The sequence below is a fragment of the Corvus kubaryi genome, unplaced genomic scaffold (assembly GCF_017639235.1).
Source record: "Corvus kubaryi isolate FWS band 111438036 unplaced genomic scaffold, C.kubaryi_AGA036_p1.0 37308, whole genome shotgun sequence".
NCBI lineage: Eukaryota > Metazoa > Chordata > Aves > Passeriformes > Corvidae > Corvus > Corvus kubaryi.
Window position 1 is genome coordinate 3344063 of NW_024581096.1, and position 203060 is coordinate 3547122.

General features: G+C 38.1%; 4 protein-coding genes and 1 long non-coding RNA gene across 15 annotated transcripts in view; 1 reads left to right on the forward strand and 4 right to left on the reverse strand.

The window, feature by feature from the left end:
* Positions 1-2817, reverse strand: part of LOC121665044 — a 3148-nt gene extending 331 nt beyond the window's left edge. Inside the window, exon 1 of the long non-coding RNA XR_006016204.1 lies at positions 2788-2817. This is a non-coding gene — a long non-coding RNA (uncharacterized LOC121665044). The remainder of the gene's footprint in view (positions 1-2787) is intronic.
* Positions 2818-56614: 53797 nt separating this feature from the next.
* On the reverse strand, positions 56615-138684 carry IPO11 (importin 11). Of its 7 annotated transcripts, none has more exons than XM_042028269.1 (34): positions 138583-138684; positions 138029-138096; positions 133731-133828; positions 133496-133634; positions 130770-130854; positions 130339-130482; positions 126900-127000; positions 121459-121531; positions 117930-118133; positions 116185-116317; positions 115182-115240; positions 114313-114361; positions 113035-113105; positions 111564-111756; positions 110611-110763; positions 110303-110346; positions 109313-109403; positions 107821-107868; positions 107139-107244; positions 103195-103321; positions 101464-101497; positions 101266-101306; positions 100088-100204; positions 98599-98712; positions 97289-97404; positions 95746-95822; positions 90963-91042; positions 90286-90366; positions 87840-87935; positions 86233-86346; positions 85225-85346; positions 65468-65563; positions 61956-62040; positions 56615-56929 (listed from the first exon to the last, which is right to left on the reverse strand). In XM_042028269.1, exons 6-34 carry the CDS (start codon positions 130474-130476, stop codon positions 56765-56767), a joined length of 2928 nt encoding a protein of 975 aa, XP_041884203.1. In that variant the 5' UTR covers positions 130477-130482; positions 130770-130854; positions 133496-133634; positions 133731-133828; positions 138029-138096; positions 138583-138684; the 3' UTR covers positions 56615-56764. The 7 variants fall into 7 exon arrangements, with proteins under 7 accessions (XP_041884203.1, XP_041884208.1, XP_041884207.1 ...); XM_042028274.1 differs by having other exon boundaries at positions 138599-138613; XM_042028273.1 differs by lacking the exon at positions 138583-138684 and adding an exon at positions 138522-138577.
* On the reverse strand, positions 72524-76058 carry LRRC70 (leucine rich repeat containing 70). The gene is made up of 2 exons (XM_042028275.1): positions 75629-76058; positions 72524-75130 (listed from the first exon to the last, which is right to left on the reverse strand). Exon 2 carries the CDS (start codon positions 75117-75119, stop codon positions 73194-73196), a length of 1926 nt encoding a protein of 641 aa, XP_041884209.1. The 5' UTR covers positions 75120-75130; positions 75629-76058; the 3' UTR covers positions 72524-73193.
* Positions 138685-139584: 900 nt separating the features above from the next.
* On the forward strand, positions 139585-146843 carry DIMT1 (DIM1 rRNA methyltransferase and ribosome maturation factor). 2 transcript variants are annotated; one of them, XM_042028281.1, is made up of 12 exons: positions 139585-139792; positions 139920-139993; positions 140368-140454; positions 140837-140898; positions 141009-141102; positions 141201-141250; positions 142071-142194; positions 142311-142403; positions 143146-143210; positions 143506-143569; positions 144067-144173; positions 144879-146843. In XM_042028281.1, the coding sequence occupies exons 1-12, from the start codon at positions 139738-139740 to the stop codon at positions 144919-144921; spliced, it is 918 nt and encodes a 305-aa protein (XP_041884215.1). In that variant the 5' UTR covers positions 139585-139737; the 3' UTR covers positions 144922-146843. The 2 variants fall into 2 exon arrangements, with proteins under 2 accessions (XP_041884215.1, XP_041884216.1); XM_042028282.1 differs by lacking the exons at positions 139585-139792; positions 139920-139993; positions 140837-140898 and having other exon boundaries at positions 140367-140454.
* KIF2A (kinesin family member 2A) lies at positions 146800-181175 on the reverse strand. 4 transcript variants are annotated; one of them, XM_042028277.1, is made up of 20 exons: positions 181050-181175; positions 179681-179800; positions 179021-179075; positions 176902-176967; positions 176189-176289; positions 173684-173779; positions 172856-172910; positions 169732-169894; positions 166316-166406; positions 166105-166168; positions 165607-165698; positions 165227-165369; positions 164311-164515; positions 161285-161395; positions 157608-157675; positions 155816-155929; positions 154531-154681; positions 152548-152649; positions 150396-150531; positions 146800-148562 (listed from the first exon to the last, which is right to left on the reverse strand). In XM_042028277.1, the coding sequence occupies exons 1-20, from the start codon at positions 181125-181127 to the stop codon at positions 148477-148479; spliced, it is 2097 nt and encodes a 698-aa protein (XP_041884211.1). In that variant the 5' UTR covers positions 181128-181175; the 3' UTR covers positions 146800-148476. The 4 variants fall into 4 exon arrangements, with proteins under 4 accessions (XP_041884211.1, XP_041884210.1, XP_041884214.1 ...); XM_042028276.1 differs by having other exon boundaries at positions 176845-176967; positions 181050-181174; XM_042028280.1 differs by lacking the exon at positions 155816-155929 and having other exon boundaries at positions 181050-181174.
* Positions 181176-203060: the final 21885 nt, after the last annotated feature.

The window sequence follows — 203060 nt, forward strand, 5'->3', positions numbered from 1 at the left end:
GCGCCCCTGCCGGCTGCGAGCGGAACTGCACCCGAGGGGAAAGGGCCCGACAGCCGAGAAGGCTGGGACTGGGTTTGTGATTGTTTGCTGTTACTGCCGTGGTTATTGTTGTTTGTTTGACTGGTTATACACACATAGATATATAATAGTAAAGAACTGTTATTCCTATTTCCCACATCTTTGCCTAAAAGCCCCCTTGATTTCAAAATTATAATAACTCGGAAGGAAGGGGGTTGCATCTGCCACTCCAAGGGAGACTTCTGCCTTCCTTAGCAGACACTGGTCTTTCAAACCAAGCACTTCTAAATTAAATGTAAAAAATCTTTGAATGAAATGCAAAATGAATGTTCAATATGTCTGATGAAATAATATTATCTGTATTGATTTGAAAAATATTTGTTTGGAAGTTTCTAAATGTTCATTAAAATTATAAATCTGTATTGCCCAGTTTGAAATTAAAATTAAAACAGCTTTAAAGAATTTCCATTTTTATCAGTTTACATCATTTCTTTGCCCACTATATTATGACACAATGGTTAGAACCTTTTATTTTTTGGTGAATGTTTGCTATCTGTTTTTAATTTTAAGGTTAATTTCTATAAAACTTTGAGACACTACAGCAAACAAAGGAGGAACGAAGATCCAAATGAAAAAAGTATATAATTAGTAGGTAGCAGCAGCTCTAGGTAACTTTTACAAGACTGAAATCAGAGCATGTAATGATTATATGCCAGCACGGTAATAACATAACATAAAAGAAGGCTTTTGTATAGGCTTAACATCCTTCCAATAATAAAAATTAACACTTAACACAGAATAGAAAATGGAGAAAACTTTAGTGTATCTTCTTTTATTTCAAAATGTTTCTGTTTGGAATTTTTTGTGAATTTCCCAGAAACTCACAAAATACTACAGTTCAAGTGCTGGAGTTTGAACAAAATAACATACTTGTCCAAAATCAACCACCCTGTTACTTCATAAATAACCTAAGATCATCAAAGAACATCCGTGTTTCTTCAGTATTTTGTTTTCTCTTTGTAAAGCATGTAAAGCAAAGCCAGTTGAGAGAAAAGTTCACATTATTTCTTTCCATAAAATATTAATTCTAAGATGTCCAGGAGAAGGAACAAGAGAAAATGTTTAATTCATTGCAAAACTACGTATCAGAAGCATTTCTAGCTTAGAAAATGCATCTACAGTTTTAAACAACATCAATCCTGTCTGGAAAGTAAGGAAGCAGATACTTATGCAAGTAGTTTTCGCTTTTAATGAGATGTAATACACAATATTGAAATATTGAAAGACATGATAATCCAGACATACTGGTTTATCTATATCACTTAAATTTACTACTTCATTCTACTTGAATCTATTTCTCTGACTTCAAAAGCTGAAAATAGGGTTTATATTTGCAACCGACTTTCAGGAGGGCTTAAGACAGTGGAAATAATAGCTATGACCTGTATAAGTAACAGTAGGGCTTCTCCTCAGGTGACAGGATGCACCAGAGCAATCTGTGAGAGAGCACATGAAACTAGGCACAACTGGAGCTCCCTTTCCATTTCACTTCTTGACTAAAACTGCCAGACTATATTTCCACTGTCATAGTTTCCTTCTATTCAACATGATACCACAAATCCACCTTTCCCCTTACTAGTCTTATTATAAGGGAAAATCATGATTACTTAGTTACACGATTTAGTTTTACGTTAAGTTTAAAATTCTGTTTTTGTTAGTACATGTTGCAACCTCATTGGTGACAAGACTGGATTCCTGTATGCATTTTTTGCCAGATCACTGTACTGATGACATCATCTAATCTTCTCCCTATAATATTTTTTAAGATTATCATGGTAGATGGACTATTTTTTTTATTTGGTCACATGAGAGAAGACATGATCTTCTGAGAAAATCTCTCAGAAAACAGAGAAGCTCTGTTTTTCTCCTAGGTTTTGTCTTTCTACATTAATATTTAGGTAATAGTAAGATAGTTTTTTAGACTGACAGTTCAGCTGCACTCAGCGATAAACTTCTATTTCAATTTTATATGTGAAAATTTGTGCTTTTCCCTATATCAGAAAAATTTTGCTAAAAATAGATGGTTAAATACCTGCTCAGTTCCAGCTTCTCACTTATGTCTCTAATGATACTTTGATACTACATTTATCCAGTAAATGGATGTGTTCTATATGCAAAGCTGTAAAATAATCCTACCCATTCCAAATGAATTATAGAAATAGATTTCCCCAAACATTTTTTTCATAAATCGAACTGAGAAGTTTTGTGTTGATGACTTCATTCTAGTTATTTTCAATCCTCTAGCAGAAAAAAAAGGTCTGAAAAGACTTTCAAGTTTAAAAAATTATACTGGAATTCAATTTAAATATAACATACTGCATGAAACCATGATAAGGGAAGGATCCTGTTAAAAAAGAAGAAATTCACTTGTCTGCTTTTTGGTCCCATCTGTTGGGGTTTTAGGAGCTCTCTTGGTTTTTTTTTTCTGTTAAAGGAATTTTCCCCATTCATGTTGCTAGGGGAGCAAATGGCTGTGTACTTAAGAAAAACAAAAGAGCTGGCTACTTTTTTTGTTTCACCTGGGTGTGTGGTCAGTCGGTCTCTGGCATTTCGGACAGAGAGGGAGGCTGCTTTCTTCCGCCGCTTTTCCTTCTGCTGGAGAAGCCCTGGGATCCCGGGGCCTGCCTTCCCTGCTCCGCTGGCAGCCGGGCTGTGGCCGCCCTGCCCCGCCGTTGCTTCGAGCCTTTGCTATGTTGTAGCCCTGCTCACCTTGCCTGCCCAGACCTCCGGGGGGTTCCCCGTTTGGATACACCTCGTCTGCCACCCAGGATTTGTGCTCATCCCTGCCGTTCCAGCCTGCTGTTCCCGAGGGTCCGGCCAGACACCGGAATCGGCTGCCCAGGGGTTTGTGAAGCCTTTGTTCCATCCCTTCCCGGGATCCCAGGGCACCGGTGCCGCGTGCTCCCCGAGCTCGCTCCGGAGCGCCCCCTGCAGCCGCGGGGGAACCATCGCACCTGCCCTGCTCACCGGGAGCCGCCAGCGCCCCTGCCGGCTGCGAGCGGAACTGCACCCGAGGGGAAAGGGCCTGACAGCCGAGAAGGCTGGCACTGGGTTTGTGTTTGCTGTTACTGCCATAGTTGTTGTTGTTTTGTTTGCCTTGTTATACACATATAGATATATAATAGTAAAGAACTGTTATTCCTATTTCCCACATCTTTGCCTAAAAGCCCCCATGATTTTAAAATTATAATAACTCAGAGGGAAGGGGGGTCGCATCTGCCATTTCAAGGGGGGCTCCTGCCTTCCTTAGCAGACACTGGTCTTTCAAACCAAGACACCATCTTTCACAGAGGGTGAGGTGGGTCTTCACATTAGCAGCAAGCGAGGAAAACATTGCTAGTTGAGGCGGACCATTTCATCAAACAGAAGTGGAGAAAGGAGAAACTGCCCCACTCAAGACACATGGGCACAGCACCCCCTGCTCTCTTGCAGCACTGACATTGGTAATGCACACAGCTGGCCTGCTCCACCAGAAGTCCCTGCCCCAGAGCCTCCCATCCCCCACACATGGACCTTCTTCCTTACACTCTTTCCCCTCTACGTATTTCAGAATTCTTGTCACAGAACCTTAGAGTATGGGTTTCTGAGAAACAGGTGTATCTTGGACTCAAATCTTGTGGAGGAAAAAATTAAATGTTTATCCTAGTTTCTGACAGAGAAGCCACCTAAGCAGGACCTCAGAGGGGTGGCAACTGAGCTCTCAGTGGCAGGTGCTCCATGAGGCTGGTCTTGCCTGCCACTTGGGAAGTCAGACCACAAGGATGAAGGAAGTTCTCCTCCTTCTCCCTGAAAGTTGCAACTCTCTGCCAGTGTCCTGGGTTGCAGCGTATTCTATTACCATCCTCATGAGCTGTTGAAACCAGGAGGGGCAGTGTTTCCTTGCCTCCTCCCCCCCGGACTATCTTTCTGTTAATGGCCCATCAATGCCTGGCCTCATGACTCATCATTCCATTGTGAGATGCTCCACCCAGAGGGAGGAACCAAGCATTTCATCCTGGATATAATCTGAGATTCCAAACACCATAGACACCTTTCCACTGGATTTCCAGAGGACAGGAGCTACATAGCCACTACTGGACCTTCCGAGGAAGAGCAGACCCTTCTACAGGATCACTGCTTTGACAGAACCACATCCATCACTTAAGGAGGACTGCAGCCACCATTTTATCGGACTGCCACCACCACCCTGACTAACAGGGTGTCAGGTTGTATCCTGACTCTGCCAGTTTAAACCAGTGTTTTCTGCCTTTTTTTTGTTTTGTTTTAATTTCCCTATTAAATTGTTATTCTGACTTGGTGCCTCCCACTGGTTTGTTTTCAAACTAGTACATCCAGCAACAACCTGATGCTTCATGGGTTCTCAGCTCCATAGCCTGCAAAGTTCATTTGGAGAAGCAAGGGGTTTGCAAAACAGGCCTCTCACCTACAGAGCTCATCCCTGCTAAGCAGCTTTGCTGCAATGCACACACTGGATAGGTAGCTGAAAGGACAACTGGATTACTGCCAGAAGCTGTGTACCCTAAACTTCAGGTATGTTTCCTTGGTTACAAGAGAAGGGGGTTTTTTGCATGTCCTTGAAATGGTCTAACAGTTGCCAACATAGACATTCAGAATGCTTATTAATAATTAGAAAATGTGGCAAGAAAATGTTTGCCATTATTCTCTCCAAGCTGCTTGCCTGTTTTTCCCTTACTGCAGAAGTACACCCTATGGTTCCCTCCAGAGTGGGAGTTATCAGCCAGCCTCATCAACTACCTCCGAAGTCTTGCCATTTCAATTTCCTCTCCTGTTTCTTGATGTACCCTTGCACAGCCACTCAGGGAAACTCTGTGTCTGCAGCCCAAGTCAGCAGCTGCTGTGTGCAGTGGAGATGATAAATCTCAGAGCCAGTACATCAGATTAAAAAGGAACACATGCATGCAAGGGAAATTATTAATTGTCAAGCTGAAGCACTTTCCCTATTCCTCTTAATATCAGAGTGGTGGGTGTTACAACGTTCTTTGGCAGCTGGCAGTCCACATTGCTGTTTGAAGACATCACTGGACAGTGAGCATAAATGTCCAAAGGCGCAGCTGACTAGTCAGACACATCACTGTACAGTACCAGCAACCTCCACATGGCTAGAAAAACAAGAGTTACTCTACACAAACTCCTACTTTGTAGATCCTACCTGCTTCTTTCCAGTCCCTTCAGAAACATTAGCTGAAGAAGAACAGCATCAAACTTGATGGCAGAGAGGAATAGGAATTGCATTAGTATCTTCTGTGTTGAGTTTACTTTGGAGAAATAAAATTATGTGCTTCTCATGCACACCACCTTTTTATAGTGGCAATTTAGTAAAATGAAGCTTCAAAGGTTCACTTGTATTCAATCCAGTTGGCTTGTAAGAATAAGTTCTTAATTTATGATTCTTTCATTCGACCATTCTGTAAGTTTTCCCTTGTAAATTAATACTGGGCAATGGATGTGTACAGCGTCATTAATAAGTACATGGATGCAGCTTAGAGTTACCATTATTAAGTAGTCAGAGAATAAATAAGAAACACAACAATGCTTCATTTCAACATAATTTTCTTTCCTTGTTTATTGTTTCAATTTTTTTTATTCTCTGCTGGCCCTTTTGCTTTTCATTAGAATATGAAACTATACTTTCACTCTAATTAAGACATTCTAATTTTTTTACTTTAAGTACTGCAATAATTAACTATGAAAACAATTCCATCCAGAATTACATCCTCTGACCATGAAAGATGTTAGGCATATTCTGATATGTTTACATTCTCGCTGGTATCCTTGACTGCTATCCCACAGCCACAGAAATTAAGCCGACTCCAAACACAAAGAGAAATACACTATATCTCATGCATAATACATGAATAACATTGTATTGGCTATAGATTTTTCAGTGTATGTGGAACTGAAATTTTAGCTGGAACTGAATTTACAAAATGATGTTGCCTTATAGGTAGCTAATTGCTTTTACTGAGTCTGACAACTGCTTCCTATCAGCATTAGCTCTATGTTAATTCCAGGAAGCATGAACAAGCCAAAGCAGTTAAATATCTTGAACTTAAGTATGGTACAAAATCCCAGAAAGCAGAAACACTTACTTTCCTTACATCTGGAAATCACAGCTCACATGGCTAGCAGACAGAGGGCCACAGTCCATGCAAACTCTGTTTTCCTTGTGGAGCACAAAGCACTTACACGTCTCTATGATACCTGCCACGTCACCACACACCTCTGCAGCAGGATGGTTCAGTGAGGACAGTGCCACACTTGCACTGTGATGTGCAAGGAACAGCAAGTCCTTGTGAAACTGCACAAATAAATCTGCTCAGTTTCCTTGAAGAGATTTTATTATCCCTGCTGAATGAATTTATTTTTGTTTTGTTTTGCTCTTTAACTTGTGTTTGTCTTGTTTTAGATTAAATAACATCAACAAGAGAGTGTTGCATGTTAAAATATCAGAACATCCTCACTGATCAAGCCTGCTTGTGTTATGAATGCTAGAGGCTGTGACATCTGCCAGCCAAAGCGTTAAATCCTGCCTGGCTGGCACAGGATTTTTTGCTGCTATTTTTTATCCTGATTACACAGCTGCTACCTGCTGTAGCCATACTCTGCATCCCATGTAAAACCATGACAAATTTAAACCAGAACTTTTGGTCTAAACACAGAAATTCTGCCAGGAAGTTTCTTCTAAGCTCAATTCAGGCTGAGTTTATTGTAGCAGAAAGCTATAGTTTGCACTCTATACCAAGAATCAACAGGGAATACAACACAGTATGTGAGTCAAGATAATAATTTGCCTTGTGAACAAGTCTAGTACTTATTATGCAAACATGCAAAAGAATTACTAATGGCAACACAGTTTCATTAGTCTAGCTACAATTGGATTCAGTGTGCAATTTCTAAAACCCTAAAGCCCAAGAGATCATATCAGGTATGAAGAGAGAGTTGAGATTTCATTTGAACTCCAGCTTTCCAATTTGTAGTGTTGCTTTTTTTTTTGGTTTGAAATTTCAAATCCTAATTTTCAAAAATGCTATTTCCAAATACCAATACCATATTTCACCTGAGCAGTGAAATGCTGAATCCTCCCAAGAGCACAGATCAATAAAGTAAAGTAAAACTACAATGTAATCCCAGAACAGAGGGTTTATCTCTTTTTCTAAATCATTAACTAAATTTTGATAGTTGCTATATTTGCTTGTGCACTGTTCATTTTAAGATCCAGGGGGTTTTTAACACATTACTTCATGGGCATTACCATGGATGTATCATATGACTAAACCACCATGGAAATGGGCCTTGTTATAAATTTTCTGAGTTTTTTGGAAGCCTTACCTGAGGTACTTAAAAAAAAATACATGCCACTAATAATTCTATTGTCATGCCACTGTAACCCCTAGTCTGAGATTCAGCTACTATGACCTTTATGGCACAGCTGTTCACCCTTGGCTTAGCTTTATTGAAAAAACAATTATTGAGCTGTGACAGAATATAATAAAGCTAATGACAGGCTTTTGTTACAGTGGGGATTCTGTAACACGATGTATCAGACAAGGAGGCCCGTGGAAAAGAAATATATATATATATGGACGCATTCTTGCTAGATGTTTCAGAGATGTTTATTTCTCCAGCCGCATGGCCGGGGCTCTGCCGAGGAACTGTTCCAGTCACGGGCCCAAGGGTCCTTCTGCCCGCGCAGGGAACACAAACCAACCCATGGGAACGAGGCTGAGCAGGGGCAGGGAAACCCCGTGTCTGTGCCCTCAGGGCCCCTCTCCCAGGGCTCCATGGCGGGGGGGGGACCCCAACATTTCACCCATTTATTTTTAACAAAAGAGATTTAAAACTTAACCTTGAAAACAACTGGATAAACATGACAAGAACAGTTTTAAAACGAAATGAGCCACCCTCCTGAATCTTTAAATGTCCAGACAGATTCTCTGGAACATCTTAAGGCTGACAGAAGGGAGACAGGACTCTCCGGGCATGCTTTGAGGGGAAACTGAGGCAGGAGAGGGTTTAATTTCTTCCTTCCCCTTTTTCATCCCCCACTCGGCATTGGAAAGGGATTTTTGGGGAAACAATTGGCAAAGGCATGGTTTTGTGAGGGAAACCATGGGTGGAAAAACAGATTGGGAATACACTGGAGGTAATAGGATATAGGGTAAAAGGGAAAGGTGGGATTAGGAAAGGGAGACTGTAGGGGGGGTTTATAATGGAAATGTTGTCTAACATGACTACGATTTTTTGCATATATACTGCCTTTTACAGAAACACCATCAGGCCCAGTGACTTCTGATGCTTGTAACCCTTTTCTACCTTGTACAACTTTGAATTCCACCACCTCTCCATCTCCCAAGCTTGGGATGCATTTTTCAGGGTTATTCTTTTTAATAGCAGTTCTATGCAGGAATATGTCTTGCTGGTTGTCACATCTCATTATAAAACCATGATTTTGTTTAACATTATACCATTTTACTATTCCTAAAACCTTAGCTACAGTGATCTTTCCCTTTTTGCGAGTGGCTGCTGTTTTCTGTCTCACTGCGTTTTTGCTTTCTCTTTCGCTTTCGGTCGCTCCCGTGTTGGAGTTGTTGGGGCTGCTCATGCCTGCATGCTCTTCCCGGGGTCGCATTCGGGGCTGCGTGGGCCGGGCCGGGCCAGGCCACGCCGCTCAGTTCTCCATGTGTCACTTCCTCTGGTCGCAGCTTCGCTGCCGCTGCCAGGCGCTGTACCCATGTCTCAGCCAGGCCCCCGAGCGACAACCCCCCTGCGCCCTGCTCCAGCACGCATTTCAGCTAGGCGCAGCTCCGCTCCACTGCTGCCAGCTGCCACCCACGTGCTGCCCCTCTCGGCCGGGCATTCACGGGGCTCGCTCCACCACGTGCTCCACCACTTGCCACACCTCGCTCTGCCGCCGACACTGCAGCTCACGTGGCTCTGCCCGCACGTGGGAACTGCCTCGCTGCTGCTCAGAGAGGGCTCGGTCCATGTGGCCTGGGTCGTATGGTCCCTGAGCCAGGCTTCCCTTCACCAAGACACAGCTGACATTGCTCAGCAGTCTTGGTAATTAAATAATATTCACGAAAATATTCTTCCATCAGCATATATTTTGACTCAAAAACTAACTGTGTCCAAACGTTGTTCCAAAAGTCTTTGGTAAGAATTAAATCCCAAGAAACATAGAAAACATTCTTAAACAACCATGAAAGGAAATGTTTCAGTTCCTTTTGAGCTTGAATTAAGCTAAAATTTACAAATTGTTGCTCAAGAATCTTTTCAAGTTTAAGGTAAATGTCCATATGCAGCTCTGAGAGTCAAGAGTCCTTCCATGGTTCCTCCATAGTTTAGATATGGAATAGCAAAACAAAAACAAGAAGAGGAATCCAGAGTTTCTTTACTCACAAATCAGTCGCTGTAAGGATCGGGGATCGTTCTGCTCGCAATTCTCCACCATTTTGTTGCAGTGGGGATTCTGTATCACGATGTACCAAACAAGGAGGCCTGTGGGAAAGAAATATATATGGCCCGATTCTTCATAGATGTTTCAGAGATGTTTATTCTGCCGAGGAGCTGTTACAGTCATGGGACCTGAGGGTCCTTGCCCGCGCAGGGGAACACAAAACAACCCATGGGGAACGAGGCTGACCAGGGGCAGGGAAACCCCATATCTCCCCCCCAGGGCCCCTCTCCTAGGGCTACTTGGCAGGGGGGAGGGACCCCGACAGGCAATGTATGAAACATTAAAAAACATTTAAGAAAGAAAAAAGGACAGAACTTAAGTCAGTATCTCAAGGAGTAAATAGTAAAATGCAACATGAATAGGATAAAGGAAACAGCATGAAGGAAAAACAAAGCTAAGGTGGAAGTAAGTTAAGCAAGGCTGAGGATCACCATGTTTCAGGGTCGATGAAGACAGACACATCCTCACCTGACTGACAATTGTCCAGATAGCAAAGACCCCCTAGGTGACTGCAGGTGGAAATATTGTGTCTTTAGTCCCAGCTGGAACCAGTGCTAGATAAATATTAAATACTGGCAGAAGGTCTCTGGCAGAAATGGTGGTCGTTGTTTTTTCTTCCCAGATGATGATTCTCATATCCTTCTCTTTGGTTCAGCTATAACTATATGCCCTAGGAAAGATCAGGCTTGGTGAGCAGCAGCTGAAGATGCTGGTTGTGGAAGACGTGATCAATGTATTGTCTCTACATTTGCTGATGGTAGGTATCCTACACATCAGCATTGTGCAAAACCCTGAAGACCTGCTGGACTTCTCCATACATTGGGATCAGTAGTATCAGTGTCCAAGTATTTGGGCCTTACTTTGTTTCCATGATTTCTGTGGTTTTTTCCTCTCCCTTTTAGATGGGATCTGTGCATTTCCATCTCCACCATGGGCTGCTGTGACCCTCCACACCTGAGGCTGAACATGAGGAGGATCCAGTTGTAACATCTGGAATTGGATGGGGCTGCCTGACTTCCCCATGTTTGAACCTGCTGTGGATCCAACATGCTTGAGGTCTTGTTGCTCCCCAGGGACATTCTGATGACATTTCAAGCTTTTAACTTTCTTTTTCACTGATATTAATTTATGAAATGCAAGCAGCATCAAAGAGTCCATTTTTACTCTGTGAACCACGCAGCATCTGCACTCTGACAGGACAATAATGATAAAGCCATGGATAAATCACATTACATTTGAGACAAGCAAAAGTACCTTATTTCATTTCAACTGATGGAGATTGCAAGGTCCATCTAGTTTTCTGCTGACGAATATGCAGAATTCCCTTTTGTCTATATTTCAGTTTTTTCTTCATTTTCTTGAGGCCTAAAATGTTAAGTCAGACAAAACTCACGTGAACTTTGTAAATCTAAACACTTAGTACAGACCTGAGAATTCTTTGCACACACTTGTATCAAAACAAAATTCCAAGGAGGGCTTGAGTCTTGAAAAGCACCCTACAGTAGCAAACAAAAGAGGGTATCCACAGTGAAGGAAAAAATAATTTGTGGAGGATGGTCTGTTATTCTACAAAACACTTTACCAAAAGTTTTATTATAGTATTTAATGTCCTTTGTTTTCTTGTTTCACTTTACCTGCATAACGATCTGAAAATCATCCTTAAATCCAGTAATATCTACAGTAGACTGTTAAAATTTCTGTGTTTGAACTATGGAACTCCTAGATTGATAAACACAGCTCTATGTGGGCATTGTCACAAATGAGGAAACTCAGGAGGCAGCTTTCCACCCAGCCACAACTGCATGTGCCTATGCACATGGCCTCACCTGAAAACCCTCCACATTTTCTTTCTTATCTTTCCTTCCTCCAAATCATCTGAGTGCACCACATGATTCCTACAAAATTATCTAACTACTTCATTCTGTGGATCAACAAAGATTCAGAATAAACTTTCTGCTTGTTTAGATTGTTTTTTTTTTTTAATATACACCACTATTTCATAGCAAGTATTTCCCATATGATTTGAATAACGTCAGTCCTGGCAAGATCATGTGTTGCTCACATGAGGTCATCATTAATAGTAGGTTAATCAGCTTTCAATTTGCCACATGCAACATCTCCTGTTTCAGTTCCTGTATTTGTTCAATTGTGACAAGTTTTATATATGTAGATATTAAAACTCTGTTTGTAGTTTGTTCCTTTGCCATTTTTCCCCCAATGACAAGACAAATTCCAGTGCTTATAAAACAAGAACAAAAGCCCTTAGTAAAACATTCAGAAATCTATATAAAATTATTGTAACTCAATCCAGGAATTGTTTATGACTACTTCTTGCCTTGGTAATCAAGGACTCTAATTACAAATTTAATATCAAAAGAGTAACTAAAAGAGAGGAAGATGGGGATGGGTGGTTCTGGTGCATTTTCACCATCAGTAAGACTGCCATAGTTCTTTGGGCTTCTCGTTTTATTGGCAAAAGGAACCCCTAGTGCTCTGATTTCACTGATTAGACATTTTTACAAGATAATAATTTGAAAATGATTGATCACTTCATTATCTGATTTTCACTGGTGTTTATAAATTAAACACAAAAATAAACTTAAAATAATGACTGTTGCTCTCATTAGGACTTGTATTTCAACTCATTTTCTGATAGTCAGCACAAAACAAATACTGGCCATGCTTTGGAGTGAAACAAAATTAATGAGACATTAGGATCCGATCAAGAAAGTTTCCACATATACATCTCTTTTCCTAATGTGGAAAGCCAAGCATGTAAAGTGTTTTCTATTAATAGATCTGCCCCTTTCCCAGGAGACCACAGCTCTCAGCTTGGGAAGGCAAATAGTACCAGGGTGCCCAGGGACCACAGTGAGACAAAGACTGGATTTCAGCTGAAGGCAATACAAAGAGGAGGAGCAGGAAGAGCTCAGGACTTCTGACCCTCAGAACACTGTCTCTCAGGCTCTCTCCATCATTTTCCATTGCCCTGGGATCTCTACTAAGAAGTAAAGGCACAACTCCTGCAGCAATGAGATTCAGGGGTGCCCAGAGCCTTCCCTTCACTGTGATTACATTACCAGTCATTCTCCGAGCCACCTCATTTTACCTGCTTCAGGTCTTCACTCCCAGATGGATACAGCACAAGCATCAAAGCTTTTTTCTCAGCAGGATGCTTTTCTGGAAACACGAAAAAAAAGCCCAAACACTTCAACTCATTAATAATTTTGTTACATATATATATAGGAAGAGATTTGTGAAGAAAACAAGACAATAAATTGAGAAGTGCTCTAAGGTGGCACCATTTCATTCATCTATCACTAACGGATATTTTAAATAGTATCTTATAATTTCCCCAATAAAAAGGAGAACATATATAAAATAGTGATCTCAATTCCCAGCAGCTCCCTAAAGCTTGCTCTCAAATCTTTATTCTCATTTTAAAATCCTAAACCATATTTATGCTGAACACAGAAACATGTAAGTTGTTTTCGCTGACATACATCAGCTGAGCACTAGCTGGATCAAGTCTAAGTATCTCAATTTAGCAGGAATACATGTACTAGAATAACTCTTATAATACATGATAATTAATATTAATATATTATTTTTAAACATCATAATAACATTTAAAATCAAAATCTCAATAAATTTGGGGCAGTAATGAAACAGTAAAACATCAGTTTGCTCTATGATATGGTTGAGAGTCATTAACTTTCACTTGGAAAACAAGGAGACCAGTATAGTTATAACCTACAATCTTCTGATAGCTTTTACCCTTTTTCTGCCTTAAAAACAACAGAGCTAGAACAGACATCACAAGATAGGTTGCCTCAAAAAAACCCTTGAAAAACTACCAGTCCACAACAAGAGCAACTTCAGCTATCCCTCATCCCCAGCATTTTCTCAAAAGAACAGGCTTTGTGATGTACCCTTAAGAGTTACTATTTTAATGCCTGAAAATAAATGAGCCACACAGACTGGACAGTGAAGCAGAGATTGCACCTCCTTCTTCTGTGCTGTGCGGTGTTTGCAAACACATGCCATATACTCATTGCTCATGCTATACCAGATAAAAATGAATAGTGATCATGTACCAAGACAACAGTTTAGAGGACATCAGAACCTCCAGCATGACTTGTCACAAGATCAGCAGTGTTTTTTAAAGTGGGTTCATTATTATTCACACACTGTGCCCTTTCAAGGTATTAGCCATTATTCCGGGTATTCTTTTTGGTAAGACAGCACTGTTGCTGACAGCTGGGAGGTTTAATGTCAACTATTTCAGGACTGTAATGCCTGTATATGGGGGTTTAATGCAATCTTGGCATCGATGTAAGTATGGCAACACCCACACTGTCCTAATAACTGTCCGTTAGCATTTCCATAAATTTAAAGATCAACTGTGAGAATTTTAAGTGAAATTTGACATAAAATTTGGAAGAAATAATCTGTGCAAATTGTAAGTCAGAGAGCTTGATCTTACCTAATTTCAGAAGTTACAGTCTATAGGTGTGTATACCTTTGGTAGATAAGGAGGACATGCTGCCCTCATATCAGTCAGGAAACCGCAGTGCAAACTGAAGCATATGAGATGTACATTAAACACTTGCAAATGTTTATGCACAGTGATTCTTAGTTCTTGAAAACAATGCCAAGATATTTGTATGGCTGAAATAATGTGAAAAATTTCAGCTCTCCATGAAAGTATGCGGGCTTAACTCCTAGTGTGTTAAATACCATGCACATATAAATGGCACATAGTCTCTAAAACAAAGTTCATAATCTAATAGTCTGATCCACGGTGAGGTGCAATGAAATCCTAGAGGAATTAAGAAAAGAAAAGGTAAAAAAAATGAAAGAACAGCTAAGCACTTCTGAATAGACAGTGCAGTGTCTGTACTAAGCAATGGCATCACTGTGAAACGTCATTAGATAGCACCCAAGCAGAGCTTTTTCTTGTAATTAAATGCAGCTTTCTTCTGTATACTGACTTATACCCATGTTCTTTTGAGGACAGCTGCATTCTGAGACTCTTACAGAGTCTTTCTGTATATTTCTCCACCAAAGACATGTTTTCTATTTCTTGAAAAATTCATTGAATATCATGATGACAGGAGCAACTAGACCATATTCAGCACCTAGGAGTGAAGTTTCAAAGAACTCACCACTTCTTTTTTTTTTTTTTTTTTAATGTATACATGAATTTTCATAAAAAGTTTTGGAACGTAACTGCTTTTCTCCTGAAGAGAATTACTCTACTGAAAGGTAGAGTAGTAATTTATTTTAAAAGCAAACACATGGAGATCCTTGGAAAAGTAGAGGCTTGTTTAACAATTCCATGGTTTTTTTATCACTTAAGATATTGTAATAAGGCTTCTCAACTTCTTCAGAAAAATTAAAGAGAGCCAAATTATTTTCTGGAGTGCAAATCATCTTCTGGAGTGCTGACAACTTCAGCTGTCTACTGATCTCAGCAGCCTTTTAGCTAGCAGTGCCTGCTCTTCACCATGGAGAAAACTCCCTTGTTTGCTCAGCGCGGAGTTCATGCCCTCTCCTTACTCAAATTTCTCAGGTACCTAAATCCAAAATGGAGTTAAAGAAATTCTATCATTGGAAAACTGACTCCTTTGGAAGATAAATGCTTTTTAATGATTAATAAGCTTTAAAAAAGATCTCCAAAAATCAGTGACTGAGCTATGCACGCCCCAACCTACAGGCCTAGAGGTGAACTGCACCAAGCACCATCTCATCCTAGCACATTGCTCAGTGTCTCAGGCTTAACATTAGACTGTGTGTGCAGCTACTGCATGAAATGAAACATGTGCCCTCTCAGTTTACCTTTCACAAAGGCTGGACAGAACAGTGACTGCACTGCTCTATCTGCTCTGCAAAAGAGACAGAATTCCTTGGGTTGTTACCCTATTATGTTCTGCAGAAAGTGTCTGATTTAGCAATCAATTTGAAATTAAAATAAGTGAACTAAATCAAGTATAAATAAAATTGCAAAACTGGAAACAAAATTACAGAGCCATTTCTTAAAATTTTCTCACTTATCTCAGCCTGGCTGTTCCTGGCCCAACAGTCAGATGAGTTTAATCTTCTTTACAGGTGAACCCTGAAGGGATATAATTACACCTAATTTGTAATAAAATACAGAAACCTGGGCATTAATTTAATACTGCATCACAATTTTTATTCTTTAACAACTAATTTCCAAGATAATGGTTTTATGGACCTTGGAAAGCAAAGTTGCTCACTTAGCCACCACAAAACTAGATTTTAAGGACTTTTCTTGCAGGATGAAAACAGCTGAGGGAAGGGTGCTTAAACTTCTTCATCCAAGCATGATTTCATCAGAGTCCTGGCAATCCATCAGTTGCACGGCACTGCTGGGCTGCAAGTGCATGAAAGCCAGAAAGCAAGAAAAGTATTAATTTACTCTACAAGCTGATGAAAAAAGAGCTGTTGGCAAGCTGATGAACATGAAAAACCAGCTGCAAGAATACTTCCACTTGTAAACAGGAAATATCTCCTTTCCCCTCAAATACAACAAAGATTTGGCAAAAAGTAATTTTTTCTCTATAAATTTGGTCATGTCACATGGTAGCCATGGTATTCAGAAGTGTCGAGAACTAAACTGTGAGTCACTCTGCACCAATACAAAGTTCTGGAAAAGTATCCAGCTAGGATGTTATTATACCAAGTTCATGTGATTTATGTTTGTGAGGGGTTTTTTTGCTTGTGTTGGATTTTGAGGGTTTTTTGGGTGGGGGTTGTCATTTGTCTGTTGGGGTTTTTTTAAAGCGGATAATGCTACTCCAGTAGTTCCGTAGATGTCCTTTAGAAAATAGTTAACCTCTGTGCTCCTGGCCCTACCAGATCACTTCCAGACAAATTAGGGTTTAGTGACATAGGTGTAAACACCCTCGGGCTTCAAATTTTTGACTTTACCCAGTGCAGAGGAACTCTCTTAAGGAAAAGAGAACTGACTCATTTTTCACCAAAAAAAGGTGAGGTCACAGAGGCTCAGTCTTTGAGGATTTAATCACACAAGTTTCCAGACTGAAGAAATACTGAAGCTTTACTTCTTTTATTTTCTTTAGGTGTATTGCAGTGGTGGCAGATCACTTACCTAACAGTGCTTTTCCCACCAAGAGGTCATATACCAATTCAAGTTTTAAAAAGTTCTTGTTCCTTTTTCCATGCCCCATTATTAGGATAATCTTCTTTAATATATTCAGCTACCATATATTTAGAACCTTCATTAAGAGTACTAGTCCATGAAGAGATTTCTATTCAGTGCATAGATCATAAGAAAATGAAACATCAGAGATCATTTTTCAAGCAAGCCAAGGTCTTTAATAATACAGCCAAACAATGCTCTATATACAGTGGAATAATCTTTTCATTATCTTTGTATGAAGGACACTGACATCTTCTCATTTTTCTCAGTGACACGAATCCTGACACCAAAAAATTCTAAAAACTCTCCTTCATATATTCTTCCTTTGATGAAGCATGTCCTTTGAAGCTCTGTTCTGTGAGTGCTTTTGGCTTGTGCTCAGTTCGGCATAATTAACCAATGTATTATACTTGTGTATGCAAATAATCTCACTCAAAGTCAATGAGCCAACTGAAATATCCTCGGCACTTGAGATCAAACCCCTGATTTGTAGGAATGGAGGTAATTAGTGCTTTCTTGACAGGTGTACTTGTGAATGTGAGGTCAGAAGCAATCCCCAAAAGGTTTAAAATTATTACACATCATTATCTGAAGAGTCTGTACCACAAGTAATAACTGTATATTAATAAATTCATTTTTATTTTCTTGTTTGTATTTCTGAACTAGAAGGAACTTGTTATGTATCTCGTTTTCACAACTAAACATTTAGACCTTCAAGTGATCTACAAGGAATTTTTCATTTGTGCCCACATCCTGTCTTGCATTGACTTGCATCTAATTCACTGATTTCAAGAAAAGTCTCTAAATCTTAGAAGACATCCCAGAATGACATTTTAATTAGTTTTTGAGGAAGTTTTCATAAATTATGAAATGCCTCTTATTTTTTTTTTTAATTGAATTGTTCTTACTTCCTGACATTTTTAGCAGTGAGAACTGAATAGCTTAATTTGGGCAGAAACATCTAAGTCCTTTACCCTAGAAATTGTTCAAGTTTTGTTTCATTATTGTCATAATTTCAAGCATTCATCAAGATGTGCATCTTCCAGCCAGGAAGAATCTGAGTGTCAGAACAAAGAGGTAATAGCCCAAAAAACGGTATTACCAAGAATGTTTGGTTTTCCCCTACAAATTAAAAAGGAGATGAAAATTATGTCACATCAATTACCTTTTTCCTTTCAGGTCATCCTTGAAATAAAGAAGAATAGAATGTGATTCAAGTAAAGCAAGTAAATAAATAATAAATAAAATAATTTCACTTTATAAGTTATACATATTGTCTTGAAACACAATGATAATTCTTTTCAGCTGATCCATTTCCATACTCATCTGCTTCCTGCTAACAGCTTTTGTAGTGCAACAGTAATGAAGTAAAAACATTGATGGTCATAGATGAATTGGATAAGGAGGACACTTTTTACGCAAAAAAGGTACTCAATAACAAAGACATACACTCATTGTTAGACAGTTTGGATATTTACTGTATGTATTATCATTCTTGTCACATTAGTAACTATAATTTTCAGAGTCACTGCCATGTTTCATATTTGTTTTTAAGATGAAGTATTGTGTACTTTTTTTTGTACAGTATTTTATGTTCTGTACAGTTATTTATCAGACATTCTTACTGCAAAGGCTGATCTTGATCATTTTAATTACCATAGGATTAGTTTGGCAATAACTGAACTGTATGGTATTTGACCACAGGTCCCAAGGGGCATCTTGGTTCCTTAGGACCCAAACTTGCTCTCTAACTTTGAGATGCTTCGTTTGCAAAAAAAGGATACACAGTGTAAGTAGTCATTCACAACTGAAAATCAGTTGAGGTTTCCTAACCTCTGGTATATTATTACACCACCAATTTTGAACTAACTAGCCACAAAACTTGAAATTTCTGCACTGATGAGGATACAATGTAAAATATTGTCCTATAGTGTAATACACAGATGAAAAGCAAGCCATGTTAAAAGGCTGTACAGAAAAAAGAAGGGGAACATTTTTCCAGGAACATGAGAAAAGCCCCAGCCACAGAAGATCTATTTCTTCATAAGAGTACTATGAGAAGAGTTCATTCCTTGTTTGTGTGACCAAAGACCGAAAGCCAGTGAGACCAGTGCAGAGCTTTTACCCTCTCATGGAAACTAAAGGAATTTCTCAACCATAATACCTTCTGGGAAAGAAACCTCTCTGGCTTCAATTTAGGTGGATACTATTGGGGAGTTGGTTACATCCTTATAGGAGTTTCATCTGAACATCCCTGGAGGGGGATTTCCTCCTCCTCAGTCAAAGAGTATTTCTCAGGCGTTTCCCTCACCTGCACTATTTCCACTACAGACTGGCACGGTCGAAAAACATCTAACAACCTGGTGCCACTAGAGAAGGACAGACACTGATTCAACAGTTACCATCTACGTGTTCTGTCCAAGGCATTTTATACCCTAAGCTTAACGCAACCGGGGGCTTGTCAGCACAAGCCCCGGCGAGCCCTCGGGCAGAGGGGATGCAGCGTTGGCCTCCACAGCATCCTCGCTGCACGGCTCAGTGGAATCGGCGTGGGATGGGTGCGTGCCTGGCTCCTCCTCAGAGGAAACACATTGTCGGGCAGCCGATGATCAGGCTCGCGTTGGCCCGGAGGCAAAGAAGGCGGGAGGCGCTTCTGGTGTGAGTTCCAACAGGTTTATTTGCAGGAGGGACCAGGGACCAGCAAAAGCCCCGAGGAGACGCGGGCTAGCCCCTTTATGGGGGGGTGGAGTAAGTCGGGGAAAGGGAAAACAACCAATGGGGTAAAAGCAGAGGAGAGGATACAATTTTTCAGAACAAATGGGGAAAACAGGGAGGCAGGAGTCATAACTAAATAATAACTAAAAATGGGAGAACTTTCTGGAACAGGGGGAGGTAATTTAGGATTGGGAGCCACCCAGGGGGAGGTAACCTAGACCTCAGTGATCTCTTCTGGTGACTGACATTTGATGGTTTCAGCCCGAGAGCAGGCTGAGCCACCCCAACATAAGCTTTTACTTTTCCATAAGTGGGAAACACATATTGACAAAAGATTTTGACTCCTATTTAGAGATTTAAAAACTGAAGTTCGACTATTTAAAGTTAACCGCTCCATTCTCTTTCTGTAGGTAGGGTAGTAAGTTTCTTGGGAAATAATTTTTAAAATCTCCTATACAAAGCAAAACCTAAAAGTGTAATTTTATGTTGGGGTGGTTTTTTATATTATTACTGACCACATCTACAGAGTAGAAATGACCTGGTTTCTTTAGGCCTCCATCAAAAAAACTCACATGAAAAATATTTGGAATTCCATACCTGTTATACAAAAGCAAATGTTTTAAAACAGCTTGAAGGGGATTTTTTGCTGTGTGTCATCATTCTTCAGAGGATGGTAGAGCCCAGAACAGTGGTCATAATGTATTTAATAGAAATCTATCAATAATAAATATGGATGGATTATTGAGTTGGTCACAGTGTAATTCATACTTAGCTTTTTAAACAAACCCTTCATGCAAGTAAATGTGTTTCCTTTATATTAAGCAATAGTGTAAAGATTTTCATATACCAGCATGGGGAGCATATGAACAAACAAAAAAAAGGGTTGTACTGAATGCATGTGGCCTACATCTACTTAAACCAGTCACATGCTGTGGACTGTGGCAGGAGTATTTCACATTTTATTCAAAGGGAAGCCAGAGGATCATGAACTGAACAGCTGCTGAAGAGAAGCTGTGGAGAAGAAACATAATTTCAAACATGTGACATGCTTCCTAGCTGCAATTTTTTTTTTCAGTAGCCACTTCTTATATACAAAAGAATAATCAGAAAGATATGAGTACTGAGTAGCACAGTACATATCAGTGTGGCAGTACCACTCACTATAAAATGTCTCGAAGCTTGCTGTGGACCTTTGCCAGAGTACACTTTATGCACAAAATACTATGCTCTACATTGGAAGGCTTGGTGCTCAAACTAAATATTAACATTTTCTTTGTTTCCCATTGGGATAAATAGATTTCATCTCTTAAACACACCAACTCTTTACACAATTTACATAAATGGGAGAAGAGCAGTCTGGATTATAGCCTCTGCAGTAGTTTTGTCATCTGGCTCAGTTCCAGGCAGGCTTAGATATCACTATTCAGTGTAATTATGCATTCAGATAAAGTCAATTTTGCTTAGCCTGATGCAGAGTCTAGCAGCAAGAAAGTTAAGAGAATCATTCCACATAACATTGCTACTAATACATCCATTCTGCAAGACTGAAATGCGATTTAGATGACATACAGGCACTGGCTTGTTCCTCTGGACATGGGTAAATGTCTTTGTGGTGCTGCTGGAAGGGAAAAGCTCACTTACCACAAACAGCCTCAGTGGTATTGTCAGAGACCAAGAACTGCAGTCTGGTGCTGTGACAAGTTGCAGTGTTATATGTTCCCTCTTGCACAACTCAAGCAATGATACAAACCCCAGGCTTTTGATAACATTTTAGTAAAAACTGCCAAAGTACACAGATACTTGGGTGTATAGCATGAATTTGTGGTTATATTGACAGACCTACTTACTCAAATAAGTCATCCTACAGTGTTCCTCTGAAAGCATACATACGGGAAAGCTGATATCCGCCAAATGTTTCAGTCACAGGACGCCACAATAAGCTTTACTACCCATTATCAAATATTGATTCCTTATTAAAACATGCTGTCTAGTGATTTAAATAAGATACATTCATTGTCAGAGTCCTAAGCACTCACTGGTCATTATTGAAGGGCCAATCATCTCAGAAAATGTTACCATTTTCTCAATGATAATCCATTGGCTTAGGCATCCAGCTAAATATCAGCAGCCTGTTTCTACAAGTAAGGATTTTTAACTGAAATGGAAATGTAAGTTTCTGAACAAAACAATATTCCCACAGAAAACAAGAAAAATATTTATTGCTATTTTTTTCTTTCAAGTAACTAATGATTTGTTGTAATACTTTTTTTTTGTTGTTATAAATAAATTAATTCAAAGGTGGAATAAAACAGCTATTCTAAATTACTAAAAAAGGTCTTTGAAAATGAAATGGCATCACAAACAAGTATTGTACATATCATAATTTGATACAGTTGAAGTGAATATGATGGCACAAAAATTTTATTTTCCACTAATAAAAAAGACCAGAGCAAGAATCAAAATGATCACCTGACTGACCAGAAAGAACTGGAAGAACAAGAATCAAGAGGGGACCTACTTTGGTGTGAGCTTCCATTTGCTACTTTAGAGCATTTACAGTGTGGGATTTAAACAATGATTAAAGAGTTTCAGCTTTAACTGAGTACCGTAACATCAGTATAATTTACTAATCCTGAATGCTGACATTACTTAATGTCCCTTTCTAACTTCAAGTGTTTATTTCAGTTCTTCAGGACTGGAAGTTTTCTTACTTTCTCTATGTTTTTTCTTTAAATTCAGAGAGGTCAAGTATCTAGAGAAATATCTCTGTGAAAAGGCATCTATATTTCTGGCAAAACACAAAATCAGAAGCAATAAAGCTTTTTCTTTGTTCACAATCTCAACAGCCATCAATCTCTGATTACTATTTAAACATCTCTGTAGGTCTATACTTCTTCTGAACAGCCTCTGCTGAGACCAAACTTTTAGGAGCTTTTATAAATAGTGTAGCTGTGCAATTTTATTTCATTTCCAATAAAAATCCAACCACCTTCAGCTGACTCCCTGGACATACATTATAGACATCAGTTATAAAAACTATATGCTCCACTACAATGTCTGGAATGGATAGCTGGATGCTGGGAATGAATGGCTAAGTGGGAATAAATTATTTAGTAGCCAGTATACAAAACCAAATGACTGTGATTCATTCCTGTCCTGGGAATGTGAAGAATATCTTTGAACAAGAACACGTTGGGGCAATAGCAAATGGAAATTATATGTCAAATCTGCATGCTTCTTTCTGGTGGTAGCCTTTGTGCCCAGGAACTTTGTCTTTGCATTAGCATTAAAGAAAAAAGATATATTTAGCCTTAAGAATAAGAAACCATAACTCCCCTGTATTACCCAGTGTTGTAGATTAAAGTACTGCACCAAATAGCTAGTAACAGCTAATTCCCCCTAAAGCGTTCTAGGTTCCAACAAGACTATATAAATTCCATATAATCCTTTGCTTGTTTTACATAAGTTTTACATAAGGAAAATATAATTGTTTATCATATGCAAGTCTCTAGGACCAAGGAAACTGGGAATAGGAAAGTAAACTTTCATACATAGAAACCAAAACAGAATTGGAGGGAGCAGCAGGTGAGATCATCCAGGGTGCCAGTAATGCAATAGCAAAGGGCACTCAGGAAATGAGCCTTTGAAAAGAATGCACTTGTATTTAAAATTATACATGTGGGTTTTTTCTAATTACACAGAGACTTTCCGACTGAAAATACACCTCCTTTGTACTGTTCAGTTTTTAATAGCTGCACATTTCAAATCTCCAAAGTCAAAACCATCTCTGTTTAAATTAAGTAACCCATTGGTGTAAGATGATTTATCCTAGGTCATAGCTCTACCTCTCATTTTGCTTTTTTTTGTTGTTGCTGTTGTTTTGGGGGATTTTTTGTTTGGTTTGGGTTGGGGTTTTTGTTTGTTTTGGGGGGTTTTGTTAGTTGGTTAGTTGTTGGTTTGTTGGTTGGTTGGTTGGTTGGTTGGTTGGTTTAGCTTGGTTACGCAATAGTGATTTTTTTATTGATGTTATTAGTGGTTGGGGGGGAGTTCCTTGTTTTGTTTTTCTGTGGGTTTGGGTTTTTTGAATAATCTAACTTACCCTATGAAATTTGTAGCAACAATTTGAATAAGAATTCTCTACTTGTCAGTTTTCCCTTCAATCTTCTTTCCCTTTGTAAAACACCTCATCCCAGTATTTCAGTGAGGCAGCTCAGATTCAGGGCTCCTTCTGCTAAAAGCTGCCTTTGTTGTGCCTCTGTCAGCTATCTTTGCAGCTGTCCTTCCAACTGCCTGCCACTCAGTCATCTGGTGCAGGAATAACGAGGTGCAAAGTGGGCCCAGAGCACTTGCATCCAGAAACAACTTTTCAGTAGAACCTAGACAGTAACATAAAGCTGTGAGCTGTACAAAAAGAAAATTTGACAATGTTTCTTAAAAGGAATTGTCAGAGGATTTCTGGAAAACCATTAGCAACCTCTGACATCTCAGATGCAAACTTTATTACAAAAGATGGCATATTCTGAAAATACACCTCTGTGGGCATTACTTCTGTTTATACCACTGCTGTGCAGCAACTAGGGCATTGCAAGGTCAAAAATATTACTCAGTATAGTAACACATGAAGAAGAACTATTTTATATAAATTTACTATCGTAACAGCTTCCAGTAAGACAGGTCTTAAACATGGAAGCAAACTCCAAGATGCAGCTTTCCCTACACAAATGTATTTTTCAAAACTAAAATATTAGTCTCTTGTACATTATAGAAGTAGGTCCAGCTCTTAAAAACAAGCCCAAATACCAGGCAGTAGTAGTTTAAAATTACAAACAGCTAATCCACAAGCAGCCAAGCTAAAAAGGCTTGCAAATGTTTGCTGTTCCTCAGGAAAGATTGAGGAATATGTATAGCAATATATACCTCTGCTACAAGAAAAGTTGTCATTTTAAAGATGATTTCTGATGTACTAATCCCTTAAAACACTTGACTTTAAAATAGCATGGGAGTCTTTTCAGAGAAGCTAATGTTCCTTAAGTTGGTCCCCTTCTATATAGTCTCTAAAGGCCTAGGAATTTCACCTACTGAGAATTTTATATCATCTGTAGTTTCTAATTCTTAAACGTTAATTACTAAATACTAGCACTTAGGTACCATTTTCCACTCTGATTTTTAATCTTCTACTGGTGTGCACATAAAGACAGAAAAATAGCTTTCTCTTTTGAACTGCTTTGAAGCATGCTAAGAAAAAGTTCTTCACCCAGAGGGTGGTTGGGCACTGGAACAGGCTTCCCAGGGCAGTGGTCACAGCACCAGACTGACAGAGCCAAAGGAGCGTTTGGACTCCTGGGCATGTAGTGTAATTTTTGTGGCATCCTGAGCAGATCCAGGAGTTGGACTCAATGAGTCTTGTGGGTCTCTTACAACTCAGAATATTCTGTGAAGTGGTCAAGACCATCAGAGCTCCTGCTTCCTGAATTACTTATAGCACCTTCAAAGGTGCTCCTTCAAAGTAGGTGTTTTACCCATAATTACTACACTGAATTTTTCAGAAATGGTTCTACAACATTTTGTTTATATGTTCAGTCAACCTAGGTCTGTAAGTGGAATTTGTAATGTCATAGCTCTTAAAACCTATTATTAAAAAAAAAAAAGCAATAGTAAAAAGATACACCCACAATGAAACCAAAATTCATTAGAGAAAACCCTTTTCCTTCTAACTCTTCAGAGCCTTTGAACACTACTCAGAAGGGCCAAGCTGGCCAACAAGTAGGCAAAGCAGGCACAGAGCCAATGAATGATTTCTAAGGACAGGTTAAATATCGCCCCTTCTTCTCAACCAATCATTACATAGGTGTAGGTGAACATCACCTCTATCCACAACTGACTTATCCTATTCAACAGTCAAACAAAATTTATAGTACATTTTGGCAGAGCTGGATCACTTCACCAAGCCTGATTTCTCAGCACAGAAAAGCATTTAGCTGAAGATATTCACAAAAAGACAGATGGTCTTGCAAACTCTGCCAAGCCAATGGGTCTTACTATTAATAAATCAAATACAGAAATGATGAAAATTAATTTACCTACTGATAATTTTATCTCTTTTAAAGGTGAAGTCTCAGCAACTGCTAATAAATCTACTTATACCAGAGATTTTGTGTTTAATGGGAGGTTCCATACAGTGAAGACAAGTGCTGCATTTCAAAAACTCCCTATGTAAGGAAGGTCCAGTGTGATTCACAAGAACATCAAATTAAATACATGGAGCAGTGACATTTTAACCAGCATCCATACAGCACAATTTTGAAGTGTGGTCTGTATTGGAAGAACTTGCAATGGAGACAGCTGTGCAGAGCAAATCAAGACAAATGGATGTACAAAACTCTTCAGTGTTTATCCTATGCACAGTCACTACAAGCACAATCCCTTTGACACCCACAGGCAGGTTACCCATGGCAAGGACAGGCTTCAGCTGCTGTGCCTCATGAATTCTGCTGTGCTGATGGCCAGTCATGGCTCTGGCAGCTGCTGGACAGAGAAGAAGAAAACCTGTGCTGGCTGTATGTAGGAAGATGTCAAGCTCAGTCTTGACCAACCCTTCTCAGCACCACCTTTATGATCTACAGTTGATAAGGGGTCAATAACAGGGGAACATAATGTATAGGTGTTGCACAACAGAAAGGTGTATGAGCAAGTAGGCTTATAGGAGAAACATTAGATCTGCAGTTTGCTCAGTGGCTGTAGAAGAAAACTGGAAGATGAAACCTGGCACTTTGAAAATCAGAAGACTGCTAGGCCAAATTTTCTTTGGGTACTTCAGTGTTCTACTGCCAGGATCTCTGTCAGACTACCAGGGCAGCTTTTAGTCCATGATGTCCATTGTTTTCACTTCTCTTTTCTGCACAAATAATTTTATCCTGTTCTGAATTTTTTTTAAAATAAATTTTAAAGGTCAGAAAAAAATGTTTATGCAGCATAGTATTGACTGAGGAGTTGAAAAATTTATGATCTTCCCATATGGAAGAATTATTTTTTAGATTTTGTATTTTGTTATTTTAAGTGAAATAATTTTCTGCTCTAGATGTTGAAACACTGATATTTCCAAGTATTACTTCTACATCTTTAAGTTTTAAAAGGCTACAAATAGGAATAAAGGCTCTGGTAGGTTTGACATCAGCTGAAGAAGAAAAGACAGCTGACTTCCCTTAACAATAGTCACAGCAGATGCAATTTGCAAAAGATGAAAAAATAAGGGTTTCAAAATCTAAGAAGCTAACACCATTAAAGATTTCCAGTTTATATGCTTCCAGAGCTTGTTTTATGTATCTCTAAAGAAGTGTGTCAAAAATGGGGTTAATGTCTTGCAGCTGAATAACTCCTGGTTGCGTCATATTAGATATTTGGTTTTTTGTCTATTCCTCATATAAGCTTGTTTAATTCACAGATGTCATAAACTTTGGATGGAAAATGTCAAAGGGAAACATTTGTATTTTGGTAATACTGAGGATATAAGTTCACAGTGTAGAATATGCTATTATTCATTTGAGATAGATTTTAGGGGAAAGTCTAAAAAGCTTACTTTCCCTAGGGGGTTTTAAAAGATGTATAGCTGTGTCACTTAGGGACAAGGTTTAGAGGGGAATATGGTGATGCTGAGTTAATGATTGGACTTGATGATCTCAGAAATCTTTTCCAAATTATTCTGTTCTATGATTCAAGAATAGCAGCAGCCAGAGTGGAGGTACCACCATCCTCTCTGGCTACGGGCTCTTGATCCTTCCACCTCTCCCTACTTTCTCCATCAAGGCAGTGGGTTAGTTCCCAATGCCACCTTCACCCAACCAACATCTCCTCGCTTTTTTCATTCCTGTTTCCCAACAGAGCAAAGCCTAATCTGGGTCTTGTCTTAAAGCAGGAAATTAACAGTGTTGGATCAATCCCTGGACAAAACTCTCCAAGCACAACTGTATCATAATGAAGCTTTACCACTAAAATCCCAGAATTATGACAGTAATATTAATCAATAGTTTTAGTAAATGGTGAGAGAACTTTTAAATAACTTTTTCTTCATCACAGATGAAGAACTGCTGATGGTTGTCAGGACAGATTAATTTCCTTAGATATACAGTATGGACTACCTCTCAGGTGCCTTATCTATGTTCTTAAGTTACAAGCTTTTCCCATATCAGCAAAATTGATTGCATAGCTACAAATTAAAAAAAAAACTTTCTGAACTAAAATATGTTTACCTAATATTCTACCATAACATCCACTCAGCCTAATTAATTACTTTAGTTCACTTGCATCAATTTTATTTGCATTTGTGTTTTGCAGTGTTAAACATTCACTCAATCCTGCTAATGCAAATGAAATTATGCTAGTAAGGGCTGCCTAATGACCCGTATCTCAGTCTTTACACCCACAACACCAGTAGGATGGCCTGGGGAAAATGTGTTCCTTACCATAAAGGCAAGGTCCTCAGCAGAGCTGCTCAGGGCTGTGCAGGACGAACTCTGAATTTAAGAGCACCATTAAAAGCACAGATTAAGAAGTTAGCCTTTTACACTTCATTAATGGAGAGAAAGGCATCATGTCAAGGAAGCAGAGTCATGACACTTTTGTAGAGGGTAATATGAGGACAGCTGATGGACTCATTGAAACAAAACCCTCATCACAAATTTGTGAACAATTCTTGCTCTCCAAACTAAGCCCAAGTCATCTTTCATAACCGTGTGGTCATTTCCTTCAGCCACAGAGTAGATTTCCATGATCCTTTTCTGCAGTACACCTCCGTGACTTTCTCAAGGACAGTTTCAGAGCCAGCAGGAATGCAGAAGCCCTGTGGTAAGAACTGGCAGTCTTTTGGGTAACATTTACTTGACAGATCTGAACATCAGATTTCTATTATTGCAGCAGAACACAAGCATGACACCAGGGCCTGCTCTTCCACGCACAGTAAAGATGATAACTGCAGGAATGGTGGTGCTACCATCATCCTAAGGATGCACCTGGAGGAGGGCAAGCTGTGCATTTGCTCCCTCAGATGGATAAAGCTGCACTGCTTCTCCCTCACTGTGCAAGTCAGAGAATATGCTGCAGCTGAGAAAGCAATAGAAATTCTACTTTCTACAGTGAATCCATTCTTGCTCAACACTAACATAAAAATAACTGCATGGTGAAGGCTGATCCATGATGAATCACCGAATATTTAGGGTTGAAAGGGATCTCTGGAGATCATCTTGTCCAAATCACTGCCAAGGCAGCGTCACCCAGAGCAGGTGACACAGGAACATGTCCAGCTGGGTTTTGAATTTCTCAAGAGAGGGAGACTCCACAACCTCCCTGGGCAGCCTGTTCCAGTGCTCTGCCACCCTCAACACTAAGAAGTTCTTCCTCAAGATGAGGTGGAACTTCTTGTGTTTTAGTTTATGGCAGTTGTTCCTGATCCTGTCACTGGGCACCACTGAAAAGTCTGGTACCATCCTCTTGGCACTCACCTCTGAGATATTTATATGCATTAATGAGATGCCCTTTCAGTCTTCTCTTTTCCAGACTAAACAGGCCCAGCTCTCTCAGTCTCTCCCCATAAGAGAGATGCTCCAGACCCCTCATTATCTTTCTGACCCTTCAGTGGACACGTTTCAGAAGCTCCATTTCTCTCTTATACTGAGGAGCCCAGAACTGGACACGGCACTCCAGATGTGACCTCACCAGGGTCCAGTAGAGGGAGAGGATCAGCTCCCTTGACCTGCTGGCCACACTCTTCCCAATGCACCCCAGGATCCCACTGGGCCTCGTGGCCACAAGGACACACTGCTGGCTCATTGTCACCTTGTGATCCCCTAGAACTCCCAGGTCCTTCTCTGCAGAGCTGCTCTTTAGTGGGGCAGCCCCAGCCTGTGCTGGTACTTGGGGTTATTCCTCCCTGGGGCAGGACCCTGCACTTCCCTTGTTGAACCTCACTGGGGTTCTCTCCATCCAACTCTTCAACCTACCATAGTCCAGCCAAAAGACAGTAAAACCCTCTGGTGTGTCAGCCACTCCACCAGTTTCAAACCATCAATATGAAATCAACCTTGGCTAAAAAAGAAAAATTTGGAGAAATCTGAGAAACCTGTATGTGCATACATGGACACAAATAATATTGTAAATGTATATATCTTGCCAGTAAAAGATGGTTAAGTGATAAATTGATTCCAGCTAGCACTTGCAAAAGGTTAGATATTCATGTGATTAAATCATGTTTAACTAAATATAAAATTCATTTTAGCCTAATTCTCCAATTGAAAACTGATCATCACAAAGCAAAATGCATACTCATCACTATGTCTGAAGAATGGGTATGCAAATTTAAGATTTGATGCTCATAGCTTGATAAAAACAAATATTACTGCAGACATACCTTTCAATCATACTGGTTTTCCAAGCACAGCCCACAGTTACCACTAATGGGTAATCTAACCACAGTGCTTGGAGCTGGTAATTTAATACACCCTTACTCATCCTGCTGAGACAGATCAGTAAAGAACATGTTTGTGAGCAGTGAAGGCTCAAGAAATGCCAGACCTCTGAACCAAATATCTCAATCAGAGTCTGGTAGCAAAGCAACAGCAGCCAAAAGTCTACAATCATAGAGATTAGAGCTATAATGCCCTATTCACTCATTCCAGCTAATTCCCCTGAAAACTCAATATCCTTGCCAGCACCTTGCACCATTACCTCTCACTACTTTTATTGTTCAGGTTTTTTCTTCACCTTTGAGGTCAGAAGCACACTAAGGAGTAATGACTTGGAACAGTAAAAACTATTTGTACTTTATCTATAGAGAACTGTCTGCTTTCCCTTATAATCACAATCTCAGTTTATCAGAAAAATGGTAAGGAAATTGACTCAGAACATTTTCATTTTCAGAAATCATTACTATTGTTTATATTTCTGAGCTGAACAAAAAAAAAAATCCAAGTTCTTTTGAGTGAAAATGACTTGTTCTGTACTGATGCTTTCTGACCTTTAAACTAATCATTTGTAAAAAAGATAAGGTATATCTGCTCTGGACACTTCTTTCTGTAAGTTGTTCAGATTTGTGGTTTACATATTTAATTTTATTTTCACTTATAAATAACTTAATCTGCATATAAATTACAGGAAAAAGAAGATGGTGAGTTATGTCAGCCAAAATATACCTTCAAAATGAAGGAGCCTAGTGACCTAAAATACCTAACCAATTTGTTATTCAGACAATGCAGATACATTAAAATTATAGAAAACTACACTGAATGTACAGGCTGTTAAGACAGGTATCACAATATTAAGAATTCCCTGGTGGGAAATTTCTAGCTTTGATCTGAACCAATCCTCATAGGAACAAAATGCAATTCTCAGACAAAACAAAAGACACAACTCTAAGCCTAATTTTCCATTTCAAAAGAGTCCTCTGTAAAGTCAACATAACACTTGAAATGCTTAATGAACGCAGATGCTTCATTTCTGAGAGAAAGTTAGAACTGGTACCCAGGGGTACAATGAAGAAACACCACTCTAAGTTGAAATATAGGCTCAATAAGCCCACAAACAAATGGCCGAATACATGTTACTCGTTGCTTCTGAAATATCTTAAATTTCACATTAACAACCAAAAATATTCATCTCTAACAAGAATTGCTGGTTACCTCTCTCCAAAAGCAATGATACAAAAGAATGAAAGCTGGTGTTCTCTAGGGGCCTTTTTTGTGGAAGAGGAGTCAAGTTTTGTTGCACCTAAATTCTTTAAGCACAACATGAATTTCAGATATGTCAGTAGTCAGATGTGTGGAAGAAGAACCAATCTTTGCAATAGACAATTTTTCTGACTGTATTTGGAAGCAAAAGTGGGGACAGGGAGAGCGATTGACTATTCCTGGATATAGGAACAGAAACAGTTTCAGCCCTAAAAGAGAAATTGCCTTTTAGAAGTAAGGAAGTGAACAAGAATACTAACTCTAAGCAGTGTTTTTCTCTCTCAGTGTACCCAGCACAGGGGCCTCCCAACTACCTCATGGTGACAGCAAAACTGTGCATGGTAATAGTAAAGCAGGAGAAGTCCTGTTCAGTCTGTATTTTTGGACAAGCACTGCCTCCCAGATGTGGTCTCAGCACCAGAGGAAGCTCCTGCACCAATTGCACACCACCCATCCAAAAGCCAAAGTCACCCTTGTTCACTTCTGAGCCAGCTGCTCTGGGAGCTCTCCCTGGCACCAAAGCCATCAGTCCTCACTGCTCCACGGACAGCAACACAGCACTTGGAAGAAGGCAAGTCAGTCTGGGATATCAGCTATCTCAGCAGGAGCAGGAAACCCTCTACAGCTTGGGAGCGTTCCTTAGACCATGCTAATCCACAGAGGAAAATTTAGAAGGGATATTAAAAGCACAGGGACAAACCCACAGCTGAGGTCTGTCCCACCCCACCTCTTCCTGCTCCCTCCCTTGTACTAGTAGCGCTGCAGGAGCAAAGCCATTTGCAAAAAAATCCCAAATCACAGAACAATAAAGTGAGCTTTCAGCTGAACCAGGGTGACAATATGGAGGCACAGATAGTATGACAGGATCAGCCTGACACTTTTTCCCTGCTTTCCAGCTTTACAACCTGTTTCCTAGACAACTGCATTGTCGCCTTCACACTTTCTACCTCCATGCACAGCCCCCTATTCAACATAAAGAAGCCAAAGTATTTGTAAGGAGGTGTACCATCTGCAGTGCTAGTTTCTGTAACATCTAGATTTAGTTTGGCAGTCTTACCCATTCCTTGCCAGCTGCAAACCTAAGTGGGTTTGACAAAATACAACCAGAACTCAGCAGCACAAATGAATACAGGGGAAAACAGAGGACTCACCACTGGCTTGTACAATTCTTGTTCCTAATATTCCTCCTATATTGTGTTGTGTCATCAAATAAACCAGATAATAGAAAAGCATTCAATCTCTATAATTACTTTTTATATACCTTTGACTCATAGAACATTGTTTTTAAAATCAAGACAATTTGAGAGAGAGAAATGTATATATGTGTCTCTATATATGACTCAACCAATTAAATGCTTCTTGCTCTGGCTCTAGGGAGCATAACAACAATTTCTTCAGCTTTAACCTTCAAGGCATTATTTGGTATGAGAAGCATTGTAAGAAAATAAAATTTTATCCAGGCAAAAGCGTTACAGATTGAAGAAGTAACCATGAATGAAAGTTACCACACATCATAAGAGGCAGTGAGAGTAATTTGTATTTTAGAAAAAAATGAGGAGAAACCGCACTTACGCATATTTTGTGGCATCCCTGGAAAGTTTTGGTGCTAAATCCTGAGTCCTGCTGACCTAAACTGGTCTGTCACAAAGACAAATGTTCATGATTCAGCTTCCATACTTAAAAAAACCACAAGGTTTTACTCAGTGAGTTTTAAGTAGTTTAGGAAATGAACCCAGACACAGATCACAAAGTTCGGATGACTACGTAAAATTCACCGCAACCATACTCTCTGGAAAAACAGGACTCAAATCCCAATACAATTTGCTATAACTAAAATTCTTTTTTTTTCTGTCTTTACCCAGACACAACTTTAAATTTTCTCCTTTCTCCTATCCCACATTACCTAGAGCAACAGGACATGTATTACAGCTGGTGAGGGGTCAGTAGCTCTGACTGAAGAAGAGGTGACCAGTCTGGAGGGATGGTCCCAAAAGGAATTTCCTTCCCAAGGCCTGGTGTCTTCCCTCAGCTGCTGGCAGGAGGGCCCGTGCAGTAGCTGTCAGCTCTTTAGTGATTGTCAGCTCGTGATTTCAGCTCAGCTCTGCAGGGCAGCCTCCAGGCCAGACCAGAGAGAGACGAGAGGCTCGTGTTGCTGGTTCCGCATGAAGGTAGCTTTATTGTTGGCCCGTACACCTGGTGCGTACTCCGGCGAAGGGGAAGCTAGGGACGAGCCCTCTCTGCCCTCGCAGGGGCAGAAGGCTAGCTTTTATAGGGATACAGAGGGTGTCAGAGGGTAAAGGCCAATGGGTTACAAAGGATCTGCACAGGGTCTCCCAGAGGATTCTGGGTCTGTCTTTTCTCGCCATGAGTAAAAAGGTTAGCTGCCTTCCCAGGGAGTCCTGCTGGGGATTGTGCAATCTCAGCAGACATCCCCCCAGGGCAGTGGCTGGGCATACCCTACAGACATGTATAATTTTTATCTCCGTTTTAGTATCCTCTTTCTCACTTCAGAAACCCTACCCTACAGACAGAATATAGCATTGCATCGTAACTTCTTTTGCCTGTATTCATCTTTTACTATTTTATCAGCCCAGCTCAATTTTTACTCAATGTGAACATAAAGTTCAACAACAACAAAGCTGATTCTGGTTCCTTCAGACCTTGTATTGCCTTTTGAAATTTAGTGATCCCTGAAGTCCTTTAGTCAAAATGAGGCTATTTTGAAGCAGCATCATCAGCAGTAACTAAATTAATCTCAGAACATGATACAAACTATGCAGTCATTAACACCATTCCCTAGACACTGCAGATGATGAATAGGACTTTCCTGAGGTTTGATGACCAAAAATAGGACGAAGACTCGATTAATTAAGGCTCTATGCCTCCTGTTCTTACCTGCATAACATAAAAACATTCAGAACAAAGCAAAGACACAGAAAATGGTTTAGAAACTTGCAGAAAGCAAAGGCACAGAAAATGGTTTAGAAACTTGCAGAACTACCTCCGGCAAATAAATGCAATACTATAAAAATAGGAGTGTTCATAATAGGTAATTGAGGAACAGCTATGAACCTCCCACTCAACATATGCACAAACAGACACTGTGATAATTATAGAAAAGCTGCAAGTGGTAAGAAGACCAAAGTGTTTACAAAGTTTTTTAAAGGATTGACCCTTAAGAAGAATCATCCCATAAACAGGTGCTAGTGCACCACAAGAGCTGAACTTCCAAATCTCCAAAAACTGTCTTGTTCATCCTTTTTTAAGAATTATATGAATATACTGGCCCAAATAAATAACTGATGGCAAATTCCACCATCTCAAGTGCAATTTTCCATTGATACCTAATTTTTTTGCTTTTAAAAAGGGCATTTTATTTGTCTTGACTTTGTTCATAAGCACATTTAAACTCCAGCATTCCCAACAAAACACCACATCTTCTTTGTATCTACATGAATACTTTGAACTAAGCTTTGTCATCATTACACAGTCTTCTGCAACACCATCATATTGTCACTAAAAGCCTATAAAAAACCTCCCTGTTACTAGACATGAAAATCAGCTTTTGTTCACTGAAGAAGATTAAAACCCTTTTTGAAACCCTTGAAACCCTTCATGCCATTAGACCTGCCATCAGCATACAGATTACTTTTCTCATTTTTACAGTACAATGCCTTGAAAAGAAGAGGATTCAAAGCAAAGGAAACAGAAGAGAAAAAGAAATTAACATGAAGCAGCCAAAGTATAGTAAAGTTGCTGCAGAAATCTCTGTGTGCTAACAGAAACTGGGGGGTTTTTTAAGCCTCATGTTTGGCTCAGCAATCAAATACATTTCATCAGTATGAGGTGAATGCCTTAAGGTTTGCACAGGTTTCAGGGATGCTGACCCCAGGAAATCCCAGTTTCTGCATGAAAGAACCTCAGGTCAACTCAAAACACATTTGTGCTAATGAAGAGAAACTATCACCTTTGCATGTGATTTACTTATTTCACACTCTCCCTTTCTGGGGACCTAAAATGACTAATTCTGATGTAAGCACATCTACTCTAGGGGTATTTATACTTCACAAGACTCACCTCACTCTTTGTGCCTGTAATAAGAATTTAGCAGCTTCACAGGCAATTGCATACATGGAAACTATTCACACCTTTCAAAAGGCTGGCCAGATAAGTCATACCCAAAAATCAAGTAAACTAAGACAATTCTTGTTTTAATACTGTTAAGCTTATGATGGAAAAAATATTATGCAAAGTAAAACTCTTTTCTGACATGCCATGTACTGGTTCTAAATCTGTACAAATACACACACATTGTCCCAGGGTTCTGAGTCATGAGTCTCTGAAAATGAAAAACAACTCACTCTCCCTTGCAACAACCTTCTCTTCTCCCCAGTTGTCAGGAACTCCTGAGTGGCAGGGGAAAAAGAACGCCTGACATCTTGGTCTAAAGTGCTTTGCCTAATGAACACCATCTCTCTGATTTGTGACAGCAGTAGACTTAACAGGGATCCAGCCTTCATCCAGGGTTTATCAACAAGGCTGTACAGAACAGATTCCCCCTGAACAGTGCAGACACTCCTGAATGTCCACTGTATTCTGTGGGATGCTACCTTCTATTTTCAGTTTATTGTTTTTAAGTACGTTTTCCAAAAACACATGCAGGTGGTGAAAAGCTTAGTTCACACTGCCTAATGTTTTTTCTGACACAAATATTTTTTCCAGAGAAACATGTCTCCTACTTCCACCCAACACAGCCCCTTATATTTACTTCAACTATATCACCAGAATTACCAGAAGATTTGTTCTCAACCTAGTTATTGCCTCATTAAAGCTCAGAGGACTGACATTTGCAAGAAGCCTAAGCAAAGTGCTGAAATCTTCTTTTGAAAAACTCAGAGACACATTCTCATTGTGTGTAGAAATATCTTACACCATTATAGCAGACAGCTCAGTATCTCTAAGCCCGTTTTCATCATTTGTTTTCACACACTGTGTGCAAACAGGCCGTGCAACTGAATGAGATGGGAAATCCTTGATGACAGGAATTAAAGATTAAAAATGAGATTTGTAAATATACTGAGGATTTTAAAAGTTACTATCAAGAACAACTGTCTATTCTTTGTATATTCTGTCCAAAGTTCTAGGATAAACAATGACCCTGCAGTAACTCAGACACTGGAGGAGACCTGGAGCAAGGGGAGTGATAGACTTAGTAATTTGTGTTTCATAGAATCATAGAATAGTCTGGGTTGGAAGATGCTTTAAAGATCATATAATTCCAACCCCCCTTCCATGGGCAGGGACATCTCCCACTAGACCAGGTTGCTCAAAGCCCCATCCAGCCTGGCTTTGAACACTGCCATGGATGGGGCATCCACAGCTTCTCTGGGCAACCTGTTCCAGCGCCTCACCACGCCTCCAGTAAGGAATTTTTTCATAATATCCAATCTAAGCCTGTCCTCTTTTAGTTGAAAGGATGCCTAGTCCTGTCACTGCCTGCCCCTATTAAAAGTCTCTTTGCAGCTTTTATTGTAGGCCACTTTAGGTACAGAAAGGCTGCTAGAAGGTCTCCCCAGAGCCTTTGTTTTTTCTCTGATTACATGACTCATCCTACCTCAGGTAATACAATAGTGTTGCAAACATATGTATGCTACAGCATGTATGTGTAGCCATATCTCCACAGCCCTCCTCTCATTGCTCACAGCAGATGTTTGTATATATATTTGTTATATATTTACATATAACTCCAGTAAAAGGATATATGTGGAACTCACACAGTTCAGTCTTGAAAGAGAAACAAATTTAAAATTGAGTCTCATGCCATTTGTTTGAAATTAAAAACCCAAACTATGATACTTCATGTGAAACACAGAGCTTTCTTTTTGTCCCAAAATATCAATTCCTAAGGTAATTAAATCACTACAGAAAGAAAAGAAACAACAAAAACCAAGCTGAAACAGTTGAACAATTGAAGTTATATCAGCTAGTACATCTGACCTTCTAAATAAAATCTAAAAAACCCCAAACCAAAACTAAACCAAGTACATATATTCTGCAATATAATTTGCATAATACTTGCCTTTTTCAAATATTAATTCCAGAAAAAGCAGTCGTTTTGATACTTACAGAGCCAAACCAAACCCCTACCCATGAAATCTTCATGAGACAGTTTTTCATTATGTACTTTTCCCCTATATGAAAAAATTACTAATTTATGACACGAAATATTAGATAGAGGAAAGTATGTATAGGCTTCTAATATTGATGCTTTTCAGAGACTGGTGATGTGTTTGTTTAATTAGCAGAACTTCCGCTCCGCCAACAGCCTCTATATTACTGCAGAAGCACAACAGCAGTAGTGCAGTGGAACACATGATATGATGGATTGGTAATATTTGAGGTTAATGGAATTGTCCATATTCAGCTGTCGAGTTGAATAACGAGGCCTGGTAAAGCCTGCTAAGGTAAGCAAATCTGTAAGATTTATCCCCTTTCCTCCTTCCTGAACACCAAAGCAATAACCTCTCAGGTAAAATTTTTATTTTGTATTTGGAAAGATTCCACCCGAAAAAAGAGCATTTATCAGTTACAAGGACAGAAAACCACATTGTTCTGTTAGGGTGTGCATTCATCTGTTATGACAATTAATACAGGATTAGACCTTCTCCTTCTGTGTACTACCATTAAAAACTACTATTATCCCATTTATACTGCTTTTGTTCTTTTTTTCTTCAGGTCCCTCAGCAGAAAGCTTTGCTCAAGTGAGGCTCTCCTGCCACAAGAGAGGTTGTTCTCTGCTTATGCACAGTATCACCAGGCAAACAATATGCTTTCAGCAAATTGTACAGCATCTAGCTAAATCCAGGACAAATGTGTATGTCACCCCCTAAATCAGACACTCTCTCTGTAATTTACAGTCTGGTCAAAATTATAGCAATTTAACCAAAAGAGGAATTTGCCTTAGTACTTCTAGCTTTTTCAGTAGACATCATTAGGGCCACATCATTTAATAGCTCTTGGGTTAACACACTCCAGTTCATTTTTGCTTGTCAGTTTAATGTGATAAAAAGCAAAAATCGGATGAGAAGCAACTGAGTAAGCTGGGGTTGCTTATCCTGTAGAAGAGAAGGCTCAGGAAGGACCTTATTGCCCTCTACAACTGCCCGAAAGGTGGGCGTAGCCAGGTGGGGCTCTTCTCCCAGGTAGCAAAGTGGCAGGACAAAAGGAAATAGCCTCAAGTTGCACCAGGGGAGGTTTAGACTGGATATTTGGAAAAATTTCTTCACAGAAAGGGTTGTCAAGCATTGCCCAGGGAAGTGGTAGTGTCACTGTCCCTAGAAGTGTTCAAAAAACGTGTGGATGTGGCACATGGGGACATGGCTTGGTGGTGACACAATGGTGATATGGCTGGACTTGATGATCTTAGAGGCATTTTCCAACCTAAAGGATTCTATGATTCTATGAAAGCAAGAAGCATCATCAAATAAGAGTCTCATTGTTTTAGTTAGGCTATCTTTCTTGAACAGTAATGACCCTTACTATGAAGTATGACACACAGAAGACCGCAACATACTATTCCCAGGAACAGCTATGAGATCCAAGAAGAATCTGAGGCCAAAGAAAAAGATGAGGAGAGCAGCATTTCTGTCTGCTGTACAGCATCTAGCTAAATCCAGGACAATCACAGTGAGGGTGAACCACATGGTGCACTACTCTGCTTCTGCCTAGCCTGAGGCAGCAGTGCCCAACACATGCCTTTCTGAGAGCAGCAGCAATGAGTAAAATATTCAAAAAAAAAAGCTCCACACAGCACCGGTCTGAGTGAGCATGAAGCAGTGTTCTAATTCTCTGCCCTGTCCATCCAATCCATACTGCTTGTGTTTCTCCAGGAAGGGTGTCCTACCTTAGGAGCTGAGTCATGACTGCTCTTCACAAACCTCCCACTCATCTCAACACCTTCAAGCAGCCACTGTACAGAGCTGGTCTTCTAAATTTCAGAGTGCTTTCTGGGGAAAAGAAATAGATCCCAAACAGAATTGTGCAGATGAAAGGACTATACTACATGTTATCTGGACCCCTATGCCCTACAAGTGCAGGTCAATTGTGGACAAGTTAGACCCCTCAAGGTGCTTTTAACTGGGCTTTAGTGCTGTTGAGACAGCCCTGAAACATTCAGGCTGCAGATTAAGAAGGCAGCAGGAATAGAAACACCCTAATTGCCATGCTGTTGACTGAACGTGGTTTGACAAAGTCTTATTAGCTCAAATATGGACTAATTTGAGCATAATTTATAAATTACTGGCTAATTTACGTAAGTATGGCTGCTGCATCAGTGCTGTGAGGAGCCAGAACAGCCCCTGTCTGAGCCTGTGCTAGCAGATCCAAACATGGTGTTTCTGGTCACCTTTCTTCTCTTGGGAATGCTGCATGCAACAGCACAAGGGTATCTGTAGCAAAGCCAGCTCTGGTGCAACAAAGATCATCAGTTTTGGCTCAAGCTAGAGCTGTGTTAATTCTTGCAGAGTCTGTTCATATGAACCAGGTTCTGGGAAAGCACAAAGCAGTGGAGGCTGTGTCCAACACGGACACAGAGATAGCAGAACTCCAGAAATCAAGCCCTAGAAGGACAGCACACTGAGCAGGTCTGCAGAAAAAAGAACAGCCAGCTTTGAGTTGGAGCCTTAACACCCTGCTAAAGCTCCACATGGTATAACCAACATTTCTGCACCATTTCTCACTATGTTCTCCAATAGTAACATTATCCATGCAGTAAACTACAATTATTCTGTTGTATGGGCCACCTAAACAAGTTAATGGGAAAAAAATCAAATCCTCCCAGCTCTTACCCCAAGAACACACAATTTGCCTATACCTGACCTATGCTTTGTACTTTCACATCATAAAGGACTGGAGACGAAAGGATGCCCTGGGTTAGGTATCATTTGCCTCTAGTAGAGTACTTAAAAATTTCTTATAAGTAAGAGTGTATGTTAACTTATTAATGTCAGAGCCGTTCACTTTAAATTGTGTCTCTAGAGCCTTGACTAAAATGTATCCTATTTATGGGCACTACATCTTATATTAGTTACTTTATCCAAATTTACTGCAAAATGAAGTTGAGTTAGAACTTCAATTTAATCTGAAGTTGCACACAAAGTCCCTTGTACTTGCCTGAACTTAAGATTGCTTAGGATTTTATTGCTGTAAGATTTTATTGACTTTGAAGTGCAAACATAACTGTGGGCAAAGGGAAATAATATAGATTTTAATATAATTTCTACCGAAAGAAGTGTTAAAGTAATAACTTCGAGCAAATTTAGTATTTGGTAGACTGACAACTCCAGAGATAAGATTACACAAAAAACCCCACTCTCTGAAGGGGAGGCAGATGTACTTCTGGGGTTTGTTTGTTTGTCTTTTCTTAATCATAACTTCAAAGTCACATTTTTCATTGGTGATGCCTACAGTAAGGCTTTACATCTATATTTAGGGTGTGGAAAAATGATCAAGAACAATTGTGTTATTGCCACTTGGTGACTTACCACTGATTTGCTGCTGTTAAGCTCTGAAGCTTCAGTCCTATGCATCTTTAGTATGAGTTCATGATGTTTTAAAACAATTCATTGTGTTTCTTATTTAAAACAGGAGGATAACTTACACCAATAGCATACCAGCTCTGCCATGATTTCTACTGCTACTCTAAAATATGGCTGCAAGCAATAAATAGCTTCTTTCTCCAAAGGAGAAGTTCTGGGAAACTTGAACGCCCCAGATGCAAACTTCAGGGGCCTATTTCACCAGGCAAGCTCTGAGAAATATAATAATCCTGGTAACAGTGATAGAAACACAGGTCAGTGCATGCACACTGAACAGATTATTACCCTGACACTGTTACCTGTGTTTTTCCTGTTTTCCATCCATTTGTGTTTATCACTTTCATAATTTAGTATCATTCACTTCTTATCTCTCATGTCAACATCTCTCATGTCAACTCTCATCACCTTTCTCTCTCCATTTCCACTACATTTTTTCTCCTCAACACACTTTTTCTATTCTTTTCCTCCCTAAGGCTGTCCATTTCTCTTCAGCTCCTACTTGAGGGAATCTTGTACTCACCCATTTTCTGTAAGCAGGCAGTTAAAAGTGTCCTACCCCAAAGCTATGCAGAGAAATCACATAGCAGACAATATAACCTGGTTGTGGTCAAACTCTGCTGAGTCACTCACACTAATGTGCAATTCAGACAAAATTAATCTGCATGAGTGACACTGTGAGGTCCATGCTATCATCCCAGTCTCCAGGCCAGGGAGAATTCTTTAAAAAATACAGTAAATACAAAGGCGCACCTGAAATCTAAGAACTGTAGAATTATAGAATGGCTTGGGTTGGAAGGGACATTAAGAATCATCCAGTTCCAACCCCCTTCCATGGGCAGTGACACCTTCCACTAGACCTGGTTACTGAAAGCTCCATCCAACCTGGCCTTGAACACTTCCAGGGATGGGGTATCTACAGTAGCAACCAGGTTGCTACTCTGAGCAACCTGGTTCATCACAGCAAAGAATTTCTTCCTAATATCTTATCTGAACCTACCCTTTTTTGGTTTAAACATATTTTCCCTTGTCCTTTGACTACATGCCCATGTGTCTTGGGGTGACTGTATGATGTGTATCCCCTATCGCCGCTCTATGCCCAGACATGATTCCTGTGCCTTTCTGTGTCTTTAAAACTAGGTGTGAGAGAAAGAAAAAAAAAAGCCAGATGAACTTTTCAAAGCACTTTGTGCTCCAAGGACACAGAGATAGCTGCTGCTGCTGCTGCTGTCAGAGTGGAAAAAGCACCTTCTGGTTTTTCTCAGCTCTTGGCTCCTTTTCTCAGGAGAGAGACGGAGAGTTAAACTCCTTTGCTTTTCAGCTAGTCTGCAAGCTGAGGCAAGAAAGTTTTTTCCCTGGGACTTTGGCTTCTTCTTCTTCTCTTCTGAGCTGTTCAACAATATCAGAACACACTGGGAGACCCTACACCATTGGCCCAGAGGGGAGCTTACGCTGACCCAGCTCCAAAGAGGAGGAGAGAGACCACGCCCAAAGAAAGGACTCTAAAATCTTAGCAGGTTTCTCTCCACAGCGAGAGGTTTTATTATTTAGCATTATTATTCTTTTCCCGTGTGTCTGTTAAATAAATAGGTTTTTTCCATCACTTTCCTCCAAGAAAATTTTTTTTTTCCTGAACCTGGTGGGGGAGGGCTGGCTGTAACCTGCCTTCTATCCAAGGATGTTCAAATTTGGATATTCCTCCAAATTTGTCTCAAACCAAGACACCACGTAAAATGTCTCTCTCCATCTCTCCTGTAGGTTTCCTTCAGATACTGGAAATCTCCAATTAGGTCATCCCGAAGACTTCTCCTTTCCTGGCTAAACAATCCCAATTCTTTCCTCATAGAAGAGACGTTCCATCCCTCTCATCAACTTGGTAGCCTCCCCTCTGGACTTGCTTTAGCAGTTCCATGTCCTTCCTGTGCTGGGACCCCAGAGCTGGGTGCAGCACTGCGGGTGGGGTCTCAGCAGAGCAGAGCAGAGGGGCAGAATCCCCTCCCTGGCCCTGCTGGCCGTGCTGCTTTGGATGCAGCCCAGGACACGTTTGGCTCTCTGGGCTGTGAGTGCCCATGGCTGGGTCATGTCCAGCCTCTCACCCACCAGTACCCCCAAGTCCTCTCAGGGATGTTCTCAACCTGTTCATCCCCAGCCTAGATTGATACCGAGGTTTGCTTTGACCTGGTGCAGCGCCAGCACTTGGTCTTGTTAAACCTCATGAGGTTCCCATGAGCCACTTCTCCAGCTTGTCCAGGTCCCTCTGGATGACATCCCATCCTTCAGGAATGTCAACTGTACCACTCAGCTTGGGGCCATCTGCAAATCTGCTGAGGGTGCACTTGACCCCTCTATGCCATTAATGGAGATATTAAATAACACTGGTCCCAATACGAACCTCTGACTGTCACCACTTGTCCCGGATGTCCATTGGGACTTTGAGCAGTTGGCCACTACCCACTGGATATGACCATCCAATGAATTCCTTATCCACCAAACAGTCCACCTATTGAATTCATCTCTCTCCAACTTAGAGAGAAGGATGTTGTGGAAGACTGTGTCAAAGGCTTTACAGAAGTCCAGATAAATGACATCCATAGCCCTCCCCTTTTCCACTGATGTGGAAAAGTCACTCCATCATAGAGGGCATTGGGTTGGTCAGGGAGGACTTGCCCTTGGTGAAGCTAAGCTGGATGTCCTGGATCACCTCTTGATTTAAGGCATGTTTCCATGTACGTTAGCGCAGCTTCCAGGAAGATCTCTTCCATGATCTTCCCAGGCACAGAGGTGAGGCTGACAGGTTGGTAGGTCCCAAGGTCCTTTCTACCCTTTTCTAGGATTGGTACCATGTTTCCCTTTTTCCAGTCACCTGGGACTTCATCTGACTGCCATCACTATCTTCTTCAAGTGCCAGCTGAAGCAAACACAGAACACTTCTGAAAGCCTGAGAAAATAAATCTTCTCAATTTCTACCTACCAGTTCAAAGTCTCCCAAGATTTAGGGCCAGCAGAATTCTTGAATGCCACTGGGTTTTATTTAGTTGCAGCTTGTGACTAAGTTGCTTATTCTATTTGTCTGTAAAGGTAATGCAACATACTAACAATGGCCTAAGAAATACACATTGAAGGTAACTCTGTTTAAGAAAAAAAAGGCTTTTGAATATGGTAAATAGAATAGGAAAATGCCTAACATAGTGGTCAGTTAGGAGCAGTGTCCTGGTATTTTTCACAATAAATAGTAAAGGAGGTTAAAAATAAAATATAAAAATAGAACAGCCTCTGATATGGTCTGCTAGGTCCAATGTTCTGTACCACTCTGATGTTATTTTGAAACAGTGAAGAAGTGACTCAACACAGTAAAACTGGTAAGTTTCTAAAGCCAGTTTCTGTCACCATTTTCCTATTTACAAACTGATTTTACGTAAAGTGCAAATTAAGATAATTCCACTCAATGCCTGTGGGCAATAAGACATTAAAGACTTCATTATGTCTTTGGTGCTTAATTCAGACTTACATGCCTATATATTAAAACAAGAGCCTTGAACTCCAGATATCATGCTATCATGAAAAACAGTCAACATCCTCATCTCAAATTAAGGTAAATGTCTTCCTTGCTGTTTTACAAATGGTCCAAGCCAACATTGCTGGTTTTTGTTGTAATACAATATGTACATGGCTGGGAATTTGCGATGCTTCCAAACTAATTCAGGATTCATCTGTCTCCAGTTGTGCAAGTTTACGTAAAAAAATGGGACAAAATGGTTCTGTCCTTCATTCTTCAATCACAGGGCAGATTTTGTGAGCAAATTCAACCTTAAACATTACAAGACTGGATCACTTATTGCACAACTAATTTGCCAGCTGTAGGTCTCAAGGCAGAAAGTCTCTTCAAATTCTGCCTTTCTCCAAATTAGCCCTCCCTTTACAGGAAACCAAAATAAAACACAATCTCATCTTTCCCAAAGAGATCCTCACCTCCTTCTGGTCTTGCTCCTGACATATCCTCTTTGTGAAGGTTCAGATATTTCTACTTCCTCATGACAGAGTACCTGTAAGACCTCTCCAGTCTGTGGAAACCCATATCCTCTTCTTATTATGGGTCCATCCAGTCTCCAGTTCTCTGTTCTAGCCCATGAACAATCCTGTTTCTTTTCCACACCAAGTAACATTAGGATCCACTGAGTTTCACCATTTTATCTTCCTTGAGAGAATTTTTCCCGCAAACCAACTCCACAGAAAGAGACTGTCAAATCTTGAGGGATCTTAGCAGTAAACAGAAATACTCAACAAGAGACATGAAGAAAAGGGAGCTGAATTCCTCTCAGGGATGCTCACTGACAGCACAAGAGGCAGTAGACAAAAACTGAAATGTGAAATTTCATTTGAACACAAGATATGAGGGTGGTCAAAGAGGCTGCCCAGCAGGCTGTGGAGATCTCATTTGTGGACATACTCAAGAGGCAACTGGACATGGCTCTGGGCAAGCTGCTGCAGCTGACCCTCTTGAGCAGGAGGGTAAACTAGATGACCTCATGAGAATATTCCAACCTGGATGATTCTGTGAAATCTCATTTCCAGCTGTGTGAGCTTGTTCGAATGCTCTCCCTCAACAACGGGACTCTCTAGATTTACATTTCACCAGCCCCAAGCAAAACATGACACACAAGGGCTGACTGAACCATCTGTCATGAGGCAGATCAGCATTTGCCAGCACTACACTTCATCCACCTTTATGTTGCTACTTGCGTTGGTTTTGCATGGCCTGTTTTTTGGTAGCAGGGGAGCCACAGAGGTGGCTTCTGTGAGAAGCTGCTGGAAGCTTCCACCGTGTCCAGGAGAGCCAATCCCTGATGGTTCTGAAGATGGACATCCTGCTGGCCAAGCCTGGGCCAATTAGAGATGATGGTAACACCTGTGTGATAACATATTTAAGAAGAAATTAAAACAGAAGTAGTTTTTGCACAATTTTTATTCCATCCAGAGAAGAGGAGGTGAGAACATGTGAGGGAAAACAACATGGAGACACCAAGGTCAGTGAAGAAGGAGGGGGAGGAGATGCTCCAGGCGCCAGAGCCCAGGTTCCTCTGCAGGCTGTGGTGCAGACCATGGTGAAGCTGCTGTGCCCCTGCAGCCCATGGGTCCATGGGGAATGCAGAGATCCACCTGCAGCCTGTGGGGGACGTGCCCCTGCTGGAGCAGGTGGATGCCTGGAGGTGGCTGTGAGGAGCCAGTGGAGACAGGGCCCTTGCTTCCAGGCTGGAGCAGCCTGTCCTTGTAGGACTGCACCCCGTGGAAAGAGAGACCCATGCTGCAGCAGTTTTGGGAGGAGTGTGCTTGTGAGATTGGGGCCACGCTGGAGAAGTTCAGGGAGAACTGTCTCCTGTGGGAGGGACCCCACAGTGTCACAGGGGAAGGACTCCTCTCCCTGAGAAGCGGAAGAAAATCTTGGGTGATGAACTGACCAAACCCCCATGCCCTGTCGTTGGAAAGGAGGGAGGGGATGGGGGAAGAAAAGGTGTCTTTAAGGGCTTATTTTACGTCTATTTATCCTCTTCTGTATTTTTATTAATAAACTCACTTTGTATCTCTAAGTTGAGCCTGTTTTGCCCTTGGAGTGTTTTCTCCTGCTACTTTACTCAGGAACTCTTCATTAAATTTTCCTCTCCTCTGCCCAGCTGCAGCAGAGGAAGGCGAGTGAGCAGCTTTCATGGGTGCCTAGCATTTGCCCAGTGTCAAACCACAATAGTACTCCACCCTGCTCAGTTATGTTCCTTGCCATTTCACTTTCACAGGCAATTTTTGCCAGTTCACTATTCATCAGTGCTCCAAAACCATCCATAAAGTTTGATAAAACTCAGTCCTAATACAGAAGCTTTGTGGAATCTTGCTTTAGCCAGGTTGAAAACTGCTTATTCACTCTCTTGATTTCTGCCTGTTACTTAGATGTTAGCATTTAAAGTCTGACTGCACCACCACCCAGCTTCCCTGAGAGCCTCTGCACTGCAGCCTTCTGAAGGACCAACTCCTCTCATTCAGCCATGCATTTGACACTGTACTTGCAGAATCTCAAGAAAGAGGCTGAAATAAATTTGTTGATTTCTTCACAAGTCCTTCAGGAGGTGGAGGATGAAAAGGAACTTCTGCAGAGCAGAACAATTCCTCAGGAGAGGAAATACATCAAAATGCTTCAACAAATGAGTACAGCTAGCAGCAAAAACCTAGATGAGGACTCCTGGGATCTGGGGTCTATCTGCACATGAGGCATTACAGTAACATTGAATAAAATGCTTTAAAGCTTTAAAGCCAGGTAAGAGAATATGGGACTCTCACCACTTCCTACACCCACAGCCATTCAATAAACAATCTGCATCTTTTATTCCTGACCAGAGTGCTTGATGGCCAACATACAAGGATTTAATTTATGTATTTAAGAACTGAAAAACACAATTGCTAGTGAAGCAGCAGGCACTTGCTACAGATACATTAAACCAAAAAGCAACACCTGCTAACACAGAGTGTGGGAAAGATACAGGGCAGAGCATTTCAGCAGCTGAACAAGGTGAAAAGCTGTTTGTGCATGTAGTTGTTGCATGTAAACTTCCTTGCATACCTGCCTGAGGTTTAAAGTTGAGTTGGTAAAGCATCAGGGTGAAAGTATAGTTTTTAAAGTCTCTGTTCCTTTGCAAGCTCAGTCAGTGAATCAGGAGTCATTCCCACAATCTAGATGTATGAGAATTTCTAGTTTTTCTCAGTATCCTATAAAAATATCTGCAAGATATCTTTGTCATTTTAGTAAAAAAAAAACCAACAAAACCAAAACCAAATTGAAACAGTTAATAAATAGATTACTTCCCATTAAAATAAAGACTACTTGGTTTAAAATACTTCTGAAATTACTCATGGTGTAGTTTTGAGACACTGCCATGCAACAAAATAACCAGCTGTACACTTTCTCTGCTCAGAATTTACCTATCAGCAATTTCCATTTTCTCAAAGTGCTAAGTTATTGGATATTGTCTATATCGTATGACCAATTCAATTGTTTCCTGAATAACTCATGAAACATTCTTAGTTTAAATCACAACTACCAACCATCAGGCAGGCCCCACAGCCTTCTGTTACTTTCCCTGATTAACACCAAAGATTGTTCTGGTGCAAATATCAGAAAAACAAATGTAACTTTTGGGTCAAATATTCGCTTCACCTAAACATTTCCTGTCGCTTTTTAAATGCTGCTTTAATAATAATTTTTGCTGGTTAAAACTCCAGTGGGAGGGGATGACAACCTGCAATCACAGTCAACATGACTAATTTTTTGTCCTCATTTTAAGCAGTGTCTCTTCATTAGCACTACACTCCATTATAGAATTGGATAAGCTTTCCAGAGATTAATATAAAACCTGAAAACTGAAAACTTTCCTACTATCTGAATCAATATGCACATTCAGCGAATTGTTTTACCTAAGAATATTAATTGTGAACGTTTTGGACTTTTCACAGGTTTGGAAGTGACAGCTTGACTTCAAAATTGGCTTGTACTTTATTAAAATCAGGTTAAGAAATCTTTAAAAAGAGAAAAATACAGCATTAAACCTTAGGTCAAGTAATATACTTCTGTTGAGCATTTTCCCTTCTTCAGAAAGAGAACAAAAAGTCAACTGCCTGCACAGCTCCAGCCCAGGTAAACTTCTTTGCCACCTGCCAACATCCACTGCTTACTTCAGAAATGACACACACCTTGATGTGGGTTGTGATTTTGCTCCCTATAATCAGCTTCTGAGAGGCATGCTCTACTTACGTTTATGTATTGCTGGTGGAATTTGTTTGTTTGCAGCAAATTCTTTTACTCCTTTTCACTTCATTTTAGACCAAAACCGATCACCCATTCTGTGTAAATTTGAAAACTCGTTCCTTCATGGTAAGTATTTTCAAGCATGCAATATAAACTAGTTAGTGCAGTAGTACACACTCAGCCTAACAAACTGCTGCCCTGCCACTGTGAGGAGCAGAGGATGTAACACTTGTAAGCACTTCTTATGAATACCCAATTAAATTTTAAAGGGGGTTTGTGGTGATCTGTTTACTCACTGCTTTTTTAATCCCATATTGCTCCCCCCACTCTCCCCTGCTCTAGCCCTGGCCACTCCCTCAGGTTCTCACTATTGGTTCCTGTACCCCAACTCCGCCCAGGGACCACCCCTGAGCCCCTGACAAAACCCCCCTGAGCCCGGATCATGAGGTCTCTCTGCCTCTGGGGTCGCTGGGACAAGATGCGACTGTTAAAAGATCCTCTTAAACCCTGATGGAGAGACCCTTCTCACCTCCTTCACCATCACTGGTTGTAAGGCTGACAGCTGCCGGAGCAAAACCGCGGAGCCGTCCAAAATGGACTGCGGGAGGGCAACCATGGTCGCACTGCCCTGAGCAGCTCCGCTGAGCTCTCAGGGAAAGCTGCAGCTCGCTAAACTAAACCTAGCACTACTACAGGGGTTGTCTCCACTTAATTTGATTTCATTTTCCCAAGAGTCAGCAAAATGTGTTATGAACAAGCTATTGAACCTTATGAAATGTTTCTACTGAAGTAGTCAAATCTGATTACCTGGTGATTAGTCATCATTATTAATTGCAGTTAGCAGTAAGCTGGAAATTATGAACATTTTAAAATTAGTAATCATTTATTTGTTGAAGCAGCAGCATTGAAGCAAGACAAGTAAATGAGTCTGAAGAGCCTTCAAAATGTGTATGTGTTACAAAGGTGTTGCTTCTGCTAAATGAAGATGTGCCATGTTCACTGTTCCATATGTGAACTGCAATTTAGGAGCATTACTAGAGTTTGGAATTGAATAAAAACTAAGGAAAAAAGGCAAGCATACTAAACACTATTGAATATTAACTGCAAACCTGGTATCTGCGGTAATATGATGTAAAGAAGTGATTTTATCATTGCTGAATCATCAGAGAAAAGAGCACATCTGTTACAATTTGTAGCTACAAGCTAGGATTCTGCTTAGGACTTTGGCCTTCACTCCAGATACCCTGGGAGAACATGTCTGAATACCTGATTTTCCCTCCTGCAAATCCTCTGAGGCTTATAATCATGGAATCACAGAATGGTTTGGGTTGGAAGGGACCTTAAAACCACTGTTCCAACCCCTCTGCCATGGGTACAGACACCTTCCACTAGACCAGGGTGCTCAGAGACCCATCTGAAATAGTCTCTAAATACAGGGGAAATACACTGGAAAAAGCTGATGAGTCATTTGCCTATGCAAAGACCCTGAGGAGAAAGAACTAGACATGAATGGCCTGCACGTGTGTTCGTCCCTGGAATGGTGGAACCCCTTCTCAGTGAAGGAACTGTTGGAATCCTGGGTTCAGAGAATTTCAGTCTTTCAGTGCTGACAGGCAATGATCCTCAGAAGCACACTGCGTTTGACGTGAGGCCTTGGGAAAGGTTTCCCAAATTGTGTGGTAACACTGAGGTTGTTGCTGTGTAATTAAAGTTATATCACTGGGTAGAATATGTAGAGATGTAGAAAAATTAGGTTTATGGGATTTAGTAACAAGATGGAGGATTTTGGGTGTGGGTTTGTTCTTCTTTCCTACTTCTTCACAAATCTGGGTGTTCTGGTATTGGTTCAAAAAACCCGCAGTGCAGATCATGAATAATTAGTTATTAGATTATAAGTAAAAATAAATTAGTTTGCATTCCATAATTGGATAGTGTGGACTTTAAATGGCCTTGGAAGTTAGAACTTGGGGCCATTTTCTGTTGGGGCCCTCCCCCCTGCCATGGAGCCCTGGGAGAGCGGCCCTGAGGGCACAGACACGGGGTTTCCCTGCCCCTGCTCAGCCTCGTTCCCATGGGTTGGTTTGTGTTCCCTGCGCGGGCAGAGGGACCCTCGGGTCCCGTGATTGCAGCAGTTCCTCGGCAGAGCCCCGGCCATGCGGCTGGGGAAATAAACATCTCTCTGAAACATCTATCAAGAATCTGTCTGTCCATATATATTTCTTTTCCATGGGACTCCTGTTTGATATATGCGTGTTGCAGTATCCCCACTGCAACATAATGGTGGAGGAATGCGGGCAGAACGATCCCCGATCCCTAAGCAACTGATTTGTGTGAGTAAACCCTGGAAAATTGATTCCTCTTCTTAGTTTTTGCTTTGCTATTCCATATCTGGACTATGGAAGAATCGTGAGAAATGTGGCTCTCTGAGCCACAGAAAAAAATGTATCTAGAAGTTAAAGGAATCCTTGAACAACAAAACAAGAAAGTATTGGAACCAGGAGATCTAGAACTTTTTTTTAACTGGCTTTTAAAAATTTCTTCTGTATTTCTTGAGACTTACTTTTTGATACTGAACCTCCTGGAACTAGTCAAGAGTGTTTTTGGCACGAGATCTGGGATGAAATAAGGGATCAAATGAAACATGCATTAGTGATTGAACCCTTGCGTGGATCCCTCGTGGTCAGTGAAGCTATTCAGGGGCATTTATATGGTCCCATTACCCCTAAAGCAAAGGATGGCCATAGTCCCGCGGCCGAGGCCGCGCAGCCGCCATCCCGGGAGCACATGACTGCAGCCGTGCCGGCGGAGGTGCCTGCGCCGGATGCGCCCGGCCCCCTCGGGAGCGCGCGCCTTATCGCAGACCCCATCCCTGTCTCGGGGTCCCCGGCCACGCGGCTGCGAGTGAGGGAGCGATGCCGCAGGCACCACGGGTGCCGTGGGCCACGAGCAGCCAGGAACCGGGCATCGGTATGGCAGGCCGCTCTGAGAGACTGGCTCGGAGAGCCCTGCGGAGGGAGAAGCGGCGATTTCCACAGTGACACGAGAAGCCGCGCAGCGCAGCGCCGAGCCAAAACGGGGCCACTCTCAAAGCAGCGTGGAGTTTGCGGAGCGGAACCGCTCACAGGGCACGGGGCCGGCGGCGATGGCAACGTGGGGCCGCGCAGAGCCCAGACACGCGCCGGAGCAGCGCCGCTCGGAGAGCGAGGAGCAGCCGCAACGCGGGGGCCCGGCCGAGACGTCGCAGTCAGCGAGGCAGCGGCCATGCGGGACCAGCAGCCACGACGAACACGCAAGCACGTGATAGGAGGAGTTGTAGCCACGAAAATCACAGGAACTGTGAAATGGTACAATGTGAGAAACAACTATGGATTTATAACACGAGATGATACAGGGGAAGATTTATTCATCCATAGAACTGCCATTAAAAGGAATAACCCTAAAAATTACCTGCAAAGTGTAGGAGATGGGGAAGTTGTACAATTTGATATAGTGCAAGGAAAGAAGGGTTTACAAGCAGCGAATGTTACTGGGCCTGGAGGTATTCCCGTCAAAGGCAGCCGTTATGCACAAAATTATAAACAATATCCATCCCAGCAACTTCCCTACCCACAACCTACCTTCCCCTTTTACCCTACACCCAATATGAACCCTTTCCTAAGTTCACCCTATCCCCAGTTTATTCCTAATCCATTTTTCACCCCATGGCTTCCCTATACAATTCCCTTTCCCTACCACTCCTCTCCGATGCCGAGGGGGGGATGAAAAAAGGGAGAGAAGAAATTAAACCCTCTCCTGCCTCAGTTTCCCCACAAAGCATGCCCAGAGAGTTCTGTCTCCCTTCTGTCAGCCCTAAGATGTTCCACAGAATCTGATTGGACATTTAAAGACTCAGGAAGGTGGCTTGTTTTGCCTTGAAACTGTTCTTGTAATGTTTATCCAGTTGTTTTCATTCTCCTTTTATTAAAATAAAACGGGTGAGGTGTTGGGGTCCCTCCCCTGCCATGTAGCCCTGGCAGAGGGGCCCTGAGGGCACAGACACGGGGTTTCCCTGCCCCTGCTCAGCCTCGTTCCCATGGGTTGGTTTGTGTTCCCTGCGCGGGCAGAAGGACCCTTGGTCCCGTGACTGGGGGAGTTCCTGAGCACAGCCCCGGCCATGCGCCTGGAGAAATAAACATCTCTGAAACATCTACCATGAATCTGTCCATATATATGTCCTTTCCATGGGACTCCTGGTTTGATATATGCGTGTTGCAGTATCCCCACTGCAACAATTTTCCACCTTGTTAATTTAAGAGGCACACTCTGTGCAGCTGTGCTAGAGATAAGAAATAATAAACAAATCAGAAGAACAACTCAGCGCCTCCTGCGTTTTAATCAGAACTCTGAGTACAAGAACTCACGAAACAGAGGCGAAGAAGAAAAGAAACGAAACGGAGAAAATTAATAGGCACAGTGGGCAGAACGCCTCCTGCCAGTCTGCCAGCTGTGCCACAAGCAGTCACTTCACTGGTAAGGAGCAGGGTTCTCTCCAGCAGCCCTGCCCACAAGGGCTGCTGGGACAGGCACCCTGCACTCCCTCTGCACCTCCTGGGACACTACCATGGCTGACGTCTCCAGCACACAGCCTGGCCCCTGCACTTGCTCACAAATGATGCAAAATTCTCCACCACTTCACTGCAGGGAGGGTGGGAGGCCATGGACTCACTCCTGGCACAGCAACGAGCACTGCGAGAGCACAAGGCCCTGCCCACACGTTATCTAACCTGAAAACATCCTTGTAAGTTAATCTAATTGTATTTTTTATTAAATAGAAATAAGTTATAGCTTGGATAAATTTTGTTTCTAAAGCTGAAAAAGATTTAACAGATTGCAATGAGAGCACATGAGTTATTAACACTTCAGTTAGGCCAGAGGCTAAAAATGGTCATCATTGATACACCAAAGCTAACGTTTTGAAGGTGGAAGCAGCAGAATTAGTCCTGTCATTTAACTCTTATCAGAAGCAGAAAGTTTGTCCTCACCTTTATCATTGCCTTTTCTGAAAAGTAAACTGATACCATTTGTAAATATTCAGTTGTGCCATAGGAAAAAAAAATACCCCAATTTCAATTACTTTTCTCCTGAAAATTAAAGCCTAGAGACCACGAGAATCAAAGATCCTTCCTCACGAAATTTCAGGAACTGTGTTTTACCACTTCGGTTTAAGGCTAATTGCTATATTTGGTTTCTGTTCTTTCCCTAAAGTTAAAAATTTCAACATCAAAGTCAAAAAGGGCTATAGCTTGCTGCAGTCCAAATCCATACCCTTCCAGTGAAAATTTAATCCTATGTATAAGGGTTTAATATATAATGATAGTATGTAAAAGCTTTTCTGCTGTTTCAAGCTGAAATTTCTCGACTTTGATCTCCACTAGATCGTTGCTGGCTGCAGATGGGCACTTGTTTGGCATTGTGCTCATTGACAATGGTTGTCATATAAACAGTTATGATAATGATGATTGTTTTCAATTATAGTCCCAAGCCTTGTAGGAAAATCTTCCAAGATGAAAAGCCAAACACCTAGTAACAAATTTAACTTGTTCCCTAATGCATATGAAAGTGAACACATGCAGTTATTCAGAGACATTACTCAGAAAGTTAATCACAACTTATCGTGCTGTTATTAGCCAAAAGTATGTCCATCATTCTTGACAGGGTCTCTGCCAACATCGTGCATTAACATAAACTGCAGTTAGCATTCCACCCGGGAGGTAATGGGGGTGGAGTTGCTCCGAGAATGACGCAGGCAGGCAGGTCTGTCTCAGCTGTGCACAGCCACGATGACAGATCTGACCTCCAGTGAGATGCTGCAGGGGAGCTGGATGGCTTGGCCACACAGCAGAAAGCAGCCTTTAGGCCAGGGCTGGACTAGAGCAGGTAGGACCTGCCTCCCTCTGAAAATCAGGGAGCACCACTCAGCACTGAGCAAGGGATTTTGCAGAATGGTGGTAGGCCAGTACTGCTTCTTGCCAGGATGTGCTTCTGTGTTTCTGTGTTTCTCCAGGTAGTCGTCCCAGGTGGAGTCAAAGCTAGCAAGGGTGACCAGATCTGCACAGGTTTTACACTGAGCCAAAAGCTTAGGGTGTCTGCAGATTAACTGTGCAACAAATCCAAATTTAGTCAGAAGGCACCCGGTTCTGGTAATTGTGTGTACAGCTGAATAGGACCATCAGCACACTGAGTCTCTTCCCTTGCAAGTACCAAATGTAACCAAATAAACATCTTAATTATGAGATTATGTTGGTGGATGATTGAGGAAATGGCATACACATAACACACAAACAAATAGTAGCAATTCTTCTGGCAGTCCTCCCTATGCCAAGGTAAAATGCAGGAAACAATGACTTATCACACAACTTCTGCTGACAGATGCTGGCAGCAGGGGATAGGGGAGGTTTTGCATTCAGAACTGTGAGAGCCCGAACAGCCTTTGACACTAATGCCAAAGGAGGAGAGAAAGATTAGCCTGCCTCTACAAACAGAGGGAAGGTTTCAAAAAAGATTACTCCCCAAAAGGTCAGTAAAAAAAGCCCCAGATTTTTAAAAGCATCTGGTTATCTGGTAAGATAGTCAAAAACTTGTAGGTGTCTTTAAAGAGCTAATCCCCGCTGGAAAAAAAAATTGATTCAATAGCTGAATCATCCCTTAGTGAAGCAAAGTTAATTTCAATTTTGAAGGTGGAAGATCAGTACTTAAAAGCAAAAAACCAAAAATGGAAACCAGCATTTTCTTGCCCCTTCCACCTGCAAGGTACAAAAGACAAAGGCACATAGAAAGGAGCAGCTTTAACCTGTGAGTCCTGCAGGTAACTAGTAAGTAATTAAAAGTAAGCCTTATGTTTGCAAATAATTGTTTCAACTGTGACCATTTGGGCTTAAACGTTTTAGCAACAATTCTGAAGTATCCTCATGACATGTCTTTGATGAAAAAACACAGAATTGAGATATTGTACATGGTAATTTTAAGTAGTCCAGGTACAGCCACAAATTAATTAGAATTAATTACTCCCCTGCCTCCAGTGAGTTTCTCTGTTATGACAGGTAAAAGTGAAATAGGAGGAACTCAAGAAAGTAATTTTTTCATAACAGAAATAGAGAAAACTTGGTGATAAAAATGAAAACTCACATCTTCAGATAGAAATATACATGGATGTTCTCTAACAGTTCAAATACAATTTAAGTGTTACAATCAAAGTTTCTTTTTCTCTCAGACGATTCAAATGGGAATTATCTTTCTCTCATGAAGGACTGACTATTTCTGCTCACAGTCTTACTGCTTTCCTAAGTCCTTCTGTTTGTATGGTTGAACATACAGTCTAGAAAGAGCAATAGAAAGGGAGAAAGCTACAGATCTACAGCATTAAAGGAATCAGCTCCTGATACTGAATTACAGTGCTGCATTAACAGATGGTTGCCATTAATATACATTAGTAAGTTCCTTCAGACCTCTGACTTTGTGACAGACCTCTGACTACATGACAGTTAAGGGTGTGGTAACCTGTTAACCCCCCGATTCCGTGATGCCATGTTCCCCCTGTTGCCTGCCCTAGCCTTGGCCACTCCCTTGGTTTCTCCCTGTTGGCTCCTGTACCCCAACCCCGCCCAGGGACCGCCCCTGGGCCCCTGGCAAAACCATCCCGCGCCCTGACCACAAGGTCTCTCTCTCTGCCTCCGAGGGCACAGGGATAAGATGTGAATAAAGCCATCTTACCACCCTCATGGGAGACCTTTCTCTATCTTCTTCATCACCACTGCATTGTAACGCTGCTGGCTGCCAGAGCCAGATCGAGGGGCTGTCCCAAATGGACTCCAGGATGCGACTGGTCGCACGGCCCTAGGAAATCCTTGCTGTGCTCTCAGGGAGCTGCAGCCTGCTAGGCAGAGTCAAGCGGTTACAACATAAAGGTACTAAAAAATGGTACTACCTAGGGCAGCATATATCAAGTTACGAATCATGGAAATGCTAGCTTAATGATAAAACCCTTAATTGACACTTTATTGTTAAAAAAAACCCCAAAGAGCATAGTTTAATAGCAACAGCAGAAACTTATTTTTATTCTATTGTCACAAGTTATTTTCACCTTTCATCAGACTCATCTATACAAGACAGAAGGCTAGGGTCTTTTCATATTTTTTGAAAGAAAAATTTGACATAGAAAATATTTTTCCTGCTTATTTAGAAGACTTGTAAAAATTCTTGTAGTTGGGCAACTATTTCTGTATCCACAGTTTCCATAAGGGCATGAAAACCTTGTTCTCCCAGTAATTCCTGCTGTGCCTTTAACTTCTCATAGATGAACTGCTGCAATGACACAGTGTGTACCGGGTCCTTCAATGCAAGCTGTGGAAAACATGTAAATGAAAAATATATAATAATGCATTAAAAAATATTCTATGACTAACACATTTTGATTATAACCACAGCTCAAGAAAGAAATCTGCTTTTATTTTCTTTGTACTTACTTGAGAAACAAGAGGAAAAACTTGTGCAAAACAAAGACCAAATTGATTATTATCAAGGCAAATATCAGTTTAAAACTATTTGAAACCATGTCAAATCATGCGTCTTACACTTTAAGGTTTCACACTTCTACAAGATAAAACAATTTCAAAGCTGCTTTATTAGTTACTGCTCAATGAGGTTCCTGTAATTCCTAAAAATCAGACCAGATCTTACCAAGGACTTTAGTGATGGCATGCACTATGGTCAGTTTTATTTTATTAGAAAACAAAACACTGAAAAAGCTGAACTTGTTTAGACCACATGACAAACAAAATAAAATGTTCATATGTATAAAGAATAGACACACTTCAGTACTGATATCTATAACCTCATCAATCCAGCTGGATTATACAATTTTCTTTTGGAAAGGGAAGGACAGAATATTTGTCACTATTTTCCCACATTAGCTGCCTTTTAATGGAAGTAAAAACAGGTAAAAGAGACTACATTGACAGAGGATGTATTGCAAATGTCAGTGTCAGCAGACACGTGGGACACGTGGGCAGGGCTCAGGATACCGATAGTTATGCCACATTTGTCCCTCAGTCCACCAGGCTGGATGGAAGGGGATGGGAGATGGGGACACCTGGTACTTCCTGCATCATATAGAAGTAGGATGTTGAAATCAATGGCAATTAATGCAGACCTGTGATCTGTTCATCTTAGTGTCAAACCCAAACAACACTACTGTTTATGCTGGAAGGTCAGGAAACTATTTTGCTGTTTCAAGGTAAAACATGATCATTTTATTACCTATTCTTACCACTGCACTCTTTTCAAAGGGGAAGTAATCACAGTAATAGTTTGGTACTCTGTAGGGGTTTTTTTAGCAAATGTATTTTGAACCTCTAGAATATAATAGACTTTTCTAACAAAATTCCTGCATCACAACTACTCTAACCAAGATTTGTTGAAGTTACTGGCATCCTTTTGTAATTAAAAAAAAAAAAAGTTTGCCTTGATCAGGAAAGAATCTACCAGTTTCTGAATGATTTGCATTTGTTCACCTAAAATCGTAATTTAGGACATATAATGCATTTGTAGTTAGTTTCTGTAAGTTCATAGCTCTGAAGAGTCATGTATAAAATTACTCTAAGGAATTTTGCACAGAACAACAGGTATTTAAATACAAGTGTTCTTATCCTTGTGACCCTGACCAAAGCCACTAAATCATACCCTCCACAACTGGAGGGTATGATTGAGTGGGACAGGGGAGAGAAAATATAACAAAAGGCTTGTGGGCTGAGATAAGAACACAGAGAGATCACTCACCAGTTTCTCCTATGAGCAAAACAGCCTTGACTCAGGGAAATTAATTTATCACCAATCAGATCAGGGTAGGGTAATGAGAAATGAAACTAAATCTTAAAACACCTTCTTCCCACCCCTCCCTTCTTCCTGGGTTCAACTTTAACACTAAATTCTCTACCTCCTCTGGAGCAGCTTGGGGCTGGACAGGGGAATGGAGACTGCAGTCAGTTTATCACATGTTGTTTGTCATGCTCCTTCCTCTTCACACTCTTACCCTGCTCCATCATGGGGCCCCACCCACAGGAGACAGCCCTCCATGAACTTCTCCAATATGAGTCCATCCATGGGCTGCTGTCCTTCACTAACTAACTAATCCAGTGTGGATCCCTTTTTTTCCACAGGGTGCAGTCCTTCAGGAACAAGCTGCTCCAGCATGGGCTCCTCTCTCCATGTGCCCACAGGTCCCGACAGAAGCCTGCTTCAGTGTGCACTTCCCCCAGGGTCAGACTCCTTTGGGTATCCACCTGCTCCAATATGGGCTGCAGGTGGATTTCTGCTCCCCCACTGACCTCCATGGGCTGCAGGGGCACAGCTTCCTCACCATGGTCTGCACCACAGGCTGCAGGGGAACCTCAGCTCTGGCACCTGGAGCACCTTCTCTCCTTCCTTTCTCGCTGACCTCGGTGTCTGCAGAGTTGTTGCTCTCACATATATTCACTCTGCTCCCTGGCCCTCACCATTCAAAGCAGTAGCACTCTAAACCAGCAGGGACTTCTGTAGTATGATTAATGTTTGCTGCTGGAAGCATCATCTACTGTCTGTAAACCAAATGTGACTTAGAAGTCTTCAGACCTAATTAAGGAGTTAATACACTAACTTGTTTTCATTCAGATAGTCCCATCAGGATTTCAAGTAAATGAAAGAGTTTCCTGCAACAACAACAAAGTTGATTTTCTTTCGCTCTACTTCTCTGGAACTTGTATTCAGAACTAACAAAACAAATGAAATAGTTTGATATAATGAGTTTGCCAACAATATTAGCCAGAGAGCTGCAGTCTTCACTGACTAAGCAAACAAAATTTTAAGTTTGGAAGAACAGTAAGCATAGCGGGCGAAGGACTATATATTAAGTATGTATGCTGAGCTCCTAGGCATGTGGCCATAGTTGTTTTATTGAAATGTGCCTGATTCTGATAAGGCAAAACAAATCTATTTTCCAGTTAAAAAAACACCAGAAAATTCCAACAGCTTCTTAGTCAAAACAGCTACAGACAGGAAATAAAAATTTGGCCAGTAACTACACACTATTGAAATGTGCTTTATGCTGCTCAGTGAAAACCTGGATTTGACTAGCTTTTCATTATCTTTACAGATTGATCTTGAAACTGGATACACATGCCCACCTTGGGGCTGGACTAAAGAAACTTCCACCTCACGGGTTGTAAACACTGGCTTGAAGCAAACAGTTGAGAGGTTTTGCTGATTCCCTTTAGGTTGTTCTTGATTTTCTTATCACATTACATATTCGTTCCCTCTTTTACTTTACCAGTGGTATCTGCTACTATAGTTTTCAGGTGGGTGCGTGGACTGGTGCTCCTACAGAGAGGAAGAAACTTCCATCATACGTAGGTAGGAGTGGGCCCAGGTGATGTTTTGTTTTTAATCCAGTTTTTAAAATCAAATGCTAGCTGTGCTTTCGAAGCCATGATTAACAATTCTGATTATTATCTGACACTTCTGCTACTAGTGACCTACCCAAAGGACCTCTACAATTTTGAAATTAATAGCCAAGTGTCACATCTCAATTTCTGCACCATCTACAAAGCTATATACAGAGCTTTTTCAGTTAGGATTCAGAATGAATTTATAGCAAACATTCATAACAACTACAGCCCACTTGCTTTAACAGCTGCAAGAAATTGCATTTGAAAGAATAAGAATATAGTGTATACTAGAGTTAGCTGAAAAAATGACAGTGTAGAAGGCTTAAGTCAGAAATATATCAGGAAAAATTAACTAAATATAAGAACAAGACTAAAATAGACAGTTACTCTTACACAGGAGGCTTGAAAGGAGAAAAACAAAGGATTTCCATAATGCTTAGGAATCTAGAAAACACAGCAACCATGGAAATAGTTAAAATTTAGACTATGAAATCCAAAACGAAAATGAAGCTTGGATGTTCATGTATGATTATTTATTCTCTGTAAACCTTCCAAGAAAACAAAGGCTGAAAAAAGGTCTTTAAGCCTACTGTTAAAGAGCAGACGAGGAACAAATCACAAGCAATTCTTAAGAGAAAAAAGTGATATGCAAAGGAAGATATATGCAAGGGAAGTAAACCAAGACCTTCGTTGTGGTGTTGTTATCAGTTTGGTGAAGCTCCTCCTTATCAAAGCACATTTATCTTTATGCAAATGGCCAATAACTCTGTATCGCATGTGATTCCCAGAACAGTTCCCTCGCTATGACTGTGTTCATTGACAATATAAGGTGTGTTGTATCCTTTAATGATACAGGATAATTCAGTGTACCCTGCTTTTCATTTTGCCTGACATATCCACACTGAAGGTAGTCCATAGCAAATCTAACAAGTCTAAATTCCTCAACATATATCCAAAATATTGAAGTTAACCTGCAACTGAAAAATTAACGTCTGCAACAAAGCCATTAAAACTTTAGCCAGGCAGCAATGAAGTCTGACTATATTCAAATAAAACTAGGAACAAAAAAGCATTGTAGATTTAAATTTACTTTGCTTTTTAAATCTGATTAACAAACAAAACATCCTTCTCCCTGTTGATATATAGATATATATTGATCCCTATTGATAATCATACATACATTATATATCTATATTGAGAGATTATTCAAAACCACTAAGAATAAGTACTATAACTCTGCAACAAACAGCTAGAATTTAAGCCCACAAGCAAGAAGATAATTTAACAGAGTCCAGAGATGCTTTTAAGAGTAACAATTACAGAACTATGTAATACATTTTTAAGGACCACAGAAAATATTTCTGCATTTTGTTTAAATCTGAAATTGCAAGTCACTAGGAATTTCTCTTAAGGCATTTCTAATAGCAGAATAATATGGAAGTATTTTTGCATATCTTTAAATATATAGATATATTTTTTTATATTGCTTTTATAAATATATTCCTATATATTTATTAGTATTTAAAAGAAAAATCTACTAACAAACCACAAGTATACACTGGCTTCTTTGTAAGAGTTCTTTACATTAGAAAAAAATTCTATGCAAGCACATGAATTCTTTTAAATATGAGAAATTTAGCCTGCCATGACATTTCAATAAAGTTTAGCTCTCTGGTTTTTTCAATAAATTCTTTCTATATTGTGTTAGTATTGTAATGTTTAGATTTTGTGAACAGATGGTGTTTATTTTGATAACAGTTACCAAGATGCAAAAGGAAAGCAGAAGCATAAGTGCTGTTGTTGCAAGGTTTGGCATTAAATTTTCTTTTTTTGATCCAAAAGATGAATTTTCCAAGAACAATAGATCAACCAAACCTAAAAACAATTTAGTGTAACAGAAGTGAAGCACATAATCAGGTCTATGACTGAATAACAGATCCAAAACTTACCATTTTTTTCCTTTTATCTTGTTCTGTGGGAGGTTCCTCATCTTCTGTAACCTTCGGCTCTTCAAAATGAGACATTAACATGCAGCTAAAAATGGGAATAAGAACTGTTTTAACATATACTACCATTAAAAATAATTTTAAAGCACTTTTGAAAACACAGAACAGATAAGAGAGTTTTCTGAAAGGCAATCTAATAAAAAGTAATTTTTTTCTGAGAACAGTGAATCTAATGAAGCCTGAATGCATGTTCTCTGTCACCTCTAACCATGTAACAATCTCAGTTATCCTCCATATTGTAGCTTAAGTTGTGGGTTAAAAATGCATTTGTGCACATATAAAACAGACTACATATGGCCTTAAAGAAAATAATATAGAAAAACCTACTATTCCTAGCAAGAATTTTCCCCCCTTTTCAAGAAAGTGCTAGACAAGCACTCTATGCTAAGTCAAAGTGGTACATATACAAAGATTGCAAAGATGTCTCATGGCATTCATGTTTTTCTGTGAGATCTTTAACAAAAGGACCTGGAAACTTACAAGGACAGTGCTATTGGTTCTGCAACAAAATCTGCAAGACACTGAACAAAGGTTTTAAACTCATTTTTTGTTTTGCTTCACCCTCAGTTGGCAAGTACAGCCATATTTTAACTATTATAACTATTATTATGAAGTAAGTATAAAACCAGAAAATATGAATAAAAAGACCCAGTTTGAAAGTCAGAGGTTTTCCTGTCTGTTGAAACAGTCTGAATGGACTTTATAAAGGCACTGACAAAAGCTCTCCTGTAGCAAACATGCCTTTCATTCTCTTTACATGCTCTATGCTGAAAGAATTGACAAATATTCCACCACTTTATCAAATCTTTTCCTGGAATTTCTACCTTAAAAACCAAAAGGATTTAAAAAACACTCAGGCAATGACTACTTGCCACCATGCATCAGGTATGATTTAAGACACGAAGGACACATAATTCACATATTACAAAGCACCAAGACAGATGCAGATTATTGCTCATTTTCAGTCCTGCACATTTTTAATTGCTGCATTCCACTAGCATGTGAAATGCTCCATCAGTTAAGATGAATAACCCATTTTGAAGTTACTAAAATGAAAAAACGGTTGTGATTTTTTTACGTGGTATTACATGATTTTACATGAAAATATTCAGACTTACTCTGTTTACATAGTTAGTTTACCATTAACATGTGTTTAGAGCTGTATGAAACACTTGCCAAAGACCATGGCAAGCAGAGTCAAATGCTAACACAGAAGCCATTTCTAGTAAAGGGATTAGTTATTTCAAAATAATACAGCTAATTGCATATCTCCTCTGCTCACAAATGGCTGCTTACATCTCAGTTTATTAAAGGAAAAGGAGACAAAAATGTCAACTATCAAAACATACAAGATCGACTTAACTTTTTCAGACCTTCATAAATTTTAGGTACCATAAAATTCAAAACACAAGGAGAGGAGAGAATAAAAGAAGAGATGATGATAAAATTCGGAAAAATCTGGGTATTGGTGAGACAAGACCAGAGCAATGGAATGCTCCCCTTTCCAAAATATATGAGGTTTGTAAAGCTCTCTTGTAATTATCCCTACAATGAGAAACATGAACACTAGGAAACCTGAGTGTAACCCCTTTGTATTGTAAGATAGTATAAACACTTCCATAACCTGATTAAAATCCAATCTAAATCTAAAACATGACAAGACTTTTACCTCTTCCAAAATCTCACTGCTTTAACTACAACAGTTTCTTTAAAATCCCAGTTTAAATGTAGTCATTTAAAGTGGTTAAGCCACTTAAGCCATTGCTGTTGTTTACAATTTTCCCTGTACATGTTTACCCTCTCTTCATCCTTCAGTGGCTGAAGTTCTATATTGCTTCAGCCTTGATCTTCCTGTGTTAAACACACACATCATTAGATTTCCTGCACTACAATAACTAGCTAATATGATTATCAGTGGACTACACATTATCTTTTTTCTGAACCAGTTTGGATTTAAGCCATTCTTCTTCAGTCTGGAGAGCCACAACAATGCACATGATTTCAGATGACTGCTCTCACTTTACTTCCAAATGATGTCAAAATATATTACACAAGTGTCAGACTCTTTCAAACAGCTCTTTCAGTACCTGTCAACATAAGTATGTCCTTGGTTCAGTGTGGCTATATTTTATGAAGTAAAAACAATGCCCAGAGTTCGGAAAAGTAGTGACAAGTTCTACAAGCCTTCAGGCTTAAAATATGAAATAAACTAAGATGAAGTTTATTTATTTCTCAGTGAGAACTCTTTTCAACAAGTGCTGGCAAAGCAACATGTTTAGAAATAAAAGGGACTCTGTAACATTGTCTCCAATGGTAAACAAAACACAGTGCCAGACATTTTGCATATTCCCAGACTTTGGAGTTACATCTTCTTTACTGAGAGTCAAGAGTTTGGTGGGAAGTACTTTGGCAAGCAGTTCTTAGGCACAGTTCAGGCTCAGCATGAGCGTGGACTGTTCTCAACACACAGCTGTGTGCGTACCACCTGTTCAAAGTGGAGAAGAACTTAATACATTGCATTCTGGCTGTTCTGTGCCACCTGGTTTCAGTGGCAGCAAACATCCCCTTAAGCAGTTAATTAACTAGCTCAGATACAGTCTGTTCCTTCAGCATGTAATGATCAGAAAGAAAATGCTTGATTCTTAGCATCAGAGCATCCATAAATTCTGTTATTAGCATATACTGTCTGTAAGAATATCCTGCAGGGCATCTGTTTTTAATGTTTTACAACTCTCCATTCTAAAAGTGTATAATCATTACAGAGATAAAAATGACATTAAGATCTCTGTCCAAAAAATATCTTACTATTCATTAGGTTGTTTTTTTTTTCCAGCTTTGATGGACTGCCACCAGTAACCAGAGAACCTTCAGGAGATGAATGAGTGTGGTGCTGGGAGGCATAGCACTGTGGACACCCCCAACACCTTCCTGCCACAAGCAAGCTCTTGCTCCTAGCTCGGGAAACTGTCTTTTGAGATATATCCTGTAGCAGCACATGTGTTACATGGAACAACTGGAGAACTGTCCTTGTGGGATATGCTTTCAAGTTCTCCAGGACATGAAATATTGTACACCAGCTAAACTCACATAAGGTTCATGTCATACTCAAAGAAACTCTGAGCTAGGGTGGTCCCTATCAACACACAAGCTTGTTGTATTGAAATTTTATCAAGTAAGCAAAAAGCAAATCTAAGCATATGAATGTTTTAAGACATCATTTAGTAGATAACTTAATGGACAATATAAAACTATACTGTCATTTTAAGCACTCTTTCCCCATTGCAATTGTTCTCTTTTAAGACCAAAAGTTTCCTGTCTTCCTAAAATACGCACTCTTGAGGAAACAGAACTCTAACAAGCACGTTTTAATTGCGTACAGATTTTTCAAATCAAAACACTTCATATAAAACAGTATTGCTACTGTTAAACCCAACAAAATTAGATGTTCTGCTTACTCTTTGTATGTTCCTGTTTCAGAATCTTCAGTCATAACATCGTGCAGTCCTTCCACTGAAATGTTGATGATACCACAAAATTTATCTTGGATAACACTGTAAAAGAACAAAATTTATTTTGGATAACATTGGGAAAGAACAGGAAAGTGACTTAGCTAAAGGAACTGCACAGGAAATTTGCTCAGCTGTAGAGTACATTTACTGAGAGGTATTTTCCTTGCTTACTGCTTAGCTGAGCATGCTATCAAGCAACTAATTCAGTATTTTTCTTTAATTACAAAAAGGCTTCAAAATACACAAGAAACATTATTCTTAAATATAATAAAATGTAATGTGCCACTGAAAACCTAGAAGCAACTGCAAATGGAATAGAAGAAAATAAACATTAGCACAGGAGTCAAGAACTGAGTGGGAAGGGCATGCTCCTGCCAGCAGGGAAGAGAGTAGTAGCTTCTATTCCCAACACATTTACACATTTTCTACTGTCACTATTCAATGCATAAACCTACACAACCCCTGAGCAATGGCTGCTTGTAAAGAAGATACACTCCCCTATTTACCAGTATTTCTTCACCCTCTTAGGCAGCCAACTCCTCAGAGAGGGTAGAAAAACCCTGCACACACCCAGTTCTACAGGAATGTCACTTTCCTGACTGTACAGAGCAAGATCAGACAGGATTTATCTGTTTAAACACAGGCACCTCCTGCCATTTGACACACAAGGCTATTTAACACTAATGCAAAGGGCTGATACGTATCACTTGGGACTTAAAAGGCATGAGCACCTTTACTCAGCATGACCTGAAGGCCTAGATAGGTCCACAATGCCCAAAATTGCACTAAACATATTTACATTTGCCCCTGCCTCGAGAAAGGATGTGCCTGTAGGGTAAGGGTATAGAAACATGATCTCCCCATGATGGATAAAGTCGGTGCCACCAGGTGCTAGTTAATGGAAAGCAGCCAACTGCTGCTTCTGCTCCGTTTCCTGCTGCTGTGGATTTAATGCCAGAGACATGCTATTGTGGAACCTTGGTTCTTGGACTCCTACTCTGGGAACTGCGAAAGGGTAAAGACAAACTGCAAGTGAAAGGATGTTCATCTCAGGAATACCTCTAGCTACATGCAGCAAAGAAAGAGAAAGGACCTAACTGGTGATGGTAAACTACAACTCTTTTCCTGGGACTGCCATGGACTGAAGCACCTTACTGCTCCATTTGGATTTCAGGCTTAATTCTCCCAAAAAGATGCTGCTGCTCCCTAAGAGGCAGATGCAGAAGCAGACACATTCCATTTATTTACAGGCACTGAACACAAAGTTCATATATTGTAGTTTGATTGTAACTGATCATTGTTTTAACACTGACACATCAATTTCTTAATATTCTTCCATTTCCTTTTCTTATTTGGGATGAAAACTGAAGACATGCATAAACTGTAGCTTCTTATACAATAGCAACTGCTTTTGAAAAATTTCTTGTCAGACACACAACAGAATTTTACACATATGACAAACAGTTATATAGCAATAGATGCCTTGGAAAAAGTGCTTATGAAGTTAGAATACAAAGCATAGAAAATATTTCTTCATATTTGTTTTGATAAAATTGTAATTTCACTCATGATCATTTGTTTCAAAGGGATTAGTTTTTTTCTGCTTTTTAAATTCAGCTACTGTTGTATGCCAGGATCTGAAGTTTATTTTGTATCATCAGTCTTGCAACTCCTGATTTCCACAACATGAAAACTGACATAATTTTTACTGCCTGATTGTCAGCTATGTATTTTAAAAGACACTCCTTTGCCAATCACATTCAGAAGAGCAAAGTATAACATGTTGTGAGACTGAATCCCTGTGAGGTTCTGCAGACAGCAAGCAAACAACCTACTGACTTCACAGCACAGCTGAGAAAGCTGAACAGTACCTCAGCCGCCTGCACAATGAGCCCTCCAAGACACAGCAGGTTTCTTCACCAAGTCAGAGGTCCTGCCTACCACACCTCCCATTAAGACTCTTTTGCCTCATCCTCCTCTTTGAAACACATCTCTAGGAAAATGCCATTAACACGGTTAGTATTTTCCAACATGAGTAAGGTTAATATTTTCCAACAAGCTGCCCTCAGATTCGCATCAATAGTAGACAAGAGCCATTCAACTGAGAACAAATGTGAACATTTCGCACCCTGGAAAAGTAAACTATGCCCCATTCATACGCACTATTTAATAATAGAGGTTGCTGTCCACTACGTCTATTACTTCTTCCTTCCAAGTTTCATGAATCCCAGAATGGTTTGGGTTGAAAGGAACCTCAAAGGTCACCTAGTTCCAACCCTCCTGCCATAGGACCAGGCTGCTCAAAGCTTCAACCTGGCCTTGAACACTTCCAGGGATGGAGCATCCACAGCTTCTTTGGGCAACCTGTTCCAGTGCCTCAGCACCCTCACAGTAAAGAATTTCTTCCTGACATCTAATCAAAACCTACTCTAAGTTTAAAGCCATTCCCCCTTATACTATCACTACAGTTCCTGAAGGAACAGTCCCTCTCTGGCTTCCCTGTAGGCCCCTTCAGATACTGGAAGGCTGTTGTGAGATCTGCACACGATCTTCTCCTCTCCAGGCTGAACAGCCACAACTTTCTCAGCCTGTCTTCATAGCAGAGGTGCTCCACTCCGCTTATCAACCTTGTGGCCTCAGGACTCGCTCCGGAAGTATCCTGTCCTTCTTATACTGAGGGCCCCAGAGCTGGATGCAGCACTCCAGGTGGGGTCTTGTCAGAGCAGAGCAGAGGGGCAAAAACATTTTTCTTGGTAATCCCTCAAAAGCACATACGGAAATCATTAATTTCTTGGAAAGGATATTCTTACTTTATGATATAAATGAGAAATAGTATTTCACTTCTTTCTTTAGTGGAAGATTCATGACAGTTTTTCTTTTTTTTAAGGAAAACAAAGTATGTAGAACACCTTTCAAACTGCTTGCCTGCAGCTTTCAGTAAACGTAATACCTTTTCTTTTCTCCCCTTTCTTTTTTCCCCCTTGCAGGAACCCAGAGTGCAGAGAATATTTCTCTGCCTGTTTTGAAGGGTTTTATCCCACTGAACAACACTGGTTTTGACCTTTGTCGTTGGAAAAAACTGCCTACTCTTAGAGAAGAATTAGAAACTACACTAGTGTAAATTAGGTGATAGGCTACTATGTAAGATTCTCACAGGGTGAAAAATTTAGAGGTTTTGGGTTTGTTAATGTAGTAAATAAATAAAAGCAAAAAACATCAAAATGGAGGATTGTTGTTGTTCTCCAAACCTCCTCCTTCTTCTTCTTCATCTACTCCATACTCTGCCGTAAAAGTAGTTTGGGATGATTGGACAAAGAATTCCGCAGTTCCTGGCTGTGTTACTAAATAATTGGTAGAGAAGTAAAAATAATGTACGTTTTTAGTAACCATTGGTTGATTTACCTTTAAAAAGGCCGTTTAATCTTGATAATTCGGCTTTTCTCCTGCATTCTCTGCTTTGTGCTATGTCTGGATCATGCTAGAGACTGTTTCTCTGGTAAGATTTAATAAACAACTATCAAGAAGTAGCGAAGGCTGAGAGTCCCGTTTGTCTCTCAAACCCCTGGCAAGGACTTTAAAAGATCTCTCCCATCAGGAGAGGCATAATTATGGCATGGTCAGTGTCACCCCTTTAAATGGGACATACAGTTTCTTTCTACCAAAAACCCACTGAAATATTTACCAAGCATGGAGCTATTAAACAGTGCAACTATTTCTAGAAAAGAAGACACATGCATGTGAAAAATAAAGATACCATAGACTCATGCTTTAAAAAATGAAATCTCAATTAAAGTTCAGTGGCAATATAAAATACATAAGGTCTTATTTTCATAGATGAGAAAGCAAGTCATGCCACTCAATGTAATACCTTTTCAAAGAGACTAAAATTAGCCTGCTTATTTCAAGAAATAATTAAGAAGTCATATGAGCAGATTCAAAGAAGACAAACGCTGTATTCAGATGAATTTTCAAACAGTTAATATGTTTCATACTAAAATCTTAAACCTGGAGGAAGGCAGCATTTAAGCAGTTCCCCCCTTGAATTGCATATAATCCAGATTAGCAGTGAAACAAACAAAAGCATCAGGCTATAACTGGTTTTATAACCATGCAGTTTTCCTAAATTATTGGGACAAAGCCTCATTTGGTATGCAGCAAAAATAAAAGACCCACAATTAGGACCTAAAACACTCCATAACCCAAGTTTCAAAGATACAATGACTATATTTTCTTTTTATTACAGAAAGGATATTTTATGCTGCCTGTTAATAAAATTCACCTTACCAGTAACAAAAACAAAATTTAGCATTCAGTGCAGCTTCCATATGAATAAACTCAAACCTTCTATTTCAAACTTTGCATACTTTTTAGATAAAAGAATAAAAGCTTTGCATAGGACAACACAGACCACATCTGTTCTGAAAAAAAAGGCAGGATTTTTTTTTCATTCTGTCTATAATTTCTAATGCACTCAGCTACATATACAACTTTTTTATTATCCTGAGGTTTTATGTGAAAATTCAAAATTTTACTTCAATTATATAGCTAACTACTGTAGATAAAGCTCTATCACCATGTTAAAACATGTCTTGACAAATTTTTAGTGGTGCCTAAATAAAATGGACCCCCTATCTGCTTTGCACATCCCTCAGAGAGGGAGAAAAAATATTTTTTTGGAGATTGAAAGAAAATGTTTTCTGCTTTTCTACATTCACCAGGATGAAGCAATAAACACCAAGAAGAGTTTCATTTCATATCTTTACTAGTGTACATATTGAGAAAGCTTAATTAATTCTTTATTCTTATCTGAGCCAAGGAAAGAGGTGGAGTGGGACAAATAGAGATTACTTTGCACATACTGTAAGTGACGTAAATGATTATTACACCAACACCCCTTAGGAGCTGCACAGTACTAAGGAACTCCCATAGCAGTAAAGCAGCAGCTAAGACAATCTTTCAAGGGGAGTCCTGTGACTGACCATAAACCTGATCTTCATGAAGCACCACTTTGCTTCATGAGGGCAGACTCAACTAAGTCTTCTAATGTATTCCCTAATGATTTTAATAGACATATGAACCACACATATACATGAAAGGGTCAGTTTCCTGGAGTGAACATTTAAATACAAAAGATACTGACTGCTAAAAAAAAAAGGCATTTCCCTCACAACTGCATAATAAATCTCTCAGTTCCTTTTTAGTCTGATCCTTGTGTTGGCAAGCTGGATATTAGAGAATGTCTCCACTCCAAAGGATGGCTTTCAACTGCTCCAACTCAGCTTGCACAAACAGCTACAACACCAGTTTCCTTTCATGCTCCATCTACAGATGGTGAGACTCATACTTGGCAAACAACTCCCACAACAGCTTGTCAGTGAAAAAGATGCACCTTCTGAGAGAACCTCTCATGCCTTTCTGTAGGAAACCAGAGCCTAAAATAACGGCTGCTCCCTGCCACATTTCTTTAAGTTTATTCAGTTTCAACCTTTGTGCACACCCAAAACTCCTCTGTAAGAAAGGCATAGCAGCATTTTTAGCAAGAAAAACTTAACTAGTTTCTATTGCATTTGAAGTCCATTATTTCTGAAGGTGCCCATGTAAAATTAAAAATTTAGAAATATAGCACATAAAATTGCTGAACCTACTACTGTGCAACCATTGATTGTGCAGCTGTTACTAAATGAAAACAAAATTAACATTTATCACAAGGAATTATGTAGGACAGACATAAAGTAACAAAAATGGGTTAAAGAGGAAGAGACTGCAGTGGATTAGCCTCTGGAAAAAAGTGCATAAATTACATCCAGTGTTTTCCCTTCTTAAAAGCATTTGCCCATTATATTTAACATCTGATCTTAAGTTAGAAAATTATTTTAAAAAATAGTTTCTACTCAGGTAGTACAAAACAGTTTAAGCTTTTGTCCAAAGTGTTCCCTAGAAGTATTTGATCTATTATACAGTAAATTACAGTTAAATACAGTATTATTTCATTACATTACTAACAAACAACAGTGAAGGCACACCTGCACATTCACACCCATTCAGAGCAGTCAAGATTTATGCATGTCCTGGTAGCAGATAATAAATTTTCCCTTCTGGAAAAGAACTGCAGATGGACAAACAGGATGACTGGGAGCTGCACAGCCTGGATACGCACGAGTTACACGAGCAGGAAAGAGAGGGGATAGAATAAGAATGCTGAGGGCAGTTCTGGCTCAGCTGGAGAACACCACAGGGTCCAGGCTGAAGCCTGGAACAGCAACATTCTTCTACACAGCTTAAATCAACACCATGGAGGAAAGTCTGTCAAAGCATTGTTCCCCATTTTTTCTTGAAGAAAATGGTCTAACTGTAAACTGTGTAACTTATAAGCAACACGGCTGAAATCTTAGGGCACACACCTGGAGAAGATAAACAGTATCTACAAAACTAAGTCCCATTAGTTGAAAATTTTACAATATTGGACTATTTGGAACATAGTTTTATGACTTTTAATTCCTGAATAAAGTATGAATTACTGAAGTAACAACCAGGAAAAAAAAATCGCAGAAATTCGGGTTGAAAATAAAGCTACAACATACTAGACATAACCGGATAATAACGGAACACCAATATTTTAAACAGAAGTAAAAAGTTAAATGCAAACTATATAAGAAAATATCTGTATTTGAAGATGAAGCCTTCACTAAGAACACATACCTTGACCTAACACTTCCAAATATAAACCAAATACGTAAATGTTTTCAGCCATTAATTTAGCATTATGTATTTACAGTGTAGTGTATTTCTTCAATTTGTACCTCTTATCTAGCTAAAACGTCCCTCAAAATATTACTACGTAGATGCCAAAGTATCTTTTATTGACAATAATTAACCACTGTCTAAGGTAATTATGTCTTAGACATAATAAATTTGGTCATTAAACTTTGGTAAATTTCAACAGAAATTTAGTTTTTCTTAACTCCAGTTTGGGGTATTTCATAAAATGATACAGATACACACTAATAAAAAATATTTTTATTTATATATTTTTATATTTATTTATATTTATATAAATTTATATTTAATATATTCATTACACAGACTGAACACACAACTTCGTATATTAAAATATGCTATAGGTATTAATAGAATTTGTATAGTTTTAAATTTTTCTCTTACTCAAGAGTTTGAACATGCTAGCTGTAAATGTACTTTTTTCTACTGCGCTTTATTTAATAGAGGAAGAGTACAAACTCTATTACAATAAACACATGAAGCACTGTTTTCTCATTCTCCAAGATTTCTTGGCTTTGTGATCCTACTAAGAACTGATGTCTTGCTTGCTTCACAATAGCTATGGAATTTCTATAGGAATTTACATCATTATTAAGCAAAATAAATTATAGGGTACTTTATACTGCATGTATACTTGAGCCATAGGTGAAAGATTCCTACAAATAGGGACTGAGGTTAATAAACTTATCCATGTCAGATTTAAATGACATATAATGAAATAATCCATAAAGTTGAAAACATTCAGGAAGCAAATGATGATGCAGAACCCAATTGTGCCATTTTCCACAGTTCTATCAAGCAGTTGATTTTAATCAGTGGAAGTATTTTTACAAAATTGAGTTCTTGATTTCTTGACCTTTCATATGACAGTTAACACCAAATCAAATGAGTTAAATTACAATGATGAATGTTCAAACAAGATGACCTGTGCCTGACTTTCTGATGCTGTTCGCTTGAGCAGCCTTATTTGATCCAGTTCTGAATGTCCCACTGATTTCTGAGTTAGGGACTGCACTGAGTCAGTTATGTTGTATCTGCCAGGCTGATAAAAGCCATAATATTCTATACTCTTTTCCCCTGAGTTTTCCAGCACCTTTAGTTTCTGCCTAAACTGAATAATTTTACAGGTTAAGAACAGGATAACAGCACAAGCCAGAATGAAAAAGGCTAGTAAAATGTCAAAAGCTTGATTCAGCTTTTCAACCTGTTGTGTACAAATCAGGGTTGTTTTTAATGATACAGGAGCAGCATCTGTTGTAAATAACTGTTCTCCTTCTACAGTTCTATTAGAAGGTATAATTTCTGCTGGTATTTGCACTGGTAATGTTGATAATACTGTAGTTGCCTCTGATGGAATTTCAACAGCATATTCCTCATAGGGCAATGGGGTAGAAGATGTAGATGTAGCTCTTTCCCAGAAAGTAACATATTTAGTTTCTGCACTGACAAACTGTTCCAGTGTGCTGTGCCTGTTGCCTTTATGCCAGGCCATCATCACAGCGGTAGTGCTGTGACGCACCCCGAAGGATCCCAGACTCGGGGTAGAGCCCAAGCCGGCTGTGGGGCCAATGCAGTTTGAAAACCGAGCCCACTTCATATAATGCAAAGGTCTCCCACGCATACTCCGGGGATTCTGACAGTGGATTTTTGCAGAAACAAGAGATGATGCTAGCCAATTAAGTAACCCAAGCATTTTGCAGCTGCAGTTCCAAGGATTAGAACTTACCTGTAGATGAGTTAAAGATACTAAGGGCTTGAGCACTTCAGGTTGTAACTCTGTGATATTATTAAATGCTAAACTGAGTACTTTAAGTGACTGCCCCATTTTTTTAAAGGTACCATTGCTAATAGTGGCTATTTTATTTCTATCTAGCTGTAGATACATTAAATTGTTCAATAAAGTAAAAGTGCTGGAATTTATATTTTCTAAATCATTATAACTTAAGATTAGCTGGCTAAGGTTGTTTAATCCAAAAAATCCATTTACAGCAATACATTTTAGCTTGACATTTTTCAAAGACAGATATCTAAGCTTGTTAAGTCCCTTAAATGCAAAAGGCTGAATTGATCCAATGGGATTGTGAGACAAAGAAAGTCTTTCAAGATTTTTGAGCCTTCCAATAGCATTTGATGGCACAAGTGTTAAGTTGTTACCTTCAAGAAACAAATATGCAAGATTTTCAAGATGATGAAATGCTGAATCTGATATCCATGAAATCTTATTATTGGCTAGGTTTAGTGTTTGGAGTCTTATCATTCCCAAGAAAGTCCCACTTCCAAGGACACTGAGACGATTTCTTTGAAGTGTTAAATACCTAACAGAAAGGAGATCACTAAATAATCCTCTGGGAAGAAAAGCTATTTGATTATTCTGAAGGTATAAACAATGAAGATTGGAAAGGCCTTCAAAGATTCCTGGATCCAGGTGTTTAATATTATTGTTATTTAGATGCAAGTAGCACAGTTTGGGGACTTCCATAAAAGCTTTTGGGTGTACATACAAAATACTGGAGTTATCCATGTAGAGTGCAGCAAGCTTCTGAAGGCCTCTTAGTCCATTTGGAGTGACATGTGATATATTATTTCCACTGAGATAAACAAGAATTGTTGTTTCTGGAAGGTTCCAAGGGATGCTTGAAAGCCCTGCATTACGACAGCTAACTTGTCTCCCTGTGCAGAGCTGACAAGCAGATGGACAGCCAAAAGCCTCCTTCTGAAGCAGCAACAAAAGAAAACAATTAAATATATACAGGAATGCTCCTGGGCAGGGTGGAGAACTTTGCAGAACACACATATCCCTGTCTTTGGCCTTCTTACTCATCTCTGACTTCACTATTAGAGATAAAAAGAAGTATATAAATATTATTAATTCAAATATATTCATTATATTTATTAATTACTATTAATTATTTAAATCTATGTGTACAGTTTTTTAAATATTAGCATTGCTCTCAAGATTGGTATTTTACATATTATCCTTTCATGCCAAAAAGCAGTTTAAAACTTAAACTTACTAACTGAACTACACAGAAAACACTTTTCCAAGTAAATAGACAATTAAATAAATGTACTGCCAACATAGCCAGAAAATATTTAATTGGCTGCAGCATAAAAGCATCTAAGCTGTCAAAATAACAGCTTCTATTAAATTAAAAATACTATTTATCAACTATTTCTTATAGTTAACCATCACTAAGAAATGTTTCAAAAGCATTCAGGTAGAAATGCCAACTGTAAACAAGTTAGCTTTCACTGGCAGCTCACTGACAATTTGAGTTTTACTTTTATAAAGCTGAGTTACATTTAAAATAAATAAAAGCAATTCCTTACCCCAAATCTGAAGTTCATTGTTTCCGTTATTTTGCTGTTGGCAGTCCACTGGACTAAGTTATAAGCTGACTGACTACACTTATCTGTGAAACCTTTGGAAAGGCAGTATTGCTGCGTACTACAGCACTCACATTTTTGCCCCAGGGTTTGCAGCAGTTTGCTCAGGAAACTAAGAAAGAAGTGCCTAAAGTCAGGTTGCCATGGATACAGGAAACCCTGGGACAGGAAGCCATTTTATCTGTGCTTCAGAAGTATTGTTGGAAAGGAAATCTCAATGATTTGTTTCTAGAAAACCAAGAACTATCTTAGTCTGTAACTGCTAGGTTTTGTTGTTTGGTTTGATTTTTTTTTTTTTAACTGATTTAACTAGGAGAGCTCGAAGGAGTTTTATCTTAGTTAGGTATAACTTTCAGAATAAAGCACAACTATTTGTAACAGCACTATTGCATTACCTGCAACTCCCTTATCTTTCAGCCAGAATCTGAAACCCTTTATTAAGTCAGTAGCAACATGTACACTGTTCTCTGCCTACAGAGCCAAACTGCTGCCACACGCACACACATTCCAGTGGTCCAGCTTAGAGGGAAAAGAGACACTCTGGAGGGAAGAGCCCAGTGCCTCCTGTCCCCTGGCAAGGCACACCCTGCCAGCAATCCCAGAGAAACCTGTGAAATCTTAGAATATGAGACCCATATGATGTGGTACTAAACTGCTATGCACTTGTGTTATTTCCAACTTGACCCAAGCACTATGTTAAGTCTCACTTTAGGCCACACTTTTTAAAGCAAATTTATCCACAGAGGACTATGGGACGGTGTCTGATTCTGAGAGCCACACCTTCAGTGCACAGCTTTCGTTTCCTGCAGTGTCCCCTTTGCAGAAAAACGCTACACAAGCTATAAATATCCCTCTTGCCTAAGCTCCGGAGATTACACCCTCAGTTTACCCATCACAGGGAAGAAACACTCGCAAAGTCCAGTCACATCATCAAAGGAGGAAGGGGGACATTAAGCCTACAAATAGCAACGTAACTGTAATCCCATTATTTTACTTCAACGAGACCTTCTGCTCAGCAAAAGAAAGATGACAAAGCCCATCAGTAGCCATAGCCAAAAAAGAGGCACAACACAGCAGGAGAATCAGTGATCTCACACAGGAAGCATGAGTTCACGTACGGGGTGAAATGTAACCCAAATGTTTTTGCCTACATAATCCAATCTGAAATGCAGGAAACACATGAGAAAGGGACGCCGAATAGACAAGGACATGCTTTTGTAGAAGCTTTCTTGCAAGTATCTTGTCTAAAATAAGAAATTAGCAAGTAAAATTGGTCTATGGGCCATTTCAGACAAAGCCCGTATCAGTTACAACCCAGAATTAGAACTGTATTTGTTTATTTTTTTCTGAGACCAGTAGATCAATAGGAAAACTAATTGCTCTTTAGACTTGAATATTTATTGTCATGCTTACATTTTTCACAGTATTTAACATAATTGTTGACATAGAGAAAAGTAAAATAAGATGTCATGTCATTTACCTAATGGGAAAACACTGTATAGTTCCCAGGAAGATTGGTGAAGTATCCTGGATGTGGGGGACAGAAGAGTAACTGAAAAGGATTATCCAGATCAAATGGAGTCAGATGAGGGGATAATCAGAGATTGACCAAAAATAGAAAGTGACTTCAAACGCTTATTATCTTCTACCTAAGCTTCACTACCTATAGTCTATTTATACGGATACCTATATGTGTAAAAAAACCCAAAAAACCCCCAAAAAATTATTCTTCCAAGGTGCGCTATATGAAACAACCCTTTACAGCTAAGTAAGTCAAATTAAAAAAAAAAAATTTAAAAGGCAAATGTTCATAGAGCTCTCTTTTTGCAAAATGTCAGAAGCACCACATTTTGAAAAACAAAAGGAATTAGTGAAGCTCTATGGTACATCAGCATGAAAATTTAGAGGAACCAGTAGAGCAGTGGCCACATAAAAGAAAGCTGATGACCAGTGAATGTCTCTGTGGTCTTGTACTGAAAATACCTTATGAATACTGACAAAATTTTTATTTGAACCATAGCTCCACTGTCATTCTGAGCACATCGCTGACCCTTCTGCTGTTGAATCCCATGCCCAAAATGGGGGAAAAAAAAGTCCTAATCAAGATCATGGCTTCTTCCATTCTGCACTAGGAAATATAGAGAAAGTCCTGTTTTACACTTTGTAAATACTGCACCTGAAGGCCTGCAGGTCTGACTGCAATGTAATTTAGAGATACTATTTTGTTAATACTACGTATTGTTAAAGTATCTGAAAGCAGTATCTGTTAAGAACAAGATGCAAAATTATGTGCCACATAACTGATACCATTTTGGGGAAAATCATAAAAAAGGCTGGGATACACGTATAACTTGGATCAGCATTTCTCAAACTGGCTTGTACTTGAACAATAAAATTCATTACTTTTTGAAAATTGTATGAAAAAACCCAGGAAACACAACAAGCTTAGGCAGCTCTCATAGTAATACATTTTATTCACTGACAATTTTGTTCTGCAGTGAGAGAACTGCTAGGTTTGTACCTGAATACAGCTTCACATGGTAACAGAGAATATTATTTTTGAACCCACAAGTGAATTTTATCTTAATATACTAATATTGTTGAAGTTACTAATGCTATTGGCTTTTTAACAAAAAAATCTCGTTCAACAGTGATTCCTTATAAATACAAGCATGAAGCTTGAGTAACAGCAATTTGTCAAATTGTGCATAAAATTATGGGTTCAAAGTAATTGAAAGAACATACAAGCACTCCACCCAAGTTATATTAAAGCCAATATAATGAATATTAGGTAGCACAAAATAATCATCCAAATCCCATTTACGTATAGCAGAAAACATGCAAAAAGTTCAAAAACCAGGTTAAAAGTCAATTTCTGAGAAGGGATTTCATGCTCATAATAACTACAAAATTATGGTAAAGCTCATGAATGAGGACAACCAATTTTTAGCACTGTAATTATTCTTTTAAGCTTGCAAGAGTGAATCTATCTATTGCCCTCCCATTGTATATTTAGCAATTATCTCCTCTTGCAGGTCTTACTTTTATTCCCCACAGGTAGGCTACTGTACAACTTTATTTTTCAAATACCTACTTCCTTCTGCCCACACTATCTCTAGATACGAATACAAATCAAAGTAATTCAGGTACTAAACTACTGCTTGGGTAGCATAGACATCAACATTTAATTAACATCCAGTAGGCAGGTGAACTGTTGACACCTTATTAACTTATCAGATCCCAAAACACTTTTCAGTTTCTCATTATCTAGTTTATCTAAAAATTTATGATTGTTTCCAGTATTGCAGATTCCTTCTAGTATTTAATATTTCTGTTTAAGTAAGAACCCTGACTTGCTGCTCTGTTTCCTGAAAATTTCTCTTCCACAGCATGAAAACTACAGAATTATTTTTCCCATTAAGGATATGAAAAGAAGTTTCCAGTCTATAAATCTAATTTGACCTTGGACTCCAGTAAAATAATATGACAGAAAGCTCTCGTGAAACTAAAAGCTCACTTTGAGAAATTGTTAGAATTAATTTCTTCTCTTTATTCAGAAAACTAAGTCTTCTATGGAGCAACCACTAAGTTTGTGAACAAAACAGTAACATAAAGAAGGTTGGCCATGAATGTAACCCACAGATGTGATATGCTGACAATAACACTATAGCTTTAGCCTTTACTATTCACTGCAACATTTAGCAAATTCTGTTTGAAGTATAAAAGCATTAGTGTACTCAATATGAAAGCAATTCAAACCAACAGGTCCAAAGAACTCAAAGTAATTTCCTAAATTTCAACTTCCAGAAATTTAATCAAAACTAAACCCAATTGCAAAACCACACTCTGCCTGCTAGTTTAGGAGACAGGATGGGCATACACTTGGCATTAGCAACTGATAGCTCCAGATATTTAACAAAAAGAGAAAATTTGAACAATTCCTAACAACTACTACAGAGACTACCCACACACAAAATACAAAAGCTGTTTCTTAAAAGTACAAGCTTTCTTTATACTTAGGCACTTTTTTAATATCAAAACTTGATGCTTTGTTTTAAACCCTCACTTTCTCATTAAATTGTCTGAATATGAAACATTATTGTTTCAAGACAGTACTTATTTGCAGAAGTTCTTGTAGAGACATGGGTTGTAGTGTTTATCACTTCTGGTATCTTATCATAATAGTCTGGCACTGTTAAAGAAAGTCACTGAAAAATCTCAGCTGCTCTCTGGCAGTCTCAAATTTCAGAGAGTATAGCACAGAGAGATAAGCAGAGATATCAAAACAGCTCAGAACAAACCCAGCTGCAAAAACAGCTGTAAATCTATGCTTTGGGTTTTTTTTTTTTTTTTTTTTTTACTTTTGTTAAAATCTTGTGATTTTTACACATTTTTAGCAGTATGCTATACTTCAGTCACTACTTACTCAATATTTAATTTGCAAACATGTAAATCATACATTGCAAAGAGTTTGAAGAAAGAAAGCTAGTTAGTCTGTTATCTTTCACTGTCTTTTATATAATTAAAATGTTAAATTTTACGGTAAATCATAATTAAAATAGTTTTAGGATAGACTTCTGAAATTTTTTATATAGGCCATAAACAAAAACCAGATAGCAGCAGCCACCAAACCCTTATGACTGCAGTTTAGTTTTTTGCAACAGTTTAGTTGCAATTAGTGACATAATTTTTTGCCATGACTTGGTACAATTTTCCTTGAAATCAAGGCTTAAGGGTCTTAGAGGAAAAGATAATGTGCTCCTGACCAGACCATATTAGCAATCAAGTGTAGGAGAAAAAATGATGGACACTGTGAACAAGAAGTTTAATGAGTGCATCCTTTTGCCAGTGCCATAATGTGACATGCAATTAAAGAAGTTGGCAGTGCTCCATGTAACCTTCTGAATTATGCAGACTCTGATAGTCAGACTAAGACCAAAGCCACAATTTTCACTCTTATCATTAAAACTGCACTGATACCTGTCAGGCAAGCTAAATAAATCCAAGGCCAAACAGTGATGACAACTGCAAAATCATAATTTAAAGAGCTCCTTTAAATGCTAACAGTCTATTAGAGGCGTGGGTGAGCGTACCTTTAACTAGAGGGATTAAAAAAATGGAGAGGAAGATAAAATAGCTTCAGAGTATCATCCCTATAAAGAAAGGAGGATGTACAAGTAATTATGCAAGAAATTCTGACTTTCTAAATGAGGACATAACTATCCTGAGGAGAATATGACATTTTATTAGGCACTTTCTTGCCATCTACTAACATTACATATAGACAACTTTTTGAGAGGAAAATTAAAATTTCTAACTAATTTTAACAAATGACAGAGGCAAAACTCTATAATAACCTAATGAAGATTTATAATTGCATACTGCAAGTACCTACACTCACAAAATGCCAGTTATCTAACTGGCAGAACTCATACTGGCTGACATATCAGACTTGATACAAAATGAGAAAAAGCAGACATTCATTTACATAAAAATTAGAAACCTGGAGCACCTCTTAACCCTTTCCCCACAATACATAAACATATTTGACTCAAAGGGGTAAAATAAAAACTGCCACTACTCATGTAGCAGAAATCAAAATGAAGAAAGATAAATTAAAATACTTTGTATTTTAGAGTCTCCTCTACTTTAGAGTGGTACCACTCTACACAGGTAGGTCCACCAAAAATGAGCCTATCCTCAAGGACCAAAATTAGTGGCCTACTTTGGAAAGGACTGACTTTGAATAAAAGGAAACTTGGCAACCTCCCATTCAAGAGTGACAGACATAGCAGAAATAACACTCACCTGCAGAAGGGGAGTGCTTAGCTTTCAGCATGGTGTCAAATGCTACCTGTGGGTACAGTTAGGCACCACCCCAAACCAAGCTGATCATTGACACTATAATCTTTCCAAAATCTCTTTCCGTTTCTTTATTAGAGAATAAAGGTTCCTATCACTCTTTAGCATCCTTCAGTGTTGTTTGTGTTCTACTAAAATACACACAACTGTAGGAATAAAAAAGATACCTACTTAGCCAAATAAATCATTAAAAGCTTTCAATATCACCAAAGAAGGACATTCCAAAACACTAGTACTGACATTATACTGCAGTAAGCAAGCTAATTATTTCCATATATATATATATGTAGGAGAAGGGAACATAGTACAATTTTAACCACTTTCGCATCAGGAACTACAAAGGATGCTGAAAATCTCAAAATGCAGAACCCTAGATAGTGGCGGGGGCCCCACACATTTTCCACAATAAATAGGAGGTAGAATGCTGCTATTGACCATATTCACTAGGCACTATTTTAGGGACCAGGGGCACATCTAATAAAACTCAATTCAGTCTTGAAGAGCACTCCTGAAGCTGAATGTTCACAAGCAAGCCATTAAAATTGTAGACAAGCTTGAGTATGACTTAACTAGACCAGGAAATCACGACATTTGTGAATTTACTCAATCCATGTTGCTGTCACATTGCATGTCTAACACTCTAGCTCAGATACAATTTTCCTCCAAAAAACTTCAAGTCCTCACGTGTTTTTCCAAAAGCCATTCCTGGTAGAGCTACTGTGTTGTCTATCCACACTTTCCTCATGTACTGAACATGGAGACACTGTAACTCCACAAATGCATCCTTACTGCCTGAATATTACTGCACCCTACTGTTATATACAACAGAGTAAAGGCAAAGGTCTTTAACCTATTTTTTGAAATAGTAAGATTTTTTTAAATAAATGAATGAAAACAGACATGGATGGATATGAGTGACAAACAGGCAGTAAGAATACAAAATGTGGAAAATACTGCCAATGCATGTATCTGTCAAACACAAAAAAGTGCTAACATCGATTGACCGCACTTGGATAGCAAATGCAGACAGTTAGGTATCATTTAATTTGGGGAAACCCCTAAGTAATACCAGGAAATTACCATTAAGTGAAAAGGTGCTGCAACACACTAAACAGGAAAGCAGCAGTTATTGTTCTTTTTTTAATATGCATTTCTAACCACTGACACAATGTGCAGCTGTGGGAAGATAAACAGGATGCCAGATCGAAGGACATGCATACATGATTAAAATGCAGCACTACTGTTGGTACCAAAAGCATGTCATTTCATCTGTCTCTGGATGGTATTGCCTACATGAGAAAATTACAGTGTGGCTAATAATTTGTCACTTTATAACCTGCTTAGTCAAACTAGTCAGCCCAAGAGCCACTGTGAACAATTGCTCTGCAGTGAATCCTGTATTATCTGCTCTAAAATCCTTCACTCATGACACTGTCAAAGATGCTGTACTTGAAACAGAAAATTATTTGTGTCGTACTGGTTTTAAATTAATAACGATGGAAGTTTTACCTTCCCCTAAAATGCAGAAAATCCCAAGTTCCACATATTTATAATTGTAAACATGATCACTACCTAGAGAAATACCTAATATCTATGAAGTAATACTATAGAGTTTAGATGGAGAATAAAAAAGGTCACTGTTTAATACTTCCCCTAACATTTTATCCATAAAACAACTCTGAGGGAAGAATGAAAACACATGTTACCTTCATTTCCCCTCCCACTATTTTTGTCTGCTCCCTCTCTTTCCTCTCAAAAATAAACCAGTGCTTCAGCTATAGTCTAGAGGAAGCAACTGGCAAAAGGAGGAAAATTCTCACAAAGTGCTAGACACAGCACAGATGCCTGTTTTCCTTACAGCAGAACTTTGAAAGTCTGAGCTTGCTACTGGTACCAATCTTGACCATCACAGAGCAGAAAGCTGAGGGAAGAATCTCACCCTCACCTTGGCCTTCCCAAGACAGCCCAGCATTCTCAGGAGACAAAATTCTGTTCTGCCTCTGCAGCTGAGAAATATTGAACTTACTTTTGATATCCAAAGCAAAACTTAATCCGGAACTTGCTTAGTGAGGCATTCCAACAGGAATAATTACTTTAGCTCTTCTTGAAAACACTTACATGAATCAAAACATTTTGTTTAAATACTATATTATATTTAAAACATTTTTGCTTCAACTGTGCAAATGGACTTACACAAGAAGCCTACAGATACAGGATGCAGCAAGTATAATCCCTGTGATACAGCAAAACCAGAGTGACTCACATTGTTCTAGTAAAAGAAACAATCAATTGGCGGAATCCATTTCACACACTCTGTCTGAAGGTAGGTTTGGCAGTCTATCAATTGTATAAGTGAAATTTTCATAGCTTTGACATAAATATGTCCACTAAAGAGAGGCTTTTTATTTAAGAAGCAGCTTTCTTAAATGATTTGAGTAACTGAAAAATAAAGCTGTCATTTGCAGAAGGTTTTATGATGTTAAGGACTGCCAGAAATAATTGGCTTTTACAGCAGGAAATCTGGAGCAGCTGAAGGTAGTCCAAAACAACATGGTTATCTAAAGGAATTTCTTTTTTTCCTTCCTCTTTAAAAGAAACTTCACAGGAAGACAGATATAGTTCAGCACCTTAAATTTTAGCTAACACCTCTTTAAACACATTTCAAATATACTTATAGACAACATAATACTGTTACATTTACTGGGAAAAGCCTCTCATAAAGCAACTGCTTGGTTCACCTTTAGCTAGGTGGTTACCCTGATTATCTACCTGACAAAAAAAGGGAAAATTTCTGTGCATATAAAAAGCAATGAAGTCTCTAAGCTACACGTAAGTGTTCCTTCATTTTTTTTAGATAGTGACTACATAGTCTACAGGTTTGACAGCTATTACATATTCTACAGATACTAACATAGCTTTTAGGATTTGGGAGCAATATCTAAATTCCCAACAGACAATACTTAAAGATTGCTCAGGAAACCCAGCAGACTAAAGGTAAACTCATGCAGTTTTGTCTTCCTGAATGTCAAACAGTTAAAAATAATCTGAAGGTAACTATGGACTGAACTCTCACTTAAACATGTGTTATACATGAATTCTAGTAATGACAACTTACAAGTCAGTGTATTCAGCAATTGCATTTAAAACTTTCCTTTTCTATGTACATCCAGCAATGATGATGGCTACTGAAAGGACAACAGTAACATCTGCTTGCTAAAAAATCTACAGTGCAAAAACTGTTTCACAGCAACTGTTCCTTTTAACGTCATGAAGGGGAAAACCAGGATCAAAGTTCAGATCACCCACAACAGGAAAGAAAACTGAACATTGTTCCCTGGAAGGGACACCAAAATACTAACATGCCAGATGAGAGAAGCAGATAGTTCAGAGTTAATGAGAATCGACAATAAATCTGCAGTGCTAGTTCCTCACTTTTACTAAATGACATTTCCTATAAAATAGAAGAAAGGTTACTATAATGCTGTGAAACCAAATAAGAAGATAATATAATGTAATATGGAAATTTCATCTTTTTAAGTTTCTCTCAGGGGGAAAGAAAAAAGAATAAATAGAACTACTCATATTGGAATACTTAGCTGCAGAATTGTGGAATACTTTAAAAACCATACCAAGGGCCTTTGAAGCATTCTTATTTAAGGCATTGTACATTTGCTTACCTATTCAATGATGGCAGAAGAGAAAGCAATGCTAAAGCAGAAAGTTTTCTTCTTTCTGGCTGAGTGATGTTATCCATCCGATCAACCCACATTTCAATCATGTTACCAAGAATTTGGTCCACCTGCAACAGGAAACACAATGTTCCTTTTCAGTTACGAGTACATGAGCATGTTTAGGAAATAATTTATTTTAATTTTTGTACCAATTGAATATATTATTTAGTCTTGGAAAGACACTATACAGTTGTATATCTGACAGAAGTAGCAAGTGACAGGTACTTTTTAAATTTTCTATGACAATGCTTCCAGGCGCTGAACCCTCCATACCATTAGCTGTAACCTAGATGTTTGAACTGCATTTCATTTATGGAGAGGGAACTAATTCAGGACAGTGAATTATTCAGTTTTCCCCTAACAGTCTCATACAGACAAAGCACATGGACTTATTCTGTTTTACTTACACAGTGACAAATTTAAAAAGAAAAAAAAAAGACTTGTCATTATCTGTTTGAAAACTGTATTCTACCCCAGAAAAGAAAATTATTAAAATTTCACTTAAAGACATAATGCAACACTTGTAGCAAAAGAACCTCAGTAACTTCAGCAGGGAAACTGTAGTACAATTAACCTGATACTCTAGAAACTTAAGGGAGAATGATTAGACCATTCTCCACCCTGCAAGACCCATCAAGATGGCACAGGGAAAGAAATTCTCACCCTACAATTGCATGTGAACTAAGGGGGTTTACACTGTGCGATGCAGCAGGAAGAGAATTTAGGGACTATATAAAAATTTTAATGGGATGTTTTAAGTAATTACAGGAACATGTAAAAGTTGTTACAGGGTGTTCAGGGAAAAGAGAACAGGAAGGGGAAGAGCCCCTTTTCAAGGAGCTTGGATAATCGAGGCAAAAGTTTCTTCAGGTCAAAAGAAGGCAAAACTTCCCTATGTAATACAGCTGAAATACTGAGATAGAAAAAACCCAAAAGGATAAAAAAGGACCTTACCTCCTGACCCAATTCACGTGCCATCTGGCTCAAAAGTAATGAAAAAAACCTTGCATTTTGTAGTAGAACTCTACCCATGATCCCCAGATAAGTAGACATCACCACTGGGTATCTCTGAAACAAAAATGAACCAAAACAAAAGTTGCTTAGTTTAACTAAAAGAAAGTATTTGACACACAGTGCAGCAATACATGGAAAATACTTGTATGCAGCCCTTATGTCTTTTACTGTATTTTAAATTATAAATTTCAATTTAAGAGCCTCTAGGAACAGAAAACTGAGTGAGCAATCTTTACAGAGTTCTCAGTTCTTACAATATGAAAACCATGGCAATTTCAAAGTAGATTTTGTCCAAACAGTCAAGAATACTTGCAAGCTGATTTCACTTTAAATTTTAAAACATGTATCTTAAGGAACTAACAGTTTATACTGTTAAAAAATTACTTTGGAAGTTGATTATTTCAGTAACATTAAGAACAATTAGTATTACTGAAGTAATTACTTTTTTCAGATAGAAACTATAATACATTTGCCAATAACTAATCTGTAGGTGTCTTAAAAATAACTGGATAAAGTAATAAGTTCATTAGTTTATTATCTTTGGTTATTACTTTTAAAAGAGCTATAGATTTTTTCATATTAAATTCAGCCCATAAGAATATAACTGTATTTTGTAGAATAGCCTACTTAAAAAACAAATGCCAACATCTACCTGAAAATGCTAACCCAGATTAATACATTTTGAATAAGGTATAGTGAATTTATTAGTCTTACATCAGAAGACATTTTAATAATCCACTCACTATCTTTGTGCTTTGTACAGCAGAAAGTACTTTGCTACATAGTATTACTTGGCTAAAGTTTGGAAATCTTATTTAACTCAATAATTGGAACCACATATTGATATTTGAAAGTCTTCAACTGGAAAAAAACAAAGGTTTTGATCAAAGAAGCCAAAAAACATGAAGAATTCCACCCACTCATTCCTGCTAGAACTGAAAGGTTCAACACAGTTAAAGCATATTGGATTTTACTCAGTTTCATCCAACATGGAAGTTTGTTAAATACACAGAGAGAAAAGGGAGAAGTTAAGACATCTAAGCCAGCAAAATCTTAAAACCTCTATTTCACACAAAGCATTCTCACATCCTTCAGCTCTTCATATTAGATATGCCAATTAGGAATAGAAGGTCAAGTTGATCCTCTCCTGGTCCAGTTTGTTTTTCTCTGGTCCAGGTACACTTAAAAAGGAATAGTATGTATCTTTTAAAAAAACACAACAAAAAACTCCAACACCTAGTAAGGATTAAACTAGGCATAGAGTTACAGCCCTTAAAATTGTTAATAGTGAAGGAACGACAGAACAGCAGAATAAAATTTGTGCTGTTTTATTAAAATAAACACTACATGACAAAACAAGTGACAGGTATGTTGGTTTTTATCTTGTGCTACTGTGTTACTTTGGCAGACTTTTAAAATAGATGTCAAAAATCTATCAGATGCTCTTAAGAGAAAATGCAACATCAGTATGAAAAGACTGGGCCAGATAATGGAAGGAAATGTCATTTTCAAAAGGAAAAGTAGAGAGTAGTTAAAGCAACTCTTACCTCCCCATCTATAATCCCCCTGAATACTGATGGCAGAAGGGGTTGAAACATTTGAGGACCCAACACAGGGTTGACTTTTAAGACATTTTCTACAACCTTAAGAACAAAAGAAAAGTAGACAATTAGTAAAGTACATTCATAAATGTTAACTGAAGCTTTAAAACTATGTGTACTGGTATATACATATATAGGATGCTTACTGTTAAATACCAGCAAACCCCAGATTTCTGAAACTATATTCTAGTATTCTGCAAACCTGATCTGCATAAACACACATGGTGAAAGCTGACATGCCAATAAAACCCATCTAGCCAAGCACCCCACAAGCCTCCCCACAGCCCAGGCAAAGTTGATGAGATGGTTTGGAAGAAGGGACCTTGTTTATGCTCCAGGAAAAGCAGCAGACTGAGGTGGTTGACAGGGCAAAGTACCAGCAGTTCAGGGCTTATTTCCATAGCTTTGTCTTGTCGCTTTTCTGAGAAACCACTGGTTAGGACCTACCTGCTCTTTGCAGGTGTGCTCTCAGAGGTGCTATTCTGTGTACCCTGCTCTGGTTCCCAATGTATAAACTCTTTACTCTTTGTTTTTCAGCTCCTTTCCCCCACCATGTGCTGTTCCCTGAAATAACTTGTTTCCTGCCTTCTCCAGTTTTCCTTTTGCCCAGATGTTTGCGCTCTCCCCTCGTACCAAGACGGAGATGGGAAGAGGCTGTGAGAATAATGGGCTGAGAGCTGCTCACTCCTACTTCCAGGAAAAGACAGAGAGCACACATGTATAAAAACACTGATGTATTTATAAAGCACATAAAGGTGTCATAAAGGTACCTCACTCAAATATTCTTAGTCTCCATTGACTTCCACCTCAGAGGAATTTCCACAAAGACCTACTCTTCTGTGCTCTTGTCCAATCTCCTAAATATTTTTTCTCCTTCTTGAACCTTGTTTCTACTAGTTTAATTTAATTTAATTTCTATTTTTTGCCTTGAGAAAAGTGTTAAGCAGTTGACCCTTTTCAGTGCCTCTCAATTTTGTAGACCTTTAATATGCAGAAGTATAAAAGAAGCTTACTATATACAGAGGTAAACATAACTTTTCCCCCATTCATCTTTCTGGGTACAGGAAGTTTTGGCCAACTCATTTGTTCCTTGCACAGTCTTTTCAAACCTTTTGTTGTCTGTGTCAGATAATTAGCAAACCAAGTCACATCGGGCCCCAGCAATCTTGCAATAAATAGTCTTATCAGTCCAAATTAGTATTTTTAAACTTAATTAATTTATTTACTGTTCTAATGCCTACTTTCAATCCAGCTAAAGCTGTTTGTAGGAAACTATTACAGAAAACACCCCTGGGTGTTTCTGTTCCCAATGCTTATCTTAGATGATTTTTTTGTTTGTTTAACAAATCAGCATAGTGAAGCCTGACAAAACTTTTGCTTTTTCTAAAAATATTTACAAGGATTACAGCTCACTTATCCCTCTGGAATCAAGAGGGCATACTAGGAAATTGTTCAGTTTACTAGACAAATCTTGCAGTTAATGCAAGACCACACTGAGACCCAAGTGAATGAATAAATGATTCTGTATCAGCAGCATAATTCCATTTTAGAAATCTGATTAAAAGCTGCTGCATAAAACATTTGCCCAGCTATAGACTTTAAATAATACCATTGATAGCCTGGAACTGACATTTTAAGTTTCAGAACTAGAGTCCTTATGCTCCTCACAACAGTAACTACAAACAGAGAAGGCTATCAACTTCACCAGCTGTTTTCTGTCCTGGATTCTGCAAGCAGCTGTGTGACCCACCAAAGAGACAGGTGGGATCCTATTTATATCCTTCATTGCATTTACAATTAATTGAATCCCAGTCCAAGTTTTCATAAGCAACACAGAGCCCCCTGTTAGTGTAACCACTGGAAATATAAGTAGTAGTAGTACACTATAGCTACTACTCAGTTATCTTTCAATGTATATTCCAACTTTTTTTCCTGAAATTCTTCAAAAGACACATTCAAAGTACTGTTATTAATATTTCAAAAGCTTATGAGTTCCACAACACCATCAGAAGGCTACATGAAAATATAACTTTGAAAAACCTTGAGCAACTCCATTTAAGCAGTTCTGGCTACTCTAACAGCAACTTATGCCAAAGGCAAACAAAACAAAGACTGTTTGCACTCTGTGTCAGGTACAAATGCAAGTATGGGACGCAAAGGAATTTCATGGAGACCACATACACACAGCATTCAATAAAGATTGGAAAAGTTTGCTCTATATTCACTAGGTCTCTACACACATGCACAGACTTTAATAAATAGTTAAACCACCACTGACTCCAATGTCAAGTTCTGCTAAATACATTGGTTTCCTCTACATGCTCTACATTCTACTTGAAAATATTACATGTACAGAGCTGAGTATCTGGATATTATTTTCATTATACTCCACCTTTAAAACTTGAACTTGACCTTCAGTAGTTATGTCCTTCAAAAGCTCACAAAATGACCGGCATAAGTCAGCAGCATACATCTGAAATAAAATGAAAAAGAAGGTATCATGCCAAGCATTTTATATATTTGTATGTATTTAAAAACTCAATTCCTTATAGTTTACATATGTCCAAAGACCCAGTTTCTCTTCAAAGATTGTATCTGCTAAAATTTTCATCATTCCTAAACTAATTAAAATCTAATCTAAGCATTTTGTTGAGTTTTTAACATTGCAGAACTTTTAAACAATCAATCTCAAAGACTTTTCTAATGAAGAAGGTGTGACAACAAGGCATAATATCTCTAGTTCAACTCTCGCTAGAATCTATACTCATAATTTTAATCTGGTAGGATAATTAGAGTAACTGTTATTACCCAACACAGGACCTTTTCAGATACCGAACTACTAAATCAATCTGCAAAGCATTAATTCTAAATAATAGTATTTCTCAAATCTGATTTGAGCGTCCACTGTGCACCATAAAGAGCTAACATTAGAACACTGTATTTGTATACCCATAAATGAATAAGACTGTAAATGTTTGTGTGTATGGTTTGTTCCAAGATGAGAGAAAAACCAGTTTGCCAGTAAGGAACTGAGGTGGTAATATGAATCTTTATATAATGGTAACATACCTGCAAAAATTCAGATGATGAAAGGAAAATATAAGCATTGATGATCTTAAAGCAATTTTTGAGGTTTTCTGAACTCAGCTCTGGAAAAAACAGAAATCACAATTCAGAACCTGATCACCAAACTGAAGTATAACCAAGATGATTTGCTTCTAAAAGTATTTCTCCTCTCACAGCTTATAGTGCCAGATGCCAACAAGTAGAAAAAAGATCTTAGATCCAGCGCCAATCAGGTTCCCTCTTCCTGAAGAGACAGTTACAGAAGTGGGATGACAACAGCTCTCGTGCTCAAATGGCGGCACAAGAAATCCTATGACCTCAAAAGCCAATGATAATTAAAAACAAAAAGCAAACAAACGAAAGTCAGGTTTTGGATGTAATACCGGGGGTAAGAAGACATTAAAGACAGAATAAATGAAACACATACTTTAGAGACTTGTGATTACTGATAAATGATCTCTCTTACATTGAGTCAGTAAATGCTGAGCAGAAAGAATGAAATAAAGATTGCAGTTCTCCTTGTCTGACCCAGATGCCACATCAAATGGCACTGAGCTGACAAACACTGAGCTGTAGGGCATAGCTCCGTTATTTCAGTGATGAGAGCATCCCCATCTCAGAGACACATACACACAGAAGATGATGTACAGTAGCAGCTTGAAGAGAGAAAAAAAGATATATCCTCAGGCACTACCTGTAAGACTGTTTAAGAAAAAAAAAAAATCACTCTGAAACATGTATAAGCAGAAGTCACAGCAAAACGAAAAATTTCAAAAGTTTCACATGGATATTGATACTAGTGCAGAAAGTCCATATTGTCTAAAAACAAGGCAAAAGAGACCAAAAAACATCAAAGGGATAAATTTTCTTAAAACCAGTTTGGGAGACAAACTACTCTTGGTAAAGGAAGTGGACCTCAGCTCCATCATCTTTAAAATATCTAATAAAATCATCATGGTGAGGAAACAGGAAAACTCTTTTATATGAATTTTAAATAAAATTCCTTTACCAGATGGAATCAGTGTCTGGCTAAGACTTCGTATGTTTCCCGTGGCTTAGATGAAAGCAGCCTGTATGAAAGTGTGGCTTACACCTAGTGATATTTATATATAAAAACTTCTACCATAAAAAGTATCAGATAACAGAATACCATGACCATGGCTGCTTTTCCATTATAACATCTGTAAAGTTCTGGGGAGGTTCAGCAGATTTTCTTTTTTTCCCCACCCATTAGGTAGACCATTCTATGTTCTACCTAACAAAAAGAACATTAACTAATGTTCTTCCATTTGACATGGCCATAGGACAGCTTTGTGTTCATGAGTACATTCATATGTCAGTACTCAGACAGGTCACTTCTTGTTATTATTTATTTTGAGTATTTATGTCTCTTGACTTGAAAAGATATCACCTATCAATCCAATACGCTCATCAAAAGATTCCAATATATCTATGAGTTTAGCTTTAGTAGCATATTAGAGTTACACACTGCGTTCTCCTTAGAGGTCTGCATTTGTGGTTTTTTCTTTACTGCACACAACCATATTTGAAGTTTCAGACACTGAAGCAAGTAGACCAGTTGTAAATAAGTGGTCATAAAAACATGAAGTACTACTAAGTTTTCCATAACTTTCTGTTCTGTGATTCTGTGATAACTGATGAAAGGTAATAAAGTATGTGTAGCAAAAATTGTACTTCAGGTCAAAAGGAAAAAACAGGTGTGACAGATGCAATGGAAATGACAGAACTTCCCTCACTCATCTGTAGCTCAATGTTTACCAAAATTTTCTGGAAAGATCTCATGTTCAACTAACTACATTTAAAAGTTAATTATACATCAATTCTCTTGCCAGGTTTTTTGGATCAGAGGAGTTAGTCCAGTTCCAGTAACCTGGTTTTTGCCAGTACCTTTAAAAATACAGCCCATGCACATTAAACCTGATGCTTCTTGGAACAGGTATGTCTAGATTTCGACAATATTCTCAACCTGAAATTGTATCAGATTCAGCTGCCATTTTAAGCAGCCTCAGTGCAGAAATGCTTCTCCATTCCACATTATTCAATACATTGCAAGATGTGTATTAAAGAGACTCTGCAACCCCTCTGTAGGGCAATTACATTTCAACAGAATTTAAACAGTAGCAGCAGTGCTGAACTGAAAATCAAGTATGACAATTATGCTGTGAATAATGATTGTACATCAGTGATAGCACCATAATCTTTGAAGGTCAGTCACTTATGCAAGTGAAATCAAGCCTTCATATCAAATGCAACATTCTGCTCCTGAAGGCAAATCTAACTGATCTGTATAACTCCTCTGACATCCACTTCCAACACCAGTAGTACCCTGAAATGCGTACAAAATGATCTTTTCATAAGGACAATTATATCTGGAAAGGAAAAACTACATATTATTTTCAGATTAGTTAAAAAAGGAAAATTAGAAATATTTATATACTTTTTCCCTTTCAGTTCAAAAATCTCACAAATGAATTCTCTCCCTGCCTTCCAGCTCTTCTAGTTCATCCACGTTGAGCTCTGACATTTTTTCTGAATGACTTACATGCTGATGTAGAAGTTAAACATACCAGAAAAATAATTACATTAAGGTCTATTCCAGTAATTCCATTCAGTAAAAATAAATTCAGAAAACAAAGGTCAGAAGGTAAACATTCCTTACATTGTATTTTCAAGAACTAGTTTCTGGAGCATCTTGTCTCTACTTCTCCACCCTTCTTCAAAAGACATAAGCATGGTAACTATCTATTTAGAACTTCCCTTCACCTTATGTGTCCTTTGACTTTTACTTTGATGACTACAGACTGAATTGAAAACCAGTCTCTGAGAAATTATCTTTTTTGCCTTATCTCAGACAGTTAAGTCACACAAGACTTTGCAATTTTGACTTCCCTGTTAAAACACCTTGTTCTGACAGCTACATCATCATGCTAAGAAGGACAGGAAGAGTCTGACTTTAAGTGCTGAAGTTTCAGGTGAACCACTCGTATACTGGAAAAACTCTGCTATTGGTTTAAGACTGAACAGTTATTTAATTAACTGTGCTAGTTATTTAATTAACTAGCACAGTTGATCATCACCGATCAATATATTTTCTTTTGCAAGATGCCACACCTTTAACTGTACTGTTGCACTTGATTTAAGTGAAGAATCTCTTTTTCAAGCATTGTGAATTAAGTAGCTGCTTGAGGGCAGTATTATACTGGTTTTCTAACTACCATGTTTTAAAATAAGGTTAGCACTAATCCAAAATTCCAGCTCTATTTAAGCATCACAATACCATGGCTGTGTTATGTGGAGGCTGTCTAGTCAGATTCTCCTGATGTCAACAGACAGAATTTGTAGGCGAAGAGCATATCAGAATGGTTTCCACTTCCTGGCAAAATGTGCCGGGAAAAAAATCATTTTGGTCTACAGCAATCAAAATTTTTGATGAACTCAACACTCAGAAAAGAAGTTTCTTAGAAAAATGCTCAGGAAATACAGCAGTACAGAAGCCCACAGGACGAAATCACTCTGTGATTACACATCAGCTGCTGTGTTTTTGCCACTCACTCCCAACCCTGATAAAAAAACCTTTGACATAAGCATGTTTGAAGGCTTGTCCTAAGGAAAGCCCACCCAGCTTAACTGTACTGCTTGCTGTACCAGCATCATACAGCTTTCATTTTTCAGAATAAATAACATTTATTTAAAAACATTGGGTTTTTTTCCCAAAGGAGAGCATCACTATTCTCCAGGATTCACTCATAAATTAAGGAAGTCACTACAAGTATAGAATATTCCTGAATAGCTCCACCTTTCGTTAGCAGAGTATGCCAAGGTTGCCATTCCTACTCATCTCTACTCTGAAAAGTATCACATGAGAACTGGGGAGAAAACATCTGTAGCAACAGACACACCACAAATACAGAGTATTTCTGAATTTAACTCAAGCAGATTAGCAGTGTGACAAACTATGAAAATCACAGCCATTCATGCAGTGCATGCTTCCTGTAGCAGATACTACCTCTGACTGACACACAACAGGAAGGCGGAACAGTAGGTGTGTAGTTACAGATGATGGCAACAGTAAGTACTCAGCAGCTACAGAATTTTGGAGGTAGCTCTGGAGTATTTAACTATAAAACCACTACTTAACAGAGCAGTTTTGTCATTAGAGATCCTGTATACAAGGAGAAATAACAGAAGACATCACCTTGCACCTACCTACCGTGATGTAACTTTCTACTAACCTTTAGTCAGAATAAAATAGTAAGTGCTGAAAACAATTATCAATTTAAAGGCTAACTTCTGTAATTCTATGACCACATTTCCCTAAAAAAATTAACCAGTTTGCTCTATTAGCTTTGCAACCTACAAAAGCACAGCTAAAGATCTAAACACAAACATATTAACATAATAAAATTAAACTACAGACTTCTTATACTCCTTTTAATTATGAAGCAAAAGCACTTGAAATATCAGTATTTCCTAAGCACTGAATCTTAATTCTCATTATTAAGTTTATATTTTGCCAACAAACCACTGCTGAAATTTGTCTTATCTTTTGGGTACAGCAGCTCCAATTTATTAAAAAATAGAGACCTGGGTAAGTAGATGATAAATATTAAAAAAGAGGAGAAAGTCAGACAATAGAAACCTGTTCCTGTATTTTTGTTACAATTTTGCAAGCTCCCATAGTACTTGCAGCCACAGGAGCATTGCTTAGTGCATGAACAACAAGCAGCAGGAAAAAACTCTGAAATTTTATTAGTAAAAGACTTACCAAGAAGGGCAGACATATTCTGAAATATTCTCAGGAGTTCTGGTGTAAGACATGGACTATTCTCCAAAGTTACTAACCTACAACCAGATTAAGACAAATATTTCAGATGATGTACAAGTAACATTGAGCAATCATTTTGACACATGTAAACATTTTAACTTCCAGAAACCATCTATATTATCAACAACGTGTAACAATTACCAGAAGCATACTTCAAGCAGAGCAATAGTCCTTACAAAACGCTCATCAGTATACGCACAGGTCTTGCCAAGGTAGGAAAATAAAGACAACATAAGCTCTGAAATGCAACAGTGAGAAAGTCTAAGTAGCCAGCCAAGGAACTCAGAGAAGGTGGGTAGAAAGGTGCAAGGACAACACATGTTGTGTTCTACACCTCAAAGGAGAAGATGTGCTAGACCAGCTCACACTTTTACGGGCTTTTTTATGCCTGAAATTGTTTATAACAATTTAAAATTCCTGAGGTTTGAAAACAGTAGTTATAAATTAAGCTTGCATTTAAAGGCACAGCAGCAAATTCCAGTTTTTTTCCTAGATCTTATGGGACTACCATATTTAAAGAATATATCTGGTCATGTGGAATAGCTGTTTTCCTGCTCTTGGCTGAAGAAGCCATTAGAGTCTCAACTGTTTCTGCCAGCTCCATCCAGATTTCTCTGATGCTCTTGGACATCTAAAAATACTCTTCTGCACAGACATCAGAAGAGCAACCTCAAGATCAGTATTACTAAGAATATATAAAGGTTCTGAACTGATACATGTAAAAGGCCCCTATCCTAAATTTTGAGAAGCTCTTGCACTTTAACTTGCTGCCACCAGCATTATAAATTTCAGTTTTGCTGTACATAAGAACATATCATTTGTAGGTTAAGTATTTGTAATTGAAATTCACAATTTAGATCTCATTTGCTACAATTTAGATCAAAGGAATTGCTCACTATTTTAAGACAAACTATGAATTCCAATTCTTCAGAAGTATGTGCTGACTTAGGTCCAGGTAACTGTTCTCCCCTCTTGCAGCATCGGCTGCACCAGAAACAAATAAATCAGGCTCATGGCAAACTGAGGAGACTGTCACTTCTTATTTTATGTTCAGTCACCAAATAGTCTGAGATATAGAAGGTAACTTCTACATTTTATCCTTGTACTTTTGACAATTCCTGTAACTAGCTCTGAGATCCATTGGCTCACTGTTCTTCTGAAGTCAAGCACACCAAATTGTTAGTTTAGCACGCACATTATAGTGAATCTAGACTTTTTGTCTTGCTGTTCATTATCACTACAGAATGGTATCTTCAGTATCAACTGCCTGAAAATTAATTATAAAGGAAACACAACTAAAAATAGCTGAGTATATAAATTTCCTAATCTCCTGTCTTCTGAGAAAAGGCGTGATACAGGTGATGTCAAGGTAAGGTAACAAGAATATATCAGTTTTAATATTCAAAGCTTTTGACAATTTTTTCTTCTGGGGATACAAATATAACTGTTTCAAAACTACAATCAGATAGAAAAACATTCTTACCACAGCTCTAAACCATCTTCCAGAAGATAGACATGTGGAGGCTGAGAAACATCTGTACTCAGTTGGATAACTGGAAGTAGAAAGGGATAAAGATTTTTGCTGTCTGCTCCCAGTCCCTACAAAATAAGTAAGAAATATAAAGTATGTCAAAAACCTTAAATCAAGCATTTCAAAATCAGCATGGAAAAGATCTACAATGCTATTATATTCACTCGTAAACATGCACTCAAGGAATCAGAGGTTGAACTTGCTTCCATTTCGTACAACAATAAAATAGTCTGTTATTCCTAAGTGTATTTATCAATAGTCTGCAAGAAAAAATGATAAACATACATTCCTAAAAACATTCTCTCTTGGAAGAGTCACAAGTCTAACAAATACCAAGTGACTAAAAGCTGAATGTTTTACAGATCAAGAAAGTAATTACTCTTTGGTTCTTATCATTTACAAAATAGTTTACATATTCTAATAATCAGGAGAAGTGTTTGTTTTTATAGCTACACAAAGATTCACAGACTTATGACAGTGATTTAGTTTTTAAATGATCCATGAGACTTCTGAACAATGAAGAGTAAATTGGGAACTACTGCCAATTACTGAACAGCATTACAAAATACTGTAATATTACTGCTTAAGAGAACTGAGGCTAGTGGAATGCTGAATTTGCATAATTCCTGTATTTTGATAATGGAAAATTTTTAATTATTTGATGTTTCTAAGTTGCAGCTTCTCTGTGGATTTATCTACTTACTTAAAGAAACATGCCTTAAAAGAAAAAGATTCTTCTATAAATTTGCCTCATCTTTTTGTGTCTACCTAGACCAAGAGATAAACCTTTAGTAAAAAAATACTGATATTTCAGGCTCCACAGGGGACAGAAACAAGAATTTCCACAATTTGTTTATGGTAAAAACGTGTTTCCTCTTCACTTAAAGTTATGCCACTTTTTAAAGAACCTTTATTTCTCCTTTTATAATAATATTTTGTCATTTCCCGTTCATTTTCTCTCCGCTGTTAACCTCTACAATACCATCCTCTTAGGTCATGCATTTCCACAATATCAAGACTGCACCCATATTAAGTCTGTTCCTGTACAGACACTGTCCTAGGAGCACTTCTCTTCGTCTCTGCTAGTCCTACTATATCTTCTTTGACATGCAGCAGGGGTTGGAAAGGTTGGGTGGCACAGAATCCGTATTGAAGAGGTAGTTAATAGCATGGATTCTGCAGGCAATATAGCCACATACTGTTTTATCATCAAGAAAGAACTGTAGCAGATACTGACAACTTTTATGTGACTGATTCCTTACCTGGATGAGATGGATTAGGGTGGTTAGAATGGCACATCGTAGCATATTGTGCTCCTCACTCTGCTTCCAAAGGAGTGGTAAATACTGAACCAAACATCCTACATATGGTCGTATCTAAAGTTCAGAATAAAAATTGGTTTCTTAGTTGTGAAACAAGAATAATAATTTATCCCAAGCATAGTTTTTGAAAAATGTAGGAGCTGCTTTTGTCACAGTAGAAATACAGTTTGCTTAAATCTTACTAAAACACCATATTCTTTACTTTGTGACTGAATTAACTTCTGACTACAGAGTACTTTGAAAAGAACATATTACTTATGGTGACATTTGTGCATGGCAATTAAGCTTATGTAGTAAATAGGACACTAAAAATATCTAAAACTTGATACGCAGAGATATTTTCATATTAATACGTTCTTCACTTAGACAGGATTCTTAAACAACATCATACTTTAAGACCAGAAACAACAGTCCCAGTAAAACCAAAAAAAAAAAAAAAAAGCTGAATAACCTCTGAAGTTACCTATCCTTTGAGCAGGATTTAGACTGTGTAACTTCCAGAGATTTGTCCTAGCCTACATTTTTTATTATTATGCTCTTCAGTACTAAAACGTTAATCTATTTGTCTTCTAAAGTATTTAATTAGTAATTAACCTAAACATATTCAAGGGTTCTTTCTCAACTTGTCTTTAATGCTGCTTCTCTAGATGATCTAAACTGCAGGAAAATCTGCTGTCATGCTGACTTTTCCTGCAAGGGACAATTATGAAAGCTTCATCTGGCTCTCAGACAGAATTATTTGTAGAAAGACGAGGATAAGCTCAAAAACATGCATTATCTCTGTCCTTAATACAGTAATACTGGAAAAAAAAAAACAAACCAAACCCACCACAACAAAACCTGAGACAAAAGCAGTCAGCTATTCAGTTTAATTCTGCAAAACTATCTTCAAATTCTTTATGTAAAAGCTGAAGCACATACTTTAACAATAAAGTACTGAATTTTCATAATGTGAATTTGAAACCTATCATGCAGTTAAGGAGAGTGCTGTAGAGGCAACTCTGACCCAGACCAGTACTAACAAGAAATTACAAATTTAACTGTACACTCCACAGGAGTGCAAAGCATTTTTCCCAAAAAACATCTTTTTTAATATGTAAGATAGATTAAAATATTAGTTCAGATATGAGACAATTAAAATAAATCACAAATAAATAAATAAAATTACAAGAAATGCCACAAGATGTGAAAATCCTTCTGTACTCCAAAAGCTGATTCAATACAAAAAATACATAGTAACTTAGGAAAAGTAAGTTAACATTTTACATGAAAGATAAATGAGACTTGAAAAGAGAACCAAGTAATGCCAACAGCGCAGGCATCTCTGACAACAATAACCAGTCTATTAATTGATGACATTTTCCTTCCACATCAAGTTCTCCTCTGTGTTCTTAGGACAAAGCTAAAACTGAAATATATATTTAAATACCTGCATATTGACTCTTTCAATCACACAAGACAGAACATGAAGAACATGCATTTTGGTGTCACACTGTGTTACTTCCTGAAGCAGCTGAAAGAGCAGTGTAAACATGGACTCTAGGTACTAAAAGAAAAATAAAGAAATGCAGATTAGACCATCAAAAATACAACTGGTGACATGAACTTGTAATTTTCCTGTATCCTTAAAACTCTACGACATCCATAAACTTTGAAAAACACTTACAAAGCATGCAAAATGTTACTCTTTCACTTGGAAAAAAGCACATTAGCCAATCACTGCCTAAGCAAGGCAAAAATATTCAGATATGCTCTTACACAACAGCTCAAACACGATCAGTTTGAACGTATACGACTTTCGTGTTTTGATAAGTGTAAACATGATTTCACAGGTAAAATTGGCTGTCTCTCCAGAAGGAGCACTTTGTTGGAGTCAAAGCAAAGGTACAGTCTTCCAGCTTTTGGGGCAGTAGATAAAAGTTAAGTATTGAACTGAAAAAGACCTGTTAAAAAAATCCCAGTGTTTACAGTCTACTTGCACTCTGCATTTTTGTTTTCTTTGTTCTCAAGCGAGTTGAAATTAACATGGAAGTCATAATAAAATAAGAAAAAACTAAATTTGAGTGATGAAAATAAAACTTTGATCTATTTATCTCTTTTCACTGTTTACTTAATGACAACAGTAATGACCACAGTAAAGAACACAAATACAGGAGAACCAGAAAGTAGCGCCTTTTTAAGGCACTACTTTAACCACACACTTGTAGTTAATATTTTTAAGAAGCAGCAGGTTGGAAAGAACTGCATGAAACGGGCATGTGGAAAGCCACAGTGGTGTGGAGATGTGTTCGTTAGATACAGTTTTAATATTTTCTTATCATAAAGAAACTTACTATCTGGCAACACCCAGTATAGAGTACTAAACCCACTGCTATGAAGTTGTAACAGCCATAGTATTAAAATGTTCTGAACTTTGTATCTACACATTAGCAACCTTAACAGCAGCAGTACGAGTATATATTTTGGTCTATGAAGAGTGAACATACAATATAAACATGCATACACATCAATTACTAGACAGTGTAGCTCAAAATGAAACGGGAAAGTATTTTTTCCTGCTTTTCTCTATGGATTTATCAACTCTTCAGAATATATAAATGTTCTTACTGGTAAGAACTGGTCAGTTCTGAACTCAAAGTCATCTACAGGTAAACAAACATTAAGGAAAAATAATACGGATTGCAGATGGATACCAAGACTCAAATGAGCAAAAATATAATGTGAAGAATTTGGTAGTAAGTTTAAAATTGTTTTTCAGTAACTCAGAATTAAGAACTAATCAAACAGCTTTTCAAATAAGGATATTTAACTTCAGCGTCGTAGCTGTCTCAATACGGACCTGAAAGACAAAAGTCAAGAAGCATCATGCATACGTCCATTAAGCATTTTGATTATCCACACAGTATCTGACAATATCAAATCAGCTGATGTTTTTGCAATTGAATCATTCTCTGTGTCCTATCATCCTCTAAGAAATGCAGTTAGTTCATTTTCATTCACTTTTATTTTAGTACCCTTTACATTTTATTTGTCATTGCTAAAGTGGTAGAAATTGAAAAACCTACTCAGGCGAAACCTTCAAGGACAAGAAGTAATTAAACACGAAGATATCTATCTAGACTGTGATAAAACTCTTGCAATAGAGGAGTTTAACTTGGAATTATCTCATGGCTTGCTGTCAACCAAGAAGCACAGAATCAAATAAACTCAGCAAATTACACTGTTCTTCCTGTAGATGCTTAGAAATGCCTTAGAAAGCATTCAGTAAAAACATCTGACACAGAAACACAACCTACTCTGCTACAGCTGTCTGGAATCACAGAAATTATTGTTATGACTGGCAATTACTAACTAATACATACCTACCAAACTAGCAAAGTTTATTTTTTGGGTTTTTTTGTGGGCTGCTAACCCTGTTTGTTCAGAAATAAAAACAAAATAAACAACAGCAAAACCAGCATCTCAACTTCATCTCACCTGTTGGCAAACTGAAGTTGCAGCTTAAAACCACAGACTTGTACTCAAGCAATTTAGCAACCAATGCCTTCTATCATATCCTGCTAGCAAGTAATTTTAACGCCTAAATAACCATAGAATCACAGAATTGTTACAGATGCAAAAGACCTTTAGGATCATCTAGTCCAACCGTCAAACCAGCACCACCATCACTAAACCATGTTCCTAACTGCCATATCCACACATTATTGAAACATTTCCAGGTGAATCCACCTCTTCCAATGCCTGACAACTCTTTCAGCAAAGAAATTTTTCCTAGTGTCCAACCTGAACCTCCCTCGATGCAGCTTGAGGCCAATTCTCCTTTGTCCTGTCAATGGTTGCCTGGGAGAAGAGACTGACCCCCACCTGGCTACAGCCTCCTTTCAGGCAGGTGTAGAGTGATAAGGTCTGCCCTGAGCCTCCTTTACTCGGGACAAAACAACCCCAGCTCCCTCACCTGCATCCGCAGCCTGTGGCACTGCCTGGGGTTGTTGTGATCCAAGGGCAGGACCTGGCACTGGGCCTTGTTGAACCTCACACCATCGGCCTCAGCCCATGATCCAGCCTGGCCAGACCCCTCTGCAGAGCCTTCCTGCCCTCCAGCAGATCAGCACTCCCACCCAGCTTGGTGTCATCTGCAAACTCACTCAATCAATGCTGTATAGTGAAGGGACTAGTCACAGAATAACTCTGTTCTAACTACATAAAGTATCCATTCATTTATAAACTACTGCAAGATATTCAATAATTTTATTCCTACAAAAACAGATTGTTGTTCTCAGAACTCATTTTCCCACCAAAGTCATCACTTGACTGAACATCTTCAGGGCTCATTTAATGTCTTTGACATTACTGTTCAGTATCTCCACAATTAAACATCACCACATCTTCCCAATGGTTAATCTTTTGCAAGACACAACAGACTTTAAGGCATGATGATATGAAATTCTCAATCAAGTTTACACAAAGTAAGGTATTTCTGTTTCATCTGTGATTACAACAAATGTGTAATCCAAAAGATTAGTTATTTATACTTACCACTAAGTCACGGTCTTGAAGCAAGTTACAAATTGCTTCATATAAAACAGGTCTCAAGTCTGATTTGAATTTTACAGAAATCCACTGTCCAATCAGCCATATTACTCGTCGGCGTATTGGTTTATACCTTTAAAAGTAGGAGGAAAAAGAATTGCACTCGTGAACTCATTGCACTAGTTATAATAGAATATTTTGATGAAAAAGATATCCAAGAATCATGATGCAAATATTATTGCCCAAAACAATTAAAAGACTTAGTTTGTCAGGATCAACTTCAGAGCAAAAACCTTTTCCATTAAAATTCTTCACAAGAAGGGCTCAGGAAAAGCCAACTTAGTCTGAAAAAGATAATTTTCATCCTAAATGACTGCATCTTGAATGTCTCCCTAAAGATACAGTTCATTCTGCATACAGCACACCAATTTAAAAAAAATAAAAATAAATGTTAAATTTATTATGGCAATCATGGTATCTACTGCTTTCACTATAGTTCCCAGCAATTCCCTTGACATTCTATTTATGCTCAAAAATTTTAAGTCAGATACAATTTAAAAATGCAAACTTAAGGACTGCACTACAGCAACTGTCAGAGTAGTTCACTTCATCAGTCTAAAACTATTCTAAGAACAGACATTACCTAATCTTGCACTACTGCCATGACAAGGGCACAAATCAAACAGCTTTAGAGTCAATGGAAAGAACAAACCAGAACAATGATTGAGAAAAACATTTCACAGAGCTGCTATTTTTCCCCAATGATCAAATAACTCAGATTTATATGTTTAACTTGCAGATATGTGAAGTTAAGAAAGATGAACCATATTTATAGAATTTTAACTAATATATTGTTACTGTAAATGTATTTTTCATTTGATTCATTTGAATGTCTTGTTAGCCATCAAGATGCCATATAAACTGAAGTTGACATTTCTCTACATTTAGTAAGTATGTTTTATTAAACATTCCCATAACTATGAGACTATAAACAAAGAACATCTTCAGAGAACATGAAAGTTGTGGAAATAGCATATATAAAGCAATTCATTAGACTGGAACACTAATCTAACAAGGAATAACATCCAAGGTTGCTCAATGTTTACTGAGTGGCAGTAAAACATCAATAACGCATGCTGAAGCATGACTTACACAATACATTGCCTCATTAATAAATCCTTTGATTTGTTCAAGAAGCTGTGATGATACAACTTTTTCTACTCTTAGAAGGCCTGTATCTGACACACAAACTCGTAAACATCAGAGTATTAAAAAAACTAAGTGATTTTCTTGAGATTGGAGTTGGACAGTTTTCAAACCACTATCAAATAAAAGTTATAAATGACATGATCTAAGTACATAACTGTCTGCTGACAGCAAAGATTTTCAGGTCTGCTGGTATCTATTGTGTGATCCATATGTCCTACCTGCATCTCTATATTACTTCTCTCTCTGTCTCCATGATAGAGAAAATACAAAATGTTTTTGAGATTTTTTGGGGTAGGTGTGTGTTTGGGTTTTGTCTGGGTTGAGATTTTTTGGTGGGGGGGGGGGGGGTTGTGGGTTTGCTTTTTAATACTTAAGTTTCTAGGAACTCTTCTGCTCATAGGTGCTCATTTTTGAGGTCCTACTTTTTCTACATTCACTATTTCTGGGAAAAGCTCGCCTCAGAACATTAGCTTTCACAGAAAGAGCACACACTGACTAAACACAGGTCTACCACTAAGCCTGGTGGACCTAAAGCTCACATGGGAAAAGTGACCATATTCCAAAATAAGGCAGTCTGGACTGCATAAGACATTCAAGTCAAAACTATTTTACTTTGTCTCTCAGCAGAAAATGTTGCTTTATAAATGAGTTACCACAAAAAAGAATGTATTCAGTAAACTACTTTCATATTAAGGAAAAGTTTCTCATTAATCAGTACTAAACTAAGGATCACGGCAAGCTATAAATTTGGCAATGCACTGTTTCTAAAAATCTTTTAGAATTTTTTTTATTAATTCCATATTTCTTCTACTGCTGTGGTCATGGTTGATGGGTTTACTATCAACAGGTAATGAAACATTCAGAGAAAACAAAACACTGCAAACTCCACGCTCATTGCTGACAACAGACAGGTTTGTGCTTCCAAACATCAACTTGTTCTTGAACAAGCATGAGTCACCATGGGACATTCTGTGGGACAGCAGGTCATACCCTTCAACCCACTCTATCTGAACTGCATACGTATTCCAAAGCTGCTGGTAAAGCAGCACTCCATTCAAACCACTGCCTCCCCTTATTGCCATGGTGGTCTCCAATGATGAAGCGATTAAAAGCAGTTCAAGCAAAAAGGGCTTCAAAATTCCAGACAATTTCTGCTACAAGCTTCTGCCCCACAGGAATTTCATCCTGGGATATCGCAAATGCCAACCAAATGGTTATACCAGCTCTCTTTCTGAACTGTAATATAACTGTATCAACAACACAAAACTTGTCACAACACAAAGTAAGTTTTACTTATGCCATATGGGTGAATAGCATAAAAATGCCTTAGCCAGCATGTGCTGCAAAGTTCATGGCAGCTTTATTTAGAGACTGCTTCTGGTGGAGCACAACAGCAAATGAACAATCTTATACAAGATCTCCCATTTTTTCCTGCTCTTCTGACATTTAGCTTAACCATTAGAATACTTGGCCACTTGTAAATAGTAAGTGAAATCTTAGTTTAAAAAATAGTCTAATGAGAAAAAGAATAAAAGCATTAGGAGACAGCAGGTAAACAACTGTGGCAATCATTCTTTGACACTAACATAAGGTTATACATCCAAAAGTAAGTAATTAATTTTTTTAAAAGTATACTGTAGTGAAAGGAAGCATTTTAATATTTTAACAGGATCTTCCACTCTACACGAACTCTCTATGTAAACAGAGCATTTGGAAATAAAAGAGCTGACCCATTACAGAAATAATTTACAATTTATAGTAGCTCCTAAGGGTATAAGGAAACAAATTAGTTGATGTTTCACATAAAGATTGTCACTGGTAAGATGAACTGCAAATGTAGAAGAAAAACATAGTTACAGTCTTCAAAGGACATTCGGGTCAGCGCTAATAACTGTGCTGAGAAAAACAGGACATACTTATTTAGAGTCACTGCCTGATTTGAACTTGTCTGATAAGGATCAGCATGCACAATAGTGGTCACTGTCCTTCCCCTGGGGAAAGAGTGAGTTTGAGGAAAAGGGAGGAACAGTGTCTTCCAGATAGCGACAGCTCAGTCTGTACTGAGATGCCAAAAATGATCTTTCAAAGTACCCCATGATATTCGCTAAATAAGAGGTACTCATGTGAAGGCCATCCAAGTGAGGGTGACCTTGGTGAGAAGGAAACACCACAGCAGATGGACTGTAAAAAACTCTTCATGTAGAACAAGCCCGCAATCATTCACTCTTTACAACACAACCCAAATCCTTATTTCCCCTATTTATTGCAGCAAAATTAACAGAACAGAATTACAGAGGGCTTGTATTTAAACTAAAAGAGAAGAACGAATCGCTATTTTATAAAACTACAGTTTTATAGGGACTATTTCCACAGATTTCAGTTGGACTTGCTGCCTAGAGGACTCTAGGGTCTCCGGAGGTCTCATTTCTTTAAATGAGAGAAGGTGGTTATCCTTAGAAGGTTTTGTCAACTCTAATGTATGCAAGAAGACAGACAATATACTTTTACAGAACCCTGGAAGTATCCACCACACAGTAATTTAAACATAAACTATCAAGAACACTGTCACTTCTGTGACTGTATCAGTTATCTGTATGCATTTCATACCTCTACTCATTTAGTGGATATGTTTCAAGGTTGAGTATTTTTCAACTTAGCAATTATTAGACATTGTATCTTATCAGATTTGTATCAACAGTTTGTATTTAAATGATGAAGGCATAACAAACCAAGATGTTTACCTGTCATGAGAAACCTGTAGTTCTGCTAATAGTTGATTTTTAAACCATTGATCAAAATCCACACTATCAAATAGTTCATAAGCAGCCAGTCCAACCGCATTATACACTGGGGAAAAACAATAGTTATGCTTATTGTTTGCTTAAATGTTAATCTTTTAATACTAAATAATCAGATTAATTTAATATTCAAACCACATTTTGGTAACCTGAACATAATAAAGCAAACAAAACTAAAGCATATCTTTCTTTACAAAGTTTTATCAGACCATGGTGAAAAGGAGCTCTGGTGGAAATAGTAGAAGAAAGACACTATAGAAGAAAGGTTAGATTCTTGAAAAGAGCTAGAAGCCAAAAGAACAATAAGGATCTTATTCTATCATCAAGGATGGTTCCATAAGAAACAATTATTATGTTTTGCCATAAAATCTCCTCACTTGTAAAATGGACAGAGCATCTCCATGAAAGCACTGAAAGTCATTTACTTGGCAGAGCAGAAAGAACAGTTCAGTAAAGGACATTGCTTGCTCCAGAAAAAAGCCAAAAAGCAGTGTATTTTTACATACACATTTTCAAAGGTCAAGACCAACATCAATCAGAGGAGAATTCATGCAAATTTTAAGAAGTCAAACACATACACAAAAGTGGCTCTGTTACTTCAAAGATAAAGTAAAATTTAATTTACCAGCATCTTTGATCAGTATAGCATTGGTATTTTCCATGTTGGTAGATCCTACAAGCCAAAGTTAAATAAAAAAGTGTCACTAAAACAAGGAATGCAAGAAACTTGCATTTAAAGCACTTAAATGCTTCAAGAAAGTAAGACACGAATTAAGACTGCTTTCACTGCTTTTATTTCATTTACAAGTTCAGTCATTTCACTTTTGATACTTTGTTCAGTGAATACACCAAAAGCAAATCTCTGCTTTCCTACCCTATTTTTGACTTACTTCTTTGGAGATGAACATTTTTAATAGCAACATAAACATAAGTCAGAAGCAAGTATTTTAAATGAACAGACTCAAAATCTGTAAATTGCAGACAACTGTCAACCACATAGTACTACATCCAAGAGGGTCCTAGACCTAGTTCCCTTATTTTTTATATAAGCATGCCTATAAGTAAATATTTTCCAAAGTTTTAAGAATTAATGGATTCTTCATATCATCTAGTACTTCAACAGTAAATCTCAATTTGAAGAGCAGAAGAAAGCTGCTATGGGCGCCAGGAGAGTTAAAAAAGTATGGATATACCTTTTATCATGGTAGTATTAACTCATGTAATTTTTGGAAAACAAAACACATTACCTATCAACCCTATGATAAGGAATCTTTTACTACTCCCCATATTACAGCACAACGAGCCATCTCAAAACCTATGTACACAAAGCAATTTATGAAGAGATTCTGTAAACTCAGAAAATCAGTATTTTATTTTGATAAAATTTAATGATCCTTTCTGATAACTTTGAATACAAAATATTGTAAGTCAACTAAGGCACAACTAGGGGAAACAACCTGAGTTGAAATGACAGGGAAAAAAAAAGCCACTCCCACTTATTATCTTTCCTGGCCATTATAAAACTTAGTTTGGGGACAAAGAATCATAAAGTAAAACAAAGAAAATATGAATCATTCCCCAACCTATGAATAATTCAGTCTTCATACAGAAACCCCATGAATTTTTAAAGCAGATTCTTCAGATTTGGAAAGTCCTCTAGACTCTCCAAAGTGACAGTATAACAAACTTTTTATTTTGAAGTTTTTTCTCCCCCCAAGATTTTGGCAGAGACACAGCATGAACTGCCTTGCAATATTTGAGTAAGAAGTTCCCAACAAAAAACAACCCAAAGAATTCATTCCGCTTGTGGATCACTGTCAAGAAAGTCTGAAACCTCATGAAATTAGAAATGCCACATTTGTCAATCCTCTAAAACATTTATGATGAAAAGCAGAGAGCCTTTAGGACTTTCTCCTCCTAGATACACAATGCATTTCATTATGGTAAGTTTAGAAGTAATTTTAAAATATTAAGATGTACTTTCAAAAATACAGAGAGAATGCACTATACAATATTAGATATTACAAGGTCAAATTGTTTAATAGTTGACAAGAGTGTGTTATGAATGTAAACAATTCTACATTTTTTATGTCCTTCATTTTTTTTAAAGAACTTACCTTGTAGACTGTGAACCATTTCTAGAAGAACTGGGGTAAGAGTTTGATTATATTCATGAAAAATATCAATAAAAAGAACTTCTGTGCACGGCTGAAAAATTAAAAGATCTGGTTAGAATCTATTAAAGGCAATTAAAATACATTTTATGCTAAAATTTTCAGTGCTGAATACCTCACACTGAAGGTCGTAATTTAAAACACAATATATTGTAGCAAAATTAGTCCTGTAAGAAATACCACTTTCTACAATACATTGTGCTTTAACTCCAGCAAGAGTTTGATGGCTACATCTGTATCAACCAGTTTTGTGGCAGAACAATGAATCTGTGGAGTGAAACAGCTGGTGCTGTGCAGCCAGTGACCACACTGTAGGTGTGTCACAGGTTGTTTTTGTATTGGCTTATTGGCTCTAGGTCAGTGACTTGGACTGAACACCCTTTTACAAGTGGAACATACAAGATGTACCATGCTGGGTATTTTAGTTTTAAAATAAAAGTAATCCAGCAGAAAAACCTTGAGATCTCTCTGCAAAGGAAACCACAGCAGTTACAATTGGGAGATACACTACAAGAGCATATTTCTGATCTGAACTGAATTAACTACTATAATAACTAATTAATGAATAAAATTAACTAATAAAGATGCACCTGGAACTTCCTTCACTCACCATGTCTACTGTCTACTGACAAAGTCATAAGTGGTTACATCAGTTATCAGTTTAAAAGAGACAGCTTCTGCTGACTTTAACCAGATGTTACATAATTCAAATGTTGAAGCAAACTCCTTTATCCTCCCTCTTAAAATATGAAGTGCATAGATTCCCGTGTATTTCAGCAAGTTTGAACACTGATAAAAGAATGAAGTTAAACTTGACTAAATCTAAAGAAACTTAAGGATTTTTTTGAAAAATATTACCCATCTGGGTTACAAGACTATCAAGAATTGCATTCAGGAATGTTTAATCGGTTTCTTTCAAATTGAAACACTTACTCTGAGACTGTACTTCCAAGAATCTCCTCCAGTCTCCTCTACAGCTATTATTTCACAAAGGGAAAAAAAAAAGTATTATTTCAACTAAGGCTCAAACAAAGTTTAGCATTTGGATATGAGGATATCATAGACTACTGAGAAATCTCTTGTTATGAAAAGAATGTCTAGCGGGAATATTTGTCCATGTAAGACTGCAGGAAATAAAATGGCCAATATTGCAGCAGGCAATTTGTAGAGACCATGTGGATATGAAGCACATATACAAATATCTAATTAAACTACAACCAACTGTATAGCATGTTTCTTACTGAAGCTTTCTGGATCCTCTTCCCACATGGTCAATTCTTCCTTTGTCAGCAGGAAATAGTGAGTGACTAGTCTCCTACATATTTCCATTAATGTTGGGTATGTGAAAAAAGCTGTCTTTATCTTATGTGCTTCAAGAGTTTCAGGACTGCTGTCTGAAATAAAACATGAAGATTTCAGATTACAATTAAGTGGCTTAATGATCAAAGACTAATCAAGTAAAATTAAAAAGAAATCAATAAATAAAAAATTTCTATCCTCTGAGGAAAAACAAAAAAAGTGTATTTTCATGGCAGATTTTAACTGACTTTCAGGTGGTAAGCAGGTTTTTAAGCAAGTTATCTATTCTGACACATACCAGTATGTTTATGAAACTTTTTTTCAAATTCATAAAGAGAATGCTAATTGTTATCTAGTCACTGCCACATGTAAAACTAATGTGAAAGGCTGCAGTATTTTTTTAATTCGTACATATAGCAGTGTATGAAGTTCCAAAATTAAACATAGTCCTACCAAGCAGAACATATGAACTTCTTTATATTCAACTGCATCTCCAATCCACTGTGTTTCTGTGTTTCACTGTACTGGTATCAGTTAATTACAGAAAACACACCATTTTGTCAACCATACCTCACGGGAAAGATGCAACAAACTAGTTGATGAAAATAAACCAAACTCTATACCTCAATACGTTTTAAAATTAGTTCAATGGAAACTAAAACAATCAAAAAAGAAAAGATATTTGTGCTCCTTTTGCATCTAAAATTCTTTTGGCACATCATTATCTATGTACATTAATACTATAAAAATTACAATAACAATTGTCAATATAGAGACAGAATCATAAATAGTCCAAAAATTATTAAAACATTAATAAAGGAGTTAAATTGTTGGGAATAGCTAGCAAAATGTTTCTCAAGACATAAAAAATTATTTTAGTAAATAGTAGCAGTACCTTCAATATTTTTGGATGGCTTGTATGCATAATTTTTTACAATCATCTTAATGAGATTCATGCATTGTACAATAAACTGCTCAAACACAACTCCTTCACCAGCTTCTGTGAAAACATAGCTTACAGAGAACTCCAGTGATCTCTGAATCAAAGCAGTGAATGAGAAAGGATGTTGATCCAGGAAGTCCAGAAGCTTAAAATAAAAAAGAAAGTAGAAAAAAAGAAATCAAAATACTTTTAGTGAAGTCTTATTAAATGCTTTAGTAAACTAGCTATCAAAAACAGATGCCAATTTATATAAAATTATAGAAAACTGAACACAGACAGGAAATTAGGAAGACATCAGTATCAATTGTTAATGAAGCATTATTTAACAGCTAAATTCTTGATTTGCGTTCAAATTTTTTTTTTTAAGTACGAGGAACAATATCCATTTTCAAATGGACCAGCTTGCTAGTAGTAAATAAAGTATAATCAGCCATACTTAAAACAGTGAATATTTCAGCAGATAATTCATCCCTATTAGAATCAGTGTAAGTAAAAGAGGTATGAGGGATATATAACTTCCTCTCGCCCAACACCAACACTGCAGTACAAGTATTTGCTTCCTCAACTTAGCTTTTCCATTTAATGGTCTAAAATACACTGGTGGATTCCTTTAATCTCTTTTAGTACTGCAAAAATGCCTAAACCTATATTCTTGCATCTGAATTTCTAGAGGTGGTAGATTACCTATTAATTGAGTTTACTTTCTCTTCAGGTCTGTGAAAAAATATGCACATTTGCAATGTAAGTACTATGATAAAGACCAAAAATAATGTGTCAGAGCACATAGAATAGAATGTGAAAACAATGGGAACTCTGTAGGTTTGGTTAACTTAAAAAAATAAACCAAAAAAACCAAAAAACCAGACCAAGTGTCAACGTTAAAATTACCTTCCAATACAATATGCATATAACAGTTACACAGAACCAGCTGCCAAGTCCAAGTGTATTACATGATACAAGTCTCAGAAGGCAAGATAGTTTTTTGTTCATTTTCTTTCAATTAACTAGTGTGGACAGTAATTCCATAGACCTAACAAAGCCTTGGAAATAGTGATCTAACTACCTATAAAAAATAAAATGTAAAGCCTATCTCTTCTTTATTCCTTAATACTATTACCATTGCTTTACCAATACTTCCGGAACTCTTCTTTAAACAAATCCTTGCTAAGTAATTTACTTAATGGAATGCACTTAATTTTGTTTGAGCTAAGAAAATGTATTCTTCACTGCTGCAACCTACATCAGCATGAGTAAACAGACACCCTTTTCTTCAAAAATACATCTGTTAAAAAAGTTTTAAGTTGCAGTACCTTCCATTTCTTTGAAACGTCAGAAATGTATTCACTTTAAGGCACGTGTCTGGATAAGGACTGCTCCTCCAGAACTACAAACTATACAGTAACTGGAAGGAGATCTTACTTACCACTTTAGTGAACAGAATTATGGTCTTTTCTAGACGATCTCTGCATATGCTTTCTGCTCTTATACTTCTACCTGGTAAATCAGACATTTAACAACTATAAATTTTCAGACTTTCATTTTCTTTCCGGATAGCTAAATTTTAAAAAATTAACACTGGAAAAGAACTTATTTTTACTGTAGTTAAGAGATTATGTCAGCAGAAAAAAGTTCTAGGGCAGAATAAATTCAAAGTCAAATTCAAGGTAATGATTACTGGGAATAAAAAAATCTTAAAACATTTCTCTCAGCTGTAGTGAAATTCACTGCACGCAATCAGGCTACAACAATTGTGACATCATTACAGAAATTCAATGACAAACAACTGTTTAAATAATGCAAGCAATTGCCAGTATACACAAAAAATAAGTATGCATTGAAAATATAAAAATGTCCTTTTAATAAAACTATTACTGCATAATATTATGTGCTTTCCTAGAAACTGCACCTTAAAGAATAACTTATTATGGACACTAGAAAACATTCTGAATTAGAAAAAAAAAAGGTAAAACTTTTATTAAAAAAAGGAAAAACCAAAAAGGGGCATATTGAAGGAGTACAGGCAGAAACACGATACAATAAATGTAAACACTAATCCTGCAAGGTAGTTGTACCTGCTTTTGCAAAACAACTTACTGATTAGAAAAGTGGAAATTGAAAGGTTCAGCTCAGTTCTTGTCTTAGGACAAAGAAACCCCACAGTCCTCATATTCTAGGGGACTACAATAACCACCAAACTTCAGCACAGGACGACCTTCAATTCCTTCTATTGAAACTATGCACCTTTCTTGCCAAAAATGAAAGGACAGCCAGAAGGAGGCTGACTGTAGTATAGTAAAAGTGGCAAATGGTGGCAGTTTCCATCTCTTCTAAAAATGAGGCTCAAAGCCCAGATCAGCCATCTTATTGAAGTACAGGCTCCTGAAAAAAGGAACTTCACCAAAATATCAAAATACACATAATTTATTATAAAAGATTCTTTCTATTCAGTTTAGATATCTATTCTCATAAAAAGTGTTGTTGAAGTATGACACCAAATACAATTGTGGTGATTTTACTCTGGATACCAAAAGACACTTTGACTGAATTCTTCTTTGATAGTTTCAGCAGCATTTAAAGTAGCTTCGACTTATACAAAAATACATTGCACCTAAATGATTACTGATGATGCACTAGGCTGTATATTTTCACCCAGCTTCTAGTGTTTAACAGTGAAGACAAAGAAAAATATTCAGATACTTACTGCACTCCAGAAACTGTTTCAGCCGTTCAAATATGGCATGTAGAAAACCCTAAAAAAAAAAAAAGTGTCTTTTAAAGATGAAGTCTATTCTGCACTAGTTATGTCAGACTGAAGTCGGTTCAGGTGTGCAACCAGCTCAGACATGACCTCATAACTTTTAACTGAACTCTTTGATTATTTTGAACAATATCCTTGTGAAATTAATAATTAGCTAGCAAGCAGACTGCATAGATGATCCAAACTGTCCTTATTAGTATTACATAAACAGCACAGCAACTCTAGTAATAGGAAGGATAGGCAACTACAGACATATCCTTTAAAAGATGCTTATCCAGTTCTACCCTCTTCTCAACTTCCTAGCAGAGGACATAGGCTGTAGGTACTCAATTCCTCCAGCAAAACAGGCAGCACTTGCAGTTAAGGAAGGTGCTCAGGTTTCTTTCTCAGACCCTACCCTCTCCATGGGCTGCATACCACAGGCTTTTATCTCAATCAAACTAATTTTATCAGAAGAATATGATAGGACAAGTATGGCATCACATTTATCACTAAACAAAATGCTTTTAACTGGAGGGAAGATAGCACATGTAAGACATCTTTCAGTAAGCAACAAGCGTCACCATCATGTGGTGTGTAAATTGGAAAAGGTGTCGTCTTTTTTTAAACATTAGTGTCCTAGCATTTAGAATCTATTTAGGATCTGACAGCTCTAGACTATTGGTAGGACAACTTTGAGAGAATGTTGCTTGATCTTCCTTTGCATAATAAAAATGTGTGCCTTTCAACGATTTTCAAACATAGCTCTAAGAAAACCGGAAATCAACACAAAAGACTTCTAATCAAGAACGAGAAATGCACATGTCACTTACCATCACCTCTGCATTCCAATGAGGTTCTACAAAGCCATGGACCGTTAGTTTTCGAAGAACTAGGAAAAAGAAATTACTTGTGTAGCTATTTATCAGCTCTTGTTTCAACAAATTTCAGAACACAATTACAATTCCACTTGCCATGCCTTTCTTTCAACTCAAAGCTTTAAAAAACACACATAATTTTAGGTCCCTGGATGCCTCATCCACACCTAACATTCACCTTTGTTGAAATTACTTTAAAATACATCTTGTGTAAAATCATGAAGAGAACTCCAAGAATTACTCAATCAGGAAGAATTCTGCCAAAACTCTAAGTATTCAACTCCTGAACGATTTTGCAGTAGGAAAAGGGCCAAGTACAGTCAAGTAAGGCCCCTAAGACACTTGTGAATTCTCTCAGGTTTATCACTGCCAATAACCCAGAAAAGCTGCATGCTGCATCCTCTGAAACAATTCAGGACATGTATTATCTACATTGCAAGCACTGCACACAAAAATGTCAGTTGTTCAAAGCGGCAAAATAGTCAGGATACGCGTTTACTCCACTCACAAGCCTTTGAGCATCAAACTAAAATACAAACTGACTGCTAAGGCTAGCTTTTCACTGGACACAGGTGGAACCTAATGGAATGAAACTTGTAGCTCAGCTTCGTCAATTCAGTGCTAAACACATAAAAGCCTACATTACAACACATGTACGAAAACATCCTGTTATGCCCTCCACTTTCCAACCTCCTAGACATTGACTGCTTACAACATGCACAGTGGAATGCACAGTTTCTCACATACTGAGAAACAAGACTACTCTCTCTCCCCCTTCTGTATGATTAATCCTCCTTCTGCCTTACAGTACGGGTAAAATAAACCAAGAATATAGTTACTCCCAATGGGCATGGCTTTGTTAGAGAATGGGAACTATTTACCAAAGAATTTCTACACATTCTACAACGTGAAGAAAATTATTTGATTCCTTACACTTAACATCATTCTATATTATTACCTTTCAATGACAACAAGGTCCTTTCAAGTGAATTTGCAGCTGCAGCTTCATCCCCTGCACAAATTTGCTGTAGGAATGTATCTGTATGATGATTCCACAAGGAACACGCAAAGCTATAAATACTTGATGTAAGCTGCAAAAAGGAAGATGAAGAATATATTTTGTTTCCTGAATTTTGCTATAGCATAATAAATCCTTACATTTCAAAGGCTGGTTTTGACTATTAAAATATTTAATCCAGCTTCTTGTATCACGGGCCACAATGTTTAATTTGTTTCTTTTTGTACTGAGTTGTACTAATCTAAAGATGTTTTCCAGAAAAACACCTTGCCTTAATTTGAAGATGTTACGATACACTCACTGGTCTCCCTGACTACTTGGGTCTATGACTCTTACCTTAAAGAAAACTATTTCCTTTCTTACCTGATTTTCTGTAAACACAGCTGCTGGTATAATATGGTATCATGCTTCAAAAAATTATCAGTTTTCCTCATCACCTCTTCTCCCACAAGACAAGTTGTCAATCTTACAGTTAAATTAATGTCTGAATCAACTTACTCTGGGACACACTTAGCAGTTACAGGTGCAATAGTACTGAACAATGCGTACTCCAAAACTAACTTTACTTTGTTGATAGCTGCAAACACTGATTTTTTCCCTCAATTCTTTTAAAATACAGAATGACAAATAGTTTCTAATCAGGCAGAACTGAACAAATCTGAAACTTAATTCACATTACAGTTGACAGACAGTGCTTAGCTGACAAAGATATCTGAATTACAACCATAAGATAAAGTTTTTCTCACTCAGGTAGCACTTGACAGCTTCATAATTACGGAAATCTGCAGCTAGTCTGTTACACCTTACATCAATGGAGTCACAAGCACGTGACCTGTTTATTTAGTTGCTTTGACTGAGTAAAGGTAAGTAAAGGTCCTATTTACAAGTCAGTCTTCAATACCTCAGACTCCTGATGGTTAAAATTTGATCTTACTGTTACACAGATAAATAGCTAAACCTCTGTAAACAGTCTTCATTTTCTGTGCTCAATAAAATTTCAAAAATTGAAGGGTAACATGTTTGACAAAAAAGTTTAACTCACTAAATTCAGTTAGCTGTGCTACATTGTTGTCCAACTCCAAATGTGTTTGGACATGCATGGCCTACAGCCGAAGTTAAATCTGTGTTCTAATCAGTGGATTTTTACAGTGGAGAATGTAAACTGAATGACACAAGATTTGGCATTTGCATTCACATCTTGCCTTTTAATTAACCTGAAGAGGTGGCCTACAAAAACCTCAAACATATTCCTGCTGATGATAAAAAAACCAAAGTATGGTAATATGGAAGTCTAAATCCCAGTATTTGTTAAAGACTATACTGAATTATGAATCCAGAATACACTTCAAAAAACCTCAAAAAATTCCTAGAAAAGTAAGATCATGCATGTCATAAGGCTGATATGCAAATACTGTTCCATAGACGAAGCTCTGCTTCTTTACAAAAATTAACAACATTCAAGCTGTATGCAAAATTAATAAAGATCTCAAGCAGCTCACCCAGAAACTGACTTCCAGTTATTCCACAGTATACATATACCCACAACATGAGATAACTTTTGTTTCAAGGGCAAACATTAAAGTCCACAAACATGCCATTAATGCCCTGCCAGCTAAACTCAGGAAGAAGCAAGCATGTACAATACATGATTTGCATGCTCTACAATACTGCATTACATCACTTACATCATAGAAAAGCTTCCTGTCTGCAGCAAGCCGTTTGGATGCCAGGGTCTTTGTAACATGGTAGAACGTAAGTAGCGCTCTGTGTTGTTGAAGATCATCCTGCACCTTCACAGATTCTACAAGAGTGGGGATAAGTTCTGGCCATTGCCTTGGGCAGTCCACTCTGGCAACTTTAGCAATCAGTACAGAGATCTGAGTTGCTATCTGCAAAAAAAACACAGACACCACAAAATCGAAAGGCATTTAGGAAATGAATAATGAAGAGACCAACAGCCAAATAAAACCTGAATCAAAAAAGACTAGGATGGATTGCTAGATTTTTCTGTGCTTTTTCTCAAGCTATTTTTACATTTGCTGAATGCAAATAAATTTGGAGAAAAAATATTGTATTTAATGTTTGTAGCAAGTATTTACATGAAATACTGAACTTGACACCTGGTTTAAATTTTACATAAAGACCAGTAACTGTATTTATTCTAGAAGACACGGAAATGAAGACACAAATATTTGGGAGCCACTTTTTACTTAATGATCTTTTCTATCACTTTCCATGAACATACACTGTTGAATACATATTACCCTTAATTCTACTCTACCTGACTTTTAGACAGAGCCATTCCCAGCCCCAGGCACATGTATGTGTAAGTCTAAACCCCATCCCAGTAGATGGGACTGAGACTCTTTCTTGCTCCAGATCTTCACACCATAGGCCAAGGACACCTGCACCACTTGTACCATCTGACTTTGGTTGTTGGGCCCAAATCCCACGCACACCAGTCTTGCCAGCAGGTGGAACCTGGTCCTTGCAGCACACATGCAGGATGAACAGAGTGAGATTACACAGCAAGATGGGTGAGGGATGCAATCAGAACACAGGACAGGCAGTGGTCATCAGGTGCAGGGTTTGTTCAGACACAGGTACAGACCACTCATGGTTTACATAAGACTGGCCTTTCTTATGCCCTCTTTCTGTCTATTCCACACTTGGCTGCTGTGCAACTCCCTACCCCTAAACATTCCTTATATATTTTGTATGGTCCCTCAAAACCCCACCCCAAATATCCAAAAATTTCACATTCTTGTTTTCCCTGTTCTTATGCCATTCTAATTGAAAAGGTCCTTGACTGGATTACTGAAGCAGATACTCTCTCCTTTGACACACTAGTACAAGCACACTTCCAGCCTGGGGAAGAAGTCAAGTTCTTAGGCCCCCAGAAGGAATCCAAGTGATTTACAGGCCTAAGAGGGATAGCTATGCCCTTCTCCTTCTTTACGGTTTCCTGAGATGTTTCATCTGAAGTCTGACAACCCCACCAAGTTTTCTGTACTATTTATTCCTACCACGCTCCTTAGGGAGAAGAATTGCTTCAGGAAAATGACATCAACATTCTCAAGGACAAACTGGGAGTCTGTCTTACTTATTACCAGATCAAATTATGTCAATTGGCAGGGGGAGCAAATAAATTCCTCTTCCTATGATCACATAGCAAGAAGCAACCTCCCAGGAAGGCCAAAAGTACTTTTATCTTGAGGACTGGCTTTTTAATTGGGAGAAAAAAAAATTGGTGTCATACATTTGAGGAAGTATTTTGTTCCACTGTTCCCTCCATATGGTAAATATCTTCAGAGGGCATGGAAATATGCTCTCAGCAGATGGTATATTCTCTTTTTCATCTTCACCTCCCCTGGAAGTCAAGTTGTATCATCACATCTCCATACTATGCCTATTTCTCACTTTTTTGTGTTGTTTTTCTTTCTATACAAGAGTCATAATTTTTCTGCCTTCAGTGATGCAAACAGCACAAGCTGATAGCAACTGTGTTATGAACTATCTATGACTGGAAAAGTGCAGTTATCAGGAGCACAGGATATCAAAACTCAGACGTATCAAGCAGTCTGGGAACTAAATGAAAGGTTCCTCTGAAAGGACACCTCAGGATACCTACAACATAGATTGGGGAACAAGAAGAAAGAAAGGGAGCTGGACTCTGTTAACATATTTCAATATTGCACATATTTATTCAGGCAATTATTTAGACTGCTGCCATAAAACCAAACAAAATTCTCTGCATCCTAAAAAAATGACATCCCAAAAAATATCATAAGGACAAACAAATGAAAGCATGAAGCCACTGGTCTTTAAAATGTCAGTTAGAAAGGTTCCAATCTCAACTGCAACTATGGTCTGAGAACTGCCAAGCCGGCATTTTTAGCTATAAAACATGCTGTGCTATTATCTTAGCAGGCAAACTGATGAAATACTAATGAAGGTATGGAAAAACTATAAATAAAAAGTTCAAATTGTTTTACAAACAATGTAGTTAATATTACGATTTTTTAACTGATTTACCTATTTATACATGCAAAAAACATACAAACTCTTCAAGATTAAATATTTACTTAGTAGAAGCATAAAGTACACATGCTTTATGGTTCAGCTTGACCTACTTCATAGCTCTTCTTGGTTAAAACACAGAAGTGAATAATATTTGGTGGTATTGTTTACATTGAAACTATATGTGCAGAACAAATTTTAAAACGCTTTATACGTATCTGCTTTTTTAAAAATTGCATTTGCTATGAAAACTTTTAATTCTAGTCAAAACTGTCATTTCACAGTAGGCTTCTACAGAGACAAAATTACTCTAATTTTGATAAATTGCTCTAATACTAGAAGTTACATTAATCCTGTCAAGAAATCCTAAAAAGTTAAAACTGAACTGTCTACAGAACAGAAGTTTATTTCCAATACCTTTTCTTTCTAATCTTTATCTTATGCCAATCATTTCTGTATTTTCTTGACAAAGTTATTTAAGATCTAGCTCAAAATATTAGCAAATACTTCCTTGCAGAATCTTATACGGTGAAGAAGTTAGCAGAAGACTGATTTATCCAGTATGGGCATATTCTGTGCCCCTAACATTAGTTCTATACTCAATATAATAATAAATTCTTATTCTAATCAAAATCATGGCTTACAATTAGTCACTTTATGTAAGAAAGGACACTATTACACTGAAGCTTTATTAAGCTTATTTAAATTCACTAATGCTGTAACCAGACATGCAACAGCAATACTGCTTAGGTGGGTTTATGCAGCAGCAACCTCCACAGCTCATTCCTGCTATGCCACCATCACACTCCCTTGTATGGCCACAGTGGGAGTCAGGTCAGAGAACAGACTCAGCTGAAAAGACCGAAAATCACTCAGGGGAATGTTATTTTTGCGCTACATCGATTCCCTGAACCATTTCACCAAATGGTTGCATAAACAGCAAGGGACAACAAACTGCCACTGCAACACCAAAAGAAAGAAATCACAGAGACAAAACATGTTTCCAACCAAAGTGATTCTATAATTCAATGAATTATGATCTATGGTAAAAGATCTCACTCTAAGATCTGTCTGGAAAGCAATACTTTATTATGCAACTTTATTATTATAATTAAATACTTTGTAAAGAAAGAAATCAAGCTCTCTGTCAAAACAAGCAGCTCTTGGGAGAGTGAAAAACAATCAACTGCTGACCTGATTCACTGGCTCATTAAAGTTGGTGATAAGTCCAGCACGCAATGAAGTTTTTTCTTCTTCAGAAAGAGCACTGTCAAGATATATTTATTAAAATATTATTTATTTTCAATTAAAAAACTACTATCAATTCATATGTAACTATCAAAAACACTATCAAAACTAACAAAATAACATCCTTTGCTCTTCCATAATCTCAAGTATCTTTAAAAAGAGAGGGAACAGTGAAAGAAATACTTTTAAGGCATTTTAATCTCAGGTTTTGAGACCTGAGGTGACCTTGGTAAAGATAAATCACAAAAGAGAGTTCACAGAGTCAGATACGCAGATACAGAGTGAAAAAACTTAAAACTGTACAAATTACAAACTGATTGCTCTTACACAATTACTATACAGTTATAACTGTCAGAACTGATGATTTGAACATGAATTTGCCCATGTATACTAATGGACAATGGCCAAAAAATGTCCAGAATAAGGCTATCACCATATCAGATGAGAGCTCGTTTTGTAAAAGCAGTAAGTATTTTCTATTACAAATCTTTTTCTACAAGCAAATCATATAGTTACACTTAAAAGTACAGATCCTTTGAAAATTATAACTTTGTGTGAAAAGCACATGGATACAGTCTCCATAAAATGCAGGGGAAAATAGCGAGCAGGGCAAATTCTAAGCCATAAAGGTTAATTTTCATTCAAGTGCAGCATTGTGGTATCTTAACTTTAAGTGACCTCTATCAGTTTAAGACTGCAAGTTGTAGTATGATACCGCTCCTGTATTACTTCAGACTTTAAATGATTCATGCAATTTTCTTATAATTTTTTGGCAGGAAACATAACACACTGCTTTGAAAAACACTTCGTTGGTATTTACAGAGTATACTATCGGGGAAAAAAAAACCAAAACCAAAACCAAACCAAACCAAAAGCCCCAACTTTTTCATTTACTGATAGTACCTAGAAAGCTGTTTCTTCTTCATAAAAATCCTTTAAACTATCATCCAAGGTTGTTCAGATGCAACAGTTTCACCTAACATTGCAATGACTTAGAAGCATACATGCAGACATCACATCTCAATGCAGACTAGTGCCTGGAAATTAGGATTAAACACACCAACACAACCACTTCCTCTTGCCTGACCTCAGGCACTGATATTAACCAGCTAGTTTTATATACTGAGGTTTAAAATTATGTCTAAAGCTCCCTAAAGCATAGGTTTTGCACTCATCTAGACAAATACTAATCTCAAAATAACTAAAAAATCGAGGCAGGATTTGCCATAAAATTTGCAAAACTATTCTAGTTTTCACTTTCCCTTCACACCTGCACAAAACACAAGTACTCGCTATTTCCTAGTACAAAAGGGTGGCAATTCATTGTTTCACTGGCGACTCAGAACTGTACACTAGGTCTTATTTTCAACGGTAATTACAGCATTCAGAAGCCATGATTTTATTTTTTGTTTTTTAAAATCAAGACTTTGGCTTTAAGGTTTTTTTCCTGCATAGAATTAAATTAAGCCTAAAAACATTTTGGTTAAAATTTACAAATATATTTGCAACAGGAAACGTTTCTCTGCAGGTAACTATTTAATTTATTAATCTAAAGCCAGGAGATGACATTTCAGGAGAATAAATTTTTGCAGGGTTTTTTTTAATATGAAAATGGAGTATATAATTTCCACACATACAGGCATACTCTAAGTGGTTTCTAAAACTTAAAAGTTTTTATTAATACAATTTAAAAAATTATTCTCAATTAAATGTAGATTGTATAATACTTCACTTTCAGAGATAATAGAAAGCACCTAAAACCTGGTTTGTAAAGAAAAAAATATCCTATTTAACTATATTACTTCGTTTACTCTTTCTATGGGCTCACAAGACCCCTGGCCTTAATTACTTCTTCATATTAAACTCATATGCACAGTCCAAGAGGAGCAAGAATTTAGTTCATCACTTACTGTAAATAAAAACACTGTAATTAAGCTTTTGCCATTGCAGACAAAGAAAAGATACAGATTCATGAGGATGAACGCCTCAAATACATAACCTCGTGACAAGCAAAACTGGAAAACAGTAATGGCAAACAAAAAATCTAAAATCTATGCCGATGCAAGTGCCACACAGCACTGTGTGACAGGGTCCATAAGGGTTTGCCCGACCGCGGGGGGAGGAATTCACCATTTAAATAACACGACAGTGACATCTGCCGGGGAACAGGGACACCCTCAGCCCCTGAAGGAGACACACCGGCACCACTGTCCTCAGCATCCCAAAGCATTGCAAGAAAGCCAATTCCACAATCCCGTATTTAAAAATTATAGGCAGGCGAGAAGTTGGGAAGACTGTGTCTCACTCAGCAAGTTATTTCCCTTCAGCATTGAATTAATTATATGTGCCCAATAATTAAAACAACTTCATCTAGACATAAACTTCTAAGTACTATCTACTTTGCTGTAGTCTTTCACAATCTGCAATTCAACATTACTTTGATCTTTCTCTGTGTTTGTGGTATGGAGAAATATATATCCAAATACTTAAAAAATAATTTTGGACCTTTTTTTAAAAAGTCTGATATTTCATATTTGGATTTCTGGCTTATGAGGAGTTATCACTCAAGCAAAAACATGTATTGGAAAGTACTGTTAAAGTTGTACTTTAACATGGTACTCAAATAAGGGAACAAAGTCCACAAGAGACAGGATACAAAAGTAATTGTCTGTAACATCAAAAACATGTTCAACTCTTGAATTCAAGACAAATAATTTTTGAAGAAAATAAAAACACATACAAAATCATCCTGTGAAACCACCTCAGGAGGCTGAAAACAAATTTCAGAAAGAGGCCAAATTGTGCCTGAAAAGAGGCTATGACAACTCTAGGGTCTTCTCCACAGCTACATGAAAAGCTGCCTGAAAAAGCAGGAGGGAGAAAGTTCACAGGCTCATCTTCAAAATCACTCTCACTGAAAAATGCTCTTTTAAGTCTGATCTGTAGATCAAAACATGCTTTGATGTACTCCTATGGATGGAGAGGGGACAGCTGCTGAAATGGGACACAAGCTGAAAGACAAAAATTTTGCAAGAACAAAAATGCAGCCTCTACAATGAAGCCTTCAAAAATCATGACATTCAAAGTATGATTGGTTCACAAAACAATCGAGAATTCACAGTTCAAATCAAAATTTCTCAAAATGGTCTCAACATGTTCTAAGAGAAACATGATTGGGGTAAGTCCTGACAAAATGTCACATCTAAGAAATTTAGAAAGAAAAACAGAAATGGGGGAACAGTTGAACACAGGCTAAAAATTTACTAAGCGTTTACTCCATGGAATCCTTAACAGCAGCCAACAATTTTTAAAATTTATTTTATACTTTAACTGCGTTAAATTAGTGGCAGAAAAATCAGAAATGGGGCAAAATAGTGTTGCACTGGAAATTTAATATAGATTTAACCCACTGAATCTTTAATAGCCAAGAAAAACTTAATTTTTAAATTACATTTCCTTTAAAACTACAGGAAAACTACATTACAAGATTGTTATTTAATTTTTACCTCAAACAGTAAAATTTTAGTCTTTAGTTCTGCAAGAAATAAACCCTGCTTTTTTCACCAGAAATGCTACTAGTGTCTAAAAATATTAACAAATTGAAACAATATTTAACTTCTTCCAACAGTTCTTGCTAAGTACCAGTATTGTAAGCAGAATCCTGTTAACCAGAAATGTCAAAGATATACGCCATCCTTCATGAAAAAAATGGTATTTTCCTTTCACATAAAAAAGAATCCAAATGCTTGCAGATGTTTTGCCATTATATACTAATTTACACATACAAATCCTGTAGTGCTCTATGCAATAATGAAGGAGTACTATTTAAATATGCTGTGGATACAGAATTTTGTAATTTTTCCATCTTTTGGTAGATCTCTGGAAAAGCTTACAATGTAAGGCAAAATACATTGAACTATCTCAAACAATGAAAATCATACTTTGTACCATACCACTAACTTAGATTTGTGATTGTCTTGGGGTGATTTTATGATGTGTATCCCATATCGCTGCCTATGCCCAGAAATTAATTCCTGTGCCTTTCTATGCCTCTAAACTGAGCCTGAGAGGGGGAAGGAAAACTGAGCAAAACTTTCTCAAAGCAGTTTGCAGCTTGTTCAAGGTCACACACAGATAGCAAATTTTTTTCCCAGCTGTGGAAGGGGGAAGGGGAGGGAGGAAGCACCCAGCTTGCTGCTCCTAGGACTGTTTTTTGGCCAGTGGTTCAGCTGCTTTTTCTCCAGAGAGAGACTGAGAGTTGAATTTTTCCCTCTCTGGAATTTCGGATTTTTCCCCTTTTCTACTGGACTGCTTGATTGCTTCAACATCAGAGCACATCGGGAGGACTTTCCACCGGGCACAGAGGGCCTGGCCCTGGGCCAAGCCCCAGCTCCGAGGAGACCAAAGGGAGGACTCTAACACTTTCCCAGGTTTTTCCTCCACAGCAAGAGATCTCATTATTTAGCATTATTTTCCTTTTCCTGTGTGTTTGTTAAATAAATAGTTTTATCTCCTTCACTTTCCTTCAAGGAAAATTTTTTTTTTCCCGAAGCTGGTGGGGGAGGGGTGGTTGTGCCTTCCCTCAGAGGACATATTTCTGAATTTGGCCAAACCAGAACAGTGATCCAGAAAAACTGTACCTAGAATTCCATCTAATACCCATAATCTGACAGTGGCAGTCCCACCTATCTCACTAGCATTTAAGAAAGCCTGAACACTTCCAGAGACACTGAACACTTGCAAGCTTTTATGAGTTCTGGAATTGAAACTCTTCGTGAAAGCACACCTGTTTTTAAAAGGAAAAAAAAAAAGTCCTTCACACAAAAGATTGAGATATAATTCTAGGTGTTACATATTAAAATTGCACTTTTTGTAATTTTTAAGTAATTACATGGTGCTCATGAAAACTGCTTATATCTCTCATCTTCTTTGGAGAGCTTTTTCTCCTGCATTATCAGAACAACAAAAAAATGAAGACCAGAACTTGTTAGTACGGTAACTACTGCCTCTTTCCCAAGTACACATTCAAAACAAATCAGCTTAAACAAAATGGAATATCTCACTCACTCTCTAAGAGATTGACTAACATCTGTCACTGTCAGTAAATCCAGGTGTTAATGTTGGAACACTTATTGCATCACTTCAAAATCTTTTACCTAGGAAACAGCCTTCTAACTCTGTTTTCAAAAGTAAATCATGAACAGAGTCATAAGAAGCAATATAAAGACAAAATGTTTTATCAGTGAGTCCTGAAGTTGAAGGATGCTGTCACTTTCACCATAAATTCTAAAGTAACTTCTGTGAACTAAGGATCTGCTGTTTTTCCAGTCCGGCAGCCATAACAAAGCCAACTTTAAGACAGTTAAGCGGAAGAACCCAAAACTTACTGTGGTGCGACCCGTCTCCAGTAGCGATCAATTCCATTTTTAAAGTACAGCACAGCTAACCACCTTACATTCACATCCAGGCTATGATTTGTAAAAATATTCTGTTTACAAAAAAAAAAAAAAAAAGAGAGGAAAGAAAAGATTAAGTCAAAAACTGCTTAAGACACCACAAGCAAGACAGAAATTGTATCAACACATGACCTGGTATATGTAGAAATACACACACCTCTGTGCTATGAGTGTACATAAAATGTCTTAATCATCATTTGACAGACAAATGAAACACTGTGTTAAACATATACTTTTAGAGATTAAAAAAAGGTTTATCACTAGCACAAATTTTGATTTATTAAAAAAAAATCCAACTTATATGGCAAATGTATTGCTAATCTTGTCTGGCAGAGAAGGAAATATAAGGGTAATAATTACTAGAACCAGACAGTTATTACACTCTTTAATGACATAGGTCTCAGAAGTCTGTGGCACTGCAGAATACAGGAAAATTCCTTATTCTAGTCAGAATCCAGTCTTCAGGTTATTTCTTCATTACCTTGTCATATGCCAAGAACCATCCTGTCTACCAATACTGTGTAAAACAGTGACCTGGTAGGACTGCAATTCCCAAATTTGACTATGCTTATTCTAGGAAATCAGTTTCTACCAATAAAAAGCTATGTATCTATAGATACATACATACATATGCTTTTATGTATCTGTATATACAGACAAACATAGAGGAGTTACTTTGTACAGTAATGTCATAAAATTAACCAACCAAGAAAAGCTAAATTAAAGGTAGGTTGTTGAATCTCAACATGGGTACTACCCTGAACAGCAGCTTTCCTGTTTTCTACTGCATCAGATGGATCCTTCTCAAGAGGGTGAGACATTATTACTCCCTCCTTTAGGGAGCAAGTATGTGTGAGCTCAGTGTTCTTACTATACAGTACACTGCAGAAAGAGTACACCACTTGTACTCATTGCTTTTAGAAGTCCAGTATGAAGGGACGTGAAAAATGCAGGGACTCTGGTCAAAAGCATCTGTTACCTTTGGGCGCCATGCCTGTAGACTTATAAACAAACCTTTCAAATAACACAGCACTGTAGAAACCTGGGATCTTATTTTCACTATGAATTTAAAATGTAACTTTCTCTCAAAATCTATTTCTATTAATAGTAACAGCTTTCTAGAGGTAACGGCCAACCTGAAAAAAACCCTAACACACTCCAACCACTAGAAAGCAAACAGACTACATGCCAACAATGATATCGACTTCCAAAACTAGCAAACTGTAGAAAAATATCAGAAAGATGGTAGCCCACCAATAAACACAACGCAACATGAAAATGATCCCTATGTAATATGCCCTTCTTCCCCAAAGCTTATTCAGGAAGACAGACTGAATCTCTAGAAGACTTGACCTTTCCCCAATGCAACTTAAGCATATCAAAATACAAAGAGCTAACTTCTAACATCACTTCCGCATGATAAAAAAACATTTCAAAATAAATGAAACATAGAAAACCCAAACTACTCATACTGAAACTTCCATTGATCTTACAAACAACTATTCCTCTCCTTGCTAAAATATTTATTAGAAGAAAAGTTGCCGCAGATAAAAAACCCCTTAAAACTAGATAGGGCCTAGATAAAAAATGCGAAAAAGAAGACCAAAGTATCTACATAAAAACATATTCAGCATATTCATGCATATTCAGCATCTTTACATGAACTTCCTAAAATTTGAAGTATTTAATATAACACAGTAATGCTGTCACAGAAATAACAGGAATTAAGCCAATGTACGAACTGATACAACTTGTACAGAGGTTTTTTTCAAAACCACCCAATTTATCTCTGAATCAAAAGAGAGAAACATAATACCTTCAAAAGAGAAACATAGAAAGTAATGATAGCAATTCCACTAGGTACTAAAAATGGTAGGATCAAAGATGCATGTCTCACGTTTCCTTATAATTTTCTCTACTCTGAGTGTCCCAGAAGCAAGTGTATATCACAGTAAGTAATTATATTACTTGCCACATCCCACAGATATCAGCTGTCTTACCCACTCGCCATTTACAATTATCTGTTTCCCTGCACCCTTCTCTTCTCCACCAAGAAGGTGCCAACTATTTTCTCTCCCAGACAGCCCACCTGTCATGATCATGTTAAACAAAGAGACACTTTACTTCTTTTTTGTTTGGAAGACTATGTTGATATTTCACATTTAAAGAAAGGCTGACATGGCCCCAACAAATCCACTTAACCACATAAAAGGAATTATCAGCATCTGATCCTCTTTGATAAGCATTTAAACCTCTGCATTTTTAGCCCTCATATTTAAAATTCACTCATATAAATTCCAGTTACACGTGTGAGTGCTCAACTTGTCTACACCTTAAGGTGTCAGCTCTCACAGCAAATATTCAGAGAAAAAGAAATGTCACCAGTGGCAATTTCTGCTGTTTTCTATCAAGATCATTTACCACCACAGCAACACTATGGCAAAGGCAGTGGGTAAAAGGCAATTTGACAGCTCAAAAGTTTTATCTTCTTCTGCTCCTTTCCCTACATCATCTGGCTTGCCTTCAACTTTCCAAACAAATGAAAGAGAGGATCTACAGAGAACAGAACATGTCACTCTACGAATCATTCAATCTATGCACTGAGGGCAGATATTTCTAGAAAAAGCATTTTGTTTGTGTTTTTAAGACTATTATAAACATATGCACAGATATTGAGAATAACAATACTGTCAGCTTTAAGTGTCTTTACCGAAACAGTGGTTTCCTTTTTGACTGTGTTGTCATCACTCTGACCATATCAATGCATCCATTTCACCAACAGTTAAAATACTTTTGGAAGTACTCACCTTCCCCATTCCAGGATCTTACTACCACAGCCATATCAGCTAATTTGCCTGAGAGTTTCTCTCCAGTAACAAAAAGGAAAGCAACCCCAGAGAGGTATAAAACAGCACAATGGAAAGCATGAGGGAACTTCTATTAAAATGTTCGTAAAGCATCACCTCCACAAAAAAGAAAAGGTGATTGCTGCCTTGGTATATAGAAGGGTCCCTGCCTCCTGAGGCAGTAAAGGCAATTCCTTTTACAAGGGCCATCTTGGCCTTCTACCATATACAACTCACAACAGGCCAATAAAAGATTTAGCACCACTGCCCACTCATACTGCTAGAGGTTGGATTTCCACCTTCTGAATGGCTGGGAAAAGAGCTTGCTTTGAGACATAGTGATGACAATGCCTACCACTGTCATATCCTACCTATCATATCCTTCAGCATAAGGATGCTAGTGGCTGGACCATGAAAACTCAGGGCTTCCCTCAACCCAGAGGTCATGGTTCAACTGTGTTCTAGAGAGCAGTACTAGAAATTATTCAAAGTTTACTTAGAAGCACGTTTCCACTGTATCTTACCAACAAGACTGAATAAAAACCTGGCTGTGTCTCCCACTGCTTCAGTTGTTCCTCAGCCGGCTTCAACACTGCAGTATCTTGGCTAGTAGCTTGAGTCAGGACTTGCAAAACAACAGTGCTAGCACTGTTGAGATCCATGAAAATCTGAAAACATTTAAAAAGGAGAAAAAACACTTAAGGAGAAAAAAACAGCGAATATAGACAGGTATTTTCCATTCATATTATCTGAACACCCTACACTCATTTTTCATTAGACTACACACTGTAAAGATAGCATGACACCCACTCACAGGCAGTGCTGAGGTACAGGGATAGAACTATTTGCTTTCAGAAATCTCTCAGCAAAAGGAGCAAGCATTAAATCTATCATTACAAGCATATTTACTAGATTTGAGGAACTGCAGGAAGTATTTTGATTGTAAAACAGTTACCTCTCTTGTGAAGCACAGCAACTAAGAGCAAAACTGCAACTAGAGATGATTATTCAGCTGTAAGCAGAGTAAACCATGGGGTTGTCTGAAAGGCAAAGATGCAGATTATTAACAGTTTTGCATTTTATTTTTCCCTCAAGAGAGAAAATTACACATTTAGATAATTAAATTCTGTAATTCAAATTCATTGAAACAACTTGTATCAATTAAAAAAGAAAGAATTAAGTCTCACAATTAATCCTATATGAAACAGAATTTTTCTCAACATATTTGGTTTCCTTCTTATTTAGCACACAAATACTAACCACTGAACTATGAATGTGTACTGCCAAATTTCCAATGTATATACATCCTTATACACTCTTGTACTCTATGAAGACAAAACAAAACACTGCTCTCCAGATGACAGAGATTACATTTATAATGACTACAGAAACAACGGCACAAGAAGAAAAAGACACATATATAAAAGAAACTATGAAGTCTGTCTTCTGCTTATAAAAAAGACTGTTTAAAGCCTATGCTAACTTTTAACAACACATACACAGTTAAATATTCATATACTTAAGTTTTCTAAATAAACAACAAAGAACAGCTTCTCTTCAAAGAGAAAAGAGGAGGAGGTTCAGGTGGCGCATCAAGAATTTCTTCACGGAAAGGATTGTTAAGCGTTGGAATGAGCTGCCCAGGGAGTCGTGGAGTTGTCATCCCTGGAAATGACTGGATGTCGAACTTAGTGCTGTGGTGTAGATGACAAGATGGTGATTGGTCAAAGGCTGAACTCCATCTTGGAGGTCTTTTCCAACCTAAATGACTCTATGACTTACTTTTATTTAATGGGGAAAAAAAGGTTTATTTCCCTCTCCTCAGGAAGAAGATCAAGATTAAAATTTTTACAGTAATGGTAAGGAAGTGGGAGAAACGAGATTTATTCTGATATAGGTTTAAAATTTTGATTTTTTAAAGAAATCACCTTAACAACAAAACTAACCAAAATATTGAAGACCTTTAATACCGGTAATAGCAATGCACAATTCAAAAAAATTAAACACCCCTAAAAAAAAATTCTTCATCTCCAAATCTCCGATCATCCTCAACAAAAGCTGACTAAAATTTGAAGGTCCTAAGGTTAAAGAAAGGCTACTTACAAACCCATGAAACACAAAAACACCTCTCTCTTTACAGGAAAATTGAACAGGTGACTCCATCTCTGCTTTACACTTCCCATGTGAAGAATCTTTTAATCTTTCTGCTTTAACCACTTGTGCAGAGGTTTTGGTAGCAGAAGCAGGAGGGAGCGGTGCTACAGGGATGTCTTCTGTGAAGAGCTGCAAGAAGCCTTCCCCATGTCTGACAGAGGCAGTGCCAGATGGCTCCAAGACACACCTGCCACTGGCCAAGGCTGAACCCATCAGCAATAGTGGTAGCACCTCTGGGATAACGTGCTTAAGAAGGGGGAGGAAAAAACCGAAGGCTTTTGCTTCTACTGAGAACTTATATACTTCATCTAGAACAGTCCCCATTAGAAAACATTTAAGTTAGTAGAATGCAAGCACAAAAAATAGGTGACTTTTTTTTGCAGTTTCTTATTTCAAAATGATTAGCCAGCAGTTCTAAAGACAACAACAAACAACAACAAAAATCAAAGTAAATATTCTCTTTCTTTTAGCTAATGTTTGTCATTCTTGAAAAGGTTTGTATTTGCATGTAAAAACTGGAGCAGCTACTGTTGCTCCAAAAAAACCTCAAGAAAAATCAAACTAAGCTTAGTGGGTCAGAACAAAAATTAATTTAACCCAACGTTCTTTCTCTGTCAAAACCACAGCAGATACCCAGGTCAGGACATTTCCAAGCAATTCTAGCCCATCATCCAGACAACTCTGGTTCGAGGATTTTCTATTAAGAGGCAGGGAATTTAACAGCCGTCAAGATTTAGTCTTCGATGAATTTGCACAGTTGCTTTTTGATCCCATGCAAACAACAGTCCTCACACAATATTGGATGAGGCTGTCACAAGCCAAATAGCAAAACTGAACTAAAAACTAATAATCTCCCTAAAGATGAGTCAACTTTTAGATAAAGTTTATAAACACTGTAAAATATTTAAGTAAGTGGTATATTCTGTATGATTTGGATAGCAAAAAATTAACTGGAAAACAGCTAATAAATGTGTAGCAAATACAAATGGCAGAAATGCAAAAAGGGTAACAATGCTTCATTATGACTGGGATTTTGCAAAGTCAATTGCACATCTATCATTAGAACAGAAAGCTGTCTATTGCTTCTACTTTCAAAAAATTCCTCTGAACAGTTTGTTTTATTATAGAAAGTCGCTAGTCTTACTTGTACAATTAATTTCTATTTTTAAAAAAACAGAAAAAAAAATAAAAATAAAAAAATTTCAAAAACCTATTTTGAATCAATCCCTACTGCACAAAACTCAAATTTGCAATTCAACCTAGCTACAAATAAGTTAAGCTAAAACAAAGAGCTATGGTCACCAAAATAAATAATGTAACCCTCTGCTTCTCCCTGTACCCCTTAAATACCTGAAGGTGGAAGGACTGGGAAAAACGCAGGTTTTGGTTGGATCAAGATTTCCAATCATTTTCACACTACATTGCTAGACAGGTAAACATGCTAGGCATAAAAAAGCAGACAGAACAGCAAGCAGCTTTTATATCATGCTCTTGTCAAAATGTGATGTAAACTTAGAACAAACTTACACATTGTGACTGAGCCATAATTGCCCACCAAAGGGCAAAAGGCAGGGACGGGATACTGGAGGCACACACAACAAAAAAACCCAAACAAGCCAAGAAGTCAAGCCATCTGAGCACACTGTTCCACGGACACCAGAGGACACTATGGGAGCAAGGAGGAATACGTGACTTTCAACTATGTCAAGCCATCACAGACTCAGGTCCTAGCACGTAATCTCAACTCTGACAAAGTCCTTACCTTCCCTTCTCATGATTTCTATGGGGAACTTACTCTCTGCATGCTCCCTCTAAAGACGATGGACTCAAGGAGGGCACTAGCTCCTATCTCAGCAGGACCTGCTCAAAATACAGTTTTAATTACTGTCATGTACAGATGCATGTGTGAAATTTATTCCTGCAGACAGACATAGCTGTACTTCAGGAGTTTAAAGCCAGATCTATCTCTCCAATCTTAGCTTGTTGTGATCCCCTCACACTGCCCTCATTTTTTTCTTTTTTAACCGATGAACCAGGGCTCTTCAGACCTAATTTACGCAGAGGATATACAGATGCTCTTAGACTCCACAGAACTGCAACGGCTATGAATATGGGCTCTAATATATGGGACAGAGACGATCTTCACCTCTTATATATCTGACTTCGCTGTTGCACAGGAAAGGCAAAGGGACATAGGTTACCCCATAGATTGGTTAAATGACAGGGACAAGGACTTTCTCCATAGCTTATGGGGACTTCTACAGCTTTACTCACTACTGAGCTATTTTTTCAAGACTGTCCTAGAGATGAAACTGAGGATGTGAGTATTAATTTAATTTAATTAATTAAGCTGTTGTCTTTTGGGTACTTTCAGAGACATGATGCATGTATAGAATTTTTGGCAGTCTGTCAACCTTATAAACAACACACTCTAGAAGGAAGGCAAGGTCTGCACTCGTGTCACAACAGCCAGAATTTCCACGTTTGATTACTGAGTAAAGGTATCAATTCCCTTTTTTACTTACTAATGTCAGACTGCATCTTCACAACAAACACTGAACAATATCAGGAATGTTGGCTGCTTTCTCCTGCTTTTATGTGGTCCACATCCATTGCTACGATAACCAAACTGCACACATACATTTTGGAAGGAAGGAAATCCCTTTCACCAGAAAGTGTTCAATGCTGTCAGCTGCAAACCCTGGCATGACTATATTGTCATGCCAGAATTTCGGCTTGCAAAAGGATAAAGAGAATATCCACACAGAACAAGAAAAAGCTGCTCTCCAAGATCCCACTGGATACAACAGTACTGAACTAGACAATGGCATACTCTCAAGTCTCAGCTGGCAGGAAAAAAGCCAAACACAGTTGCACCTAGAATATAAACACATCAAATGCCACCCCTTAGCACAATGAGTTAGTGGCTTCAGTGACCACAAATACCAATACCAGTTCCTCATCATTATCATCCAGTGTTCTGCACTTCCATTCCCACTTTCAAACTCCTTTATCTCCTTTAAGTGGCAAAAACCCAAGTCTCATTTCTGTTCTATTCTTTACTCTTTAATTCCCTTTCTAAGGAGGTATCTGCAAACATGTTTTACTTCCAAGAATATTTCAAGTGTCTTAAATGTTCTAGTTTTATACTAGCCATGTCTTAAATGTTCTAGTTTTATACTAGCCGTGCCAGTTTAATGTTTTTCCTGAACAGTCAATGCTTTTCATACAGACAAAGAAGTTTCTAGGTACTTTTCCCATCACACTAAAATATATCCTAATTTTAAAATCGCATCAGCTATTGATGCCTTTTCCCTGCTCCTACAACTAAGAGCCAGAGATGGCTAAGGGATAAAAGGGTTTTTACCTCAGTATTTAATAAGGATCCCAACAGTGCAACAGTTCATCAAGGTGGAATACGCCAAAATGCACACCCACGTATATTGTGTATACAATTTTATAGACCTTACAAATTAGCATATCTGACAAAGATACCCCAATGAGAGGCTTAAATGGATGGCGTGACATCTCCCTATTCTAAAGCATCTCCCCCCCAGATGGGCTTAATCCTAGTTTACAGAACATGTTCTAGAGACGGCCTTGGTTTCTCAAGATAGCGTAAGGCTTTCCAGCCTCCAACTACGAGGCCTTTAGGGTGTTTGGTCTTCTGGCCTAGCAGAATACCAGGACTATGCTAAGATATCAGGCTTAAAGAATTACAAATATGCATGTTAAGAATACTGAGGATACATAAAGGTATATAAAAATAAAAGGCAAAAAATCATCATGGCATCACTATGAAAAGAAATTGGTGACTGCTAAACATCTGAAGGGGTACAAAACGAAGGATTTCACCACTAAATGTCTCCATACTTCACTTTTTCTGAGAGAACGCAGTATAACAACTCACTCCTATCCAGACAATTAATTCTGTGTATTTTTGTTCTCTTTTGTTAAGAATTCAATAAATTCTTTCCCACTGTAAGAAGACGCAAGAATAAATTCAGTTAAGATTTTATGAAATCAGGAGACAAAGCAGTAAACGTATTACACAAAATACAGTGTGCTCTCCCTGATCATAGTGCAAACACATGCTGGGCTACTTCAAGAGCACAAATGGCTCTGTGGATGTCATTATCTTTCTTCACACAGTGTCTGAGACTGCTTCTAGAACACCATTTCCAGCATGGTTCTCACAGTTACCCCTTTCCTCAGTTCAAAAAGGAAAAAACTGGAAAGACACCAGAGCTACTAGGACAGTCTGTGGTCTAAAGCAAATTAACTGTGAGGAGAGTTTGAGGACTTGCTTAAGACAGTGGAACCTGAGGACAACTTCGCAGACACTTAAAACTAACTCCCTGAACAGCGCTTACAAAGAGGACTTCCTGCATCTTACCAGCAGATTATACAACTAATGAACAACACCCTGCTACACCCGGCAGCTTAGAAGGCTCAAGTAGAAACTTACGACTGTCTTTTACAGCACATTTGTTTCAAGGAAAACAGGAAAAACAAAGGTTCCATGCTGAAAAGCCACAAGAACTCCCAAAATGAGTAACACAAATGCTGGCATTCACAGTCACACAGATTTGATACGTTAGCAAGTATACTGTCACCTTCAGGAAAAGTTGGTAGTTACACTGATGTCTCTCCAACCCTGTACAAGCTTTTCCATGAATCTCTTTTCTAGCATTCCAGTATCTGTATCAATCATGCCACATGCTAGTACTCCTTCTGAGGAGTGAACCCAAATGAACTAATACTATCCTGGTTATTGAAGGTACAACTTAAACTCACTAACAATTACAGCAATCGTCAAAACCATCACAATGACTAATGCTAAATGTCACAAAGATTTTTCAAAACCTACATATTAATTTTACTTCATGTAATTGAACCAGGCTATCTATAGTTTGCCCAATTTAAGCCACAGTAAAGAAGACAAATAAAAATGTCTGAGCAGGAAAGAGTCAGAGGCGGTTTTTTCCCATACTGTTAGTGACAGAAATCAAGGAGTATAATTTCCAAAATTTCATTTTTACAAAAATTTAACATTGAAACTAAAACCTAAAAAGCATGCAGAAGACATGAAGGATACAATGAACAATGAGGAACATGGTAACACAAGACAGCAGCAAGGACGGCTGACAACGTTAAGGAAAGTTGATCAGATTATGTTAAAAACTGTGAGGAGAAGAATGACCTTTCACATTAAACAAAAACCACCAAAGTGACCAAAAATTCCCAACAGAAAAAACAGGCAGTAAAGAAATGAGTGAGACAATTCCAAGGATTAACTCAGAAAATACTCTGTCACTTTCAGGGTTCAGTACTGATGACATAGGAAAAGCCAAATGGATACAGAGACAACGTACAGTTATTTTTAAAGTTTAATAGTAAATTTCTAGGATGACCAATACTACAAGGTCGATCTCATTCCCTTGACTTCTTAATTTACCTAATTTAACAGATTTTCAAAAAGACCTGACAGACCACTTAAGAACAAATTAGTGCCCAACAGCTGAGATGGAAATGCAAGTTGCAGTCAGCCCTCACGCTCTGGAACAGGTTTAAACCTTTTCATTTTAACTACAGTTAAACCCCACTTCTGATGATACAGTTTCAAAATGTTATAGGTAAAGGATGGGTGACAAAAACCTTTATTTTATCATTTATAAGCATTACAGTAAATGGCCTTGATGAGGACAGTACAAAGAAACAATGAGAGAAGAAAAACAGAGAGCAGTGACAAACTTGGTGTTGCCATGAAGTTTCAAGAAACCAAACTCCGTAAGTAACACACTATTTGCAAAATCTGAGGTGTATCTTATATATTATGAATATAATTTTAATTTGGCAGCATTTTGCTGATGTGTTCTGTGGGCTAATTTAAAACCCATGTTAAATACGTTACAGACATGACTTCATGTATGAGACATGGGAAGCAAGGCACATGGAAGCTTAAGTGGGAAGCAGCATCACTATTGCATTTAGGGCCTCGTTCTTTTATTTTACACACACTGCTGTCTTCTAAGGCAACAAACTGGAGAAAAAACTCACCACTGCTGCACTGAGCCTGCCTCTGATTAAGGGAAGACTGCTCTGCAGAAAAACTGCTGTTCTTCAGCCTGCAGGAAGAAAACAACCACCTATAATAAAGGCCAAAACACGCCCCTTCCCGCAAAACACAAGTTCTGTCAGGTTAATGCCTCATCTTCCTCCCATGCCTTCCCATGAATTCTATCCTGACTAAAAACTGTTTCAAGGAGAAAGCGGGAAACTCTTCCCAGGAATTAGGTAACAGTTATTTCCTTCCAGCTCCGAGCAGGCTCTTTGCCACTGCCGGTATAACAGGTAAGGAAGGCCGCGCTGCCTTAACCCCGGGGGCGGCGCCCCGGAGCCGGCACCGTGGCGGGCACTCCACGCCGGAGCCGCGCCGGCTCGGGCAGCGCAAACGGGGGCAACAGCCACCGGAGCAGCAGCCGAGGCGGGCGCGTAGGAACAGCGCCGCCCGCAGCGACACAACCCCGGGGCTCCGTGCCCCGAGCGCTACGTCGCTGGAAGCCGCAGCCGCCTTTCCCCCTCTCCCCGTCCCTTCCCGGCCTCCCACGAACCGGGACCAGCGAATACCGCGGCGGCACCACCGCCTCCCCGGCGCGCGGCCCTGACGTCACTGCCCCGCGACACCCGAACGGTGCCCGCGCCGCGCAGCCGGCAAAGGCGGGGCGGGGGCGGGGCCTTGGCGGGACGGGGCGGGGCGCCCGGCGCGCGCTGCTTGCTGATGTCATGGGGCGGCTGCGCGCGTGCGGGACGTTCTCGCGTGGGTTGGGTGTTCTCGCGTGGGTTGGGTGTTCCCGCCGCGGGTTCTGCCGCGCTTCGCTGGCGCGCTCTGTGGGGGCGCTGGGCGGCTGCTGCGGCGCGGGGTGCGCCTCACGGCCCACATGCGCGGTATTGGTGTCAGTGCATAACGCCAAAAAAATATAAGAAACTCAATCAAAAAATACAAAAATAACGTAAAAAAGAAAGTATGTCTTACTGGCGTGCCAGCGGTTGGGAATGATTGCACCGGCACTGCGGCTCTGGACCACGAGCGGACAGGCGCTTTGTGCAGAGTCGGGGGCTTAAAGCGCCCCGTTACCTTATCGGCAGAAACTGATGAGGGTCGCCCTGAAAAATCTCTTTTCCTTTTCATTTTCTTTCCTTTTTTCCCTCTTTTTTCTCTTTTTTTCTTTCTTTCTCTCTCTAACCCTTTCTTCTTCTCTTTTTTCCTTCCTTCGTCTCTCTTCCCCTCTTTCATTCATCTCTCGTTTTCTCCACCCTACCCCTTTTCCCAAGACCACTGACGTGTGCTTGTGGAGTAGGTCCGGGTACTAACACACCCATTTCTACGCCGTGTGTAATTGAAGGCTTTTGTGAACCTGCTGACTTTTGCCGTCCTTGTCGACCACTGGCACTTATGACTCACGGCTGCTCCCTTTCCCACGAAGGGTGGGACGGAGCCGCTGTTCCCGGGAGGACCGAGCACGCGGGCCGGGACGCGCCGTTCGTGCTGCGCCGCGGCGGTCCGCCGGCCCGCCAGGCGGCGCTCTCCCGCCCGCCGGCCGCACGCGGGGCCGCTCGCCAGCTGTGGTGCCGCGTAGCACGTGGGGCGCGGGACCGGGGCTAGCCGAGCGGGGCCGAACCCAGCCGAGCCGGACCGAGAGGGACCGGGCCGGGCCGAGCCGGGCCGAGCCGAGCGGGCCTGAAGGGATCCAAGCGGAGCCGCCACCATGCCCAAGGCGCGGGCCGGGAAGCGCCCGGAGCGCCGGGAGGGGCGCGCCGGCGGTAAGTGTGGACCGGGCCGGGCGGGTGGGCGGCAGGGTCCCGAGAGCCGAGCTCACACCCGAGCGGGGGCCGGCGGGATGCTGGCGGATCGCGGCTGCCCACGGTAACACGCCGGTCTCTGCCCTAGGCATCCTCTTCAACACCGGGGCCGGGCAGCACATCCTGAAGAACCCGCTCGTCGTGAACAGCATCATCGATAAGGTGGGAGCGGCGGCGGGCCCGGGGAGCCGGGGCCGGCGCGAGGTGCCGGGAAAGCGCGGCCTTCCCCGGGCTGCGGAACCGCGGCTATTGCCATCGTGCTGCGTGTTTGTGTGTGTGGTGGGCTTTCTGTTTGTTTCTCTCTAACGGGGCTGCTCGCTGGTTCTTTACGCGTGGCCAGCGATCCCGCATAAACCAGTGCCAGGACATTCTTGTTCTCCCCGTTTCCCAGTCGTTCCTTTCTAAACGACTCTCACGCCCCCTTGATAGCAAATTCCGGCTTTTTACTGTGTAAAAAGCACTTACTTTCATTCTGCAGTTAACTGATTGCACGAAATCGGTGCTAGGGAAGTTCCCAAAATGCTGTTTGTCCTTAGGCTGCCCTGCGCCGCACGGATGTCATTCTGGAAGTGGGCCCGGGAACCGGGAATCTAACAGTAAAGATGCTGGAGAAAGTCAAAAAAGTAAGTGCAAATTCCCCCATATACACCATCTTCCCAAGCTCTGACCACGCTGTGGCTTAGACTATGGCAAACGGGAGGGTCTTCATAGGTGTGATGCACGTAAGTAGAATTACTCCATTGATATTTTTCTTAGCATTTGAATAATCCCAGTAAGTTTTTAGCTGATCACATAAATTTTGTGTGGTTTTATCAAAGTACATTGCTGTTATCCATTTGTGTGGTAAAGCTTGTGTATATTTTGAGAGAGAGGAAGGTGCATAGCCTAATAGGGATTTCTAAAGGATTCTTTAAACCCATAGCAATAGATACAGTGTTGGGGCTTTTATGATTAAATTCCAGTTAGGAGGAGTTGCATAGAGTTGCAAATATATACTTTTTTCAGGTTATTGCATGTGAAATTGACCCTAGACTTGTTGGTGAGCTTCAGAAGAGAGTCCAGGGCACGTAAGTATCAATTGTGGAAACAGGGAGCACTTAAAGCAGTGGTGCTACTTTAGCAAAAAATTTTTGAATGTCCTTATCTGAGGATAACCACAATGTATCTTTTCCCCCAGGTGTCTAGCAAACAAACTTGAAATTAAGGTTGGAGATATCTTGAAAACAGACTTACCATTCTTTGATGCATGTGTGGCTAACTTGCCTTACCAGGTATGGGCCAAACAACACTGTAGAACAACATAACAAATGTTCTTTTTAAATGCTAATTTCCCAGAAATTACACTAACATTATTAATTTTTTTGCTCAGATTTCTTCACCTTTTGTTTTCAAGTTATTGCTTCACAGACCTTTTTTCAGGTAAGTGGAAGAAGAGAGTTCTGTATTACCTGGTAGGAATGAAAATAGTTTTAAAAATATTTTCAAATCCAATATTTTTTTAGTTTCTAAAATAGCGGTTTGATGGATCAGAGCTGCACCAAAATTTTTCTCTATTACATATCCTGACCATGCTTGGAAATTAAGTTTATGGCGATGTATTGAGCATAAAGAGGATATTTAAACTTGGCAACAGTGAGTGCCCAGCAGATAAAAACAGGACTTATGCCTTTTCCGTACTACAACTAATTATTATTGCAGGGATAAGCAGGGCATCAAAGCATTTCAAATACCTTCCGACCTAGAAAAAAGTTAGGGTGGAAAGGGTAGAATCAATGCCAAGTTACTTTCTTGTTGTCTGGTCTAAAAATGTAACTGCCCTGTCTGTGTGTCAGACATCAGTATGTCAGCAGCTCTTGATTTCTCTAAGATGAATGTTGGTGACATTACTGGTAAATTTTTGGAAAGTTTGGATATGAACAACTCACCATAGAGTTATTCAAAATGGTTTGTTACAGTCAAGCAACTCCGAGACTACACTGTCTCTTTGATCCTGATCCATTTAGCAGTATGAATAATCAAATTATGTAACAGCTTTAAGGATACTTAGATGGCTTCCCCAAGTTTTGTGATGGGTTTTGGGTTTTTCTCAACACGCTCTAATCAAAGCGGAGTTTGTTTATTATAAACTTTTACTCTTCTAAGTGCTGGGACAAATTGTGTGGTTTTCAAGTGTGTTAGTTGGCTTCTGATGTAAAAATTGATTACTTAGAATTGATTTTCTCATTCCTGTTACTCTCAGGTGTGCAATACTTATGTTTCAAAGGGAATTTGCACTTCGTTTGGTTGCAAAACCAGGAAGTAAACTGTACTGCAGACTCTCTATTAATACTCAGTTATTAGCTCGAGTGGACCATCTGATGAAGGTACGTCATTCTGCGTTTAGGTAACTCAGTTATCAAAGGCAGAAGAAGAGTGTTTCAAGGGATGTGAGGAACTTGGTGCTTATTCACACAGCTGCCTGACTCCTCTTGACTAACAGGTTGGAAAGAACAACTTCAGGCCTCCTCCCAAAGTGGAATCCAGTGTTGTCAGAATAGAGCCAAAGAATCCCCCACCACCTATCAACTTCCAGGTGAGCAGTGTATACTCAACATAACATGCTAGTGATAATACTTCATTTCATTTTTCTTTCCACTTACTAATCAATTCCATGTGCTGATTCTAGTACAAACTACCAGCTATTCACTGGAGTTTCCAAAATACTTACTCCTCTGTTGATCAGGCTTATGTTAGGACATTAACAGAACATGCCACCGTCAACTTTGTGCAGCTTTGTGTACAGTATTTCTCATAAGACCAAGGTCAGTTGGAGAGCTGCTAGTAAGGTCTCTTTCATCATGGTTGATGAAAGAGATTTCGTCATTATGTCTCCCAGAGATGTTTCTGGCTGATGATTTTGCAGGTTTTGGTCAAAGGAATATCCATGAGATTTATCTTCCAATGAGTTTGTGTAATCTCAGAAGACAAATGCTACAGAAGAGTATTCTTAATTTTTAAAACACTTCAAGACCATTTCAGCCTTGCCCAAGGTTAGCCAGATTTTCTTCAAGTATCTGCCTTCTCTGCATGTAAGACCTGGCCTATAGCAGCTAGACATAAAAAAGTACAATTCAAAGGGTTTTGGGGGCAAAGTATTTTCTCCTCCTTTTGTATTGCTTTGTCCAAGACAGGACTGGTTTTGTGTTGTTTAGAAAGACATTTTCATGAAGGATTTTCCTTTGTGTCCAGTATTGTTCTGAAGTTGTCAGTAGTGACTGTTCTTGTTTGTAGTAACTGTATGTTACTTTCTAAAATTCTGAAATTGTTGATTTCAGGAGTGGGATGGTCTGGTAAGGATAGCCTTTGTTAGGAAAAACAAGACACTCTCTGCAGCATTTAAGTAAGTATCTTCTATTAAAGGAAATATTTTTGAAGTTTGAAAGCCTATTCAGTAAACCATTTCTTCTGTGCAAATGCTTAGCAGTGTTACATGCATACCAGCACAGTCAGGGATAAACCATAATGGAAGATTTATGCTGATGTCGCAGACTTTTTCTTTTGGAAGAAAACTAGGCAGCTGTTTAAAAAGAACAGCACTGTGTAGTCGTTACAGTTTTTTGTAGTAGACTTTAACAACCAATCAAGTGAACAATAGTTACAGCTCAGTTTTCATGCTAAACATGTATTTCTTTCAGGTCAAGTGCTGTAGAGCAGTTGCTGGATCATAATTACCGAATTCATTGTTCCTTACATAATACAGTAAGTTTCTTCTACATCTATTACATTCTATTTCTGTGTAGTGTGTCCTACATACTGACTTCTATAAGAGTAAAAAATTAACATTGAAAAGCTTAATGTATTAAAGTTTTCCAAAAGGGTTTGAAGGTAGGAGGAACTTGCCTCTTCTCTTACAGAAAAATCTAAAAAGGCCATTAAATCATAGTGAAAAAGCTTAAAATTGAGTATGTTATTAAAATATTGTCCATATATATATGTCTCAAGGTCTTCTACTAATTTAATGAAACATTTTGTGTCTGCTTTGCAATACTGTTGCAATTCATATATATAGTCAATGAACTGAGATTAAAAAATTCATATACAGTAGAATAATACAGTAATCCATAATAGAAAAAGTATAACTTACTTTTTATCACTTGAAACAAGAACTATTCTAAGAGCAGGAGAGAAATTACTTAAATGAACCTTTCTCTGTGTTATGAGCATAAAATAATCTCTATCCCATTTTTCATTGACAGGAAATCCCTGAAAACTTCAAAATTGCCGAGAAAATACAGACAGTCCTAAAAGATACGGGTTACTCTGAAAAACGAGCCCGTTCAATGGATATAGATGATTTCATTCGGTATTTTTTTCTCTTATGCCTTCCTTTTTAAGCTTCTATCTGCATGTGTACCTACATAGCACAGATTAGTATTGGGTTGCATAGGAATAGTAGGGTTTCCCTCTCAGTACCAGACACTCCTTGCTTCCAATCCTGAACACGAGCAAACACTTAGTATTTTAAATGCTGCTAATAATATTGAGGAACAACTAGCTAAGAATCCCTGTTTCAGGTGTTCGTCTACTAGACCCTTTTCTGTCTCCTTTAAAAATGGCCATAGTGTAAATTGGTTATTAAAATTTCCCTGGAGTCTTAGACAGCCTCTGTCTTGAGGATTAGGTCATAGTTTATAGCATAATTTTAAACTTGAGCAATTAACTGCTACATTCCACTCTTCTGGTGGCATCATGAATCCTCTCTTAATTCGAGATAAAAGTTCCTAGGTGTTTCTCTTCAGGAGAACTAAGACAGGTACTGCTCTCTGAAGAAACACAGTGAACCTGGTAGGATCCAACATAAGTAACTGCACTGAAAATAAACCTGCATCTCTAAAATGGCAAATTTGATAATAACTTCTAGTTTCAGATTTGTAAAAATTCTTTCTTTGCAGTTGATCAGTGATGGCTGCTTTCATGCTATTTTCTTTGCCAGCCAGCACATGTTAGAAATGCCTCAAGCTGAAGTTTAAATTGCTAGAATTGTAATATACATATTTCACTCTTTCAGATTACTACATGGCTTCAATTCAGAAGGCATCCATTTTTCATAGATCCTGCTAGAAGAATGAAAGATGCTGTATTTTTTCACCAAAGTTTTACTCAAGCCAGAGTGAGAGCAGTGGGACAAGCTCTTCTCAAACAAGCAATGAACAGAATACAGCATATGTGCTTGGACTTGCAATAAAATGTTCGATGCAGTTTTATCACAGACAGTAGGCAAGAAGCTGCTGCTCAGTATTTTAAAAGCAGTAAATTCTTTCAGAGCTGAAGTGAGGTGCTGGACTACCTCACGACAGTGTTTTTCTAAGTATACCCCAAACATGGATTGATGATAATTGAAATCTGTGCTCTCTGATCACAGACTTCACCTCAGCATATTCACGCACAGTACTCGACAGTACAACCCATAAGGGGTCTGGACAGCAAAAAGAAAGGTGTAGTAATTCCTTTTTTATGGTATCAGTTGTTTGTGTGTTTGTTTTAACATGTATTTAAACACTTCCTTTTGATTTGAGATGCCTGTCTCCCATCCCTGTGGTAAATACCAGCACTCCAAGCCTGTTAGTAATCTGCTTCTCTTAGAGAATCCCAGTGAGTGTTTCTCAGAAAACAAAAGAATTTACCTTGTGGGCTTGATACCACTTAGAGAATTGCCTTTAACCTCTCCTCCACTGTAGGAACTGGAAAAAAAACACCAATGGGCCAGGGCTCAAACACAGACAGAAGGGTTGGGTTTTTTGTTAACTAAGTTCAAGTAGCTATTTTTTAAGGTAACTACTTCACCCTTAAGGCAGGCAGAAGTTTTAGCATGAATCATAGCTTTCAGTGACATTTACAGCAATGCATGCAAATTAGCAAAACCTCCTCTAAGAAAATCTTCATTTATCCGCATCATTGAATCAGTAAGTTTGGAAAAGATGTTTTAAGACTGAGTGCAGCTAGCAGCCCCACTGACGTCCTGTGTCAATTTTTTAAAAGTCATTGATTCAGAAGCATGTATAGAAATCCGCACTCAAATTTACAGGCATCCTGAAGCATTGACTTCATAAACTGAATTGCACATTTATTTCACAATTTAATAATTCAATAATTCTAATGCTGCTTCACTTCATGCAGAACCAAATGATGAGTCAGGTAAATAGCCACAAGGACTAATACAGAAGGAACAAGTGCTGAAGATACGTGTCACACTTCCTAAATGCTTTTGTTTTACAGGAGAGGAATTAAGGATAAGCTTGTTCCAATCCTGTTCAAATAATTTCAGTCCATTATGGCAATGGGCTGCAGGAATTAAAGTGCCACAACCAGTCCTATCAATTTTTCTTGATTCTCACTGCTTCAGTATCAGTGTAGCTCTGACTTGGAGCAGCCTCTGGCACAAAGATTGGCAGTAGACACAGTTTCAGCTTGCATGTGCTACTTGCCAGGACACATGTAATTTACAGGGCTTTGTAAAAAGGTGCTGAAAGATGACTCTTCTTTTTGGACTCACAATAAGCCACAGCCTGGTTGTGATGCTAGGCTTGCATGAGTGAATAGTATGGAAGCCAGTGTTACTCCTGTAGGATGCCTCAGCTTTTTAGAAAATAAGAATTCTCCAGAGCAGCTTCAGAGAAAACCTCTGACATTATATGATAACTTGTACTAGTGCCTGATACCACAATCTGCTGCCTTCCATTCAATTGTTTTTTTCTTTTAGCTGTGATGGGTGATGATCTCGAAAAAATGTTCAGGAAGAGGTGTGATTTTTTTTTTTTAACATCTGCTGCAAAACTAAAGTCAGGACGGTGGTCTGGGGAACTTCTTTCTACATAACAAACCTGCACAGAAGAGTTGGCTTCATTTTGAAGTTAGAGGCCTTTTCAAAAATATAATGCGCTTATAAATTGAAACCCTTCCCAAAGCATAACAAAAATTCTCAGATGTAATTCATTTAATAGCTTAATTTATTAAACACATTATGTAAAATCTACATTGTTTCAGTTTTCATGTTTACACACAGGAAGATTTTTTTTATTTTTAACCATGATGCGACAAGAGCTTCCCATAGCCTACCTTTCTATGGGAGATACAAACATTAAACACTACAAGAAGTTCTGGCTCATTTAACTCTCTTCATTGCCTTCCCTTTTTTTCTCCCCCCCAGGCCTGGCACAAACAAACAGGCTTGTATTCCAAAAGTAATTTTTAAACATTTCCAAGGGCAAGTCTGCTGATACAAACTCCTGGAAAGAGGGAGAACTCCTAGAGAGGTCTACTGTTCTTCATTTGACAAGAAGTTCTTACATGAAAGGTCAATCTTTTTTGGATACTGACTTGCAAAAATAACTTGAGTGCCACCACCTAAAAAGTGCTGATACACATGGCGCCATTTGTGAGAATTCAGGTACCTGTGGGATTTCTATTAGCGCTAGGTAGAGGTATTGTGCAAAATCGTCAAATGATGCAATTTCACCCCACTTTTCAGCTGCTGGCACTGTACAAAGGGAAAAATAGGTATTAGCTACTCCTTAAAGCAACAGAACTACTCAAACTACCTGCAAACTACGGTTAATGTACATGTAAGTTTGTCATGCATCAAAATCCAAGTTTTAAAACAGTATGTGAAAGGCCAGTATGGATGTATTTTATCCCCAAAGTTTGATAGTTAACTTATCCATACATAGCATTATCACACCATACCACATATCATATTATCTCCATTATCCTAAGATACAACTCTCCTCAGTACTTAAAACATTACCTTTTAATATACATCAACTAATTTATATTTTTGTCAGGTTTTGTTGATTTGTTGGTTTTTTTTGGTTTTTTCTTTTTTTGTTACAGATAAAATGTTAGAATTATATAACCATTCTTTATGGTATTGAAATAAATCAAGATTCCAGATTTTTACAAGGAAAATGGAATGTCCAGCTGTTCGTCCACTCTTAAAATGCAGTTCCTCTTAAAATGATATGGCACATCCTATGAAATGAAACTAGTCACCAAAAAATAAGTCTTGAAACACATCAAGAATGTACACACACTAAAGTAACTTATATCGACAAATAAGGAATGTATTTTTTTAAGGCTGTGCTTCAAAAAGAGGATGTTTAGGGTTAAATAGCCTTCATCAAGGCACAGAATGGGAAAAGTAAGCACAGCTGTCTGTGGAAGAGGAGTTACGTAAAACCACTAGTGAGGTGTGCATGCACGCCACAATTTTAAACTGCACAGCTGGTCTTTGTCATAGAACTGAACATGGTCAGAAGGAAGTGCTGTGACTTTTAAATGGCCACAGTTTTACTTTATTAAAAATATGGCAATTAATTCCAAACATTTCACTATTTGAATAAATGAAATATTTAAAACAAAGTGCTTCACAGATCTGAACCCTGCATGGTTGTGCTGTCTGGTCTAGAAGCATTTTGTAGACATCATAGGAGCATTTCACATAAAACTGAAAATGTCATTCAAGTGAATAAGAAACAGGACATTTCCACAAACATTTCTAACATTTTTACACTTTCAAGTAGTTGAGTTCTCTCGGCCACTAGGTTTTGTAACAAATGTGTGCTACAGCAGTACGGGTTCGTGGATTCCTTTAGCAGCAGAGGCCCTTTTCAAAGGGCACGTGGTCTTTTCGGGTTGATCTGTTTACTGGCCTGTTCCTCTTCTTGTAGAGCTGCCCGGAAAGATTTCACTTTGTCTTTAAACAAAAAAAGAAAAGAAAGAGTACTTGTGTTTGTGCTCAACAGATCTTGAAACTAAGCCCTGATCCTCCACATCCCAGCCCTAATGCACAACAAAGAACATTCCTCCACAAAAATAGCTGACACTACAAACTACAAGAGGATTGCAGTAAGCTTACATTCAAAACCATACAAACAAGTTGCTTAGCAACTTAGTCTCTTCTTGGATACTACCTATGTCTCTAGTCAGGATAGGTTTGTAAATGGCACAACTGTATTCCCAGCATGTAAACTGTTCATACTTCCATTCTCCTCCTCTTTTAGAGAGTCTAGGGAGATACACACCACCTATTACCCTTTCCTTCCCAGCACCTTCCAAATCACTCTTAGGGCCATAAAAAATCGTATTTAGTGTACAATCTGCCATTTCTGTACATTCTAAGACCCAGAAGAGTAAATTCTAGTTCCCTCTGTTTTCTTATGAATGTGAAAAACATTTGTGAATAAGTTTTGGAACTCATTCACCGTAAATAGTTAAAAGCATTGTTCACTGGTTTCATTGTAATTCAATAAGAATGGGAGAAATCTTAGAAAGGAAGTGTGGCATCCTCATACTTCTATTCCCTTCCCTTCCATTTCTCAGAAATATGCCCAAGAATGCAAAGAAGGAAACCAAAATGATGGCAAAAATATGTCAGTCCCACAGTGACAGAAGTAAAGGCTGAACAATTTAGTGACCATTATGTGTCATGAGCAGAACACAGAAGATACCGAGAGAGAATTTTTGACTTGACGCGTGTTCCGTCCTGTAAAACTACAGTTGTATTAAGCTGGCTGTAAGGATGCGAGATCTCCTAGCATTTTCACCTCCAAGAGCCTCTTCAAATCTACTAAGTTTTTGAAGAACAGGTAGTCACCAAAACTGCATTTTTTCATTGCTGGTGTCTCAAATTGTCATCTTCTGAAGAGAAAGCCATCATTCATAAAAACAAAAGGAACCTCCAACTCCTAGCTAAGTGTAACTGGCATGCTTAGGAGGCAAGTAGTCTGATCTGCTTGATGTATTCTGAGCAGATACTCAGACTGAGTAAAAAGTGAGATTTTAACTTACAGTGTTCTAACACAGATCAAGAAAATTCTTCCATCAGTCTCCAAACCTACCCTTGAACTTTTGCCAGTATAGCAGTATGTCTCCTGGAGTCTTAACAGTTAACAAAAAATGAAAAGGAGAATTCATCTCCAGGATGTACCCACCTGACAAGCTGATTTTAGAAGACAAGTGGAACAGTTAATTTTGGGCACTAAGAATTAGCTGCAGTTTGTTTCTCAACAAAGACAGGCTGACAAAATTCAAGCAAAGGCTGTTGAAAAAAAAAAGTAAACTAATGTCCCCACAAACTAACAACTAAGATACTCAGAGCTTGATGCTGCTCTTAAGCACAGTCTTAAAAATGACACCAGGCTCCCTATTACACTACACAACGCAACAGCAGGGACTGGGAATTCCTACTACTTTTTCCTCATCTTTGGTTGGCCTTCTATTCTTATTCTATACAGTTCATTTGGATTTTCTTACCTTCCTTTAGTGTTCTGGAAAAAAAGAAAAGTTGCAGGATTGAGTTTGTACTTCCTGGAGATAAAGCATAGACTCTTCTTTTACATTAGGATGGACTGATCATAGATGTGAACTTATTCTTAGACTACGGAATAAATGTTCCTTCCACTGAAGGCCAGCATAAGCAGGGAAAAAAGACCCTAGAATAGAACCACTTTTTTTTCCCCTTGTTCTTACTGAAAGTTTCCATGGCATATGCTAATAATGCACAGAGAAGTGATTAGAAACAACTTACCTCTAAGTTCGGTCAGAATATCAATTTTCTGATCTAGAATTGCTTCAAGTTGGGTAGCGTAAGAATCCACATCATAGTCTACTTCTTCTGTCATCTCAAGAAGGAGTTTTTCAACTTCCAACCATCTAATGGACTCCTAGATAAAAGTTTAAAAATACAACAAAATACATCAACAAAGTTTTAAGACAAAGAGCTGAGTCAGACTTTTTCTCACAATGATCACACATTTTACTGTCTAGTCACCTCAATAAAACAGAATTCAATCCAAAAACGAAACCTTATTCCTAATTCATCAAAACTGCATGTTTTCTACATCATTTTTTAATTTCAGCTGTCACATCAGCAACAGGTAAACCCCAGGTACCCAGTCCTCTTCAAATTCAGAATATTAGGTGGTTGTAAAACTAAGAAATTTAGGGAACAGAACTTTGTCATGTTTGTGTCTCCTTAGACAAGAGTCAAACTTTGAAGTCAGGCTTTAAGTATGGGCTGCTTACCACTGTAGTCACACAGTCATTACTACACTCAAGGAGCCAATATAATTCTGTCCTGTTTTCAGAGAAGCTGTATAAAAGAATACCTATTTTAAACTCACTATTGTATGACCTAAATCCACACACAGGAATACAATAAAGGTTGGTTAAATCACCTCATCTTTGTACTCTGAACATTGCAAAATGTTAAAAAAAAAAGATCTTGTAGCAAAGAAGAATGCAGCCAGGAGTTTAAACCTTACAGAACCATGCAAAACTGTGATCAGGATAACTGATTCCACTAGAAATGCTTTGGTTTAAAAAAATAAAGCAGCTGACAGTTCTAGGCATACTGGAAAACTTGGTCTGACATACTAAAATGAAGTCTTTTCCTCTGTGGTCCATAGCCCAAGCAAAATTGAAAATGTAGTCCAAACCCCTTGTTTGTTTTTTTGGCTTTCAGGACAGATGGAGCTTACACTGGGGTAAGATTCATCTCATCTAACAGAACCTTGTACATCGAAGACAAAGCCTCCTGAACATGTAGAGCACAGTTAGTTGTGTTGGTTTATTTCAGCCAGTTTTGTTAGGAAAGAATGTTGTATATCAGCTGCTTCCAGGAGAGCACTGACAGAAGATGGCTGGTACAGCTGTTGGATTTTGTATCGCTGCAGCCCACCTACACACAAAGCATAAACTAAAAAGCCATGCTGTGAACAAAGGGATCTGAGGCTTGGATACATTTCCTCCCAGGGACTGCCAGAAGGAGCGGTAATCTCCAGCAGAAGGCCAGATGGACACACAGAGGCAATTACATCTTAGACTAATGCAGCTTGTCTCTCCAGAAGCTGCATTAGAACATATGGCACATGACTTTCACACTTCTGTATGTTTTACTTCAGGGTTAATGTTCCATAATAACTAGATCTCTACATCCACTGTAAGATGTTTTAGTTAGCATCTTGCTGTATTATGGACACACATCAATGTTCCACTAAGCTAGATACCTCAGCTGAGGAGATATGTGTATACCCTACAGGTTTGATGGTCTGCTGTTCTCTAGGAACAGATGTGCCAAACAGCCAGCCTGCCTAAAGGCTTTAAGGTTATGAACAGAAGCAATCCACAAGTAACTCATACTTATAGCCACTATTTATTTTGTGGATGTAAAAGGTTCCATAGCACTGACCAGCACTACATGGGCAGTATTCCTTCCAAAAGCCCTGACTAATAGCTAGTGAAATCTTTACATAGCTGTAACATGGAAGCAAACAGGCAGTTTGAAAAACATGTGTCTGTTCTGGATCTCAGAGGGAGATGTCACAAAAGGATACTCAGATTCAGACACAGTATTTGGAGGGACATGACCAAGCAGAAATGGTGGTGACAGAGACATTATTGTTAATTGCCAGCCCAGCAAAGGAAAATTTTACTAAAATTCTGGAATGATACAGAAATATACGTCTCTTTCATCATGGGGACAAAGATCAGTTGTTACGGGATCCGTTCCTACTTGTTTGACACAATCAGCTTAACATAATAAACCAATTTAGGAATCTTTGACAGACAGAATGGCTCCTACAGATCAGATGCTCCTCCATCTTCATGTGTATGCACTTTTCATTGGAAAACCTGAAATCCTGAATTTGGATAAAACAAAGTGGAGCTCAATCTTTTACCTGGAAGACAGTCCTGTGGTCTTCTACAACTTGCTCTTCCATTTCTACCATTTGTGACACAGCTTCATGGAAAGTAAACAACTGAGGAGAAACTTCCTCTTCCTAGAAACAGCAGTTAACCTTGTTAGCCTGGAAAGAACTGTGGCTACAGAAATATACTGAATGTCACCCATTTCATCACAGAACATAGAAAAAAATATGCAGAAGGCAAAACCTGTCAAAGACAGAATTTAATACTTCTAAGTATCAAGAAAATCTCCAGCAATGAACAGATGGGGCAATAAATCCAAAATACTTACAGAGTTAAATTTAATTAATGTTCACCAAAATTTCCAGTCACTAATCCTAGCAAATACTGGAAATCAGAATATTCCACATTAAAACAAAACAATTTAAAATAAGGGGAAGAGGAAGTCACAACGGAAGAATTATAATTTATAATAGATTTTAATACTCTCAGAAAATTTCGGGTTTCTGTCAGGGCATTTTGCTGTGCATGCTACAACAGACAGGCAACAGTTTTCAAAAAAAGAGAACAATTACATTCAATACATTTCAGGAATTCAAAATTAAATTAAACCTTTGGAAAAAAAAGTTAAATAAATGTGAAGGCAAAAATCTAAAATGTAAATAGTGATTGATAAATTAGAAGAATGCACACATGAATTTACAAACTAGGACAAAGAAGGCTTCTTTAGAAATGAATAGTTAACAATAGAAGAGGAAAGTACTAGGTAGGCTGTAATTAATGTTTAGCATGACAGTGTAGTTCCTTATACAATGCCTTTGAAGTATTTCTTAAAACATTAAGACTTAAATTCATTCAGCATGAGCAATGAACAAGTGTGATATGAAAGGATATCTGGTGATAGGAAGGACTGTCCAATGGGAAGCTCTAGGAATCACTAGCATGTTCTTAGGAAACAGAGTCCTGGAGAGAGTCTTGTGAAAAATGTCAGGATTGTAAGAATTTTTCCTTTCTATTTTTCTTTCCTATTTTCATTGGCATGGTCATCAAGTTTTAATCCCTTCTGAATATTTAAAGAACCAGGACTAAAGCTGATAATCAGCAATGAGGGAGAATGCCCTTTAGAAGACACCTCTCAGCTCCCTAGTCCTCCACCCCAGGGAGACATACTAAAACATCACATGTCTGTCTTCTCAAACAGTGCACTGGGGTTTCACCCTACGAAAAACAGGATGCCAGGAGGAGGAATGATGGGTAGCCAGATTTCTACATGCAGGGAAAGGCAAATTCAACTGAAATGGGGTTTGCATGCAGCAAAAATAATGCTCAAAACCACAAAGAGTATTAAATAAAACAGATGATTTCCAACTGCCTAAAAAAATGTGATGCTATCATGGAAAAATGCATACTACAGTTCATCACCACAGCCTATCACGGTATCCCGCAGTGGCAGGGAGGAGAAGAGAAATCTGGCAGGCAGGAATTGTGCAGCAAGATTGATTTATTTAATTATTTTACAAACTCTTTTATAGACTTTTTTCTTCATAGTCTAATTGGTCAAAGGACCAGCCACCCCATGGGGTGATTGGCTAAAATCCTAAAACATCATTGTCAAAATATTTTTCTACTGTACCATAAACAAAGCTTTGCAAAGTCGCAGGTGTTCATGGTTTATAGAACTCTACTGATATCTCCTGTGAGAGAGAAAAGTATCCCACGGGACTGGAAAGAAGCAAGAAAAATTCTTGCTAGCAGCAATATTTGTATCCACAACAGCCTACCTAGATATTAAAAGCCCTAATCAGAAAGGAAGATAAAGAAACCTTCAAGAAACATTTTTGGGTTTAATTTTTCTTTTGTATGGAAATGAACATAATACCATGAAGAGAAAAGGTGAAGAGGTATGCTGTATGTATTTAAGCTCTTACTAACAAGCTATAAATACACATTAATCTGGGTTTGTTCTGCCACTGTATGTCATAATCTCTTTCCATGTAATTCTGTAAACCACTCACGTTTTGTTCACACAGCAGTTTGAGATCATCTCTCTGAGGAGAGCTTCCCACACCCCACTGTGTCTCCAAGTCGTCCATCTGATTGGGAGCATGGTGTATAATGGAACGAATATCTCCTGCGGCACTAGGATCAACCGTCAGCTCTTTTACCCTATGGGCAGAAAATGTTCCATTTGAAAATTAGTAACCTCCTGTGCAACAGAGTCACAACCAAAAATAAAACTCTACGGGTTTATGCGCAATTAATTCATTTAATAAGGAAGATGATGATGTCAGCTTCACAAATTTAATGTACTTTCCCTGACAAAAAGATGTTAGTCCAGTTCCTAAAAGGTATGGATCCTGGTATTTTTACTACTTGCAATTTAAGTGAATTTAAGTAAATCTAGAAGTATTTTCTGATTGAAATCTTACTTCTTGTTAACAGTTAGGAGGGCAAAAATTTCAAACCCCTCAACATTAACTCTTTAAGAATGAGTGATATTTCAAAGAAAAGGTCATTTAGCACCCTAGACCTGACAATCTTTCTTTTTCTGTATACACTTTGAAAAGTACTTTTAAAATGTTAGCCAACCAGCTCTGCACTAGCTGTTATAAGCAAATCACCCAAAAAATTCTGAAGAAAATAATAACTTGCAACCAAATATTTTCAGAGAATAAACAGATCCTTTCATTAATTTCAAAGGTGAAAATATTTTAATAAAATGGTAGGCTCTTGCAGCATGTAAGTAGTTAAAAGATTGATGATGATTCTGTCAAAAAAAAACCATTTAAAAGCAAGTTTATGAAAGATGCATGAAAGTCTGAAAGCAAGTTTTAGAACGTATTCTTAATTTCTTTAATGGGAAAAATGTTTTTCCAAGTAGCACTTATTTACTATAATGGAAAATATTTTTCATTTATCTTCAGAGTGCTGAAAAGTTTTAAAAACATATATATATATATGTAAGAAAATGTTCTCTTTCAGAGATATTCAAATTACCCTAAACCTAGAATTCTTAGATTTGGTCCACTAAATGTACAAAGATGACATCACCATTTCTATTTTTTTTAAATGTATGAAGGAAACTAGCAAGCCTGGATACAGAATATGGATGTTTAAGGAGGGTAAACAAAATACTGGGAAGATGATTGCAGATCATGCAGAACCATCACCTGCCAAACTAAAATAAAAACAAAGTATGTGTGACTCAAGGCAAGGGGACTAATGAAAGGTTGGTCTGTAAAATTACATAGCAAAAAAGAAAACTTAAAAATATAGTTCCATGTATAGAATGAAGTAGACCTGGTGTTTGAAGGAGAAAAGTCGTCATACTCATAGGAAGGAGAGAGATCAGAGCGACTGCCACTACCCTGTGAGAAGGGAATGTCCGAAGGACTAATTCCAAATTCCTTTACTCTGCAGCAGCAAAATACAGTGGCAAATTAAAAGAAAATGTTCTCATAAACACAGTTAAAATGACAACTCTTTGTTTAGCATACTTCTTTAATAGTTTAACTACAAAATTATTTTTATAACACAAGTGTGTTGACATATTTAAACTCTGCAAACAGTTCAGATCACTAACAAAACTGAGCAAAAGCAGTGCTGCTAATTTGCAGGGGACTATAACAGCAGTGTTTTGAGAAAAGTAATTCCAGATTTTCATTTGTACAGCTAATATTATTTGGTCTACACTCAATATTCCACTAAATGGCTCCTTTTAAAATATCTAATCACTACAGCTACAAATGTGTAAATTCTATTTCACCTCCTCTTGTCACTGCCCACACACTAGTGTCCAGCACCGAAAAACTAACTGTACTATGAAAATGATGTATTGTTAGGGAAAAAAAAAAAAACTACACAAAACATATGAAGCAACATTACAGTGGCAGGTATATACTCCATAACAACAAGCAATTTTAACACTAAGGGAAGGAAACACTTTCAGTACAACTATTAAGTACAGTAGAAAGAGGTGTGTAGTGACTTCTCATGGAGTCACTTCAGCAACCCAAATTCTGTAAGGGGTAGAAGTTCCAACGAGTCTTGAATGTGCAAGGTCCTCCATCATATTACTCTAAGCAGAGGAGTAGATACCTCCTTCTCTTCAGGGAGGAAATGACACAGACTGGTCCAAGCCAGGCAGGTTTACTACTAACTCCAGACACAGGGACATTTGGAGATTGACAGGAGCAGGCAGTAAGCCTTCCTAGCAAGCCTTTGTGCCTAGCCAAGCAGAAGCAGTTGTGGTCCTGTCTGACCTCTCACTGGGGCAAGCAGGCCCCCAGATGGTGGCCTCTTCTGGCAAAGCCAGGGCTTCTGATGGCCCAGAGGCCATCTGCCACCTTTGTCCTTTGCAGCAAAGCGTGGCGTGTCTCTGGGTCACAGGACTGGCTGCAGGGACACACAGGACCTGATCACCCCATCTCCATAGACTTTAAATGCAGGAGAACTGCAGCAGGTGAGGGTTCCTTGCACACTCACTGCAGAGAGTTGAACACTTTCTTAGAGCAATACAGGTCTCAAGTGATGCATCTGCCCCTGGAGGTGCTAATTTCTCTAAAGTGACCATAAAGCCTGTTGGATTTTCTGCTTCTTTACTTAGGGTTCTCAGATACTTGCCTGAATTTGGGAAGCATGAAATTTTATATGTATATATAATACGGATTGTACAACTGCACACAATTCCACCAAAGGGATGGAAAAAAAATCACATCACAGGAAAGTATTTTAGCCAACACCCCAGGGAATTGTCATAAACAGCAACTTATCCCTAATGCAAGAGATGGTCCCTTCAAAGCAAGGGCAAAACTAATAGTAGCATCTTCCACATACCTTGCAACCCACATTATCCATCTTTGGATAATGGCACAGATGCAGATTCAATAGAGTATTTTCTAATGGTTGTACAAAGTGATAATTTAAGTTAAATGTGAGCCTGGATCAATAATTTGGTTTTAATCTTATTAAGAAACACAACTACAATCAAATTATTCAAGTAGCTAAAATAATCATACATCATGGAACAACACTGTTTCAAATGTCAGTCATCAATATATAGTATAGATTTAAGAAATAACATTTTTCATACCTATTTGCATATCTCAATGTATTGAGAGTGTTTTCACATGATGCCATTCCTGGAGAAATTGTAGCAATCTGGAGAAAACAAGCCACACGTTAGTAAATCACTTCGTACAGATGAAAGGGTAGATGAATTTAAATATATATATTTTTTAATCTCCAGTTTAATTTCTGAACTTCTACAAAGAATGTCTACTATGTATAGCTGTCCTTATACAACATCATCTAAGGGACACAGATGTCCAGTCAAAGCTTCAATTTAATTTTTTTAACCGTACAAGGAATATCAAGAATTCATAGAAATTCAATTTCCCCAACCATATTGGTAACATACTGTGTAAATGCAAAATTTTAACTGAAAAAATAAACTCCTCAAAAATGGAAATATGCAACTCAATAGACCCTAAGTCTAGTATATCCTACAAACAATTACGCCACTATTTTTTTATGTATCTTTTTAGGCTGTCCTCTGTTCAAGGAGATTCTATGCTGATTTTGGCCACATCAGAAACTGTACTTAATAATAGTAAAGGTAAGCTTGAGTTTAACTATTTTCCTAAGTAGAGATGTATTTTTTCTCAATTAGAAATTATCTGTAAACAATACTTGATGGCAAACCTTTTATGAGACCTATCTGGAATCTGAAGGTCTTTCTTTTTCCAGTCAAATGAAATACTCTGAAGAGAGCACCACCTTTCCTGAAATCAGCAAAATTAAAACAGTGATTGGGAAAACTGGGATCACTATTTGTCCTAGTTTCTCTCAGTAGTCCAATTTTTCCACTTGTGTTCTTTTCTGAAGAGTCATAAAGGTTCTACCCAGAACAAACACCTCTATGATCCTACACACTAACATTTTTGTGGCATCACAGACTCAGAAGACTGAAACTGATGGTGATTAAATAATCCCAGTCTTCTCTTTCATCCTGCTGCTGACATTCCTGTATAAAAGTACAGCCAGTCATCCTGAGAGGAATTTCTCCTTCTGGGGAGAAAGGAAAAATATGTGGCGGAAGTGGGTTAGAAAGTATAGAGCCTGTTACCACACAGTCCTATGTTTAAACCTCTAATACTGGTATGCATCAGTTACTAAGGAAAACAACAAGCTTATATTTAAGATCACACAACTGCATGTCTCTTGTTCTGGGTGTTAATTAACAAAACCTAGGAGTTCCCTTCCATACTCACATAACGTGAAAAATGCATACATCTCTTCCACCAGTTCAGTGTTCAGAGCATGCCACAGACAGGGATGTTTAGAATAATGGCATTTGTCTTCCCAAGGCATTGTTACATGTGATACAGCCTGGGGACAGCTGAACTGTCCCAACAGTTGGAAGTGGTGAATGAATTTCATGTTTTCCTTTGCTTTATGTGTGTGGCTTTTGCTTTACCTATTTACTACCACTGTGCTGTAACACTAGCAGACTGCTTCAACATTTTAAAGAGCACAAGGTGCAGCTGCTCTAGGGAAGTGCCATTGCAGGTGCCCTGGTCTGTGTGGATACCCTGTTCAGGGCACATGAACTTGTGCCCAAGTCTTGGTGTACGAACTCTCCTCATGCCTCAACAAGCCCAGTCCAGGCAGGACAGAAGGACTTTCTTGTTCCTAATTCCAAATGAGAATGGAAAAAGCTGCACTACTTATGGACAGGAGTATCCATAGACCTGTAATAACCATTCTTCCTATTTTGACTGTGTCTACACTGCTTATAAGCCATCACAGTGGGATCAATGGCCCTGTTGGGACACGGAAGTCTGCAGGTTCCTACTCCCATCCTGGAGGGCTGAGGGGTCTGACTTCAGCTATGACTGCAGCACATCAAGGATGCAACATGTCAAAGAGTAGCACTGGTTAAAAAATGAGACTATTCTGTGTAGTCACATTGCAACTTTCAAATGATGATACATTATCCTACCATGCAACTGTTCAAAAACAACTTAAAATGGTTTCTCAAACTATTTAAAAAAGAAAAGACTAAAACGACAACGACTGATAAAATTTAAAAAAACTTATTTACGCTGACTGTAAGTCTCTGGATTTGTTTTGAAGGAAGCAAATCCTAGTCCTAACTGTCCACATTATGAAGTTATTTTCAAAATATTTTTCTGACATTTGAAAAAACAAAATTTCCAAATCATCGTTTAATGTTATATACAGAGAGAATACTCCATCCCTAAATATGTAACTTTTACAATTGCAATATACCCAGAAACAATAAAAGGAAGAGTCACATAAAAATGAGTTTTACTCAAATATCCTGCTTACAGATTCACATCAGAAAGCAAGTGGAAAACATGCAACAGGTATTTTATTATTTCAGGAATCTTTTAGTAAGTTAAAAATCACAAGATTTTACTACATCATTTTATACACATGCCGTATTAAAAAGCACCACATAGTTACAAAACGTCTTATTCAAAAAGCACATTTGAACATTGGATCAAATTGTCTTTTGACAAATTCCTTAATAATAACCCCAGTTGTTGGCTGGGGTTAAACCACAACAATATCTTAAGATGAAACTGCTGATTAAATTCTTAATTAAAAAATTCATGTAAACAAACGCTAAAACCAGAATGTCACAAGTGGTCTTAATACTAAGAAAAATAGCAGAAAAATGAATTTGAAAGCAGTATCTTATCATCAAAAGGGTTTCTTAAGTTTAATTGAAAAGAGACTGTAGCTATGTGAATGAGAAAATAAAAAAAATAATTCAAGCATATTTCCACTTTCAGAGGGGATTCTTTTTATTAATTAAGAACTTCATGAAATACTCACAAATGGTAATTATTCCATGTGCAGAGAGTAACTTCCAACAGGCTAATTTTTCAAACCTCCTTCAGCAGTGTGGATACACCTGCTAGAATCGCACCATCTAGCTATCTAATCCTGCATAGGATTTATGAAGTTACAGAGTCATACAATGATTTGAGTTGGAATAGACCTCTAGAGGTCATTTAGTTCAACCCCCATGCAGTGAGCAGGGACATCTTCAGCTTGGTCAGGTATGTCTCAATGGAAAAAAAAAAAATCCTGTCATTTCATTAGAAAACTGGAGTAAAAAAGGTTCATAAAATGCTATTTTACCACCATTTTCAAATTAGAACCATACCTAACACCTAAAGGGAAGATTAAGCTGCCCTAAGACCATGGTTTTCACACTGTGGTCTGCAGACTTCTCTGGCCTCTTGACTAATTAATTCAAAGAAGCTTTTGAAAAGTAACCAAAACAAACAAGCCTAGTAATCAGTATGCACTGCAGAGCGTTCACATTCTCATAAGGAGAAATGTTAAGGATGCACAAATATAACAACTGGACATCAGGACTTTTATCTGTCTTTTCCCTCATTTGTCACAAGAATTCTGGTTTTCAGACTGGTGCAAATGCACATTTACAGCTATTAAACATTTATGCATTTTAAATATCTCTAAGGATTGTGACTAGACCACTTCCCTAAGCAGCGTGTTCCAATGCTTGACAAACCCTTTGGTGAAGAAATTTCTCCTAATATTCAATCCAAACCATTGAGAAATGTCTCTATTGAAATCCCCCTCCACATACAATGTCAATTAGTGAATAAATTTAAGTCCAACACACTGCCAGTAGCAAGCAACCAATTTTAAACGTAAAAGCCTAAATTTGCAGTGTCTTTCTCTTTGTAATAAACCAAATCAACTTACCATACAGGTACGTGAGTTTTCTCCAATGAATGAATCTCTTAGCACCTGAGTAAGTTTACTTGCTCTGAAGGGTGTGTGAGGTTTATTTCGGCCTAAGGCTCTTATGCACTCCTAAAAGAACAAAAAGGTTCTTCATCATGGGTTAAATAAACATAATAAAAATGCAATTCAGAATCAGAAAATACATGCCTTATATTTGATGGTCTCCCCCAAAAATATCATTAAAATTTACCACTGAAGGTTGGATTCAATAAGTGTTAGGCTTCTACCTCTCATTAAGCTCAGTAGAGAGGAAGGAATTTAAAAAGGATTAGAAGCCTAAAAACTGTCTCGATGCCATCCAAATTGCTTACATCTATTGTATCCAACAATAAAACTAAACAGTGTTGATGTGAAATGTTCAGGCTTAAAATTATTCCTGATTATCAGCTACAAAAGCCTGAATGACATACAACCTCTGCCAGCAGCAGCAGTATGGACAGGGACATGGGTTAACTGTATCAGTTAAAAGCAGCGGCTTTGATTCTGACTCTACTACTGTCTTTCTTTACAGCTTAGAAGAAAACAAACTTTCTGAAAGCTTCCACAAGTCACAAACCAAGCAGGCACAGCTCTCTACTGGAAGCAAGCTCTCTACTTAGCATTGGAAGACACTTGAAAACGTAAGGTAGTTCCCTGTTCTAAAATACTCTTTATGTGAAGAAACAGGGATAAGATCTTCTCTTCCATTCACAGAGGCAAGAGGCTACACTAATATTTGCAACTGATTTGGTTCCAATGAGCAATACTGTATAGATATAATTACTACAGAAGTTACAGCAGCAACGAAGTACAACAGTGCAAACCAAGATACCATTAATCTAACCATCAGTTCTGTCCACTCAGCACTCTAAGATTGTCTAATAAGCCAAGAAATTTTAATTTTAAATTTTGTTGTCATCATAATATTTTGACTGTTAATTCCAGATTCTGCCTTTGCCTTAACAGACATCTCTTCAGATGGAAGGCTTCCTTGGTGCACTTCTAACAAATCTACACACAGAACTTCTACAACCAACCACACTTCAAATGTTTTTCAAATTAGAGCTTTGCTTTTAGCTGCACTAATAGATGGAATGGCCTCGGTGTTACATGAATAATTCTACAGAAATTCAACTAATCCTCCAGCTGCAGACACGTCCTATGTTGAATTACTGATACGGCAATCAGCAAGTTTAATTAAGATATTTTAATTTACTATAATGGTTTTTAGTTTGCTTACTCCTGAAAAATTAGAATTGGCTTATCTCCTTATTAGTAAAAGATTATAGAAAGACACCAGCAACTTCTAAATTTGAAACAGTTTTAAACTACTTTTGGTTTTCATTACAGCTCTGAAAACCAGGTAACAAAATGACCACACTACTTCCATGTAAAGACATTATACAAACAACTTCCCGTGCCAAAATCCTGAACAGGTTAACACAGGACTGATATACAGATGGAAAGAGCAAATCTTGGATTGGCAACAAAGACCATTTTGTCAGAACATACAAGTTTAATTGGAACTTGAAAATAACTTCATGGCTCCTGAATACAAATGGAAAAGGCTGTGTAATGCTTTTGGCAAGAGATGAAAAATGGAAAACGTATCACTGAGAAACTTCTATCTTTTTGTACCACCTTTTAGACCTCTGAAAGACCTCGATTTCTTTTTATTTCCCCCTCCCCCATACAATTTGGATGAAAATCACTGGTACAGCAGCAGCAGAACCTTTTGCTATAATCAAAAAGACAAGTTGTATAAAAATTAACCAAATATGTTGTATGAGCACTATCCAGAACAAAATAAATAAACTCGAAAAAAAACCAAAAACCAAACCCCCAAAACAAGATAGCTTTATTCAATTACATTTGGAAACTAGAAGTAACATCAACCCAATGGTCCCTGCATTGCTTTCTTTGATGCTAAATCAGAATAGGCCACAGTTTTGGAACTGCTGCTTCCAGTTTTTCAACATGCCATACAAATTTGTAATGACACATTATACATCACTATTTTGTGGTGTGTTGTGAGATCTGTTCAGTCAGATGCCAGTTTTCTCCCAAGTTTATATTGGGAATAAAAAAGTAACCACAGTGATCTTGGGGTTCAGATTTTTTATATAAAACCAGTGTTGGTGCTGAGAGTAGTAAACCTAAGCAAAACTAACCAAAACCAGAAATAAATTCTCAGACATTCACAATTACTGTTTCTCCAGTTTGAAATCAAAAAATTACTTTCCCTATTCAGACTGAACCTTTTCTAAGCACCATAAAACATCATACAAAAAAGGCAGATGAATATTTAAGTAGTATTTCTTAGCTCTGTTTATATGTCCTGGACCGATGTATGAAAATCTGTAAAGTGACTGTGTCAGACAATTTGCTATGAAGAAGAGTTGTCAAAAATGGATTTCACCTTTCAAGGTTTATTTTAATTATTTGCTAGTTTTTCTGGACATGTTGCTGTTGCTATGCTATAGTCAATATATTTACAGCAGTAAATATGTTGTCAGTGTAGTTTTATTTTTTATTTAAAAGGGAAATAAATAGTGAGATCAGTAAGAATATTTCCTGTTAGTACTTCATATTTTGAGTACCTAAGTAACTAATTTGCTTTCCTATTTCAGATATATATCAGAAATGTCTGCAAATTCAACCACTGGGGACTTGTGAAGTTGTTTTATTTGGGGTATTTTCTGTTTCGTTTGTTTGGGGGTTTTGTTCTGTTTTTCAGTTGGTTGGTTGGTTATGGTGGGGTGTTTTGATTTTATTTTACAAAAACTACATGTAAGTTGATAGCTCAATGTTTCTGCATTGTTTCTACTTGGGACTTACTAAGTGTTCCCTCAGGCATGGAGAGGAAAAATCAATACACTGTTTTATCTGTCATATCAGTAGACAATGTAGACAAGCAAAGCCTGCAAAAACACTAATTTTACTTGTCACTGCTATTATATGTAGGCTTCCACCTACTCAAGGGCAATAGAAACATTATCAGTTACCTTGAGTGCTAAAAGGCTCTTGTTAATTTCTGCACCTTCCAGTCGAGTCTGCCTATCTGCACTCGAAGTATCTGCTCCTCTTTCATTGCCAGCCAAATCAATCAGAGAAAATTTACCATGCAATTTCCCTTTCCTTCTGAGAATAATCTGAAACACTGCATGGCTTCGAGATGAGTGTGCATTTGCAGATGTCTGGCCAGATGTCCTTTAAACAAGAGAAGAGCAGGGAAAGATATTAACCACTGGAGGACCATACATATTAAACACTAACCTCACAATGACAGGTTTTTCAGGCCAGGTTCCTGTATTTTCTTACATGTTGACAGCACGTCTAACACTCTTGTGGACACTAGACATAGAACCCTAATAATTGGATATACATAGTACAATTATGCCTCTTTTTCCATCTCTTTGAAAGAAATGGAAGGTTAGTAACATTTTGCTTGCCTTTTAAAATTTTATCTTCATATATTTCAGATTATCAGAGAGTTTACACAAAAAATGCTGATGGCACTTTTATCTGATCATGCAGCAGTCCATGCTCAAGGCTAATTTTAAAAACAATGAAGCTGAAGTCTTAAAAAAAAAAAAAAAAGTGCTTAACCTCTGCCAGTACACATCAAGGCCTTTTACAGATGAAGAACCTGGCAGCAGTCCAGTTTTTAAATGATGTGAATTTAAGTCAGTAAGCTGCTTACATAATGCATGCAATTCACATCCTCCTGAAAAATCAGTTATTTCTCTTTAGGAGACAGAGAACTCTAAATGTTTCCATTTAAAACACAGGTAGATTCCTTATTGCAGACATCATCAAAAAATCCATTGCATATTAAATACCAAACAAAGATACTCCCAAAAAATCTTGTTGTGATTTTTTAACGTACAATGAAAAACTGGTGTAAGCTATGGAAGATACCTGCAGCTGTTTCCCACTTCAATAAGCTTCAACACGTCTTCAACACATTTGACTTCCCGCTCCTGTAATCCCACCACCTGGACTTGCTGTTTACCATCTTCTAACACTCTTAATTTTGTCTTCCTGTTCAACAAGTCAAAAACCTTAGGGAAGGAGGAAAACAGAATAGTTAAAAGAGCAGTTTTTAAAAAAATCCCTGTTTCAAATTCCATTTCAAATAATGCAAAACATTCCATGGAAATACACGATTGGAAGGGAAATGTAAAGAATTCTTTGAAATTCAGCTTTTAATACAAAGAGGAAAAAAAAAATCTTTTATGTGACAAACTCAAAATCTTATGTATAAGAAATTCCCTCTTAGAAAAAGACCAAGTACTGACCTTACCACTGTAGATCTCAAAAAATGTTGCATATACTTGAAGTTCTAACTTCTTATAGTTTGGCTTCTTTAGCATTAGAAAGACATCTCGAGCTGTGAATACATTTCCAGAATAAAAAGTAATCTCATCATGTGTTTTCATTTAGTGAAGATTCATTCATGTGTAACAGTCTGTTTTACAGCATCTCATATTTTCCAAGAATGACAGATAGGGTCAGTCAACCAAGTCTAAAACAACACAGTCTAAATTGCCACATTACACTGGAAGATGCAGAAGACACCAAAATTATAAACTTACATCATCTGTTACTGCATTTTTGTTAAGTAATCTATATTTACATTATTGTGCAAAGGATACACATCTAGGAACAACTTTTGATGTTATCAAGGCTCCACTGTAATGTAAAGTAGGTAAACTGTTATATTTGTATGACAAAGAGTAGAAAATTTATAGATCTCAACTGATCTGCCCGAAGCCAACTGATCAATGAAGTCTCACCTGCAAGTGCATATATGCCTTTAGAACAATCTTGGTTCTTTCCTGAAAAGTCGCCACCCATAGTCTAAATTAAATAAAATAAAAACAAAGGAGAAAAGGAAAGCACCATAAAAATCACAGAACTGTAGTTTACATATTTCTGTTTTATTAGAACTCATTTAAGTATGTCATTTACAAAAAAAGAGTATTGCTGACTTGTAGAACTACTTACATGGGTTTTTCCACTGCCTGTTTGTCCATATGCAAAACAAGTGGCCATTCCCCTTTCAAATATGGTCTCCACTAATGGTCGAGCTGTAAACCTTAAATGCAAAAAAATCTGTACTTAAGAAACTGAAGTACTTTAAGATGCCACTACGACAAGGAAAATTAAAATGATAAGGCCAAAAGTTACAAAATAGATACTTTATATCCTATACTTTGAGAGGTCAAAGGACATTCTTACTTTACTTTCTGAAGTAAGGAGACTACCAGCTCTAAGGTATTAGAATTTTCCAAACCATCGTAAGCTACAAAATCTCTCTCATTCATTTTGCAACAGTATTACTCTTCTTTAAACCCCAAAACAATGATTTCCTTTTTTTAATAATCCAACACCCCACAGTTTACTAAATGGAGTCTGGAGCTTCCTAAAGATGCCAGAATAAGATATTGAAGTATGACAGTGTAGCAGACAGGAGTTTTGTCAATACTAAAATTCTGCTGTAGGTTTTTTTTTTCTCCCCAAATCAACTTTCAAGATTAAATTTGAAAGATAAGCAGCCAAAACAACATTGCACATCTCAAATTGAGAACATGCATACATTAAAAAAGGGCTCAAGATAATGGATAACCAAGCTCTTAAGAATGAAAAAATCCAGTTATCCCTGAGGCACTATTTGCTGTGTCAAAAATATTTTCTGAAGTATCATTTCTTTTTTTAGAGAATTAATTTTTACTTTAAGAAACAAAGAGTTATTGTTCCTACTTCAGCTGCTTATCACCATTATTTCCCTGTACACTCCAAAGGCAAAGGGTAAACTAATGGAGAGTTACACATAGAGAAAGTCTCTCTGCAAAACTCTTTCCAAACTTTTTCCAGTTGTTTACACATAAATTACCTATAAGTGACCAACAAAAGAAAAAATTAATTACAGAAACACTGAGATGCTCCAACCTTCTTTCACTCTGCTTTCAAACACAACATCACTTACAAAAATAATATGGGCTAGACTGAGCCATTCAGCAGCAACCCAGGGTTATGTAAAGAATCTATGTTAGCTGAATCGTGAATTTTCATCAAGAATATACTAGATGATTCCTGAACAGCCTTAGTCTTTCTTTCTTTGCTTCTTCTAAGTATGTACGTCCTGTCTTCCCAAGAGGATATTCCCATATTTTGATGTTTGTTCTTTCTATACATAAAAATTTTAAAATTGACAGTCTATCCATCTTAGAAGCACACTCCATTACTTCTGTTTGATTGAATTTCAAACTATTTATTTTACTGATTTATTAAAAAGGGACTTAAAGGTATCTATTTTAAAGTAAGACAAAATATAAACATATCTAAAAAAGTTTTTGTAAAGGATTCACAACTCCAAATGAGTATGTTGAAAGAGTCCAACTTTACTTTTACCAGAAATTTTATTTGTAATCTTGGTCCTTCAGAAATGTAAACTGGTTCTCCTTTAAAACTCCCAAGGCATACCCATTCCAACTAGTGAGGGTTCTTTAATATTAACAAAAATTTGCAACTCAGGGCTGTGCCTCATGGATTAAAAATACTTAAAATACAGGTTAAGCAAAATAATAACAGTAGTAATAATGGTATTAATGGCAGTAGTAGTAGTAATAATAGAGCAGTATTTTTCTACCTTGGACTGAACAACATTTTTTCAGTATAGACATACAGTAAATTTAGCATATTGGAGAAAACTGGAGCATCTTGACACAACATTTTTTTCCTCAGTATGACCCTGAGGCTCTGGTGAGAGCACAGCATGATACCCATCTTGCTCTTACTTCTATTATTACAGGAGACCTTAAAGCAGACTACCCTTCAAGAAAAAATCATTATTATGCCATATAAGGGAGAGGGAGAAAGACTAGAGATTCACTGTTTCAGTATGAATACAATAATCTTAAAATATATTGCTATATTGCCATTAATATATTACATAACTAATAAAAAAAGCTGAAAAAACTCAGCACAAAAATACAACTGTATACCAAAGCCACCTCTCACATTTAAACATTATGTTCACACAGATAAATAAAGAAAGGAGGGAGATTAGAAGAATGGATTGTCAAGCAAGAGAATTATTTCATGCATCATGAATCAGCAAGCTCTCCCACAGCTCTTCAGTATCAAGGAAAGGAAAGATGCTACTAGCAGACAACCAGCAGAGACAGAAATCTCTAAGGACACAGCTTTGCTGTTTAGAACTCTTTTGTTAGTGTTAGGTTTATAAGATTTTCCTTTCACCCCCTTCTCTAATTATAACAAGCATAAGACAGAAGTTTTTATTTTCACAACTTTTTAAGAATTCTTTTACTATGATTTTTTTGTTATCCACTATCAATGAGGTCATGATCCTAACTTTCACTTACTTCCTAGTTCTGGATTAAAAACAAGAATTAAGATATTTCTCTGTCAATACTCTTTAAGACTATGGGAAGCAGTTCCCAAGCATAAGAAAAATTATCTTCACCAAATTTCTTTTTATTATCAATATTCCCTGCAAAAAGCTTCACAGTATTTAGATGCATACCAAGATTTTGACCAAGATTATGTCACAGTGTCTAACCCTGCCGTTGTACCTCAACCGTATGTACTTCATTTATTTACTTGTTCAAGGGAAATAGTTAAATCTAAACATGCTTTTAAAAATGCTGTGTGAATTATTCTGTACCAACAGTGGAAATGAAACAGAAGAGCAAACAACAAAATGAAGATCCAATTACCTTGGGCCTAAAAGTGGATATGTGTCTGTTGCTGTTGGTTTTTAAATTAGGAAGATTTGGCATTTTCAGCAAGATAACTTAGCTCCATACACTTCCATGTTATATCAGCCAGATTGCTTCCAGAAGGTAAGTTAGCTCAGGTACCTCGGCAATACTGCAATATAAACTCACTCACTTTATTTGAACTCTTTTCTCACCCTCTACTGATTTGTTTCCATCTCTTAATTATCCTATATTCAAACTGCAAGCTCTTTGGTTCTAGGGCTCTCCTTTTCTTCCAGGTTTCCTGATGACCAAAAGCCACGACTCAGGCTTCTCAGGTGCTGCACACACACTAAATAAGACAATAACCCGGAAGCAGATGGAGAACTCATTATGTGGCTCACGTAATCAGCAGCTGAGGAGGCAGGCAATACTTGCAAGAGCCTGGAAAGCAGCAGGGCTTGGAGAAGGATTGGGAGCAGGACTGAGGTCACAGAGGTGGAGATGACATTGCAGGCGAAGAATTAGGGATAAAGAGTTAAAACAAAAGTAAACAGGTAAAAGAATGGAGGTAGCAATATACCATCTGGTAACACAGATAGTAAGAAGAAAGTCTATGACCAAGGTTAAGTGTGACAGTTATTAGCATGGAAAAAACACGACAAAAAAGATTCACCAAATAAAAGCATATACACATACCTGTAAACCATTTCATTAGGAGCCGTGTCATCAAAGGCATAATCAAAACGAAAAGTTTGGTTTTCTAGGTACCTTGTCAAATCCACCTTTTGTTTTGGTTCATGTACCATCACAACATCTTTACTAGGAATTGTTATTACATCAAGGTCTTTCATTAAAGTTTCTATAAAATAAGTGAAATATATATTTAACTAACAACACATCATTATTTTTACATTATCCCCTTGTTTACACTCTTATCTCAGATAACACAGCTCCTCCAAGTAACAACACTGCAATGGATTAGGGCTTCTGATGCCTAGATAGAAATCTGCTACAGAAGAGATTTCATTTTGGAAGTCTATTCATCCTATCCTACCAATTGATAGAAATTAAAGAGAGGTAAAAACTGTTTAGAAAGACTATGATCATTAACTACAGCACTATCATTGTAACACATTATGTCTTCTATAACACTTTTCATGGATTTGAGGTCTTATTACTCAGCGACTATAAAGTCTTACAGCTTACTGTAAGAATCCTTTCAGTTTTTATAAATACCTTCTGTAGTGGAGAAACTAGATGCCAGTACTATACTGCTTCGACTGAAAACACAACAAAATTACCATTCTTATGATAATATGTTTTATTTTAAATTTTTATCTATATATTTTCTTTAAATTTCACTTTCATTCCTCACAGACATCTTAATTTGTGTACTCCTCCTGGAACCTACAGTACATATCTTTAATATATAATTCCTCTAAAGTAAAATCCTTTCTGAAGATTACCTTGTAAGCAGAAAAAGCTGAAAATTATAATGATCCTTCCTACCTCTGTGACTTCAACAGTGAAATCTCAGATTGTAATTACTATACAGCACTGCAATTTACTGCTAATTGTTGTATGATATATGAGTCAGCAAAACACAGAACCCAGTGATCCATAATATGCACAAAAGTAAAGACCCTTCGTGTGTACAGTTGGGATTCACTAATGTGTCCTACTTGCATTTCTATGTAAAATTTCTTAAGGCATGCAGTTCAAGAATTTGATGTGACTTTATACAACCAGATAGAAACCTTTTCACAAGTTAACATCCTGATCAAACAGTACAATGGTTACCATTGCATTACATTACACACCAATGGAAACACACATTCCAGTCACAGTATAATCAATTTTTCAACTGCACTGCAGTAAAATAAAATGCAATTATTCTGCAGTAATCACAGACAAAAAGTAAGGAACAGTGACAAAAAGAAATGTATGATGGACAATTCTTTGCAGCAAAAACTTTTTAGTTTAACCAGTCAGAAAAGGATTTTTCTTTAACAATTGTTTGGAATAAGACATTTACTTCCTGCCAGCTATTTGGTATGAGAACCTGCATTCCTTGCTGATGAAAATTAGGAATAGTGTCTCTGAAACCCACCACACGTTTCACAATTATAAATTCATGTCACTGAACTAAAATCTTAAGGTGTCACTCTGAACACCTACTTCCTGCAAAGTCAATCTGCAGAAAAATTGGTGCTGAGAACACCTAATGTTTTTGGTCATAATTCTGCATTTGTGAGATGACAAAACAAATTAATTTTATTTCTTTTATTCATAGGGCAACAGTCTAGTATCCTTAATTCTTTTATACTTTTCTATGATTTTATGAGAAATATTGTTTCTTATGAACTGAGATTGTATCATGTGGGTACTAGATTATCATCCCCTCCATAGATTATTTAGTTAACACCTTTTTTACAGCAGTTTATTCTTAAAAATGCAAAATGGCTTTAGTATCAACCTCATTTTTACTTAGATATTCATCTTTCTACAAACACCTCTGATCTACTTTTTTAATAGCTCCCAACCACTAATACCTAAGATACGCCACTTTCACAAAATCCAATCCTACTTCTGAATCCCAATTAATGTCCCATAACAATTTGTTTTCATTTACTGCAATTTCACTTTGTCCACCTTCAGCACAGGTAGAAAGTGACATTTTTCCCAACAGTAAAAGTAAAAATGAAAAAAAAAATAGAAGCAGCAATGTGAAGGAGAAAAATAAGACAAAACCTAACTATATACTGATATCAACATATGTATGGGAAAAGGGAAAACATTTTTCCCATTTTCCTCTGGATATGCTTCAGATAATCCTAAATGTGTAGTTTTGACAGTATAAAAACAATAAATGGCATCCCAAGTTGCCTCACCATCAGACTGATGCTCTTTTGAGTCCTTCAGCTGAACAGAATATAAGAGAAAGAGAAGGAGAGAAACATCTTGCAACACTGGATTCACACGGGCTGCAATTCAGTAGCCATTTGTGTTCCTAAATTCCCACTGACAGTAAAGAACTTCCTAGGAAGATTGGGATTTAACTGGAGTTGAAAGCTGAACAGCTTTTTGTTGTTTGGTTTTGGGTTTTTTCGAATACAGACTCCAGTCTGATGAGCACGCAGTAAGAAAAATAGTTCTAACACTCATCACATTTAAAAAAAAGTCATTCAGGAGTTCTTTTAGTACCTAACAGCTCTTTAGTGGCATTTGATACGCTCTAGGGTAACTTTGCCAGCCCAGAGCAGTAACTCCAGGGTGTACAAGTTTTCTGTTTGTCTGTAATCCATTAGCCCTGTGAGGATGTCTTGAACATGTTTAGGCATGACCTACCATGTCATAAGACACTTCCTTAATGTCTGATTCAAGACCACTTGAAAGTATAAAAATATATGTACAAAAACATGTATGAAAGTTTTCACTGTGTAACTCACTTCTCAGGAGATCACTTGAAGGATACTTTAAAATAACAGTGATCCTAACACAATGTAAGACTACTGAAGGAATTAGAGTAGAATTCATTTCCAGATCAACTAAATACATCCTAGATGACCTTGGGAAAAAACCGCACTCTCCCTGTGCCTTAGCTCCTAATACATAAAATTGTGGTAGCTAAACTACTTTTCTCCCCATCGCTATGCAGGTTATGATGAGTCTACAAATTTTCTAGGTCTGTCACAATATTGTCTTATATATAAGAGTTTCACCTTTGATCAGTATTTCTTGAGTTGTTTAACACAAAAAATGTTACTACCAGAACCAGCTTTTCAGATAAACAAATCAACAAAACCTTCAGTGATCATACCTTTTTTATTGAGCGGTCGTTTTCGTACACAAACACAAATCCTGTGCTCATCAATCTGCAAAGGAAAGTCATTTAGTGAACTATACCCCAATTCCAGTTACAAAATATTTAACTTTGACGTCTCTTTTTGAGTTAAATAACCAATCATTTAAACAAAAAGAAATTTCTAAGACAGTGAGTCATGTGAGCATGTAAAAGCCCCTTATGTCTGCACAGTAGCCTAGAACCCAAAAGGGAGAACCAGACATTAGAAAACTCTCTGCAGACAGTGATCTAATCCTACAGAGCAACACGTGGTATTAGGACTATTGCAAGCAAATCCAGCTTTAACAGGGTAGATATGCTATTGACAGAAATTGTCACATTCTCTGATTTCCATAGAATCTGACAGTCTTCATCATTTAAGGATTCTTCTCCTCAGACTTGTCTGTAAACCAGAAGACCACATCACCTTTAAAGATCAAATATTAATCATTATGCTGAAAAGGGCTTTTCAAAAAAGTTTCATGGTTTTGTGTGCACATCCCCCAGTATCCCAGGAAAATTTTATCATACAAAGGCTGAGTAACTACTTAGTACATATTGGCATTATTTAATAGTAAAAAGATACTTAAACAACAGTAGTTCAGTAAATTAGGACTTCCAAAACCTACTCATTTCAATGTCAACAAATTTCTGAAAAAATAAACTCATGTTATACTGAATACTAATGTATATTAAAATACCTACTTTTCACATTAATAGACAGAAGTATACATTGAAAAAAGATGAAAACATACAGCAAAAACACAGAAGGATATCACATTTCCATGTTGCTGGCATACTTACAGGATCTGCAGTTGTCAGTGGTCTATAATCCAAACTTCCCCTGAAATCTCTTATCATACACATAATTTCATAATTTGGGTTTGTTGCATCAACATCCTAAGAAAAAGCAACAGAATTTCTATTATACTTTTTGTTTCCAGAAAAAGCCTAAATTAATAATCTGTAAGAAAAATACACATTAACTGAAATCTTACTTTTTCTGCAAAACATCAGAAATGTCTCTTGCAAGTTTAACATAAGGTTAATGCCTTTTTCCACTCTGATGTAGTTAATTTACTGACGATAAAGGAAACAGCTAAATCCTTCCAATGTCATGCTCTTGGTTGGCATATAATAGAAAATACTTTTTAATTGAGGACTCACTAATAGTCTACTCAAGAAAGAGAAATTACTGCTGCCTTTGCCAGAACTTCATACTGAAGAAACATACAGTCAACACCTAATCAGATATGGCACTCTGACAGACGCACAGATACTCCACTACACAGGTACAACACACACCACAGAGGACAGTGCAGGAGTCCTAGCTGCTCTAAACACAATCTTGCTGGATACAAATCAGTTAAAGTAGCTTGGTCCTAACTATTGGTTCTGTGTTAATTTACACAGATACTTGGATGCATTACAAATTCTTCCAAGGGTGGTCCCAGATCCCCAGCAAAGCAGAAGCAATCCCAAGGATACTCAATAGGCTGCATCCAGGCTGTGAGGATTTTGGATGAGATAGAGTTAATTTTCTCCATAGAAGGATGTGGTATACAGCACTGTTTTGGATTTGTGCTGGAAACAGGGTTGATAATACATGGATGTTTTAGCTATTCCTGAGCAGCATTTACACAGCAAAGTCCTTTCTTGGTCCTCACCCAACCCCACCAGCAAGGTGGCCAACACAGCCAGGACAGCTGACCCCACAACACAGGCTCAGAACACAACCCATGCTTAAACCTAGAGCCATCAGTACCAGAGTGAAATGACATGTAAGAGGCCATGCATAGAGCACCACTAAGCTGAGCCTGAGCCTACCCTGTTCTCTGAAGAACTGATTTAACAACTTCCCATCACTTCTCCTTGCAAATACATGTTCTGCAACACTTCAGGACATGCTGCTGATGCCAAACACAGACAACTCTGGTGCTCACACCCTACTATGTTTTGCATGGCTACCCCCACATGATACAAAACTTCTGAATCACAGCTGGCTGTGAACACAGTGTAGGCACTCTCAGAAAGCACTGGATTGGGGTTACTAAGCTGAAAGGGAGCCAGCTCATTCTTTGTATTTGTGACACAGCCAATCCTCACCTCAGAAAAAACTGCCCTGGTAATCAGAAGCTGACTGTACCTTGATGTCATTCACTCTGACTACAGTGAACTAAAAGCTGCTGACAGTAAGTCTTCACAAAATGTTTCTTTGTAACATTCAGAAAAGAGTATTGCTTATCACAGAGAAAGCATTTACCTAATATTCTTCAAGCCCTGTTTAAAGGTCTTGCATACTAGAAGTCAGAGCTTGGTGAATTATTGCTGCATTTCACAACAACCTATCCATACAGAAGTTTAAGACTCAGATGCAAAAGGAGTGTTCACAGGAGAAATAAAAAGAAAATTTTACAACTAACACCATTTCCAAGTATTTTAATACATAAAGCCTAAAATGGTCATTCCTTACCCATGAAGACATATTAATGTTTTGTGTAAACGATGTAAATTATAAAACACAAATTCAACATAGGTGATTTTAGATCAACTTGGAAACATCATTAAACCATGAAAAGTAAATTGTATGAATGATTTACTTGATCATGGTAATGCTCATGTCAGCAGCAGATTGGTACTATGTCTTTAGAGACTAACACATAAGCACAGGGCTGCCAACAAGATTACACTCCTAGTTTTGCTAAAGCTTTTACACCATTGTGACAGAAAGTCATTTAATATTAAGACATTTTTCTCAAAGGATTAGCAACTTCATTTCTTTCATACAAGTTTTAAACAACTGTCTGACAAGCTGCTTGCATGATGAAATTATAAATATATAGACTAGTTTAAGGAAAGAAACATTAAAAGTCACTGTTAAAACTTGACCCTCAAGTAGATCTATAAAGCATCAAAGATCATAAAGAACAATTTGTCATAATCTCGTATTACCTCCTGTAGAATAACAGACCTCTCTAAAAGTCAAAAGGTTGGTTACTGTCAAAAATATATTTTCCCTAAGAAATAGCTATCATCAGTATTTGTTCTCTGAAGAACATGCAGCAAGACAGCAATTGAAAGCAATGATTTCTGTAGGAAGAAAAAGAGGGAGAAAACCATCTAAAGTAGTAGTTATGAGAGCAAGGCTACCAAACACCAAAATATTTGTCAAACCTGTATACAGAATGAAAATATTTAATTTCAAGATTATCACAATTCATAAAAATTCTTGAACACTGAAAAAAGCACAATGATTTTGCAAACTTCTCTTGCTGACATGTGATTTCCAGTTGAGCTAAAAATACTAACCTGAGCTCTTTTTTCTCTAAGTTCCTGCTGCTGTAACCTTCTTTTTTCACGCTTCTCTTGCAATTTTTCTACCTCTTTTACACAGTTAGATTTTCTACGTGCTTAAAGAAAAAGACGCAATTTTAAAATATTTTCTGTATTTACACTGTAAACTTCAATTTAATTAATGTATCAATAATTAGAATGCATCAACTATCAACTATATCTTCAAGCAAATCTGTATTAGTATAGAATCATTACGGCATTTAAATTTCTAAAATGTGTAAAATTTATTAGAAAAAATGTCATGAGAATGGGACAATAATTACACAAACAAAAATATATGACCTTGAAAATATATTTGGACAGATACATGTGATCTCTTGGTTTGAAATAAAAGTAAGCCCAGGCAAAATTTTTAAAAAAATTAAAAAAACAAAAAAAGAAGATAAACACACCACTATGGTTAAAAGAAAATAAAGGAAAAACAAATTCCAAATACTAGTACAATTATGACAAAAATGAATTTGTTTAGCCACAGCTTTCTGTTAAAGCTCCTCAAGGAAGCTGACAACTGAGTGTGTAGACTAGTTGTCATTTATGGATAACAACATAATCCAAGAGAATGTACATGTAATGCCCAGAATGAACGAGTCCTTGATACACAGTTTACATACAAGGGGGTCCAAATTCCTTTTTTGCAGCTTGAACTGGAGATATATCTGAAACAGTACCATTCTGTTGAGAGGAGGAAGACTGCTCGGGAAGCTGAGTAGGTCGTGCACGCGCAGAACCAACCACTGCAAAGGAGAAGCACAAAGCTCGTCTGGACATGGAGGAGTAACCTTTCCACATGTTTATGAAATGCTTTGTTAAGATGAGTTGAAATGAGGCCCCTTTCCAGACACAACAATTTACTGTGGATGAGGAGGAGCTGTACTCACAGAAAGTCTATTAATAAAAACATCTGGTATACAGCCTTTTATCCTAATGCTGTACACTAGCACAACATAGTTATTAAGTGCCAATGCTGCACATGCATATTTTTAAATGCTGCAGAATTAGTACAACTTACTATGTCCACAGAATGAAGTGTTTACTTGGAGATATACAGTCCTGAAGCATAAAACGCTTCAATTTTATTTATATTGTAGTTACACCCAAAAAAGTAGTAAGAAAAGAAGCCCCACTGTTTCAAACTCACTAGATTCTACAAAATGCTCCAACCCCATTGAGCCTACAATCTCTGGAGGAGCAAAGCACTAGAAATTAAAGCCAGTGAAGTGCAGCACAATCTGTAAGCAGAAGAAACAAGCCTTTTTGCCTCTGTACTGGAAGGGATACAGATACAATCAATATGTCTAAACTTATGCATTGATTCTATATGCTAAGATGATTCTATGCTAAGAATGCCAGTTTCTGAAGAAGCTGTGATGTCTTTTTCCAGTGAATGCAGTGGGAGTGGTGAGCATGCAAGCCTCTGTGATTCAGATGAATGATTTAAATTGTTTTTCAAGTAGTTGCTTCGATCAGCTCTGCTTCAGCTGGCCCATTTCTTGCACACACTTCTAATAGAGTGTGTCAGAAGAGTGCAAAAGTGAAGGTATCAGCTCTGATCAGCAGCTAGAGATGACACTCCAAGTGAAGGTCAGCTCACTGTACAACATGGAAACAACTACAGAAACTGGTTTTGAACAGGACAGACAAGACAAATGCCCAGATCATTCCACATATCATAGGAGATCTACCTTATAGCACAAACTGACTACACAAAATAAGACAGTGTGCTGAGAAAAGCTGAATTGTAAGGCCAAAAAAGAAAAATATTTAGGCCAACAGTGAATAGTAAGAGGCATGGTACTTACTGAAATACAAGTTACAGGGTTATTTCATACCAAACAGATAATTTACTACAAATGACAAAATGTATGGATGTGGGATAGTCCATCAGTAAGACATCTCATATTTAAACCATACCAGGTCAGGGAAAAAAACCAAACCACTCTTGTATTTTCAATCTCCTTAATATCCCCAGAGCCAAATGGCAGAAGGGCAAAAGTGGTCCCAATCAGAAGAGTCTGATCACATGCAAAGATATGCAAGCCCACTTGTTTTCCAAGTTTAAACAGATGGACTGGAATCTAGTCTGGAGTAACATTAGTAGATTAATGTTTGGAAGAAGAGTCATCATCATCATCACCATCACCAGTACAAGTTAATTAAGCTGAACATAGGAGAGAAAATGAAAACAATAAGCAGTAACTATTCTTTCACATGCTATAGATGCATTATATCTGTATTCATCCAATACATACTTTTCACCTATCCTCCTGTGGTATTTCAGCAATTTTTTTCAGTTTTTTTCACTGTTAACTGTAGAGTGATGAAAAATCTGTAGGACTTAAGTATTCTTTGAATGACTGTTTACACACAGGCTGTTACAAAACAACAGCCTGTTAACAAAAAAAGTTAAAAAATTGAAAATGTTAAGAATTTAAAGTGCACTACTTTGTGTATACTGAAACATTCAAATAAGCTGAGGACACTTATATGAAAAGTCCCTGCATGTTTTAATGCTGCATAATTATCTTCAAATTTTTGCACCTTCAGGTAATTCAGCTTAACTTTCATAATGCTATATTGCTTAAACTTGCACATAAATATTATTTGTACCGTATGAATTCCTAAGTATACATAGGAATAATTCTAGGAATTATATACCATGTCTTTTACATGTCACAGGCATACATACCAAATGAGAAATGTAAAACTATTAAAGAATACTAGATAAACAGGAGGTTAAAATGTTACCATATTTTTTACCTCATTGAAATGGAAAGAGATAACTTTTACCTCTATTATCTCTGGCAGGAGGGTCATTCTTAGAAGGTAACACAGTTCGTCGACTCTATAAAGAAAGAAGTCTCTCTTACTTATCACCATATTATTGAAAACATAAACTGCAGCCCTACCGCTGCTTCTTTCCAGTGAATGAAAATAACACCACATGAACAATAGAGATCTTATTGCTGCCAAATCGCACCATGAAAAATAGTTGTTTCAATGAGCTCTGCTTCAGCTGACCCATTTCCTGCACACACTTCTAACAGAGTGTGTCAGAAGAGTGCAAAAGTGAAAGTATCAGCTTTGATCAGATGACACTCCAAGTGAAGGCCAGCTCACTGTACAACATGGAAACAACTACAGAAAAAACTTTCTGTAAAAGTGAAGGGGTGAAGGCTGATTGAACTGTATGTACTGTTTCAGAAAACTCCAAAACCTTTTATATATATTTTTCATTAAGACATTCAGTTACAAAAATATTAGTTCCCAACTCCCTCTCTGCCAAACCTGTTCTTAAAAAAATTTAGAAATCCCTATTCACTACAGGAAAAAGAAAGGAACACAGTTATCAAACAGTACCACAGACACGAAAGTTACAAATTCGAGCAGAACACCATGTATAGAGCTACTGTACAGTTGTCATGAACATGTTGCATAGATATTACCAACCTTCACAATTTTGTTTACTTTGGCTGATGAAGCAGGTGGTGGTAGTGTTTCTGGACCAGGTTCAATATCTTCATCAGGTGCAAGATCTGGGTTAAGTGAAAATATGCTCTCTAAATCAATCTGTGAAAAAGAGCATAAAACACATTAATGACTCTTAACATAAATCCTCTCTATATCTCCTGTTATGTTTGACAATAAACAGTTAATATATTTAGTGGTTTTGCCCCACAATTTGTTCATTCTAAGACCTGAATTATTTTCTGTTCACTAAAAACAGACTAATTTTTGGTCTTTGTATTATTTGAAAACACATCATTCAGTAGAAGGATGAATTAAAAATGACCAATAGATAGTATAATTTTGTAAAGTGATCAAACTAAGAGGAAAGTAGCTAGTATTATTATGGTAATTTGACAATTACTGCAAAATATGTAAGACATTCCATAACAGAAGAAGAAGGAGATTTCAGTTATCTTTAATTTCCCAGACAGTGCAAAAGAAACAAATTACAAAGACCAAAAAAAAAAATCAAACCATAGCTGAAACCATGTGAAATTTATCATGCTTCTTTTTTTCAGGTATTATTAAGTGTAATTCAAACTGCTATAAAATGTAAGGGAGGAGGGGCAAGATCTTAAAAATATGATTTTGTAAAAATGTTGAAGAGCTTTGGTCACTATAGACTTCTGTTTCTCTTGGCTGGACCTTTCAAAGACCTCTGTACTGTATAGATTCTGGGTGTCTTCAGCTGATGGAATCACCAGGACTTCCTCATGGCTTTTTTTTTCTTTTTCCTGTGTTTTCACAAAACCAGTAAAGTGTAAAGCGTAGTTATTTCTGACATGCTTCTCCAAACCGAAACTGGCTAACACAGTCCAAAATTTAAAGGAAGATGGAGCAGGAAAGTGTTACACAAAAAGACACAGTTTCATAAGGAAAGCAAGGCTGGAAAATTGTTGCCAAGAACAACTGAATAAACAAACAAACTGGTAGTTAAATTCCTCAAGAATACAAACACAAGACGATGTCTAGTTTAGCTCTCCTCCCAGTTTCCTGTCTGAACTGTGTGTCATTCTCCCTCCTAAAAATTTGATTTTTCTAGTTGTAAAAATAGGATAACAAAGTCAGCCTTTGTAACCTGGTTCAAAATCAACAGATGATAAGAACAGCTTAAAAGCTATGACACAGAGCTCAGGTACAAAGAAAACAGAATTTACTCAACACTTCCTGTTCAAGACAGTCTGTAACCAAAGAATCATCAAGTAAATTAAGATTTATGTCTCATTTTTGTTTCCAGCGCAAATTCCAAAGTAATATTCACGTAGATTATTACACATTTTTTTAAAAAATTGTAAATAAATAAGTTTACCTCTTTCCCTTTAGTATCTCCATTTTCAATCCATTCAACAGTTACACTTTCATTATCTTCATTTAGGGATGTTACCATAGCTTGGTGAATTCGGCCTAGAAAGCAAATACAAGTGATCGTTTATTAACTGGTAGAAAAAATTTCCAGAACTTATTATCATCCCTGCACTGAGACATAATAGAGAGAGGTAGGAAGAAGATGGTTGAAAAAAATGAGGTGATAAATAGAAGGTGATTGTAGGTCACACACTGTGAAGTGGCTCAGACCTGACCCACCAGCGGAGGCTCTAATACGACAGTCAGCATCCAAGTGAAAAGCACAATGAACAGAAAATGGAGTGGTAAGTAAACAGAACACCTCAGGAAAGCCACACCACTTAGACTCTCTCTCCTTGAGAGCAGAAAACTCCAGTACCAGAAGATACCCACAGGTGCTAAAGGCCCCTGAAGTGCATTTCACAAAGGCTTGTTTGTCTCCCCTTCTAGGCTGACACAACATTACACATCTCAACACAGAAATTAAGGCCTTTGAAATTGTGTTCTGATACATATTTTTTAAAGGCACCAGTCAGGTGGTAGTCCAACTAAAATAAACTGCCTGGAACAACACAAACCATTATTTTAGAAAGAGCTACTTACACTGACTGCTGAGCTTGAGTTAAGGTGCTTTTGCATTGACTTCTCCAATGAAAGACCCAAAGGAAGCAAGCCCCCACAGAGTAAAATAAAACTAGTAAATCTTCAGTAGGAATAAGGATTTTTCTTCTAAAATATGTAGTACACTGCAATTTTTGTGTGTCCTATGCACAGTGAAAAGAGCAACTGGAAGAGCAGGATAGCCATGCACCAACACAAAAGGATCAAGATCCAAGTGTCACACTGATTTCACATCCATGCTTTACCCTAAAGTACCAAGAACTGAGGTTTCTAAAGAACACGAGTCCAAAGCAACTTCTCCTCTCACACCCTGCTGTAATGAGGGTCCATACTATGGAGAAGCAATCCCTTACTCCACCTGCCACAAGCTGCCACCTAGGACTACACGCAATTCCCAAAGCATGAGTGATCATCCTGGAGCAGTTGTGCAAATGCTGCTGCTGGGCATCTGCTCAGGGTGAAATACAGCACAATCAGCACACATGCTTCAGTCTGGGCCTTCTCTGCCTTGTACTTACTCTTCTTTTCTAAAGCTATTGGCCCCACAAATCCCTTTTAGTTTTCTGCTCCACTGATTGTTTCAACTTTTTGTTTTAGCCACTTTAGTCACAATTTGACAGTTTTCCAAAAACAACAACAAAAAAAACCAACCAACCAAACAAAAAAAGGGTTTTTACAGTCTAAGCTTTCTAGGGCCTGCAGAGGGACAGAAAGAAAGAAAAGCCTTGAGTGATATCCCAGATTAACTCAGCTAACAGTGAGACTAACAAATGTATACCATTAATATTTCTTTTATTACAAAGGCTGCCTAAACATTCACATCTAGTTAAGACTCAGAAAGAAGAGAGTCTATGGGGAAGTGTCATGGAAGATAACAGCAAATCCCTGTACTGTCACACGGTGTGTGGAGGAAGAGCCTAGCTGCAGCTTAGGCGAGGTGTAGTGCTCAGGGAACTCACGGAGCAGCCAGCAGCCCTGGGCAGCATCGCAGCACTCGCCTTGCTGGCAACACACATCATACATGCATTTACAGCCTCCACGCTTCTGGCCCAGAGCATAACAGTTGCTCCCACACTAAAGAAGGTTAAGTAGTTTTTTAACATTCTAAGTAAAAAGCCTCCCCTTTTGCTTCACTTGGTTTCTGTCCTCTGGCATTCTCTTGTTTTTATTTCCCTGACCCATGCTTTTTCTGAACAAATCCTTCCCTTTGTGCTTCCTGAGCACCATTCTCGCTACCCTCAATACTCCTCTCCATTAATATTTCAGCATTTAATAACCTCTCAGGACTTAATTTTGTGCAAGAACACTGTTGTAGAACTGTTTCAATAAGCTATATGGTCCTTCAGCAAAGTAGCAACAGAAGCTGCTGTCTTCCTGTAGCAATGTCACTCCTGCCTGTTCTGCAAAGTGTGCTGAGACCAGGCCACATGGACACAAAAGCTCAGGGAACTGGGAATTTAAGCTTACATTGGTATGATCTTCTGCTGCTGTTTTAAGGCTTGGCCCAGCTGTCAATTCAGAATCAAGAGAAAAACAGTGTATGGAAAACATCTGTTTAGTAAAACATATTCTATACAATATTACAATAATACTTTGTTCATTACCAAATTTTAAAAGTTTTGCAGAAAACCACTATTCACAGCTGAAACCTGTGACACTGTATTAGTCACAGAGCCATCATGTAAGTCCTACTACCTGTTTCTGTGCTCTGTTACTTTTGACAGAGAACAAGTAATATTTAAAAAAGGTTTCATCTATGCCATAACAAGTGAAAAGAGATCAAAGCAGGCTGATGAATGAACAGAAAATACCCCACACTCTAACAAACACAGTAAGCCAGCATGCCTTAACAAAAGAATCACAATAAATCTTCCCTCTCTGTGCCAGATTTCATCCCTTCCCTGGCCAAGAAAGTCAGGGCTGAATAAAAAACACAAAACCCCACATACTAACAAAAATAAAAGTTATGTCCATCTTCCAAATACTCCGAGCTTAAACAGAAAATGTTCACTACAGTGTTTAAACTGGCAAGGTACTCATACTATTTGTTCCCAAAAATTCTTTGTGTTACTAAAAGTTTACATGCTACTGAAGTGCCAGATAGAGCATTTACATTTTTACAATTGCCTCTTGCTCTCTGGAAACAGTATTCCATTACATTTTTCTAGTACACAGCTGAATACAGCAGCTGGGAAATTCAGGAATGCCAACAACCAATTAGGCTGGCATAAACCTCGTCTAGCATATAAAGCAAGACTAAGCTACAAATGCTGAAGTGTAAGAGCCAATCTGCCAAGAATGTTTCAATGCAATGACCTTAATTTCTGGTGCACTTTCTAGAGCTGTATCAAAATTTGACATGTAAGCATGTCCATGTAAACATGAACCAGCTTTATAAGCTGAAGAAGTAACAAGTGATTCAAGACCATCTTCACACACACCTTAAAACCAGAAGAAGTAGAGCTGATACAACTCTTCACTTGGCATTTCCTTAATTTCTAGTGCCTCTCCTCACATGATTAGAATTCAGATCACAAGCAACATTTTTTTTCTGAGAAGTTGTTCCATTTCTGTAGGGCTCCCAGAGAAGCAGTCACAGCACCAAGCCTGAGTTCAAGATGTGTTTGGACAACAACTCCCAGGCACATGTTGTGGCTCTTGTCCTGTCCAGGGCCAGGAGTTGGACTTAGTGATCCTGACAGGTCCCTTCTAACTCAGCATATTCTGTGATTCTATGGGGCTAAAACTAATGGAGAAATTATTTGAAAAAGCTATTATTTGGGTAAGTATGTTCCGTCATATAGCACATGACATCTGACTAATCTCCTACTGACGAGAAAATACTGCTGCATAAAAAATGCTGCTGCCAATACGAGAGAAAAGTGTGTGACACCAACACTTTACAATTACCTTAAATACACAGACATTACAATATCAACTCACCATTCCCTTTCTCTCTAGCCATCTGATGAACATTTGACAAACAGAAGGAAGCAAGCATACTGATCTGATCTACAGACATATGATATAAATATCCTCTACTGTAAAAGTTCTTAGGGCAGCTAGTGGTGCACAAAAAGGTTCAGGAACAGCAGTGCAAACAAATAACCAGGGCTAATCAAACATTTTTATTAACCCCTAGCCTAGGTAGCAGTGCCAACTCATTGCAAATACCAAATGTACTTAGATCCTTACCTCTAAGCAAAGAGAACATTTTCTACCTGCCAAACTTCTCCAAACCACAATTTTGAAGCAGTGATCAATCAAAAAAAGCAGTGATCAATCAAAAGCAGTGATCAATACTAAACCCATGGCCCTTTCATCTTCCTACTACTTTTCAGAAACATAAGTTATCAGTGTGAAATACAAGTTGGTGTCTAAATTACAGTCTGGACTACAGCAGTGGCTGATATGTGACAAACTCCTTTGAATTCTCCCAAGTGACTCAAGACATGGAGTTGGACCGCATTCTTCCCCACCCTTCCACATAATTGAAGTGTGCCTGCCCCAAAAGATATAGTGCTCACATATCTCATGCAAAAGCTTTATGAAATCTTAGAAATAGCTTTGAGCCATAATAATTAAAAATTTACACTCAGGCTCTGGATTGGGCTACAGAGAAGAGAGGTTTAAAATTTCCACTATGATCCTCTCATTCCACGCCCAAAGCAGTAGGAGGACCCTACCCAGCAGTGTTACATTATGACCATCATACAGTTTAAGCCTTGCTAGCCCAAACCCAGGCAACTATTTTGAGCAGGACCAGGCTACGGCAGTGTTAACAGACCTAACCTTGGCTCAAGGCTTGCTCATGTTACATCCCTTGTACTTGCCACATCTTCAGCACCACAAATGTGTTACATTAGCTCTGGCAGTGACCATCAACCAAGCACTTAGCTTTTTTAAGGGCATTAACACAACATGTTCTTAGGTGAATGTAAAAATATACTACAATTTCACACCTACTACAGTCTTGCTGAGGACGACCACTGCAACAGATGCTACTCACGCCTTAGAAGATTATAATACACATTTGTGAAATAGCCATGATTTTCCTATTCATGTTCATGAGTGACTAATGTGAATGTTACCTCATCTAGAGACACCTGGACAGGACTGACCTTCACCCTCTGTCAACTGATAGTCAAAAATTAATATTGTGAAGAACACTGTTTTCTTCACTCTTTCTTAAGTAATACAAACTCCAAGTTACATATATAAAAAGAAATATGTTTCAGAGAAGCAGGAAGCTGCAAACTCAGAAGCAGCACTTACCAGACAGAATTACTGTCCATAAAATTACCTTCTGTGCTACAGGTTCCAGTCCTGGCAGCTCTGGGGCTTTCCTGCTCTCACAGAGCTCAAGGAGGTAGAAAAAAAAAATCACCAAATAATGCCTGTAGCAAACTTTAAGGAAAAAATCCCAAATAAAAAGAGAACTCCTGGCTTGGTGTCTCCATCAGCGTCAACTATGGGGATGTCCCTATTCAGACTAATCATTGTTTGTCATGGTCCTCCCCACACTACACAGACAGTCCTGCTGCTCATCCTCCAAGGAAAAAACAGCAGTAACTGCTGACTGATGTTACTTCCTCCACAACACCAAATGTATTTGATTTCATTTTGTTTCAACGTTTCATTTATCCACAAACCAGTGGATATAGTCTTTTATTTTCATTGTATCTACCACTGCAACACCACTTTCATTTTACTTAATCTTGTATCTACCAGTGTTACACAACTTCTGTTTTACTTAATCATAGAGATTTATTTCAGCTTTGCCAGCCCTCCCTATTGTCTTGTCTGTTACCTTAGTTAGAGTTATCACACTGTCAAATGGACATCAAACATGCACAGTCCCTCCAATATCTCTAAAGCAGTTATTAAATACTAAAAATAACATATAATTTATTAAATATATATTTTAGTATTTATTTTTGTGGATGATCCCTAGCTGGTACCAACTCATTTTGTTGTATTATCAAAATTATCACAACAATACCCACGTCCTTCATATGACACATATGTTACAACCCCATCTTATCATCGCTGTAAAGATCTACAATGTAGCAGACAGGGATTTTGAGAACAGAAAGCAGTATTACCCAAATCAAGTTTCCCATTTCTGCCTGTATGTTCCAGCTTTGAATTAAAATCCAACTTAATCTACTCTTGCCCCTACATAAAAAGCTACCAAACTCAAATATATCCCAAGCTAGATATGTAGGTAATTTCTGTGCAAGTACCAATCAAACATAGTGCTTTAGAAAAATAGAGTTCACAGATATTACTGACAGTCCACAAAGAAATAAGGAGGGGAGAAATAAACAACACACAGACATGTCAATGAGCTGTGTACAATATTTAGCTTCAAAATACAAATAGTACACTTAATGTCCCTCATACAGCAAACAGGATATAAGTGACTTTTTGGTTCCCCTTCCATCCAACACCAAAAAGCCGCTCCACTCTGAACGACTAAATTACAGCTCACTGTGCTCAACCTAGCTGAACTTGTTAGCTGTCCATACTGAAGCACCTTCTCTAAAGAAGTTACTAAGAGCTGCATCCTCACATTTTTGTCTGTTGTGATTTTTTCTTCTCTAATAATTCTCTATCTCCAGTCTTGTCATGTTGTGATTTGGTGGGTTTTTCTGCTGATGTTTCATTTTGCAAGCTGATCTCTAAAATTTCCCTTTACATTCAAAACAAGTTTTCTGTGGTTTCCCCAGTTAGAGGAACACTTTGCTTTTTGCTTCCCTTCAAGGCAGGTCCAATCTCCTTTGGGGGTGGGGTGTTAATATCCTTTTAAGCAGATTTTCCAAGGGCATTATTTTACATTAATAAGCTCTGCTTAAAACTTCTTGTCTTTATTTGCTTTCAGAAGCTTCAGCTGCCAGTGTAATCAATGGCAGTCATACCGCTGGCTTCACAAGAGGTTTTCAATACCATCTCACCATGGTAACATTGGGAAGTTTATGCTACATATTGCCTCTGGAGGTGTCAGTGTCAGAGCGGAAGAGGATACATGTTACCAAAGCAGCTGAATTATAACAAAGTGTCTCATTGTGATGCCAACAGATGCACTGATATCTTGACATTTACCAGCAAGTTACCTCAACTGTACCATGCCAGTCATCCTATCATTTTTAAGAGTGTATGAGCTCTCAACTTATTAATTCACCCACAGAGAAAAGTATTTGGAAGGGAGCACCTTCTAGTCATATCTAATACATGATGTTGTAAGTCCCCTTGAAAATTTTAAATAAACTGAAAATATTTCACTTTCATGTATGTTATTAAGTGGTCTGCCTCTGCTATTCACTCAAAAAGCTGCGCTAGCGCCTTGCTGTCAATATATACAAACTTTTTAAAAGATTGCATGTGTTCACAGTAATTTAGTACTCTATGCTCTCCTTTATGGCTTGTACAAACACACCTGTACAAGAATTATCTCTACCTGTTACAGTCCATTAAGAGCATCTGCTTTTCCAACACCATCAACCAGGAGGTGAAATATCCCAGGGAAGCTCCAGATCACTTTCCACAGGAGCACTCATTGCCAAATAACAGTAATTCTGAAATAGCACTTTACCCTCTCCACACTTTGTGACTAGCTAGAATATCAAGGTTTTATGCCTGTCATTTACAGTTTATGATCTCCTAATCTATAGCAAAAGCACATTCACTTTGTGCCACTTCTACCCTAGTTGTTTTGCTCCACACCTCTTAATCTTCCAGCACAACTTATATCTCCAGATAGATGATAATCACACTCTAACAAAGTAATGAAGTCTCCCAAAAGCAGTGTTACTTTCTGTGTTATGACCAGGAATTAATAACTTTAATGAATGGGAAAAACTAGCCAGCCAGTCCCAAAACTGATTCCAGAAGGCATGTTGTTAGTTAAAATTACCAGGTAAACTATCATCACCTGTCTTAAGCACATGACCTTTCTTGTGTTAAACTTCATCTGAATCATTTCCCATACTCCACAAAACAGTTTATTAAATTCAGAGAAACTTCAGCCTAACCTTCACAAAATGGCTGATACTGGCAATACTGCACAAAGCCCCTCTCATCCTGATGCCCCGCCATGGCCAATCTCAGCGCCAGGTTTCAATATCATGTTAACTTGCTTCATCTCTATCACACTAGTTCAGGACACAGAGACTAGAAGCACTTCAGCATCTGTCCTCCACTGTTTGCTACTACTTTTAGTCAAGGCACTGTACATTCCTAGAATGCTTCAGTTAGATGTTATTTTTCCATTTATTTTAGGATGAGCTGTAATCTCCTCTGAAATTAATATTAATGTGATGGCAAATTGCTCCATGGCCTAAAATCTTTTTATTCACTTACGCTGGTTTTGTTGTTCGGGTACCACGACAGTCTGTTCTCTTTGTGATGAGGAGGGGAAGGAACTCCTACAAGGATCTAGCATTTGCTGACAAGGTAGACTGTGTCATGAGCCATGGCATAACCCATGACCAACATTTTCATTCTCAAGCATCAGGCAGTACTAGGATGTAACAGAAAATGTCCTGGAAATCCCTTCTGTGCCTTTTTTTCAGACCTCACTATGGACAGAAACCCTAAGACAACTGGTATGGGATTGGTTCATGTTCACAACTGCCCTGCAACAGCATCTTTCATGGCATATTGCTTGGATATGAGCACTTTAGTGCTCAGTCCAGGTCCCTCAGCTGTGCCTGTGGTAGCAAGTAGCCCACTGCTGCAGCAGGCGCAGAGAGGTCTCATACCATATGTTTTGCAGGGCACTGGGGGGGGTCTAGCACCACAGTCTGAACACCCCTTGCCAGAGTGCATCATGCACCTATCTTGAATGTACCCTTCAGTTACATTTCATCCAAAAGGAACTTGGTGTGCTCCCTGGCTACTTTAACAACGAACTAACGCACAGCAGAAGGAAGTTAAGTGATGATCAGAAGACATGTGTCCAAAGTCCATTTTCTATATGAACTGAAATCCTTGTTACAGATGCGCACCCCTGTGGACCCAAATGGCACATCTAGAGCATCAAGACCCCTTAATTCACCTTGACCTAAACAAAAATGAGAAAATTGCATTGCAATCTCCCACTATGATGCTTTTAAGAGCATGAATAGGTGCATGTGCTGCATATCCACATACATGCACAAGAATATGGAAGTATGATGCTTACTAAAATAAAGGACTGTCCAAGAAGTGACAGACAAAATGATGCGATTCAGGCCTCTCCTCGAGAACCAGTCACAGGAGTTCAGGTTTTCTGTAGGAGGCAGGTCATCTGGTTCACTCCAGATGGGAGCCCGGAAGTGAACTGGCACATATGCACTGAGAATTATCATGGTACCAGGACACTAGACTAAAATCAGGTGCAAGATAAATTCACAGTCAAAACAGTACAAATTGTGAAATATTTTAACCCTCTGTATGAGAAGATTGCATGCAAACAAGTACTAATGAAGTAGAGCATTGGGAAAGAGAAGCATGTTTTCTTTTATTATATAGGCCTTTCAAAACATTAGCTACAAACTTACAGAACGTCTTGAGCCTAGTGTTTAGTAACACTCTGTATTACACTGAATTTTCCATCTGATCCTTTGACAAAACAGCTTTTGGGGTAGTTATATGTCATGACACCAAAAGAGCCTCCCAAAAATAAAGGAGTACAGAAAAAAAGTGGCAGATGAGCTTCAACATTAAAACAAAGGAAAGACAACACATCCAGAGAAAATGAATCTTAATTACGGCTTTACAATGCTGAATCTGAAATCTCTGATCAAGAGATCCTTAAGTTGACACAGCTCTCTAAAAACATCATTGCCTAACCATGAACCTGCAATGACAAAAAAAAGCTGTTGAAACTTAAAAGCCAGTATCCTTTTCAACCTATAAATAAAACTTTGGTACACCCACATCTCAAGTACTGTGGCACAAGTCTTCACACCTCAAAAAAGATGTAGTGGAATAAGACAAGACAACTAGGAAGACAAAGAGAATGAGGATGTTAAGCAGGTAAAGACCGTTCACTGTTAAGGAGAAGACTGAGGGTGGACTTAGTTAAACTTTACATCCATAAAGGACAAAATGAATGAAAACTACTATTGACGAAATTCTGCAAGACTAAAGCTGGGAGCAGTCTCTTAAGGCACAGGTTACATACAGATGAAAGTGGTAACGTACCTCCGTATGCAGAAAGCAAGGAACTTCTAAATCTTGTGTCTGCAAGACGCAGACAGTGTAAGTTTGGTCACAAACGTATTCAGTAAATTCACAGATGACTGGTCTATAAATGGCTAGGACTAGGCAAAGTCGTACTTCTAACATCCTAGATATAATTCTGGACAGTGGGGGAAGACAAAGACTTTGGACAAAGATGAGGCTGATGTGCTTCCCCTAAATAGCCTCTAGTTGCTGGGCTAGATGAACCACCCATCTGATCCACTAGGGTACTTCATATAGAAGTGGTGAGCTTACTGAAGTATTGTAAGTAGTAAGGAGACTGAGGAACCTCCAAAAAAAGCAAAAACACTTCAGCAGATTTAAAAAAAAAAACAAAAAACCCCCCAACTTTCTCCAATGTCAGTAAAAGTCTTATAAGGAGAGTAGGTAAAAAGTTTTCATTCATATTTCATACAGTAAAAATTTTGTCATATATTCCCACAGCAATACCCCTTCTAAAGTGTAAAAAAAACCCCAAAATGAAACAATAATAAACTACCCATTTTCAAAATTCCTGCGAGGTTTTCCAGCACCTGCTGGTCCCTTCCACAGCCCATATGAATCCCCTTCAGTTCTTGTATTTAAGAAACATTAAGCAATCAGAGATGCAAACTTTATTCAAATAAGAACAAGACATCAATGTATAAAATGATCATATTTGTTGTCCTTCAGCAAATTTTTCTTTTACTGATGCAGCATAAGTGAAGGTTCCATTCAATTCCTGGTAACATTTGCTCCTGTCCCATGAGTTCATAATGTGTAAACAAGTTGCAGGAATAGTTCAGTATCTTATATATATTTTTTAATAGTTTTGTAAAACTGAATTAATTTGACATCTTTTTTGTATTTAGTCAGCAGTTCCTTGGAGACCTTTAGAACAACTTTGCAGGCAGCTTCTGTAAACTTCTAAAACTGCTTCTCAAAATTACTCTCAGAATACTTCTTCACATATTTTTGCAGATCCAGGACCTCTGTGTTCAGGATAAATTTCACTGCATTTATTAGGTTTATTATTTATTAGATTCAGCTCAAGTATGTCCTTATATGGCGGCTGGGATAGAGTTATCTTTCTTCCTAGCAGCCAGTATACTGCTGCATTTTTGGTCTAGTAAGAGGGTTGAAAACACACTTAGGCTTTGGTTGTTAATACTTAGTGCTTACCCCAAATCAAGGACATTTTAGTGTCCCATGCTCTGCCAGTGAGCAGGTGCACAAGAGCGTGGGAGGAAGCATAAACAGGAGAGTTGACCAGAACTAGCCAAAGGGATATTCTTTGTTTTTACAAGGGCATGTAGTGATAGGACTAGGGTAACAGCCTTAGACTCACAGAGAGTAGGTTTGACTGGCTATTTAGAAAAAATTCTTTGTTGTGAGGGTGGTGAGGCACAGGAACAGGTTCTCAAGAGAAACTGTGGATCCCTGGAAGCTTTCAAGGTCAGACTGGATAGGGCTCTGAGCAACTAGGTCTAGTGGAAGGCATCCCTGCCCACAGCAGGGGTGATGAGGTAGGGGAAGCGGATGATTTCTTGGGTTCTTTTCAACCCAAATCATTCTATGATCCTGTCACTCCATATTTACAATGTCATGCCCAGTACATAAACCAGGGCAAGTCACCTGGGAGGGCCCAACTTGCTGCATGGGGACAGACTGGGCATTGGTGAGCAGGTGGTGAGACCTTGCTCTGTGCATCACTTGCCTTTTTTGGGGCTTTATTTCTCTCTCTCCTACTGCTGTCTCCCTTTCATTACAAGTATGTTACTGTTTTTACCACTACTACTACTACTACTAGTGGTAGTAGTAGTGTTCAACCATTAAACTGGTTTTTTTTTTCAACCTCCAAGTTTTACCTTTTTCTTTTTTTTTTTCGAATTCTTCTCCCCATTCCACCAGGGATGGAGGTCTGTGGACGGAGCAAGCAGCTCTGTGGTACTTAGTTGCTATCTGGGATTAAACCTAGACAGTCATTTGTGGCTACAATATGCTGCTGGTCAAGAATTTCTCTTGCTTCTTTCCAGTCCCATGAGATATTTTTCTCTCCCATGGAAGATACGAGTAGAGCTCTACAAACTATGAACACCTGTGACCTTGAAGAGCTTTGTTTATAGTACAGTAGAAAAATACTTCGATAATGGATGTTTTAGGACTTTAGCCAAACACCCCAAGGGGTGGCTGATCCTTTGACCAATTAGACTATGAAGGAAAAAGTCTATAAAAGAGCTTGTAAAATAATTAAATAAATCAATCTTGCTGCACAATGCCTGCCTGTTGGATCTCTCTTCTCCTCCCCACCACTGCGGGACACCGTGATAGTCTTTCAAACAGCATTTGGATTTAGTGGTTGTTGAAATTTGCTTAGTAACAGGATTTAAGATTGTGGTGGATTAAAATAGTGTGGTGAATATAATCTGCAAAAGATTGACATGACTTGGCCAGTCTTCTCCCTCCCTTCCCTCCTTTTTCACATTGGTTGCTGTTTGAATAAATGGCAGAGACATCCTTTTCATGATTTTCTCTACTTTCTCTGAAGCTGACCATACCTGTCTAAAAACAATAGCTTCTTGCATCACACAGAGAATTTTTACCAGCACCTTCTACAGATATTTTCAAATGGTAACCTTTGCTTTTCATGACCCATCCTGTCAAACAGAGGTTTGTTGGAGCTTTTTTTTCTCTTTACTTTACAAAATTATATTTAGGAAGAACATGTACCATTACTTAATTCATTACAGAGCTGCCAACTGTTGTTCCAGGTTAAAAGTGAGAAGACTTTATTCTCACACAAATTTAAAGCTTGTATTTTATCTTAGCAAGGTTCTGAAACTTCAAACCAACAAGAAAACTTTAAGTAGTCTTTTAATTCTTCTGTGCTTGATGAAAGCTTATTGTAACTTAAATATCATCTGGTCGTGATTAAAATATTGACATTATTCATCACCACCTGAATTCCTATTGTACTAAAATGCCAAAATTTACACTGAAGTTCAGATCATAAAAATACAGAAGTACAACAAAACATAACCCAAAGCAGGATTAGAAATTTTGAGTATTCAAAAACCTAAGTGTTCATATGCTTTTCAAGCTGATTTTACTTCCACTGACCTCTTCCTAGAGCCAGAGACGCTCATTAGCACATCACTATGCATTCCTGCATCTCTATAGATGAAACACTTCTACAGATCAGTTGTGCAAACTACACCAGTTGGAAATACTCCTCAAACTCTGTATGTAGTTTAGCCACAGAATAAAAGTAATACATTTTAGTGACTACAAAATGTGCAGCCCTGTGCAACAAAATTTCTAGAGCCAAACTCTGCAAGGGCGTAAGTATGCAACACACCTTGCTTCTAAAGAGAAAGTTTTAAACAAACCCCACTATCCACCTCCCTCCACCCACACATTCAGTGTGCTCATCCATTGAAGACAGTTCTTAAATAAACAATTCTGTCATTAACAGAAAAGACTAAAAATACACTTCTAATACCTGGAATTACACAGATCTTTGAGTGCCTGATGGGAGCCAAGAGAACATCAAACTTAGAAAACTCGACAAAGCTGCAATGAGATTTCCAATAACTTGTAAGTAAGTAACATTCTACTAAGTTAACAGCATTACTACACGCTCTTAAAAATCAAAACAAAGTAAAAGACTTTTTGTTATCTGCAAGTTACTTTGTTATTGGTTGGGATAAGACAATTAGTTTCACATGGTGTTGGTGGTACATCAGTGGCAGAAAATGCAGCAGACTGCCCCTTAGCAAGCCTGGGAATCCCAAAAGCAGCTTATGCCTGATGGAACCAAGAACTGCCACTAAATAAAAACTAAGCTACTCTGAAAGCATATTTATTTGAATAAAGCAAAATAAAAAACTCTACTACCACATTCAAGCCTTTAAAGCAACTAAATCCCCCATTCTTCTTCCAAGAGTCAAAATACAGTATCAGATCCAGGGTTGCTAAACAAGACCCAATTAAAAAAAAAAAAAAAAAGACAAAAGAAAAAAACTGAACAAGTGGCTTAATTAAATTAAATCTAATTGGTAATTCCCATTTTTGAAAACAATCATTAAAAGTTTTGGTTAGACACAGTTTTACAGAGTTGTCTTTTAGAGCCACTCCTTACCCACTCCTTTTAAGCAATTCTAAAATTAACTTGGGTTCCTAGCAACAAGAAATAACTGAATTTAGACTGTAATAGTAGAGTTATCAGAAGTCTTCTAGGCATGTGCTGCTCAATGGTTCAGTGCACTACACACATTTTTAAAAAAACTTATAAGCATAGTCTGATAAATTCATACTTTTTTCCAGGAAAGGTAAATCTAATGTATTTTTACACACAGCTTTATTGCCTTTTGTCTAACAAATGTAAAACCTAGTTTTACATATTTAGCAATGACCAAATTCAAATGCAGCAAAATTAGCTTCGCAGAACACTTTTTAATAGTGAAATGGCAATGCCATCTTTTTAACACCCTCCCTGAGAACTACTACCTGTGGCTGCCCGATTTCCCTAGAGCAATTACCAGGCATGGAGAAGAGCGGTACAAGTAATCATCAAGCCTCCTGTTCTACCTCCATGGGGGACTGCATGCCAGGAAAGCATTTAACGGTGGTAGATGAATTCACTGACTTCTAGCATATCAATGTCATGTGAACGCTCTAAAGTCACAATTGACCTTATCATGATACCTTCTGGGGCTATGAACAAAGCATGTTTCCAGGTTATCAGACGCAGTCAACACTGTCTCATGGCTAAACACTTAGTACAGAATCCAAAGCATCCCTTTACAGCAGTCAAAGGTGTAGGAAAGTCATGTCAATCTATCTCTGTATTTGGAACACTATAGAAAAATACAGACTGTTTCATTCTTTGAGTGAAAATAAAAAAAATTGTACCCAAAAGCAATATAAAACTGTAAATGTTTTTAGGAAAGGAACTAGGGCAGGAAAAGAAAACAGCACATGAGCCTGTACATACACAATACAAACAGGTTTGAGGATATAGGTAATAGCAGTTTTAGACAATCTATATCTAAACAATGTATCTAAATCATAGTTTTAGTTCCCTGCCCTCCTTTTCTCACACATTTAACACAAAGCTAAGCCAATGCAGCAGGCAGAGCAAAGCAGTCTAAAGTTAAACATCCTAATAGTCAAAACTAACTGTAGCTAATGTAATTATGAAAAGCGTCTAACAGTCTTACGTAAGTAAGGAAACATCTGCCCAAACCCAAGAAAAATTACTCCGAACACCATAGCTAGGAGTACTTGGTTTCATGTCTATATTCAGTGCATTACTGAGAACGATTTAAATAAAACCCCAAATACCGAGTCACAATAAAACCTAAGGGTTTGGAACATACGACTACAAGCAAATGTTTTAAAAGGTTGTTAGACGGAATTTCAAAAACATAAAAAGACTTCTGAAAAGACATGCGTTGTAAATCTGGAAAACATACGTAAGCTTTCAAGCAATGAAAAAGAACTGTTCATATATTTGAAAGCTTTTTTGTGTTTTAGAAATAGATAAAGAGATATAACAAAGAATGTATTGCAGTTACACAAAAAACTTCTATCCTACATCTGGAAATACACACTGAAAGCATATACACCTCCAAATAGCTTTATCTATGCTACAGAGGTGTAACGAGAAATTTACTATTAAAATCCCATGTCTTCTTAAAAACTCTTCAATTTTAAATTACAAACACCTTCATGCCTGATCATATATTATATTTTATATACATTCTCACTACTGGACAATGTAAAGACTGCTTAACAGTCCTTACTGTGAAATTCTGTATCTTACTTCTTGTATCACATTAGAAATTTAACTTAATTCTGAAGTTAACATAAACCTTCTATGTATCAAAAGTAACAGAATTCTTTTCCTCTCTCGAATAGACATAATGTGAACAATTATAGGGAACACATTTTAGTGCTCACCATGGGTTGACCACAGCATTCTCTTCTTGATCCTAAATCCTGTCATACAGTATGGTGAGGAAGACAAGATAACCCAACAAAATATAAGACAGGAAGAAAAGTTGGGGAAAAAAAAAATTGCCCTTCATGATACAAGCAATAAATGTTTACAAAGAAAGAACTCAAACAGTAATAGAGCAATGAATTTACTCCATTTACTGTTACTTATTCCTCAAGCACAAAAAACCAAAACATAAAAAGAAAACCAAACCAAACCAAATCAAAAAAAAAACACTTTAGTACACTCCACAAGTCAGGACAATAAATATGCTACAGATTTTGTGCTCTGAGAAAAGACCTCACCTGGTAAATACTTCACACTCATTTCTCTACCTTGTTCCACAGTAAGTGGATGTATGAAAAAAAACCTCAAAAGGCTAGTTTATCTCCTACAGCAAACAGAAAGAGATACTACTGCAATGACATTACTTTTCAGTCAAGCATGACTTCTTCCCCATGATTTATTGTCTCGTCCCACCTCAACAAGGGGAAAAGTGATGCTTGGTGCCATAGCAGTGCACCAAAATCTTCCATTCATAAAGCCACAAGAAGAAAAGATGAGTGCAGATACAATATTGCTCCTAGCAAGAATTTTCTTGCTTCTTTCCAGTCCCGTGAGATACTTTTCTCTCTCACAGAAGATATTAGTGGAGTTCTATAAACCAAGAACACCTGTGACCTTGCAGAGCTTTGTTTATGATACAGTAGAAAAATATTTTGACAATGGATGTTTTAGGATTTTAGCCAATCCCCCCCAAGGGGTGGCTGATCCTTTGACCAACTAGACCATGAAGAAAAAAGTCTTATTAAAGAGTTGTAAAATAATTAAATGAATCTTGCTGCCTGTTGGATCTCTCTTCTCCTCCCTACCACTGCAGGACTCAGTGATAGACAAGCAACACTGGGCCCAGCAACAGGCCACCATAGAGCGTGGGTGCAAAGAACAATAATTCTACCTATTAAATAGAAACAAAGAACAGATTCCTCCACAACATGATTACTGGGGGAAAAACATGCAATACAAGCTCTGTGATCCTAGTTGCCATGTACAGTTCTAGGGGCATTACTGCCAGTAAATAATGCTGTATTAAACACTTATGGAACAAAGATAAGAAGATTTTCTTAAGATTAGGATTCAACTATTGTTATTCATCTTGCAAAAAAGCTATTTCCACACAACACAAAAGGCCTATATAAACATCTGAGAATCTGTGAGTTACAGTGAAAATTCATGGCTTAATGAAAGCAGAACGCTTAAAAAGTTATTTCCAAAAGGACACAGAAAATTTAATATATCCTCTTGGTCAACTCTTCAGAGGGAACAATCACCAAAAACTTTGGATGTAACAATGATAACGTACACTGGATAAGCCTAAATGTTGGACCCATTAGCTGGACCAGCAACAGCAGACTTGAAACCCTTGGTGTGTTCTGGCTATTATGGAAGCACAAAGATACATTGTGTCTGTACGGCTTACATAGGGATTAGGTAATTGAGTCAAATGATTTAAATGTGGTAACAAAAAACTCTTAATCATAGGGAACAAATAGATGTATGTCACCAAAGGAAAGAGTAAAAGCACATTACCATTTAAATCTATCCTCAAGAGCTTGTAAAATAGGGTGACTACCCAAACCTGAACAGATATTTTATAGCATCATTAAACCTTCTATCCTGCTATAAAATCATTCTTACTATTGGGAGTTGTACATAAATAAAGATACAGGGTTACCCAGAAGACAGAGGATGCTACAGACCTCTCAACTCTGAGAAACGAGTTTCACAGAAACTGGGTTTTAAAGAAACAAAGTATAGCCCTGACTGTTGCCAAAATGTAGTCTCATTTGTATCTGAAGGTGAAAACAGTTACCATGATGTTTTAGCAAGACTAAGGAGAGAGGAGCTCTCAGTAGATTTTGGACAGAATGGATTATTCTCTACCACGACCAGTTCCAGCTGCTCTAGACACAAATGAAGAAAATTCTTAACTAGGCAGTTAAAAACAACACAGCCACGGGCAAGATTTCTTCCTACGTCACATCAGTAGGACGTTATCTAAACTACAGACTCAGGAAGAACAGAAACTACTGTTCACTGTTGCTGGCGTATTTTTTGGTTTTATTGTAAAACTGGATATCCCTATCATCCTTCTTAAAATGCTGCTATGCATCTAGATTCAATCTCCTCTGGTAACAAGCTCCATGTGATAACTGCACCTAGTCCTTTCTCCTTTTAAAAATGTCAAGTTTTCATTTTCAAACATTGACAGCTCTCCTATTCTTGTATTATGAAAAAAGGGGCATAAAATCATGATCTTTTTTACACCAGTTGATGGTTAATCCTTAAAAATTCAGGGTTTTTCCCTTCCTGAAAGTTCAGTCAGATCTTAAGTCACTCTCCTGATTACAAGAGTGTCCCTTCTCCTCATGCCTCTACATTATTTCTGACACAGTGATGTCAGAATTTTACTTGTGTCTTCCTCCCTCCTTCCCACCCTACTTTCAAAATGAGCAAATATACAATTAATTTCTCTGTCTTTCTAGGTAGTATTTCAGATATGCAAAGATGGAAAGAACAGGAACAGTCTGAGGAGGAAACGGACAGAAAAAGAAAAAGAAATTAATCAACCTACTAAAGAGCTGCAGAGTAGAAGTGATTTATCTTATTTCAGCAAAAGACTGCATTTATGGAGACAAAACGTGAAAGATTCTTTCTCCAAGTAGTTATACTGGTCTTTGTCATAATTAATGGAATAATGCACAAGAAAGTGTAGATACAGGTATAAGTTCACACATAAAGTGGCAGGCTATTATTTTTTGTGTAAAGGGAATTCATCAACTGACAAATGCCCATCTGTAGACCTGAACAAGGGACATCTTCTGGACAAGATCATTACAGTGAGTCTGGCAGGTACCTTCTGGTTTCCTCCTCACTGCCCTAAGCTTCCATGTGATAAGGCACATTTTTCAAATGTGGAAATGCAGCCCACCCTTAACAATTTGCAACCTAAAACAAAGTTGTTCTTTCCCATTTCCAAGACAGACTACCAAGGCATATTCAAGCAATATACATAAATTAAACCAAGCAGTAAATTTCAGTATCAGAAGTTACTATAAAAACCTGAACTAGCTAACCACTTAGTACCTCTTATAATACATGAACATAACTAGTTATTCCAGTTGTAACTGGAAATACTATCTGCAGCTATGGTACATATAGGCAACAGTTATAACAATGTTTACCCACTGAGAAAAAACAGCAAGCAGCTCTGCAGCATCTGTCCTTGAAAATGCTGGGGTTTATCCAAACTTGTTTTTATGTGGTTTTGGCCATAACTTCTAACAATGCCTTTCTTTTGTACAACATTTATTTTCTATTCAGTCCTATAATAAATCTCTCACTTCAGGCTAATTAGAACTTGTCAAAATGACAGAATATGTGACTTTTCTTTCCAGAATGTTCTGGTCTTACTTGTAACAATCATGATTCACCAAACAAATGCATTTCTTTTAGCTTTCCTTTTTACTTAAAAAAATAGTTCTCTGGAATTAATAAAACTCTGTATTCAGAAGTTAAGATGGTAGATAGATGAAAAAACCTGCATACTTTTTCACTGACCCCACTAACGAAGTAAAACTGTTCTTTTTTGGATTCAGCAAATAACCAGGTAAGTAAGAAAAACTTAAACAGTTACTATATCTAACTCTCAAAATAATATTTAGTTTTAAAAAAGACACATCACTACAGATAAGACAATATGTAAAAAGAAAAGCCCACATGAACACATCCCTCTCTCCGAAAGTTTCCTAAACAGTTTTAATGGTGCTTTCTCAGCCAAGGGCAGCTGATATGATAGACAGCCCTGATTCTTCCTAGGATACAGCTCTGGGGAGAGCAGATCCAGAATATCACATGTAAAGACCTCCATGTCATCCTGACTACGTAGTTCCTACATACTGATACTGCTGGGGTCACAGATCCCTCTATAAGCTACTGGAACACACTAATTGTGCAGAAAACTAGCACATCCAGAAGTTTTCTACTGTGTTTAGTGAATCAAATCATCAATTAACATATTAAATAATCAGAAGAAAAAAATCATTAGACACACTGCATGGGAGAAAGCCTGTAGGAACAACTCAGCTGACAGAGGCACAGGCAGCAAGACCCTCCCCTTGTCAACAGGAACAAGATCAATTTCCACTGCTGTGGAACCACAGCAGAGGTTAGAAAACTACCTTCTATGAGGCAATGCAATCTAGTGCTGGCTGTCCTTCCATACCTCTCACAAAATGCTCCCTTCCAGATACCTAGGACAGTTTCTCCTGCAGTTTAATGGGAAGAGAATGACAGCTGCAGTAGCCTGAGCCAGAACAGGACCTCTCCTTCAGTCCCAAAATAAAACAAGGATGCTTCACAATAACCAGGACCCACCACTTAGTTATGATACTTCAGTCTTGTTCACACAAGGCCCTACTTAACACAAACCCTCAAAACCCTACAGTTTGAGCAACTGCTGTGAAGACATATCCCTAGTATATATTACTGATGTTTAATATACTTAATGTGCTGCATTGCCTTTTTCAGTGATACAGCAAAATACATAAACCACTAATAGCAAGGAAAATAAATATTGTTACATTCGAGAGTTACCAAACTCACTTCTGATATTAAAAAGTGTGCAGAACCCTATAGAAGGGAAAACAAGAGCAACAAAGCATTTTCGTGCCTTAACTTCCAAAGGCATACAAACCAAACAGCAAAGTTTCTTAGGAGTTCACACAGACATCAGAAAAAGTTTTACAGGTTGCTACTGTGAGGCTTTCTGAAATGCCAGAGACCCACAGGAGTTATGCAAATAATTGCCAGACCAATCAGATTCTTCACGTGGCAGACAAGCCATTCAGCACAAATTGAGGGGTTGGGTGTAATCCAGTGTCCAGCCAACACCAACCATTATTTTATTGTACGGTTGAATTGCAGACGGGACACAAGAAAGACAAGCCACATAAGGCTTGTTGGTTGCTTTTTTCCTGCCTCATGACAAAAACATGCTAGCTTCAGAGCCTTTGACTTCCACATCTCTCTTCCCTTAGAAACATCTGCTTATTCCAAGCTCCTGGATCCCAGCAAAAAAAAAAAAAAAAAAAAAAGACACAACAACAAAAATTTTCAAGAAAATCCCTCAGAACCCCACCCCAGTTTAGCAGGTTTCACAGACCTCACAGAGGCTGAGAAAAGACTACACATTTCCACTCAAATCCAACAGCTGAAGTGATGAGTGACCTGCCATTGATTCAGTCAACTTCCCATTTCAGATGTCTCCTAACATACAGAACCACTGAATTGTTGGGACTGGAAGGGACCTCTGCAGATCATCTAGTCCAACCCTTCTGCCAAAGCAGGGTCACCTAGAGCAGGTTACACAAGAACATGTCCAGGTGGGCTTTGAATATCTCCAGAGACAAATATGAAGAGCTGGCGCCCTAAACCTGTCATGCACGCCTCCTTGATTCACATGGATTTCCAGATAGCATCACACATCCTCCCACCAGGAGAAGCTGGGCAAGACGAGAAACACTGGATCCCCAACAGAAAAATTACAACTCACGAGCATAAACAGCAAGTACTCTTCTTACATTTTAATCACAAAGAACATCTAAAATCATAACATCGTGCTTTCTGCCAAGTGATGGAAATGTCCAAAAGCATTCCTGTCCGGGCATTACCGTTGTGTCCATTCTCAGAGCACCGGAGGAGACAAGAAGTTACCTTTTTGATATGAAAGGCTTTTCCTCCCTCCCTCCCTCTCTCCATCACCTCATCCCGCCCCCCCCGCCCCCCGAAGGCCCTCCTACCTTCCTGCCAAAAGCTCCCCGGCTCCCCTCCCACCGACCCACGCCCCAAACCCCACCCCACCCACGCACCCCCGGCCACCCCGCACGTCTCGGTGCCCGCCCCACCGGCGGGTCCCCCTCGGGTCCCCCCGAGCCCCCCCCGGCCCCGCCCGTGCCCCCGTGACAACCGCAGCGCGCGCCGGGCGTGGCCCCGCCCCGGCCCCGCGCACACAATGGGCCCCGGCGCGCGCGGCCCCGCCCGGCCGGGATGCGGGGAGCACGGGGGGGGACGGTGCTCGCGGCCGCC

Excerpts from the sequence above, each read along its gene's own strand:
- KIF2A (XM_042028276.1), bottom strand. The coding sequence starts at position 181,127 with ATGGTAACATCCCTAAATGAAGATAATGAAAGTGTAACTGTTGAATGG. Across the intron at positions 173,780-176,188 it reads TTAGAGAAAAAAGAGCTCAG|GATGTTGATGCAACAAACCC; the intron begins GTTAGTATTTTT and ends GCTTTTTCTTAG. Across the intron at positions 148,563-150,395 it reads TATTCTGACCGAACTTAGAG|ACAAAGTGAAATCTTTCCGG; the intron begins GTAAGTTGTTTC and ends TTTTGTTTAAAG.
- LRRC70 (XM_042028275.1), bottom strand. The coding sequence starts at position 75,119 with ATGAGTAAGAAGGCCAAAGACAGGGATATGTGTGTTCTGCAAAGTTCT.
- IPO11 (XM_042028268.1), bottom strand. The coding sequence starts at position 130,476 with ATGGATCTCAACAGTGCTAGCACTGTTGTTTTGCAAGTCCTGACTCAA. Across the intron at positions 118,134-121,458 it reads TTAATGAGCCAGTGAATCAG|ATAGCAACTCAGATCTCTGT; the intron begins GTCAGCAGTTGA and ends TTTTTTTTGCAG. Across the intron at positions 110,764-111,563 it reads GCCATCCAAAAATATTGAAG|ACAGCAGTCCTGAAACTCTT; the intron begins GTACTGCTACTA and ends GTTTTATTTCAG.
- DIMT1 (XM_042028281.1), top strand. The coding sequence starts at position 139,738 with ATGCCCAAGGCGCGGGCCGGGAAGCGCCCGGAGCGCCGGGAGGGGCGC. Across the intron at positions 142,404-143,145 it reads CACCACCTATCAACTTCCAG|GAGTGGGATGGTCTGGTAAG; the intron begins GTGAGCAGTGTA and ends TGTTGATTTCAG. Across the intron at positions 143,211-143,505 it reads ACACTCTCTGCAGCATTTAA|GTCAAGTGCTGTAGAGCAGT; the intron begins GTAAGTATCTTC and ends TATTTCTTTCAG.